The following is a 243,793-nucleotide window of genomic DNA, read 5'->3' as shown; positions in this document are numbered from 1 at the left end:
GCCTCAACGCCTGCCAAGCTCCCTGGGCACTGTCACGAGGAGGTGTCTCCTCATAGTCTGCTGCCCCGCTTTCCTCGCCTTCCTTGCAGGGGTCTCTAGGACTACCACGGATCCCGAGCCCCGCTTCCCTACCCATGGCCTGGAGGGACCAGAGCGCTCGTATTTACAGGGAAAAATAATTTTTGTGTGAAAACCGCCGGACATTGAGGGAACAGGCGCACGAGGCAGAGGCCCAGCGGCTGGCAAGGCCCGAGGTCCCTTCCCGAGAGGGCGGCGCGGCGATTGCACAAACGATCCGCGAAGCCGCGCTGCCCCGCAGAAGACACTTCCCCTCCACACGTTTCCTCGCCAGTGAAGCGGATCCGCGCCCCCCCCACACCCCCGGCCCGGGTCAGCTGCCCCCGCGCGCATGCGCAGCCCGCCCAAGAGGGGCGGGGCTTCGCCTTCCCTCAGCGCCGCTCGCCTGGCCGCGGCGGCCCGGGGAACGTTGGCAAAGCGTTGCCGCGGGGGTGGGCAGCCCCGGGTGGCCTTCCCCGGCAGGGAGCCGCTGCGAGCGCCCGTGCCCAGCGGGGGGAGGCCGCAGGGGTAAGGGTCTGAGCCGGGACCGGTAATGAGGGTGAGGGGGCTGCGGCGCCGTGCGCCCGGGGATGCGCCAAGCCGTGCCGGAGCCCAGCACAGCCCGGGGCGGGCGTCTGCAGCCGTGCCGAGCAGGCGCGGTTATGGCGGCAGCGGGTTTCCTCCACAGAAGTCGGCGCTCCCTAGGCCTGGCTCCGGCCCTGCCGCCTAGGGCGGCGGCGTGCGGGGGCACCCGGGCTCCTCCAGCCCCCTCCCCCCCCCTTTTTCCCAGGTCAGCGCCCCGCGTTCCCGGCGGTAGGTTTGCCGTTAACGTTAGTAGCCGCTCGGGCATCAGCCGATGCGCTGCTCAGCCCGGCGAGCGTGTAGCGCGCGGCGGCGTGGGAGGGTGGGCGGCGCGGGTGGAGCCCTGCCCCTCTGCCTGCCTCTTCCTCACAGCAACGCCGCGCCTCCCTTCGCCCATTGGCTCCCCCTTCGTGCCTCCCCGCCTCCTGCCGCACGGCACGCGTCTCCCACCTTATTGGCCCCTTCTCTGCCCTCATTTGCATGGCGCCCCGCGCACCAATCGGCGGCCTGTACCTGCTTAACATGCAAGAAGTTGGCCAGTCAGCGAGCGGCGGGGGCCGGGCCACCACGTGCTGTTGCTAAGCTTCGGCTTCTAAATTGTTACTATAGTGGCCAGCCAATCGGAGGGGGAGATGGGGATCTGTCAACATTCCCTGCCCCAGCCAGAGGAAAAGGGGCGGGTGCTCTGGCCGCCGGTTGGCCCGGCTGCCTCCCTGCATCCCGCCCTCCAGCTGAAGCGTGATTTTCTATTGGCGGCGCTGGCTGCCCGTCGCCTGTGTGTCAAATGTAGGTTGAGAGAGGTGCCTTATAACCGGGGGCTTGGAAGTCCCCCGCGCGTGAACTCGGCGCGGTGCGCGACGCGGGGCGACGGGGGGCTCGGGGCTCGGCTCTGTTCGGCTCAGCTCGGCTCTGTTCGGCTCAGCTCGGCTCGGCACAGGCAGCCATGGAATTGAACTCTCTGTTAATTCTCCTGGAAGCGGCCGAGTACTTGGAGAGAAGAGACCGAGGTACTGGGCGCAGGCGGGCAGTCAGTCAGTCACCCGCAGGCGCTCCCAGCCGCTCTCGGCCTTTGTTGTGTGGCGGCGGCGGGCGGCCTGGGCCGGGGGACCAGCCCCGCTCCCTCACCTGCCCGGGCGCCGCGGGACTGACCCGGGCTTCGCCAGAGGCACCGCGCTGGGGGAGAACAGTGCTCTTCTCTTTGCTTTTTTTAAAAAAAAAAAAAAAATCGGTTATTTTTTTGTCAAGCTCTGGATGGGGATGGTGTGTGTGTTGCAGCGCTCAGGATACCTCACACTTCTCTGTGTGTGGCAGTCGTTAATTGTATGGCAGTGCTCCCCTCCCCCCCTCAGCGCAGCGTGACAAGGGTTTGCATGATCCGCCTCGTTTTTTAATGTGCACTCAAATAATCCTCCTAATTTCGGCACCTTTTTTTTTTTGTTTACCGAGTTGTTATATTTTTTGTCTCGCTTCTTTAAGAGATGCCAGAATAAAATCCAAACAAATCAACCGGAAAAAATTCTGTTCTTTACCCTAGCGTTCCTGCAAAGGAGGAAAAAAATGCATGGAAAAAATATATTGCCACTAATGCTGACTTTGTCCCTAGAAGCAGAACATGGCTATGCATCAGTGTTACCCTTCGATAGTGACTATTCCAGAAAGAAAACAAAGGCAGGCACCATGGCCAGAAAATCCCAGAATAACAGGTAATAGACGTACCGCTTTTTCAGAATGAATCGGCAGCTTTTCCAATGTGTCTAGCTTATGTGCAGTGCATACATTTATTAAAAATAATAACTAATCCGGTGTATTAGTTTTCCCCATCCCGGTAGTCGCCATTTTTTCCCTGGATGGGCTTGGCTCTGTTTTGATCTCTCATATAAACACTGCCACGCGTACACCATCTCCTTAGTACTCACTGCACTTCTAAACCATCCGCCCTCATCGTTCCTTCTGCTCCACGCTCACCGACAGCGGCTTTTACTGCAGATCTTAACACCGTAATCGCCACTCAGACTTCTCTTTGCATGGCACTAATTTCCTCCCCCCCACCCCGGCATTTATTTATAAACCACAGGCAGCGAACCGGCCGCCTCCCCCCATCGCAGCCAGAGCAGATGCAGCCTCCGGTTGCAGCGCGGCACAGGGCTCTCGGAGGGGCAGCATGTGCGGGGCGGTGGGGGGAGACCCACCCGTGCGCTTGAACTTCTCCTGTAGGTATTAAGCAAGAAGGTGCCGGAGTGGACTTGACCTCTCCGGGGCTTCTGCTGCACTGCCAGCCTGCTTGCCGCATGCAGATCTGTCAAAGTGCGTGACTTGGTCGTTATTTATCATGATTACGTCCACCTTTTTCTCGTGGTAGTGGTGGTTTTGTTGTTTTCGCCGCAGCCACTACCTGTGCTGCGATGGCACGAGCGGAGAGGGCTGCTGTGCGCAGGCTCTCTGCAGCTTTGTTTGCTGCTGGGGCAGCGGCTGTGTACGTGCAGGAGGCTGTCTTACAGGGACAGTGCCGGCCCCTGCCTGGGAGCTCCTCCAGTCCTGTGCTGTGCCTGCTCTGTTTTGCTCTTCCAGGGCTGCTCCAGAGAGGACTGAGGACTGTGCCCAGTTGGGCCCGCTTTGCCCCTGAGTGGCAATGCTCTCCCCAGCGCAGGCTCCGCTCTGTACGGTTGTGCTGGATGGTGGCTCCTGTAGAATAGCCTAAAATGAACTCGGCTTGCACGTGACTTGTTTTCCAAACGAGCAGTGAGTCTCAGCGGGCCCACTCCGCTCTCGCTCCTCCAGCGGGCATCCTGCACGGCAGCGGGCAGCTGGGTCTGCTGGCACTTGGGGAGGCGCGGGGCAGAGGGCCAGCGGCTGCTCGTGGGGCACCGGAGGTGCAAACTGAAATCAAAAGCTGATGAGCTGCCTCCCTGAGAAAAACATGAGCTGGTGAGCGCCCTGCTCGTGCCTATCGTGGACGAGAGTGTCTTAAAGATAACTGAGGGGGAGCAAATTGTTCCCCTATGCCCCTGCTCCAACCAAGGCAACCATTTCAGGGGGTATTAATTGCAGTACTCCTACATTTTTTTGTTTCAGTTGAATTCTTTGTCTTGTCTTGGAGCACAGAGAAGACGTCAGTTCATTTTAAAAAAGAAAGTCATCAGGAGTGGGAGGTGTGTCTTGTTTCCTGAGACACTTTGCTCCTGAAAATTTTTAATTATTTTCTTGTAAAGTATGCTTGCTGCCTTTAAAAAAAAATTCGTAGTTAAGCTAATCAGGTCTCGTAGGATTTCCAGCTGTAAACTGCTCATTGAATTGTACGCGTTTCTTCTTTTCTGTGTCTTGCATTCAAGAAATCTTGTTACTTACAGAGCTATTATTTCATCGTTTCCGTTCTTAGGTCTCTTGTCATCTGCTGCAAAATAGTTATTTGTCTGAACTGTAAGCTGCTTTCAGGAGTTTTTAGGAGAGGATTTGTAATCTATCAAATACAGCAGAATTAAAAGATTTCTGATTACAGATTTGCTAGCATTATTAAAGCTAAGGCATACACATCTGCTTGCAGTTACCTTCCTGCTTTTCTTCTGCTTGTAGATTTACATTTACCTGTTCAGTCTTCTGCTCTGATTCTCACTCCGTAGCAGTGGCAACCTTCAAAAATGCCATCCTGCATTGTATACGCAGTGTATACGTTTACTTACACTTTCTTTTCTTCTAGCTGCAGCGATTAGATTAGGGACGAGACATTCGTCTTATGGGACAGGATAACGCTTGTCGAGAATCAGTTTCAAGCATGGCCACCACCAGGATGGTGGTTTTCCTGGTTCAGCACGGACACTGGGTTTGCTTGCTGGCATGGGAAACAGAGGCACATTGCTTTAATGCAGCACCCTGCTACTTCAGGGACAGAGGTGCAGCAGCAGGGCCGTGTGGGCACCTCTGCGTTGTACCTACTGACTCTGTCCCCACGGCTAGCAATCACTGCTCAATTCTGCCTGCAAGCATAGGTTCAAGGGGGAGAAATTAATTATCCTTATGTTTGAACATCCAGTCTGAAATGCATGAAGTACACTAGCATCACTGGTCTATTGTTTTGTGGAGCTTATAGGCTATAGGGTCTGAGCCCCAGACTAAAGTCTGAATTTTTGATAATACAGTTAAATCTTCCTAAGTAACTCAAAGATTAACAGAGGGAGACGACTGGCCAAAGTTCAGAGGATCTGGAGTGGTCGTGGGTGGTGTGAACCACCGGACAAAGTGTTTGTCCATATTGTTCCTCTCGAACCAGTTTCAAGACGCAGTGGCTTTGGAGCATCAGATGTAGGCAGGCATGATTCCAGTCATGTCTGAAATTTATGCCTTATTATTGCATTGTTTTTCTTACATCTAAAAATATGTACTTAAGGTTGGAGGAGTAGGAAAGGAGCAGATAACTGCACATTTCAAAACTGCAGGGGCTTTGTTGTTGTTTTCATCATCTATTTTTGTATCCTGCTGCTTGCAGCATCTGATCAGATTAAAAAATGAGCTTTTATATCTATATATATGTTTGGAGCATTTTTTTCACGCTTTATGAGCTATACATATATAAAAGCATGAAAAACATCTTCCTCTTCATTCTTAGAAAATCAGAAAAGAGGGGAGGAGGAGAAAAGCTGTCAGATGTGAGGAAGCCTGGTGTGCTGTACCCTTGTTCTTTGTTCTCTATTTTCTCCCCCATGTTGCCTGCCTGTGGCAGGGGCAGAGCATACCCCGGGTAGTACAGGTGCGCCCACCAGCCACTGCGGACTGGGGGACCGGGTGGGGATAGATTACAGCTGCGAGGGCGCTGATGGACGCCTCCTTCCTCTGCCGAGGTGGTGGTGATGTTCATGTAAGAAATCGTATCTCAAGATCTCCATCCCTTCGCCAAAGGCTGGCGAGGCCCAGACCTGCAGGAGAAGAAGGGGAGGAAGGCTGCCTGCCCTTTGGACAGGATGCTCAGGTCTGGGCTAAAAGCCTGCCGGCCTCTTGACTGTGATTGAGAAGTAATTTTGAAGGGTTTGGATTCATGCAGGGAAAAATACCAGCAGAATAGCATTTAATTAACTGAAATCTGTAAGCCTTCTGTCCACCACAGGAATTTAACATTTTTGCTTTGTCCACTGATAGCTTTGGATCAAAACTGGAAGTGGTCATTAACAGTTTGTTGCTGAACAATATTCTCGGGGTTATTGGTAGCAATCAGACACGATTTTTAGCCATTTCTTTTTCACTTCTACATTAAATTTACTGGATTTTATGTGTTTTCTTCTCACTCGGTTTCCTATGATGTGCCCTTTCCCATGTCACACAAACCAAACTGCTTTGTTTTCTCTCTTTCCGGTTTGCCATTTGTACCGTGTCCTCAGCTGAGATTCAGACTTGTTCCCCTCCAGTAGTTTTGACCAAAATCCTCTGGCAAATGAAACAATTCTTGTTTTGCAAAGAGGACAGGAAATTGGAGAAAGGCACAAGATTGTCTTTTGCAGGGAGGTAAACCTAAGTCACATCTTGTTACACTAATCAGGTACTTGACCACAGAGCAGTGGCTGTAGTTCCTAAAGCTGTGCCATACACTCTAGTAATTCTTGTTAATGTGTAGCTGGAATTAAAGGCATAAAACAAACAGCTGCATTCAGTGCGGCTGGGCCTTGGAAATGTTAATGACAAATATTCAAAAGTCCCCCCAAGCTTGCCATTTGATCCAAGGAATTGGATAGGTAATATGCGTGCGATGTGCCGAGGAGGGATACGACGCAAATCTGAAATTTGGTGATGTTTGCTCACGAGGTGATGTGCTTTCACAGAAAACCACGTTAGCCTGAAGATACCTGGGCTGTCCTGTGCCCTGGCTGTAATGACACCCACCAAGTGCGGGCTGCTTGAGCTGTGTGTGGGTGTGAGGTGCATGTCTGCCCGTGCACGGGGGAGCTCGGGCAGCCGCTTTGCCATGAAATGGTCAGAAATAAGGTAAAATGAAAACTAAAATCTTAGTGTTAGATGCCAGTCTACTGAGGTCACAGTTAAATTTACTTGCAGAGAAAGGAATTGGACGTTGGTGGTGCAGTGTGTTTGGCCTGGAGCTGGTTTACTGAAGGAGGGGGAGCAAAATAAATGCTGGTTTATAAATATATCTTCTGTATCTCTTAATTAATATTTTTGCTCATGTGTTATATAAATAGACTTGTACTTTGTGCTGTGTGCTGGCGAAGGGTTATATCTAGAAAAAGATGAAAGCTGCATTTGGTGTTTCAAATAAAAACAGAGCTTAATGTCAGAATTCCTCTGTTAATGTTGGCTCATAGTGAGGGTCAACCTGTGGCCTGCAGAGCGAGCCCCTTGCTCTCTGCAGATGTTATTCTGTGCCCACACAAAGCAGCTTAGGGATCAGAGCCTGATTTTTATTTTATTTTTCCTTTTTTTTTTTTTTTGTGGGAGGCAGAGAATAAAACACTACAAACCAGACTGTGCAGACGCGGCTCCTCTCATTTTTTTGCCTGGCTTTCTGAATGTGGTAGATCCCTCTGGGTTTGCTTTCCTAAAACTGGTGGCAGAGGGACAGCAATTGATATCACTGCGGTTGTTTTTAAAATTCATGCATTTTACTCCCAATAAAAAAGATCTCACCAACTGGTCTGTGACCCCTGAGGAACTGCAGTGTTCACGCAATTGAGGAAAACAAATTGTCACCGTATTAGAAGCGTGTTCGGACCTCACCACTGCAAACATGTGGCAGCACAAACTTGAATGACGTACTGGAGCCAGAGCTCTGCATCCAGGCTGTGCCAGTATGCCTGGTTCCCAGATCCCAGCTGAATCTGCAGGGCTGGTTAAATTTTGCTATGAGGAGAATGCAATAGTCATTTCTACTGGATTAATTCCATACAGGCTGTTTCTTCGACAGGCTGTAAGTGATGCATCCAGTTTAACACAAATGGAAAACAAACAACAACCCAGGAGCAGTGAATACTGGGCAGGATGCGTGGTTATGCTCAGGTTTAGCATTGCACCGCTCCTCATCTCTGGTGATTCAAGTGGTGGGCTGTAGTATTTTCAGGTGCATCCCATGGCAGGTTATGTGTGTGGACAGGGAATTCCCTGGATTTGAATCAGGATCTTCCCAGCAAAAAGCTGCGTAGCATACATCAGACAAGACTGCGGGTGTACGAGCTGCGTGATCTTACGGACTGGCGCACTTGGGAGTGGGAATTGGATGCAGACACTTAACGTGTAGCACCTTGTAAAACTTCTTGCTTTGTTCTTGCTCTTTTGGCCTGGACAAAAGGTGAAGTGCAGGCAACATAGTTCACACATGGCCCTCCAAGTGCTGTGCGACTTTAGGTGGAGTTATGTCCCCTGCACATGGGTTGTGCTACACCCTGCCTGCACCAGAAAGTCCTGGCGTAGGCAAGGCACTCTCCCCTGCTTTAAGGACTTCGTTACTTAGCCTGCTTTGCTCCCTATAGCGCTTTAAAATGTGTTTGCAACTGGTAGCGTATTTGTGACTCGCAGCCTGGACCTGGCTCCCATTAGCATTGGGGAAGAAATTTCAGCCGTGTTGCTGATACGTCCCCACTTTTGTTAGGAGCTGTGCTGGTTTCCTTCTGACAAGATGCACCGTCTGGTGGGGCAAATGGATGGAGGAGTAGGGGAAGCTGTCTTAATAATGAGATGGGCAGCGCACTGTCCATACAGTGAAATCACAGCCCAGTACGCATGTGGGCAGTTCCTGCTGGCTCACTCGTAAACTGGTAGAAAGTGGACTTTAGGAGGGGACTTGTCTTTTCTGTGTTAGTCTTATCATCTCAATTACCACCTGTCCTAATTGTTTAGATGTGTCTGTTGAATGTCGCATCAACCAAATGCTCAAATCCAATACCTAGAAATCTTGTTTAGGGGCGCGAGGGTGGTGGAATGGGACAGCTCTAGGGACATGCTGTTGGAAGGGGCACAGCATCTTGCAAACCAACTTGCATTTACTTGGCTCCTCCTTCTTTCAAATCTTATTTGACAATTTATTCACAAAGAAAATTTAACTGCTACTTCATAGCTGGTGAAGTGCTCAGCATTTGCTAGAGGAATATTAGGGCTGTCTCAGCAGCAGCATTGCTGATCTCCTCCTGAATCTCTGATTTTGCTGATGATTTTTTTTATTGTTGGCTTTTCTGTTTTATTTTTATCTGAACCTTTTATTGACACCTTTCCTTCATCGCTGCTACCCCCAACTCCCGCAGGTTTTACCTGGAGATATGGAACCCAATATAGTGAACTTAAGCTAAACAGCAAAATCTTCCTTCTCTTGCAGCTGCTTTTGAAGGGCTGCACAGACCATTTGTCTGAGAACCACAGTCATACCTCTGTCCCTTTTGTAGAAATATATATATACACATATATCTTCTTAGCCCTGGTGTACAACTTATCTTTTACTGAAGTAGTTAAAGAGTCTGTTTTGAAATAGTGTTTGGGGTACTGGTTTATGCGCAGACCAGGTCTTAAAGTTTTTCCCCTCACTTCAAGTTGCATGAAGAACAGAAAGAGCTGGATATTTTTGCAATATACTGCTCTATAGACAGTGAAGGAGAGAGAATATTTAGAGAGAGGTTCATCTCTTCTGAAAACAAACCCAACAAAAACCCAAACCATCATGCTTATAATAGGGTATTTAACCTGTTCTGTAGATGGAGTAACTGTCTGGTAAATGTCAAAATTCTCAGTTTTGGTTCCTGCGTAGGGCCTGATAGTTGAGGCATCAGTCAGCTTCCCTGCACCTTCTGAAATGGTGGTGCCCTGTTTGCACACATCAGTTAGGCTTCTGCATCCCAAAGAGCTGTGCAAAGTGGCACACATTCGCTGCCACTCTGGTAGGTGGCATAACCGGGACAGGCAGCTATGCCCTTCTCAAAGCTGATCTGGCAGGACGTATCCCAGGTGAACACTAGGGTCACCCTTCATGAGCCAGAGGTGCCTTGTAGGCGTGCTGCATGCAGGACTTCCAGGTGCTCATTGCATCCTCTCTTAACCCAGCAAATTACTCTTGTGCAGGCTGAATTTCTTGGGCAGTGGTTCTCCTGCTGGTGCAGGGTCACCATGCACGCTCACCGGAGATGGTTGTGAGCTCCACTACAGCAGGCAGGTTGGAATTGGCTCGTTACAGTGATAGTGTTCATCTGGTGTATAATTGCCAAAAATGTCAGGGAGGTCATGCCATAGGGCTGAATCTAGGCCAGCCTGTATGTCCTCTCTCCAGAGTCCCCCGTGAACAGTGTCTTTGTGCCTTTGACAGGCCTGTTGTGGGTGTTTGGGGAGAATGGTTCCTCCTGAACTTACATTTTCTCTGTGTTTTCATAAACGTTGGCGGATTTGGCATAGTGTTTGTCACTTTTCATGCAGAAAAGGTTTAAGCTATCTCTGTGTGTGTAGGAGTAGAAAATAAAAACAGTATTCCCTTATTATGGTCAAATGGCAAAGGCAGTAAATCACAGCAAACCCAGCCCATCTTCACCTATTAATGTAGCACAGAGTATGTGTAAAAGACTTTCAGTGTTGCTGCATCGGTCAGGAGCACTTCCATGGCACGATAGGAACGCATACGTTACCTGATTGTGGCTTGCAACAAGTTAAAAATAATTAAATTCATAGGCTCTTCAGAAACAGATACCAGGTAATGGTTGAGATAGCCAATGTCTTGGTAACAATACTGGGATGCTTTCCAGTGAAAGTGGATTAATTAACATCAGTGCTGAGCCTTGTACGCATTGGAGTTTTCTTCTACCTGCAGAGGGGCAGATCGCTTAATTCATCATCAGGCTCAAATAAATTGCTTGTGGATTTGTTCCTTGGTTATTTTGTTGCATGAGCTTTGCTTTCTTTACCCTTCTCTGTGGCCAGAGAGATGCTACTGGGCAGGTCGTGCGTTTGTGCAGGAAGAATTTGTCCCCCTGGGATGTCTCTGCTCACTTGATGCACTGTGCGCTTACACCTCCACAAAGCTGTCTCGGTCAGCATGTCATGCCCAGATGCAGGCAGGGGTTACAGCACGTTGTAGGAGAGCTGCTTTGACGTAATCTGCCAGCCATAAAACCTGCCACCGCCTTTGTATCTTTTGATCCTTAAGTACTGGAAATGTTTTTAGCTGGACAAAAGTAAAGGTCCGGGAAGTTGCTGATTTTGAAGTGGTGACAACTTCATTTTAGGAATGTTTTTCATCTCAGCTGTATAAATAAATAAAATCAATATTTCCAGCTGAATCAATTAAAAAAAATCCTCCAAGAAGTTAGGGCTGCCTTCTAATAGCAGAAAAACTGAGGCATCGGTTGGGGGGAAAAAAACCCCAAAATCTTAGTAGATTGGAAGAGAATAGCACACTGATGTGGTCAGTTCAGGGACTGTGATATTTTCTTTTTTTTTTTTCCTCTGTTTGTAGACTCAGAAGGATTTCTCTTTTTTTGCTATTAAGATGTCAACAGCAACAGCAGTGGTTAGCTGCTGCTTTTTCTTTCTGCTTCTCTGTGGGCTGGAAAGCTGGCTTTTTGGGTGCTTTTTACTCTTACCTGTTACCATTTAGATCTTCTAATACTTTCTGCCCCCTCATAATTTTTCTTCACAGATAAAAATCTTGTGGGCTGTTTTTATTACTAACCTGCTCAGTTTTTTTATGTCCAATTCTGTCTCTGAATCTATTGAACAATAATAAATGCAAATTTATTATAATTCCTCCCTAAACCCACAGTTTACTCATGGAAATTAAGTTGATACCTTGAAGTATCTAAGGGATGTAAAAGTGAACCAATTTAATGGCAAAGCTGTTTCATAATCCATATAAATATATGTTTTAGAGAGCTCTTTTGCAACTTATGCAGGTGTTGGCTTTTAAATATTCTAAATCTTGGTATTTATCCTTTTCTCTAATGTTTCTTTTCTTTTTTTTGATAGGTCATCACACAACGAACTAGAAAAACATAGGTAAGTCTTGAGAAAAAAGCAAATTAAAAGATGTATGGCTGACATTAGAATTACCATGCTTACTGAGGAATATTATGTTGAAATTGTTTTGATTCTGGACTGAATAGTTTAAGTTGTTTTTTTTTAATCAACTAAAATCTAATAGGTATAATATTATTTAGTTTTTTTCCTGTTGTTTGGTATGCTGTTTTTGAAACACTGCTGATAATTACCTTTGGACCGATTAATGCTGTAACTGGTTAACCATAGTGTTACTAATAAAGAATCTGCAGCAACCGTTTGCTAGAGGTGTTAAATGCTTTAGGTACAATCAAAGTATTTTGTGATTAAGGTGGATGATTTTTGGGGAACAATATGTCACACAGGGTTATTCTATGTTTTTTTTAAAGTATGCCTAAAGTGCAGTTAATTTTCATCTTGCATGTAAGTACCTACAGATACGTTTTTTCCCCTCCGTCTGCTTCCTTGCTGGTACGTGTCCTGTCCAGAGAGCTATGTGTGAGCTAGAAATCAGCAACTCCTGAGCTGCAGCCCTGGTTCTGTGCAGCCAGAGCTGTGAAAAGCTGTACTTGCTTACCAAGGACATTCATTAGACCCTGAAGACCCGATTTTTAGAGAACTGATGTTTGCACAGTTTTGGAGGCAGTGTTTACAGTCTATTGTATCTTGTCAGAGTTTGTTTGCAGATGGGCTTTTTAGCTGTAGGAAGTCTCCCCGGGGTACGCTGCTGTGAAGGTGCACAGAGAGCTGCTGAGTGCAATAGGTGCCTGTCTTCGCACCGGCTTTCGGTTCCTGGGCTGAGCAGCACCATGGCACCCTCACTGCAGGATCGCTGCCTTTCACTTATTGTTCAGCAGCAGGACAAACTCTCTCTCGGGTAGCTTTTTATTCTTTTTCGTGTAGCCTGTGGTCTTTCGGGTTTCATGCATCCAAAGCAAGCGAGGGATGTATGTGTGAATATGACTTAAACTTATTTGCATGCTTGTAAATACATGAAATGTGGTTGATGGCACAAGAAGATTGAACTCACTGGGGGTTTTTTTTGTGTGTTGTTCTGCGGCTGCAGTTATGTAGCAGCTAGACCATCACTTCCCTTGCATGCCTACAAGCTTTCCTGTAGTTTAATTGTAATATGAGTAAAGTATAGCCCTGCCTAATAGCCACGTGGTCATCCTAGAGATGAGAGGAACTGGGGAAGGCTCGAGCTCAAAAAGGCAGGCCTGGGCTGTAGAACGCAGTACATTGGCTAAGGCGGTGAAATCAGCTGGCAGAAGTGCTGCTGACAGAGTCTTCAGGAAAATAGCTTCACGCAAAATTCTGTCCTTTGGTCACACTTCTTTAAAAAAATTAAAAATGATCTTTAGCCCCAACTGTGCATCTTTCTCACTTTCTCACTCTCATTTTTTTTTCCATCCTCTTTTCAGATACTCTGTTCCATTTTTTCCTTTTCCCCTGCTCCATCGTAACTGACTTGTCATAATCTAAACTGCATATTCCTTTTTTTTTTTCCCCAGTCTTTTTTCTAACCTGAGCATGGAGTTGCCTCTTCTTCCCCCTGCTCTGCCTTAACATGTTTAAGCAGTACAGTAAATGAGGCACAGCAGCATCTGCAGCAGATGCAGGGCCAGAAGAAGGTTCTATTAATTGTTCCATCTCTGTTCTCACTTTCACTTCTGTGTTGTATCTTTGTAGTAGCTGGACCATATAGTATTTGCCTTGCTACCTTTTCTTTCTCTGCCATCTCAAGGTCAAAATCGGTAAACTGCAAGGTATGTCTTGTGATTATACAACTACTATTTGTAACTGCTGCTGCTTGCTGTACCTCCTACAGTTACACTATATTTGAAGCCAGATTTTATTATTCCTGGTGAGAACCTGCAAACTAGTGCAAGATCCTTGTGTGTGCAAACAGGCGTTCACAAAAGCAGATGAGGTGTGTACAATTGTAGTTATGTCACGTATTGGTGCAAAGAACTCTTGTAATTTTTTTTTTACCAACCCACTCCTCCAGCACTGTGGGTGTATGAGCTGATACTACCAATTGTACTGTTTTTCACTCTGTTTTAGTAAAATTGCATTAAAATCCATTGAGCGTCTTGCAAGGTTTAATGGAAGATGCACAGCCATAGTGTGTCCGTGTAGCAGCTGGTCCTTGCAGCAGAGCTTCTCCTCTTCCCCTGGTGCAGCCCTGCCAGCTGTGAAGCACTGATGTTGGTTTTGGAGGTGTATCCTTTCCGGGACCAGCGCCTTTGACTCACCACAGCCATGATGCTTCTGGCTGAGGCACACTTGGTTATCTCACAGGACCCGTCAAGGAGGAAGAGAGGAGATGACTGCTCATATCCTCCTCCTTGCCCAGGCCCTCACGTGGTGTCTGTGGGCTGGATGGAGCACTGGAGGGCAGGGAAATTGCTTCCTCATTTACAAGGCCTTTCTGTCCTCTATGAGGGCAGCCAGAGCTGCCGCTAACCAGAAAGCCATGGTAGTCATGTACTGGTACACGGTGCTGTTAGAGGTGCTGCACAGGTTTTGCACATTAGAGGTTTTATCTCTGGTTTTGATGTCAGTGGGAATGGCAGTGGTTGATCTCTGTGTGTGTGGACTCGGTCATTTGGCACCACTATTTTAATTTGCATTTTTTACTGCTAGGTCTCCTTTTGTGCCCTCTTGAGGGGATGCTCAGAGATAGCAGAGACATGGCTCCAACAAAAACTCTCATTATGTGATAGAATTCAGACTACAATTACGGTAGCAATTCATACATAAAATTGCTTTTTCTCTGCTTTAAGTTTCCCTGGAATACCCTGCTCAGAACGTCAGTGTGTGTTCATTATAGTGAAACTCTGTAAGGACTCATCCCTCTAATGGCAGTCCTGTTTTGGTCCTGTGTGATTAAAGTTTGCGTCTCAGAGCCATGAAGCAGGAAACCCCCTAAACAAAAAATAAGAAGGCAGGAAATCTTCTATCCTAAGGAGAGATGAGGTTCAGAAGATATTTTAATAGTTAGAGACAAGTCAATCAGAATGGTACTCGGATATAACTAGTTCCTAATGACATATATACATGTATATTCATGTATATATTTTTTGGTTTTGTTTCCAGCCAGAGCATTATATCAGTCGGCTTTCACAGAGCAATGTAAATAGCAAGTACATTGGTAATCATGACTTTGCACTGGGATCTTCACACTGCTCTGTAAAGGCAGTGAGTCCTCTGCCCTCTGCCATTCACGTGTGGACTTGTCTCCCCACTTGTGCAGGACTGTGGGAGGAAGTGACACCTCCCTGCCGTGGTCCATCCTTTTTTTGTGGGAAGCAGATGGAGCCCTGACGAGGGATACTGGGACCGACCCATCAGGGCTCCTTCAGTGACAGTCATTTCACTCCTGCCTGGCTGTGAGGAGCTCTGCTGCAGGAGGAGTTCAAGATCTTGTCATTTCTATGGCCAGGTCTTTGAAAATAGCCTGTGAAACTGAATGATTTTAAAGAACAGCTTTTAAGAATTAATGAAGAAATTAATAAAAGCGTGCCTCGAAATCAGCAGGCCACGTGTTGCTGTCCCCAAGCTGGCACTTGTGTGAGCTGAATGAGTGCCTTTGCTGGGTGACCATGGTACGGCTTGATATAGATGGACAGTTATCTCCCGTGTCTGTCAAACATTTGCATTATTCTCTGTGGGGGTTTTTTGATGTTTTTTCTAGTCAAGAAGGAGGGAAGGGGCAGATCAGCAGCAGTAAAAATCGTCCCACCTGCATCCCACAGAACAGTAAACACCTGGCACACAGTGGGAGTATAATTAGAAGAGGGAGCTGATTAATGCCTTTAGGCAGGATGGACCAGTGATCTTGAGCACAGCAGTGCTCAGCAATGCAGCATCTGAGATGCTCGGAGGAATCAGCAGATCCCGTCCCAGGTCCCTAGGCGTAGGTTTGACAAAAGCTGGCGAGCTGAGCCGGGCGGAGGTAAAAACCCAGCATTGCTGTTGGGAGGGGTGTGCTCTGGGGGCATCTCCCTGGTTTCCTGTGGAAGCTGCTCTGAGAAGAAGTGCACAAGTGTTTAGCTCAGTCACTAGTGTTGCATGGGACAGGGAGTGGTTCTTTCTTGTACAGGGCTTGCTAGTTTGTCTTGCAGAGAGCTGAGACTGCTGTGGAGATGGCCTGGATCAGCTGAGTGGGACAGACAGGAATTTTTGGAAGTGCAAGACCAGGATGAGGAATACATTAGACATGACTTGTAAAACCTTTTAGTAGAAGAAAACAAACCTTTTCTTCTTCCCAAATGAGCCTACATTGTTTACAGTGCTGATCGGGGGGAAGGAAAGTGTTCCAGTGCATGCAGAAGGTAATCCAGTGTTGAGTTTTAGATAGTGCTTTGTGTAGTCCTTAAATCTAAAATCTTGCCAAGCAAAGGTTGTTACATTGCATCATCATGTGTATGAAGTAGATACCTGTACATAAATGTAGTTTGTGATGAAAAGTATGTATTTTGATGGGAGCATTATGATGTACGTTAGCTGATAAAGTAAATAGAGTGGGTGCCTCTGGAATTAAGTTCTAATAGGTAGTCAGTTTTCTCATGAAAGAAGTGCAGATGCCAGGAGCACAGTTACATTAATTTCACCCACCAGAGTTACTAGGAGTTTAAAGTTTATATAAGCTGAGAGAGTGCATAGATGGATGTCTTGAAATTCTCTCTGTGGTTCTTCATATTACCAAATTGCAGGGTTAATGAAAAGCATGTAATTGCCAGTTGCTGATAAACTTGGAAGGTTTGAAACAGAACTGAAAGGTCATTGAAATGATAGCATACCAAAAAGTTTATTTTTATTATGGGCTGCCTTTTCAAAATTGCAAATTACCATTGCAGTTAGTACTGTTTTGCAGCATAAAGATATAACTGCATTGATCCATCATGTTGAATGGCTCTGGTGCAGCCACCAGCTGAGGAAATCCCTAATGGCCGCTGGAGACAGAGTACTTCCAGGGAAGGATCACCCAGTATGTGTCTCCCTGCTGTGCTTCCATCACGGGTTTACCCCAGCGCAGTGTCACGCTGCTGCTGCTGGGTCCTGCTTCCTGTGGCACAGGAGGGAGGGGAAGGCTTCTTCAGCCAGTTCATTTTCCTGACCCAGCCCAGCGTCACAGGCACACCCTAGTGCCAGCACAGGGAGAGGGTTGGATCACTTCTTTGAGTGACGGTATTGATTTACAGTACAGAATAGTACAGTTCACTTCTTTGTCAGTTTACTATTTCTCCTAAGCATCCAGTTTTAGCCGCTGTTGCCTGGAGAGTGCTGCACTGGATGGGTCTTAATGACCTGGTACAGATCTCATTGTTGTAATGGGTCTGTAAAGACTGCTGCCATTTCTAGGACGTGTCCAGGTTATACATAAACCTTCCAGATAATGTGGCTGCTATGTTACTGATGGGAGCCACCTCATCTTACTAACAGAACTTAACCTCTGTATTACATCTGTTTCTTCTGTTTTTCTTGTCAAATAAGGAACTTTTTACACCATCTGGTTGGTGTGAAGTGTTTTTTGCAATTCAAGTGAATCGCAGTAAACATACCTTTGCGCTGCTTTAGCAAGGTAATGCCTAAAGAGTTTGACTTGCCTTTGTGAGAAGACAGCTGCCGTGGTGCCGTGGTTTAGGCATTGGCTCCCCCCCCCCGCCCCGACCCCAGCTAGGACTTCCTCTCTAGGGGTGCCAGCTGTAGTGCTCAGGTGAATGGGGTTGCATCAGCCAGTGCAAGGCTGAGTCTCAGCTCAAACCCCCTTTCACCTGTCATTTAACCTTGGGTTTCCAACAGAGGGGCAAAGGGTATGGTGGCATTTGTCTCAAATTGCTGCAATAAGTTCTTTTGCGGAGCTTCTTTAGCAAAAACTGGACCCACAGAACTGAAAATTTAATCCTGTGCTTTTGTTGAAATGTCCCATGTTTGAGTCTGATGAATCCATGGAATTAAAGAAATTAGAAGGTTTCAAGTTTTGCTCTGAAATGCTATTCTTTCCTCACCTTTTCCCCACCTCCAGGCAGTCAGCAAGTGTCCGGACCTGTGGCTTGTCCTGTGCTACATGCTGCAATAGCTACTATAAATGCCTGTGCACTGAACTGCTGTCTTTTCAGTGTGCACAGCAGCATGAATCTGATTATGCGCTCCCAACAACAGTGGTTTCCCACCTAGACTGGTGGTTTGGAAAGGAGGGGTATATTAGAGTAGGTGAAATTTGGAAATTAATCTGCTCAAGAAGTTATACTCCAGATATCAGAGATGCACACATCCTCGTGCTTTGGACAAAGCTTTTATTCAGCGATGCAAAATGGACTAAAATACAGTCTTGACTAAATTGTAATGTCCTTTTTCCCACTGAAGTTAGCTTTGGACTGCAGGGCCTAAGTGCAGTCTTGGGTCTGGGTCTTTCTCCTGCTTCCTGGCCAGCCAAACAGCCAGCAGAAAGCAGACGGGTGAGAAACCAAGTGCATGCATTTTTTTCCACTTGGATTTGTTCATCCCTCTCTCCAAACATAAGTCCATTGTGCGTTGGCCCCTAATGGACTATGTGAAAGGTGGTTTATGTTCTCAACATCTGCTAATTGACCTGGCCAGTTTTTATCCGCCGTTGTAGAAAGAGTGCACTGGTCTTGTATAAAATGGAGATAGGCGGGCCAGACTTCCAGGTACTTTCAGATACTTTCAGGACCATATAGACAACAACGAGGTGCCGATTCCCTGCAAATAGGGTAAGAGATGCCTGATGGTAACTGCTGTCTTGATTGGAGGAAAAAAAAGATCTGTTGACTTTGGTATTAGAAAAAAAAAAATGTTTTCCTTTTAAGCTTGCTTAGCTACATCTGGGCAAGTGAGCTGGAACTTGATTTTATTTTTTTTTAAAGTATTTAGGCAGCTAATGGACTTTAAGAAGCTGGCCTCTGAAATGAGTCTTATGTAACGCAATGGGAATCGTTGGCTGAATCCCAACCAGTCAAGTCTGTGGAAGCCCACAGATGAAAACTGGGTATGCAGAAGTGGTACACTAAGGGATCAGCCTAGGCTGGAGGAGGTGGTGATATTCTGTGGGTTGCTTGTCTTATCCCTTCCTCTCCCTGCCTTCATACTGACATCTCTAGCTGTTTTCAGCGCTCCTTTCCATGGGCTGCTTACCCCGTTTAAAGAACTGGATATACGATGGCCTGGTCCCAAACTTAAAATGTCTCTTTCTAGATGGAACAATGTGTACTATCAGCAGACACTTGTGCTTAGATTTACTACACAGAATTCCTTCACAGATCAATTAATTTTTAATCTGGTTTGTTCCCCTCAGTACACATGGTGGTTTCGCATGTGGCAAGCTGTGGGCCCAATTCTGCGCGTTGCTCAGGGGATTTCAGTAGGAGCTGCGCGTGCCTGCCTGCAAGCTGAACCCCACATTACAGCCAGGCAGCTACAGAGGATGCAGTTAAGGTTTCAGAAACTACTGAGTATGAACATTTAGCCAGCAGATCCTAAATGTGAAAAAGCATAATGCTGTTTCTTCCCAAGAGTTTAATTTGGGCCTTTTCTGAAAACCAAACGAACAAAACCCCCACGCATGTGATCCAGTTAAAACTGACTTTTCATGTCCTGAAGGACTGTGCAAGTCACAAGTATGGATAAGATATTCCTTTCCCCCCGCCTCCTATTTTTGGAAGGAGAGGATTGTTCTGGGACTTCACACAGAGTGCTGTGTTTTGACATGGAAACTGAACGCGTATACCGAGCTATGTACACATCCTGCTAGAATAGAGCAGAGTGACGGGACTTGTCAAAGGATGTCAAGTGGCTAATATTATTGTTTAATTCTAGTTTATGTTAAGCAATTTTTTTGCTATACAAATTAGCGTAACTAATTATGTAGTGCATGGAGATTGGCGTAGCTGATACTGAAGAGGTGTGGGCTTAGATGTATGTACATGAGGTCATCTGTTGCAGTGCTTCTAACTTGAAAACTAATAGCTCTAGTTACAGGCTACATGCCCTACATTAAGAAAGCCTGTATTAGATTCTACCTTATAGCAAGAAAGCAGAAGATTTGGGGAACAAAGACTACATCTGAATGTGGTAAAACATCTTTAAAAGACTGGAGAACTACTTGCGAGTCCTCTCCTCCCAACTGCCACCTTGGGATAATGCCTAACAAATTTATCTGCTTTTCTTTCATTGATGTTTCAATTTAGGGAACTAAATGAAGATACAAGGTGCTAAACAAGGGGCCTGCCTGGCATGTAATTGCTGCCAGAACTCAGCAGCTCCTGTTGAAGTTGGGAGTACCATCAGTGTTTGCAAATACTGGCTGCACAGACAGACTGTGTCTTACATACCCCATTAGCTGGTATTTACAAAACATAAAGGTAGCAAACCCTGTAATTCTCCCAAGAAAGCTGACTTAATCCCGATTGGTAAGTGCTGTTGTGTTGACTGCTGAAATGAGGAGCATGGGTGGAGCAAATAATTTCTGGTAGGGAAATTTGGGAGCTTGTTGTGTGTGTTTGGCTAGAAGCAGTTACTGGGTTTAGGTGCTAACAGGTATTTGAAATAGACTGTCAGGTGTCTTGGTTCCCACTGCCTGACTTTACATACTCACATGGCAAGTGGGTCCAAACTTCTGGCTCTTCCTTCCATTGCCAGATAAGCTCAGGACACTGCACTTAAGAAATCTGGGCTGAGTTTTGTGGGGAAGAAAGAAGAAGGAAAGAGGGAAAAGTTTTGAAAAGCTGTTCGATACCTTATTGTCCCAAAATGGATCATTTTCAGATTCTGCTCAACTGCGCCCTGCCTGACTCAGAGACAACCAGCTTTGTACTGTTCAATAGAAAGGGAAATAGAACGGAAATTAAATTATAAACAAGGCACTATCTGTGCTGCGGCGAGCTAAATCTAAACTTTGAGGCAGGACTGTCAGATATCTGCAACTCCACTGTCCCGTGACGCCAGACTTTGTCGTTGTTTGGGGGGGAAATATTACATAAGTGTTGCTGAGCTTTTAATTCATATGAAAGTAAGTCTTGGAAGAGACCATCTTTAATTACAGTCAGTGCATTTAATCCTTCCCCTAAATTTGTTTATATATACACCTCACTGTCTTTTCTATCCACCTCTAATTACAAGTTTCAATGATGGAGTTGGAGACGTACAGCAAGACATTTGGGGACGTGTATTCTTAATTACTTCAGGGTGATTTCTTTTCTTCTTTTCCTTTGGTGTTCTCACTTGGGGCCTGAACCAGCCTTTGGTTAGCTGGAACAGGCATCCTGCTGTCGTCCCAGGCCACCCCAGCTGTCTCACTGGAGGACATCTCAAGGATCTAGAGCAGTAAAAGACAGCAACACCGAGCACCTCCTTTCCCCCAAAAGCCAGTTAACTTCTCTCGTGCATGCTCAAGCCGCCACCATTAGCTACTCACTCTAAGATGGCCACGAAGCTTTGGTAGGTACAGGTGCTGAGGAAGTATTAGCAAAAGCAAAAACGGAAGTAAGACTGAAGATCCCTTTCTGATATTTAATTTCCCGGTCAGAGCTCACAACTTCCTACCTCTGAGAACAAGAAAGTGATCGTTTAGGTGCTGAAGTGGAGATATAGTTGCCCTAACTCTGATTAGCTTTCAAAACTGTGGTGGGAATTGCTGTTGTTTCTTTTGGTGCCTCATGCATGTGGGAATGTGGAGTCCCTACTAGCGTTTGTCAGGCTAGTTAAATTGGACGCTTGGTATTTACTTGGCATTTGGATATAGAGGTAAAGCAGACAACAAAATCACGGTCACAGGTATCCAGTATTGCAGATATTAATGCCTCACACTCTTAGTTTTACTAGATGCAGGGAAAAGCTGCTTAATTCCGACTGTCTGCCATCCCAAGGCCTCGCACTCAGTGTGTGATGGCAATGCATGTTTTTAATTTAGCTAAAATAATTCAGCTTGACTTGCCTCTCCTTTAATTTGGCATCATACAGTGGTGTAAAAAATAATAAATCTTGAACACATTTCTCCCCTCATTTGACATATGTATAAAATAAGTAGGTCTATAGGGAGTTTTAAAATTAGGCAGAAAAAGCTCGCTAGGCCTTGTACTGTGCTCTCTTGACATAGTGCTGTGCTACAGCTCAACTCCTCTAGGCTTCTCTAAGCGTAGTCACCCCCTCCCTTTTTTTTTTTTTTTTTTTTTTTTAAGATCCTTCCTGTTGGCAGCTGTCCTGAGACACGATGTTCTTGCTTAGCATTTTGATGTGGGGAAACAGTCTGATAATTAAAGCCGGTTTCAAGCCATGAGCTGATTTGTAAGCAGTGACTTGCTCTGGGGTGTTGTCAGTGGCTAAACGTGTCGTTTGTGTGCGCAGAGCCACGCTGCACCTTGTGCCTTAAGCACCGCGTGAGAGGAACGTATATACTCCCCGGAGCCACTTGTGGGGGACACTGACTGTATCTTCTTCAACCACTATTTGGTGAACGGTTAATTTGTGGAAAATTATAGTTATCATCCTGTTTCCCTTTGCGTGTAAACCCAGTGCAAACCCGTTGTTGTTACGCATCTTGTTTAAATAAACACAGTTCTCTTCAACCTGTGCTCTACAATCCTCAACAAATTACTTACAAGAGTACCGTGAAAGGTAGCAACTGAAAACACAGCTATTGCAGAACCACAGACCGATGTCGTGGGCTTGGATTTGCTGTGCAAATTTGCTTTGCGGTGTTCCACCACCGGCGAGGACCAAAGCAGCGCTGCGCTCATTGAAACGGCGGCGAGTCCTAGTCCGCTCTTGGGGTTTCAGTAAGAGTGTGTGTAAGTAAGTACATGTGTACCTCCATGTAATTTCAAGTGGGAGTTAAAACTGCTTGATACCAGAATGGCATGATCTTGCAGTGGCACTTTCCTTATCTCATTGGGTCTATCACTATTCCGAGGTACCAGACAAACTTAAAATCTTAAGTCTCCCTGCAGCGTAATCTAAGAAATTTGAGTGCCAGTAAGACAGATGGATTTGAGAGGTCTAATTTAGGAGGACTACTAAGTTGCAATGTATGCATTTTAATGTGTGAAACAAATGGGTGGAAGGCTGGATGAATGAAGTATTAAATAAGTTTATTAAAAGCATGGCTGATTAGTTTTTTGTGGACTCTGTTTTCAAGTGTGTACGTTGGTGTTTCCATCACTTGTGTGTTTCCCCACAAGGCACTGTTGTTCATCTGCCTGTATTAGGTAGGTACTGTGTGATGCTGAGTTCATGGAACTGGGTGATAACAGCTCTTTTGCTCCTGCTTAAAAGCGTTTGAGAGGTAAATGTTAAAAGATGATCAGTAGATAACAGGGTTAAAAATGGGAGACTCCTGAAACAGAAATTCCTTTTCTATAGGTGTGAGAATTGTTCATATTTGTCTGACATTGAAGGTTTAAAATACCGAAAACTCCTTTTTATAGATGAGCACAACCTGAAGGCTGAAATGCTAAATATAGGTTGGAATCTCCCTTTTTTGCAGAGGAAAAGAAATCCACACAAGGGCAAATAATGTTTGATTTCTGTTGCCTCACATTCTTGCAAGGTCAGAGATTTTATTGCCTCTGGTCAAAGGATGGAGAGTCCTATACGTGTAAATTTGAGATGGTCACCATCCAGGAAAGACAAATGGTATCCAGCTGCCCTTATGTTTGCTTGTGATGCTTTTGGGAATCCCTGTATAGCTTGTAAATTCCTATTGACATTTCCCGTGAAGCACATCTCAAATTTCTGCGTGTTGCTGTTACTTATCGCTGAGACCCAAGACAATGAAGGGCCATTAAACCTTTCATGGCTGCTCTTCAAATAAGAGCAGCTTAAGACAGGGGGCTGAAGCCTGGGGAAAGCTGTGAACCAAGCCTGGCTGCAGGGAGGAGCCTGGAAAAAAGCAAGGAGAGGAGATGAGGGTGGTCAGATTTCAGTCCTGCAGCTCTTAATACTGCGGAGCCTGAGGCTATGGTTCCCCAGCAGTTAAAACTCATACCAGTCAGAGCTGCTGGTGTCCCACCTGTCCCAGGGTCCTGCCTGTGTGTTGCCTTGCACAAGTGCTCCTCTGAGTGCCTGCCAGGAGTCAGTGAAGGAAAAGGCCTGGTTCAAAATGGACCGCTGCATTTTGGTTTTGTCATCTTGCTGCATTTGTCTGCATGCAGTTTAGGCACATGGATGAGCGTGCAGTGGGGTGGCACCGGCGGGGGAGATGCCTGTGTTGCACCTTGCATGCCTCTCTGACAGCTCCTGCTCACTCCTGCAGCAGGAGGAGAACTTGAGTGGGAGAAGGTTGAGGAACAATATGGCAACAGGCACTAACTATGCCACAGGGCTTTTATTTCTTCTGCTGGCCAAAGTCAAATGTGGTTCTGGGACCCTCATCAGTCTGTCTGTCTGCTCCTGCTGTCAGATACTCTTCTGAAGGGACAGCACATGGGTGATCTAACCAGCCACCAGCTTCTGAGGCTCCGGTTGGGTCTCACACTGGTGTTGTCCAGGTTGCTTTACAGGGTCATTCCAGCCCAAAGCAAGCTATGGGAGTTGCTGTCATTTGCCCATCCTAGCTTACTGCCCCTGGCTTACAGCAGTACTCGGGCCACCACAGCTCACCCTTGGTGGGAAATGGAGCACAAGGAGCATGAAAGTTGGCTTGTAGGCATTTTGAGAGATGAAGAAATGTCGACGTAGCCCAGTGCTCGTAATTTAGGATGGGCAGCTGTCATTGCACTCGGCAGAGAGCTACTGGAGGGATGGGGAAAGGAGGGAGAGGGAAAGAGGACAACATGGGCAGCATGGTCTGCCAGGCATCCCCTCGCTTGGGAGTCAGCAGCTTCCCTCTCGCAGACCAGTACTCACCTGTCCCCAGCTTGCATCCCAGCTAGCTGCATGCTGCTGCCAAGAGGCTTAGCTGGCCAAAAATGGATACGTTTGTGGCACTGCAAATACTTCCCTTAACTTATGTTTGTGGAAGGATGTAGGAATAAGTTCTAGTTTAATGCATATTTTCTAAAACGTAAGTAAGCTGCGACTTTTGGAAGGTAAAAAGGCAAAGTTAAAGTGTGGTGTCTTGGCTTAGCAAGTGGGCTGAAGTGGCACTAAGTGAAAGTAAATAAAATGCACTGTGAGTGCTGCAGTGTACATTTTTATGTAGTGAAATAGAGAACTTAAGTATTTTTCAGAGTGCTAAAATGCACAAAACATTGAAATAATAAGCTGAATAATAGGTGGCAGAGGTTTTCTTCTGTCTTCCTTAGCATTAGGAACAGCACCAGACATTTCTGAGCAATACTCATGTGAAAACTTGCAGAAGACCAAGTTTGTAGCAGCACTTGCTCTTTGAAAGCTAGCGATGGTAAGATATGCTTGCAGCCATTGCCTTTGTAGGCAGTTGATGTCTTGTGTTTAGATACTTCAGAGGTACCCCAAGACCACCAGCCACCTGGCTGCTAAAGCTATCTGGCTGGTTTCAATTTAGGAAAACAGATGCACAAAAATATGGAGCACACTGAAAATGCATCTAGAGGATGAAACTCCTAGTTAATACTAAACCAAATAAAGCAGGCAGTTGCACTGATTGTAGGGCTACCGCATTTAACTCACTAACAATCACTGCAATTAGGCACTCGCAGCTTTTTTTTTGCTAGGCTTTGCTGCTGAATTTAGTTGCAGAGGCCTCTATGAAGTGTTAGACATGGGCAAAAAATGCTGTGTGGAACAAACCTTGGATGAATCTTCACCTGCAGCACAAACTTCAGGATTTTGTTCTTAACATGGAAAAAAAATGGCATCTATTGCAGAACACTGGTGTTTGGCTTATCTTTTCTTGGATAATAGAAAGCCAAGGGGTCTGCTGTAAGGGTGCTACTGAATTTTCTGATTTTCACTCTGAGGCACTCAGCTGTAAGCAAGCATTTCACACATCTTGTAGCAATCGGCACGCTGGGTGCCTTGCTATGGTACAGTGCTTTAGTACTAAGAGGTTTTCTTTCCTTTTCACTAAAGCAAATTTGTTGTGTAGTTGAAACAGATTGTGCAGCTCGAGTATAAGCTAGAGCCTCTTCTGGAATAAAAAAAGTATTTGAGGTATCCTTTGTAGAGTAGAAAGTATTGCAAGTGTTTCTGACTGAAATAAATATGGAAGAGACAGGATTTTATATTTTGGTGGAGGGTTGTTATCTTCCATGGTATGTAATATTTTGCTGAAGATATGCTAAATTCTGTCTGGACCATTAATAAATAGGTTTTTATAGAACCACTTTTATATGATTGAATTTCTATGATTTCTTAAGATGGAAGTTTATATATAATCTCTTTAAATGTCTTTGTAAACAAATGTGTTTTAATTAGTACAGGATCATCTTTGGTAGCTTATAAAAAGTATTGTGGAGCTGTAAATATATCATTCCTGACACTTGCTTTAAGAAAAGTGTTAGCTTAAGGAGGAGTGAGGCAAGGATGCTTGAGTACCAACTTCTACTAAGCAGAGTGGGGTATATAATTATGTGATTACCTACGTTATGTGTATGACCATGATATCCAGGAATATTCAAAACATATTTAATTTTCAGTACCATTAAAGCCATTTGCAGCAAAATTCTGTCATCACTCTAGAGTGTGACTGTGCACAAAATAAAAAGAGCCGAAGCCCTTAAGAGGTCTTGACTTGCTGTGTCAAGCTCTAGTAAGAAAGGGTTGATGTTGGAGTCAGAAGGCAGGCGGAGTTCCTCTCTCTGATTTCACCTTGTGGCAGGTGAATCCTGAAGTTGCAATGGGGAAGTTTTAACTACTGGTATGCATTTTTTAAAAACTTTGAAATAATGATAAAGTTACAAATAACAATGCTGTCTGTGTTCATCCTGACCAGTGCATATCACGAAGGACCCTGAGCTTCTGTGTTTGCCGATTCTATCTAAAACTTGTGTGTGCTCTGTACGCAGGTATTTGCATTTCATAAATAAAACTGTGAAGAGTCTTCCTGTAAAAACACAAGCATCTTAAAATTGCAGTTACCTCACTTCTGTATTTTACGCTGAATTTCATGTCTGTAGGGAGATAAAAATCACCTTTCTGTAGGGAGAAAACACAACTGTTAGTTCACTGCAGGAGTCTCTGACCCAGAGTTGTGGGCTCAGCCCAGACCACTTTCGTTCACAATGTACCTGGAGAACATTTGACTCCAGAAGTGAATTTTTGGTGCAGAGATTCTTCTCTGACTTTATCCTATATACGTTATTAAGCCAGATTACACAGTCATTATGCAACAATGAAAAATTTAGTAACTGCTCTATATTTAAACCTTTGTGTATTAACTTCATTGCACAGCACCAGGACAGGTTTGAATGTGGAAAAAAATATGAAACTTGACAGAAGGAATTTGAAATGCTTCAGTAACTCTGTCCAGTTTGTAATAATATGTCTTTTTCTAGATTTATTTCAAATAGGTTTATATTCTTTGAAGTAGGGGGTTTGTTTGTATTAAATTTGTACTGAATTTGCCTTGCGATAGGGTCTGAGGCTGTCTGGTTTTTGGACTGAAATAGTTAATTTACAGAAATGACAAATTTTTAATTTTTGCTACCATTTCGAATATATGTGTTGTTCTCACTAGTGCAGCTTGTAATGATTGCACTTTCAGTGTCATTTGAGTGTTTGATCTATAGTGTCCTTTTCTTTTCAGAACATCACCAAGCAAGTATATTTAGCAATTGATTTGAGAGTATGTCAACCTCCTGTACACACAGCTAGTTTAGTAGACTAAATTTGGGACATCTGAAATACAGACACATGTTCAGCCACGCAAGCATTTTTAGCATTAAAGCATCTTCAGAAAGCACAGTTAGGGCCTTCTTCTGAGGCAAGCATTGTTTCATGCCCATACGTGCTTCGGTGATGCGCTATGGTGTGAGAGGTATGTTGGGTTGTGGGTGTTGAAGCAACAACACCCTGTCTAACCCAGCCAGCTTCTGCTGGAGCCAGCAGGAAGGGAAATTCAGAGCATGCAGTATGGGAATGTGGACATTGAGGGGCTTTTTGTCCATTTCCTGGCCTTCCAGATCCTTGCTGCTCCTCAGCTGGACGTGCTGCAGCTCTAAGCTGCCTCCCAGTACGGCCAAGACAGCCCCATGTCTTCACTGGGCAACCTGCTAGTGGGAGTGAGTGGCTGTGGACCAGAGCTGTCCTGGGACTTCCCATGGGCTGACAAACTTTGCTGATAGGGAGAGTCACTCCTTCCATTTTACAGCCAAGTTGAGAATAGGTACATGTGAGAGTCGTTCTTCTAGTTTGGGAAGGCTGTGGACTGAGACCTCGAAGATGCGCAAGGTGAACGCTGTCATGAATTTGACTTCTCTTTAGTGAGTTTTATGCTTTTGCCCATGATGGCTGAGAAGCAGATGAGCATGGCTTTTTTGACCCTTTCTGCAAATGATCTCTGGCAGTCAGCAGCATCGTGTTGTTTATGCCTTCTGATGCAGCTTCGAGGAAATGCCTACCCCGCGCTACCTCCCGTAAACTCAGGGAAGGCTGTCAGCAGCTTTGTCTCCATGGGTTGCCCAGCCAAGGTGTTGGGATCGACAAGCATGCGTTTCACTGTCACGCTGTAAACTCTTATGAGTGTCTGTGGCCATTTAATTCCACCCAGGCCTGGCTAAGGCATGCCGCGCTGAGGACTAAGCAGCTTGGTTTGGACATGCACTTGCTGAAGGTAGGCTTTGCCTTTCCAGCTGGCTTTGGGCAGATCAGTGGCTTAAACAATGGATGTTGTTCCCTCCCACAAATTAGGTGTATAGATTTATGCTTGTATGGTTTAGGAAACACGCCTTCACTGCTATCACTGAACAGCTGTCTGCTGTCTGACTAGCTGCAGGCCATTTCTATCTGCTGCACTTGGCCTAAAAAAGCCCTGGAGAGCCCCTGTGGAAAGACTGCAGGTGGATCGGGTCACTCCACAAACCTGCCAGTATTGTATCGTTCAGACCGGCACAGGTTTAAGTCACACAATTGGGGTTTTTTTTCTGTTATGTGAATGGGAGCAATCTTGTGAGTTGAATGCTATGGCTTTATAAGCAAACTCTGATTTAAATGCTTATAGAAATGTTGATTGGATGGACCTGGGAATGGCATGGCTTTGTCTGAGTACGTCTTGAAAAACCTCCAAGGATGGCACTTCTACAGCCTTTCTGCCAACCTGTTCTGATTGTGCCCTAGTAAAAAATAAGTTGCCTAATTACAACCACCCATCAAGTAGTTGTAGGAATTTCTTGGAATTGTTGCAGTTTCCTTGGAATTAAGATTATCCAGTGTGAACAATAGGGATTTTGTTTCTTTTTTTTTTTCCTCTACATCTTAGCATTCCATTTCTTGGTGTGCTACAATGGATTTGCATCTGGGATTTCATACATCTGGGGAAGCTTGTTGACCATTATCTAGTAGACTCACTTAGCACGATTTTGAAATTGGTTAGAGTCAAAGATCTTAATTTACTTTTGCATGGCAGCCTTTTTTTGAGAAGTGGTGAACTGTAGCTTCTCTGCCCAGCATTGCTCCTGCCTTCCCATAGCTGAGCACTGGAGCAAACTGGAGTCTCTGAGAACCCAAGTCAGTGAGTGGTCTTCAAAGGAACTTCTGGTGGATGTCCTTGTACTACAGAGAAGCTCCTAACAACACTGTGTGGCTGCTTTTCCCTCCAAGTTGTGGGGCTCTAGGGTTCATTTTGTTACTGGTTCTGAAATACCTGCCAGTATTGCCCATCACAGCTTTCATGGATTCAAAACCACTTCAAGGGAATTCCAGCTGGTTCCTGTTACGTTAGTTGTCAACAAGTTACGTTGTCCTTTATCTGAACGTGATAAGCCACCCGACCGCTCTGGGACGTGGCCACTGTTGTGGAACGCTGACCAAGTCTGTGGGCTTAGTAATTAATAGCTCTTGTAATGCTCAATAGAAATAATGCAGATTTATAGGATCGTGTTGTGAGCTCCCTTATGGGGAAACACTGAAGTCTGGAACATCTGAAACCCCTTTGTCTTCTGGCAGAAAGGAAAACATGGCAAAGCAGAGACAGGTCACCCACGTGCCTCTCTCCACGCGTGGGGCTGTACCCAAAACGGAGAGCTGCAGGTTTGAGGATTTGGATTTTGGATGGCTTTTTTTAGATCATTACCTTCCCTGATAAATTCAGTAGCAGTGATGACGGGGATATTTCTGTGCATCCACATGAGGTGAGAAAAGTGCCCGCTTCTGCAGGCACCAGTGTCCTGGCCTGACACCATGCTTTGTGTGGGCGAAGGTGTAACAGTCGGGTTTCGAAGCTGGAGCAGAGCATAATTACCAAAACTCCAACCACATTTCATGCACAGAGATCGTTACCCCGTTACTCTGAGACCAGGCTGCTTTTTTTGCTTATTTTCTAGGTGGAATTTAAGGCATGAGCTGCAAAACACAAAGCGGCTCCGGCTGCGATTACCTCTGTGGGTGCCTTTCCCTCCTCCAACGGTCACAGTCAGCTGAGGAAAAGCGAAAGCTGTCAGGTCCCTGCAGAAAAAAGGAGAGAAATTAGTGCTGGCAGAGTCTGTACGCGACAACTTATCTGCTCTGAAGTTCGAGTCCCCTGTTTCTGCTAGTGTGATCTTTTAACATAACATGCCTGAAATGTTTTCTTACATTCTTACAGTTTTTTTTCTAAGATGTGCAAAATGAAAAACGTGGGGATATTTACTCCATTACCACAGGAATTGTGGTGGGCTGGTTTTCTTTTTTTTTTTCTTTTTACTTCACAGTCTATGCCATCGATTATGCTGTTGTGTTATAATATATGAATTAGCCACATAAACATGCCTGCGTTTATGTAAAGATCTATGTAAAGCTTATGCATTAAAATCTTTAATGGATTCATAGGTGCTGAGTAATCAAATGAAAGAAAAAGTCCCTTAAAAAAAAAAGTGAAGTTAGAGCAGGTCTTTTAGTAAGTAATAATTGGTAGTGCTGAGAATGCCTTAAAGCATTTATTTTTTTTCCATATTTAGCTCTTTTTAACTCTTCTCATTGGTCAGTTAAAATACTCTTCTTAGCTTCAGACCTGTGTTCTTCATGGCACTTCTCTAAAGTCCTGCTTTACCTGGCCGGCAGATAACAAAAAGAATTAGTGCTTTAAAAAGACACACAGCCGTGCCGTCTGGATCTTGGTAACGTTTCTGTTAACTCCCCAGCTGATGGTAAGGGAGTGCACTAAATCCTTATTTTCTCCCTGTGGTAAGCAGACTTTGCTTCAGATAGTAATAGAGGCAGATAAGTTGAGTATGTAGTCTGGTTTCATTAATGTTTTCCAGGATTAATACTAAGTAGATCTCAGATCAACAGCTCTTTATATTCCTTATCAGACTTTTAATTACTGCAAGTATATTGATCGTTCCATTTCAATGTATTTAACTCTCTATTTACTACTTGGATACTATTCTTGTCCTCTTCCTTGCCACATCCTCCTTTATCTTCAGTCCCCACTTTCTTGTCAGCTGTCTAAATACAGTTGCATCCAAGTTGTGCTGAGTGACGCAGATGATTGCGTGTGTGTTTAGAGGCCATTTAAAAACCAAAAAGATTAATTCAATGTAGTTCCCTGAAGCAAGTTTTTTTTTTTTTTATTTAAAACACAAAACCAGTCAGACAATTGTTAGAGATTACAGACACAGAAATAAAAATTTACCAGATTAGGATTTTCTGTATAAATAGCAGTAGTCCCTAATTCTGGTATTTCACCTTTGGGATCTATTTACATTAGATTCCAGTTTAAATGTGCAGCCACAGAGGTGCTCTGTGATCTGATGGGCATATTTTTGTGAATATTTACCCCAATCTTTGTAGCTGTTGTTTAAATAGAAGCATATAGATGGTTACATTTAGAGCCTTGTCTTTAAAAACAAACTCCAGGCCTAAACAAAGAATCTGTCATCAGTTTTCTCTTGAGAATCAGATTTTCACCAATATTTTTTTTTTCCGAAGTGGCTTGAAGAAAGAATTGACAATTTCATAGAAATGCTCTTTGAATTGCTACCTAATACATTGCTGATTTCTAGGCAGCCAGAACTAAACGTGTGAGTGTGTAGTCGTTACAATACTGTATTTTAATTAGATTTTATTTTGCTTTGGGTTTTTTCCCCATTAATTTTCAGGTTGCTTTCACATTACACTAATCATTTCAATTACACATGTGTAATTTGTCATTTGGTGCATATTAAATTCTCTTCAGCTGCATTTCAAACACTGATGCTGTTCTGAACCGATTTGTTCAAAAGAAAGTTCATTCTTGACCAGAAGCGTTAAATTTCCTGCAAAGCTTGTTTGCTTCATGCAGCATCGAGCAGATTTGAAAAAGATGATTATTCATCTCACACTTGTGACCCGCTTCACTGGTTATTACTGCTTTGTGGGGGATGCAGGCATGCCTCAGGTCATCGCTTTGTTCAATCTATAACAGACTGGAGAAAGGAAGATGTTAGAGATGTTGCTCGTGTTAGCGCTTCTGCATCCATTTCTATCTCTTCACAAAACCGAAAGGTGATTTTGTACGGATTCCTGTTCAAGAATTGTGCACTAAAACCAGGAGGGATTTTCTTTTGGGTTTAACTGTAGAAACACACTTGTGTACTGTTGTTGCTTTGCCACTGCCTGGTTTTGGATGGTTGAAGCAACTGTCTCACCCGCTATTGTATTGCCCACCTCTTTCTCAAAGACAGCCAAAATGTTTGGAAACCATGTATCTGTAGAAATATCACTTTGTTTATCTTCTTTTCACTGTTGGATTTAATGTCATTAGCACAGGTGAGAGAGTTGGGAGCAGCAGTAGTGCTACTTGCAAAGGAGTAATGGCGCAAGCAGGACCCAATATGGCTGGAAACATTTGCTCTTGTGTGTCTCTACTAAAGGTTGTCCTAGCTGTGCAGTGAGAGGAGGAACGTCTCCTCCTCGGGGGGACTGTGGGTCAGCAGATGGGAGGAGAAGGGGGATCAGGACCTTCCTCTTACATGGATAAACCATGTCTGGAAGCAGCTCGGAGCTGTGCAGAGCTGCCTGGATGCCCTTGCCCCACATAGCAGGAGTGTGTCCTACAGCATCAAGCAGGGCTAAGGGGGGGAGAGGGGAATCGGGGTCTGCAGCCTCCCTGCTCCCTCCCACAGCTCCCTCTCTGCCTGCAAAATTCACTGGGTTGGAGTGACGCCCCAGTTTTTCTTCCTTACCCAGCCCTGGATTCAGCCTTGCCTGGATTTCTCAGATCTCTGAGCGTACTCCCCCTTCGTTAAGATGCGACTGACCAGACTGAGCAAACTGCTTTGAAATATAGGTATGAAACCACTATCTGCATGTGCCAAGCAGCATTACTGCGTTTCAAGTGACCTTTCGGTCTGAAACTGTGCCAAAGGGAGGGGAAAGGAAGCCACCGTTGAATCAAGTTCGGCACAGAGATCCTGCAAGCAGATGGTGTTTGCATATAGGATGTGCTGTTCGGGTGCAACTTTACTACAACGCTCTTCATTTTTAATAATTTCAGGCGGGCTAAACTCCGGCTATATTTGGAACAGCTAAAACAGCTTGTGCCTCTTGGGCCGGACAGCACCAGACACACCACTCTAAGTCTGTTGAAAAGAGCTAAGATGCATATCAAGGTAAAAACATTCATCCATATTTCTATTTCTTTTAAACCAGAATCTTCCAGAATGTGTATCCATAGAGAGGAAGCTAATTTTCACACAAAATCCGTATCCATATGTCCAATCTTCTGGATATATTGGCCTTCATTAGTTGCAAGGATTTCAGTCACAGTATCAAGGTTTTGTGCTTTGCAATTTACCCTGCGGTCTCAGATATATAAAATGGCAATTTTGGATTTCTGCTTAGTTACTAATGGTTTACACTGTATTTAAAAAAAAAAAAAAGTCAAAGCTGTTCTTTGATTAATATATTTATTTGTTAAGGACTGAGCAAAGTAGCATTGTACTGCATTGATTTCTATGTAAAAAGCCAGATCCATTCATGATCAAAAAAATTAATGGAGTCAAAGGGATTATAGCTACTAGTTAAGCCTTATCCCACATCGTGATGACCAGATCCTGGAGCATTCGACAATCATTTAAAATAAACCAAAAATGAAATGCAATCTCCTGTTAGTTGCCGCTCCCCTCGCATGTTTCATGGGAGTAACAAGTTTAAAACCAAAACCAACCCAGGTGATTCAAAGGGATTTACTCCTTAGGCCTCCTCTCCCCAAAGACACCTTCGCTCCCATTTTCACTGTTGTAGTTTTCAGGGAAACAGGGTTATATGCAGAAATTAGACAAACAGGTATTCAGATGTAAAAGGTAAAGAACAGGTTTCGGCTGCTGCATCCAGGACTGTAATTTTTTCAGTGTTACAGGGAAACAGGTCAAGAAAAGTGGCAGGAGAGGTTGAACACTGCCAGTAATCTTGGAGTATTTTGGAGAACAGCCAAGATTCACTACAGTTGCAGAAAGGGGTGTAATTCATATGAAGAATTAAAGATTAATTTAAGCAAAACCATTCTTGTGAATAAGTTTACTGAGCTACTTCTGTAGCTCTTGTAAGCACATTTAGTCCAGCTGGGCAACCCCTGTTTTTACCATTTGAGATTTTGGCCTCTTGTTTATAATTCAGGCTAACATGCGTGAAAGGCACCGCATGTGGTTTTTGTCTTGGGCTGCCCCCCTATCATGGGCTTATGCATACAAATTGAAAAACTGTTTTTACAAGTGGCAAGTGTGAGAGATTAGCCGTGTAGTTACCATTTCAGCTGCTGATAAAAAAAGCTAGGAACAGATTCTTTCCAAGTCCATTGTGCACGGTACCAAAAACTCATTTTCTGAAAACTGAAACTGAAGTTTAGCTTTCTTTTTAAGATTTTAACTGAACCTACCCTAACTGGGTTGTCACTTAATTGCTCCTTTTTGTCAGGTCACCGCCAGAGCATGGCAGTGCCTGTCTGCCATTTCTAATACAGTCATTAGTTTTGAACTTTTCATGCACCCTCCCCATATATTTAAACTTGCCCTGAAAGATTGGATGATTTTGAGTCTCCTGGTTATGAATCACTGAGTTTGTTCCTAAAATAGTTGTTAGAGTTCAGGATTACAGCCACAAAAATACAGGAAAAGGAAATCTGATCAATCAGGCACATTTGGTTTGTTCTGTACATGGATATACCAACCCGTTGTCTTATTATAACATTGTGTATCCACATATGAGGCGTATCTACATAGTGTATTGCCTGGGAGGAGGCTTAACACGAGGCTGCAGAAGTTACATTTCATTAAGCCAGGAAACCGCCCAGTTCAATAGCGTCAGTTATTTTTTCAAAGATGAATACTTTTGCTTTTAGGCTTGCACTGGAACAGCAAAATCTCTGAAATCGTGTTGCTTGTGGTTTGCTGTGCACTGTCCCACCCTGCTCTCCTCAGAGAAACAAGCACAGGTTCATTCAGATGTTAGGGAGGAATCGTCAGCAGCTGTATTCACTCCCTGCACATCTCCTCAATCTCAGTGGTTGTGTAAACACAGCTCACAGAGAAATTTGGTCTTTCCTATAAGCGCTTTTACTGCTGCAACCTGTAATTTGCTTAATCAGATTTTTTTTTTTAATAATTTAAGGTGTTTTGATTTGTGTGTCCTTGCTGCTTTTGATCCCATCATACTCATTACACTTTCTTCCCTAATTATATAGTCAATTTTTTTTAAATGGCTATCAGGGATTTGGAAGAGGGTTCAGCTGAAATCTGAAAAGATCCTGTGTCTGTTACTGCATTTGGACCGACAGTGCAGCACATTTTACTGAGCTATTTTTTTTATTTCCAAAATCAATACCTTCTTTTAGTCAAGCAGAGGGGAGATTTTAGGTACATGCATGGAAGGATCCACTTCCCAGGCTGTTTGCTGAGAAGTTTTGGATTAATACCACTGATTTTGTAGGAGGTTATCAAAGAATTACCATATTTGCTCTGCAGAAGTTCAAGGGGAAAAAAAAAGCAAGAATAAAGGGAATTGTTAGTAAAATCATCCTACTGTATATAATTAACACTGCTTAGTGTAAATGAAGCTTTTTAAATGGTAAAAATTTCCATGGCCTGCGGTAGGAGGGAGAGCACTCAGGAGGCTGGCAGTGGTTCCTTTATGGTGCTAAGTCTCTTTTTTCACCTAAAGAGGCGTTACGTTCTGACTGAAACCTGAGCAGTGCTCTAGTTATCAAAGATGATGCCAGTTTTGCCTGAAAAAATTACTTAAATATTCCCCACAACCAAGGCAACAACAGTTCGGCTTTAGCTGAGGAATGTCTGCTAGTGGCAAAAGAGCCTCTGAGGGATTTATTCTCCCCCCTGCCCTGTATCCGTGTATCTTATTGTGAAATAAATTCGGGTCTGGCCTAGCCTGCTTAAATTGTACTGACCTCTACAGAATGGGAACAAAAAGTTCAAAATTTAAAATTTAAAATTTAAATTAAAATATTTAAATTGCTTTAAAATTACTGTTATAAGGAGAACTTAAGTTACTTATGTTTTAACATGAGTAAAAACTGTGGGCTTACTGTCTTTCTCTCCGTTTAAGAAATTGGAAGAACAGGACCGAAAAGCTCTAAATATTAAAGAACAATTACAGCGGGAACACCGCTACCTCAAACGCAGATTGGAGCAGCTATCCGTGCAGGGCATGGAGCGTATCCGCACTGACAGTATGGGATCAACAATATCCACTGACTCTGAACAAGGTAATTGAAGGAGGGCTTCCCAAGGGGTGTTGCGGGAGCAGGAAGGAAAAGGGAAGTAGGGAAGCAAGAAAACCTTATTTAAAACTAAAATCAAGCTTTCAACAAAACCCAGACAAAATTGTTCCATTATGTGATTTGCAGAATAAAAACCTACTGCATCTTTTTTACATTCTTTGAAAATTCTCTTTTTTCTAATCAATTTTGAAGCTATTAATACTGCATGTATTTTTAAGGCTATTTATACTGCACATTTTTGCCAGTTTTTTGAACAATTACCATTTAATGTTCCGAAGTGTTAGTGTATTTATTGGTAAGGCTGGCATAATATTTTCTTCTTGGGGGGAAAAAAAAAAATCTTATTGGTCTTCATTCATTTCTGTGAATAAATTAATTCCACATCATTTATTGTGAAATTTTAAGATATTTCCATGTAATGATCACCAAGTGTTCTCTGCATTTGGTTCTCATTTAGGACAGAGCTCTTCAAGCTGCCTGTCACCATTTCTTGCTTTCTCACTTGAAGTTTTTCTGTGCCTGAATGCTCGCACAGGCTGACTTTTCCAGGGCCGATGGGAGATGAGTTGTCAGTCACGGTGCAGTTACCGGTGGACAGATGGCTGCTCCACGGTCGCTACTAGCCGGCACCTGTATAGGTTGGAATTACCAGGAACGGTGCTGCAGTATTGTGGCCTCCGAGGGCTGTTTTTTTGTTTTTTTTTTTTTAAGATCAGTGTCTTGTGCGCAGGTTGGAACAGTTCTGTGACAGCATTTGGTACTGATGTCATGCAGTGTGTTTATGTGGCTGAGGACAGAAGGGATTTTAATTCTCAGGTGGACAAGATGATCCTTTCCTCAGGAATTACTGTTCCTTTTTTTTTTTTTTTTAAAAATTACAGAAAATGTAGTATGATTCAGGTTTCACCTGAACATTGATTGACATAGGCAACACTGGCCCATGATTACTTGCTACAACCGCTGCCTTTCTCAAAATGTGCCTTCTTATCTTTCCTTTAGAAGTAGACATTGAAGGAATGGAGTTTACTCCGGGTGAAATGGACAGTATTGGAAGTGCCAGTGATGCTGAAGACCACTACAGTTTGCAAAGCGGTTCGAGTGACGGAGGTTACACACATTCCCGCAGACTGAATGCCAGGCTCTCATAGTGCCTGAGTTACCCCTTCGACTCAGGACCATCTGACTGAAGCACTTATATATGAATATTCCAGAGGTGTCAACTGCCACTCTTCCGGGAAACCCCAACCACAGTACTCTGACATGGAGGTTTCTTACCCACGGTTCCCTGCACTGTAACCACAATATTAGATATTGTAAATCATGGGTTTGCTGCAGAGAACTGTGGTTAGGTACAGTTGTGACTTAAAGCTAGCTTGATGTAGCCATACTGCAAATTAAAGAAAATAAATGATGTCATTCCATTCGACAAGTATTAAATTCAAACTGTTGGAAGCATGGCGTAAGGGAGTTTGACAGTTATTTTGATTTTTGCAGAGACCATTTTCAAACACGGAAGAATAAATGCTATCTACAATGTGTTAGTGATTCGGAGATACAAAAACCTAAAACTACTTTTTTGTGGTATTTTTTCATGAAAAAAACACCCCAAAACATATATAGCGGGCTCTGTAGAATAAATTCTTTCCGCAGTTGTTTGGGTGAAGCAGGCAGATAAATCTTCAAATCTCAGATGACCTTTAGAAAAGGTCATCTTTACAAGTCACTACTGTACTTCAAAACGGGGGAAAAGCCAGCTCTAATAATGACTTCATGTGGGATGATCTCAACTTTCTTTTGCTTCTTTTGTATTCAATATCCAACCAGCAGCAAATCATTCTCTCCATGTTAACAGGAGTAGTAGAGAGCAACACTGCAGTTTTAACCTGTTATCGTGGAATGGATGACATTTGAAGCATTTCAGTGGGTTTTTTTGGGTTGATTTTTTTCATTTCTTTGTCTGAAGAATACAGAACTCAAGTGATCCAGTTTGTGATAGTTAATTTTTCCTTGCAAGGAAATGAAATCTCTGTTTGCTTGCATTTTTTTTTCTTTTCTTCTATTTACACATGTCAATACATTTTTATGGAAGGCATGGCTTAAAATTACAGTATTCAGCTAGAAAATAATTAATCTTTTTTTCTTTTGCACACTATAATTGCATTTTCTATTCTTAAAAAAGTGCAAAAAAATAAAAATGTATGCTGTAAAACAGCAAAGTTTATTTAGTACTCATCAAGCTGTTCAGAACATATTTACCCAAATTGTAGCAATACTATGAAGATGTATTTTAATACAACTTCTGCTTAGTGAAGTCATTAGAGCTTGGCTTGCCGGGTAAGAAAAAAATGGACCAGTCTTTGCATTATCTGTTTAAAGAAGGTCTTTTAAAAAAAAAAAAAGAAGAAAAAAAAAAAGAAAAAAAAGAAAAAAGCTATAAACACTTTTAGGGAAGTGATTTTAGCAAGTGTAGTCTATATTTCCTGTAAGAGATTTTGTATTATATTTTCCTAAATGTTCTCATTTACTTGTATAGGGAGGGGAATGGTACAGACCCAGACCAGAGTCTCAGGGACTCTTCACCTTTGTCATATTGTGCCTTGGTGACCATTTATGTATGCCTCTCCTTTTCATTGTTTAAAGGACAACTAAGCTTTGTTTCCAGACCCGCTCTCCGAATGGTCAGTTGTCGACCTTCTTATGGATGAAGCAGAGAGGTGTATTTATATCTTCACCCTCTCACAACTGATTCAGTGTGGCTTTAAGTAAAATCATAAAATTAGGTTTTGGTGCGAGGGTTAATTGTCTTTGTATAAGCCCTCCCTTGGGTTCTTCAGCACCCGAATCTGTATTTTGTTAGCTTATAAAGTCAGGGTCTCTGTGAGACCAGCGCTCGGTGGCTAGGGAAATGCAAACATACTGTGTAAGTCTATGGGATGTCCGAATGTGGTGCCATTTTTAGCATTCAGATACAAGACCTCATGACAGACTGACCATAATGATCAAAAACAAAGATTCAGTTGTTCTTTCAACATCTGACATACGTGTCCTCCCTTTGGCTCTTACAACACGGAGTAGAAATATGAATACATTTTGTGGCAGCTTACAGATCCTTGTTTGCACTCTCGCTTACTGCTTGGAACTTGCCAACAAGGAAAACATATATGTTTAATTTACATAACCTAATGGACGGCCGCCCCTACTTTGGCTCTGGGGAGGGGCCTAAGGTTATAAACTCTGGCAGCTGAATAAGAAAACAATTAACCTTTTCTGTGATGCAGGTTTTGGTATTATGTTCTATACACCTTGCATATTACTAAAATCCTCGTTGGGGAAAGCACACAGCAATATACTCATTGTGTGTAGCTGACAAGCAGCAGAAATTACTAGCTCCTCTGGTGCATATGTAACTAATTTCCAAATCATGGAAAAAAAAAAAAAAGAGTTTACTTTAACACACGACTGTTAACAGGAAAAAAAAAAAGGCTAGTATATTGTTGCTGTTCATTTATTATATAATGAACACATTCATGAATTGTAAAGTGTTTCCTTTCATGACAAGCAGCTCTTGCACAGAACCTCCTAATGAAAAGAGATTTGAAACTTACAGAAGGAAAAACGAGATTTTAAATTGAACATTATTGTACCTTAGGTCGACCTGAAATTTTCCTTTTAAAGATGAATGTGCTAACTTAATGAGTTCTTCCACGCTGGGTATCCATGGCTTTGTAGATCTTATATTTTCAATAAAAATTACTCGAATAATCTTGAGTGGAAATAAAAAGGGTTTATTTGTTTTTACTTTTTCAGTTATTACAGCTGGGGGCTATTGCACCGGTAAAGAAAAATGACACCATACTGCCTGTGTCATTCTCCCTCAAGCACAGCCCAATTTAAGGTGGTATTTTCAGGCAGAGCCCCATTTTCTGCAGCTCGGACAGCAGCGGCCCAGCGGAAGGCAACGGCACAAGTGTTTCAGGTGTTTGGCAGCTGCCAGCCCTCCGAGCAGTGCTGCTGTCCAGCCCTGCCCCGGCCCACCCGCCACAGCAATCTGGGCTCCGGCATTCCTGTAGGGACATCATCCACCTGCTGCTTTGCACCTTGGGATGCAAAGCGTGCTCTAGTTTTCTTAATTTTTTTAAGCTGGGTATTTGTGTGCATGCTCCATGTGTGTGCGTGCACACGTGCATCCATGTGCGCGCATGCAACTGTATCTGTAATCACAATGTGACTGCAAAAAGCATAGTGCTTGCTGCCAAATTAAATGCTATCACTGCCTTGGCAGCTCTGCCATTGTGTCATGACTGTGCTTTTAGCCGGTGAGGAGATACCACTGCTGGGTTAACCTATCTTCTCTGCAGTTGCCCCACGGGAAAAGGAATGCGGACAAGGTTACAGAGCTGCTAGGTCTTTTCCTCTGTGGAAAACGCTCTGGCGAGATGAAGTCATCACAAAGTTCTTTTTATGGAGATGTAGAGGTTTGGCCTGTTTCCTGGTGGGAGAGGAAAGGAAGGGTTTTCCCTTGCGGCACGCAGGTGTCGGGAGGATGTACGCCTCCTCCTTGCTCCTGGGTTAGCTCTTCCTCTAGCTCTGTGAGTGTACTCTCTGCCATCACAGGAGAGAGGCATAAATAAACCAGCCTGAAATCATTAGCTTTTTCTGCAGATTCTCCACTGCAGTTCAGAGGCTGCATCCTTCTTCACGCCCATCCTCTCCGCTCAGCACGTACGCCCTGGCCCATTGCAGCTTGTTTATTTATCTTCTGAAAAGAGCAGGGTTTGGCCAGTAGAAACTCCACAACACATTGCTACCCAGAACCTGGATCCTGTCTTGTCCTCTGCAAAACCAAACTCAGTTCAGAGTGAGGTCCATCAGGTGGAAGCAGAAGTAAAAGGCCCCCAAAAATCCATCAGAAGGACAGTTTTACAGCTGGTGTTTACAGACGAGTTTCTATCCTAAGTACTAATTTCTTAATGTAAGAGTTGGAGTGGAAAAAAAAAAAGAATTGAAGTCTAATACAATTTACATCCAACTTAAAGAATTAAGACTTTTACTGACCTTGAACGGTGATTTGTGTTGACATTGAGGAGTTATGGGTTCAGCTATACCACACACAGCCTATCATCATTTTGTAAAAAAAAAAAGTTCTTGATCTACAAATAAATTACTGTGATAAATACCGGTATTCTGAGCATCCTACTGTGCACTTTGCATAACCCATTTCAGTGGATGAATGTAAATGCCAGAAGAGAACTGGGGAACAGAAAGAGGTGAAGTTGTGTGCGCATGAGTTCAGCCTGCAGACCTGCTCCTGCTCCAAGCCCCGGGGTGTGTTCAGCCGCAGGATGTACTTCTGCTTTTCTTGGAGGTATTTACAGCACGGTCTGCTGCTGTGACAGGTGATCTCTTTCACCATTTTACCAAATTTATACCAGACTGGTAATTATTGGTGAATTTTATCATCCTCGCAGATCAGCCCTGTGGAAAAGAAACGCATTTTTTAAAAGAACCACATCATCACAGCTTTTAATCAAGGAATATTAATTTTATACACTTCTATTTTATGATGGTGTTGATAATGGAATGTCTGCAAAACTAAATACTGTTTCAGAAATCTGGGGGGGGGGTTGGTTTTTTTACTACTAGAGGCCATTGGGTTTGTGTGTTGTACGAGCCAGTGACAGTGTTGATATTTAATCCACTAACTTGCACTTTCCAAAGTTGGTGGAAGGACAATCTAATCCCTTTAGCTACTTTTAAGGAAGAGCCATACTTATACTAATACCAACTAAATGCACTGTTGTTAATTGGTAGCTGCAAAAGAAATGTCCAAGAATGTTGTGTAACTACCTAGAACTAAAACACAGGGGATACATGAAACAGAAAATATCAGAAACCATTTGGTCACCACGGCTGTTGTTTCTATCTGCAGTGTTGTAAACTAAGCTGAGCAGAGGGTTCCCGGGGAGGCACGGCCAGCCAGGGACTCGCCTGTTGGCAATGCAGAGCCAGTTTCAGAATGTCTTCCTTCCATTTTGCACGAGAGGCATTAAAATGTGGTTACACATGATTTATGTCATTGAAAGGGTCTGTGCGATATGGATTTTTAAGTGATGACATTTTGGTGCATGCGAAGCACTGACAGAGCCTTCTGCTGTTTACGGGTCAAATTGTTACCTAAAGGTGTTGTTAGCGAGTGGTTCGTGTCCGTGAGATGTATTACACTGTACAGATTCATTTGTATGCACGTACATGGTGCTTGCTACGTTCTGTAGTGCACAGACTATTGTGTTGTATCATTATCTCGTCATAATGTAAACACAACTTCTTATACCTTTTTGTTGTGGTTTTTCAGGTTTTTAAAATTTTTCATCATTTGGGGTTTGTGTATAGCGTTTCTTCTCTTTGCAAATCTTTTCATATAGGCTTAGCGACTATTTCACAAGGAGCTCACTGAGTTTTAGCAATTCATATTAATAGTATGGTATGAAGGTTGGAGTGCTATTTAAATTAAAGTTCTTTTACATATATTGGCCCAATGCAACCCCAATAGTCATTAAAGTTATTTGTCTCTAACCACGGGTGTTGTATAAATTTCCACTATTACATTTCTGAAGACAAATCAACCTGTAAAACAAAGTGCAAACTGAAATGCATTAGTGTCTGTTCTAAGTAATTATACTTGAAATCACTCCAGCTCTGCACAAGATGATAGGAAAAAAACGGCATTAAAAGGGAGTGTACAAGTCCTGCTTGGGTATTTTGTCGAATATGAAAGTCACATCGCAAGTGATGTACAGCCAGGCAAAAAAAAGCATTTTAGTTTGTTACTAGGAGATGAGAGGAGGGACAGAACTGAAAAGCTTCTGCAAATTGCATTGTTATACTCTCAGCTGTAGTGTGTGACATCCGCTGGTTCTTGTTTGTTTGTCAAGCATGTTGCATTTAAATACAGCGATGTCTTTAAAATACAGAATTAGTAGTTTGTAGCCGAAATCATGGCGAGTAGTTTGCCAATATGTTTATGTTTGATTCAAATAAGCTGACCTGCTGAATCAGTAAAAATACTCATGTGCACAGCATAGTAAACTATTTTTTTAATCAAAGCTTTCTTTGAAATGACCACTATCACAGAATAAGTATAAAATACAATCCAGCACATCACTAGCTTATTGTATCTCCAAGAGGACAAAAGCTATAATAAACATTTAGCAGTGATATATTTTGGGACAGCACCACATTTTTCAGCTCAAGAAAGATTTGCATGGGGTAACAGAATTATGACAAATGTGGTGGCACTATTTTTGTCAATCCTGTACAGTTTATGACCTGTACAGCTTCTTTCCTGATATTTGTAATGTCTTATCATTTGTTTAAAAGAAAAGTAAGTTTCCTCATTTTGCTAGTGATGGATGTTTCAAATTTAATATTAATATTAAAGTCCAGAAGCTTGCCTTGCCTATCAGGATGAAAATGTTTTGTCAAAGCCTATTTAAATGGAAAAGAGCCTTAAACTGTAATTAAATTCATGATGAAATAACCATCAGCTTGCTCTAAAAGAGGTAATTTAAAGTGGTTTCAATGGCAAAGTTCTCAGTTATTGTTATTCTAGAGACTGTGAATTACCTAGTGTTTTTAAGGACCATGGCGTGGCAAGAACGGTAGGATTATGGTGTGGTGGACAGAAGAGGAGTGGAGGGTGGGTATTCCTGCTGCCAGAAGAGCTGTGTTTGGATTGCTGCTGGTAGGAGGCTGATTCCCTTTTGCCCACTATGATTTTCCACTCCCCAGGCTGAGGACGCAGGTCTATAAAAGCCTCCCTCCCTCCCAAAAGCTTGTTCTGCTGTGTCACTGCTGTGCAAAGGAACCGCTGCCCCACTGGGGAGGAGCTGGCTGGAATCTGATGGGAGAGAAGGAGCAGAGCAAGGAAGCAAGAAGGATCAGGCTGGTCCTTCACAGACCCCACTGAGGCCCCTGCTGAGTTCTGGTGTATGTTCCCACACAAAGGTTCAGTTTCTTACAAACAAAACCCATTTGCAAACAGCCCAGCTGATCAGCCCCGCTCAGGTTTTTAATCCAATATAGGACAGTCTTACAGAAGAGTAAACAAAGAATTTCCTAGGGAAAAAAAACCAAAACCAACCTTGTGCATCATATGCCTTAATACGTTAGTAGTGTTGGCCCAAACGTGTAGGCGCTTCTTTTATATTTATGGCATTGAATCCAAGAAAGCTGAAGAAAACTAATCACTTTGACCTGCTTTTCTGGGAATACAAGGTCCCAGAATGAAATCTGCTGTTCTTCTGGAGAGAAGATACACGTGCTTGTGAGAGAAAGCAAGCTGGTGCCAAATTTCTGTCTTCTGACTTGGTTATAAGAAAAGTTCACATGGCACTTCAAAAGCTGCGCTTAATTCAGAATATAAATTTGCTTAAAGCAATGAATTACCTTTTAGGACAGGGTGTTTCCAAAGAGTGGTTGGTACTCCAGCAATCTGTAGCTGCTGCTGCTACGCGCAGATGTGCAGTATGATGCAAAATGAAAAAGCTTCTGCACTGTTGCAGCTCATCAGCTCAAAACTTATTTCCATGTCTTCTCTCTTCATTTTTGGTTTTGTTTTGTTTTTCACAAACCAAACCAAAACCCTATAAAGCAATATTAAGCAAAACACTTTTATAAGAGTTTTTTATCTGGCAGATGTATCCCAGTGGGAGGGTTTATATAGGCCAGCTGCAATGCCTAGATGATGGCAACTGCGCTCCTCGGCTGTTTTTTACAGCCTTGACCAATGGGTAACTGATAGCTTCTCTCTGAGGTATCAGGCACAACGATGTCATACTTTGCAGTGGAACAAATGTAACATGGCATCGATGGAATAGTGCAGAGCTTGCAGACATCCTTCCAAAAATGTCTATGTCTTAATCTGCTGGAATCCACCATAAAATGCCTTGTAAAGGCAACATGCTATCTAAGCAACGTCTCTGGTTCTCAGACACAGATGCAAAACTGCTCCTAGCATGGAAAAAAAGGGTAAGGTAAGCTTTTAATTATGTTTTGACTGAGCACAACCAAGAAAAAAAAATGAATCAAAGTAAAACAATCTTGACCTATAAGGAGCTGCAAAAGCAAACCCTGAAGCACTGGGGGCTGTGGCTGGGTGGGGAAAGGGGCTGTAAGAAATTTTGAAGATAGGTTTGTAACGTGTTTGTAGGGGAAGGCTGTTGTTTAATCTCTGCCCTAAAAGCCGATCAATGGTCTAACAAATGAAAATTTGTTTCACATTACGGGCTTGTTCTTTCAAAATGAGAAGTTTAAGTGCACAATGTTCTGACCTAAAATATTTCAATTCTAGCCTGAATTCCTATGCCAGCGGGGATTATGAGATCATGCTGTCTGTCAACTCCTCTTTCGTCCATCTGTTCCCCTCCTCCTTTCCTTGATAACTTTTCAACCTTCAGGCTAATTTTCACCAAATTTGACAAAGCAGAGATAGGATGGAAGCTACAGCGATAATCCGTGGTGAAAACTTCCAGGAAAATTCCATGTCTGGGTAGAAAGAGAAATAAATCATTTCCTGCACTGACCATGACCGAAGGCTGGTCCAGTTCAGCTCTTCACTCTTTTTAGAGGTGGCTACCAGTGCCAGCACACATGTAGCTCCGAACCAGCTACAGAATGAGCATATAGTCCTGCTTGCCCAGCTAAACAGATGGGCACATAGGTTTTGTGAAAGGCCATGAGGGAGGTGGGACATCATATGCGTGTGAGTCTGGAAGGAAGGAGAGGAACCATCACGCAGGGAACTGAAGGCATTACTTGCAGCAATCCAGATAGACAATTGGACAGGCAAAAGATAGACAATCTTTTTTTCAGATGTGTCTTCTTTCATCTAGGTTGTGGACTTCAGTCACAGAGCTGAATTGCTTTCAGGCCAGGAGAATTTGAGAGTTTTCTAGGTGTTTAAAGTTTGCTTTTACTTGAGCATTTTTTACATGAGTAACACCGATATTTATGAAATTAAAAGGAAACAATACTGTGAGGGACGAGCCTCCAAAATACTTCTGTAGGAGAAGCTGATTTTAGTGCAAGTAACTGACTGAACTGAAATGGCTTCATCTTATGAAAGAAGCTACTGAAGGCTTTTGTTCCTTCCCCATCGGCAAGACGCAATGCACTCTGTCTGCAAGATGATTTGAAAACTTCAGCTAGCCTAAATTGCAGCCGCATATCAGGCTGTAATCTGATGGTGAGGAATTCAACAGTACAGCTCTTTTTACCCATGAGAACTCACTGCCAGGTCAGGGTTTAATTTAAAAATGTCTTGCACAGACCACGATACCAGAAATCAACATACGGCACTTTGCAGGCAATACAGGTGCTGATCTTGATCTAGAAAACCTCATGCAGGTTAGTCTTAGCTGTGCCGAGCTGCCAGGTTGCTCATTTCCCTGTGTTGATTCATTTCAACAATTGCATTAAGTGAGATTAGAGAAGCTGCTGCACATTTAGGACATGTGGTGGGAGGGCTCAGCCACCTACATACAGGCTGGGTCAATGCCTCATCAGGGTGAAATGTAGAGATAACATTTCTGGATGCAATAAATGATTTCTTTAACTGGCCGTAGAAACCACAAGAAGAAAAAAAACAAAACACCATTCTCAATTTAGTCTTCAGCAGCACAGAGGATCTAATTCAAGCTATTAGTGGGTGAGCTGCTCCATAGTAGCAGCCACAATATAATTAAGCTTAACACTGTCAGAAGAAAGAGCAAGACAAATAAAGCAAAGCGATACTCAATTTTAAGAAAACAGTCTATGCAAAAATGGGCAAAAATGCCAGAAAACCCTAAATGAGCAGTTCAAAAGATGTCTACAAACACCCAGAAGGCTTAAAAAATACTGGACTAGAAGCCCAGGTGAAATGTCTGATGCAAATAGAAAACCGTGGCCTAAGCCTCCCCCCTGCACGACTACATGAGAAAGTTAAGGAGGAAATCATGAGGCAAGCAGGGAAGCCCTGAAAAACATGGCACGTGAAATGTAAGCAGGAAATAAAGATGGCTAACCTCGAGTGGCTGACAAAGAATGCTCAAACTTAGTGAAAAGTTTACACGATGTTCAACTCCGAACCAGCCCTCATGATGCAGAAGAGGTTCCGCAATCATTGCCCAGAGCTTTCTGGTGGGTCCGTGAGCAGCAGCAGCAGCCAAAAAGCCGAGAAAACAGGGAGCATCGCAAGGAAGGGCATCGGAAACAAGGATTTTGTAGGAAATCTTGGGGCACCCACACCTGGAGGAGCGCGTGCCATCTCGTCTCTGCACCTCGAGCAAAGCATGGTGATGTTATAGAAGTACAGAGGAGCACAACTGAAATCATTGGGGAACGGAGCACTTGCTTTAGAGAGGCCAAATTTCAGAACTCTCCGAAGTGGAGAGGGCAGAGCTGAAGGGAAATTTATTTGTGGCGTCTGAATTATGTAGAAAGCTGCAGGTAAGGTAAGTGCAGAGGTGGTATTCATCAAATCCTGCAACATTAGAGCCAAGAATCATTTGATGGGATTAGGAGAGGATTAAAAAACAATTAAGAGTTTTTCTAAACAGCATGTAGTGACATTCTGGAATTTGTTGCCTTGTGAAGTTTTGGGGGCTATCAGCAGGTTCAAAAAGGCATTAGACAAATTCACAGACATAAACTCCATGACAAAATACTAAAAGGACTAAGCAGGGATAAATCACTAATACAGCAATTGTGGACAGAGGGGCGGTAGAAGTGGCCACCATCAGCCATGTCTCTCAGCTTCCGGGAGGCTGGTGGACACACAGCTCTTGAGGCCCGGTTTTGGTCAAAGCTGAGCAACGTCAAATCGTAGTCAGGACTCCCACAAGCTGGCCGCAATGGGCCCCAAAAAGAACGATCCCAGGCTGCGGCCAGGGAAGCAGAGCGCAGCCGCACCAACCCCTCCCAGCGGCGGGGCTCAGGCGACTCCCCCTGAGGGGAAGGACGGCCGCGCCGCGCCAGACCCCGCCCCCGCTCCCCGCGCAGAACCCCGCCCCGCCGCGGGTCTCCCGCCCACGTGACGTCACTGGTCAGCGGGCCTGCGCGGAGGTTGAGGTTGGCCAGCGCCGGCCCTTCGCCCCCATTGGCGCGAGGTGGGCGAGGCGCGCGTGCGCGGGCGGCTCTGCGGGCGAACGGGGGGAGAGGCGTGTTCGCGCAGGCGCAGTCTGCGGCTGAGAGGTGGCGAGCTGCGCTTTGGGGTGGGGAGGCCGCGCGAGACTAGCGCGTGGCGGGCGTTTCGAGCCTTTGGCGCTGCTAACGGCCGGCGGCCCCGCCCCCTCCGCGCGGGGCTCGGGCCCGGCTCTGTCTGCCTGGGGCGGGGACGCTGCCGACGCGTTTCCTCAGTCTTCCCGCCATTTTCTGGGTCTCTCCTCTCCCCTCCTCTCTGTGCAGTCGCTGAAGCAGAGCCCTGTGGTGAGTATCGAGTGATGTGGGGTCGGGGCTCGCTCGCACCGGGAGGGGCACAGCCACCTCGGCGTCCCCTCTCCCCTCCGTCTCCTTGTCCCGCCCTGTCCTGCGTGGGGTCAGCTATTAGCTGAGATTCCCTTGAGGCTTGTAGGCAGCAGCTGCCTCAGAGTTGGGATCTGGCCGGTGGGTGTTTGGGCTCGTCGGCGCTGGGAGAAAGCCCTTGGGGGGCCCACTCGTGCGGGCTGAGGTGGTTCTAGCGATCGGGCGTCCCCGTGCTGGGGCCGGGGATGGTGGGTATCTTCCTCGGGGGTCCGAAGATACTATTTTTGGTGTTTGATGACGGCTTGAGCGGCATTGTCAGCGCGCCTTAATGATCTGCGTACACATACATACATAAAGCTATGTGCACTCTCTTTTATTTATTTATTTTGATGACAGCCCTTTTTTACCATGGAAAGCAGAGGGCAGTTGGAAGGCTGCCCTGTGACATGAAGCTTGCATAACAAATTCTATTTCTTATATAATCTGTAACTCTAAACTACATGAAATGCATCTTTCTGAAAGTCTGTATGTATTTACTTGTTCAGCCCTCATGCCCTCCTGGCTGGCTGGCATAGTGCGGTTTACTGGTGGAATGTATGTTTTAGAGACAAAGTATTAAGCAATACCAATTTAAAAAAACCCACCTGGATATTACCAGAATATTGCAGACAAGGTCTCCTGACTTTTTTGATAATTCATGCTGTTCTTAGCTGTCTGTTTTGCTCTTTTTAGGATTTCAAAGCTAATGATTTGTTTGCTGGGTAACAGCAAAACAGCAAACTCCTTTTTCTTGTAACTTTTAGGCTATGACTATTTTCACAAGAGTATTTACACTGATAACAACTCAATTTAAGTTTTTTATAATTGGTCAAAGAACTGCATTATTATGTGGAGATATTTTTATGTTAAAGGATTTCTTGTTCCATTTTCAGAGTAAACTTTAAAATGAAGGTTTAGAAGACAAGATTCTGCTTGCTGCTGAAGTAAAAAAAATCTTTATAAGCAAGATCTTGAAGTGCAGTGTAACATCACTGTAGTTTTGTTTTTAGAACAAGCTGAAAGCTTTCATTTTGGAAGAGTTAAAATGACTGTGGGTGGGGGTTTTTATTTCATATGAGGAAAACTATTTAAGTAAATAACTTTTGCAGGTCAATGAGTTAATATTTACACCTGTTGCTTTTAAATTAATAGTAGTATTCTATTTTAATAGTAAATTTATGTGAATTAAGGAAAAACATAAGTGTTTGCAGAGATCAGGGATTTAATTGATGTAAAAATGTGTCCCAATTTGATGAACAAAACACATTAAGACATCCCTGAAATAAAAAGTGGTTTCTAGTCTTTGAATAGCCACTCTAATCCAGAATAGCATTCAGTTTTGTGGTGTGATCTGATACTTCCTTTTTCCTGTGCAGACTCTTTTTATTAAAATACTGAATATTCATTTAAAATGACCAAAAAAATACAACTGGAATAATACCCCAGATTTTTTCATATCTTTGGATCTTTTGTGCTTACAAAAATATTTTAATCATGAGCTGTGGAAATGATTTTGTGGAAACTCTTAAGAAAATTGGATATCCAAAAGCTGATGAGCTTAATGGAGAAGATTTTGACTGGCTGTTTGAGTTGTCAGAAGACAAATCGTTTCTGGAGTGGTTTTGTGGAAATGTAAATGTGCAGAATGTGGTATCTAAAAAAGAAATGCAAGATTTTGATAGTCTTCTTGAGTCTGGTAAGCCCATTTTGGAAGGAAATGCACTGGATGAAGTCCTTAAAACATTGAAGCCTATGGATTCAAAGACCAGTAGCCAAGAGGAGGAGGAAGATGAGGAGGAACTGAAGAGATTAGAGGATGAACTTCAAACTCTTCAGAAGTTAAAAGAACTTCAAATTCATCGGCATAATAAGCTTCAAATGATGGTTTCTGCAAACAGCCATATGTTACAAACATTAAAAAGCAGAGAGGAAGAAGCACATAAAGATTTGAAAGAAGGCCTGGAAGTGTTTACTGCAGCAAATAAGAAGCTTAATAATGAACTGCTGTCTCTTACGGATGCAGCTAAGAAACTGGCCTCTTTCTTCACTGCTTCAGATTCAGACCAAGGATCAAGTGCACCTCTGGTGTTTTTTTCCCAACTTTCTTTGGACAAGTATTTGTCTCAGGAAGAACAAAGCACTGCAGCACTTACCTCGTACATAAAAAAACATTTTTATCAAGGTATGTCTGAATGGGTTGAAAAATCACATGAAGACAGCTTTCAGCTTGTGGATATAAGCAAACAAGTCACTTATGATGAGACTAATAAAGTTTGTGAAGAGAGTCAAGAGCTGGCCAGGCTCCAGACAGCGTATATTTGTGCTCAACATCAGCTAATTCAGATGCAAGTTAAAGATGAGATCATGAATTCAGCTATAAAATGTGCAGAGAGCATCCTGCAGTCATTGAACACGGTAAGCTGCAAAAGGTGATAGAAAGTAGGGGGGTTTTAAACAGGCAAGTGTGTTCAACTGAATCTAGTGAAAGGAATTGCTGAGGTTTTGCTATTTCAACTATTTTTACATAGTAAAATTGCACTTTTATGAAATTCTTGTCTTGCTCACAAAACTCCTTTTGTGCAATAGCTCCAGTTTCTATATTTAGAAATTCTTTGGTATGGCAGAGTATCTTTAATTCTACTTTCCAGAATTATTACCTTAAAACCCCTAGAATTTAGTAGTACCTTTCCAGTTTAGTTTAACTTTGACATTTCAAATTATAACTGGCTCTCAGTTGTTTGCACAAGAAACAAAAGCTTAACTTTGGTTGTAATTTTGTGGTATCGAGGAGCTAATATGATAAATGTATTCCTGTTTATATTCCATAGCATAAACTTGAAAAGTTTTAGTTCGCTGAACTCTTTTGAAACTCAAGTATTTGTAATATGGTGGTATTATGATGATGTGTTTTAAATACCAAAGAAATGGATTGGATAGTTGAAGCCCCAGAAATCTCTCAACAAGTGAGTGACAGGCAGATATGACTACTGGAATTTAAGAATGTGAAGAAATCCTAACAGAAGGAAAAATATTAGCTTACGCCAGTCACGGACTAATTTGAGGCATTATGTCAGTTTGTATATTTACATTTATGGATGACTAGCGTATAGGACTTGATTGATTAGAGTAATTTGAAAAAGATTGATTCTGATAGCAGTGTTGATGGTCATCTGACTGAATATAAAAAACTATGTTTGTATGTGAAATGTCAATTAGACATGCTTGAAATCTGGGTGCTAAGTAAAATTATAGCTCTTCTATTTTTTTTTCACAATAAACTGTTTTTCCTGGCCCTGCAATGGAATGAAATGACTATTTATTGAAATACATTTTTTCAATATCTACTTTTTAAATCTGTATTTGACTTATCTTATAAAGTTCTGTAAAACTGCTTGTGGAGTTTTAATTTTGTAAATACAAAAGATGTAGTTATTTTAATGTAACGTAAGTACATCTTGTTTGAACTGAAGAAATGTCTTAGGGAAGTGGCTTGAAGGGAACTATGAAGAAATTGACAAGTATTTTGCTTTATGCAGGGTATTGGAAAACAGGAAAACCTTGTTGCTAAGATATCTCATTTAAATGATGAAATTTCAACAATTAGACAAGAAATAATTCAGATAAACAAAGAGCTGCTTCCTCTTCTGAAAGAGAATGCACGCCATTTGAGCGCGCCAGTGGTGAAAGAATACTTGGATCGTCAGATTGCTCAGCAGGACTATCATGCTTCAAGACAAGATGAAATATGTAGGCATTTGGTAAGACAGAAAGCATCATTTGAACTTATTGAGCTAGCCTATGAAATGGAATTGAAGAAACACAAGGAGGTCTGCTGTCAACTTGAGAGTTTAGTAGAATCTCTGAAACAGAGCAGTAACGAGTTGCAAGAGAGACTACAGGTGATATCTGAGCAAACTCAACATGCCAAGCCAAGAAACACAATTAGTTCAAAGGATGGTTTCTCTTGCAGGTGAGCATTACAGTCACTGTTGAACTTTGACTTACTTTGAAATAATATTGAGGAGATAAAGGCTTAGGCAAGCTAAGCCTTTTCTAGTGCTAAGTTCTTAGCTTGCTTTAGCTAATTAGTATTTTGAATTCTCCAGAACCAAAGCTTTCAAGGTATGAGATTTGCCTCTTGCTTATCCTTTCAAATTATGTTCAGGCTTGCCTGAGGAAAAACTGGTCAATTGTCAGTCTTGTTAATATTGCTGAAGCATTCCCAAGCAATATCCAGAATATAATGAATGTTAAAGCCAAGCCTGTCTTATATGGTGCCCTGATCTAGGACCTCTTGAAAGGTGTTGTAGAAGTAGAGATGTAGAGAGCTGTTAATAACATTTCCCAGATCGTGTTCATGGCCTCATCAGCTTAGCCTGCAAAAACCCCCGTGTGGTAGAGGAGAGGAACAGCTCTGTGAACGTATTTGTGTGAAATGTGTTTAGCTCATTTTTTACTGCTTTACTTGCCATCTGGCTTCAGTGTCCTGTCACCCGTGTAGGAGCCTGCTTTTTCACCATCTAAGTAATTCAGTCTCCTTGTAGCTCAGGTGATACATTAGGAATGTGTGCTGTGTTGCTGTTGCTTCAAAACTCTAAACGTTTTGATGAGGTGTATTGTATAATTATAGGTGACAATGTGAGACTTTTCCTCCTTCTTTAAAATGGTGCTTTAAGTGTTTTTTAATAATTAAGTGATAGCTGAGTATGGTCTTGCACATTGAATAACTGCAAGAATTAGGCAGCATTAATTTTGCTCCCATTGTGCATTTGCATTGGCAACTTATAACATTTTTGTTCAGGTTTATTATTAAATCTCCAAATCACTGCATTGGAATGTTGTCTGGCTACATTTTCACTCTCTTTTTTTTTTTAATTTAAAAAAAGGCATGTGTTGTTGTTCATGATTGTGAAGAGAAGTTAAAAAAGTTTAAAACCCTAAAGGGTTTGTAAGCAGAAGACACTTGAAAGAACTCACTTACTTTTGAAATATAGCTCCTGCTCTTATTAAAGCCAATCTGATTCTATATTGGGGCTCAACTCCTGAAGATTTTAATATGCAGAGGTGGTAGTAGCAGCTGAGCAAAGTTATCTGTAATCATATTAGACTCTTCCTGATGCAGCATAAGGGTACAGTTTGGTACAGCAGGTATTGCTGTGTTTTTCATGACTCGTAACTAATTGAAGAATTTCTTAGCAGTCTCTTCATAGATAGAAAATGGGAAATGCTCCAGTAAGCTTGAAAATGTTATAAAGATTTCCCTTATTTCTCACTGGCCATTGAAGTCTGCTGCTTTTCCCCACTTAAAACAATCGGATCTTTGCTGTCCTTGAAGTGTCGGGAAATAGTTGGCAAAAGCACACTGTCAACTTCTGTTTGCATTCATTGTGTACTTTTTAACCGTTACATTGGTATTTCATTGCTGTTAATTTAATATTGAAATATTTTGGAGTCCTGTTAATCATGTACTAGCTGTATATAGATAGAATCATGAAATCAGTGGGAGATAAAGCAGTGTAGTAAGAGTACCCTGAGCAGTACTGTCCTTTACTAGTCCTCTGACTTCTCAACGTGAACATCTTTTGACTAATAATGACAGTGGTGCTTAGGAAACTTAAAAATGCTTGTGTGTCTAACTTTGTTACAGGCTATATCAGCTTCTGGAAGGAGAAAATAAACAGCAATTGTTTAAAACATACAAAAACCTGGAGAAGATGGCTCAGAAGTTAAAGCAGGACTGTGCTACAGTACAAGATCAGCTAGCAGCGTCTTCTCAAGAACAGTCTCTCTTTTTGTCCAAGCTAAAAAGTGATGTAGATACCCTTCAGGATGCTCTGTATCGTGGAGGAAATGAGATACAGCTCAGTAGTTGGGTAAGCCCTTATTTAGTTACTAAAATTATTACATAAATGTGCATCATGTTCTTTTACTGAGAAAAATCTAGTATGAAGGCGGTAGAAACACAAACTGGCTCCCACGTGTCAGCCACTAATTTATTAGCATAATGATGATGGCTCAGTATTTACATTGTTCTTAGCACATGTTAGATTTTGTAAATGTTGGCAGGTAATAACTTTTTGTTTCTAAGAAAATTGTTGCATCTAACTTTTAATTTCTTTCAAAGGCATATACAGTCAATGTATTACTAGTAAGTTTATGGTGTGGGAAATGTGTTATCTGTATATGGTGTCACTGGAAATTTTGTTTAAATTTCTCTATTTCAGATGGGCTTTTTCCCCACCCCCGTAACACCCAAATAGTACAGTTTAGCCCCTTAAAAAGCCTGGCCATAGGTGGCTTATTTGGACAAAATAAGAATATCAGAATTTTGAAGGACAGTGGTAGTAGGACAATCCTGCTACAGAGCTCCCAAGTGTTGGGTTTAGAGCTTCTTTTAAATGGGAATAGGGGTTGTTAAATGCAGCTTGTTAGAGTTTTTAAATAACTGTAGATATCTCAAAGTGGATTGAGGAAAGTCTTCTCTTACATAATACTTCTTTGGTTAAATACATAAAAATATATTTAATAATTCCATCTGTCAAGTGAATTTGCAATGCATAGAACAGTTTTTATTTAAAAAATGAAAGTTTGTAATTGGAACAATAGGTATTTAAGGATTACATGTTATTAAATCAATCAAATACCTTTTTATTGATTGGAGCTACCTTTTAAAACATACTGGCATCTCTTCCTATTGCTGCTGTTTATCAAGAAAAGTAATTCCTTTAATAAGGAAATAACGTGCAAGTAGGTGACTAGCCTACTTACACTGAACTATCATAAAAATGACAGTTGGGAAAATTGTAGCTGGTAATTAATGATTTAATTTTAAAATCGGATTGGCTTTTTTCTTTTGTGGTTTTTTGTTCCCTTTTAAGATTTGACTAGCCATGAAGACTTGTAATTGATTGAAAATGTCATTTAACCATCTGTCTAGTTGAGGGCCAGATTCTTATGGTTTTAACTCATCTGGTTTAGTAAACAAGTAAATGAAATTACATTTTCATAACCTGATGTGAGTACTGTTACATGGAGCTCAAAAGTTACATAAATAGAATGGAATACCTTATCACCTGTGTTTCTGGTTTTTGTGATGTCTTTTCACTTACAAACAAAAGTGGCTTCCAAAAGTAAAAAACTTTTCTATATTTTTTAATACACTAGCTGAACTAGAAATATAAGTAATAATTTTTTGTCTTGTATTTTTCGTTAGGAACTTACTGAGCAGTTTCATCAACTGGAAGTTGATTTAAATAAATTAAATCAACTCCTTATGGATCTGATTGCTGATGTGAAGTCAAAGAGAAACTTTTTAGAGTCCAGTAAGCTGCATCAGATGGAAAGAAACTTGTATGTGTATTTTTTCAAAGATGAAGACTGCTTGAAAGAGATGGTAGAGAAGCTTGAGCAGCAGTCTGAGGCTAAAGCCAGTGGTCTGGAAGATTAGAATTTCACCAGCACTGAAGTTCTTAATGTTTAAACTTCAATGTACTCTTAAGAAAGGAAAACATGTTAATGTAAACTGTCCACAAGTTTATGGAATGATAAGTACTAGCTTATCAAGGCTAACATTTATCTGTCATTGCAATGTATGTTTAACTACCACAGATATCAAGTTTGGATTGTATGCTGCTTTATGGCTTTTGGCATCTGCCCACCGAGTTCAAATCTCAGTTTTGTTAAAGTTCTTTGACATGAAGTAATATGTTGGTTATTTGAATTAATTACATTCAGGCTGCTCTGCTGCTAGCCTGTGTGTTAATTTCCACAGTATAGCACAAAAAGGAAGAATGCTGAGAACCTTTGATATGTGAACTGAAACATAAATGCAGAGAAGGCATTCCAGATTTTGGAACATGAATGCAATGTGCGGCTTCTGAAGAGGAGAGTTCTCCAAGGCAGATATTCTGTGATTGTTTCCCTTACAGTTCTCCTAAGAAGATTAAGTTTTGTTAGAAATGTGTTGGGTTATGTACCCGAAACTTTTTTCAAGTACTTTTCAAGACTATCTGTTTTAAGACCTTTCCGATATCTTGGAATTTAACTTATGGCCTGTCTTCTCCATTGAAACCAGTCCATACTCATACTGGACTCTTCAAAGAAAAATAATTTTAAATTTACTTTTTAGACTCCTGAATTTGCTCTGTGATTTATTATGATAGGCATTTCAATTCAGAATCCTGATGCTTTCATACTTCTGCTTTCATGTGCATTGGTAGACTGTTATCAAATTTTTATATAGCTTCCTAATATACTAGTGGAACTAGATAGGCTTTTATAGTATGATAACTTCCAGTCTTGTGTATTTTGATGGGATCAACTGTGCTTTACATATTGATGAAGGTTAGTAAATTAGCTTTAACTTCAGTAACAGTAGTCTTAAAACTGTTTTGATGACAGACTTGTATGTGAGTATAACATTTTTAAATGTTTAAATTTCTTTTTAACTTACTGGTTGGATGTCTTTATATCTGGATTTCATGCTGCTTAACTCTATACATTGTGTTTATTATTAAATGCCAAACACTATAAATTCAGTTCAGTGTTGTCAATATTTATGGTGAATCTGTGTGTTGGTTTTAGGCGTATTCTCATGAGACCTGTCTTGTTTAGTCTGCTAGGTTCTCATTTTGATATGCCCCTGAGGCTTTAAGACTACTGCTTCCCACCCTGAGAACTCAGGAACAGTTTTTACCCTGTGTAGGAAAGAAGTGTTGCTCTTCATTATAAAAGTTAGGAGGAGTTGTGCATGGGGAAAGATGACTCCTGGAATGTCAGGGAAAAGAAGGCCATTCTGCCTTTCTCACCCATTCACATGCTTACAATAAAATTCAAGGTAGATAGATATAGCCAATACTAATGCAGCCTGATGGATGTTCCTCTTTGAATCCGGATACAAATGTTTGTACTTGTAATTATTCAAACCTGCAATCTGCCTGTGGTCTTGAGCTAAGAAAATATTTCCATGTAAGCAGAGGAAATGTGTTTACTTGATGGATAAACTTGACTTGAAAGTCTACTCATGCACTGGATTTAGTGGGAGAAGACCAGAGTAACAGGACTCCGGTTATTAACTTGTCTAGGAATTAATTTACTTAACAGCAGTTTTTAGTAGAGCAATTGACTTGTGCAGGTTGAATCCTTTAAATATTTTGAAAATGTTGGGTATTTATCTTGTGTTTATGGTAAGCTTTCTGCATTGTTCTGGTCTAACTATATGAAGTCAAGGAAGTCACTAGTATGGACACCATTGTTTCTATTTCTCCAATATGTGTTGTATCTAGGGGCTTTCCAAGTATTTTGTATATATTATAGAATATGGCTACAGGCTAACTGGAAAAGCAATTGCTTTTCAAAAAAGGATAAAATTTAGAACAGCAATAGCTGCAGTCGAAGCTTGTAGAGACTTTAGATGTTGCTGACCTGTTTCTTAAATTGACAAACTATAGTAACTATTTTAATGTTATTAGTATTTAATAGTACTTGAATACCGCAATTGTACAAAGTTTAAGGAACAGAGGTCTTTTACGACAAGTATTTTCTGAAACAGCACATCACTAATGTTTGTGTATCATGATAGTAATAACTTGGTTTTTTTCATCTTGTGTCGGCTCTATTTCGGCAGTTACTTGAAAAGATTTTTTTTTTCTTGATAAAATCTGAGCACCAAAAATAATAAATACATGCATATGAACTAGTTTAAAGATGTTGAGGAGAGGGGAAGTATTTCAGACATAAATGATAATTCTTGTTTTATTTGCCAGATTTTTATTTTTTTAATTAGAAGTTAGCTTTACTTAATAGGGCTGCTTGATTTTTTTATTGGTGTATTAAAACATTATTTCAAAGTTTCATTTAGTTTTTTTTGTAAATTATTATAATTTGCTAATTTTTATTTAAAATACTTAGAAACTGATAGGCATGTCAGAGAGGAAATATCATCTTCTGTCGAGTAAATGGTTGAACACATTCACTATATTTTGTCTTCAATTTCAACAGAATGTAAGTGCAGATTGTTCTGCGGCCCTGATATCACATGTAATTTATGTGTGTTCTGTGTTTAGGTTTAACTTTAAAAATGGAACGGTACACTTCATACATAGGATGTGAGACTTCTAAAGTGCCGTTATCTGATATCGCTCAGAGGATTATGACAGCTTTGCAGTCTATTCCTGTAGGAGAAGTTCAGACTAGCACAAAGAATAACCAGAGTGAGTAAATCTTAGCCTATTTAAGTGTTTCTATTTTCAGTTGAAAAACTGAAATCCAAGCAAACCAATATTAAACCTCTAGTCCCTATTTAAAAAAGAAAAAAAAGGTGAGAGTGTAGGTTTCCAGTTTTAAAAAAAGAATTAAGCCATAACTCTGACATTTCCTGGGACTTTTCTGATTAAATAATGCTATGTGAGTGCAAAGAACTAGAGTATTACCAGCACACTCAATTTCATTGTGGTTTTTTTTTCTTCCTGTTCCTGCTATGTGATATAGAAGTAGAAGAGAATTTCAAACTGTTAATTAACTAATACTGTAAATTAAATGTATATGTTAACTTGATTCTGGACTACATATTTAAAGATCACTAGAGGTACTAGGAAGTTGCCAGAAGGTCTGTGAACTCTCCAAACTCATACCTGTCCTTTAAACACATGTTTATTAGCAACTCACACCTTGTGAGATTCTAGGGGGAGGAGAGAACAAAAGTCCCAGTGGTAGAACAAATTAGGTGATGTTAAAAATGCCTCAGCAGATCTTAGGCTGTTGAGCAAATCTTACTCAGAATGTTGTGGATACTAGGGAGGTTTTGCAAGATGGAATTTTTATTCTCAATTCTGTGCATTTCATAGTCTGCCAGTCTCTTCCCTTCCTTAATTTTCCTGTGTAATATTTTGTCTCAGACTGTGGAACTCTGTACTGTGTGATATCTATGTTGTGTTATGTTGTCCACTCTTGATCCATTTGCTCTTTGTCAAGCTGTAAAATTACAGATTCTCTGTTTTTTTTAAAAACACCATGAAGGTGTTTGGTATCTTTAGCCAAATAAGCTTGCTGTTGTCTTTGTAGTGCTGCTAAATCCTTACTCACTGGGGAGCGAAAGAACAGTATAAGCATTTAGTGGCAGCAGGTCACATGACTAGCTTTTCTTGCTCTTGTTTTCCATGTAGTAATTACAACTGTTTCTAGTGTACAGGCTTAAGAACAAATTTATTTGAATTGCTTTTAGGAAATTGCCTGTATATATAGCTTTAGCTGATCAGAGTGGATCTGGAGAGAACAAGTTTACCTGCCTTAAAAAACCAAACGCAAAACTTGTCACGCTGGTTTGTTTCAAACTGTATTGAACTGTATTTTATTGATAGATCTTTAAAGATTAAATCCCACTTAGTGGACAAACTGCCTTTAGAAGGTAAGTGCTGGGTTCAAATAGGACAAATATCTGTGGTGTCGAACTAGCGGGTGAAATTCTATGGTTATCTTGGCAGTAGAGCTTGTTCCATCTAGCCTTAAGAAGGAGTTTGAAGGCAAGGATGGGTTTCTACTGCCATCTGGTGATACTTTTTCATAAACCAGAAATTTGAGGTTGCCTAGATCTTTAGATACCTGTCATACTGAATACCGTGTGCTGAAGGAGACAAATGCAATCCTAATCATCTTCTTGGGAGGGTGAATTTGTCAAGAAAAAGTATCTAGCTGTTAAACGATTAAAAACACTGAATGTAAACTTGGTTCCTATCATTCTTAAATTATAATTTTATTATTGTGGGAAGCGTCGAGAAAACCAAACCTGAAATGTTTGAAACTACAATTACAATTATGCCATATTTGCTATTCTAACAGCTCAGCTTAGAAGTCTGAGCTGGAGATAACTGATTATATACATACACCAACGTGAACCTGCATGTAATACTATAAAGTAATAAGCTGAGTTTCTTTTGGAGACTTAGTCTTTGAAAATGCTTTTTGTAGTTTTTTAAGTACAGGGTCCTGGTTTGCCTAGATAAAATTTTTTTAAACAGTGTCAGTAAATAGAAATAGATCACCTTATGCTTTGTTTGACATTGGTCATCAGCACATTAGATTTGGAAAGTGTCTTGCTGCTGGTAATGCAAATTTCGTAGCTGAAAACAGCAGTGGAGTGTTGTACTTGGTATGGACCAGGAGTTAGAAGGGGACAAAATACATCTTTTGCCCATGAGATGTCTTTTGGCTGGGCAGTAAAAGAATCTAGGGATAAAGGAATCCTAACTAATTGCAAACTCTGGAGAGACCTGTGCTTCAGTGGAGTTCTGTTTTTCCCTGTTCCTCTTCCTGTACCTACTGAGTTTGTAATTATTGCTAGCCTGTTGCCCCTTGTTTCATTCCAGTCTTCCCTTCCTTCTCTTCTTGGAGCTGCTGGGCAGTGTTGAGGGCAGAAAAGAGCAGGCATGCCCTAACTTTGATTTAGCATGGTGCAGAGTCCTGAGGTGCATTTACAAAGCCACCTTTAAACTACAGCATCTGTCTGCTTTCAGAGCTGTAGGCTAAGTATCTCTGGTAGTTCAGTGGGGGGCCCAGGCTCACAGCTGTGTGGTGGCACAGGGCTCTACCTTAGACTCAGCACTGAGAGCCATCCTGCTTCTTGTCGTGCTAGTTATTACCTTACCCTTCTGTCAGTTGGAGAGGTCTGAATTCTCCTTGATCTCTGTTCTTGTCTGGTCTTACGGTACCTGTTCTGTTGTGAGGATGAATGATGTGAAAAAATTATCCTCTGCAAATGAAGCATAGTCAGTTCTCTGTAAGGCATGGTATGCTAAAGATGTGTATGCAAGTAGTGTTTTACTGCAGAAAATTATTGTGGAATAATACTGCCTAGTTCCAAGAAAACAGATAAACTGTGTGAAGTATGTAGAGGTTTTTTGATTTATTTTTCTTCCTTCTTGCCTGCACCCCCAGCTTTACTTTGACCAAGATAGGATGTGTTTTCTTGAAAGAAGGAAATAAGTGTATTTATGGTATTATAATAATGCCTCTTTGGAATACCGTGGAAAATGTTTGTCTGCTTTGTAGCAAATTCAAATTAATTTTTTCTTAATGGGGACAAAGCACAGTTTTGCATATGCATATTTAGGAACCTGTGGGGCCCTTTTAAACATGAATAATATTAATTTGAGGAAAATGGTTGTCATGGAAAAGTTTATTGCAATTAGGTTTGGTAAAAGTGTCAGTAATGTAACACTGTATGTAACCTAAGTTATATGCACGGCTCTGATTCATTTGTATTGTAAAATGTTTCCCATTCTTTTTTTAAAGGTATGGAGAAGACAAAGGAAAATAAACTAGGTGATAAGGATGCATATCTGAAAAATGAGAAGGCAAGCATTTTGTAAGATTGAAGACCACTAAAAACAGTCTTTTTATAGCAGGTTTGAAGTTGTTAGATTGGCTTTTTCATAACAAGCTTTATCACAATATATTGCATACACTCATAGTTAAGATAACTTTCTTCTGTCTTATTTTGCACTTGGCATCTATTTACCTATAAGAGTCTTGGCCCTACTTCTGTTATCCTTTTTGTAGGAAGTTAGTCTGTTGTGACAGATTGATCAGAAATAAATGAGGTTGCCACATCTAGATAGTTACTGGGGTTTAAAAATGTTCTCAAACCTCTGTCACTGATGGTCACTAGCACATAATCATAAAGTGAGCTGATTCATATGAAAAATTACTTTGTATTAGGAAGTTTAACTTTTGGGTTAATCATCTCTCTAAATTTGGTTTAATGTGCATGCGAGTGAATGCCAGTATAAGAATGGGAATGGAGAACTGTGGCAGCCCCAACTCAGGCTGCAATTGTAAGATCCATTGAGTTAATTGGTGAGTTGCAGATACTGCAAGTGTACTCCTGTCCCAGCTGCAAATTTCACAGCCTTCCTTACTCTGACTCTGGTGCACGTTGCATGCTTCAGCAAGTCCATTCAGGTTGTTCAAGATGCAGAAAACTGGTTTCTTTTGTGAGGTGGGATAGTTTCCTACAGATTAAATTGACTCATAGATAAACATGCAGCTGTGGGTGCACATGGATAGTAGTGGAACCCCTTTTTGTGATGATTAGGTGCTAATTTTGATCAAATGCATCTAGTGAAATTTTCCTACATCCCCATAAATTATGAATCTACGTCCCAGGAGTTGTTTTTTCTATTTCCAGCCATGTCATTATTTCTCATAGAAGATCAGCTTTTCCTGGAAGCTGCTGCTTCTCTGTGTGGTTAATTGTAGTTCCAGCTGTATTGTTCTGACTTTAAAATTAAATTGCCTTGTTCTTGTTTTTGAACCTTTAAAAGCGAATTGCTTATTCCTGATTCTATAATTACTTGAGTGTCCTAATTCAAATTCTGCAGTGTTAAACAATAAAACTATTTGCAGTTTGACTGGAGAATACACTTGAGTGAATTAGTTGTCTTTCTACAGCTCTTACATATTTGGTCCTTCTGTGGTATTATTTTTCCACTAAGGGGAACTTTTTATAGTTTCGCATTTTGATTTAGCATTGCCTAAGTCCAATTAATTTGTCTTTGTTCAGAACAACCACTGTTCATTTTGGTAGTAGCAAAAGCTTATTTAGCTCCCTTTCTCTATTTACTTAGAACCTGTTAACTGTACTTTTGCTGTAGAGTTGATTCTGTGAAGTATAATCTCAAGCAGTCTAAGCCTTTTTCATCTTTTGACTCTGTAGTTTTGAGGTTTGGGAATACGGCAACTAGGTTAAGGAATATTGCAAAACCAGGAAAAAAAAATACTGGCTTTGTCATTCTGGCTTGTTCAATCAATACAGATTGAATAGAGATGGATAATATCCTTTGATCTGTGAAAATTGTCATCTTGGGGAGTGGATGGGAGCCCTGCACAGCAGTAACCTGTGGTTCTTTCAAAGTCAGAAGGCCTTGGTTTTTGGGAATGGTAATGCCAGCAGAGGTACTGAAGGAGACTGGCTGTGCTACTAGAGCAGAAAATGTAGGAATTATGAAAGGCTTCAGTTCCTTTTCAATGGAGTGGGTGAATATTACGCTTATGCATGATGCTGAGACTAAAAGTTAGGAGACATCAATGGTTAGAGAACTCACAAGAGAAATTGTTTTTTATTAGATTCAGTGTGAGATCAGGTTCAAAATCTCCCTCCTGAAAGATGCTCCGATGGGCTATAATCTTTCTGAGGCATTAAAAGATAGTAAGTCACTACGGGAATGCTTCACTTCAAAAAAGGAAATTACATAAAAATGAAGGCGCTTTTAAAAGAAAATATATGGAATTTCGCCTCCAAAAACAAAACATTTGTAGGTACTATAGGGATTTATTCAAAACAGAATATTGGAGACTTAAAATAAATACTAAAATCTTTCCAGGAAAAAGAACTATGGCTAAGCATCAATATGAAGGAGACTACTAAAAAATGTCAACATGCAAAAAGCTAAACTTACTAGAATTTGTATTCTTTTATAGTTGCCTCACTTGAGAAGTTAAATGTAAATATACAATAGTATAGTCCAAATAAACTTTGAGAAACAGCTGTCAAATGCATCACTAATAATATATCATTTTTTCAAATGCCTCAGGAGTTGAAAGCTTGCCTGTAAGACCTGTTGATGATCAAGGTGTAAGAGGAATATTGAGGGAAGATACAACCCTGTATATCTGTAAATAGTTAAACACACGTTTAACTTAATCTTGGAAATGTTGCTGGTTGCCATTCCAGAGTCGTCCTTTATGAAATCTAGACAGAGGATCTATCTCAGCTGAAGAGGTTGTAGAAGAAACTAGCAAAATAAACAGTAAGGAAGATACTAGCACCAGTAGCATACCACGGAAACTTCTGAAGGCAATCAAGGATGAAAGAGTAGAATCATTACATTACCATGCAACTTCTTCCTTAATGCTATTTAATAGTGTGCTACTGTAAAGGGATCCAGGGACTATCTGGAGTAGGAAAGCTGTTCTGGGCATAGTGGATTAAACAGAATAGACTAGAATATGATACTTATTTATACACCTGACAATACTTCTTCAGTGCAACTTTTATATGTATTTTTGTTACGTCTCACAATCTTGTAATTTGTTTGAAGAAACTGATGGAGATCCAGCTGACTCAGTGTACTTGAATTTCCAAGGCAGTCATTATGGTCCCTTGCCAAAAGTTCTTTAATAAACTAAGCTGTCATGAAAAAAACTCTGAATATTGAAGCTAAAGATGGAAATGAATGGTCTCTTCTCTCTTCAGACAAAGGTCACTGTGGAAGACAGGCTACTGGACTAGATGCATCTTACAGTTGTTAATTTGCCATTTTTAGTGCTGCACTAAAATTAGATTTAAAAAAAAACAACAGTGGTGGTCTTGGATATAAGCAATATAAATCAACAAAATCATCTTTCCTGATACATACTTGAATTTTGCTTTATGTAATGTGATTCCCCTAAATTGACTTTGTTTTGTTAGTATCAATATTTTTTCCATAGAATATCACTTCTTGAAAAGCTTATCTAAATTAACATCTATTTTTATTTCTCCTAATAAGTTGAATAATTGGTTCACTAAAAAACTTCCCATTTTCCCAGGAGACTCATGATTCCACAATTGCCTTATTGAAAACATCTGCCAGCCCTGAAAAAAGTACTGGTGGTTGGATGGTCAGGACAATACATACCGATGAAATGCTTTGCTGTCAAGATGCCAAAATAGTGAGCTATTACCAGGATTTAGACTTTCCAACATGGGGATATAGAGAAAGAAATCTTTCAATAGAAGCAAAAAACCTGAGCAATGGTGAAAAGAATATAGCTACTCCCCTTAAAAGAAAGCAGGATGTGCCTACGTCTTGTTCAGAGAAAAGGAGAAGATTACTTGTAAAGACCTGCGCTTCTTCATGGGAAGGAAGATACAACTGTACATCTGGACAAACAGAGTCTTCTGAAAATTATCCCTGTGACATCAGAAATTTGGGATGTGAAGAAAAAAGAGAATTGCTTGCAACTATAGAACAGGCAGTAGCTTTTGTAACTACTATGATATTTCAAGATGGTTCTTCACAGCTCAGCTCAGAGCAGGTTAGTGAATGATGTGTTTTGTTTAGAGTCAGTTTTGTAGAACTGTTGGAACTGTGCGTATGACTGATAAACACAAACTTTTGTGTTCATTGGGAACCTAGAATCTGGACCAGTTTTGTGTATTATTGCTTACCAAAATATAAATGTAAAATGTAAAGCTTAATACTTCTGACTACATTGTATTTTTACCTACCAAGTAGAACTTAAAGAAAATGAAACCGCTTGGGCTAAACAGGCATTTGTATACTTAGAGTGAGACTGTTCGAATTAGAATATTTTTCTTCCTGCTTTGTACTGTCACTGTGGATTTTTGTTTCAAGGCTGAAACTTGCATGCTCCTCTCCAGTGTCAATGGTGTATGCAAAAACTCTAGTGTACATAATAGATTTCATATTGTAAAATATTGGGAAATTTTCCTTATAGGATTGCATAAAATCTGTCAGAGGAAACACTATTGTAATTATATTTAACAGGTCTTAACTTCATCAGTAAAAGGAGTTGTTGTGTTAGTGAAGAATCAGACTGATCGCCCTTGCCCTCCCAGTTACTCTTCAACAGACTGTACTTGGAATGCTGCTAATGAAAATGATAAATTAATTTATTTAAAAACTGAATGGTCATATCTTTGGGAACAAGAACAACAGGCTCACAAGAAATTTGCTTGGTGAGAGTATGTAGGAAAAAAATACTATTTTGCTTTACATATGCTTTTAGTGACAGTGATGTTGATTACATGGCACAGGCTTAATCTCATTACATGTCAAGCTCATTGAATTTCATATTAGCTGTATTAGTTTTGTGTCAAGCCTGGGCTAATATAAACCAGATAAAAATAGACTATTCCTTTGGGCTCAGCATATCACTAACTGCAGCACTGCAGAACTAGGCTGGGATTCTGGTAGGAGCTGTTTACATTCACCTAGAAATCCTTTATGAACAGCTTACAGCTACATGGCATCAAAAAAAAAATAGGATTCTTCCAGGTTTATCTTTCTTGTATCTTATCTTCCACTTCCTGAACTGCATTTCTTACCCAGTATGTTTTTGATTGTTATATGCTAATATTTTTAATTTCTGAGCATGAGAGGCTTTTTTAATGGCTTTTGAGACCCAAATGAGGTTTTCCTAACATTCAGTAATAACGTTACATCAAAATTACAAGATCATTTTTAACATAAATGCTTTGTGTATATGCTTAATAGTTGGACTAAATTTTTTTTAAAGTTGAGTTATATTTTAAACTTCCAATTAGCATAGCCAAAATCCATTTTTATTCCTTATTATTAACTTTGAAATAGTATCCCATAAAGGGAGGAATGAGAACTGAATCTGATTCTTAGATATAATAGTCACGTGTTAAAACTTCTTCAGAATATTTTAGAGCTTTAAGTAATAACTGCTTTATTGTAAACTACTGAATTTGGGTTATTAAATTGTAAAGCATTCATTTTCAAGATGTTGAACTTGGTTGTTAGTTGCATCTCTGCTGCTGCTCCACTGTGACTTGAAACAAATCACTTCACTTACCTGTACTACTCCAGCTGTAATAGTGGAGTTATATGACAATTAGTTTAGTAACTTGTTAGTTTGAATATAGGTTGTTCTGAATTGAGAATAACATATCAGTAAAGCATGTACATATGAACAGTAAAAATTCAATAAGTTGAATAAGCCTATTACCTTTAGGTTTCTTCTAAATGTTAATTATTTCTTGTTTAATTGTGGATCTACACTGTATACAATAATACCTTATGATCTATGCAATTTCTATTATGTCCAAAGACTTGGTACTTTGGCTTCATACCACCAAAGATAAACTTGAAAGCTCTATAAAAATTATTTTTCTATATTGCCCAAAATAGAGCTTATAAAAAAAAAAAAATGACACAAATAATTAGTAAAATGTGTATACTAATACATATAATTATTAAAATCTATTTAAAATAGCATGGATGTGGGGACTATAGACATTTTCAAAAGGAATGGAACGATGTGACAAAGATGAAGCATACTGGATTTAAATAGCGCATTAACACTAGGCAATTATGGCAATTTAGGTTGTCTAGTACCTTTTAAATCGTAATTTACAATATGCCATTAACTCGGAAGCCTCTATGATCTTATTTGGATATATTAAAGTATTACAGGGATGCCAGTTGCTCTTTTGGATTAAGATTGCATTTAATTTTGAGTATCAAATAAGGATTTGTTTTCTTTATGAATGCATGATAAGGCATATCTGCCAGGATCTTTAATTTATTAAAGAATGAAGCTTCAGGTGTTATTGAATTGAGAATTTAATATTCAAATACAGTATTCTGTTGTTACAGGAATAAAGAAATGTCTTGTGTTCACTGTTTAGTATTAGGTGCTAATTAAATGTATAAAGTAAATAGATTCACTAAATCTAGTAGCAGTATAGTGTATGTTAATGAACTACTTCTGTGCAGGCAAGTGTTGTTTCAAATGCTACACAGCAAAGTTCCAATTATTTGCTTCAATGCAAAAGATTTCCTGAGGACTCTACTGCAAGTTTATAGTAATGAAATCAGCTGGAAACAAGGTAACTATCTAATCTATAATCTAATCCTATAATCTCTGTGCTTTTGATGTTTCTGTTAAAATCGCTGTAGATTTTAGGTGTAGAAGTAACTAGATTGGTGGGTAAGTAATATATTGGAAAACAGAGTTTTAGTAACCATGGAAAAGAATAACCTTCTTGGGGGAGGTTGTGGCCAGAGACTTGGCATGTCAAGATGATGTATTTCCTCTCAGAGTAGGAATCAAATAATTAAATAATTTAAGGATAACTTCCAGTAGAAACAAAAGCTCTCAACTCAGTCCTGACTATAGCTGAAAAGGTCAAACTGTTACATGTTCCCTACAGAAACTTTCTCTGCTCAAGAGGAGAAGCTAAAATAAATTCCAGAGGCGGTCATAGTTATCAGAATTAGTAATCACTTGAATGGGTCTGTGTGTTTTTTTGGTAGGAACAAATAAGACACTTTTGTATGGATTTAAAAGAAACTACAAACTGAAGGTATATTAAGATGTAAAAATAATGATTTTTTTTTTTTTAATTGGTTCTATGTATCAGATTACTGCTGACCGAATTACAAAAATAAGTGTGACATTTCAGGAAGGACTCCCTCTATGGGAGAGTCTTCAGCATCTTGGGTTCAGCATATGAAAAGTTTCATCAGTAAATCACAGTGAACTGATGATTTAGAATCTAGCATGAAGATCTACACAAAAGACAATTAATTCTGGGAAAGGGAGGAAGAAATTTCATGGTGGTTCTGGCTACTAGTGACAGTTTTATAGCCTGTACACACAGGAACTACTAGATCTAGGTTAGATCTTACCTGATGCATAGGATTTGAATCTGAAGCTTCTAGTATCCAAGTATCTAGTATCTTGTCTTGTGGGGTTTTTTGGTTTTTTGTGTTTTGGTTTTTTTTTTTAAATGTTGGAAGTTGATGCTTTCTCACCCATTATTTCTGCTATGGTAAAAAATAACCACAACACACAAACCCTGCCTTTTTTAAGGTAAAATGCCATCTTTGTAAATAAAGCAAACACTGAAATTCCTCTGTATGTCATATTGACTGCAATCACTTGAATCATTGCACTCATTCTTAAACTAGTGTACTTACCAGTGGAATAGACACAGATACATTAGCCCTGACTCGTAAAATATGGCATGCTTTGCCATGGGGATTCGCTAATGTTTTGGAGTAGAAGGACAGGACTCGAGTACAGTTTCACAGTTTTCAGGAAAGTATGCTTTTATCTGCACAGACTCTTCTGTTCTCTTTATCCCAGCTTGACCCTGGTTTTACTTCACTCCTTTCAGCTTTTTTCTGTCTCAGTTCCACATGTGCTGCCTCCTCATCTTGAATGTGTCATCCTCTTCCCAGGACTGAACTAGTGGCTATAAGTCATTACTGCTACTCTCAGCTTTGGTGAAAATTTTAGTTGGTAAGGAAGGGACTGATGGTTGCGTGGTTTGATTCTTCAGGTAGAGACTGTCTCGTGTTCATTGTAAATAGACATATGAGAAAAGGATCTTTGAGATATCTCGGAGACTATTTGCTAACAGGAGTCTCTTCTTCCATGTGTCTTTGGTAAGATGTAGTTATTGTTATTAAAAAAAATGTGCTTATTTTATGCAGTCTTCACATGAGCTTGTGAATGTCCAGTATCTCACTGGACAAAGCTTTCCTGCAGCCTCTAGGCACTTTCCAACTGCCATCAGCTGCCAAGTGTTACTGCCCATCAGTGAGGCCGAGTTGCGTAGTCTGCCTCCTCACAGTGTATCATTTGGGTTCATGGCAAATCTGTTGCAGTTGTCAAATTTTCATTTAATTTCTGTAGGGATTAATTCCTACTGAAAGCAGTGGAAATCCTGTGGACACATCCAAAGTTTGGTTTTGGAGTGGATTCAGAGTTTGGCATACTTTCTTAGTCTTAGCCTTGGAATCATGAAGCTTGTCCTTCCAATCACAGAAAGACTTTCTTAGTAGTACTGTCAGAAGGGTATCCTTGGGACAATTTCCTAGGCTGTTCCTTCGCATCTGTTGGCTTCTGAGGCGAATAGCTGTTCACATTCAGAGAAAAGGATAGTGAGCTACATCAAATCCTGGTATGAGACCATGCAGATGAAGTGTCCTTTGGTTATCTGACCATGCCAGCAGAGCTCAAGCTGATTCAGGGGCAAGACGTCTCCTTCCCTAACATCTACTGAGCAGCCACATGAAGTTCTTTTCCAGCAAGTTTTATCAGTAGAGGTAAACAAGCCTGGTTCTCTTTAGGTTAGTCCTGCAGCTGTAACTTGCATTATGGACATTAAAGCTTGCTTCCAGGTAACTGAGTCTCTAAGGTTATGTGGTGTGGAGTTCTCTAATCTACAAATGTACCTGTGGGTTGTCATTTGCATGTAGATATAGGTGTCCTCTTCAGTAACCTCTAAGTAACTATCTTCAAATATATCTCAAAGTATTCTAGTTAGCAGTTTCTGTCTTTCTTTGTAGTACTACAGTACATATGTTGAGATTGTGGTTAAAAGGGGAATGAAACAGCACTAGGGTTGCTTCATCCCATGTATCTACGTGAACATGAGAGAAAGTGCAGCGTAAGCACATAAGATCCTATAGGACAAAAGATTCTGATTTTTGAGAACAATACATTGTACACCCATATGTAAATTCATATATACATAGATCTCAGAAATCTGATTGATAGGAAGTAGATCATAGAATCATAGAATACACACAGAATCCACCTCTCGTCCCTTCACCGCTATTTCACTCTCAATCTACGTTCAGTCAATGTTTTGCCCGTTACCTCTTCCAATTACTATCCTTATCTCGATTTTTCTCATGCCCCACGTTGGGCGCCAAAAAGGACTGTGGTGGGTTGACCCTGGCTGGAGGCCAGGTGCCCACCAGAGCCGCGCTCTCACTCCCCTCATTCACTAAACAGGGGAGAAAAGGCATAACGAAATGCTTGTAGGTCAAGATAAGGACAGGGAGAGATCACTCACTAATTGTTGTCACGAGCAAAACAGACCGAACTTAGAGAGGGAATTCATCTAATTTATTACTAGGCAAAACAGAGTAGAGGAATGAGAAATAAAATCAACTCTTAAAACACCTCCCCCCACCCCTCCCATCTTCCCGGGCTCAACTTCACTCCCGGCTTCAACCTTCCCCCCCTCAGCGGCACAGGGGGACGGGGAGTGGGGGTTACGGTCAGTTCATCACACGGTGTTTCTGCTGCTTCTTCATCCTCAGGGGGAGGACTCCTCTCATTGTTCCCCTGCTCCAGCATGGAGTCCTTCTCACGGGGTGCAGACCTTCAGGAGCAAAATGCTCCAGCGTGGGGTCCCCCACGGGGTCACAAGTCCTGCCAGCAAACCTGCCCTGGCGTGGGCTCCCCTCTTCACGGGTCCACCGGTCCAGCCAGGAACTTGCTCCAGCGTGGGCTTCCCGTGGGCCGCAGCCTCCTTCAGGTGCCTCCACCTGCTCCGGCGTGGGGTCCTCCACGGGCTGCAGGTGGAATCTCTACACCCCCTCATCCTTCCTCCATGGGCTGCAGGGGGACAGCCTGCTTCACCATGGTCTTCCCCACGGGCTGCAGGGGGATCTCTGCTCCGGTGCCTGGAGCACCTCCTCCCCCTCCATCTGCACTGACCTTGGTGTCTGCAGAGTTTCTTACATCTTCTCACTCCTCTCTCCGGCTGCAAAAGCTCTCTCTCTAAGTGTTGTTTTTTTTTTTTTTCTTAAATATGTTATCACAGAGGTGCTGATTGGCTTGGCCTTGGCCAGCGGCGGGCCCGTCTTAGAGCCGGCTGGCATTGGCTCTATCAGACACAGGGGAAGCTTCTAGCAGCTTCTCACAGAAGCCACCCCTGTAGCCTCCCCGCTACCAAAACCTTGCCATGCAAACCCAACACATTTGGGTTGGAAGGGACCTTAAAGACCATCCAGTTCCAACCCCCCTGCCATGGGCAGGGACACCCTCCACTAGACCACATTGCCCAAAGCCCCATCCAGCCTGGCCTTGAACACTTCCAGGGATGGGGCATCCACAGCTTCTCTGGGCAACCTGTTCCAGTGCCTCACCACCCTCACAGGGAAGAATTTCTTTCTAACATCTAATATAAATCTACCCTCCTTTAGCTTAAACCCGTTCCCCCTTGTCCTATCACTCCACTCCCTGATAAACAGTCCCTCCTCATCTTTCCTGTAGGTCCCCTTCAGGTACTGGAAGGCCGCAATTAGGTCTCCCTAATCTTCTCTTCCCTAGCCCCCAATAGCAATTGTGTGGTTATCAATCAAATTAACAGCAACAACGCTGTACCAGAGGGAGATACCCCCAAGAAAAACTTCAGTTTGAAATTTTTCATTTATAAGAAAGAGAGGCTTTTACAGTCAATCTTAAGAACCAAAGGTTTACTTACATTTTAAAACTTTAAAAAAACTCAACAAAAAAACCCCCAAACAAAACCAGAAAAAACCCTGTTCAAAAATATTCAACATTGAACTTACTCCTATGTAGTCATGGTATTGACTGTATGTTACAGCTACCAATTCAGTGTTTAACATTTTGTATTGTAAATGCTTCTCTATTTATGATATGTGTCTACAGGAAAGATGGGCAAGACTCTCGAAGTATTTCTCGATATGGGAGGTAATTTAAATGTTTTGATTGTCAGAAATAACTTATTTTTGTAGTTGCTGATAGCGTCGTGTTAGATCCAAGGATTGCAGCATGGCTGATAAACCCCAGCGACACAGTTCCCTCCTTTGAATGTTTAATACAGAAATATTTTGAAAAGCCTTTTTCTGTGGGAACAGTAAATACAGATACAGGCGCTTTGAGAAATGCATTGGTAAGTAGTTTGTTTTAAATTGTTCGTGGTTGGCTTAAAAAAGGAAGGAAATGATGAAAGAATTGCTTTTGCTTACAAAATATTGAAAAAAACACAGATAATACTTTTCCAATGGAAGAAAAATATTATATTAATACTACTTGTTGTAAATCTAATTTTAAAGGGGAGCAGGGAAGAGTTCACTGCTTTCTACTAAGATGGGATCATATTCTTCAGGAACAGCTGTAAAATTCTTCTTCAAAACCCTAAAGTTCAGTAGCAATATTAATTGCTATATAATCTGTTGGGTTTTTTAATTTCACCTATCTGCAAACTGATTTGCAGCTTTCCTTCCCAAAATGTCTAATGCTATGTTCTCTATTTCCTGTGAACTTGTAGCCTCTATTTAGTTAATTGTTATTAAAAATTTTGCTGAATTTCACAGCTGGTAAAGACACCACGTCATAGGCTGAGTAACAGTAGGGAGTCAAACGTGAACCTTCAAGCACGGGTATGAAAAATGTGTGAATTTTTATTCTCAATAAGAGAGAATATGTGATTAACTTCTTAAGAAGTTATTCCTGGCACTATACAAATGTCTTGCTGTCTGTTGAAACTTATTTCCTGAATGTTATAGGATTGTTATTTGTATTTTGGGCCATGGTGATCTACTCTGGACACAGCCTTCAGAGATTGTTTGGATGATAAAAATAGATGTGCAGCAACCTAAATGATGTTTTTTGAAACTTTTAACTTCTCAGAGGCCTTGCTTGTTCAGGCATAAGTATTGTAACATGATTATGGGGCTTCTAGGATACAAATCCACAGATGTCAAGTGGGCTTAGAGCATTGACAGAGGTCAGTTGTATCAACACTTACCCATCAGTATGGACATTTCTGAGAAAACCAGAGCCAGTTTGCTTTAAAATGCTAGATGTAAACTGCAGTTGTTCAGAAGCCACTTCATGAATTAAGCTATTAGTGTAGGGAATGGACAGGCAAACAGACAGAAACTGTAAACTTGTTGGTTATTTCTATGGGATGTCCCCTCCTGTGATTCAGCATCCTTAATCTTGTCTCTTTCCTTAGCTTGACTCAGTCTTTTGTTCTTCATATATCACATCTATTCTTAGTTATCATTTCTCATCTTTGTCATCCTGATTCCCAGCTCTGAGTTAAATACTGAAGTCTTATTTCCTTCCTGCCCTGCTTCAGGTCTAGTTTGTTTCCTTGCCCCAATCATCTCCAGTGCCTTTATGCTGACCTGTTCACCCAAGTCCCAGTTAATGTCTCCCTCTACCATCATGTGATCATTCCTCCCCGCCATTCCTTATACAATTAATTTGTTCCCTGGAGTCTCCCACTTTCCTTTTGTCTTCTCTGTATGCTCAGTAAATCCCAGTTCTTCCTGTGAATCTTAGCTCTTTGCCAGAATTATCCCTTTAACTTTCTTACTCTGACTTTACTGGGAGGTTCCTAACAGTTGTCTGTACTCCCAGAGGGACCACCAGTGCATCTAGATATTTCAGCTTTGAAGAGAGTTCTGCATCCTACCTTCAAGGGCCGACCCCTTCTAGTCTTGCGAAGTTTAAGCCTGCTGTAGGTAAAGGGGAAGCCTGTATGGTAGGCGTCCATGTGTCTACTCACAAATGACCAGCACAAAGTTGAAGCTGGATAGACTAATAGCCCTTGAGCAGATGGGCAACCTGCATGGGCTGTCAGTGAAATTCATTACCCCATTTTAACTCGTTGCTGCTGCTGAGGCTTTGCTGGGATATGCCTCCCACTAACAGACATCAGCTTATGTAGAATCTGTTTAGTTTTATCTGCTGTTAATCTTGACTCATATGGCCATTTCAAGATGAAAACAGCTATTGTCCTGACTTAAGCACGTTCTGAATGACTACAGCACTAGTGCCCCCATTGCTTTTTGGTATGTGGTAGGAAAATGTGTCTGCAGCAAAGATTACCCCAAAACTGGGATGATTCTGGTTTTAGCATGAAACATAACTTCCTGTAACTAATAGGTGTCTCCACGCGCTTCTGTTACGCTTGGCACTTTTCCTCTTTTCTTAAAAATTAGTTGGACCAATATGAAGAAGTTCCTGTGATGGTTCTTCCCGAGCTGTGTACCAGAATGTGTGCCTCTGTAGCAATAATGTGTTATAATTTGTCCTAATATAAAGTAATTTTCAGTCAGTTCTGGTTCTATTGTGTTTGTGCAGCAACAAGTAATTTGGATTCCTTCTGCATTCTGCTTGGATCAAATAATGGATGAAGCATTGTTCTTGTCAGTTTGCATCCGCTATAATGTTTTGGTTCCAGACTTCTGTTTTTCTTCAGATAATGGGGCTGTTTTGCAAACAGGCTAAAATTGTGAGTTTTGTGTATAAGGCAGATTTTTATACGCTGTTGGGAGGATGAATTATGTTCACCTGTTGATTTACAGCTGACTCCTGTACTATGAGGGCACAGGACCAAGTGTTTAGATGTACTGATGTCTCACTCCTCACAAATACAACCAGGAGGTTCTGAGAGTCATCCTGATGACAAGGAGGAGATAATGGCATTCTGGAATGCTGCCCTAGGTTCTACGGTTTATGCCCCAAAAAATTGACAGGATAGTGCCAGTGGTTTTGCACTTAATGACTTGGATGCAAATTTATTGCATAATTTTGATTGTTCAGCCATCATTGAATATACAGACTGCAGGAAAGAAAATCTACGTCTACAGCATTTTTTACATTCCCATCTTTCCTTACAGGACTTTAGTAATGAAAAACAGCACTTCAGTGTTTACATTTTGTGTATTAGCCTGATAACAAATTTAATAGGTTGACATTACATTTATTTTTGGAGGTAATGATCCTATTCTTAGTGTTTGTATGCATTTCAAAACTGTCTTCTGGCCAACTGAATGAGGTGACACGGCTCTGTGCAGAACACCTCTGGAACAGAAGGGAAGGAAGTGAATAGTTTGGGCACAGAAGAGGGGCAGTACTGGTAGGAGAAGGAAAATTGCAAGGAGTTTTTCATCATTTTACAAGTAGTAATAGAATTCTGACTTCAATGTCAAAGGCAGGGTAGTGATACTATTTCTTTATACTTGGTCTGTGCAAAATGTAAATACAGGAACAGGTAAAATCGTGAATATTCATGACCTGTACTGCTTTGTTCATTAATTGTGTCTGTCAGAGGTGGTATTACTAAAATGTTAAATATAACAGGAGACATACAGAAAAATATTTTTATATAGTTTAATACCTTTTAAAATAGTATACTAAATATTTTTGTTAGCATTAAAATTATTGATTTTTTTTTTTAATTTCTTTGTATCAGTATCAAAACTTAGGTGTGAACTTGGAGAAGCTTTATAATGTAATGATGGACCTTGCTCGTGACTTACAGGTAAGATATAAAAAGTAATTACTCAGATAAAACTTCTGAGGTATTATCATGAATTGAAGAGAGTTAGTGATGTGCTTCACATTCAAACCAGAATCTCTACTTGAGTTAAATAGAAGGCTTCAATCCTTACTGATTTACAGAGCTGGTCAACATTTAAAATAAAGTTGTCCATCAAATTTGCCATTGTTTCCAGAAGGAGGAAATGGTTAGTCTGAAAGTTAATCTTTAGAAGAAACTTTGCAAGAGTTAACTAAATATTTACATGATGATTCTAAGAAGGGAAATGCACAGAATTTTGTGACTTTTCTTTTGGTATTTTAAAGCTATATGAAACAGCCTAAAAGTGTTAACAGAGTTAAAACAGAGTGTAGCTGTTTTGGGGGGTTTTTGTTATGTATTCCTTGGGTACAAAAACTCTCAGCATATCTATTGCTGTAGGTTGTATTAGCCAAATACTGCTTAAACACTGGGAGAGGCTTCCTAGAGAGGTGGTTGATGCACCAACCTGCCAGTGTTTGAGACATTTGAATAATGCTGTTAACAACATGCTTTAACTTTTGGTCAGCCCTGAAGTGGTTGGGCAGTGGGAGATGATTGTTGTAGGTCTCCTCCAAATGAAACAGTCTAGTCTATTCTAGCCCTTATTTAGCAGTTCAGAATGCAGCTCAAGAAATCTTTTAGTAGTTTTTGTGTGTGTGTGTGTGTTTTCTCCCTGTAATTGTATATCTGGAAAAGTGTCAGAATTTAGGGACATGCGCAGGTTCTAGTGGAAGGTACATCATAGGATCCATGGGGTTTGCCTTGAAATTGACGGTAGCACGTGTAGGGCTCAGACCTTTAGTTGACGGGGCCATATTAATCTGGATATCTAAGTGGCCCAGCAGTATGATGAGACAATCTGTGAAGGAAGGCAACACCAAAGGCACAGAAACACTGAGAGCCAGTCTACAGGAGATTTTAGACAAGTGTTGCTGTCTGCTTCATTTGGTAGAGAAAAAACAGACTTCCTTTTCTTTGTAACTAAATAGATACCCCTGTCATCTTTTATTTTCTTCCTAATGAAAACAAATTTGAATGGTTGCTTCATTGCTCAAGTGAATAAAGAAAAAGGGATAACTCCTGTGTCCTATTATAATAGAGCTTGCTCTAAAAATAAACCATTTAGAAAAATGACGCATGTATATTTCTTTATTACTATTTCCGTACAAAATTATTACTATTACAAAATGTATTACTATTCCCCACAAAATGAAGTGATAATGGACTGCAGTATTTAGATGCTATAATTCACACTAAGTAGTATTTCATTCCACAAACAGTGTTGTCATGTAAAAAGGGGTGATACAGAAAGTGAAATACTGCTTACTGGAAAATAGGTCCACATATTGACACTACTATATGTTTTAAGATTAAAATTGGTTGATACTGAAGAATTTATTTGTACCTTGCTTTACAGGTTCAAGGTTTGTGGAAATTATTTTGCACATTAGAGCTTCCACTTCTCAAAATTCTGGCAGGTATGAAAGTTCAGTTCAAAATATGAATCTTCACTTGTTTCACACAGCTGCTGATTATGTTCAAGAAGAAAGTTTTACCTCAGAATACTAAATATTGTCTTAGTCTCATAACAGCTGTGTGAGTTTCTGTTTCCATTTTACAGTATAAGAAGCATGTAAGATTGAAATTGTCAATTGTAAGTGTTCTCAGTATATAATTGTGTTTACAGTGATGGAAACACACAAAATACATGTGAACAAACAAGAACTGAAAAAAACATCAGAGATTCTGGGGGTAAATTTTGTCTTTATTTTTTCTTTTGGAAATTGTATAGCATCATCTTTCTGCTTTTACTGATGATAACTGATTAAAAAGAGGAGGAATCTTTTTCTTTTGTTTGGGGTTTTCGAGTATTTTCATTATTATAAATATAACTAATGATATTTACATTTGAGATACTTCCATGTTTATTTAGGTAAGCAAAAAAGAGACATTTGCTTCATTAGCCTTGCCCCGGAACTGAGAATGCTTTGCAAAGTGCACAGGTCCTTTTGGGTTATGTGTTGTAGAGTAAAAATTGTAATGACTCTTTCTGAACTTATAGTTACCGGTAACTGTCTTCCTGAGAAGGGATAGATATTTCTATCTCTCTTTGTAAATAAGACACTCTTTACAACTTAGGTGTGCCGAGAGTTCTAAGTTTGCCATTTCCCCATTGATAAAAATAACTACAAGAGAATCCTGTTTTGTAGCATAAAATCTGACTAGATGATCATAGTGGTCTGATGGATTATTAATTTACCAGAATAATTTGCATAGCTCTGTCTCAGATCTCTATAGTCTTCAGTAAACTATTTTCCTACAAATTTTGGTACTTTTACTACTGTAAATCCCCTTCCCAAATCATGAAGAAAAACAGATTAAACAGTATTTAAGCAATCTAGTAAACCAAATGTTGATAGCCAGCAATGACTGCGCATTGTAATCGAGTACTCTATTTTTAAATAGAAGTCCAATGTACTCATTAACCTAGGAAATAGCAGATATTGAAGAAAATAATAATGTAAACAGAATAATTCTGATGTACTAATTTATAGTTGCGACTCAAAGATCTTGAACAGGAAGCTCATCAAGTTGCTGGAGAACGATTTCTTTTGACCAGCAGTAGTCAGCTCAGAGAGGTAATATTTATACTACTATTATTACATAAGTTCTAGGTTCTGTAAGTTGTTATTGATACAGAAGAATTATAAAGCATATGAAATAGTCCTTGGAACTTCAGAATTCTTTTTTCAATATTAATTATCTTATTTTCTGATTTTAAGGGAGTTTTCCACAAATCTGGCAATGTTGGATAACCTGTATTTGAATGTATTTACATAAGTTATGCATTTGATTTTAGTAAATACACTACTTTTTCAATAGCTCAGAAATAAAAAAATTATCTTTTCAATTCTGTGTTAGTTCTCTTTGCTACAGGATGCTCAGTTTTTCTTGAAATGTGTTTTCTAGACGTAAGTTCAGGCACCAAATATTTTTCCTCTCTGTTTCAGCACTCGAAATGCTGAAACATTTCTCTTATGTTTTTTCTTACTGTAGGTACTATTTGAAAAGTTAAAACTGCATACACTGTGTGAGAAAGTTCACAGAACTGAAATGCAACAACTTGTGTCCACCTCAGAAGTTGTGGTGAGATGGGGGAGGAGTTTTAAAACAATCTGCATGATTTAGCAAAACTTCTAAGTTATATTCCAGTGAAATAGTCATTTGTGTAAAGTTTTCCTAACCATCTTGATTTATTTTTGTATTGTACTAACCACACTTTCTTTATTTATGGCAGAAATGAAAGGTGCAGTCCATTAGATACTGTGGCTAAACTTTAGTTATAAACCAGGGTTAAAAACTTTGGTACCAGCATGTATGTGTGACCATCTCCCTCAAAGGAGGGAGACTTTCTTACTGGTCAGAGTTTGGTAGCTCAGTATGACTGACTGGTTGGGTGAAAGAGACCACTGGTGAAAGAAAACAACATGAATGTAAAATCTACTGGTGAAGGAAACAGTAACCCAGACTTTTTCTTTGCCATCAGGAGATTTAGACTCAAACCATGTTGTCATCTTTTGATGGACTCTTAACTCATTCATTCATAATAAGTAGAGAGATCTGTAGGAAATTATTTGATACCTATGGTTTGAATTGGGAGTGGTCACTTTCTTTGTATAGTCTAGTATTTCACTTATGTGCGTGAATTTTCCTCAGGCTTATTTTTTCTCTGTGGAGATGCGTGTCTTCAGTAAGAGCAGTTGCAGAATCTTGATAGAAGCTTGTTCCCTTATAGCCATAATGACCAAACAGTTTAGGTACTTTGATACACCTGTACAAGAGATCAAATATATCTTCAGATTCAGTGCAATAAATATTGTGCATATAAAGCTTCTCCAGTTTTTTCTTCTGTTAGCGTTGGAGCAGATAATTTTCAGCAAAGCATATGTTCATGTGTGATCCCAAACATTTGTCTAAAAATGATGAAGTCAAGACCAAACTGCAGAATTCTTGATGACTTGAGGCAAATGTGGATGCCCCTTCCTTTTTGTAGAATCATAGAATTATTTCAGTTGGAAAAGATCATTAAGATCATTGAGTCCAACTGTTAATCTAATCCTGCCAAGTCCACCACTAAACATGTCCCTAAGCACCACCTCTACACGTCTTTTAAATACCTCCAAGGATGGTGACTCAACCACTTCCCTGGGCAGCCTGTGCCAGTGCTTGACAACTCTTACAGTGAAGAAATTTTTCCCAATATCCAATTTAAATCTCCCCTGGCACAACGTGAGGCCATTTTCTCTTGTCCTATCGCTTCTTTACCAAGAGACCAACACCCACCTGGCTACAACCTCCTTTCAGGAAGTTGCAGAGAGTGAGAAGGTCTCCCCTCAGCCTCCTTTTCTCCAGGCTAAACAACCCCAGTTCCCTCAGCCGCTCCTCGCAGGACTTGTTCTCTAGACCCTTCACCAGCTTTGCTGCCCTTCTTTGGACACACTCCAGCACCTCAATGTCCTTCTTGTAGTGAGGGGCCAAAAACTGTACACAGTACTGGAGGTGTGGCCTCACCAGTGCTGAGTACAGGGGGACAATCACTTCCCTACTCCTGCTGGCCACGCTATTTCTGATCCAAGCCAGGATGCTGTTGGCCTTCTTGGCCACCTGGGCACACTGCTGGCTCATATTCAGCCAGCTGTTCAACAACACCCCCAGGTTCTTTTCCGCCGAGCAGCTTTCCAGCCACTCTTCCCCAAGCCTGTAGCGTTGCCTGGGGTTGTTGTGACCCAAGTGCGGGACCAGGCACTGAACCTTGTTCAATCTTATGTAACTGGCCTCAGCCCATCAATCCAGCCTGTCCAGATCTGTCTGTAGAGCCTTCCTGCCCTCCAGCAAATCAATGCTCCTGCCCAACTTGGTGTCATCTACAAACGCACTGAGGGTGTACTTGATCCAGATGACTAATAGATAATTTTGTTAAGATAATAATAGTAATGGAATTCCTTCTTAGAAGAGAAGCCTCTGTGTAGCTGCACCTGTTTCTGATTTGTTGCCACAATTGGTTTACATGGGAGTCAAACTAAAATACACAACTCATTGATGAGAATGAACACCTCTGGGGAAGGTAGAAAGGGAGTCTTTGTTTCTCATGTGTGAAAGAGGAAATTCAACTTCTGGACCAAGTGTCTGAACTACCAGATACGATCTCTGAGGTAATGTCAACAGTATAACCAGAAAAAACAGACACTACTCAAGGAGAAGGACGTCTCATAGATCAAATATGTAATCTTGGAGAGTGACAAAGAGCCTTGGGAGATGGGACGGATCGGTGAAATAGAATGTGTGTCATCTTTTTGTGGGAACATAAGATTCATTGCAGTGATCAAAGCAATGCTTTTATCTAGTCCAATACTCTGTTTCCAACAACTGCTGAGACTTGGATATTTAAAGAAAGATAGGCTGAAACCTTCCAATAGATAAATACTAGATAATTAATATGTTTGTCTCTCCCTGGTAGCAAGAAAAAAAAAATATCCTTTTAAATCTCCATTCCGGTACAGTTGCATCTGTTTTTCACCCTGAACTGTTGTAGGTCCAGATATTTTTGTTGTACTTATAAATATCCAATCTCTTTTCTAATAATTTCATTTTTTTCTTAACAAAGTTTTGTAGCAATCAAAGTAATCAGAAACATGCTTTATTTTATTGATTTTTTTGATGTGTGTGTATATATGTATTATTTTGTATGATTTTATCATGTTCTGTCTTGCATTGATGCTATCTAGCACAAAAAATAAACAAAGGACCATAAGTAACACATACACACCCATGCCCCAGTATTTTCAAAGTTGTTGTGGAAAAGTTTTTATGTCTGCATGTTGGTTTTTTTTTTTTCCCCTGTCTGGGACAGGAAGGGAAATGAAATGGGAAGGGGTAATCTCCACCTCTCCTGCTGAAGGCAGGAAAGAATGAAGGCTTCCTTGGGCCTCGGGTGAGATTGCTTAAAGGACATTATTCTTTAGCCAGTATTTTGTCCATTCAGCTTGGCAAGGAAATTCCCTCCTCCAGAACTTATTCTGTTAAGATTGTTAAATAATATAACTTAACAGAAAAGTATATCAGTAATTCATGTTCTTTATTTTGCAGCTAAATAAGTTGCAAGATCTTCATCCTTTGCCTAAGATAATTTTAGAATACCGTCAGGTGAGCTGATATTTTTCACATAATGTAGCTGCACAGAAGCAAACTTATCAAGAAAGTAACATATTCACAGCTAAATAAATAAAAAAGTTGGCTCTAAGTTCATTCAACTATTCATTTAAATTCTGAAGTTGTAGATATTCTTAAGATTTTTAAAATTTAATGTTTATGCTTCTGTTTTGCGCTATGTTAGATTATACCTAGCAAACAAGTCAGTTGCAAAAACAATTGGAAAACTTCACTGTTAAATTTGTCTTGTGCTGTAAAGCACACCGTTAGAGCAAAACGTGTTTTTTGAGTTTTGAAGAAATACTCTGCAGAAAGTGAAGGAGAGAACTAGCTATGGCTTTTGTTAGGTGACAAGCCTCCTGAAAATCCAAACTGACTAGTTAATCTGCTCTCACACTTAATGTTTGGGTTTTCAGTGGATGAGTTTCCAAGATTTTAAAAAAAAAAGTATGGGTTTGTTTTCTGTGTGTGGCATTTTTGTGTAGTTTATTGACCTGGGGATATAAGATGTAAAAGAAAAAATTCCAATAGTTCATTTACTAGTATCTGCAAAGACCTGGCTTTAGGATATAACTGAGTACTTACCTAACTTATGCTATTTAGTCAAGCTATTAGTGAGTATGCATCCATTATTTACTAAGATAAAACTGTCTTTTAAAAAAAGTCTACAAAACAAATTAATATGCATTTGGAAATTAAGATCCTTAGTTTGAGAAATCTCCTATTTTTATAAATAAGCATTTCTCTAAACTTTTATGTAATTTAGGTTCATAAGATGAAATCAACTTATGTGGATGGACTACAAACGTGCATGAGAAAGGTAGAAATATAAAAAGTAGCCTGTAAAATATGGTATTTCAAATAAATCATAAAAGGATGTGAAATGATTGCAGTGGTTACAGTTTAAGAACTTTTATACATAGAAAATTATAAAGTATTTCTTCTTGATTTCACTGATTGCAGTGAGTTTTTATTACTGACACATTAAATAAAATTTAGATGTATGTCTTCATCCTTTTCTTTATGGGGATATTTACTTTACTTGACTACAGGGCTTTATTTCCTCTACATGGAATCAGACAGGAACTGTCACTGGCAGACTTTCAGCCAAACATCCAGTAAGTGACCTTATAAGAAGATTTACATTTTAATTAGAATTAAAAATTAACATTATTTATATAAAATATGTGATGTTTTTAACACATTAAATGTTCATTTTCATCTAAGTCTAGCAGTTGCCATGCTGTATGTAAATGGTAGACAGAAAAAGTTTATTAAATGGGTGTTTTACTTTAGAACATTTATTCTTATGAATATTTTCTGTTATCTGTGTATCAGAATTTAATATTATTACCTGAAGTAGAGGGGTAGAATTGTGAGCCATGCATGCACCTTCCAGAGTTATCACAGACTCATAGAATACCAGGTTGGAAGGGATCTCAAGGATCATCTGGTCCAACCTTTCTTGGCAAAAGCACCGTCTAGACAAATGCACGGCCTAGACAAGATGATCCAACACCCTGTCCAGCTGAATCCTACAAGTGTCCAATGTTGGGGGATCCACCACTTCCCTGGGGAGATTATTCCAATGGCTGATTGTTCTCATGGTGAACAATTTTCCTCTAGGGTCCAGTTGGAATCTCCCCAGGAGTAACTTGCACCCATTACCCCTCGTCTTTTCCACATGACCCCTTGTAAAAGGGAGTCTCCATCTCCTTTGTAGCCACCCTTTAAGTACTGGGACATGGTGCTGAGGTCCCTAAGCCTTCTTTTCTCAAGGCTGAACAAACCCAGTTCTCAGCCTTTCCTCATATGGCAGGCTTCTCAGTCCTTGAATCATCCTGGTGGCCCTTCTCTGGGCCCTCTCCAGCCTGTCCACCTCTTTTTTTTGTATAGAGGGGACCAAAACTGAGCACAGTATTCCAGGTGGGGCCTGACAAGTGCTGAGTAGAGTGGGATAATGACTTCTTTATCTCTGCTGGTGATGCCCTTGTTGATGCAACCCAGCATCCTGTTGGCTTTCTTTACTGCTGCAGCACACTGTTCACTTATATTGAGCTTGTTGTCCACCAGGACCCCATAGGTCCTCTTCCACAGAGCTCCTCTCCAGCCAGGGGGATCCCAGTCTGTGTTGCACTACTGGATTATGTTTTCTCAGGTGCAAGACCTTACACTTGTCCTTGTTGAACTTCATGAGGTTCTTGTTAGCCCACTCTTCCAGCCTATCCAGGTGTTCCTGCAGGGTGGCTCTCCCGAAGTGTCTACTTCCCCACTCAGTTTGGTATCATCTGCAAATTTCATCAGGGTGCACTTGATCTCATTATCCAGATCAATTTTGAAGATACTAAACAGCGTTGGGCCCAGTATCGATCCCTGGGGGACCCCACTTGTGACAGGTTGTCAGTTTGAAAAGGAGCTATTTACCACCACCCTCTGGGCCTGGCCTGTCAGCCAGTTCCTCACCCACCATGTGGAGCACTTGTCTACTGTCTGTGCAGGTACTAGCCTTAAGCTTCACAGGTACAAATGGCATTAGAAGCTTCCTGCAGTCTTGGGAGAAAGGCCATGGTCTTCCACAGTTCTCTCTAGGAGTAGAGATGTTAGACATAATGGTTATGTTATGACCTTTTTGCATGTGAGGGCTCATGTGGCTCTGACTGGTATGGTGACTTTTGGAGTTCTGGCAGAAACCTGTCCTGGGAGGTTCTCATACACTACTGGTGACTTTCTTAGCTCTTTTACTGATCTTCGCAGTTCAAGTTTCATTCATATCTTCTTACCCTCATGGTACATATTTCCGTACAATTCGTCATCAAACAGTTTATAGGAAGTGCTTATGCTTTTTGATGAGTAAAAAAACCCAGTGTGTAGGATTTTGAATTAACAATGGAGTGGAGAAGTGTTACTGCTGCTCCTGCTTCTCATGCACCCAGATGGGGGAAGTGATGGGAGAGAATGGAAAAGATGCTCATGAAGGTCACAACTTGCTAAATATTCTGATGTGATGCACAGGCATTTACAAGTCAGAGCTGAACAGACAGCTGTCTTGAACAACTATATGCAACACAAAGTGACCTTTGGCCCATCATGCTAAAAATGACACAATATCTACTCTTCTTAAAAGTTGTTTTTCTCCAAAATAATGCTGCTAAAGTTAGCATCCAGGGTTGCCTAAGGCTGTTTTTTCCTTATAAGGAAAAACATTGGCATGGCTTGTTTTGTGTGAAATGTTTATGGAACTTATACCATCTGTTTCTGAATCATTTATTGATATAAAAGATATACTGCAATGCCCAGTCACTTTACTAAGTGGTAAAGGATTGGGAAGATTCTTGCCAGAAATCATAAATATTGTAGATATTTTTGCAGTTACTATGATGTTATGTCAAATTATAGCTGAATATTTGCTGAGGTAGTTTATTTTTAACTGTGTTTTAAAATGCTTTAAGGAGTGATTAAAGCAAAAGAGAAGTGTAAATCAGATAAAGTGAGAATTGAAATAGAAAAAAAATCCCATTTACTGCAATAGTTCTGGGAGATGGGGTTCAAACAAAGGTCTCTTTATCTTTCATTTGTTTTGTAAAGGTAATGGATCTATCTGTCCTCTTTCCTCTAAGGCATTAAATGGAGTCTAGGATGGATTTACTCACAGGTTTAAGGAGAAATGACCAGACATTAGGTACAGAGCAGGATTTCTTTTTCAGCTAAACCTTTCTGTGATCTTCTTTCAGATAAATCCACATCTTATGTATGAATGATGTATATTTTTGGCTTTATGTGGGTTTCTCTCAATAGATAAGCTTATTCACTTGTGTTGCAGCAACTTAGAGGGAGTTTCTTGGTAGAACTTTACTTCAGTGGCTCTCCATCTATAGCTTTATTTTAGTTAAACTGTGCACTCCATTTCTTCTCATTTGGTTTCTTCTTCTACAATGTGTGCTGCATAATTAACACATTTTTCAGAATTAACAAAGTGTTATATAATAATATAATACATTGTTAAACAGGGACACATTTAATATTGTAGTCTCCTGCTTGGCATTGTAACTGTTTGCTACTCCATGAGAACCTGCGTATCTGAAACCTAAAAGTAAATATAAACCCTAAAATTCTTCAGTCAAATTATTTTGTAATATATCCATAGGCTAGTTATTTTTTCCACTCTATAATGGATTGCTTATGACTATTAGGGGAAGTTAATTAGGTTTAGTATTTGAATGTTATTTTTAATTAATTTTTGTATGAATATATTAGTCTTGTCTACGTTAGGATACTCCTTTATTATATTGTTCATAGATAACTTTCCTATTAAATATATTTATTACATTCATAAAGACTTGCTGATGTTCTCCAAACCTACCTTAAAATACCACTTTCCAGCCTCTCACCTTTTCAAGCAAAAATAAGTCATGACAAAGGTGGAAAGGCCTAAAGCCAATTAGGATCAAACCTCTTTCAGAATGAACAGAGAGAAATCCTAACGTGAGATGTAACGATTGCATGTAATTGGATGTTATAATTTGGTTTAAGATATACTTTTCAGTGCTAGAATCAGATATTCTGTGTTAAGGTTTTTTTTTTCCTCCAGGCTTTTGCAGCAGATAGAACTGAAATGCTGCTAATGAGTTCGCACTTCTCATTTCAGAAGATGTTTGTATCATTAAACTAAAAAGCATAAAGTGCTGGGCTTTGGGGGGCATTTCCTTCCTTTTAGTAACAAAAAGTTATGCTGAAGATAAATAGAATTTTTTACCTTCTCAGGCCAAGTAAAAAAAAATAAAAATAATCCTATTTCTCCCCAGGAAAAATGCTTTTAGTAGCTTGTCTAAAAAGGCAAAGAAATAAAATAATTAAACCTGTCAATCAAAGAAGCATGCTAGCCTTTAATTTGGAAAGCAGGAATGTAATTTGAAAGAGAAACTAATTAGGGTATGTCAAATGTTAATGTGCTCAAAAAAGGACCATAAAAACCCTGAAATATTGAATATACCTCAGTCTCTCCAACAGATATAAGTAATATTTTCTGATAGTGAAAGCATGATAGAGAATTGCATGCTTATTTATTAGAAACTATGTGCTACTGATAATGTTTGGAATATGAAAAATAAGTTACCCATCTAGTTTCCATTCTAATGGGGGAGAGAATCTCTTGAATTGCCCTCTGAGCAATTGCTGTCAAAAATGAGTTTGTTCTGTCTATTAACTTAGCAAACCAGTTTTTCTGATTATCCACACTGTCTCTGTATTACTTCCCTTCTGGGCTGTCTTCTGGAGCGAATGGACTAATTCTCTGTGAGATAAAACTTAGATGTACTTTTGGAATAGTTTTGGGGTTGTTTATGGATATAATGGCAGGTTGTCTTAACAAAGATGAGAATGTCTATGCGTTTTCTCGGACCTTTGCATCAAAGCAATTTAGTGTCATTTTCTAGTCAGTACAAACTACTATCACTCAAATGAGCTGATATGCTATTAGAGAAAGTGCACATGCCATTTGTTGTGGTTGGTCTGTCTTCTCTGAGTATCTCTTGTATTCAGAACGTATTTTTGTGCCATGTTTCTTTTCAGTGTATTTATTCCAATATTCTTGAGTCATATGCTAATTATGACTACATTAATAGCACTAAAATAGTATTTCATTTTATGAGTATTTAGAGTTTTGATGTTTCTACAATCTCTTTTGTTACTGCTTTATTTTTTCAGAAGTATTTTAGTGAAGGCTTTAGAATTTAAAGAAACTGTATTTACAATTTTGGAGACAAGTTCTCTATTTCCTCTCTTCCTCACTCATTGCGGTTTTTGTTTTATGATAGGGAAATCTTACTTAAAGATGAGTGAATGAGCATGTTGACAAGACTTTAATTCAATTGCATTCATGATGAAAATTTACACGATGTTAACATTACAATAGGATGTTCTTAGTTATTGGTGTGACAACTACAGTATGAAAAGTCACTGTTAGTCATATCATAACACTCATGTCTGATGCTTCAGAACATCATCATGTTGATTTAATATCCAAATGCAGAAATAAGGTTTCTGCATCATAGACCTTTGTTCCCTTAGCATCTCGAGTACACATAGTATCCTTTTCTATGATACATGCATAACTTTGGCATTCTCTGTAGTAATGCTCCTAATTAGTATAAATTCATTAACCTGATAGTTATCCCAGAAGGCCAACCGTGTCCTGGGCTGCATCAAAAGAAGTGTGACCAGCAGGTTGAGGGAGGTGATCCTGCCCCTCTACTCGGCTCTTGTGAGACCCCACCTGGAGTACTGCATCCAGCTCTGGGGGCCCAAGTACAGGAGAGACATTGAGCTGTTGGAGCAAGTCCAGACGAGGGCCACGAAGTTGATCAGAGGGCTGGAGCACCTCTCCTAGGAGGACAGGCTGAGAGAGTTGGGGTTGTTCGGCCTGGAAAAAAGAAGGCTCCAGGGAGATCTAATTGCGGCTTACCAGTACCTGAAGGGGGCCTACAGGAAAGATGGTGAGGGTCTGTTTATCAGGGAGTGGAGTGACAGAACAAGGGGGAATGGGTTCAAGCTGAAGGAGGGTCGATTTAGATTAGATATTAGGAAGAAATTCTTTACTGTGAGGGTGGTGAGGCACTGGAACAGGTTGCCCAGAGAGGCTGTGGATGCCCCATCCCTGGAAGTGTTTAAGACCAGGTTGGATGAGGCTTTGGGCAATGTGGTCTAGTGGAGGGTGTCCCTGCTTGCAGGAGGGGGGTTGGAACTAGATGATCCTTAATGTCCCTTCCAACCCAAACCATTCTATGATTCTACAGAGAGTGTGGTGTATCCAATACCTGAATACATAAGGTTTTCTATTTGGCTCAGTAAAGCTTGGAGCATCATCTGGGCTGTAATTCTGTAGTAACAAGAGCAGTTCAATCGTGTATAGCTTCTCTTCTATTTGAGACTATCTTTGTATGTAAAATTGTTCTGTGTGTTGTTTAAAGAAAGATAGTGTAGCCAGTATAAATGTCCTTCTATGCAGTAATCAACACACAAAATGCTTGCATTTTATTTATGCAGGATAAGATAGGGAGTCTGTCATTATTTCTTCTAAAAACTAAACATAAGCACAGAAATATAGAGAGCAATTAACAGCTCAAAAACGAAAGTTTCTATACAACTCAGAATAATATCAGCTAAAGTATTTTTAGCACATTATGAAATATTGACTGTGGAGGCTGAATTCCTCCTTCTGTCTCCTTTAGTTTCTGGAAAAAAGCTCCTCAGAGAAGCTTAGGCTTGTAGAAATGGGAGAAAAAAAGTTCTTATAAAATTTTCCTGTGCTAGAGAGTTGATGGCACTGCATACTTCCACTTGTTTCATTAAAATTCAAAGATAATACATTTCAATACACTATGTATAAATTAAGTTGTCAGCACTTGAGTGCCTACTGCTGTTGAGTGGTTAAGGTTAGTTATATGCCGATTCATTTTATCCTTTGAATGGTCTTTGCCAGCAATGTTTTGGCAATGCTGCAGATACAAGCCCAAACTATGAATTGATCATGTTTTAGAAATCCATGCTGGAATGTAGCTAGTGCTACTGCCAGGTTACTTTTCTCTAATATGAATGTGACTGGAGCACACAGCTAACAAGAAACAAAACTAGCGTCATCTTTCATCAAAACAAGTGATTTTTCAGCTATGTAGCTTTCACTACCTTACAAATTAAAAGGTGTTTTAAAGTGAAGTCATTATAGTAATATCTCTTACTTGGAGTACTCAGTTACAGAAGTTAATCTGTACACTGTGTTGTGTCTCTTGGAATTTTCTAAAATTACATGAAATCAGACTTAATAAGAGTTTTATGAAGTCTGATTCCACTTTTCTTATGCTTGAGATTGGTGTATGCCAGCATCCCCTGAGGTCTCAATGTGGTCACAGTCATTGTACCTCTGTACTGAGGAGTTTAATAGCACCCATGTCCTACCGAGTTTATTTTCACTCTCCTCGTCCGTAAGACAGTTGCTCAATTGAATCTTCTGCAATGTGCAGAAATGCATGTATGATCTTTATATTAGTTTAAATATTTGTGTGCCTATTTGTTATGAAGTTATCTGTTGGTACCTCTTGCGAGTTGATTAAGATTTTAAAAATTCTGCTTGAAAATTTTTTTTTCATTCTTCGTAAGTATTCCATTAGTGGGATTTTTAGATACACATTTAGGAAATACTTAAAGCTTGAAGACTTAAGTTCCAAGAGGACAATTTAAAAAAAAAAAAAAAGGCACACAAATTATGTCTTGTCTTAAAAGCTCTCAAAAGTGATAGGTGTTGGTATATTCCTCTAATGGCTAAAATCCTTTTTGCAGGGACAAAATATAGTCTAATTCTGATCTCAGCATAGGTTTCATTATGTTTTAACATAACAAAAGTATTTAAATAATTTATTTTGCTATGCTGTGTTCTTCTACTGTACATTGTTCTTCTCCCATTCTGTATCTCAGTCAGCAAAAATTGCTTCAAAAAAACTGAGAGTTCTGACAAGACAGAAAATGAAGGAGACAGAAATGAAGAATGATATTAAGAGAATAGATTATAGGGGAAGATCAAAAGTTAGGTACAGCAAAAGAGACTTCTTATCTTGGATGGTCCAGTTTTCAGACAGTACGGATTTTCAAAAGCTTTGTCATTAATATCCCAAAGAATTTCAGGAAAATTATCTCTGCATCTCTACTTGCCTATTACATTCAGCTTTCTCTGCTGACAGTTCTTTTTTTTTCTGTGTCAATGAGTGGAAAATTTGCCAATTCTTTATTTCCTCAGCATTCTTTTATGAAACCTCAGGAAATTTCACCCAGAGTTTTGAAGATGGATGCACTCTCTGAGGTTAGGAACAACAGCAACAAAAAAGTAGTGATTCGTATAAGGATCACTGAAGATAGAATAGGACAGAGGTCATGTTGCTCACTCCCATGTGGCCTTGTTGTCCTTAGTTCTCCTGTACTAACATGATCATCTGCTGGCTGTGGCTCTTAGGAGCTTCTGGCTAAGGACCACTTTCATCAAATCAAGAATTGTCCTTTCCTCACTGTGAGCAACGAAGGAGACATTGGTTATTTAGGTTTCCTTTAACTCCTTCAATCAGCCTCCTGTTCACAGTCTTTTGTAGCCTTTTAAGAGGAATTCCCTGCCAACATATGCTCAGTAAATTCCTCAGTATGTGGAACAATCTTGTTTGAGATGCTAAATTTTACCCTTTCTTTAATCAACTGTCACATGTTTTCTTTAGACAGTAAATTCCTCCAGTCTGTAAATCTTGTCATTTTGTATGTGTTTTAAGGTCTAGTATTTGTACCTTTGGGCAATATTCCCTTGACACCGTTTACTTTAAAGCTATAATATACAGCTAACATACAACTAGTATAATATTTACTAGCTCCAACTGTCACTCAAAGGGTTGTTATCTCTATGCCTTAGCACTATATTTTTTTACCAAAACCAAATCATGCTTCTCAGAGTTCATCCCAGAGTTTAATAGCCTCCCATGTTAATGAACATCAGTTTATCAGAGCTTGTTCTGAGTATAATTTTCTTTCAGCAAAATGAAATGAAATAAGAATTAAATTTAGTCAGTTTATATATGGGAAACAAAAGCAGTCTTTGTCTCTTTGAAAGATGCATAATGCTGCATATATACAAACTCCCTTGCTTGTTGTGCAAAGGTTAGTAATCTGTCACTATATAACCAAGCATCTGGGTTGATCCCATGATTTGACAAAAGAATTTGTCACAGAACATGTCAAATCAATAAGTTAGCAAAATAAAATATTTTTTATTATTTTAAAAATCACTCATTGAGTCCTTTCTCATGTATTGCTACAACATTATTATTTGAGGTCATTGCCAGGACTAAATTTCAAAGAATATGGAAGGAAGAGGATTAGTCATAGGAAATCAAATACACTATTCTTATGGACAATTCTCTAAAGTACAAGTCAATATTTTGGGTTGTCCCTTTCTTCTTCCCTTGTATTCATTTTGAAAGCTGCTTCAGCTTATGGGAAGGTGATGAATTACTTCCAAGTCTCCCACTTGACTGACATCTAGAACCTTGATAATTCTGTGCTGCTCGGTAGGGCAAGAGGGGAGTGCATTGCCTTTGAATGATTGTTCACTGCTGAAAAACAGTAACTGGTACCAAAAATAAATCTTTTACCAGAAGTCTGTCTGATTCTGTGTGGTTTTTGACAAGGAAAATAGATGTCTTTAATTTTTAACTAGCCACTAGGTGGCAATTGCAGACAAGTCAAGATTTGCTTAGGCATGCACGTACACATACATACCAGGCCGGTATTGCTACGGTGACCTTGTTAATTTTCATTTTTTCTCTATTTATTGAGCTGCATGCTGTATTTTAAAAATTAGATCTTCAGACTGTTTTGAAATTGTGTCTCATACAGAAGTCAGAAAATAACTTTATTCCTTTACAATAATAAATGCTGCTATGGACAATAATTAAATATGGCAATTTTCCAAAAGAGAAATCAGGAAGGGTTATTTTATTTACTTCTGCTGTGTAATTTCTCATGAGTGAGTTGCCACCAACTTTAGAGATGCCAGACAAATGAGGGAGTTTGATGTTGTGAGTGCCCTCGGGACTCGTAGTCTTGTTATCCTTTGCAAGAATACTACTTTGGGCAGTGTGCAGTTTTCCTCGCTATTTCTCCAGCAGCTTTGGCCTTCAGCAAAGGAGCAAGCTTGTTGATGGTTTAAGGACATAGCTCACTGAACTTGTACTTACATTTCTTTTCAGATTAACTGAGCTATGAGAGCACAACTTAGCAATCGGTGCAGTCCCATGTAGAGCAAGCAAAGACAACTGAAAAAGAAGGAAAAGGAGTGAGAAAATTTTGAAGCAGCAAATAAACAGGGAGAAAAATCCACTACAAGAATAAAAAGAAAAAAATAATTAGAGATATAGAATGTAAAGCTCAAAGGACTTGTCATCTACCTATCTAGTATTGTTGTAGTGTTTCATTGTGTGGAGCTGAGCTCTTGTTCAAAGAGAACAGTTGTTATCTAATTATTTTCATAAACTTTCTGGAGAAGAAGCTACTAAGAAAAACTCCAGAAACTTTTGGACTTACAATGCTTCGGGTTTTGCTGGAACATTTCATGAGATAAACTAGAATTTTGCTGCTCTGAACTTTTTCAAGCAGATGAGAAAATCTGTAAATTTCTTCAAGTATTAGGAAATAATTGATTTCCTGAAGCAACAGCTATGAGTGATTAAATCTGAGACGATCACATTCCCAGTAAATATTCTTGCTTATAAGAAATGCAACTCGTTTCTGCTGTTTGCTGGCATTGGTAGCCACCGTAAAACAATATTTAATTCCTCTATTGTCTTTATTTTGCTCTAGTGTTTGGCAATATGCCTCACTGTTACAGCAGGTGGATTAGTCGCCACATCAAAGGATATATATCTTATAACTTTACTTGGTCTAACTGCTTCCTTATATCTTTTCAGTCTAACTTCTTGGCTGTTTTTGATCTTCCCTTGTGACACATTCATACTATATATGTTTTTGAATGGGTACTCTTAACTCAGTAGTAAGTTTTATCTCTGGTCTTACTTTGAAATAAGTTCCTAGATCAGTGCAGGAATTAATAGAATCAAATGTCCGTAAGAATAGTCTGCAGCCACCGCTGTGCATTTGCATTTCTTTCAGTAACTTACTGTTGTGTTTTGGGTTTTTTTCTGTTCCCCTCCCTGCAGTTCGTATGTCTTCAGACAGACATATTCCATAGATATCTAGAAATGCAGATCTGAGCAGTTAGTAGATTAGATAGTCATTTTCTAGTAAAAAAGAATATACATATGACTATAGATGCCTTTCTATACATATATGGACATCTATTTTAAGGAGTTATCAGGGTTGACTGAGGTTATTTGCTCAAAAAATAGCAATTTATGCTACTGAAAATGTATGTGGAGAGGAAGAGAGAGAGATGGGTTAGCTGAATCAAGATAAATAACTGAAAAGGGAATTTAACATAGGAAATATGATCAACAACCCTACCTGACATACAGTAAGAAATAATTAAAATGCACCACCAGCCTCTGTGATTAGGTGAAATCTAACTATACTGACTTCAAAGGTAATTTATCTAATAGATATCTGTATACTGTAATCTTTTGAAAGAACCAAAATAACATACTGGTTTTTAACCTAGGAAGGAATAAAAAATCAATTGCAAATGTAGATGTAGAATTTTGGATACCAAAAATGGGAAGCTCAACAGAAAGTGTAACTGATTTAGAATAAACTCATCAAACTAGGAACTGTATATTATTTGTTGGATTTTGATTAGGTTTTGTTTTCATTGATAATGCTACTCTTCTTTGATACAATGAATTTCTTTATGGATTAGAGCATCCTTTTTGCAAGGCTTGAATGCTTTTTGAGAAAGCTGTGTTTGTGAGGCTCTAAGAGAGGCATCAAGAGTCCATCAATTCTGAGTCTCCTTGCCAAAGTGAAGTCTGTCATTGTTTCCAAATGACTCTGCATACGGAAGCTAACAGCATAGGCAAGAATCTACAGCGTCTTCATCTGAAATAATAGACAAACTTTTGACAGAGGTATTTTCAGAACCAAGAAAACAGATTTCTAACCTGGGCTAAAACACTAGAGTAAGGAATACATCAGGATCGTCAGTCAGGACAGATTATAGTGGCAAAAAAATCAGATTATGGAGGTAGGAGGAAAGAAATCAGAAGTCTTTTTTTCAACATGTACAGTTTTAATCTAGTGTTCCTAGGGACATTTTTTTTTTCTGCCATGCCTATGCTCCCTGCTTTTCCAGCATGATGTTTTCTGAAGAGTTTAACTAAAAAGAGTGATCCATCAACCATTTAGATGCTGAGAAAATGTGTCAAGTAACTGAAATTTTGTAAAAGAGGTGATGAATTGATGAAGTGCTAGGTTCCTGTGTGGTAGGTCTACTGCCAAGGAAAGCTGTCAGCTTTGGACACCCAGGCAAAAGACAGTCAGTCTGTGTTTATCATACCCAGAGTGACTTTAGTGCAGATCAGATTCAGTCCTTTTTTAAGTTCGATAACTATATTAAAAAATTTAATCTTTAATGATTTAAAGCTTGTAGCGGGGGAAAAAAGAAGGGTTGTAAGGCTGTGGGTTTTTTCAACTTTCTACCAGTTGTGACCTGAGATTGAACAAGGTTCAGTGCCTGGTCCCGCACTTGGGTCACAACAACCCCAGGCAACGCTACAGGCTTGGGGAAGAGTGGCTGGAAAGCTGCTCGGCGGAAAAGAACCTGGGGGTGTTGTTGAACAGCTGGCTGAATATGAGCCAGCAGTGTGCCCAGGTGGCCAAGAAGGCCAACAGCATCCTGGCTTGGATCAGAAATAGCGTGGCCAGCAGGAGTAGGGAAGTGATTGTCCCCCTGTACTCAGCACTGGTGAGGCCACACCTCCAGTACTGTGTACAGTTTTTGGCCCCTCACTACAAGAAGGACATTGAGGTGCTGGAGTGTGTCCAAAGAAGGGCAGCAAAGCTGGTGAAGGGTCTAGAGAACAAGTCCTGCGAGGAGCGGCTGAGGGAACTGGGGTTGTTTAGCCTGGAGAAAAGGAGGCTGAGGGGAGACCTTCTCACTCTCTGCAACTTCCTGAAAGGAGGTTGTAGCCAGGTGGGTGTTGGTCTCTTGGTAAAGAAGCGATAGGACAAGAGAAAATGGCCTCACGTTGTGCCAGGGGAGATTTAAATTGGATATTGGGAAAAATTTCTTCACTGTAAGAGTTGTCAAGCACTGGCACAGGCTGCCCAGGGAAGTGGTTGAGTCACCATCCTTGGAGGTATTTAAAAGACGTGTAGAGGTGGTGCTTAGGGACATGTTTAGTGGTGGACTTGGCAGGATTAGATTAACAGTTGGACTCAATGATCTTAATGATCTTTTCCAACTGAAAAAAATTCTATGATTCTGAAAACCAGAAATTTCCATTTATACAATCAAGTAGTTTTTATTAATTTTGTTGCAGCTTTACAAACATTATTTATGAAGCTTGACTGTACATTTTTGCATGCATTTTCCCTAATCAAGACAATACAACTCTTTTTCTCAGAGCTTGCATTTTAAGACATAATTCACCAGCGAACTATAATTTCTGCAAAATATTTGTTTCTGTCTTTAATGTTTGAATTTTAATATTATACTACAAGTGTACTTTATATACATATATATATCTTTTAAAAATTGCTTGGAATGAAACTGCCCATGTCTTTCCACTGCCTCGTACCATTGAAGGCTTCAATTCTATCTCAGAAATCATGTGAAGTAGAGAGAAAGCAATGGGTTGGCACTGGGATACATAGATTAATCAATTAAAATAATGTTTTAAAAACCAGAATCGTAGAATCACAAGATAGTTGAGTTTGGACAGGACCTCTACAGTTTGTCTAGTCTACCACCCCAGCTCAAAGCAGGGTCCTCTAGAGCAGGTTTCTTGGGACCATGTCTAGTCGGGATTTGAATACCTCCACGGATGGAGGCTTCACAACCTCTCTGTGCAATCTGTTCCAGTGTTTGACCACTGTCACAGTAGAAAATTTTTTTTCTTATATTTAAATGGAATTTTCTGTAATTGTTTGTGACCACTGCCTCTTGTCCTGTCATTGGGCACCAGTGAGAAGAATCTTGGTCCATCTTCTTTACACCCTCCCATCAGGCATTCTGAGCAGAGAGGAAGGATCACCTCTCTTGACCGCCTGGTGACACTCTTCCTGATGCAGCCCAGGATGCCGTTGGCCTTCCTAGGTACAAAGGCTCATTGCTGGTTCATGCTCAACTTGTTTTTCACTGGGATCCACAGGTCCTTTTCTGCAAAGCTGCTTTCCAGACAGTGAACTCTGAGATCCTGATAGCCCATTTCTCCAGACTCCTGAGGTCACTCTGAATTGCAGACCAGCCATCTGATAGATCAACCACTCCTCGCAGTTTAGATTGTCTGCCATGTTGCTGAAGTTGCACTCACTCCTGTTACCCAGGTCCTTAATGGAGTTGTTGAGCAGTATTGGCCACTGGGCTACTCCACTAGTGCCTGGCTTCCAGCTGGTCTTTGTGTCACTCATCAAAACCCTTTGAACCTGGCAGTTTAGCCAGTTTTCAGTCCACCTCACTGTCTACTTATCTAGCTTGTACTTCATCAGCTTGTCTGTGAGGCTTTTAGGAGAGATTGTTTTGAAAGCCTTGCTAAAGTCAAGGTAAACAACATCTGCTGCTCTCCCTTCATCCACCGAGCTAGTCACTTTATCGCAGAAGGCTATCATTGGTTAGGCACGATTTCCCCTTTGTAAATTCATGCTGAATACCCCAGATCATCTTCACGACTTTAATATGTTTGCAAATGTTTTCCAGGATTATTTGCTCCATCACCTTTCCAGGAACTGAGGAGAGGCTGATTGGCCTGTAGTTTTCTCCATCCTCCTCCTTGTCCTGGAAGAAAGGAGTGACACTTGCTTTCTTCCAGCACTCAGAAACCTCCCCTGATCATCACAGCCTTTCAAATGTAATTGAAACTGGGACATTGGCTTCACCTATCCTGTCCATTGGAACTTCTGGAAATGAATTTTGGATTATGATGGTGTTTTTTGTATGTGTTTGGCTTTGGGCGTTTTGTTCATTTGTTTGTTTTTTTAACCAATGCTAGGGTTTTTTGTTAATAGAAATAGAAGAGCTTGAATTTTTTCCCCCTCATTTAGAAACAATGAAGAGAGGTATTAATTAACTTTCACAACCAGCTTTTCCATCACATTGTTTCAAGTATATTCCTTCTTGTCTGTTGGAGCATAATTGTTCAGAGAGCAATTTTGTTTCTCTATAACTTCTAGTAAGATATGGATGCCCTTTTCTAACAATAAGGGATAACAGTCATAGCTCAGATTGGATCTGTGAAGGTTTTGCAGAAGTATACTTGAAATAAATATATAAAAGCAAAAATACAGGCTGTGTTATGTAGTCCAAGGTGGTAATAGCCATTTACCAAAGCCACGTCAATCTTCCACTTCTGATACAATAAAACTGTTACCTAATTTTCAGCTCAAGCAGAGGAAGGTTTTCCATTTGGAAGTCTCTTCTGAGATTGTCTATTTTTCCATCCTTTTAAATATCTAAAGTAAATTTATCTCATTGTATTTGATAATCTAAATCTTAGAAAACATCATCTCCAGGAGAATCTTAGGTGAACTTGTTGTAAGTATGTGTCGTAGATAGATTGAACTACCCACTGGAGATTCTTGTCTTTGTCTACTGACTATAGAGGGATTCTAGACAGCTAGTTTAGACCAACGACTAGCCTAAAGACATCTAAAATTAGATGAGAGGAATCTATTAAGCTATTCCAATAGCTTAAAGATGAATGTTACCACTCTCATGTTTCTTGAGTTTCTTCTTTTCTGAAGATTTATTCAAATTATGAGTTGTTAACTAATTTACAAGTGAAAGTACATTTTGCACTTGCAATTACTTACTAGCGTTTTTCAGAATTATTAGTAACACTTCTAAAATTGTATTAAAAGCAGACTTTCTGCATATGCTGTCAGTGAAAACAAGATGGCAATATAGTGATTTATTTTTACCATCGTAGATAGGTTTTGAAATAAATCTTTATTTATTTCGATTTGTAAATTTTGAAGCTAACAAGTTAAGGAACAATAATCTGAGAGTAACTATAAACAACTCTTTGACCTGTGCTGGAGGTTATCTTATTAAGTACATGTCAATACAAGTATAGAGCCCAATGAAAAGTCCATACAATGATCTCTACCATTAAAATGATTCAAGTCAGAATTAAAATCTTATGATTTTGTTTTTTGAATGTGCAAAATTAGGCTCCCACATTCATGTCCAAGTACATAATAAAGGAATTAATTTTCTAAACTTCTGAAAATCTGCTAGCTTCCATGGCTGCTTAAACTGCATATTATTCATACAAACAAGCACTGATCCTCCCCAACTTATTGATAGAAATCAATAGTTATCAATAGAAATGTTAGGTTTGTGCACAGATTAAATAACATATATTTCAAAATATGGTTAATAGCATTAAAATAAGCATTGCCACAACTGTATTTTTAAATATTTCTAGAAACTGAAGAATAAAATATTAAAGATGGCGAGTGTTTCTTCTGGATCAAATTTCATATTGATGGATTGAGAGCAGTGTTCCTAGTTTACCCATGCTGTGAAAATATTATGTATATTATGTAGCAGTTTTCTATCTCTCTCTCTCTCTGTATATGGTGCTGTAGTTCAACTTTAATACATTTAATTGTAGATCTTTAAGGGTGATACTCAGACTAGAAATGATAGTGTTCTGTTTTGAGGATTTTGTTCTTTCTGCTGTAAATTTCAGTAGCTTTTGCGGTCTGATTACATCCCTCTTAAATTTATAATAACAATTTTGAGTTCAAAATTACATCAAAAATTATCATTCTGATTTGGAAATTATATAGCACTATTCACATCTCCTGAATTCACAGTATTACATATTTTTAGGATGTTAATCTAATTCCTGAACCACTTGCAAATTCATTGCGTGGAATGACAAAAATTGAGCTTGATACTCATTATCTCTTGTCATGTGTTACCTTTCTAGATGAAGAGGCATAATGACATGAAATAACAGAAGGAAGCTATCGTGTTTTCATGCTTTATTGAAGGCGTATGAACCCAGATGTTTAAAGAAAAATCTTCTGTTATTCCTAGTCCTGCATGTTTGTTGATAAACTTAGTTCTTACTTTTAACCTTGACTGACAAGCTGTAGTTAATAAAGAGCTCCTTCTTTATTTTATCATGCATTTCAAAAAAGTGGGAATAGGTATTAGAAAAATTTCTAGAGGCTGAAGAAGAGTCTGCTCCCTTAGTTTAAGGCAGGGTTCACATGTACTTTCCTTGAAAGTAATGCACCATATCTAAAAAATACAGCTTAAAATAAGAAGAAAATTATTTTTATAGGGTTAGTAATTACGTTCTATGGTGCACCCAGAGATTAGGATTTGGAAAAGCTGCCAGTGAGAAACCATTCTTACAAGCTTCCAATTTTCAAGGAAGAGCAAATATTCAAAAGTATCTATAGTTACAGAAGTGTGAAAATTCCTTTGAAAGGCAAAGTGGTTAATCTTATTTATTATTTAGGGAAAACTCATTGGCATTAGTATCACTGATGTTCTTATGCTGCTTATAAGATGTTCATAGATATGTTTTCATAAACTTTAACTTACTAAGCATTTTTATTATTGTTATTTGTAGAACATTCAAGGTATCTCTAAACATCCAGTTAGAATTACAAAGAAACAGTACGTAAAAGGTAAACTATGTTTTTATTAATATGAAAATGCAATTTTGTGTAATTATTTTACCGAGTTATATTTTAAAGCAGACCAATAGCTCCAGCATTAAAGAAAAGAATAGATTATTGATGCTTAGTTATACATAATCATTTAAACTGATTTCTTTCTGTTGGTTGTTCCTGCAAAAAAATTGTGATTTCAGCACTGATCTAAATAGTCAGAAACTTTTAGATTTTTTTATTGCCCATGACTATCTCTCAGTTCCTTTTTCCTGATGAAATTACACATCTTAACTCCATTAAATATCCTAAGGGTGATTTTGTGTGCATCCAGCTCATAAGGCTTTTCCTGAGGAGATGTTAAAGCCGGGTCATTTTAATCAAACTCGCAACTAAAGACCAATAGTTAGTCAGATGTGTTGGTTTTGATAACAGAAGTGGATTTAAGGCAGATGATTCAGGGAGAGTCAAAGTTAAGTCTAGAAAAGCATGACCCAAGTGATAAAGAGAGAAACCTACAATAGTAGACTCAAATATAAGAGAGATTTGCTAACATAAACTCTCCTTGAACGCCTACAGCCATAGCTGGGAAATGCTGCTCATTTGTTGCACTCGGTTCTCAGATAAGGGCAGGCTTGCTTTTTCACAGCTATTCACTCCCTGTGTTTGAAATAATACAGATCATAAACCAGGAGTCTGTGGAAGACAATGTAAAACTTTGACAGCAGTTTTATCTACCTGATTAATTTTTATGTGTAATTTTAAAAATTGTTCTAAAAAAAAAGTGTGAGCAGTGGCTGTGTAAACCTGAGCTGCCATGCATAACTGTGACACATAAGCCTTTCTGGAAAAAGTCCAATCAATTTTGTTAATGATCTTATAATATGTGCTTCTCAAAAATGTATTTCTAAGTTTTTTCATTCCTGTATCGAGACACACTTATTTTTTTCCACTTTTATGCTGATCAGATTAATTCTGTTGTATTTCAAACCACCATCGCTTTCTACACCAAGACAAGTGGTATTCCCAGGATGCACTGAGTTTTAATACGTTGTCAATGTACATTAATGCTTTGTGATATTATAGGGGATTTCTGTCATTAGAATTTGGTTGCCTATATCAGCCGTATGCTCTCAATATTGTATTCCCCTACCACCTGTAACCCAGAACTTGGTTATTAACACATTGCTGCAGGGTGTTCAAAGATGTGAAAACGTATTTTTTATTTCATCTCTATAGACCCTACCTTATCAGAATGCCTCCTTTATGAAGTGACCTGTGAATAATGTTAGTTATGGTAGATATTTGTTAGCTAGTCTTCTGGGAAGGGCTTAGTTTTGAAAAAGGAGAAGTAAGTGGTACTGCAAGGAGGGCAGAGATAAAGATGTTGTACGTGACTGATAGAGTAAAATAATTGCAATGCTGGCAGCTGATGCTCTGCTAGGTTGCCTACATTGCTATTTGTGTGGTTTTAGTTCTGTGTTTTGTATGTCATTTACAACCTCCTACAGTTGGGCTGGGGTTTGGGGCTTAAATGTCTATCTCCTCTCTAGGAAAAGAAGAGGAAATAGTAACTATTTCCCCAAGAACATTGTTTGTTTCAAAAAAAGGATATACATTTTTAGCAGCCGGTAAGATAGTATGTATTATTATTCTCATACATATTAATGTTTGCCATTCTGTCATCTCTTTTCCCCCTCTCCTTTGGATGACATTATATTTTACAAGGCTGTCAAATCCCTTAGTATCAATTAATATTGTTATATGCTGTATACTCCTTAGTGTGCTTTGGAAGTGGATGATATGTAAGCCTTGTCAGTAGAAACAAAGAGCTAATAAGATTAATTGACACCTGAAGATAATGAAGGAATCAGACACCTTGTGATTTGTAGCTGGAATGTAACTTCTTCAAGATGAGCTTTTTACAAGCATCTGTTTTTTTTGAGCACGAGGAAATGACTGAACAGTCCAGGCTTGTGTTTTAATTAGTGATAGTTTGGTTAAAATTCAGGCATGTTTTTATTTTAGAGCAATAGATTTATTTTAACACTCTGTTTTCTAGATTTTTCCCATATTGAGTTAAGGATCCTTGCTGACTTATCAGCTGAACCAGAACTTTTGAAACTGTTCCAAGAACCTGAAACCACTGATATCTTTTCCACACTGGCTTCTCAGTGGTAAGACTAAATGATGCTGCTTTTTGATAGTAATTAGACAAAATAGTGAGAATAACATAAACTATTGTATTACTGCGTAGTGATAACACAAGACAGTATTTTGCTACATTATCTATTGTTAATACTATTTTAACACCGTGAATTATAATTCCTTTCTGTCTTTCTGAGCCTTTTCTTCTCTACTGTGGTAATTACCGTATGTCAAAATGTTGCAGTCCAACTGACCAGTATCAGTCTGTTGACTAAAACTGGTGGAATAATATACTGTGAACAGTGCATGCTGATAACTTTCTCACTATATTATTGTTCACCAGTTCTTTTTAAAAATCCAGAGCAGCAGTTACGTAGGTTATCCATCTAAAAAATCGCAGAACAACTTTTCTCCGTAAAAACAGAAGCATTTTTGAAACGCTGCTTGGTTATCCAGTAGAAGTATTGGAATGAATTTACGTATGCACAAGAAACAGAGAGACTAGAGCTCATGAGATTCCTTTGAACTGATATGGTTTAGTGCTTCCATCTTCTGATGGATGATGTTAGAAAAAGTGGTACTTCAGCAATTAAAAAAAATGCTTCTTATCTCTATTCCCAGATTATTATTTAGTGAGCTCTTCAGCATGCAGATCAAAAAATTAACTATCAAAAAGGATAGAATATTAGTTCATTAGCTATTTGAAAGTATTTCTTATTACTGTTTGTATCATGGTGATGCCTAAAAATCTTACTTGAGACTAGGACTCCCCTTGTGCTCAAAAATGCGTGACCATTCAATAAGTGACAGGACAGATGTCAAGAAGCTTACAGTTTGAACAGATAGGTCTGAAAAAGATTGAATAAAATGCTATAACATATAAGCAGATTGAACAGAATGATGTCATGTAAATGTCATGCAATTTTCATATTTTCTTTTTGTTTCTCTTTCTCTTTTAATATTTTATCTCCATTTTTTGTTGGAAGATTGTTAGCTGAAAATGAAAGTGAAAATAGATATGAGGACTTCATCAGTCCTGATCTAGCTCAATTCCTATCCTAGATTTTCTAAATTTTTGCAGACATAGCCTTCCCAACCACAGTATTTCCTACTCAGTGCAGTATTTGCTAATATACTCTGAAGTAGTACAAAGAAACAAATTGGAGCTCAAATTATAATTATTCTGCTACCAACAACTGAATCAGCTCTTGAGGCATGTGCATTCTGGGAGAGCACAACTCAAGGTCACAAACATCCCAATGAATATAGCTATGGAAAGATCACATTTCTCTTCAGAGTCGCTTAGAAGCTTCTACTGATATTATAATCAATTCTTAGCTCTAACATGATATCACTAGAACCTCGTGATGGAGTTAAATCCTTATTTTAGTTTGGAGGTATATTGCAAATGTATGCATGAAGATGAGTCAAATTTTGTCTCAACTCTGGGCAAGGCTCCAGAAATACCATTCTATTCAGCAACCTCACAGCTCTTGGCAGCCATCAACCTCTTATAGTTGTTACACAGTAACTTTAAATGTAATGAAATATTACAGGCAAATATTTTTATCAGACAGAAGTGTCATGGTGTGTCTACAAAATCATTACATAATGACTCTGCTGACTCTTCTTTTAAGCTTCAGGAAAGCTAATGCTTGGAAGTAACTTTCTATTGAATATATTATATAACTGTTATTAATTACAGAAACATGAAGGGTGTGTTAATCTCATCTAACCTTGGACATTTGTTATATACCTGGAGAGATTCATTTGACCTATTGTTGATGTCCCCTGTGTAATAAGATCAATCATACATTAATAGTGTTGACTTCTCACCATTGAGAACAAAGTAGGTGTGGGGTGGCCAGCTCACATGTAGACATCTGTATTTGTTCTGACAAATTCAGTTCCTCCTGTTGGATCAGTTCCTAGTGAATTTATCCTGAGTTTTGGAATTTTGTCCAAAATTCTCTTTGGCCAAAGAGAAGACATAAAATCACAATCTTCACAGATACTTTCCCATTCCAGATACTTATTCATCTCATAGTCCACTACGGATAAATAAAATCATTAGGACAAACAACTAGTTCATTGACTTTATTGTAGCTGATTCCACCCTGTTGGTATTAAAATGAGTTATGAGAAGGAAGAGCAAAATAAACAGTAAACCTTTTATCTCCTCTTGGTCTCCTGATTTTCTCTGGGTCTTAATCCCTTAAAATCTGTGCAAGTGATATGCCGAGTGGCATACCAAATGTTTTATCCTGTTTCACGGAATTGCATGGTTTTGCTATTTGTAAATCTTTTCTAACACATCTTGGAAAACTGGAAAACCTTGACAAAAAAGGTCTTTTCCCTAAGAGATCTATAAAGAATGAATTAGTTTCTGAAGCTCCCTCTCAGAAGGAAAAAATTAAGTTAAAGTGAATGTCTGATAGCATTCCAACTTCTGAATACATGTCAGTGGGTATCTTTTAGAATGTTTTCTTCATCTAAAAATCCTTAGACTAATGAATGTGAAATCATAAATACTAAAGAATATATCATTAGACAAAAAAAAATCTGAGCCACACCTCAGAGTCCAGCCAAGTTTTATACCAGTTTATTAACTTTGTTTTTTCCTGAACTTCATGGTTTCTCCACTGAAATGTACCTCTACTCCTTAGCTGTTCTTCAGGCTAAAGCCCTCTATCTGAAATTCAACCTTTTGAAAAACCTTTACAGGCTTTTTATAGCATTTCGCAACAAATATACATGGTGAGTAGTTTCTGCAAAGAGGTTAGCTGTATGAGTTTCTGATTGAATTAAGATCTCTTGTGTATAAAAGTTTTCCTTTCATTATTTGGTTTGACATGCTCTACTGTGACTCAGTCTATCTCTGAGACCTTAGAGATGCATCTGTCTTGGAAACTTATTGGATCCATGTTTCTATTAAACATCATTCGTATGGAATCTTTACACTGGTCAACAGTGCAGTGTAGAGATGTGTAAGTATATGTCAACCCAAACCATGTCTGTACATTACAGCAGAAGGCTGAAAGGAGGTACTAACTTTCATGCTAAAATTCAGTGTCATGCACAGCACCATACCGAACCCAATAAACCTAGCTGAGAGGCAATCCTCTCTGCAAGACTAAGCTATAATCTTGTACTCCTGTGGCTGGCTTAGAGAGATAGCTCATTTTGGAAATCACATAGCTTCCACCAGTCTGGGCTTCCCTGCACTATGCTCAACTGTTTGCTGTAGATACTACAGATACTCTTTGCTGTCAATAGTTTAAGTATTGTGTTTTGTGTGTAATTGTATTATGTATTTTATAAGTATTGTGTGTTCTGTTTGACATAACTGTCTTGAAATTGCCATTCAGGTGAAACTCTCACAAGCTGGTGTTAAGTAGTCACTTAATGCAAGTTTCTGGGTAATGTCATGCTTGGTCTTGTGCTTTATCTTTAAAGTGCTTTTTTCACACAGGGACTGGAATTCATGGAATAAAGTAAAAATAGTGTCTGTTGGCTGCTTTGCAATAGATTTGCTTCTATTGGCTGTTCTGTCAGTGAAAAGTTCAAGGTCATCTCTGCCTTGTACATCTGTATATTTTTCTGGTCATCTAACATAGTTACCCCAGCTAAAACTAAGATGATATAAATAAATTTTAATGTTCACTTGTATATGCTTAGTACTATTCTACTCTTATCCTATCCTGTCTATAATGATGATCATATGTTATTGCCAACATTATCTTACAGCAAGTACTGTGTTATGGTCTACAAAGAGTAAGCCTTAAATGACAGGCCAACACCAGCTATTACGAGAGCACCAAGAGTGCATGATGTTAACGACGTACTTGTTACTGAACACATAGTAAAGATTCAAGGCTTGCTTAAACTTTTGAAAATCTGTGATATAACAGATTCCAGCTACCTGGAAGATCACCTTGTGTTATATTGTCTTCATGTTCTATGACAGTTATAGTCCTTTGAAAGCCAAATCATCATCCCAGGGCTGAGGATGATGAGAACTGTCTTGGCAGCTGTCTGACCAGCCAAGAGACCTACCTGCCATAAGACATCCAAATGACAAGAAATCTGAGAATGACATTGCTCTCCCTTCTTTAATCTAGCTTTTACAGGATAAATGAAAAATAACTGTATTTAAAATGCTATTGATGGGCATATCTTAAAATCACTTTCAAAGATAGAGGCTGAGAAACAAGTTTACAGTGTTTTAGGTAGTCTGTGATTTCTTTCTTAATTAGAAGTGTAGTGACTACCAATCTCTTTCAAACTGTTCATTTGTCACCCTTCTTGGTAGGCTGTTGTTCCTCTATCATAGTATATACTCATATTGACTCTATTGGGTCAAAATCCAGGAAAAGTATCTTGCTTAGCTAAGCACTTAAACACACCATAAATATGTGATTTCATCCTACTTGACTGATGCCTGCTTTCCTGCCTAAGTGGGTTTTTTTAGTTGGAATAGTACTGCTTCAGAGTTCCTATGACTTACGCTATACTTAAAACATTTGGATAAGTCCTTTTCCCCGCTTCTTTAGAATCTGCCTTAGAGAACTGGAGATCTCTAGTAGTGGTGAGCTCAGTTGCATCCAACAGAGCATAGTGCTACCCTCCATCCAGGGTCCTGAGGGCAGCCTAGATATACAAATGCAATTATATTATTTGTGACTCTGGAATGAGCTTAGTCACTTTAATCTTGAAGATGTTGTCACTGTGTTCTGATGTTTAATACAGACATCTCTGATATCTGCAAATTATATTTACTTCCTATATTTTAGGGTCCTGAACCTGAAATAGAATACAAAACCCAATGTTGGGTCGCCAAGCTCCATGTACAGTGCCAAAGTATGCATCTCAAAGGGTGAAAAAGGCTATATGCTGACCACAGAGCCATCTAAGAGAAGTTAATGAGAAATTCTAGTCAGAGAAGTTTGTGTCTGAACTTCTCTTAGAAAGCTGGAACAGAATGACAAGGACAGCCAGGGGTCCAAAGTCCATACCTAAAGATACCTGCTAGATAGGTAGTGTCCTTTGGAAAAAGGGAGTGGGATTCACTCCAAGTGTCTGTGGCACCCAGCTTTTATATAAGAGCTAGGTGCTTGGAGACCTCAGTTCAGCTTTTTAAATCTTAGAGTATTCAGATCTATATCTCCTCCCAGGAAAATAAAAGCAAGATTAGACTTTGTATGTTGCAGCTGAGATTCTGTTCAGCAAATATTGTATAATTGAAATAATTGGATTTTTTTTAGTTGAGGGAAGATATGATTTAGGAAAAAACATCATAGGTCTTTAAATATATGAAAGGTTATTGCAGAGATTTGGGTAGAGAGTAAACTAAGACATAATGAATGGGCTTACACTGTTGTAAAAGGTGTTTTAGTTAAAGAAATATTTTGAATACTAAAGGTAGATAAATATGTAGATGGGTTACCTATGAAGGCTGTGGAATTTCCATTACTGGAAGGAATGAGACAATTAGACAAATATTTCCAAAGATAGCTGAGGTGGCTTCTCAGTCTCTCTCATGACCACATTTTTATGACACTATGATTTTATTGCATTTTGCTTTGAGCATTCAGTTGGAAAAGGGATTTCTTTATTTCAGTCCCATTTGGGGGATTATGTGTTTTTTTAGTTAGTGATTAATTCTATTTGTTAGTAGTAGCTACAGGGACAAAAGTCAAAGATTGATGTCTCTCATCTGAGTACTCTAGATAGAATAGTGAGTATTTTCATGTTTGATTTCCTTATGAACTCATGAATTATGCTTTTTTTTGTTTGTTTTGACAGGTTTGGGAGTTGTTTTTTTTGTGTAGTAGTCCCATTTCCATGTGATCTGGGAGGATACCAAACATAGTTTGTGGCCTTGCAGTTAGAGCCTGCTTTAATTGCATGTCACTGGGAGGCAGATTTCTGGATGTGAATCCCACTAGGTGAAGAGAGAGCTACGTTGCTGTCCCTCAGTAACCAGGCATCTGTTCCAGGGTGGTACCTCCTCCACCTTATACTAAGAAAAAAACCAAGAAAGCCAAAGCTGATAGCCAGAAGCTCTCAGTGTGAATAATGGTTACATTTCCTAGATTGGGTCCTAAAGGAATCACAGAAGAGGTCAGGTGGGCTCAGGGCGGGTCTATGATGAACATGTGCACAATAGAGAATTTTGGGAGAAAAGAGTTCCCTGAGGTACCTGAAGAATTCAAGGACAACCAGGATTAAGGAGCCACTTAGCAGAGTGAAAGAGGTTGGTTTGCAGTTTTGGATATAGGAATTCACATTAATTTCTTGAATTTTGTCTAGGTCTCACAGTTCCTTATGGAATTGCCAGTACAGATTTGTGAAAGATGGACTTCCACTGAGACTGTGTAATAGAGAACTGGCCAAAATATAAATGTAGGGTTATTGCTCTGAGGTGAGCATCATCCCAGTGGCCAAGTCACTTAAACTGAGTAGATTGAGCTTCAGGTGTCTGCTTTATGTTTTAGTTTGTAGAAAATTATTACTGGGTTATGCTTTTATCTAGTGAGTGATTCCTAAGGCACACATTGGCAAGCACCATCAAGATATTACAGATATGTTTGCAAGCTCTAATCTTCTGAGTTTTTATTTAGATGTGTTTGTCATAAATGCCCTAGCTGATTTATGAAACCATTTGCCCTTTCTAAATTATAACTATAAACTAAAATGTTAAAACATGTAGACTATATATCCTTATAAACCAAGAGGTTTAGAGGAAAAGACCCTGTAAGTAGGTTAGTTACAAATGCATTGAAGTGAAAGTCCAGTACTTGTATATCCAAAAATTTAGGTATGGGAATACCCAGGTGATTTATAGTCTCTAGGAACAATATTAGCATATGAAACAAAGAACATTCTCTTGACCACATTATTTCTTTGAAATTAAATCAATGTAAACTTGATCTAGAAAAATTATTAAATGTTGTCTTTTCAAGGTAAATATGCCTTTTATGTAGACAGTATTTACTATTTGAGAAAGGGAAAAATTCAGAAGGGTCTTCAGTAAATTCTTTACAGTATGATTTAATTGCAAGCATGAATCTATTACTCCTATAAACTGTGTATTTTCATTTCTGTGAGAACAGAAAGATAATTGTTCCTATGCACAAACTTTTCCATGCAGTGATAAATTACCTAGGCATTTTCTGTAATATATTTTGTGTCATAGGTTGTCTGTTGAGCCAGTGTAGATCTAGTGTAGTGAAATCCATGTTGGTCTGTGCCTCAGAAAAATCCCTTTATAGATAAGACAGTTGGACAGTTTTGACTTAGTGTTTTAGCTTTTGTACTCTGTAACTCTTTTTGGTGTGGAAATCATAGTATATGAATCAGAGAACACACAAAATTTTACCCATATACAAACAGTTTTCCTTATATTCTGCAGCTGAAGAATGAGAGTAGAGAAATTTTAATAATCTCTATTAAAAATACCTATATAGTACTATGCAGTAGAGGCATATCTCTAATACTAACAGTACTATGTAGAAGAGGAATATCCCTAATACTGTTCAATATGCCGATGTAATATGTATTAATAGACAATTACTTGAATAATCTGATAACTGCCACCATTCTAGTATGAAAACAGGCTTTCTCTTTAAACTATTAATTTTTACTTCTAAACTATAATTTAACCTGTACACATTAACTACTGATGGTAAATTAAAGTAACAAGGTAATTAGTAGATACTCTTTAACAGTGATATTTGCTATGATTATACCAATGAAAGGATGATTTGTGACAGTTGTGTACAATGCTTACACTCAAGCCTATGCTTGAGATAAGGCTGGAGAACTTGATAGTGGCTTAGTTGCTCCTGCTTCGCTTTGACATCTGAGTTTTGTAAAATCCAAACCACAGAATATTCCCTTCTCTCTCATCTGTCATCTATTTCCTCATATTTATGCTATTAGTGCTTTCTTTTGTGTGATGATGGAGAACAGCATGAATACATGTACTTCTTGCAGATATTGAATTTACCTTCTAGTGAGTACTGGACATAATAGTTGTTCACCTGAGTCTATGTGGCTTTCAGAGAGTTAAAAAAAATGGCTGCAGAATAAGAGGACATATATTGTTATTTCTTTGTAGCAATGGCAGATAATATCTAAAATAAGGAAGTGTGTAGCTGTCACGGAATTACAAGAGATTTATAAATTCTTTACCACTAATCATTTTGAAAAACATTCCTTTCCATTTTTATAGTGTGGGCTTGGTTGGCTGACACTTTAGGACATGGAAGAGCCTTTAGCTTACACTATCCCTGCCAGAATCAGAGGAACTTGAACACTTGATTTCCAATAATCTTGGGAACTGCAGGCTGTTTATAAAATGTATTGAACATAGAAGTCCATCTTTCCTCAGCTGATGTGTATGTGGGCTCATGGTAATATCTGTTGTGAACCCTTTTGGTAAGAGACAGACACGATAATTTTGGAAATTACTCAAGAAAAAGCCTAAAAGCCTAGAGAGAAAAAAGCACAGAACTACTTGGGATTACCATATTGGAAGGACCCCCAAATATTTATTTATTTATTTTTAAAAAATCCCGGTAAATTCAATCAGATTTTAATAAAAAAAGACCACAGTGCAGAAAGGTTTGTTTTGTTCTTCGCAGACTGTCTTCCTCCAGGAAGTGGGGAAATTTTATTTCTTTACTACCTGCCAAGCAGGGGACTCAAGGAACTGATTATATCTAATAACAGAAAGGTGAGCCAAACTGTTGTACATTGGCAGTTGGTCCAGCAGGAACTATGGCAAAATGGGGACTCCTGTTTTTCCATCCACTTGGCAATTCAGGATACTTCCAGACAGTAGCTCTATCTGTTGATATCCTGCTGGGTTCTGAAGAACACAGGAAATAAGCAAAGGTATTTTGGATATTCCTGAAATAAATCAAAAGAAGTCCTCATGGGCTGAATTATACAAAAAAGATAGTGTATTGGGTCTGTTTGAAAAAGATAAGGTCAAGTATGCACAAAAACTTGGAGGTAGGATGACTAAATACGTATACACTTGCCCATACCTGGTTTATACAGATTAAAGATTCATCCTCAGCAAAACACTGTCTTTTTTTAGGTTACTTCATACAAATGTGTGGTATAGCAGACATTGAAGTCAGTTAAGCTGCCTACTCCCTTAAATAGCAAGAGCAAAGGCCAGTAAATCAGGAATGAGATAAACAGATTTTTGAGAAGTGAAAACCACATCTGTAGTTGAATGGTTTTTAAACAGATATGATTATTTGTGCTTCTATATTAATTTTATGAAAATATGATCAACGAGCTCTTGAAAGAGTTATTATTAATCAAGAGATGTCACCTGGGTGTTTAAGTGATTAAGGAATAATGAAATAATCATGCTTATCCAGGTGGACTTCTACCAAGGAGACAGGAAGAACTTTAGCTCTCCTCATCCCCGTTGGCAGTCATATGGTTACAAGATAAGGCCACAGGGTTACACAGATCCCTTTCCCCCGCTTAGAGATCTCTCAGTTTTGCTCATTGTCTAAATAATGAGATATATCAGCTTAGGACTCTCAGAATTCCATTTTTGTCTAAAGATTTTTTTTTAGGTAGTCCAGGCTATTTCATTCACTTCTAATCAGATATTAGAACATGTAGTCTCTTGGATTCATTTTTCCACTTTTTATGAGCTTAATGTCAAGTCTAAAATGACTTTAGGTTAATTCATTTTACTTCATACATTGCAAAATAATGGGTTTTGGAGTTGCAATGAAGAAGAGACATTCCATGCCATTGAGCACTTATAAGATCATCAAACTATGTTTTGCAGTATTAAGACAAATTACAAGCATACCTGCACTTCACCATGGAGTACTTAGGGTAACTTCTAGAAATCCTGCCTTTGAAGAGAGTGGGGAAAGAAGTTTTCATGTGTATTAGATGTCAGTCTGCCTAACTAAGTGTAACTGAATATCCCTGCTGGAGTCTCCATTTAGAAATACATCTCTGTGTTGTCATCTTTCAGCTCTGAAGTTTGTCTGTGTAACTCAGCCACTGTTGATTTGCTGTAAATCTGGAGGTCCTACACTCAGTGCTACCTCCTAGGAGTCTCACTAAAGGTTAACACAGCATTTCTTTCATTATCATTGGATTACTTGGTTTTCTAATACTGTTATCATTTTTAATTAGTTTCAAGGCTTCCGCTTATTTTTCTTTTGTGAAAGAGATTCTGAAGAAACAATTTTTGTAGTATTTTCAACTGAGTAATTATTAGTACTTATCCATCATCTCATTTTTTTATGTAGCATTTGTATTCTGATCAATATCTAAAATATCTCTCATTTCATATCTTGTATCTTTCTTTATTCAGGGTATTACTGATAAAAAGTGAGGAATCCTGTATGCATATATGTAGTTCAGAGAGAGACACAATTTCAATTTGAATGGGAAGACATGCTCTTCCAAATCAAGTCACATTCAAGGGCAAGTATTCTGTGGCAGAAGGTCTAATTGTGGAGATAGTGCTCATTATGAATCTGTTGTTTAATAATAACTTATTTGGTCCAATGGTTGTGAGCAAGGCTGTACCACTTGTAGCTCCTGCAGCTGTATCACTGCAGACTTCTTAGGATTGTTCTTGAGAAAATTTTTAAACCTGTGAGGTACTATAGTATAAGCTTGAATTCCTGTGAGAATAAACGTGGTCTCTCATGGTAGGAAAAGATGCTGACAAAGTGACGGCAGTTATTAAGAAACAGAGAAGCATTCAGAAGAGAAGCTGTAAGAAAAACAGAGTAAGGCAGAACCTCTCACACTGCTGGTTAGTGCTTTATGCTTGGTAAGAGTATGGCTGGTCTAACACAGGAGTATAAGACTGAAGGACCTTTTTGGTCATAAAATTGTTGCAGGTGACAATGTCATAAACTTCCTTTCATAGATTGGTAGGGTCTCAACTTAGAGCTAGTTTTAACCTACATAACGCTTTTCAAGAGCTGTTGAATTTCACATTCCTCTTCTTCCTGGAAAACTCCTTTTACTTTCTACTTTATATTTATTCCTACAGTTCATGTACCCAAATTATTCTTGCCAATGTTTCCCATTAGCTTTATTAGCTCTCCAAGCCCCCCAGTGTTTGCTTTGTATAAACACTTCAGGAAGGCAATCAACTGTATTCTCAACCCTCATTCTATAAGGAAACAAGACAAACTTTCTTAGGGTATTTGTCATCAAAATACATTAATGAACTAGTATTAGGAGCAGCTAGTTATGACTACATGGAATTCTATGTACGTTAATCTGTATTTCTTTTTGGCAAGGAAAATGAGCCTCTGTGGCACTGTCTGACTGATTCACTAAGCTGCTTTAGTTACCAAGCTAGCTTTTTTAGCTAGCTCTGAAATCTCTGCACCAGACCACAGTCTCAGGAATACTTGTATCATGGGTCAGAAACATAACTTCATCTTGGAACTGCCATGAAACTGGGCTAGCAGAATGATGAATGAAACAAAGAAATAATGACTTGAGAGGCTACCTTTATTCTAATAAATTTAGTACCAGGGAAGTTCCTGTTTGCTGGCACTCAAAATCTGGGTTGGTAAATTTGTCCCTATCGTGGTCGTAGCTCTGGACCAAACAGTTCCTGAATTAGTGTGGGCCACGGATTATTTCCACCAGGCTGCTGGATGCAGCATCATGTTTGGATGGTAAGAGAGTTTTAAAGTCTGGATATGTGGTGGTATTTTCCAGTTAGCCCCAGTGCTGCAGAATATTTATGGGCAGGTTTAATTTCTTAATATTGATATAGTCGGTGTCTCCTTTCACATGGTTAATTTTTTTTTTTCTTCTCTATTCAATATTCTGGTAGCCTACCACCACCAAATTCATGTTTCTTAAACATGGTAACTAAATTCTGTTAACTACCCCAGATAAAATCTCACCAGTATATTGTACAGCAGTACTAATATTGTCCTATCATTGGAAATAGCTCACTTGCCACATCCTGAAATTGCATTTTTTTCCACAGCCAAACCACACTGTTTCCCGGTTGTTCCATGATAAATTATTATATGTTTTCTCTGTTTCTAATTCCTCATCCCCTACTTTATGCAAAAATTCTATACTTTAATAATTCTTATTTGCAAATAAAATAGCTTACAGAAAAGCAATAGTCTATTATTCTTTAGACTCTGTGAAAGGGTTTATTTCTCAAGCTGTGCAGCACATAGGGACAGGTTCGCAATCACTATAGTCTGGAGGGGGGAAATGGTGTCAGGGTGCTATCTATCTAATTTTGTTCCTTTCTGCTGTGTTGGAGAAGAGTTTGTTGTGTAATAGCTTGGAAGACAAGCTCTAAGATCTTTGTATATGACATTTCTCTTTCTCTTTTTTGTGCTATTGTTATATTCACTTTGGGATTAGGCAGTCTCTTCTATCTGCTTGAAATCATTGTGAAATAAGCTGTAATTGTATCCTCAGACTATGTCTCCAGTTTTGGCCTAGGAGTATTTAGCCTGGTCTGTCATGAATACTAAAGTTCATTACTCTTACTTAAATTTCTGTAAGGCTAACAGATTAAATCATTGTTCTGAAGAAGCATCATTATTTAAATCAGGCTTGTTTGCATTAGGCAAAAAGCAGTAATTCTAGGTTGAGATTTACATCCCTGTCAATGAACATCACTTGTGAAATATGTCTGTTCCTTAATGAATGACTATAATAACTGTTACATTTTTGCATAATAAAAGAATTGTACTAAGGGGTACTCCTCAAAAGATTCTGTCAGGAAACACTTGAAAATTGTAGCATTTGCAAATAGAATGTGCATGATAGCTGTAAGAATTTTTGTTTTGCCTTTGGGAAGACCTTTGTTAGGTAGCTCTGCCTCCACAGATGACGGTTTAAAAAAATATATATACACACATATATTTGAACTTTCCTTTTGGAATATAGGAGACAGACCTAGGTTTTGGCTTGTGATGTTTAATTATTGCAGTATGTTTTTTCAAAGGGTATTCATGTAGTGGTTTAATTAGCTATCACTTTACCTACTCCCTTCTACTCCCTTTTCCCATCCCTACCCCCAAAACAATAACTACTGTAAATGCTGAAATTTAGTAAAAGTGAGGATCTTCAGTTTGCCTTCTCAGAATCAGAGTTTTAAAACACTTTAAGGTCTGAGTTCAATGCCTCATGGGTGTTGGTGTGGAATATTTTAACAGTTTTACAGCAAAGCAATTTCTATGTGTTTTGAAAGCTCACTTGCAATAGTTGATATTAATGAAATTTAACACTTGTCTTGCTTTGCGCTCTGACAGACTCTCTGTATGGCAGCTTATGGAAATTTCACCTTGTAGTTTACAGTCCCTTGGAGAAGTGCAGCTGTGACGTTTGTTTAGATTAGCAGATAATAAGGCAGAGGGAATAAAGTCTTCAGGAAGCATAATGGTTTTGTTTTTAGAAGAGCTAAACAATAGCTTTAAATAAACCAAGTTGTTAAATACAAGTTTAACCAGACAGCTTAATTTTATGTCATGTTGGAAGCTTATTATTGTTATTATTGCATGTTAAATGCTTTCTTAGTGTTCTAGAATAAATGAAAAATAAAGTTTTAGAATTGTCACTGCCACAACTAACACACTAACTAATGAAAAAGCAAAGTCTGAGGAGGCTGGACAGCCCTCAGTTGTTTTGTGGTATCTGATAACATTTGGCTTTGCTAATTTTATGGAGAGGCTTTCTCGTGTTTCAAAAGCCATCTCCAAATAGTCATCTCTTTCTAGAGTGACTGTGATAAAATGCTACATTTTATGACCACACTTTAAACTTTAATAAAATGTTTCCATTTATTTAATTTAATTTAACTTTTCTATCACGATAAATCTTGATGAAATCAAGAATGCAAAGGAAATTCATTTGTCACTTTTACTTTTGCCTTTAATTCTGTGTGATCATAGGCATAACAGAAATTTAAGCTGCAAGAGGTGTTTTTAGTGAAGACTGAAAGAGATGGGATATGGAGCATCTCATCCCTCTCTGCAGAACCGATTTGTTCAAGATCCTCATATGTAGCATGACTCATTTCTTCCTCCACCAAGATATTCAGAAGTCTACTTCTTATTTTTTTCTGAACTACGTAGATGCAGTTTGATGTAGTGTGACATCTCTTCCCTTCTTCACCTGCTGTTTTTTCCTGAGCAAACTGTACATTGTTGTAACAATATTATAGCTGCATGTTTTGTTCCATGTGTTATCTGAGATGGTAGTTACATCATCTTTTGATTATATATTAAGAACTCTGTTTCCTTCTGTTTCACTTGTCTGATATTTGTCTAAAGGCTGCTCTGAAGGTCCATCTATTTCTTTATAAGGTTATAAGACTTCTAACAGGTCCAAGATGGGTAATTATTTGATACTCTGCTACAGCTACCTGTATCATCTCCCAATATTGCTTCTATTCCTTCTTAACTATTTGCAGCCTCTTACAGAAAAGCTTGAAAAGTAGATATGTATAGTGAAGAAAGAAGTCTAAGAGCATTAATTTGCATTTCATCCCTGACATTATTTTTATACAAATGGCCTCTGACAAATTTTATGTCATCCCAATTTGTATAGACCCCTTAATCTGTTTACTTTTACATGTGCCCATCACCGTTGATGTTCATACTGGCACCCGAAGCTGGGAGTTACCCTGACTTCCTTTTATTCTGTGCTCATAGACCCAAAGATCCTAAAATAAGAATGCCCTCTAGTTAGTTAATTCCTTCAGCAATCACATGACTCAGAAATAAATATCACTTGTCCGTGTAATTCACTATGTAAGAGAGACTACATATGTGAGAAAGAAGCCCTTTTTTTTGTCCCTGCAGGAGTGAAGGAGAGAAAAGGTAAAGGTTGCAGGGTGGGATGTGCTCTCTTAAGCACCTTCATTGATGTCAGGGACTTTCTGTTCTAAGTAGCAGATGTCCAGAATTGTGCCTTTTTAAAGACAAATCTCTAAGTGACCTTTTTTGTCAGGAGCACTGAAAATAAGTGCTATCCAATTTATCTCTTCAATATCAAACATCTGGGACATCAACATGCAGGTAAGTATTTTAATAAAGGTAATAGATCACTTTACTCTCCAATGAATCCTTCAACAAATTGTTACTGGTGCTGGGTATAATTTGTGACATGACCTTGTTGCAATCTCTTTATCTGGCTCCCTGCTACTTTAAAATGTAGCAACAGAAGACATCTGGCCCACAGAACAAACTGCAAAGACATGTATTTATCTTCTGTAGGATACATGAGAGATAGATATCATGCTCTATAAGAGAAGGTTGAGGACGAATGAAATAAATCTTCATACAATGGACTATAGAGGCTACTCAGACAAAATAAATTATTTTATGATTAACCACTGGAAGGACTTTTAAAATCCTAAAGTGCTTCTGGAGTCTTGCAAAAGACTTTTATGGGGCTTATAAAGCTTTTCCTGGTGCTAAATAGATATAAAGCAAATTAAAATGCAGTTTGGTAGGCTGGCATACAAAGGGGAAAAAGAGATACAATGACGAAAATGTTGCAGGGCTGACTTTGGTATAGAAAGGATGACATCAACCTGACAGTGCTATAGTCTTTCATTCAAAGAAGTTGAACACACCTAAAAGCTCTTATAAACCCCTCTAAACTAAATAAAACACAAATTTAAACTCCCCGAGTGGGAGGTTGTGACCCTCTCCCCTCCGTGTTTATGTACATGACCCCTGTATTCACATGGGAGATCCATGCCAGAGATTCTCTGACACGTGCAACGGCCAGTGGAAGACAGCTCTGCCTCCCCCGATGCCAGGGTGGGAATGAGTATACATGAAATGGGGACTCTATATATTGCCCTTTAGGTAAGGAGGAGGAGGTGTGAGGAGTCTGGTATACTGCTAAAGATATCCCAGTGCCCTGGGCAGTTGATTAGTTTATTGGTATGTATCCTTGGGTTTCTTTGTGTTATTCTGTAACCTTATATCCCACTTATGCAAACCAGGTTACAATAAAAATGCAAACACAAGCATTTGACACAACATCTGAGTCAGACGTGAGAAGTGTTCAGAAGTGATGTAGATAAAGAAATGAAAGAAAAAACAACTTAATATATACTTATATATACATCAGAAAGGTCTATCCTTCTGTTAGCTATTTCACCTGCTGTTTCGCTTCTGATGTTAGTCTGCGTTTCAGTCTTTGTAGATGCTTCCTTCCTTCTTTTTTAGAAGAGTTTCTTAACTTTATTTCCACTCTTCTGAGCAGTCTAGACAAATCTCACTTTTCATCCTGATGTCTCTATGCTCTTCTTATGAGGAAGACAACCTAGCTACTTTTTGTTTAGAACATAGTTGTGTAAATGCCTCATAGTTATAGAAGGTATATATGTCTGGTTATATATGTGGTTTTCACTGGACATTCTGTATCAAAGCGTACATTAAAACTGTGTATGGTAAAAATATCTAGATGGGCTAATTGCACGTACCTTTTGCCTAGTTCTTGATTGACACGGGAGGAAAAAGTAGTGATCTATTTTGATATGACAGTGGCTTCAGGGAAACTGTTTTGCAACCTCTTCCTTTTCTGTATTTTGTAACAGAGATTAGCCAGGCAAAAATTGTTCCAAGATCACTTCCACATGTTACCTTAAAAATGTCTGAGACAACCTAGGCCTGAGCCTTGTCAGCATTTTCCATTAGTCATGGAATAGCAGCTTTCAAAAAAAATGCTTATTCTTGCGCATTGCATTAATAGTGAGCGGACTAGGTTATGTGTAGCCAATCTTTTCCATATGTTTAGGATGCTCACGTATGTTGTGGTCTATATTCTGCTTGCCCTAGGTATAATAAGGCCAATGTAATTGAAAAAGTAAGCTTCCAGAATTTACCTCCTACATGACATACCTGTAAACATATATGTATCGGTGGCAATACTACTTTAGAAATGAGCTTTTCTAAAGCCTGCAGTTGTCACTAATTACATAAATTCTCTGCATCAGTTTCAAATGCCAACACAAAGTTGCAGGCACAAACTTAAAAATATACAACCCTCATCTGCTATTAAATAGCCACAGGTGATTAAAAATGAGAGATTTATATAGTTCACTGATGAAATTAAAAAAAGCTGTAAAAGTAGTCAATGTCTTCACTCATATATTCACTAATTTATTGGACATTAATGATCATGTATAAAATGAATTTAATGTCACTCCGTCTCATTTCCCACATCAACAACGCACAGCTAGAACTTGGATTAATTGGCAGATGCAGGAGAGCGGCCAAGAGCTCTGTGGCTGTTATGACTGAGCTTAGCTTGGCTGGAATGTAATGCAGATCAAGGCAACGCATGTCTGCCAGATATTGTGTGTGAGAAGTTTGTTCTGCCTTTTCCTGTACATAAACAGACGACTTCCGTCACCATACAACATTTCCCAGAAATGCTGAAATGTCTTATCGCATTCTTTTAAGACTGATTTCCTTCCATTTCTACCTGTTCTCAAAGTTTTATTTTGGCATTACTCAAACTTTATGCCCTGTGGCCTCTTTGATTTATTTTATTTTTTGTGTTCATAGACTCTATGCTGTGTGTGCTCATTTCTGTATACTAAAATTTGCATTAATTTTTTTTTTAAATATTCTGTATGGGTTAAAAATACATTCATCCAGATTTCTACTCTGTATTAAATGTGTTATTCTAGTTTATAGTTAAGCTTTTTTAAAATTACATATGTGATTGCCATATTTTTCTAGAGTATAAAGAAACTTGGTATTCATATGTTTTAAAGACTTAATTCAGCAGAAACTCTTTGAGATGTCCATTAGACCCCATTAATATATGAAAACACGTAGTGAATTTTGGAGAAATTATAGAAAATATTCAAGATATTATCTCTGAAAAAGTAATAAATTACATATGCCTGTTAATTTTCATATCTGCACTGCATATCTCTTACTAATAATTTGATGTTATCCTTCTTCACTGTTTCACTAGAAAATTTTTCTCCATTTTCTTTCCTCTCTAAAAATTAGGCAGCTATTCCCTTTAAGGCATACAGCCTAGTTCTTAGTAGCATCACCTTTTTAAAGACTTGGTAAATCTCTACTCTCACTATGTTATTCAGATTTTCTGCAATTTTCAGCTCTATGTTGTTTTGGTGTCCTCACAGACCTTTCCAGATTGTTTAGCTCTGCTAAAGGAGTTTTCAAGAACAATGGGATCTGCTAACATGAACATGTCTTCCAGCACTGAAGTCTATTCTTTATTCTACCTAATAGATGTGTGTCAAGCACTATAAACCAAAGTACTTGCAAAGCAGTACTAAAGGAAGAAAGGTAAAGGACAAACGAAACAGAGATGTGGAAATACACCCAGACAAGTATAGAGGCAAGGACAGGAATGTAGGAGGTGAAATATTGCACATTCAGAGATGGCAAGTCAGGAGGAATTTGAAGATGATGATAACATTGATTATGAACTTGAACAAATACCATTTTAAGAGAGAGTAATGAGAAGGATGTCATAAAATGGAAAAATACATTTCATGCTAGAACTAATAACTGCCTATATATTTCCTGCAGGACTTCAGACATTGTGCTATTTCCACAACAAAACCTCCAGCAAATTCCTTCTTCTCTTGAGCTTTTTTCCCCCTGCATCAATTTCTATCACATTGCCTTAACATTCTTCCTGTTCACATACAGTACTGGGTGAGCTGAAGTCTGCCTCCATGTCACTGTCTGGGCCCAGCAGCTAAGGCTTTTTTATGCCCATTCAGCTTCCTTTTTCAGATTCGAATTTATTCAAAAACAACGTATCTCCACTACAGATCTATTTTACATTATACCACAATTCAGTGCTGAGTATTTTCATGCATTAGATAGCTTGCTTAGTGATTGTACCTTAAAAATTTCTTATATGAGTAAGCACATAAGAATGTCTCCTTTTCAATATCATGGTATTCCATGATGTGTCCAAAGCCAAAATAGAAGTTTTAACTTTAAATAGGTTCTCACAGTACCCATTAAAACAAATTAATTACCACAAATATAAATTTGTTTGTAGAGGAAACAGGCTGAAGAAGAAAGCCCACTGGCTGCTGTGTTTCTGAGAAATTGCCCTCCACCCTGCCATGTTGTTATTCAAAGGAATAAATAGTCTTCACCTTAAACTGCCGGAATGACACTCTGTATTACAGAAGGAATCAAGCATCTTAGGTAGAAACCAATCATTGTCAATCCAAACAGAAAAAAAAAAAAAAATTTCATTATTAGGAAAAAAAAAGAACAGTTTTGATTAATGACTTCTGTTTGCTCAAACGCTTGTGATTTATATGGCAATTTCATACTTTATTATTCTGGATTCTTGAATGTGGTACACAAATTTACAGATATACAGAGTGCTAGATGTAATGCCTCTCTGCCAAGTGCTCACATTTCCCACTCTAACAATTAGGAGGTGTTGACTGACCCTTTTGTTTTTAGCATTATATTAAAAGAAATATCTGACATAAAGCTCTGAAATTTTAATTGCTTCTCATATATTTCATGACTATCCAAAGGTGACGAAATGCTAAGTGACTGTTATGATTGCCATGATCACATGATGCAGGTACATCTGCACCAAAAACTGTGTTAGGCAAGGTTTTATTGTGACTGCTTACAATGGAAACACAAGATCCTCCTCCTGACACTGCCTATCATGATTACAGCGATAAGTCTATTTCTGTTTTTCCCAGTCAGCCCTTTTGAGTTGAAGCTTGGGTAACGCTAAATTGTCCTTGAAATCCTAGCAGTGCGTCTTGCTGTGCATGAAATAAAATGCTAGTGTTTTCTTTCACTGTTAAAGTTTCTCTAGAACCACCAGTCCCTCCCAGCAAGACTCTCATCTTGTGTCTTCCTCAGTACCATGATCTGATAACTATATACCTTCCTCTACAGATCTCCATGACTTCTTCCCCAGTGTTCTTTCTATTAAAGCCCTTCTTTGTCAGAGGAGTGAGCAGCTAACATACTCACCCCCTGCTGACCCCTTGGTTCTCAGGTGTCTCTGGCCTTAGACTTAAGTAAATCTGCAGGTGAACTCTATTGCTGTACTTCTATCTCTTGCCTTCTCCAGAATTCTAGATCAAATTATGCAGTATTGGGAAAGCAGTATTACATTTTGCATTGTTTCCCTAGTTTCAGCATTCTTCAGCCTTGGCTCTTCATGTCAGAAAGATCCTCAGGTAAGATCTGTTCTCTTATCAGATTCTATTTTCCCTCCTGGTTCTGGATAGATGCTTTCTCAAGTGTATATGTAGCTTTCTGCCAGGTTCTTCAGGAAATTCCTGTGGACTTTTTGCCAGAGGTTGCTTCAGGAAATCCTTAATGATGTCTAGTTTCCTAATTCTGCACTTATTAGCTCCAATTGCCACTTTGTCCTCTTATTCAGGTACATTTGGGAATGTCAAGCTACTTTATTCAAAAGAGTCATGAACTTTTGACCTCGCATAACTATGAAGGCAAATTGTAAGTCTCCGACTATGAGAATGATTGACTTACATGGGAATAGTTTTCATTACACTATGTATTAGATTATCCAGTTCTTCGTGTTTCTTGGCCTAGAACAAGCAGAGAAAAGTCCATTTTATCTTTAAGCAATTAGTAGCATTCAAAGGAATAATGTGAGCTTCTACAAAACCGAAGGCCCAATGAAGGCCTGAAATCATATTCAATTTTATTTTTCCTCTGCAAAAAATCTGTACTACCATAAGGACTTGCTTAAATCTGATTGCACTCATGGTCTACCTGTTTATCATTCAGTGTGCCTAATTATACCAGCACTGTGCATGAGCTTGGCTAAAGTCAGCGTATCGTCCAAGCAAACAAAAATTTGTGGCTCTGCTGATTTTCTAGGTCTTTGGATATCATACTAGTGGTGAAAGACTCTTCTTCAAGAAGATACACAGAAATATGCCATTTTTCTCAAAGCTCGTCAGCCAAAATTTTCATGACAAAGCATCTTTCATGGCAAAAATTTTCATAACAAATCATAGCAAACTTTGCTTTTAAAAATGCAACCAAATCATCATGAACAGACTTATGAGGAGACTTATTCACAAATTGTGCATATGTCATCACGTATTTCTGACAGCAGTTCATCTCTTTCTTCCAGATACAATTTGTGTAGGTATTTGTTTTCAGGGTGTGACTAGATGATGAAGATTTCCCCCAGTGCACTTCCATTTAAACCAAATGATCAGTATTCTTTGGTGTTGTCAATTGTCAATAATGTCAGCATTCTTTCGGAAGCTACATTTAGATGAGGAAAAGATACATGACGTACTTTATGATTGCAGAGTCCTTTTTATTTGCAAATTGCTAAATCCATTAGCCCTTTTGTAGGACTGTTGACATCAGTTGGTGAGTAGATGGGAACCGGGAAGGGTGGTACTTTGCTGGGAGTGAACTAGCTGCACTCTCTGGTAAGAAACAGCCAGTGCAGCTATTTCATGAAGCATCTCTATTGTGAAGGTCTGTAAGACATATGGAGTGATTCAGTGCATGCTTTTATCAGCCATTATTCTTGATAAAAGGTTGGATATTCCTATGAGTGAAGCCCTGTTATAACCTTTCTTTAAATAAGCTTTAGGTCAGACATATGCTTTGAGTCTCTCTGTACGTCATGTCTTGAAGAAATGCTGTTGCTGGAAAGATTTAATTTTTCTCATGGGTCAATATTGAATCCTCTTCAACCTGAAGAACTAATAATATAGTAGTTGGACTTTTCGTAGTCAAGAATTTGATTAAAAAGAAAAGGAAAGGAGAAGATGAAGAGTAAAAGAAATAGTTTCATTTAGTACGGACTATCACCACCAAAATTTGTGAAGAAGTTGTGCATTCCTGGCTGAAGATAAAAGCCCTTAAGTGCTTCTGTTCATATCTTACAAGTCTATAGTTATTAAATGGTTATTGACTTTAAATACATTTTCTGTGAGGATAACAAATTAGTTTTACCTGAAAACTAATGATTTTTGTTTGTTCATTTAGGAAGGGGATTCCAAGTGAACAAGTGAAACAGGCTGATAGAGAGCAAGCAAAGCGTATCGTTTACTCAGTGGTTTATGGAGCAGGTAGGCAGTTTTAGGAAACCCCCCCCGTTACAGTAGATTCATACTTTATACATAATTTATATAAGTAGACTGAATTTCTAAAGATGAATAAAAGTTTGTCACAGTATTAAATTTTTATTTTATCAAGGATTATTAAATTATCTATCCAGTATCAAAATTATCAGATTAATGCAGCCACATTGACATATACAAAGATTACTCTGATTTTGTATATACTTGCTGCTGATGTAACAAGCATTTGTCTTTATCTAAAATGAGTTTAATTTTGAGTGGGCTTTGCATTCTGTCTCAGAGACAGAGAATAACTATATAGACAGAGATGAGAATAACTGCAATGAAAATAAAAGAACTCCAATATTGTCTCAAAACACATTTATAGAATCGTAGAGTGGCTGAGGTTGGAAGGGACCTCTTCAGGTCATCAGATCCAGCCCCCCCTGGTCAAGCAGGGACATCTAGAGCCAGTTGCCCAGGACTGTGTTCAAATGGCTTTCGAATGTCTTCAGGGATGAAGACTCCACAACCTCCCTGGGCAACCTGTGCCAGTGCTCAGTCACAGTCACAGTTTAAAAGTGTTTCCTTACTTTAGATCTTTATGTTTGTTGCCATTTCTTCACAACTGCAGAAAACCTACAAAAATCTACACTGCTACCCATTCTGCTCTAAGTCCTGCCCAAGTCCTAGATAAGTCAAGGCATTCTGCATACTTTCCAAAACTGCCTACCATTTCTTAAACAATGCCCAACTCTCCTTATGCTTCAGACATGCTTAGAGTTACCTTTTCTGGGAAGACAGATGCATATGTATCATCAGCCTAATAGTTCTTATGAATTTGTCTCAGTGAACAGTGAACTAAACTTTATGTAGGTCTTCTAGAGAAATCCAAAAGCTCTACAGAAGATGAGTACTTGGAAAACTCCTTTAGGAAATGAGAACCCTAGGTTACATGTTTTATTTAACTTGGAAGAACTCAAAAGAACATCTTGGGTTCCTGGGTGAGAATGCTTTCTAAACCATCTTTTGCAGTGAGCCATCGATAGTCCTTGAACCAAAGGCAGAGTTGGCCAAGAGCATTCGATTTCTTGTTTAGGGCATTCAACTGGGCAGGGGAGAAAAACACTTCAATTTCAGCTCTCCACAGTATCTATTTTGTGTATTGGGGTGTGTATAGATTATATACACACATATAAATATATATATAATCACACATGCATTTTTACATTAAGCTGTATTGCATTTTAAGCATCTATGTTTAAAATCTATATTGAAAAAGCTCAGCACTAGCTCCCTGCAATGCAAATTCAGACCTTCCCAAGCTGAGACTGGAATCAAATCTCCCATTTCCAGCCTGAATATTTTCATCACTAGATTATTTTACAAAATGCAAGCCTTAGCACCCCTACGCCTTGGCCCAGGCAGATGCTACACATTTCCTGTCTGTTCCCTTCACTCGGGGTGGAACAGGCAGATGCCTGACTTAATCAGACTGAATCACCACCACAGGTTGAATGCCCTTTAGTTCTGTATGTAGTCAGTGGAGAAAAGGAAATGCCTCAGTTATTGGGGCTAGAGCCTCCCTCAGTAGAGCCTATGTCTGTCTACTCATGCTATAGAGAACTTCGATGATTAGATTAAGCCAAATGTTGGCACTGCCTCACTTGCTTTGTACCAGGCACTAAACATCACAGTGCAGCAGTGCTTGACTGAAGTATCTCCATTTATTTGTTTGTGCTTTGTCTCCTCTCAAGTGAGGGCAGTTGAAGCACCTGAGAGATAATAAGGTGCTTCAGTTCGTTAGCAGTGTGATCAGATCCTAATTAAGACATAACATGGAGTGATACCATTAAACTATTTAGATGGAAACTGGGCTGACAAAAAATAATTGTTAGATACCTGAAATGGATGGACTGAATTCCACCCACAGTTTCTCCTTCAAAAGATGTCTAACTTTTCATTAAGGAGGCATTTTGATACAACTGAAGAATGTGAATAATACTTATTTATTTCACTTCCTTTGGGATTGAAGCATTCCCTGAGGAGCTTGCCTGTATTATGCTTACAGGAGCTGATGAAAATCTTTCATGTAGTAAATAGTAATCTTTTTTTTGTTGTTGTTTTCTTAGCTTTAAGTTACACTTGGTTCATATTTTCAAGGTCTTTTCTATAGTCCTGGAGGATAGAAAATAGTATAATAAAGAAAGAAGAGTATCATTATGTCTAGGAGTCGGTACTTAAATAAATACACCAAATATTGAGAGGGATGACAGTATTACTGTCTTGTGCTTGGTTTGGAGCAATTCAATTGACCTGCTTCTGCCTCAGTCATCTTGTAAAACTAAAGCATGGACAACTTACACATCTGTAAAATAAGGAATTAATTCCATTCAATGGCAGTATTTTCAAGCCCTGAATTGACACAGAGGGATGTCAATGTGTTTAAATGAAAAGCAGAGAAACTAATGATATTTTCAGTTTTGAAAGATGATATTGCAGACTGGAGAACACTAAAACTCATAGGCTGCAGCTAACAATTCCCCTGGCACAGATAACTCGAGGAGAGAGTGCTCAGGGAAGCTTTCATCCACTCCTGAGCATTCCTTCACACGGCCTGTGCTCTGCATTGTGCACCATGATCTAACACCACTATGTGGCTGTACATTCCCCTCATTTTCTTCCCAGGAGCTGCATTTCCCTGGAACCTTTCAGACTTCCTTACTGATATTGTGGCATAATTTGCCTACTGTTTTATGCAATACTTTGTCCTCTAGTACCAACAGTTCTTTAGATGAGTAACATGGACAAACTTAGATATTACTCTAAGGAAGCCACAGCAGTCTCCTAGCTGTTAACAGTATGTGCTTTAGCAGATAGATTTGTCATTTGCTGCCCCAGGAAGAAAACCCAAATTAATTAGATGTCAAATCAAAGTACAGACCTATAATAGCTCAGCAAGAGTCATCCTGGTGTCTTGCGAATTTCTTCTTCTAGCACGGTGTCCAGACTGGTGTTCCTGCAGCTCAGTGCAGTTCCTGGCATGACTGAGAACAAAATGCTGCAGAATTGTTCTGAAATGCACATCAGACTGACAGTGATGCCATTTAAGTGGCTGAAATCTCTCTTTCAAAAATGCTAGATAATTTTTCTTGACAGTATTACTGTGACAATAGCTGTTCTTCGGTTTTGGTGCCTTGAGACATCGCCTCTCAGTTTATGTTATTTGCAGACACAGTGCTGGTTTTGTGTTGCTGTGCAGCTGACAAATATATCTGTCTTTCAAACCTCATATGACTAATGTTGATGTATGTTTTATTTTTACTGGAACTGTTTGGCTTATCAATGTATTTAAACTGTAGCTCTTAGTTTATATTTTCACACTCTGGAAAACTGTCTTCAGCTTTTTTCCAGCTTATCTTATAAATGCTTTTAGATTCAACATAATATATAGTGTGCATCTATATCCTATCCAAAAGCTATTATTCCTTTCTCTTTCTGTTGAAACACTTCTCACTTCTCTTTTTTCTTTTTCCAAACCTTTTATCTCACAACTTGGACCCAGATTTTTACAGACGTTGAGGAGCCTAAGACTGTTTGAAACCTGTGGTACTCAGACTCCTAACTGCCTTTCTAAAATCAGGCTACTTGGTCTGATTGCTTCAGCAGTTAAGTTTTCCTGAAATCTAAACCTTCTAGCTAAACTCAACCATCCACATCTCCATCCTTTTTTAGATCTTCCTTCCCATTTGTGTTTATTTAAAATTGATTTCAAGTTCTTTATCTGCTCCTCGAAGTTTGCAGATTTCAACACTGAACTAGTAAAATGATACTTAAAGCAACAAATTATTCTGTGAACAGAAGATTTCAACCACACTATAGGTATAAATTATAACTAAGAATTTCTTAATTACATGCTTCTTATATACTTCTTATTAAGTATATTCTTAATCCATTAACTTCAGTAAAACATTCAAACTCAAAGCAAAACATTTGCTCTGTTGAAATATGACTGTAGTATATCAGATCCATCCTCTTTCATAGAGATAGGTAAAGTTTAACTAATTCCACTAACTGTGAATGTAACAGTCCTATTGTATGTAGTAGATTTCTGCTCTGCTTTATTGCATAATAAAGATAATTTCTTTACCACCAGGTAAAGAACGTCTTGCTGACTGCCTGGGAATTACACCTCTTCAAGCCAGTCAATTTATAGAGAGTTTTATGCAAAAATACAAGAAAGTACATGAATTTACAAAGAAAACAATTGAACAATGCCGAAATAAAGGTAATCCAAAGTCTGGAAGCATATTTTTGTTTACTGATTAGCACTGTGTGACAGTGGCGAAGACAAAGATTCAGCTTGACCAAAATTCAGATAGTTATAGGACAAGAAATAAGATGGAATATAATTTCGTGGTGAATCAGGATTTTTTCTCTTTTAGCCCTAAGAGGAGCTAGTTAAATCTGTCTGCCTTTTCTCAGAAAGATGCTAACAGAATAAGACATCTGTTTTCAGAGCGAACCCTACTTAATGTACACTGCATCATTTTGACATATAAAGTTCTCCAACACAGAAAAGCCCAAGGAATCTTTTACTTAATAAATATGCTACATGGCTGCTGGACTGTGAAAGTTCAGCCATTTAGTCAAAGAGCCAGTTTGCAGAGCCAGTTGTTTTTAATGTATTCTTTCTTTGCATCAGTCAGATTTATGTTCTTGAAGTTCAGGTGGTATCTGTGATGACAGGTGTGTACAGACTGCTTCTTTGAGCCAGCAGCTGCAAACTCTTCTTGCATCAAATTTGTTGTTAGTCTACATTCATTTACATTTAGTGAATCCTAGGAGTGCAGTAATTTGAGGAGAGAAAATATAGCTGCTTGAACTATTTTCTTTTAAAAGCTTATTAGCAGAACTGTCAAAATGGATTTCTTTCATTTCTTAGTACAATATACTGTACCAAAACGTTTTGTAGCCATAAATAGTAAATTTGCAATATAGCATTACCCTTCATTGTATGGGTGAGTGTCATGATAGAAACATATAACTGACTTCTAGTCATGAAAATTACAGTATTCCTACTTCGTAGGGCTTAAAAATCTACTGGAAGCATGAACTGTCATTGTGTCACACAGCTGCATTCCTTCATTCATTAGTATTACTAAAGAAAAGTGAAGTTACTGAAAATCTATGTTTAGCTGTAATTCAGCCCAACATAATGTCTAGCAAAATATTACACATTTACTATATATTTCTTTGATCTATTTAAAATAACATAGCATTCTTTTATTAAATGTGAATGAATTTCAATAACCAGACTTCTGCGATAAAGAATCAGGTTTGTGAGTTTAGTAGACAAGAGTGTCATAACTAATGTCCTTGACTGTCATCAGAACACACTTGTCTAATTAGTACTTACTCCTCCTCTCACTCCCATTTATCAACCATTGTTTTAACCATTGATAGTAGAAGAGCAATCTGTTTCAGTAGTACAAGCTCAAAAAAACCTGCAGGAGGTCAACATGATTTAATATTTTTCTTGTTAATCCACCTCAGATTCCACCTTTCCAACAAAAACATTCCAACCTAGTGAGCTCATTATAAGGTAACTTTTCTTTACTTATCTGCAGTTCAAACATGAACAGCACCCACCTGACTAATATTATTTAGGTGTTATGAATGTCTGATACTCTGTGTAGACATGATAAGCACATAAGTAATATTAATTTGTGATGAAGATATTTTTGTTAGTGTATTAGTACATGTTATTATATTGTTGGTTTTGATGAAATTATCAACATATTAAAAAGACTGCATTAAGACCTCATTCAAATATCTATTTGCATATTAATCTTTGATCACAAAAGCATACTCTGCGACTACTATGTGAAAGATGGTGTTTGTCTGGGGATGCTAATCAGCTATGAGTGTTACAAGGGTGATTCTGTTGCGGAGGCACACCACACAGGAATAAGGGTGTTACAGTAAATCCATTTTTCCCTGAGAATCCAGTATTTCAAGAATTCTATCTTTACATGCTGTTCTTCCTGGAAAATCTTAGTTAAATTGGGAAGACAGGTTTGCCAAAGAATATCCTAACCTCCAGATAATTCAGCTCCTTGTTCCAAAACTAGTACTTTTGGTATCAGCACTCCTGGAAATATACTAAATTGCAGAAAGCTGTATTAATTCAGCAGAACCATCTTCATCCTCGGCACATAAGTCTGGGTATGTGTTGTCCATAGTAAGGTCATAACTTTGTGTTCGGAGAAGTCTTCTTACCACATGTGCTTCCATATCTTGGTCGCCAAAGAGGAGATGAAACTCTGTGGCAGTCTGAACTTCCATGGAATCTAGTGACAATTCATGGATAGTCAAGGTGATGAGAAGTATAACGAAAGATTTTGTAAAGATATATTTTTAACAAGGATGATTTTTCATTGTTCTTAAAATAAGAAAATAAGTTTAGTTTTGAAGATAAGCTGAGATAAGGTTTTGTGTGTGTTATTTTGACAAGAGGATCCTCACATCTCTCTTCCTTTCTCAACTCCTCTCACTTGCCCTCCAAAATAGTTGTTTTGGCAAAATACGTCATTAGTCCTAACATAAAGTTTTAACTGTTTTCATGTGTTTCTTTTAAACTAAAAAAAAAAAAAAAAACCAAAACAAAAACCCGAAAAACACCACACTAGAATTAAAGAAAATACAAAAAAGTTATAACTTTTTTTTTTCCAAAAAACTATTTGATAATTTTGGGAAATATTCATTAATGATTTAGTTACTCTACAAATTAATTTTTCTTTTCTATTCCCAAATAAACTATTAATTGCATGGAAAGCTCTAATTATGGCTGCTAATAGATAGCTAATTCTGCTAGGTATTTATAGTTTCATCTCCCACAGAGTTTGCTGGTATATCAGTAGACATTCCTAATGAAAATACAGCTTTAATGAACAGAAGTTTTCTTTGTGTAACGTGTATTGATTCTCTGAATGAAATAATTCTTAGACCAAAAATAGAATAAGCATTTAACATTTAAATAAGAGAAGCTCTGACTATTTTCAGAGGGCAAAGAATTGAGTCAGGCAGCATGTAAGTACAAAAATCTCTATTATCTTCAAAAAGAATTTTTGAAATTTATTTTTAATCACTCTAAGAATACTAACTTCTATTTCAATCCTACAAGGTTATGTGGTTTCCATAATGGGACGTAAAAGACCACTGGCTAATATCAACGTGCAGGATTACAAACTACGCACTCAAGCAGAGAGGCAGGCTGTCAATTTTGTTGTGCAAGGTAAAAAACTGCCTGCCTACCTTCCTACTTAGCTACCTGTCTCTTTATCTGCACTTGGCTTTAGTGGACATCAACTCTGATAATCTCAAAAGAATGAATATTCTAGTAGTCTACTAGAGTAGACTACTGAGGCATAAATTTTCCTATAAAAGAGAAGTTTAAATGATGTATTCTATCTACTTTGAAAGTTGCTGGTAAACAGTATCAAAAACCATAAAGTTCTAATACACTGTAGTGCTCTCTGGTAGTTAAATATAGGTATAGATACAAACTATGTATAGAGAGAATATCTAAAATTCAGTGCTTCAGATGTATTGTTGTCATAAAACATTTTCCTTTCTGGTTTTGATAGTTTGTTACTCCAAAAGGGTTTCTGTGATTATGCTGCTTACAGATTCTATTTTTTATTTTGCCAGATAACTTTAGTTTAAGAAGTAAACAATATTACAAGAATCATACCTTGTTACTATTTGTTTTTAAACCCAACTCATTCTTTGTAAGGAAAATTCAAACTTGATTCTGTGAAGGGCAAGAAAAAAGGTGTTTTTTCACAGGAAAACATTGCAAACTTGCCACATAGGTTGGAAATGTAAAAATCAGCAGAAAGTGCTCAAATGTTAGTTAATCTGATGCATTAACATACTCTGTTTAAATCGCTTGGGGCTCAGTCTTGTACAGAATTTAGCCACCAAAAGTAAAAAATACCAACTGAGTTGGCAGTCCAAAACCAAGATCCCTCCTACCAAGCTACCCCTTGGAAGAATTATTTTTTTAATTGGATGATGCTGACAGGGTTTTCATTAAGTTATATTGGAAGCACACAATTTACAGGCAAGTAAAAAGTGCTTTCTAGACATGGTGATGGCATGCTTGTTACAAAGTGGCTTGAATTTTCCTTTTGAAAGGATCATTTGTTTTTTCTTTTTCCCCTCTCCAAATATTATTCATTTTAAGCTTTCATTTTAAAAATGACTTAAGTATATATGTCATGTTTGACACTTCTTATAATTAGTAACTGAATTTAAGTACTGTCTCTGCAAGGAGATGTACAGATCTAGAATTCTAATATGTACCCTGTTCCTTGAATAACAGTTGTGCTCAAGTGGTGGCTGCCTTGCTGTATTAAGCCCCCAAATGTAGAATTTTAAGATATCCTTATAAAATCTGTGGCAAAGCTTGCACGTTTGTAACCCTGGGCATGCCTGTACAACCTTCTCCAGAGACTTTTCAGTTTACCTGGGTTTCCATCCAGCTGGCCAGCAGCCCTCTCCAGTCGAAGGCACAATGCTTGAGATAATACAGCGAGTCCTGCTGAGTGTACGGGGCAGCACTAATAAAGCTACACAGCCTTCTGGGCAGCACTTGCTTATGTCCATCTGTCCAAAGAGCTTGGAGCTGAGGGAAAGCTATCACACGACTGTCTACAAAACACTTGCTTATAAGTATCATAACCTACAGTAATAAGATTATCATATTTCATTGTTGGTTCAAATAATACTGGAGGTGAAATCCGATGAAAAATAGAGTATCTGCTATTCAGAATATGAATATTAGAAGCTGTGATCAAGCAAGGATTAAATACTCTAAAGTATTCAGTATTCCCAAATTTTATTAAAAATTTCCTTCTAGACGACAAGGATTTTTTAATTTCAAGATTTCATCTCTGAGATATTATTTAAAGACTGTAAAAATTTTCTAATTATGCTATAACATTTTATCACAGTTAGTGTATGAAACTGCATATATGTGGTTTACACTTATATATAATAGTCTAATTAATTTAAGCAGTTTACATTTGGGGTATGGCAGCCGCAACTGATACCATAAGGCTTCCTCTGATGCATGACAATATTGAAACACAGAGTTCCAACTTTAACTTACTACAACTGGATTTGCCACTGGTCTTTTGTAGTGTTTTTTCTCTTTTTGAATATTTCCCAGTTCAATAGTTTTCACCAATGTACAGCATCATATTCTTCATATTCATATTCTTCGTATTCATATTCATCATATTCTTCAGTTATAATTCAGCTCTAGATAACCATATAGAGCAAACCATGTATTTTATTAAGGTATTACTAATCATGAAGACTGTTACGTTTAGTTGGAAGTAGTCTGGGAGTTTGCTGGTTTGTAAGTTCCAAATGCACTGGGAAAATAATGGAGCGCCATCCACCAGTATCTGGTCTACTATGTTATTTTATCATGTTAACTTTAAGGAACGTTTTTTAAAAGCACTGCAGAACTGGTCAGAAAAATGTAATCAAAATACTTTTTCTAAAGTATGCTATATCAGTTAAATTTTTACAAAACTGTGGCAAAGTCAACCAGAAGAATATAATTATGTTCTTTTAAAATATTTAAAATAACGTTTTTCTAAAAATCGTATCTCAGAAGAAAAAAAATATTTTGACAGTTCTTCTGTATTTTATTACTTTACATTTTTTCATGAAAAATACATATAGAACATATATATTGTGATGGTTAAAAACTCAATAATATGATTTTATTCTCACAACCACTAAGAAGGTCTTCTGACCTTTGCCGAAACATCCTTTCTTACTTTCTATGTCAAGGTGTCCATTTTGTGTTATATTGAATCAGTTTGACACATCATTTGAACAGGAAAACAAGCTAGGTGTTTGGGGCTAAATTTGTAACTAGACATAGCCATCTCAATAATCAGCAGTGGATCTGTACTTGATGTAGTTAATGAGTAAAACAGTTTCAGTATGGGATTCAGAGGAGGCAGTTTGTCACAGAAAACCATGAAAGAAGAGGTGTTAAGTCTGTCTCCTCGATCTCTTAGATATTCTCTCTCATCTCCCAGGAGAGTACCTTTACCATTTGCCCACCTGGCTGCTCTTTGCCCCTACTCTGGAAGCTGGACCAGTTGGAGGAAGGAGTTCAAAATTCATTGAGCTAGGGGGTGTGGAAAGGAAGATGTCTATGATCTAGTACCTTTAGGATATCTGATGGGACACAGAGAATGATGGCTTCCAGTCCTTACTTAAATTTTTTTTCCTGTATTTTATCTGAAAAATCTTTATATAAAATGTATTAAAACACTGTAGCACGGTTCAGAAGAGACCCCTTCGCCAAACCTCAGGCCTGGAGAATCATTCTGCCTCTTAATCGCCAGAAATGCATAATCTATTATATAACATGACACTGTTTTATGGACCACTGCTCTTAACATTGTAATGTAATGAATATACATTACATACACATGGAAATATGAAAAAGCATAAAATCAAGTTTCTAAATGGAAATGTAGCTCTGAAACAATGTTCTAACCTTTTGTGACATTAAATTTTAATTGATTTATAGGTAGATTTTTAATTCCAATTTAGAGTTAGATAATTTCAGACATTTTTTATAAAAAGGAAGTTTTCAACTCATGGCCATGACTTACAAATTCACCTTTATTTAACCCGTGATTTAATATTATTATTTTCTGGTTTTAATTAACATGTAATTATTTAGTTTGTTATTTATTAATCTTATGATCTGTTTCACATATTACACGAACTGAATCTACCAGTTTTGCAAATTCTTATAATTCAAAATCTTTGGATGTTTTTCATTCCTATGCCATAGTTCCAAGAAGAACATTTTCCTTTCACATGCTTTAAATTAAAAGCAGATCACTTTTCTTTCATAGGATCTGCAGCTGATCTTTGTAAAATGGCTATGGTGGAGATTTTTACCTCTGTTGTCATTTCTCCGACTTTAACAGCCAGGTTAGTAATGAATGATTGCAAAACTGTTTGATTTTAAAACAGAATTAATTGAAATGAATGTGGTTTGGGCATTTTAAGCAGCTGTAGACATATAGCGTATTCCTCTGAATCTTTTAACAAGCAAGGACTTGTGGAATGGTTTTATACATTCAAAGTTATATCTTTGTGCTTAAATGGTTGGATCCGTAAATCCATCCCAAGGCAATGAAGTGCCCTGGGGCCATTTAAACTCAGTCAGATCTAGTTCAGTGGTAGTTCTGCATCTTTGAAATCAAGCCCACTGATCATATCCTTCCTGTATTTTGAGTGTATTGTACAGTGGGAATTTAACATTCAATGGGCTGGGGAAAAAACAGGAATCAGGAAACCGGTGCTCAAGGAAAAATAAATGGACATTTTTTATTCTTGTATGGATGGCTTTCCTTTGCTAAAGAAAAGCTAGGTCATCATGATTCTTTTCTGTTGTAATTGCTCATAGTTGGGTAGGAGATCACAGAGTGTCCTCAAGATTTTTACGCCACTGGCAGAAATAATGAAGTCTACTTTTCCTGTAATAAAGGGTGGAGGGGATGGTGCAGAGAGTCAGTGAACATTAGTATTTGCTGCAATAGAAAGATATTCTGAAGGCTAACATGCAGAAAAAAAACCAAACATGGATTCTCATCTTTTGCATTGCTGTAGTAAACAATCAAGTAGTACAGGAATTTTTGCAGAAGTTCAGATAAAGACAGAGATAGTGCATAGTGCAGAACACCAGCATTTCTGTTGTCATTCAGATGGGGAAATCATAAAATCTTAGCTGTAGCAATCTTATATTAAGGACTTCAGTCGGAGTTTAGGTCAGTACAAAGTAATACGATTTGGCCTTCCAAATAGACTTTGCTATTATATGTAATATCTAATGCTATAAATACTCTCTCTGTGTGTGTCTCTGTGTCTGTATCATTTACACACAGCAGTGTTGTCTTATTTGATCAATGTTTCAAAAATGTAATTTATAATTACAAATATAAATTGTATGTGTTAAATTCAAAGGCAGAGTCACTCCCATGTCAAAAATAAAACTTGTTCTGAGTAACATTCATAAGTGTTCTTGCAACTTTTTGAGCAAAATAGCATCAAACTATTACCAAAAAAAGAGAAATAAGTGGCCCTCTAGTATAAATCTGAAATGGGAAATGGTTCTTTGGTGGAGATACTGTGTGCAGCCAGACGATGATACATTTACGTACCAAAAGTTGGATGATGCGCTATAATGTGTTGCATTGTACTTTTGGGGGCAGATTCTCTGCACTGATTATAATTCTTTCTGCTGCCTGAGTTGTATGAAGAGACCAGAATCCGGCAGCTGTGGCCTGGTTGAATATTTCTTTAGCAGGTGTAACTTTTGAGTTAGATCAGCAATAGAGCAGCTGCTTTCTGGGACAGAGCAGCCAACAGTCTTCACTGGAGGGGGCAAGTGTAGGTGGTGAGAGGGCAAAGAGCATATTCCCTTCTTCAGTTCCTACCTAGACACAGATCTTTAGGTTCAATAACTAGCTCTTTGTTGTAATTCTGAGAAAGCCAAAGGTTTTTGTGACTAATACCGTGTCTGATAAAGATTGTGAATGTTTTCTTCTCTCAGCATAAAATTTTACTTGGGTTGTCCTTTCTCAAAACTATTTCTTTTAAAGAAGTGTCACCAAATGTCTAAGGAGGTTACAGATGCGGTGAAGTATTGTTGAATTTCCTTGTGTTGTGAAAGCATAGAGGAATGGCTACACCAGACCTCAGAGAAGTATCACTGCCTAGCCTCCTTACTTCTATCATAAATATCACAGCTGGGAAAGACCATGACTGCAAGGGCATCTAAAAGAAGCAGACTGTTTTAAACTGGAATTTTGAACTTTTGCCAGCCATTAACAACTGGATGGCTTTGCTAAAGGAAAGCCTTTTAATAGTCACTCATGGCTCCTTGCTGTAATATTTAGTAGGTACTTAGAAACCAGGCTTGTCAGAAAAGCACAATCAATGCCTTTATAAATTCTGTGAACACTCACCTGGTTGGACAGTGGCTTAGGCACTTGAAAGCATCATTGTGGTCTTGCCAAAAGAGTATAGGACTGAAACTTGAAAATTTGTGTTTCCACTTGTCTGCTGGGTGACATGCAGTTAGTTATTTTTTCAGTGGTCTGTTTCTTGATTTTCTTATCAGTCAAGTCAGGATAATGATCCTCACATCCTTTGTAAAGCGCTTTGAAAAATATTGTTAAAAGGAAGTGTATACATAATTGGTGCTGTTGTTGTAACAGTAGGAATGCACAGTAGCTCTTCCAAAATGAGAAATATAATCAGTCTCCTATTATCATCACATCAGATCATATTCATTCCAAAGATAGCACACTAATATCTTTTCTTCTATCTTCACTCCCTTGTAAGTATTTTTTTCCCCTATTAGAACTTCTAATTTTGGAAACAGGGTTTTCACTTTGAACAGCATATCAAAGAGAAATATCTTTTATATATGCTTTAGAAGTGTTTACAAACCCCACATTTATACTGGGAGACAGTATCCTATAAGGCATAGCCAAGTAGGGGCTAACACTCAACATTTTGTATTCCTTATCTTAGGAATAATAAAAAAAAAGCTAAATAAAGTCTTACAGTTTTTAGTGTTGGTTTGCAGGTATGTTTGCAGTCTTCTGCTCTGACAGCACTGCATTCATTTTGCATACACTGTAAGCTGTTCAGCTGTGAGCAAGCTCTGACCCAACAGTATGAAGCTTCATTTTTATATGACTGGTAGTCAGTAGATTTTCAGTTATTGTTTGCACATATGATATTGCATTTGGAAGTCAAGGAAAGGTAATCAAGTTACATTTTCATGATGGTTCATCAGTGAGACCCTCTTGACGAAACAGTATATTCCACTGTGACTAATCAATGTCTGCTCTGTCAACTAGCAGTCTCATTTTTCTCTTTGTGTTTCTTCATCTTTTAATTCAAATGCCAGCTTAGCAACTTATACTGATGATAATAAAAATTCAATCAGTTACCTGGAAATAATTTTACAGAAGTGGGGAAAAGTAGCATTAAGTGCAAGACATATGATAATGAACTAATAATTAGTATGGGTTAGCTAGTGGCATCAGTGTTAATATCTCTGAATTTCGTGTGGCACTGATGAGTAATCAAAATGCTTTCTTCAGATTTCTTCCATATTACCTCATCTTTGTTAAGATGCTGTTCTGCTGCTGCTGGCCAAGTTGCTTACTGAAAATGTGCTGCTGACATAAATTATTCAAGTGCCAGCTTTTACCTGTCTGATAGAATTCACAAAACCTCCACACAATGTTTCCTGCAGGCAGATGATAGCAAAGAAACTTCTGAAATGAGATCAAGGTGTACGGTATCAGCTGAAAGAAAGATTTATGGAATTGATGAGAGTGGAAAGGTGCTTGGTGAATTCAGATGGACAATTGTAGTTATTTTCAGTGTTTAAAACATCATTGCAGTGGCAGATGCATGGAAACTTGGTAAGAAAGAAGGATAGGATACTGAGAGATTGTGGAAGAATTGCTGCCCATAGCAATTTTTGTAAAAATTATCACTTTGTAAGCTGAAGATACACTGATGTTACCCAAAGTCTACCTGGTGCTACATGGACTTCTCAGAAAGTCATTAAAGATGATAATATCCCAACAACATGCAAGTTAAATTTAACAAGTCTGCAGAACCATTGAGTAATTTGGTGTGAATCCAGCAATTCTGCTTTCTCACCAATTTATTGTTCCTCCAGCGCTGGACCTGTGCCACAAACACACAGCTTTACTTCTCAGCATGTCCGGAGCCAAATTAAAGACACAGGTTCAGCAACAGGCCAGATATAAATGAAAGATCCAAAAAGGAGGAGCTACTAGTAAATAAAAGGAAAAGGCACGATCTTATTGTCTTGGTCCCAGCTGCATTTCAGTAGCAGTGGATGTTGGAGGTTTTCTATGTCTTCCTCAAGGAACAAACACTTTAACCAACCTAATGATTTTCTGAGTTGGTGAACTGTGAATGCAGCTTGCTTCTACACAGATAGCTACATTAGTAAGAAACAACCCTAATCGTCCCAGGAACAAGCATTGTGTTATGCCAGCTGGATTTTTTCAGATACAAATCACATGATAAATCACAAATGATTCATTTGTTGGAAGTGGCTTCAATTTTAGTTACCCACAAGAACCTAGAGGCATTTTTATAAGGTGTGTAGGGATTCAAGCATTAGTGCTTTATTGACTGGTTATAGTTTCTCAGATTTGTACAAAAGGATGTACTAATAAAACCAACTGCTTGATTACATCATAGCTTCAACCAAATACATTCAGTAAACCGCTTACTGCTGTTGCTACATGTGGTCATTTTCTATAATTCTGGGCATAAATCTTATGTCCCTTCATCTGTTTCTTCAGGAATTATAGACTTGTTTTTACTCATGTTTCTTCTGTAGCAGTTATCCAGGATTTTCAAACAAATGCTTATTGCTCTGGTACGCTGCCCACATTTCCCAGTATATGGTTGCAGATCTGCTCTAAAGGATTAACTCCAGCAAGATTGTCAACTTCTATCCTTACCATAATACTGGAGAAATAGAATCACAAGGAAAAGATAAAAGCTTTGGATTCTGCTTGAGGAGAATAAGATTATTTTTTTTTCACAGACATGCTTTTGTTTCAGTAGCAGAAGGGAACATCTGAGATCATATTGCTGTGTCAGAAAGGACTGTGAGCTCTCCATAGCTGCTGTCCCAGTCCAGTATGTAGCTCTTGCTTCCCAAAGTGACCAAGTAACGTTACAATTTTAGGCATGCTATGACAGCAAAAATCATTGCTTTCCTCAAGCATTCAAAGGAGTGTTTTGCATGTATCCACAAGATGGTGAACTGTTACCTGAACACTTTATGCATAGTGAGCCAGAACAAGTCAGAATGATTTATTCTTTCTAGAAAGAGCTAAATATATTTAATATGCTTAAATATCACAGCCAAAAAGGACATTCATGATGTAGCAGGTTTTTCAATGTTTCTTTGTGTGGGTCACTGAACACAAATAAATAATTTTCATTTATAAAAACCTTTTGTAGGTCACCTTTTAGATTGGTGTGTTTTAAAACACTTTGGGTACACATGAAAATTCTATTCTCTTTAATTAACCATCTGTTCAGCTTCCTGCTCTTCATTATGTAGCTGCTGAGAAAACAAATTTCACAAGTTAGCTGAATTTTTGTAGTTAAAATGTTAAAATATCTTGTTGCTCTTTATTATGGAAGCATTGAAAGAGGTAGATGCAGGTAACATCTATGCAGGCATGATATATCTTAAGCTATCACTTTTATACTACCACTTTAGAAATCCTTATAAATGCAGCTTGAAAAGAAACTCAAAAAATCTACAAAATGTTGCAAAATTATCATAACCTGGTTCATCAGTTACATGACAACTTAGCAGGCATTTTTTCCCCAGGAATCTCTGTACTTTTGTGGGGAAACTGTGCAGCAATTAAAGAATAGGTAGTATTTGTAGTATCAGGGAAAATTAATGCAGTGTTAGTGTCAAGAGCACAGAGATTTCTAAGAAGAATTGGATCCAACACCCATCTGGTCCACTATCACTGAGCGTGGCCAGTAGCAGATGCTTCAGGAGGAAGGTGTAAGATTTGTAGTAGGATAGCCTGTCTGTCTGCAGATTCTCATCTTGCTCTGATTGTGGGGATGAGTCTAAGTTCTGAAACAGAAGATTTAGAAGTCTTTCCCCAAAATCACTGTATGTCATAATTTCTAAATGTTCTTGAAATCCATAGAAGTGTTTGTTACATGAACAACCATTCTGGCATAACATAAGATGACAGACAAGGATATTAACATTTGGGATATAAAATCTGATGCTGTTGTATCAGAAAATGGTATTAATTTCAATGATCAGTGACATAGTACTTTTTAAATAAGAAGAAAACCATGTGTGAATAGAAAAAGACTGATTTTTTAAAGTATTTCTAAATGTTTATTGTGCTACCAAGTGATCATTAATACCCTTTTTAAAGTATTGTGCTTTTAGTAGCTATTTTTTACGTTTATTCATTTTTATTGTACTTATATAAAAACTTAAGTATTAACATTGTCTTAAGTAATGCATTATAGGATTATTTTTAAGTTTAACTAGAATTTTTACTCAAACAAATAAGCTGTGATGGTTTTCAAATAACTCATCTTTTTTGCTCCTTTTCCAAAGAGAATCCTTTGGCTTTAGGAAATCTCTTGTTCAGTTACAATTTAATTCTCAGCATGTCTTCAAATTAGAAATGAAATGTGTATTTTTTCATGGAAATTTTGCACTTGAGTACTCTAGCTCAGTATCAGACAACCCAATGGTGTCACACCATTTTTATTCTGAAGATGCAGAGCTAACCAACAGGAAGCATCTTAAACTGTTTTAGTCTGGGCTCTCAGCCTGGTTCTTAGTCAGAATAAAGTGCCCTTAATTCCTTGTAGAATCATAGAATCATTTAGGTTGGAAAAGATTTTTAAGATCATCAAGTCCAACGTATTATGCATGACAATTGGACCCTCTCTGATTTAAAGCTTTCCCACTTACCCAATTTTAAATTTTATTTTAATTTGTGTTCTCTTCGAACTCTTAAACCAGCCAGTTCATGTAATATGTGAGCTACTCTCGGATATGCTTTAAACAATATCCTCAGTGCCTTACACCTGTGGCTTGGCCTCTCTCATTCCCACCCTTCGTGCTGCCTGCGCTTAGTTAGACCTCCCATGGGATTGTCAGGGGCTACGGTGAGGGAAGGGAATAGAGACAGCAGTTGAGATTGAGGTGAGCTTATCTTCATGCAGACTCATCTGGAAAACTAAACCGTATTATGCTTTGGATGTATTGTTAACAGCAGTAAAAACTTCCCTGGTGATACAAAAATGTACCACAAAAAAGTACAGAGGGCTGTTCTCTCTAACTTCAGGTATCCAACGTAGGTGGCTGTATTAGGAGGTGGTACCCCCGCAAAGTCGGTGCATAGAGTTGAGGTTTTCCAGATGTCAGTTGAGAACACCTAAGTCAGAGCCTACCTTGGCCCCTGACTGTAGAAGGAGCATGAATTTAATGAGTTTGAGTATCTCTTGGCACACTGTAATGGCCTGAAACACTGCACATAGTCTGAGAAAGACTACTATGACGATCTTGTATTTTTTTCCCCTGTCCTACACTGCCTCTTCCATGGGATATTCCTACAATAGAGTCTGCAGCATGTCATGCCACGGCACAGTCGTTTGTGGTTTAGACAAAATGCTGTTTCCTTTAATGGTAAAGAAATACAATTGCTCACCAATAAGGTAATAGCTGTTTTGTTGAAGTCAGTTCAATAGTGTACTTATTTCTAGGCAACGCATTTGAAGTAGTCATGGAAAAACTTGTAATTCTGTACTTTAGAACAGAGAGGTCCAGATCTGGAATATATCACTTTAGAGTAACAAACAAAATCCTCATTTGTTCTTATATTAGACAAACTGGCCTGGTACTAGGGAAAAAATAAATTATAAAGAGACAATATGGCCTCATAAATAGAATGCTATGGGACAAAATCTCTTGATGATAGTTTAATTTGTTTTGGCATATATTAAGTCAATATTATGATTATGATATAGTAATGATAACTGGGTGGATCCACTGAAGGCCTGAGTTTAGTCTCTGTGTTGTTTCACAAGAAACTGGAAGAATGATGAATGTAGTGTTGAAAAGAATAAAAAATATTTTCTTTTTAAAATTCTGCACTGCAGCATAATAGTTTCAGAAGGGTATTGTGTGCTGGGCACACTAACCTGATGTCAAAAGCCATGTTCAGGCTGGCAATCACAGAAATGCTTCTGCATTTGAAGGTGCATGTTGTAGCAGTATCTCCATTCCACACCACAGTCATACTCAGACACAGGTTGTTTTTCTCAGTAAAAGAAATCATGTATGTACTAATCAAAAAAGATGCCTAATCTGCAGGCAATCAAGAAAATATTTAATAAATATTAGCTTGTAAATCAAAGTCATTCTTATCATCTGTAGAACAACAAAAATACTAGTTTCTGCCTGGTTTGCAGTCTCTAATCTAGTTTACCATACCTTTTAGCGAGAGATAATGAGAGGAGCTTGCTATTTCAATATTCATTCAAAGTGAAGATGATTCAATTAAGCTGTTAAGCAAAAGTATAGGATTTTTTTCAAACTTGTTTCACTCAAGGTGTGCAATGGGTAGGTGTGTGCACACAGTGGAGTGGTGAAAGCTATGAATTTTGAATGTATAAATTGCTTTGATTTTTTCATTCATCTGCATTGATGTCAAATTGAATGCTCCCTTCTTTGGAACAGCATGTAATAACAGAATGTTATTACTCCAACAACCCTGAAAAAATATAGGTGGATTTGTACTATAAACCTGCAAGAGTAGAACTCATTAAGTTGATGTGAGATGGATAAGAAAAAGAGATAAGAGATCATAAAAAAAAATGTAACTTGTTTGATGAAAATTAAGGAGAAAACACTGTATACTATTCCACTTCTTGGCATCAAGCTAGGAAATCATGTTTAGCATTAATTAAAACTTATGTAATATCTTTCATTGGCAAATGCAACTCTGTGCAGTTCCTCAGTTAACTGGCAGTATAACTGAGTGGAAAGGCCCTGGTATTCAGGATGATAAGCGTTGAGAAATGAAGGTCGTTTAGCCCAGGTGGAGAACCGAGCTAAAATAGCTGTGCTGCTTTCAGTAGATGAGCTGGAGCATGTAGAGTTGTGTCAGGTCTACTGTGCTGTTCAGACAGAAATTTTGAGTTCAGTTCACATTGCTTCCACAGGTTTTCTGACTCACATAAGGTAGCACTGATCTCCAGTCCAACCCTGCTCCTCATGAACTCGGTTTTACTTTTAGCGTGGAGATGAGGCGATGGGTTGATTCAATGCTGAGTGGGTTTGAAAATCCAATTCTTTTTCTTCCATTCACAAATCCTGATAAATTTATGATAAAATTTTTAATGTAAATTGTAAGTTCTTCTAATAAAGGACTTTTCCTTACCAAATATTCAGAATATATGGTGCTCTAATCCTGACTGAAGGCATGAGACACTACTCTGGTACAAATAATAACCAGTCTATCACATTTTTATTGCACTGGTTCAATCAGTGCAATTATTTTCATTTACTCTATTGATTCACAGTATATTCATATTTAATGTTCTTTCTGATTTATATCTTTTTACATGTCATTTCAATGAGTATGAGGAATCTCTTGCCTTAATTAATTTACTTGCATTGGAAAATGTAACTTTTCATGTAACTGTATTCTCTTTCTACAGATGATCCTGGTCTTTTCATCTATTTCTTTTTGTATTCTGTGTCCCAATTTCCTATTAGAAATATGTTAATCTGTTTCACTCTGCTTCTGACTGTGTTGCAAGTGACTAATAATTTAAGATCTATTATTAGAGCTCACCACACTATTAGTCAATGTCACATTGTAATTTAAGGCAGTGTGAAACTATCTTAGGATATTTTCCTGAAAGCTGTGAAAAGTTATAAGTAGTAACCACATTGATGTTTCAGCCATTTGTAAAGAATTATTTACTTGAATAACTGCTAGGTATTAAGAAAAGTCTACAATGGGCATTTAATTTAAATGTTATATATAAATTGCAAAGCAATTTGGAAATAGGTAGTACACTTTCATGACTTAGACTCCCAGCTACAATAATTAAAGAAGTAATAAAATAAACCTAGTAGGAGTGCAGTCTTATCAGAGATGCAGTATTTTTCCTTTCCAAGTGAGAACTACACTCAGGGATTTTATGTGCTAGATTATATCTATTCTGCCACGGACTTAATTCAATAAAATACATTTATTATTTCCATTGTGAAAGTACTTTTGCACCCAAACCAACAATTTCGGGTGCTATTCCTGTAAGCACTGAACAATTAAGTCACAGTTCAGATGCAAGACACCTATCGATACAGAACTAATACAGACAAAGAGAAAAACAAAGCAGCAGTATAAATTCATTACACACCAGCTCTAGCTGAAGAGCTCAGGTACATGTAGGTGCATGGCTTTCCAGATGTTGCTGCTTTCAGCTGCACACTCTGTCCTTATGAAGACAACTGTCCTGATAGCAGAGGTAACACATTAGGTTGTGTATCTATGCCTACATTTTCGTCCTTCAACCCGCTTGTTTGTCAGCATGAGGAGACCTACTCCGCACTTAAGTGAAAAGATTAGTTCCTGGAAAGGACTTAAGCCACTGGCCAGCTAGGAGTTAATATAGGTATACCAGTGAGCCAAGTACTCATACTATTGACCTAATTTGCATTAGTAAAACCACATTTATTCCAGCTCAACTTGAAAAAAAACAAGCTATGTTAACAAAAATAGCCTGTCTCCATAATATTTTTGCAATTTTCTGCAAATTGTGTTGGGTTTAAGTAATACTTTGTCACATCATCAAATCCCTGAATGACATTTCTAAACTAGCAAGCACAGTTCGGGCTTATGACTGTGGCCTTTATATTTTCAGAATATGTGGAGTGGCAATCCATTTAACTCCATTAATGATTTTTTTTCATTTTCTTAGGATGTTTATTTTCACTTTAACGTATCCATTGTGCATGTGACAATTAGTTGATGATATGAATGGAAAGCACTGTTAGAAATTTCTTGCATGTGTTATCTAAAGTCTCTGAATTTTTTCAGGTTAATTGCCCAGATTCATGACGAGTTGTTGTTTGAAGTAGAAGATTCTCAAATCCAGGAATTTGCAGGTAAATACAATCTCTCTTGCTCTTTCTCCCCCACACTCTTTTTTTCTCCCTATAACCTGTGATTTCTCAGAGGATAAAGAATTAATGTAACAAGAAGCAGCACATTAATTCTCACGATTATGAAAATGTATACTAAGCAGATTTTTCTGAATGTTTTCCACGACTGGCTCTTATGTAGATAAAACACGGTATACTCCCCATCTGGAGTGCATCAACATGCTTATTTGTACTGACTTTTCTTATCAAGATTCCCTCATCCAAAGTGTGAATCCTGTAAAGCTAAGTAATAATAGTTTCTCCAAGGTTTCAAAGGGGTTTAGAAGGAAAAACCAGTTTAAAAAGAATGGCTTGGAAAGTAACTTCCTAAATACTTATGATTGGGACCTGTTACATAAAGAAGTATGAAATTTTTAATGTAAGAATAAAATGTACTGTAATTTCAAAGTTAGTTTACTGCTTTTTTTATATTAAGAGAACTTTATGATGGAACTTTCAAGGTTAAGGGTTAGTAAAAGTTCCTGCCTACATTTTTATTCTCTCATTTGGCTTACTTCCAGGCATTATTTCCTAAGCCAGAATTTGTCTCAGCATCTGGTACAAATTTAGCTAGTGAACAAGGGCACATAGGAGGCTGTTGGGTCTCTTCTTCAGTGAGTAGTGGATTTATTCCTGTAGGCACCAAATGTTTATTCACAAACTTTGATCGAGCTTGAAGCTCAACAATACCTTTGGCTAAAACAATTAGCATAATGTCACAAATATTTAAAAGGAACCAATACAAGAAATATCTTCCATTATAACCTAGGCAGCTAAGAAAAAATTAATTTCACCTTCCTGTGTTGTGTTCATTTAAACAGTACAATTTGCCTTATTATTAGTCTCATTTCATCACTGATCCCTCTTGTGAGTATTAGTTCATAATGAGAACATTAAACCTCCATTTAATCAAAACAAAGAACCTGGGAAATATTTAAGTTCAATATATTAGGGGTATTGTAATGGATTAGGTTATGATATTAACATTTGACCTCTAAAAACAGGAGTTCAAATCTGGTTTAAATTTAAAAAACACCATGCAATTTATCAGAGATTGCACTATCTCCTCAGAAAAGGCCAATGTCTAAAAGTGCCACAGTTTCAGAGTTAGAAAGTGTAATATATTGAATGAGATCTGTTAGCATAGAAGGATTTTTTTTATCTTATTTTACATCAATTTGCATTAAGTATAGAGCTAATATTATACCCAAAAGATAAAATTATTCATTGTAGCTTATATGTATAGAAAATCACTGATTCTGCCCTCATCAGGTCAAATTCTGATCTCCATTACTAGCATGGATTTGCAGTAAATTCAGGAAGATCAATACTTTTCCAGTATAATGGAAAAAACCTCTAGCCATTGTGTTAATAATAGTAATAAATGATCCCACTGTAGAAACATGATGACTAGAGGCTTTTTTCTGAAAACACAAAAAGAGTCCAGTGCTCAAGACATGTCTGCTCTGCACACCACAATGTAACTAGTTTGCATATGTCCATGTCTAGCTGCAGTGTGCAGAGCAAACATACCTGTAAATTCCTTGTTCTGCTTCAAAGCCATCACCATGTAATTGAAGATCCTAAGATGACCCTTTAGGAAATGGACCTGGGCAGTCTAGAGGTCTGAGTTACCTTGGAAATTGTCATTACACTTAACAGAGACTGCCAGGCTTGAATGTTCAAGATGGAAGTTTGTTTCATTCTGCTGATTGAAGATTGATTTTTAGCTTTGTCTCTACTTTGCCCTAAGAGGCAAAGAAAAAAAAAGAAACTTCTCCATTACAGTAACTTTCAGATATACTCACCTCAGAACAGAACAGTGATAAAATATCTTTTTCTTAACACTAAAGACCAACCTAAGACACTCATTTCAAAGACAGATTTATAGGCTGGGCGGAGAATGGATTGAGAGCAGCCCAGAGGAGAAGGACTTGGGGTGTTGGTGGACAAGAAGCTCAACATGAATTGTCAATGTGCGCTTGCAGCCCAGAAAGCCAGCTGTATCCTGGCTCCACCAAAAGCAGCGTGACCAGCAAGTTGAGGGAGGTGATTCTGCCCCTCTACCCCACTCTCGTGAGACCCCACCTGGAGTATTGCACCCAGCTCTGAGGTCTCCAGTACAAAAGGGATATGGAACTGTTGGAGCAGGTCCAGAGGAGGCCACAAAGATGATCAGAGGGCTGGAGCACCTCTTCTATGAAGACAGGCTGAGAGAGTTGGGGCTGTTCAGCCTGGAGAAGAGAAGGCTCCAGGGAGACCTTATAGCAGCCTGGCCTCCAGTACCTAAAGGGGCCTACAGGAAAGATGGGGAGGGACTGTTTACAAGGGCGTGTAGGGATAGGATGAGGGATAATGGCCTTAAGCTGAAGGAGGGTAGATTTAGATTAGATATTAGGAAGAAACTCTTCCCTGTGAGGGTGGTGAGGCACTGGAACAGGTTGCCCAGAGAGGTTGTGGATGCCCCATCCCTGGAAGTGTTTAAGACCAGGTTGGATGGGGCTTTAGGCAACGTGGTCTAGTGGAGGGTGTCCCTGCCCATGGCAGGGGGGTTGGAACTAGATGATCTTGAAGGTCGCTTCCAACCCAAACCATTCTATGATTTCCTTCTTCATTTCTTCATTCATTCATTTCCTTCCCCTTTATTCATTGCTGTTGAGGCTTCACCTGCAGTACTGCATCCAGTTCTGGGCTCCCCAGTACAAGATAGACATGGACAGACTGGAGAAACTCCAACAAAGGGCCACAAAGGTGATGAAGGGACTGAAGCATCTCTCCTATGAAGAAAGGCTGAGAGACCTGGGACTGTTCAGCCTGGAGAAGAGAAGGCTCAGGGGGATCTTACTAAAGTATGTACATACCTGAGGGGAGCGTGGAAAGAGGACAGAGCCAGGCTCTTTCCAGTGGTGCCCAGTGACAGAACCAGAGGCAACAGGCACAAAATGAAACACAGGAGGGTCCTCTGAACATCAGGAAATACCTTTTCAGTGTGAGGGTGACCAAGTACTGGCACAGGTTGCCCAGAGAAGTTGTGGAATCTCTGTCCTTGGAGATACTCAAAAGCTGTCTGGACACAGTTCTGGGCAACTGGTTCTAGATGGCCCTGTTGAGCAGAGGGGTTGGACCAGGTGACCTCCAGAGGTCCCTTCCAACCTCAACCATCCTGTGATTCTGTGTTCTGTGACTAGTTCTGCTACCGGTAAAATGACTAATCCAAGTTGTCTTAAAAGTGACTGAAGCTGGCTCTTTGTTCAGTGTCATTAACGAGGATTTTGCTTGATCTGAATAGGCAGAGAAAGGGTGCGTCTACACTGGCATGTAGCTTCCAGTCAGAAGTATGATGATGAAGCAGGTCTCCCTATTGTCCACAGTCCATGATGTGAACAGTTTAGTTTTGGTTCACGTCACAGCAGTCTGAGAGTGGTTGACCTAGATTCCTTTCAGATGAAACTAAATTGGGAGATTCTTTTCTCCTAATCTTTTCCAATTATTTCAGGAGCTGCTAACTGAGGTAACAAATTAAGTATGTGGGTTTTAAACCAAAGAAGGAGTGTCAGTAGGATGTATGCTCCTAATTCACTTCAGTGCTTTGAAAGTCCAAATATGGTTTTCATTCCTTTACTCAAAGTTCTTTCTCCTTTTTTTTTAAGTCCTTACTCTTCTTACTTTTATTTGCTGATATTCTTTAGCGGTCAGCTTTGTCTTCACATATCTAATGAGCTTTTGTCCATTCAGAAACTTTAAATTACAGAATCTGCTGACTTGCAGTTTCCAGCCTGCAGCTTAATGATCCAGAGAGAAATCTCAGTTGTACAGTCACAAAGTTCGGTAAAGAGAAAGACGTGGACTTAAAGCTAAAGAGTAGTGTTTGATGGCTTTAATGGACTACAGCTCAGTGTTGTGTTACTATCCTGCTTTAGGGCGATCCAAGAAGCACTGGCCTACTATTCAGTGTGTTTGCATTCTGATTCCAGTCATGTTTCTGATCTACTTTTTCAGGAAATCAACAACAAATATATGTGTCTCAGTTTTCTTATTTGCAGACTGGATATGAAATCTTAAAATACTTTTAAAATTTATAGATGAAGAACATAAAGGTAAATAGTATTATTTCAGTTAGATTGTAGCACAGAACATAAGCCTTCTCAGCAGCATTTCCCTCATGGAAGTGTCTCTTCTGTGATGTTTTACAACATTAAAGCATCTATTTGTTTCTAAGATTCTTGTGAGTGGAAGCTGAGGATTGCCACGAGGCAATCATAATGCTGGTGCTTTCTCTATTCCTGCCTACTACTTCAAAGGCCAAAATAAGAATTTTCAGTACTTTTCAGTATGCAGAAATCCAATATATAGTGCACCTAATAATCTATGCCCAACAGATGATTTTGAAACTTTTGAATATGATAAACAAGGGGCATTCAATAAGGTGTGCTTTTGTCCTGATATCTACTTTTGCATGAAATACCACATGTAACATGTTAGGTGTTATCTGTATTTCGGAAGAATACCTTCCTCAAACAGAATCCATCACCCACAGTTTTATAGTATGCATACACTCTGAATGGACAAGGCAAAACATGATTTCTTTATAATAAGGCTTTGAGTGTCCAAGCTTTGACATATTTTGAAATACAATAAAGCATGTACTACTCTGACTTGTGCAGTTTTCAACAAATTAATGGCATATTATTTGCCTCAATTCTCTTCTTAGCGCAAGAACAAGACAGCAAAAGAGCTTTTTAAAAATCCTCATTTTCTATTAGAGAGTGCCTGGAAAGATCAAATCAAAACATTTGGCAGAAATTGGTTTGGTTTTGGCAGAAGACTGGCAGCTTTACCATCAATAATCTGCCTAGTTTCTAGCTAGCTTCCTCACATCCTGAGCCCTCCAGCAGCCCAGGAAGCAGAAAGGCAGATGATATTTTGGGAATGCCAAAAACTGGGTCCTTGGATCAGAGAGGGCTCAGCATCTCTGAGTTCTGAAGTCTGTGTAATCAGGTAGACAGACCATCCCCAAATCAAACTGAGAGTCTGTCTAGGGACTCTGGAAGAGTATTCAGGAATTGCAGAACCCAATTTTTCATGTTGTGGAGACTATTTCAGAGACTACCTCTCCATAATCTGTTTGAAATGCCTCTTTGCCCTTGGATTATTCTGAATACATTACTGCTAAAAGAGAGAATACCATTTGGGGTGAAGAAATACAGAATAATTTCTTTTTTACAGTACAGAGATACCCATAATTACAACTGTGAGATCTGGCTTCTGATGTGCACTCCGTATATACCTGGTGAATTTGAAAGGCGAACTTTGCCACTGGTGACTACTGCAGATTGTTCCTTGTCACTATGCTTGCTTAATTGCATCCACTAGTGAGAAGCATAATTAAATAAGAGATACTTGCTACTTCAAATAACATATTTTTGTAGAAATACGTGTATAGCAGTACTTTGTGTTGGACTGTTCAATATCACAGTGCATTAGGGCAATTCTTAAAGGTAGTTTTATTAGAACATTTATAATCACACATTATTGATAGAATTAATGAAATTAATTTCTGCATCCATTCTTATATTTGGTACATGTAAACCAGAGAGTTTTAAACAATTTTTTGATACTTTACCAGGTATAAAATATTTCATCTGAAATACTTACTTTAAATGTAAGAACACCAAAAGGACCAGTCTAAGAAAAAAAAAATCAGAATAAACTAAGCCTATTTATTGTGATATTAAGGTCAGTTAAGATTATTACTACCTAAAGAACAATATCTTAGATTTTTTTTAAATGTACCAATACAAATTTTTGTCTCGTAAAAATTCCATGAAATTTCATTTTTTTTCTGCTACAATTTCCCACTTAATGGGAACTGAGGCAGCTGCATAAAAAAGTGCACATGTTCAAAAGGAGACTCAAGTAACAGAAGAACAAAAGAATGAACTGGTCATCACAAGGTAGTGACATTTTCTGTCCTCTGAGCTGCCTTTTTCTAACTTGAAAAACACTGGTGCATAAACTAAAGATGCCTCCAGATAGCTTTCAATTTGCAAAAATCCCTATTCCATAGATCATATGTCTGGCCAGCTTTGACGTGTTTCTGGAGTCATAATTTCATAAGTGAGTGAGCTTGAAAAATGTCTTCAGTTTGATAGGGACAAATAAGCTTTTGTTTCACAGCAGGCATGCGTGCCTTTTCTTTGCTCCTATTCACAGCACTTTCAATAAGCATATTTCTTCTGGCCAGTATCAAGAAAATCTAATATGTGTTAAAATATATGTTAAAATTTCAGTTCCTCTATGATCTTTTCACTTTGCTGTCACCATTTTTTTATTATACATAATAATTTAACATGACATACTTAGCACTTAGAAAAGATTCCAGGATGAGCATAATCAACAAATCCCATAATTGCTGACTCTGGAGTTTGAGAGATAAGTTGCAAAGGTTGGGAGAACAGCATTTTACGGATGCCATTGCAGTATATGGCTGGCTGCAAAGGAACATTTTAAAATTAATAATTTATGTGCCCTAGATATACTAGCTTCTTGACAGAACAGAAATCATCATTACCCCAAAAGCCTCCGATTTGAATCTTAGAAAAGAGACAAAAAAATGAGTGGTAGAGACAGATCTGTTTAAACATTGTGGTCACTTTTGTTAGTGACCACACTCTATAATGTATATGAGATAAAGAAGATACAGTTGTCTATGCCTGGATTGTTTATTTTGAGCCTTGAGAAAGAAGGGAGTTTTCAAGGAGATTTGAGAGAAAAGTGGGAGAATCAGATATTATATACATAGGACTAAAGGGGACCTCTCCTGCGATTACATACCACCGTGCCATATGGTCTCTTATAAATCATCATTTCCATATAAAAAAATTACTCCCACTGGGAGAATGTTCCAGAATTTCATCTCTCCAAAATCTAGAACTTTAAATTTCTAGCCTAAATGTATTCAGCCAGTTTACCTATTTATTTCTGTGCAAATACTGTCATTTAGTTTACATGCTTCCTTTTCCACTGTTTACTGTCTTAGCAGACTATTGAACAGGAATAGTAATCCAGCTGCTTTTTCTTGATATTTCTGTTATCATCATATATTTATTATTTCATTCAAAAGCTGTTGTAAAGTAGATGAAGGCAAATCTTTTGGATACTTGCAAAGGTATGATTTCAAAAGGCTGAAATGCAGGCAAAACAACTTCAGATTGCTTTAAATGAATGGTTTTACTATGCCACCCACTAAACTCTGGGAAGAGATGGAGAAATAAGTGTGACATGAGACAGAGAACTGGGAGCCAAACTGACACAGAAAAAAAACAATGAAGAAAATGGAGCAAAGTCATGGAGAGGTTTTTAGTGGATTGTCAAAGTGAATGAGGAGCCATTAGCCTTGTTCGCTGATCAGTATTCAGCCACTTTAGTCTGTGCTTTTTAAAATTAAGAGCAGTTAGGGATGCAGCAGAATTCTGATCCTGCCAGATGCCTTAAAGCAAAAACTGTGTGAACCAACAGAGAAAGGTGTCGCAATCATTGCTGCCATCATGAATCCCCTTTGGGGCATAACGCTTATGGGAGAGAACTACTCAAATTCAGAGCTCTGGAGAGCTAGGGGGGGAAGCTGGTCTAACTCAGTGCATATGCAGACAGCACCTTTTATTATACTGCTCACATCTTTCAACCCATGAATCGATGCTGCTGACTCATGGTCCCTGTTTTGTTGTCCATTGGAGCTCTTTTTGTCAAAAAGACCTATTCCCCCTGATATTCTATTGCTGTTTATTTGTCTAACAACTCAAAAAATGTAAAGTTGCTCAGAGTTGAGTGTTAGATTGTTCATAAGTGCTTTGGTGGAACACACAGAGCTGCACAGAGCTGTGCCCGAGAAATGCAGAATCCAGATGTTATGCTCTCACAAAAGCTGTGTGCAGCCATAGCCTGGTAGGGAGCTTACGGATGGAAAAAATGTTTACCCAGGGACTGACTGGCAATCCACTTAGCCTTCTGAAGGCATACCACCTGCTCGGAGTGCCTGACGTCTGCTGCATTGCTGACCTCCCCGAGCTGGCAGCTTGTTCAAATTCAGAGTGGGCTTCTCAAGATGGGGGCAGTCCAACACTTCTCTATTAATAGTCATGGTGACTTGGGCTAGATTTTAAATGGATTTAGGCCAGCACTTCCCCTTTCACAATCTGTGGTTGTCATGCTTGTTTCTGCTCTCCAAAAATGATTCTATGTCCTACAGTGGACTATAAACTACTTCAAATCTCACATGAAGCTAATATATAGGTGTAGTTGCTCATAAATGTGTCAACAAATGTCTCTGTTTCCTCAGCCTTGGCACTTCAGCCACTGATCTTTAGAGTTACTGCGTAATTTGGACTTCGTGGAAAAATCTTGTGACAGCTCACTAGCACGCAAGTCTGAGCGAGCCAGCACAGTCTGAGCACTCCTCTTCAGGCAGAAGCTAGTTATTCTCATCATTATTACCAAGCCAGCCTCAGTGTCACAGATGTGACACAAACCAGTACATACTACTTTTCTTTGCTGCCATCACTAGAAAAAGTTTCAGCAGCAGGCAGAGCAGCAACCATACACAGGTTCTTAGAATTCTTGTTGCTCCTTTGCATCTAACCTCAGCTGCAAAAGAACCATGATGTGCATCAAGGGATAACTTCAAAGAAAGCTTCTAAGTAATCATGTGGTTTTCAGTCTAGCAGTTACCACCACTATTGCATGCCCTGATATTTCTCAATTCTGTAAGGCATGTGAAGACATATATTATTTAGGCAGCCATCCTGTCAGAGCAATGGAGGTTGCTCAATAATTTTTGTTCTGGGGCTGCCTAATATTTCTATTTCACTTTCACTAGCCAAAAGTTACTTCTTTTTTAAAAGCCATTTATCCATTGAATCTCTCTTTGATTTTTATTAGAACCATATTGTGTTGCAGCAGCAATCTTTGTCAAGCAAAATACTAATTGGCATGACCAAGGATGACAAATCTGGTCCCAAATGATTGATTTGGAATAATTATAGATGCATTTTCACAGTAATAGTGAGCATAGTGTTGTGACATGATGAGTTGTTAAGTTACATAAATCATATTGAAGTTTAATTGTTTAGATTCTTGATAGCTCCACTATCCCACAGGGAAGATTTTTATTTAAATTTGGCCCTGATCTTTTTACTTTGAAGAATAAGATATTTTAGACAGTTCAGAGTTCTAGTATGTTTTTTCCTAGCTATTTTTTTAGACTGAGTTTTATAGCTGCACAAGAAAATTAAAATATATAAAATGTCACCAAACATATATTTAAGAGTACTGAACTTGAAAGCTGAGAAATACAGCACTCAGACATGCTGTACCTCTCTATAAAATCTATTAGTGTTGTACTTCTGTATTTATGGGATATGTAAGTTAAATAATTCTCCAAATTTCACCCTAAAATTAAATTTAAAATAAGGAAGTGAACCTTCCACAAGAGATAAAGTTTAACTTTAAAAAAAAATCTGAAAAAATTGTAAATCGTTAATTTTTTTTTAATGTAGAAATGCAGGCATTACACAACAAAATATAAAGCATGTGATTTATTTTTTTTTTTTAGTTAACAATTCTAACATGGAAAATAAATCTGTAGTTTTTCAAATTTTACCTTACAGCACTGGTAAAAAGAACAATGGAGTCCCTGCAGCAAACCAAAGCCTTGGAAGTGCCACTAAAGGTAGGGACAATTCTGAATTTCCATTACTGTCTCGGGCATCCTTAGTATGTTATCATCATCATACTAAGAATCTAGAGACAACTATTTTGCCTTTCACTTCAATAGTTTCGTTTTCATATTTGCAGGTAATTGCTTTTCTAAATTACTATAAAAATTCTAAAGGAAAATAACTGAAAGAAACTCAACATCCATTTTGGAAAGTGTGAATGTCATCTACTCTTTGTCTTAGCAATGCAGCATGGTAATTTCAAAATCTATGATATCGTTCATTGCCATGAAATTTCTGTTGGGTGTGGTAGATTGAGAAATATGTGCCTGTAGTAGGCTTTCTAAATGTGCCAGGCATTCATTACTACTGAAAAATTATTTCAAAAGTTCTTTCTTCAGCAATTTTCACTTAGAAAACTGGTCTTTTTAACATTTCTGTGTGGATGCCTAACACATAAAGCAGACAAAATCATTGGTCATTTTTTAAAGTACAGGACATCATCTACCAGAACAACATCTGTAAAAACTGAGTAGATAGCTACACAGGTATTGTATCTATCTATGTATTGGACCTAATTGTAAGTATTTTATAAAATAATTCTATTTTTCTCTCTACAAGACCGGTATCCTTCACCCTAGCCTACTGCTCAGCTTTTGTTGCTTAATAAAGGACTATAGCTCCTGGGAATCCCTAAACTGATTAAGTGAGCAACAGTCCAAGGGTTTCCAGGTTCCTGAGAAATGGAGTACTACTTGTTGCCAGATTACTCATTCAGCAGTATTACTGAATTAGATTTGGAGACAGAAAAAAGTTTATTCTATTTATTTGCAGAAATGGTTACAACGTACAGACTTGCAGTAACGGAAACGGTTGAAAAAGAAAACTGCTAGATCAGTTCTAGCTTGTATTTCTTCCTCCAGATCTTCTGTATCTATTTCAGCATCTCAGCCACTTCGTGAGCCTTTCTCTGGAGGTCTCACAGTTACATATTTCTGGGTCCTTATAGATCCCACCTTTCCCACAAAAGCTGAGAGGAGACAATGAGGGGTATCTGACATCTAAATTACTCTTTCTCCTTCCCACGCTGGAACCTGCCCCTCACTCGTCACTTAACCCTTGTAAGAACTTGCATTCCTGTTCACCAGATTTGATCAAGTGAGACCTTTTGGCCATACTGGGGTTACACATTTCTTGCACTGACACTCCCAGGCTTTATAAACTGCATTTCTATAGGTTGCTTACATTGTACACCTGTGCTTGTCGAGCTTCTTTTGTTACAAATTCCTTGAAAAAAGAAGCAAGACTGTTTTTTGAGGTATACTACATCTAAATATTTTTAATGACAGTATGAGACACCTGGCACTCATACCGCTGTAAAGTTCATTAAAATAATCAACTGTGGTACTATTGACCATACATAAAGAGAATAGCAACACTATAGTCCTCGATAGTTTTAGGAGACTCTTTTTGGATACTTTGTCAGAAACAACTTTGTTCATTCTTTGCCTGAGGAAGTCATTGGCATGAAATAAAATACAAACAATTTAATAAGTTTCTAGGAAAGACGAATGTTTACATGGTTAATGAGAGTGTTCCTAGTGACACGGGCAGACTATCATTTTAGTGTTATATATTTCAGACTAACCACTAACTGGCAGAAGGTTTTAATATCCTATGGACAAAATGGGACACACTGTCTTAGAACAGTTTCTTTCACCTTTGTCTAAGGTGTCTGCTATCACACACTGATGAATTCACCTCGATGCATTAGCAAATGGATTCAACACATCGTTCCTATGAAAAGAGCAATTCTCTGTTAAATGACAACTACAATTTAATAGGTGAAAAAACCCACATTCTTGGGCAATAGGTAGTTGTCTGAGGGTTTCAAAGGTTAGGACTTTTTAATAGGCAGTAGAAGTATTTGGAGATACATGTTTTATTACCCTTGTTTTGGTCTCCTTTTCCTGAGCAAAGTACTGTAGGAGTCATGACATACTTTTACTCCTACTGCACATTAGACTACATGCATCATGGAGATACTTCAGCTTCCTCTGAAGCATCACAAATGGATCGATGGCAGAGGCCAGATAGAAAACATAAAGTACCAACAGCTTGATCTCAGAGAAGAAATGGAGAGTGATCTTTTTAAAAAAGATCTGTGTTTTTGTTCATGTTGTTTACCCTTCTATCCAGTAAGAATATGTCTTTTAGGATTAGAGATGTTGAAGATGAAAAGATTTTTGTGAAATGCTCCTGCTCTCCTTCAGCACACTTGCTTCAACTAAATATGTATTACCTGCTCTGTTAATAAGAATATTATTTTTTAATACAGAAGAAAATGTCACTAAAGTAGAGCACGCATATAGTCTTAATGGGGAGAGATTTCTTTTTCTTCTTTGAGGAAAAGGATGCTTCATCTTTGAAGTAGCTTCTTTTCCAAAATATAGTCCTTGCTAATGAGGCAGCTTTCATGTCAGAAAATCTACTGTGTAACAGAGCACCAGTAACTGCAAAACAAACTGAAATAAAACCAAAGCAACAACAAAAAACACCCCAGAATTGGAAAAGTGGATGGTAAAACCCCCTAGTATCTTTATGCATTACTGACAAAGTTGCTGATTATAAACACTCTGATTTTGTAGCTCTTGTGAAAAGCATAGGAAGATGGATTTTGCTTTAGCATATTCCTTGCAATTCGGTAACATGTATTTGCAATTTCAAAACTGAAGGTTAGTCTTAATTGCTAAGGTATTTTAATCAAAATTGTAGTGATAATTAAGTATTAATAGACATGAAGAAATTTCATATCGGATAGGCATGTAATCTAGAGCAATATCAACATCCAAAGGGAAAAGCAAAAATAGTAATCTTGCTATACGTGATGTGTTTGTTTGTTTATTTTTTTTTTTTTTTTCTCTGACAGGTTCCCTTGAAAGTGATTCTTACCACTGGGAAATCATGGGGGTGTATGACAGAATTGCAGGAGATGTAAAGCAGTCATCGGGGATGTTATTCAGTACCCGTACACCTCATTGGCCTATGCTGATTCCTTGCTGAATCACTAGGCAACAGCGCTGCTGGATCTTTCATAAGCACCTAATACTCTGCATGTGAATTTTTTTACTTCATTTTCTCTGTAGCCCTAGGCAACAGCAGTGAGATAAAACTGGTTTTTACCAGTTCATTGTGTTTCCTTTAGCCAAGGTAACCAGCAGGGAGCTGCTTTTGTTCAGAGCTAAATTACTACATGTAAGAAATGAAGCAAGACAATATTAACCCTTTGGGAACATGACAAATATATTTGAGTTAGATGGATGTTTAGAATTTAATGTTAAATATTTTGTGAAAGTGCTTGTGTAAAAATACTTCTAATCTGGGATTAGAAAGACTATTTGAACTGTATCAGCAAGTGCTTAACTGTTGTGTTCAGTTTATTTTATAATTTGTGAGTAGAAGGCAGCTGCTTGGTTTACATGATGTATTAAATGTCATGTTCCACAGACTTAGAAAAAGCATTCTTTGGAAACGAAGAGTCTCCACCTTAATTTATATTTAGAATTTTGGAGCAAAACAGGTAAACAAAACCACATGCCTAAATGCATTAAAAATAACCAGATTGTTGCCAATTCAATTCATTTCAAACTCAGTTTGTACACTGTAGCCTTAGCATACTTTAGAAGGAGTACGATAGTTTTGCCTAATCTGTTATTTTTATTATTGGTGTAATGCTAAATACTGTTTAGATAAATTTTAGGATTCAGCCTTATATTTTTTAGGATTCAGGCTTCTACTTTAATGTTTGCATTTGTTATTGATATTTTCCTTTTCTGTAGCGTTTACTCTTTAAATGAGTTTGTTTCATACATTACTGGTTGCCAAATTCTGTCTCCATGCTTGTGGAATATGAAACTGTCCTCAAAGTCTAGTAATTATTTAGAAGTTGAAGTCAAGCACAAAACTTTTAAGAGGTGTTCAGTATCTTTCAGCATTAGACCTCAAATGATCAAAGTAATATAATTTAAATTTTAAAAGTGCAGAGTTACAGAGATTTTGCAGCAGTTTTAATTTGTATCATTAAACAATTTTTCATTGTGCTTAAAGGCATTAAACTATTAAACGTTGTTTTATTATATTGCATATTAATCATACATAATATGTCAGCTGAAGTGAGTCAGTCATTTCTGAAAATTAATTATTATAGTTATAAAATTAGAAGAGGTCAGGTAAGCAAAGTCAGAACCTTCTGTATATTAACTGGGGGGTCAGCTCCCAGGCTGTGGGAGAGTCCAGCCTGCATGGCTGTGACACCGCACCAGCTCGTGTGAGCAGAGGGTCTGAGTCCACCTTTCCAATAGAAAAGAGGTTGCATGAATTTTCTTCTGCTTTTTGCCATTTTCAAGCTTTCTGTGTTAGCAATGGCATTGAGTAAGTGTGAAATGTTCTACTCTCTCATCTGTTTCACTGCTTTTGAAGACCTACTGTTTTCAGGAGACCTGTACTAATTAAGCCTTGCTTCTCTAAGGCTACATTTCTAACCTTACTGCTATAGGAAAGAAGTCAACATATTTTGTATGTTTTCCAGCTGATTTCCACCTTGTGTATGTTTCTTAGGATGCATACTTTAAAATTAGATAGATAGCATATTTTTCCAAGTCCTGAACAATACCAGGCATACCCTTCAGCCTAACAAAAAACAAATACATACTTAAGAACATAAAGAACCTTGATCCTGTCCTGTGAATTGACATCTGTTCAAATATGAAACTACAGAAATGCAGAGGTCACTATACACAACAAATTTTCAGACACAGCCCTTCACAAAAGACTGTCAGTCAGAGTTCCCCAGATGCATGCACTTTGTGTAGGTTGTCATACAGTGGGCAATGTTAATATTTTGTTCTCATGTCGCAGAGAGGGACTGTGAGCTCCTCGGGGCACCAGGTTTGCCCCTTCTGCTTTTACAACTTTTCCTCCTGGTTTTAAATTTCCAAAGAATAAGCTAACAAAAGGAAGAGAACCAAGCAATCAGGACACTGCTTTATGACACGTGTCTGAGGGCTCATTCTGCATACACTGGTGTGAGGGCAAAAGGCAAACTGGCATAATTTTGGAGGATTGTTGATGACCAAGGTCTCACGACTTGGTGCAGTTTGTCCCCACAACTTGCAGGATGGATACCGTGAGCTCAGGGTATCTTTCCAGTGCTCCAGATTCTCCAGTAAAGAAACTGTGTTTTCTTCTAATTGCAGCCTGTGAGTGTATTAGCATATATAGATTTATGGCATAGCTAGGTGGAGACCAGAGCTCTTTGATGTGCATGCAACCAGCATCTGCTGTACTATGAATTAGAAATACTGGGACGTGTTCTCTGATCTTTTGGTTTTGTTCTCGGATAGCCAGGTGAGTATGTAGTCTTCACTATCTGCCCTGTGCTTCTGTATTAAGGTATAGATTTTGTGGGTTATTAGATGTCTCAGGCCTCACTGAAGTGCTTTGGCTTCAAAGTTCCTCAGTGTTTAACTGATAAGATCCCAGATATTGAGAAGAGTGCCAAGTCTTTGGGACAATTTCTTTTACTTTGCAATCCATTCCCACTGCCTTCCATCCTGTATGGCAATATAGGTTTTGGAAACAGTTATATTTTTCAAATTGTGGAATTTAGCATGGCAACCATTTCCTTAAACGAGCTGCCTGAGATAGGGAACTGTTTGCAATTCATTTCCCAGCAAGGTCCTCTGGACAAGGCATCAATTTTACCACACTTGCGTACTGATCTATGTATAACTATAAAATCAGGGCAGAGCAGTTTTTCCAAACCCTAGGCAAGCTATCCTGCAGCACGCCTGAATCTAAAGAGCCATTATAGGGAAGCAAGGCCAGTCCTGACCACAGATTTCCTCCCAAATAAATACAGGTGAAAATATTCTGTATTTGATGACTGCCAGAAATTCCTTTTGGGTGGCACAATAATTTCACACCAGAGAGCTCAAGACCCTTATTATAATAAATGGCTACCTTTACAGGTTATTTTGGTTCTATGTGAAAGAGACTGTAAAACACAGGTAGGCTGGAGCAGGAGCAATCATAAGAACCCTTTTCAACCCTTAAAACTCAATTTGATCTCTACAATGATTCCCTTTTTCTCACAACCTATGAAGAGGTACTGGGAGAGCAAGAAACAAAACTTCTGTTTGAAGTGCAGAAGCCTACAAAAGTACTGATCAATGAGTGCCGGACATCACAGAATAGATGGGGAGAGGGGAATAGCTGGCTCTGCTTAGCTTCTGTTTAGTGGGCAGAAATTTCATTAATGGATTCTCTGAACACAGTAATAACCCCTTTTGAACTGATTTGTGTCTTTGGGTTTAATTTCAGTTGTGTCTTTGGTGGCCTGACTATTCCTTTAGATCATCTGTAAATCTTTTCATTTGGCACGTGGAGTAGTGCGGAAGGAACGCTATTGGAAAACACTTTAACTCAGTGTCTGTGAGAAATGGAACGGCACAGCTATTTGCTGGCATTTCATGGGCATGGCATGACTAGTATCTGCTCAGGACTTGAATCTTTTAATGTCCGCATACCACCGTGGAACAGCGGGACTCTGATCTTGAATGTTGGTCCAACTTGGTAAGAACCATAGTTCAGACACTGGTCTCAGATTTTATGTAAGACATTTTAAACATGATGGGAAAAAAACCCCAACCTCTCATTTTTTTGAAAATTGAGAGTAGATGAAGAGAATGAATCTGCTAGAGCATCCAGGACATCATTTGGTTTTGGTATTGATTAAGAAAAAGCCCTTAAAAGTAAACTCATTTCATTTTCAGGAGTCCACAGAACCTGTTCGTGTCACTTTCTTGTTTAATCTGATGTGAAAAGGAGGCCAAAGAATGAGTTGAAGGTTGAATTATGCCTTCCTGATATATTTCCTGAGTGGCCTAAAATGTCTCTTCTAGAGTCACCATTAGAAGACCAGACTGGATAAATCCCAGAGTAACCTGGTCTTGACCTCATAGCTCGCCCTACTTGGAGCAGGAGGTTGGACTAGAGACCTCCTGAGGTCTGATCCAACCTGAATTTTCCTATGATCTTATGTCATTCTTCAGTTGGACAATAGCAGTCATCTGGTTGAAAGACAAAGCAGAAATTCCTTTTGAATATTCTGCTGTACTGCATTAAAGTATACAGTGCTGTACCAGAAGAAGCCCCAGAAATGTTTTGGGATTTCGTTCCTCCTTCCCACCTGTGTTGCCTCATTCTGTGCCAGCATTTACTATACTCCCTGGCTCACGGGCTCACTTTTGGCTGGCATACTTCCTTTTGGTATTAGCAGGTTGTCAGAAACATTCAGGGAGTGGAAAGGAATCAGTTCTTATTTCTGCTGTTCCACAGTAGTTTTAGCAGGCAGGGTGTCTCTGGGATTTAAAATGTTTCAATCATGTCCTGTCTTTGCCTTCCTGGGAAACCTCCCCAGCCGGATCGGCTCATGTCTACTGAAAACAGCAGCCTGCAATCAGCTGGTTCCCTCAAGACATCTTTGAAGTGCACTTCTACCGCCCATTTTTTGTCAGTACCTCTCATGTTATCAAGTGTGTCTTTATTATCTGCTGTAAGTCCAGGCAATTTGCTATCCTCTCTGCTTGTGTTTTGAATTCTAGAGGTCCAACTTCCAGCCAACGTTTACACATTTTTGGTGCATTTTTCCATGGCACCTTCTCCATTCAAGGCTAATTAGTTGGATAATTCTTAGATTCTTTCTTTCTCAGCTTTTGCTATGTACACTGGTAATTAAATCCATTGCCAACCTTTCCCCTGCATTTCACAGATACTGTTATTATTAGTAGTAAAACTCTCACTATTAATTGTCCACAAGTTAAAAAGAAAGTTGCTTATCTTTCCACTTCTAACCTATGTGCCCTCAGCTTGCTTCTCTCTAACATTTGGCATGGCATTTATGCATTTACAACATTTTGGAGACTATTTTCTGGCTAACTATATTTTTACTGTGTTTGTTCATTTCCTGGTCAGCTTTTCCATGGCATCAAAAATTGACTATATAAGTTCTCTCTTTTTCCCCCTCTTCATTTTTTTGGCAGATTTATTTGCTGTGCACACTGAATTTCTCACTTCTAATTATTCAAAAGTCTCATGCATCAGATTACAATCTCATTTTCCCATTTGTGTGTTAAGCAGAGAACTATACTTACAGGCTCCTGAGAATCAACAGCCATCCTCCCCACAAGTGGCTGCTCCCCGTTACACTGCATTTCTGGACAGAACTGGCTGAGGCAAAATTAAATATCTCCCTGGATTACCTTGGCCTCTTTGCACTGATGCATTAGTCCGCATCTAGCTGAGTCCAAAAATTAGTTAATTGCTAATTTATCCTAACTGTCTTGTTGGTATCTGCTTAGGTGAAGAAGACAAGTCTCCTCAGGACTTCTGCCAGATTTATTTTTTTTCCTTCTCTTTTTAACTCTGAGCTGTGCCCCAAAGCCAGCTCAGACTGATGATTCCAAACTGCATGTGAAGGACACCTATAAGAACTTCATTTCTTTACAATGAATAAATTCTGCAGCAGTGTGAAAGCTGGGCCACCCTACTCGCCTGCCAGCAATCCCCATCTCTGTTTATCTTCCCGTCCATTCACATGAACTGTGATGTTAAATTAAATAAGCTTCCCAGGGAGGTTTTCCTTTAAATATAATGAGCTTTTGTAACACATGAGCTGGGAGAAGTCAACATCTTCCCTTGGGGCCTCTGTGGGTCACAGATGAGGTTAAAAAAGTGTTGTAAATGTTGGGCTTCAGTCAAATTCTCTGGCTGTGTTGTGCTGCTTCTGATACTAGGACTTGTGATACATTTGATTTTTCTTTTGGAGCTGAGTTTTTTTAATCCTTTCACTTCTTCTCATGCATGACCTAAACCTTAACCTTCTGCTGGCATTCTCCATATCCCTTAACACCTTCCATTCCCTGGTAATCATTGGTAGTCACCTCTTTATTCATCTTACCCCTCCAGCTCGGCCATTCATTGTTCAGACATTTATAACTGCACAACAAAACAAATATTTTCTGATAATGAGTCATCACTTTCTTCTCTGGGAAGCTTCTGAGTCTTGTTTACATTGCTTTTGTAGAATTTAAATCTTGGTTTAAATCCTTACTGCCAATAGGTTTTTAATTCAAAAGGATTTTTACACAGTGGAATAATAATATGAAATGAATAAAAAGAAGCGATTCAGTGAGGATGAGTGCAAAGCTTCAGACACAAGCAAAACCAGTCATCTACCCAAATGTAGGCAACATATTTCCCAAAATGTAGGGAACAGCTAGTTAGCTATCAAGTTCAGGAAAAGACCTGGGGATTTGTAGGTGTTTGCATAGTGATGAGGAATGGTATAATCAATCCCTCCACTCGCGTCAGCCCCAACAAGGGCTCAATTGAATGCTCTGCCCAATTTTCAGAACTGCATTTCAGAAAAGATGTGGAGCAACAGGAATCCATAGGAGAGCAACAAGAATGATCAGAGCTAGAGACAGTATCACCTGTGAGGAAAGACTGAAAGAATGTAAGTCATTTAACCTTGAGAAGACTGAGGAGAGATCTGAAAGCAGTCATCCAGTATGAAACGGGCTGTCACAAAGGTGGTAATAAACTGCTCTATAGGTCCCCTGGAGATAGAATGAGAAGTCAGGGACTTAGATTTCAGCAAGGTATAACTAGGGAAGATGTTAAGCAAGCCATTGTAAAGAATGCTAGTGATAATTAAGCATTTGAATGGACTTGAACAGAGCTTTTGGAACCTTTATTAGTACACATTTCTAGAACAGGATAGACAGATATCTGTAAGAATATGCTTATGCTTAGTTGATCCTGCTTTGGGACAGGGACAGTAACTGAGTAGCCCATTGGGATCCTTTCCAACTCTCATTCTGGCTTCTGAGGTTAAGGCCTTGAGAACAGTACGCATAGCATCAGCAAAAGTGCCGTTGGCTCTTCAATGACACGAGCAAACCAGACCCTCAGTTTACAGCTCTAATGCAAAATGATGATGCTTCCAGTACAGTGAATGTTACTAGTTCTGGAAAAGCTCTGTACTAAGTAAAAAGAAACAAAGCTCCCTGCCATACCCATCTTTGATGTTTGGCCTTGCTTTGAGCTGAGGATTGGAGCAGATGACCATCAGAGAGCCTTACCAACCTCAATTATTCTGTGAGTTGAAGCAGCCAGCAGTAGCAGACCTGAAGCACCCTGCTTTCCTGCTGAGTTATTCCCAGCTAGAAACCCACCCAGTTCAGCTCTGTAACCTGACAGTGTCAGGTTCTAATTTGCATCAGGGAAAGAGTCCATAGTGATATTTTTTAATCACTGGTGTTTTACTGGGATGGAGAAACTGGAGTTTTCTGATGGACTCTGTCTCAACTAGTGCAGATGGATTTTTCTTCATACTGAAAAAAAAAATGGTTAAGGATTTTCTTCTGACCCATCATTGATCTTTAAAGGATCTTGTCCTTTTGATCAAGCAAAAAATAGTAGTGTTCAAGCTCTCCAGGCCTCTCTCTGTTGTTTCCCTTTCTCCCTGCACATCTCCCTACTTGCCACTGACTGTTCATTGCCAATTCCTTATGGACAATGCGTTACAGTAATGACTGCAGAAATGTGTTGCTAAGCAAGCTTTATTGCGACCTTGGAAATGGGGCACATCTTGATCAAAAAGCTCTTGGACAGGATGGGTGGTCACTGTCTGAAGGCTGGTGATGGGAGTCCCCTCCACAAGTCTGAAGGAGGCATCTTCACCTGGGTAGAAGGTAGGTGTCCCACAGATGCCTGGTCTGGTAACTTTTATCTGTATCTTTGAATGTGACTCTGTTCAGCTGCTTGAGGTTTTGACATGTTCTCATACCCAGTGTCACTCCTTTTATATGTAACTCTATGGTTGTTTAAACACAGCAATTTACAAATTAGAGTCTTTTCCCTAGAAAGAAGTTACAAGGTCAATAAGTCATAAAGACATAAAACACTTCCCAGGTTGATTTGCAGACAGGTTCTTAAGATGGGGCAGGGAGTAAAGTTTGGGATCGTGAGTCTTCCATTAGAAATAGCTGGGTTTCTTTCAATGTTGGGCAACACCTAAATGTCTTAAAATATTATTTCCATGTATCCTAATATGTTTAAGGTACAAGATTGTGACTTTAGAGATTATTCTTTTCCCTGCTTTAATTTTGAGGAAAAACATGCCCCTGCGACCTACATGCTCATATCACAAAATGGGCATAAAGGCTCACAGTACCAAATACTACGCGTGATGCATCTAGTAGAACTGATAACATCACTGTGAGGCATCTACATGTCGATTTTTTTCTCCTTTCAGGCAGAAACACTGAACTTTTTCTGTCTGAAGACTCCATGCAGAACTATTGCTGTCGCTTCATTTGGGAGCACGGAAATAGCAAAACTACACACACACCTGTGACTTAGTCAAAGGTGAGCATGAGGACGGATCCTTTGAAAGCCATCAGGGCCTGACATGTATTCGCTTTTGCTTCTTCTGTGTGCAATACAGTGCACCTTACACTTCTAGTTGGCCATAAACTGCATTTGTGTATCCCTCCCACCCCAGACCCGGCACTCCACCTCCTGCTCATGCATTTGGTGTGTCCATCCTTGCCATGCAGGGAGCTATTCCAGTTTGTAAATGACCTGCTGAGCTGGGCAATTTATCTTTGCTTATCTAGAAGTCCAGCTTGGGTTAAATGAACTCCTGACCCCTCTTTTCATCAGCTGTTAATATCAGGATTACTGAGCATTACTCAGCCTGGCAGGAGTAGCAGGAGCTGGCAGACTGCTTGTTAGTGTCACGTAGCATTTTTAGGATCAGATATACACTTAGCACTCCATAAAACACCTAAGACCTATCCCATGTTTGTCAGCCCTCTGAATACCTAAGTAGCCTGCACAAAAATGCTGTGCACAGGGAAGTGTGATTGATTCTGCCCCTCTGGGATTTAAGGCTGCCTTCTGGGATGCACTTCCTCACGACTGATAGTCATGGCTTTTTGTTCTAACACTGAGGAAGCAGTTTCTTCATTCAGAAGGCAACCAGAGCAATGGATGTTGCTGCTGCTCCTGTCCTTTTATCTACAAACTGCAAGAAACCTTTTTCCCTGGAAGGCTTTCCACATCCATCATCTGCAGGAATGTATGAACCACCAGATTACAGGATGTTCTGCCGAGGAGCTTTCTGCGCTCCCTCTTGGGGCTGGCCACTGTATATGAACCAATCAATATTTGCTCTGCCAGAGAGCTTAAAAAAAAAAAAAAAAGAAGAAAGAAAAAAGAAAAGAGTACGACTGTCCAACCTCCCACAGAAGAGCCTAGACTCTGGTTCCAGTCTCTAATCCAGGGAATGCTTCACTGTTTTAAACATGTCATTGTATGTAACTCAGAACAAAGCAGAACTGTCTCTGTTGTGTAATCGCCCATAGGTACAACACAGTGAAATGCAAATCTTTTGCCCTTGAGCTGGAAGACTTTTTCCCTTTAACATCACTCCTGCATTATGCATCCTCCATGTGCTTACTCATGCTCCACACTGAGGGTTCAGAGACAGGGATCAGCTTTCTTGTCCCTGCTTCCCCTCCATCACCTTCTGACTCAAAAGTGAGCATTTAAGCTATTTTTGTGTGATCTCTTGGCCTTAAAACTAATTTCTAGTTTCCTTGTATTTCAATTCTTTCAATAAATTATCTTGGCAGTAGTTGTTATTCACTCCCTGCCCCACTCCACTTCCTGCTCTTTTTTGCTCATTGATTCTTCCATACCTAATAGTTGCCAGTGACATTTTTTTATTTCGTAGCCCAAGGACATTCTTTCCCCAGCAACAGCAAAGTCTCTTTTTATACTTGTTTTTTTCCAAATCTGCCAGCTTAAAGTATTGTCCTGTTTGTGATGCAGCTAAGCACATTAGTAATAGTAGGGAAACTGTGGAATTGCAATCTTTTTACTGCCTACGTGAACCTCACATTGTAGATTGTTTGTTCTCCAGATATTTCCTTTCCCTGCCTTGGACAACCAGGGAAACAAACCATGATGTTGCCTCATTCATAAAGCCTGCAGCAGGGGGGCTGGAACTAGATGATCTTTGAGGTCCCTTCCGACCCAAACCATTCTATGATTCTATGGTTCTATGATCTTACTTCCCGGCCATAACAGCTCCATTGGATCCATAACCCCGAGGAATCCCTTTAAAGCCTCACTCCATGGGTATTCCTGAAGACAAGGAGGGAAGAGGGGCAAAGATAGTCTGGCCCATCTCTTAAAATGCATGCACTTGGCAGAGTTAACCTCACCATGTGTCGGGGAACTGCTGTCTGAAGACTGCATTGCAGCTACAGCCGCTCTGGTTTAGAGCATCTTGTTCAGAGCTGGATGCACTAGAGTGAAAGCGGCTTGACTTGTTGTCTTCAGCTCTACAACATGTAAATCACGCAACCTTTATTAAACTCATTAGCGGTAAAGTGAATGTAAACAGATGCGTGTAACATTCTCTAATTTAGTTGAAGGGGAACAAAGAAGCAATCATGAACGTTGTCCCTTAACTTGACCTCGTTCTTCACCTAACACAGATTTTATACAATAATATACAACACTGCAAGCAATAGCTCTGCGGCCTCTGGCCAGTCACCTGAACGCTTATGGAATGAGCTTTATAGCCTGCAATTAAACATGTAGTTGTTTACATACAAGGAGTATTAGGCTATTGCACATCGGTGAAAAAATATTTCTTCAGTTTAATCATGCAACTTTTAAAAAGAGTTTTCTAAGAATGAGTTTTAGATTACAGGAAGGAAAATAAGACAGACAAATATATTATTCTATATTATCATGTTTGAAGCATGTTGAATGCACAGCTCATACACATCTGACATGGCCTTTTGGGGGGCCTGATTTTCTGTTCTGTTTTCCATTAAGACTTTTTTACATATGAACAAAAATACTAAAAAATCTGTGTGGAAGCGCTGGTGATAAATCCTTTGACACTATGACACAATGAAGGAACAAACTATCTCAATGAATAATTTTGCGGTTTATTAGCATATTGAAGTGTTTTGATTAATTTTGCTTAAGTGAATGACAAAGGCACTGTTTTATCATATACTCTACTCATTCCACTATTATTTGTCCTATTATGCCTAGGCAGGGCACATTCCTAGGCCCAGAGTGTCGTGACACTGATATTAATTAAAAGGCTACTGTAGAAATAGTAGATAATCATGTAATTGAGTTGTGCTTCTCAGACATATTCAGAGTCTAGGAAGACAAACAGTCCCTTAGGGGGAAAGGATATTTATTTTTTAGACTACATAACTTGCAAGTGCTCAAGCTAGCTGTGTGACTTGTTCACATTTGCTATGCAAACATAACATATAATAAACCTAAATGACTCAGCATGAGAGTAAGAGAGAAGACAACAATATTGCTTGCTTCTCCAGCTTATTAGCTCTCCCAAAGCAATGCACACAGTCTGGCTGGGCTCACTTCAAGACATCTAAACATAGGGTGTCTCAAATTATACTAGATCCTTATGTTTAGCCAGCTGAATCACGCCCTTTGTATTTCTAGAGAGCATTACTACTCATATCAAAATCTATTGTGTTTGTGTTAGAATAACGGTGAAAAAACAGCATCTGCCTTCTCTGAACGCAGTATTTCTGCAAGTCACAGTGAGGGAATCTTGCCAGGATGCCCAAAATCTCAAATACTGGTTTTGAACACTGCATAGACCTGAAGCACGAAGCAGAATTGCAGTCCTCCTCCCAGTGGCCAGCCTGAAGGAGACTGTGAATGATAATCATAGGTATGATATGACATTTAGGAGACTAATATTGCAATGACAAAGAGTTCAGATCTAGCATCAGGAAGAAACATCTCAGCCTTGTGAAAATTTAATAGCATATCAAGGACACTTTTGCTGCAGTTTAATGTGCCCAAGTGCCAGCCATGCAAATTTTTGCTGCCTGGGAACCAAAGTAGCACAACACCTAGTGTAAAGTTTTCACACTATTGCATTTGTAGAAATCAGTAGAAATTTTCTGTGTGTTTTGTTGGTGTTTTTTTTGTTGGGGGGGTGTGTGGTTTTTTTCGTAAAGCTTTTCATTTTTTCATTTGCTCACCCTTTTTTCAGCTCCCCACCCTTCTCAGGACATTGATGTCCCACTTGTTGTCTGAAATAGATTCTGATGAACACAGCTAATTCCTTCTATGTATAACACCTACAAAACTTAACAGGAATAGAGGTAGTGAGAGATCAGTATAATTTTCCCTGTCATTTGAACCCCGTACACCATACTTCGCAAGGCAGAAGGAGTATCTCCAGTCGAGTTCTTTCTACAGTGGACTCAATGGGAGAGGAGGATGTATAATACATATCTATACATGCATAAGAGAAAAAAATGGTAGCTTTTTTATAGAAATACACATATTTTTATGAATTGTTAGATGTATTCACATACATACACAGGCTGATAATAATGAAAAGCCAGTTTTAAGCCTCATTCTTGCGTCAGAGAATATTTTGAACAGAAAGCTAATCTTTGCAATGTGAAGCAGAATCACATAAAATGTAATGTGGGGGTTTTTTCCTCTGTGATTAATCTCAACGTTATTTTAAGTGATGTTTTGCTGGATATACTGCACTAAAATGAAAGGAAGAACTGCTTGTCTGTCATGCATTTGTGTCGGTGTATATTCGTGATGGGATTTACCTACAATGTTAGCTCGAGAACCTTTGACTTAGGGCATCCACAGTGGCAGACATAACCCTGGTCCCCAGCATATGCCATGCAGTCAGCTTTAAGAGACTTGGCACAAAGTCTCCTGATTTTGGTTCCTCTCACCCACCTTCTGAGTTGGAGCAAAAACTTAGCTATTTGTGCAGTTTTTACATGCAGCATGAGGTCATTTTTCAAGGCAGGGGGCTTTTGTCTGACCGAAGCAGTCCAAACAGGACTAACTACCCTACAAGCACCTCTTGGATTGTGCAACTCCTCTACATCCATTAAAAAAAAAAAAAAAATCCATATCTGAGGAGTTCATTTTCTGGTGTGATCCTCTTGACTTTCCCCATCTAATGACTGCTGTAGCTTTGAGACCTCCCAGCCTTTAAGAGCAGGAGGAGGATCTTGTCACTGATGTGACACCAGAATGGATGGTTCTGCACCTTACACACTAGGCAAAGGCCAAGAACAAGCATTTGTAACCATTTGCTCATCCCTTCTCCAAACCCCCTTTGATGCTGCTAGTGAGAACAGCCTTTCCCAGGTTTCCCAGTACTGAATCTTCTTCCTCTTCCCTGGATGCTCTGCCAAAATGTCTTCCTAGTGCACAATGACTTAAAGGTTCTTTATGGTCCACTGGCTTCTACCTTTTGCTTCTGATCCTTAAAATGTTCCTAAAGAAGTCACAAACAGTAAGACTAAGTATCTACTTTTTTCTTAGTTTTCTTAACCTTTCCACAAAGAAGAGAGCACAAAAGATGGAAGCCCATCTTATCATACAGACCAGTCTCTCTCCTGTACTTGAGAAACATAGTCTCTTCAGCTTAGAAGGCTTAGGAGCTTCTGTTCTTACAAATAAGCCCATCAGATGTAAATCAAAGTTGTCCTTAAATAACTGAGTTGAAAAAATGTTCCTGATTTTTTAATGGCTATTATTCAAGGTTGCTGCAAGATAAAATATGAGTGATAGCATATAACAAATAAAGAAGACTCAAAGGTAATTCAGTTTGCTGCAGTCTGCCTTTCTTCCATCCCACCTACCTCTGCAGAGAAACACAAAGCAGCTGTTTACTCTTCTTTTCCTACTCTATCAGTTATTTTGTCTTTAGAAAAAAAAAATAATCGAAGTAATTGGATTGTAACATAAATATTGCTGGTGAGCAACTGATTTCCACACTTCGCTCCAGTAGGTGAAACCACAATGCAGGTAACCAACGCAATAGGAGTTGGACCAGATTATAGAACAATTGAGTTTTTCCAAGTAATTTGTCTTTACTGCAGCACCAAACCTTTGATTCTTTAGCACTCATTTTAGATTATTTCTAGGAGCATAGTTCTCTGTTAAGGTTTTAACTTTTGGTGACTGAATACTATCAGTTATCATTAAAGCATCAACGAACATTTGCTGAAAAAAACAATAGCGTTTGTTCTTCAGCATCCCTGAGTTCTCAGGTACAATGAAGCTTTTCTGCAGAGACAGCATGTTAGGATTTATCTCACCTTAGGTGTTTATAGAATAGACATCTACTGCTGGGCTGGTCTAGACTCACCTTGGACTGGTCATTAATGGAGAGAAATGAGCACTTACAGAGCATGATTCATCTGACCCTGCCTTTGACATCCAGGTGAGAAGATTCATCTCTCTCCGTTGCTCATTCCTCTTCTGCTCTAACTGCCCTCAGATGTTGAATTTACTTTATTGACTTTGCAAATACAGTCAAGAACAGAAAAGAATAAAAATATGCCCCCACCCCCATTTTTTTTTAATTAACTTGACAAATTTTATAAGAAATAGTATTAGGACACATGACAATAAACATGAAACCTTCAAGCTTTGTCTTCCTCCCATACCAATAATTGACATTCAGCATTCTATACATAATTGCTGTTAAGTGACAGAGCTGATAGCTCTGCAGATTTCACCTTGTAGGAAGATCAACCTGGAAAACTTTGGTAGCAAGAACTGCCAGGGCCTGAATGTATCCTGGCAATAACATGTAAGTGCTGTGCCAAACCATGGGCTGTGAGGACTTCAGGGAGCCAGGCGAACATCCTGCCGTGTCTTAGCCTGCTTGATGAGGAGTCCATTTCAAAAGGAAGCTTTCTCCGAGGTCTTTGCTTCCCAGAGGAGTGTGGCCATATCTTGAGATGATGGGGCAGTAAAAAGAAGCTGGTTTGCTTTGCTTCTGTGGCCAGTAGTGTTGTAACTGCAATGAAAAATAATCTGAGGGGATACATTCACCCTCACTGGAATACATGAAATCTTCCCATTTATTAAAACTGAAGAGCTGGTAATTGTGGTACTTACGTTGGTGTAACAGAGGAGGGGGTGTGTGTGTTGTGAACCAGGGCAATGCTTAAGGGAGTAGAGATAGAAATGTAGCAGCAAGCTCGGTGAAAGATTCCAACCAGGTGAAGGGAACGTCAGGTTGAATCCTGCACGCCCTCAGGAGCACTCCAAGCAGACGCTGGCTCTTGCTAGAGTTAGCAGTGGCTCCTTTGGCTGAAGCCACGCAGACATGTGAGGGCTCTCTGTGAGGCTGGCAGGTGATGGTGGGGTGGCTTCTAAAGGGGACCTGCTGACTGGGAGCAGAAACACAGCCCGGAGCAGCGAGGCTGGATGTCCTGCCAGACGATGCATCCCACCGTAGTGAGCACACTTACACATTCACTGCTACAAATGCATCATATCCCAACTACGCCGTACTTGATGTACCCGGAATACACCCAAGCCCGTACTAAAACCCAACCCTAAGTCATAGGGTCACATAATCCTCCCTGGGGCCGATCAGCCCTTGCTGCTGAGATAAGCATAGGGAGGGCCGGTTTACGGCTCCTGGTGAAGCCTAGATAGGAAATGACCCCCAACCCCCACAGCTGTGGGGACATGGGGAGCCCTGGAGGGACCCAGAGCTTGCTATAGCACCATTGGCTCAGCCCACCTGATAGATGAACCATAGCCAGCGGTAAGGAGCTGCCCGGGTGGGCAGTGGGCTTGTGGTTGGGACCCTGTGGGTGGGGAGTGAACAGCTCTGTCTCTTGGCAAAAGGTGGGCCAGCATGGATGGATGGATGGATGACAGGTAGGGAGATGGTTGGCCAAGTTAAAAGCAGTTTTGTGGGCTTTATATGCTCAACTGTGTTAGACCCAGGGGCTTCCCTGCCCAGCTCCAGCTCTACTTCTCTCATGAGCTCACCAAGCGGGGACACCAGGGTTACGGCGGAGGGGACACACTGGGGTGAGCTTGCTTTGGCTTTTTAGGAGGCATTAAAGTGTACACAGCTAATGGGTGTGCTGGGGAGCCTGCAACAGGGGAGGGATCGTGAGGTTCTGTCTCATCTACAGCAGGAGGCACATGCCTGGGGACGCAGGGCACGGGGGAAAGTCCTTGTCCCCATGAATTTTAATTTTTTATCCAAAGCAATCTGTGGTGAAGGGGAAGTAAAAGAGGCCAGGCCAGGGATGTGTGGTCTGTAAGTGGAGAGTTAGAGCCCAAGTACCAGTTCACTGAGGTGCATTAAGGCACACAGCACACCCCACAATACGGTTTCTAAAACCAATACAGCTTTTATTGCCACTTTCCCCACTAGAGCAGTTCTGGGGCAGGGTTTTTTGGTAGCTTTGGTATAAAACAAAGCTTCTGCATGTGAGTGAACTTTCAGCTGCTTTCCCACAACATGCCATTATCAGTCCCAGAGGTGTATTATTTACTCCTCCCCCGCGTGAGATACTGCTATCAGGTCTCTGCACATCTGGATAAAGCAGATGTGCAATACGGGCCGGATCCATATGGCGAAGGCATTAACCTTACGCTCCACATCGCTGCCTGACTGCTCAGCCAGATAACCCTGCACGTCCCAAAGCCTCACCCCACGCCGCCAGGAAGGTGACAGCACCCAGTGCCCTTGCTGGGGTGCTGCCTGGGTCATCTCCAGAGCCAGTCTGCCTGGGCGTCCCTGAGCTGCTGGCTCGCAGGGCTCTCCTGGCAGCATTTACAACTGCCACCAGAAACCACTTTTCATGAATTAACGGCCCCAGAGGCCATTTCAGCAGCAATCAGTTTATTCCAACTGTACCTAATTGGACCGAAGGCTGGAGGCCCATCTCCCCTCCCCACGTTGGAGGTCAGTGCTTCCCTGCCTCATGGACATGCTCAACAGTTGGTCAGAACCAGCCTCGTGTGGCTCTAACACACAACCAGTGGGGAACGGCCCATTTCTGCTGGATTTTACCTAAGGTGATGGAGAGGCGTAGGGAAGTGAAAGGGGCTTGTGTGGCTCGGGGAACCTCCACAGATGTATCTCCACCACAAAAACATCCTCACTGATACCACTCTATCGCTCCATGTTCTTGGTGGTAGAAAAAAGGCACCGAGCGGTTTTGTTTGCTCCAATGGGACATTTCTCAGGGCTATCTCCAATCTCAGGTGGGATTTTGGGTGCAAATGCTCAACCAGCAAATGGGGGCACGTGGCCTTAGGCAGACCTGTGCCCGGCGGCCAGGGTCCCGTCGCACGGCAGTGCCAGCAATGCAACGACCAGGCGTGGATCTGTATTTACTATATGCACCTCCAAGAACACTGACACTTCCGAGCGTGTTAATATTAGTCAGTGAGCTGGAACAGCACGGAAATATAATCCAAGGACATGCATGACACACACATAGTCTTATTTATCAATGAAAATGGGAACGAGTAGCGTTTGCCTGTGCTGGATTGGGAGCTGGAAAAGATGGAGGCACCGTCTGCACTGTGGTGGCAGTAACTCGACAGCAATACAGTTTAGGAAAAAACTGACATAAGTTTTAGATTTTATTCATTCGTACATTATTTACAGCAGTTGCTTTCATATTACAATTCTCTTTCATCTTTTCAGTTTTCACTTATAAAAAATTAACCAAATAAACCTTATATAACCAAATTTATCACAGCAGGTCTGGTTAATTTTCACAGTTACAGCGGCCATCAGGAACAGAACTTAAGTACCTACAAGTCATTCATCCAGAGCACCTTGCCCGACCCTGCCCAAGGATGCCCTGCTGTCCCTCGGGAGCTGGCCGGCTCCCGGGGCTCTGCCGATGGAAGATGGAGAGACCACGCCGCATTGGAATAACGCTGCGTATGCTGCAGCTCAAATGCCTAAAGCACACCAAGGGCTAACTCACACACGTCTCAACACGTCCTGCCACGCTAGAGGAACTGGTTTGTATCGATACGCCCGGACAGTATGCAAACAGCTTTCCAACAGAGCTGACTGCTGCTTCCCTCCATCGAAAAATTCTATTAGTTTATTCTATTTTCTGCTATTGTTGAGCCCCAGTACTGCAGGAGCAGAGTACACCGGGGTACGAGACCACGGCAATGAGCATTTACCTTCCTCTGTGTGACTCTGACACCTCTTCCTTGTCTCTGTGTCTCCCACCAGGAATGATATTTGCAATAACTCACCCTTAAAGGGTGAAAAACCTGCGCTGCGTAAGGACCTACAACACTGAAGAAGGATTCAGGCGGAGGGATCCTACATGGGCAAGTTCTCTGCCGAGGTGAAGTCCAGTCCCAGAGACTGATGGCCTTTCCTAGTACTTAATCCCGCTCCCCAGGTGCAATAGCAGCACTGACGCCAGTGTGTTCCTAACGGTACCATCTTCAGCAACGCTCTCCCTGTGCTCTCCCCCACGTGCTCATTTGCTTTACAGTGGTAATTATTGCTGTTTTAAAATATGTTCGTATTTCTTTGAGGACTTGTAGCCACTTCCCATTACGAAGTACAGTACACACTATGCTGAACATAGAAAACACAAGACTCATTTCACATCGGTCTTGTACAACGGTGAAGAGATGCAGAGTAAGAGCCTGTTCGGGGGAATCCGAGTTTCTGTTTAGGCATGAGTTGAACCTGTAACCCATGAACTAAAAAGCCACTGCCTCAGACATCAGCAGTTCTGGTAAGCAATTTAGTCTCAGTTTGGGTTTTTTTTTTTTTCAACTGACATTGGACATTTTCCAAATGCATACCACACGTCTGCTTAACACTACCAAAAAAAAAAAAAATTTTTTTTTTTTTACCTTTACCGCATTTGTCTCAAGAAGACTTTTGCTTTAATAAAATAACACAAGCACACAAATTGCTTAAAGCTAACGGCCCAGCACAATCATAAGTACAACTCACAAAGCAACAGATGCTTTGTTAAACCTAATTATATTTAAAAAAAAGCAAATATACATATTACAAGTCAAAAGGACTAAGCTTTGGAAGAAAAGAAATTGAAAACAACGTTAGCTATATGTTCATTACGCTTACATAGCAGTAGCTGCTTCTGCATTCAAGCATGTTACTGGTAAATAAATTTACAGTTGCATTATGTATTTGTTATGCTCTTGGTCTCAGTAAGTCCATCTTCGACTGTTTAGATGTTAAAAGCATATTCTCTCCCGCAGCTGACCATCGTGTAATACAATGACAGCACTGAACAGCGATATTAAACAGTGGTCAAACTCCAAATGCTGACTTAGAGCTTGTTGTTTTAAATGGTCTTGTGTTTTAACTAAACCCTCTGTTCAAATTATTCTCTTATTTTATTTTCAATGAAAGGTTCTCCGAATGACCAGTCAGGTAGAAGTTTTTCAGTGGGAGATAAGCATAATCTCTGTTACTGAGGGATGCAAGAGCACACCCTTTTTTTTTTGCTCAAGATTCTGTGTGGATCTATTTTGAGGGAGAAAAAAAAGAGAAAATTATCCTTTTTGCATGTTAAAGCTTATTTAACAGTTTGCATCCCTTCGTTTTCTTTACGTGGCACAGTATATTCCACCGCAAGACTCCAGTTAGCATGGAATTAAAATGCCTTTATTAAGCTTTAAATAGAGTGCATACCAACGGCATCGTACTAGCGCCAGTGAAACACAGGCTCCCAGCACACCGAAAATGAGATTGTTAATTCAGAGGTAACCAGAGCTGGTTCCTGCCCTTGTGTGTTTGGCAATTCGGAAATCCCTGCAGTCAGTCTCTATCCATTTGCACCTCGGCCAGCAAATCTGGCAAATTAAAAGGCAGCAGACTTGCATCACGGACGGATACAGTTCAGTGAGCAACGGGCAGCAGCAAGGATCGTGACAAGGTTTTTGTAAAAGCACAGTTCCCTTGGGAATTCTGACCACGGGGACTTTCTGTTCTCGCCCTCCAGGGCCTTATCCTGCTCTCCCTGCCCGAGGTGCAGTTTGCCACAGCAAGGAAGGGGCCCGATCCCCCCCAGGCACTGAGCGCTTTCTGCTCCTGCTGCAGGTGTGCGGCACTGGGACCCCAACAGCCACATCCGAACCCCAACAGCCACATCCGAACCCCAACAGCCACCTGCCGACCCTTAGTCCTGCTTCTCCTGCACAGGGCCTATTAAATTCAGATGCCGTGACGTAAAGCATCACCCCCATTTCACATGGGGACCAACGCAGAGGGGAAATGACTGTCCAGGTCCCAGCTCCGGGGACAGACGCCCCCAGGGTCATTTACCCCCTGCATTCGCTGAAGGGTGATGCTGAAACGATCAAGATGCCAAGCTGGCCCTTGGGATTTTAAGGATTTAGGTGCATCCATCCTGCAGAAGATGAATGCCTTGTGCCCTGCGAGCTGTGACGCTGGCTTTGGGCACGCAACTACCTCTGCAGCACTGCAAATGCTGGTCCTGGTTCTGCACCCCACGCCACCCCCATTGCACACTGTCTGCAACAGCCAACCAACTCACTGCCGCAGCACTACCGCACCTCAGACCCGAAGGGCATGGAGCATCCTTACAGTCGCCTTATAATACTGTTAAACTCATCTGGCGTCCCACAAACATCTTTGAAAACAAGCCCGCTTCTCCCTGACAGGGTTCACTACGCTGCCAGCTATCTCCTTCGCAATGGCCACCCTGAAAAGCCCTGCAGCAACCCTGACCCCTCCAGCCGCTCCAAGGGCCCTACGCGCCCCAGACACAGGACCGGCTGGACCACGCAGGCGAGAGCCCAGCTCCTGACGCTCAGTCTTGCGCGTGGGTACAGCCTGCAGCAGGCCCGGGGAGAGGCGAAGGCTCCCTCAGAAATCCCCTCCCACATACCACAGGGTAGGGGAAAAGAACGGCTTTCAGCTGATGGCAGTGCCCCAAACTTTTCCGCAGCAAGAAGCGCTGCAAAGGGCATCTCCCAGCAGAGATTCATTACGGCTGCCATTTCTAAGCATCTTGCAGGTGCTGTCTGCTTCGTGGAGGGAAAACACGGCATGATTTTAAGACAAATATCAGTTCAGGGGTTTCCAGTAAGACTAGAAACCACTTTCCTTGTGGCTTTGATTGCTCAGCATTATTGGTCTGGGACCATCCAGGGGCCAAGCTTCCCACAAAGCTTATTGCCAAATATTACGTGTGCTTGAGATGCCACTTTGCTCAGGATGCTCGGTGCATTCCCACTCACTCCCCAGGGAATTGCCCAGGCTGTGCCGGAGGGCTGGGGCAGCCCTGAGGCTGTGGACCTCAGCACAGCAATGCAAAGTTTCCCCTGGTTTTTTTTCTTTTTTTTTTTTTTAAAATTTTAATTTTTTAAGAGACACTTCTACATGGACATCACACCCTGACCCTGTAAGGTGCCTTCCCCAGTGAGCAAGGGCTCTGCCCCAATTCCCTCCAAGCAAAGGACACTTGAGCAGTGCCCACTGCACAGGGATTAGCAGAAAAAGCCACGAAGCTAAGGAGAGGTGCCAGGCGAGGATGCTGCATCCTCAGTGCCACCGCACAGCACGCGGGGCAAGGGCAGTGGGCTGCGATAACCCGCATGCACAGCAAAGTAAAAGGGGGCACCTGGCACAGCTGGGTGAAGTTCCTTCACATCTCCAACACATCCTCCACCTGAATCTGAAGCAGTCTTCCTAGCCATCACGTTTACCAACTGAGGCTAAAACCCAAGAGATGCTTCACTCTTCCCCACACTCTGGCTAGAAGTATCCTCGGAAGGAGAAACCACCAAAATAAATTAGGAGCATCCCCTGCCATCTCATACAGATGGGAGTCTTTGTTGGAATTAGACCTGACAACTGGCAACAGGCTCTCAACAGGTTTCTGGCAGAAGGTCCAGACTGCAAGTTCTTCCCCTCAGGACCAAACCCACAACCATCTTGTGCTGCTCTGCACCACTCCGACACTGAACTGGGATGGGAGCAGTCAGGAGGTGATGCTCAAGCCTGGAGAAAGGGGGATGGTGACGGTCCCAGTGCAGGGCTCTGCCAACCGTGGCTGTCTGCTGCAGGGAAAGCAAGAAGCTCCTTAAGGGGGGCTGCAAAACTGGGGGGCACACATGACGAGCTGTGGGATCTTGCTTTTCCATGCAACACTGTTTAAACCAGTGCACCCTGGAAGAGGCACAGCAGGCAGATGGATGGATGGATGGATGGATCCACCAAAGGCAGTTCAGCCTCAGCACATCACCCTGTGCACTGCAGTCTACCAGCACACTGGCCCAGGCTGGACCCTGGGGCAGCAGGTGAGCCTGGCACGGTCCAGAGCCCAGGGGCCACGCAGAGCAGCGGGAAGAGGCGTTCTGGCTCCAGAGCTTAGCCCAAGCCGTCAACGTTTAGGGAAACCTCCTATGGACGCAGACGGAATGACAGTATCACTTGATGCTTTTATGCCCAACCTTGTCTAATCCTATTCAGAGCAGCTCCGGGGGGGAAAGCAGCAGCAACGCTGGAGGTCCTGTACCCCCGTCCCGCTGCTGCTACCAGGGATGCAGCTCTGGCAGCCACGTGGGCTTCTCAATAAGAACCAGGGCTGGGATCAGCAGCGTTTCACCCGCCAGCCCTCTCCATCTTCTGCGGCAAGCAAAGCCCAGCCGATTTGGCAGCCAGCCCTTTCCTTCAGAAACGAGCTGTCCCGGCTGGAGAGCTGGGAGCAACCAGCTGGATTTTTTCCAAAGTGCCTGGTCACAAAGCAACTGGCAGAAGCGTTAAGGGAAGAAATTTGTTCAGCAGCTACCAGGCAAGTGGCAATGACTCAATCCTTATGGATGCATCTCCGGCAGCCAGCGTGCCCGGAGAGGAACGCAGACAGCACCCCAAAAGCTGCACCTTTCCAAAGCACCTCGTTCCCAGGCAACTCAACAGGTATTACGATCAGATACTGCAATATCATCAGTTAAGGTTTACACGTTTTTTAAAGAAAATACCGGTAACCTGATGGTACTTCTACATCTGTGGGATCTGGTGGGATTTATTCCAGGTTTGGCTTTTCTGACAGAATGTGGAGTTTTATTACAAAGGCACAGGTATCAAATAAAACCAGCAATATTCTTTTAATTAAATATCCCAATAAAAAAATTAACACTCAATTTAGGCTTTACGTATTCCTCCCTTATTAAGAGACTAGTTTTGTTTTTTTTTTTCCCCTCTGGAAAGGTTTTAGTGCAGTGATTATATAGCAACAGAAAAATAAACTAAAAAAGGCACAAACTGTTTTGTGTTTTTTTTTTCTTTCAACTTTTGCTAACACTTTATATTTGTCTATTTTACTTCGGTTAATAAATCACTGAATGCAGCAAGAAAATATTCTGCCAATTTCTGTACACTATACAAAACCCACTACCAACAGTACATTATTTCAGCTTCATGAGAAATGTACAGCATAGAAAGACTTTTAAAAATATAGTGCCCCATACAGAAATTTCGTTAATTAAACTCTCGGTCTCTTGCTACAGCGCCCTTCGCCATCCTCATTTCCCCCCTTATTGCTGGGACACACACTGGGACTCTGCCCCTCCGGCTCCTCACAGGCTGGACCGAGCGCGGCACCGGAGCGCTGCCAAACGGCGCCTCCAGCCCCGGCATCGCATCGGTGCCCGGTGGGGAGGGGGCGAGCCCCCTCCCCGCTGGGCTCATTCGGCACTGCCGGCCGCCTCTCAGTGCTGGGAAAGCTTTTGGCTGGAGAGGAAAGGGCAGCTCTCGGTGCGAGTGAGACGCAGGCAGCATCCCACCCGTGGGTCCATGCCGCCTGCCCCCCATCCCCGTGCGCCCCACGGCTCCTCTCCACGCGCCCCACGCCGTCTCCCTTCTGGGGCTCTCCCGCTGATGCTTCCATTGTGTTTGCAAGTGCAAGCGTGGTTAACACATGCTCTACCCTTTCACCAATCATCGTGATAGGTGTTGGGTTTTTTCCTCACATACACGCATAATACTTCATAAAATAGTATTTCCCCCCCGCCCCAGGAACTAAATTAGTTTCCCCTTTAAATGTATTAACAGAGCTGAACCCCTCCACCCACCCCAAATTAAGTGCAGCCAGAAATGGTTTTCTTTATACTTCTGATACCACGTTTTAAAAATTAAAAGCTACCGCTCTTTTCTTTTTTTTCCCAAGACATAATTCATGCAAAGTTGCTATTTGTTTAAATAAGTTATAAAAGTTGATATCTCAGGCTAGGAGAAGCTGTAGTCTTGGTTATTCTTTAGTTGGCAGGCACTGTACATACATACCGGGTACAGACACATGCCGAATCTGCTTTGCATTGCTTTTTGCATTGTACAATTCACAAATCTGACATCATTAAAGCAGTTAATTGCCTTTGATGGAAGGCTGCAGTGAGGCCATCTACATTTATCAAACAAGCAGCTGGTTAAGATAACAAGTATGCTCCCCCCCCCACCCCGGCGCTCCCCAAAATGCTATTATCTGTCACACGTTGCTTCTCTGAAGTGGTTAGGTTTGGTGCGCACATTAATGTGCAAATGTGTTGCCATAGGAACTGCAGCCTCCATTACGCCTCAGTGACACCATTCAGCAAAAGCCAAAACTAAACATAACAACAAGAACAAAAAACAAAAAAACCCTTAAAAATAAAATAAAAACAAATAAACAAAAAAAAACCCCAAAAGGCAGCAAAGAGAAAGTCCAACGCACATGCGGAGTCTGGCCCAGGACTGCAGGTTACGCGTGGCTACAGAACAGCGCAGGAGATATTTAGGTTTGATCTTAACTTCACGCTATGGTACAATGGGGCTCAGAGTTCAGCCGGTCCGAGTCTGTGCTGGCTTAGGAAGGAGGGGGGGAATGGAGCGGAGTCGTGGTTACCGGATGCACCCAGGGTCTCTCAGACATTTGGCAGAATGAGGCACATCCAAAAAAAAGTGCAACACCAGTGCCGTGGCGGCAGTGCGATGTGTTTGAGTGCGTGCACGCGCTTTCCTCTTCATGCATTGTAGCAAGCGGGTTGGGGCGGGGGGAATTCGCCCCCCACTTTTTTTTTTTTTTTGAAAACTATTAACCAGTAAATAACGGTAAGACGAATGCATATTCTACTTACTGGTGCATGAAATACTGAAAACTGCATTCAAGTAATATTTCTGCACTATTGTGAATGCATCACTATGTTATCTTACATTTGGAAAAGGAGAAGACTATGTACACCAGAGCAGTGGTACTATTTTGCAGTTAAAGTTTCTGTGCTTTACGGAGGTACCTGGGAAGGAGAGGCCGCCGGTCCGCTCCGCTCTGCCCTGCCGTGTCGCAGGACTCCCAGCACCACCACCTACAGCATGCGAGGAAGGAGCGCTGCTCGGCCGGACGATCGAGCTGCACGGAGCAAACCAAAAGATGACATGAGGGAACAAAAACTCAACCCAAAATTGGCAAATCAACAGTGATGAGAAATAGAAGGGCAATTTATTATTTCTGAAGGGGGAGGAGGAAGAGGAGAAAAAAAAAAATTTTTTTTTTTTGTTTGTTTGGTTGGGTTTTTTTATTCTTCCCGCAGCTGCAGGCGGTAGCGGTGGTAGCGGAGCTGGAAAAACATTCTCTCCAGTAAGGAGCGCGTCATCCCCGGCAGGGCGTAATGTTCGACAACACCCACATGCTTGAACCCCAAGGACTCGTAGAGCTTGTGGGCTGCCATCTTCACGGCCGTGGTTCCCAGCACGACAGAGGAGTAGTTGTTGAGCATGGCAAACTCCAGCACTTTGCGGCCCAGGGCCTTGGCGATCCCTTTGCCGCGGTAGTTGGAGTCGACGGACATGCGGCGCAGCTCCACCGTGTTGTCCTCCTCGTTGCCCCGCGCTGCCACGATCCCCACCACGTTGCCGTCCAGGACAGCGACCCAGAAGCAGGAGCCTGCGGGAGACAAAGCAGCATGTGTAGCTGCCGGCCACCTCGGACGGGCAAAACGGGCAAGGCACCTGCTTATGAACTGTGGGAGCCGGGCTCGGGGTCAGACGTCACCTCTCTGTCACACGTGGGGACTAAGGACCAAACTTTCTTTTCCCTTGATACTGTGAAGCAAATGTTTTCTAGAGGAAAAGGCACGGGAAAGTCGCTACAAACCAAACCTAGATTCCTAGGGACCAAGCGTTACGAAGTGCCTTTGGCTGCCCTCACGCACAGGTAACGATCCTCAGCTCACGGTGGCACATCACGGGTAACTTCTGACCCACACGCAGTCACGCTCTCCTGTCCTACCACTAACTTTGCTACAGCAAATCCCGGATCCCTCCCAGCTCAGCACAGCCCATCTTGGGCTGCATGTTGCATCCCACCCCGAGACCCGGCAGCTTTTTGGGTGCGATGCAAGAGCAGCCCCAACGGCTCAGGGATCCCAGTGCTCCTCCTGCCACCCATTTCTCCACCCACAAGGGCCTGATGTTAAAGGCTAAATAAGTGACTGCCTGGCTGGTTTCCGACCTCCCACATCTGGATATGTAAGTGCCGCCTCCTCCTGCGGACCCCAGGGGCTCAGTGCGGGACAGTTTCAAATAGAAAATCCAAACTGGGCAGCAAGATGAGAAACTAGGACCATGAAAGCCAGCGAAGCATGAACAGGGAAAAATGCCATACAGCATCTCCTGTGTACAGCTGAAATTGGGCTCACCCACCCCTTTTTGCCCCCCGCAGTTTGGGGTGCTCGTGCCCAGGCTCCCCTTGCTTTGGAGCTGCTGCTCCTCCTTTGCTCACATGTGCCAGGTGAGAGCATCTTGTGGGCTGGAAACGTGGTGCCCAAGTAACTCAGGCCAAAACCACGTAGAGCTTCAGGGAGCAAAACCAGCCCCATCCTCAATTGCACCCCAGCATCGGTCAGCAGGCACGCTGCTCCAGGAACGAGGATGCGGCTTAACGAACAGGCTGCGCTTTTGGGGGTGCAGGGGGTCAGCTGCTGTTCTGCAATGGGGCCGAAGGCTTGGTGGGGCGAGTGCTGCCTTCAAGACACCAAAGCAAAACCCATCTAATCAAAGCCCAGGAGCGTAGAGGGCACCCGGCCGGGCTCGGGGTGAGTCCCCGGGATCTCAAGTGCACCGACCACAGCCCCACTTATGAAGCTCAAATAAACTGGACCTCGTTGGAGAGAAGGACCAATACTATCCCATCCCACTGCTCGTACTGACCAATAAACATTAAAGCTCGTGCAATTAGAAACTGCTGTAACTCTGGAGTATTACAGCATCACTTGGCCCCACCAGCAAGGGGACTTAAAAAACAAGAACCAGAAAAACAAGCCCAACCCCCCCCCGCCAAATTCAAGTAAGGAATTACTCCAGTCTTAAGATCTTCACAGAAAATCCTGGTGAAGGAAAAGCATCTTCAATTGAACCGAAAAGACCGATGTCAGCACAGGGAAACTGTGACCTTAGCTTGGGTATTGCTTAATTAACACCCAAGAAAGCCATTATTCAATTACAGCAGCTAACAAGGGGCACTGACGGGCCTCTCACCGAGGAGGAAAGTGCTGACTTTCCGTGCTCAGGAGGAACATGGCTTCACCCAGAGGAAGAGGATCCCAACGCAGGAGAAACTCCTGGCACGCTGTGACCTGCTGCAGGTGGTGGCCGCCTTCCCCAGCGCTAAGCAGAAGGAAACCTGACCTGAGCAGCAGCTCCATCTTTAGCACCAACCCTGCCAACTGCCCTGACCCAAACGCACGACACCTCTCCGTACGGACCGGCTCTAAACACTCCGGGGGGGTGCTCAGGGGTGCACAGCACTGCTCCCCCTGCAAAACGGCACGGTGAGGAAATTAATAAGGCAACTCAGCGAGTCCTTCACTACTGGAGGAGAGCACGGCATGGGGCAGCAGGAGATGCCTCCCCGGCTGCTGCCTGTGGGACAAACGCACCTTGCGTCTCAGTGAAGCCGTTAGCAAGAGACGGCCAAGGTGCTCCACGGCTCCCCGTGGCACAGCCCAGCTGCCAAGGCAAAACGAAGTGTGGGGAACCAGCCCAGGTTCAACCCAGCACACGGGGCTCCTCCCTGCTTCCACAGCGACGTGCAGCTCCAGCGATGCTCACTTTTGTTCCCGCTGCGAGCAAGTCATTATGCTGCCGCTATCTAGGTCAACAGCTAATTTTTAAAACACCGGGACCCATCTTGACCCATTTATCACACGCAGTTAAGATGTCTCTCCTCTGCTGCCACGTTGACAGTGCAGCTTGTTCCCCTGCGTTCACCTGGATCTCAAAATGTAATTTATTCAGACACGACCCCAGACGAAGACCTACAAGTGCTGAAACCCAGCAGTCGCTTTCCCTCCGAATACAAATTGGAGAGCTGCGAGGGCTCACCGCTCCCTGCTCCGCAGCCTTGTTTTCAAACCGCTCGTCACACGGCGGCTCTGCCCAACGCACCCCCCAGCCCATCCATCACACCCCTGGCCGCATGGCAAGCGCACCACGAAATTGGGACCACGGTGATCCTCACCCTTACACGCACAGCCACCAATTTCAGCTCCCATGGCACAGCCCAAAAAGGGGTTCACGAGTCCCCCCGTGTTCAGGGAGCAGAGGTGGGATGCTCCCCCAGCGACACGCAGTGTTGTTCCCAGCACCCACCTTGTCCTGAGGCAGCCCCAAAAAGTGCCTCAAAGCAGCCGGTGACCAATGCCCGTCGGGCTGCAGCCGGTGGCACAGCCACCACGTCCCTATCACCCAGCCTTGTGCACAGCAACTCCTCCTGGAGCTATCGGTCAGACATATCAGTCTCGGTTTCTCTCGGCCCGAGGTTCTGTGATTGCTTCTGCCATTACTTCCCGCTTTTATTCCTGATTTTCCCTTCTCAGCAAGCACCTCTCTTCTGTGCCCGCCAAGCCAGAGAGCTGCTAAAGCTCACCCAGCAACACTTCCCACCTTTGTAAAACAGCACATTTCCAGTATTTTTAGGTCTTCTGCCTATTTAAAAGCCAAATCTGGATGTACCTGCCACAGAAGAGCCCACAAGACCTTTCACACCCCTGGCCCCCGCCCGACTGCCCTCCAGGACAGAGGCTGTACCCTCACACCCGTCCATCCCAGCAGGGACCGGCCCGGTTGCAAGCAGCATGACAGCAAAACTATACTCCTTCTTAGTTTTTACTTACAACTTTAAAGCTTAATTATAATGATTTTGAGTTCAACGTGAAAAGAAATAGTATCTGGCACATCTCCCAGTGTGTGTTGTGCACGCAAAGCTTATAATTAGCAGCAGACAGGACACATCTGCTCAAACAATGCAAGTTGTGTTCGGCTCTTGTTTGCACCAGCGCCATCAATCCCCAAGACTTTCACCCTGCTGCCCACCCCGTGTCTGCACCTGCTCTGAGGATCACCAGCGGCCAGATCCTTCAGCCTGCTAAAGGCACCTCAAGTTTCCAAAGGCGGCTACAAGCCCAGGAGCAGCTTTCATCCGTGGGGTTGTCAAATCCCTCCTCTGGGGAGCTGTGCCCTATTCCGATGGGGATTTGTTACCGGAAGCTGTTTTGGGGTCCCACCACATGCTGCTGACCTCAGGCTGAGACCTTTTCTCCTCTGGGCAAACCCTCCAGTTTCAGAGCAGGAAACTTGAAGGTCTTTGGTTTACTTTTACCTAAACTCCCCATGTTTTCAGCAATCCTAGCCATCTGCACCTCCTTGCCAAATCCGTTCTTCCAGCAGCACTTACTCTGGAGCAGGATGAAAGCACCTCGAGAAAACCACCCCACATAGCCATTCCCCAGGGCCGAGGGGGTCTCTTTCCCATCTTTTCTGGGCCAAAGGGATTGACTCGAAGCCTGTCTTGTTTTTGTACTTTTTCATACTTAGGATGAAATAAAATTAACTTCATCTCACCTGTCAGTAACGAACAACAGCCTCATTGCTTGCAGTGCTATTATTAGCAGGAGCTGACGTTTTACTCTCACACCACTATCTGAAAATAATCACTCCTGCAGAGATAAACACAAACCCTGACAGCTACAACTCTCCCTGCCCTTCAGATACTCATCTCTGTCAGTGTCCCTGCTTTCGCTCTCTGCCTCCATCTTCTGGGGTTCCCCCCACCACTATTGTTATGGGCATCCAAAGCCCTTCCAGCTCACCCTGCCCTAAGCTCCTCCCTTGGTTTTTGACCCTGCAGGAAAAGTGACTCCAAGGTCTGTTCTTCATGGACATCTTGCATTTAACTCCAGCTGCCCTGTGAACACCACTCTGGGGTATTGGAGGTGCCTGCTGGAGGCATTAGCTGTTTCCAGCTAAACACCAGCCTCTTTGCAGCACTGTCCCTTGCCTCCCAATCCATCCCAGCGTCTCTGGGCTGCCAACGGGCAAAGGCGAGAAGAAGCAGCCATGGAAAGCCCACCACCACCCTGCCTAGCTCCCTCTACTCCCCAGCCTCCTGCCTCACCACATGGAGTCTGGACTTCAGGCAAAAGCCATAATAAAGGAAGAATTTTTTATAATGAGGGTGGTGGTGAGACACCGGAACAGGTTGCCCAGAGAAGCTGTGGACGCCCCATCCCTGGAAGTGTTCAAGGCCGGGTTGGATGGAGCTTTGGGCAACCTGGTTTAGTGGAGGGTGTCCCTGCCCATGGCAGGGGGGTTAGACTAGATGATCTTTAAAAGTCCCCTCCAATCCATTCTATGAAAAGAACCCAAAACTTGGGGTGCACACATCTATGAAAAAAAAAAAGCACAAAACAGTTGTGACATGTAACAAGGAAGATGACTTTGGGTTGTTTATGCTTCACAGATTTGGTAAAGTTACGCTGGTTCCTCCAGCACCTCGACAGCAGTCAGCCTGGGGACGCAGGCCCAACCAAAGTCTTATCATGCTGGGAGGATTCTGTCTGTGAGTCGCAGGACAAAACTCAAGAGGATGTGCACACACTGGTGCAAGTTGTACATAAGGAAGGTCACTTTGCAAGAAGGAGCATCAAGAAGAGATGTCATGGTGGGATAAACAAGATCTACAAGATGAACTGTAAGACAAAATAAAGCCAGGGCTCCCATATCTCTTGTCTCCTTGAAGTTATTTGAAATACCTGGCATGGTCAGAGGCCAGCAGTTCTTCCTCATGTTTCTGTACTCATCTCTGTGTTGGTCCATCTCTCAGCAACATCTTTCAATGTTCCAGGTAGCAAACTAGACCAACTTATCAGCAAGCAACTCAAACCACAGAGCTGTCTCCCAACCTGGACTTCATCGCTGCCAAGCCTCCTGCTCCTACAGGACCATCATTTAAGACATATTTTGCTTACTGGACCCAGACAGAGCTATGGTACTAATGAAATTACTAAAAGCAACAACAATGAACTGGGGACAATAACCCAGCAGGGTTGGATGTGGTTCCTCAGCCAACAGCACCCAGGGCCTGAAAGCACATGTCATGGCGATGTCTTTCTGCTCAAAATTTAAGGATTTAAGAGAGTGTTTTTCTAATCTGCCCACCCCCTCCCCAGCACAGGCTGTCCTCAGGCTTCACACACCGCCGTGTGCTTCACATCCCGAGGACTTCCCCAGAGTGGTGGCACCATGCTGCCTGCTCATCCTCCACCCAAAGCACCCACCGCCCCTGCCCACGGAGGACATGCCATGTGATCCCCCGGCTGTGCCTGCAAGCCTCCTCTCCCGCTCTCCTCCACTGTCATGAGCTGCACAGCTCTCCCCCACGCAGCCGACGAGGAAGGTGGGTGAAAATAAATTCATTTATTTTTTGCTGCAAATTCTTCTACACTCTTTGGTGAATAAAAGGCCAGTGGGTGGATGGGTGGAAAGATTGGAGCCAAAAGCAATAGCAGAGAGTACTGCTAGAAGAGAGGGGGAAAATGAGACATCAGCCTTCTCCACCAGCATGAGTCCTACGTGACTGAATATAGCAGGTTCCCACAGCTTTCTTAAGTCCCTTAGCGCTCCAGGACCACTCCACTACCCCAAAAAAACAGAATTTAACAGCGTGTATTGTTCTGACAAAGCCAAGCTCTGTCTGCCAGGTACTTTTAAAATCTATTGTTTTCTAGTAAATTCTAGTCTTGCCACAGGAGCAAGCAAGGCTCTGCCGCCCTAAAATGTCCTGAACTCACACTTGGGTCCTCCCCTGTGCCGGCACCCCTGCATCAAGGGGTTTGGGGCTGAGCCAGGTAAAACCCATCCCTGCTGTCTGTAGGGCTGGAGAGAGGACAGAGCAGCTCCTGCGGCCACCACCGACTGCCGGTGCTGCTTTTGCGTGGGTGGCACCGCAACCCTGTGGGAAGGTGTCTTCCTTGGGAGCTCAGCACAGGGCACATCTGGAAACCTCGCCCAGGAGGCAGCCCGGTCTTTTCCCTCTTTCTGCTTTAGCATGTCACAGTGATGCTAATGTAAGAAATTCCCCTCCTAGCTCAAAGCTGTCCTGGGCGACATCCTCAGAGCATCAGCCAGAAGAGGGGACCAGCGGAGCTGCCCAACAGCCACCACTACCACTGCCGGGAACCCACCAGGAGAACGTCAGCTCCCCTGCCTGCTCACAGCAGACAGGAAAGCATCCAAGAACTGGCCACTGTGAGAAAAGGAAGCTGACAGCATGGGAAACTCCGGCCAGGCCCCCTGAAATTAAAAATTGGGACTCTGCATCCCTGGCAGAGATGCAACGTGCAAATGTGAGCTCTGGGAGGAGAGGGAGGCTGGCCACAGACTTGGTGTGTGTCTTCAGGGCTGTGCTGGGAGGAGCAGCATCTGCACAGGAGCAAACCTCCCTCTCCATCCTAGATTTCCCCCCCCCAGGCTGCTAGGAAGGGGCAAAAAGTGAAAAAAACCAACCAACCCCAAACCCCAAACCCCCCAAAATCATCCTCGTGCTTCCCATAGGACAGGGTCTGCAACTGCCTGTGTCCCTTTCTCTTAATATACCTACATAAAAACTTGCCAAAAGTGACAGGCTTGCTAATCCTAAAGATCCGAATGCCCCTGAACCCCTCCCTGTGATCCGCTGACGTACTGTGGCACAGCCCGGTGCAACACCACCGCACGGAAATACCAGGCCGGAGGAAATGCAACATGCTGTCGCATCATGAAGCTTTAAATATTTGCCCTTGGAATCACTTGTTCATCTCCTGTGCCATCTTTCCATGTGATTTTTGCCAGAGCAGCAGCTCTTTTGGCCAAACAGGGGTGGTCCGAGCAAGGCGGTACAGAGGGAACCGGAGGTGTCCTGCACTGGACACAGTGCTGTGCAATTATTACTTATTTATAGACAACAGAGTAAAAAGCCCCGAAGTTCAGCGTCTCGCCTCTCCTCCTGCCAGTGCTATTTATACACGTTGCTTTAAGCAAGCGCGTGGCAGCAAGTGGACAGAGTCCCCAGCCCAAAGGTGGCCGTGCCATGGCCACGTATTGCTGATGCCATTTAAATCCCTGCCCTTTTATCCCGGCTGGGATTTGAAGCAGCAGCCGAGGAACTCAGCACTCGAGGCAACTCTCCCTCCTCCTTCCCCTCCACCCCCGGAGAAACGCGGGGCAGACCAGCCAAGTCACATCAACGTCAAGGGAGAAAGGAGGCTCTTCTGGGGAGAGCACGGCTGCCGTGATGTGAGCGCTGCCAGCGGGAGGACTTTGGGGCGCAGACACGGCACGTTGGCTGCTGTCGCCCAGCCGCAGACACGGGCAGTTGGGGTGCAGGGACAAACCAAGGACAGGCAACCTGCTACAGGCTGCAACTGCTCAGCTAGCTGGGTCAGGGAGGGATTTATCTCTGTGTTTATGAGGCACATCATCTCTCCTTACCTCCATCTTTCCCCTGTCTTGAGTTTTTCTCCCTTCCACCCTTCTAGCTCCCCTTGGCTTCAAGCATGGCTACATAACAGTCCCGACAACTTCTGCTAATAACTCTACACTTGACTTCAGTTAAAGGCATTCCTGGAGGGCTCCTACAAAATAATGGCATTTCAGAGTAGTTTATGACCATGGAAATGAGGTGAGATGTGAAAGGCCCTGACTCTGACACTCCTGACACACATGAGCATCCCTCTACATCAGACAAGGCCCAGGCATGGGGGAGCAAAAAATGTCAGGGACATACAAAAATTATTCATGCATGAAATTAGAAATGCTGTGGGACCCCTTCCTTCCCATAAATAACTCCACATAAGCTACCACCGCAGGATTCATTGCCCCGTTATAAATAATTCCCTGCTGGAAGAGCACAGGGCAGTGCACCTATATGCCGAGGTGGGGGGGGTGACACCCCTTGATTCATTGGGCATCTGGGCAGCAGGCGATGAGATCATCTACACAGCATGAAAAGAGATGGATGGTTTGGTCCCGAGCAACCAGCTCAGCTACTTCTCCATCTACTTTCTTTTCACCCTTGCTACCTTTCACCTTTGTTGTGGTTGTTACCAAGGGCTGAAGCTACTTGCAATCATCTCTAAGTTCAGGCAAATTCTCCAGAGCTGCAGATCAGTGGGATGACAGTGACATCCAGCCTCCAACCTGCAACATGGCCACAGCGCAGTTCCACACACGTTCGCTACCAGAAACACCGTGACCATGACCCACAACAGCAACGGGTCTCAAACTGCCCCAGGAGACAGGACTTCAGAGGTGGCCTCTGCAGCTGATAAAACTGAGAGCGTAAAATGAGACAGTGGGGGTGGCGGGGCTTCAGACTGCAGGCGACAGCTGGACTAAACATCTGTGCAAACCCAAAAGTGTATTTGGATTCAGCCTGGTATATGCCGTAACATGCCACTGCTGATAAATGTGGAGCAGCAGCACACGCTGCAGCCCAGCTTTACCTTCACCTGGGGATGGAAAGGTTGGTGGGGTTGCAATTTAGAATAACAGTACAAGAATTGACTTTCATCAGTGCCTGCTCCACACTTCCTGATAGAGCTGGTCCATAATACTCAAGAGCATCCAGCTACTTCATCACAGGTATTCTGATGTGGGGTGTCAAAGCCCCTGGAAAACCCCTAAGGTGTTGACAGCTAGCTATAGTTTACTTTCACTCCAAGATTTTGACTGGCGAAGAGCAAAACACATTCTACAGCGCAGATTTCAGAAAGTGGCCAGGTTTGGTCCTAAACAGGATCTCCTGCTGTCACAGCTGAGGATGCAATCCAGAAGGCATTTCTAATCATAAAATCTTTGCTTTAAACCTCATCCTGTTCCACTGAAACACCTATGTGACAGCTCCTACCTGGGCACTGTACCCCTCTACAGCTTCAGGAGGACACAGCCTGAACACCTGGAGCAACGCAAGCTGTTAGTGGCCATACCCCATGTCGGCGCTTCACAGGTTGATTTTTTAAACAGGCTTCAGTCCCGTGGGGCTCAAAGTATCTCCATGTGTGACAGCATTGGGGGAGCTCAGCAAAGCCCTGGGAACTACTCGGAACATCTCAGGAACCGGCTTTTGATGAGACAGCTAGAAATCCAGGCGATGCTGCAGACAGAGTAAAGACAGCCCTTCCAGCACATTTCAGAGGGTGCTATATTAAGAAGTGCAACAGCAGGACTTTAAAAATCTTGTATCTAGCTCTTTTTGCTGGCCGTGATGCACCTTGAAAAGCAAAGATTGTAATAAAGCCAACGTATAACAACTGTTCAAGAAAAAGCTGCAGAAGCAGTTATGTGGGATTATAAGTACCCTGGTTATCAGGCCATGCATAGCCTGGTCCATCGCTCTGCTCTCCGCTATTGAAAAGACGGACACGCTACAGAGACAGGCGAGACAAAACCACCGATGTAGCGATTGGGGTCTACCTGCTGGGTCATCAAGAGAAAGCACAGTTTGAGAAACCAGGCATTGTCTGTGGTTTTTGCATGTGAGCAATTGTTATCGATAAGCAAAGAATTAAATAGCTTAAAGGAGCGGATAAAGACTAGAATATGCGATTTTGGCCCGGCATTGTCCTCAGAGCTAACTGGATGGTGAGTCCCAGCTCAATGGAGCTGGCTCAGCAGAACAGACTGGTCTGCACAAACAGACAAAGCCAGAAAAAAAGAGTTTAAAGTACTTTCAGAGTAGATGTTCCCTATGCATTCAAAATCCACACTAAGCCTATCAACTGCAGAGTCAGACCTTAAGTAAATCACCGCTTTAGAGTTTAAACTGGTTTTTAGTTGGCAGTTTAAAGGAAAAGAGAAATCAAGCCCTTCTGCCAGCTTTGCTAGCCTGCATCCTCCCAGCAACCAGAAGACTGATGTTACAATTAGGTCCTCATTAGTTAAATTAGTTTACAACATAAACGTATTGCTGACTGTTTTAAGCCAGCTCCTTAAAAGGACACCGTTAAGGCTCAGTCTCCATCTTCTACACCAATCTTTCACTATACGGCTTGATTGCTTTCAAAAGGTACTGAACTCGCACTACAGCACTTTCCACTTCCAAATACTAAAAAAACCTGGAAAATCCACACTTATTGGTTGTTTGAGAGTTCATTATTTGCTGGCTGACTTTTACTTCATATGCATTACTGTAAAAAGGCACTGAGCAATAATCATCAAATGACTTTGTTTTAGCCTAGCAGTTGGCTGAGCCATAAATCATATGAGGAAAATGGATCGAATCGATCTTGTTTTCGCCATTCATCATTACTTGTCTGGTCTAAATCTAGCCAAGAGTCCCTTTAGTTCAAAAGAAGTGCCTGTATCTACACAGGTATTGCATCAAATGCTTCACAGCAAAGAGAGAAACTAACGTTACATTTACTTAAGGTTAAATAATAAATGCAATTCTGAGCTCTACAAGGACTTCCAAGGAGTTTTATGCTGCTCTGAGGTCAACAACCTTTAAGGTGAGTCATCCTCCGGGTGAGCCCCTCTTCTGCAAATGACCACAGCAAAACAACTACTTTTAGTCAGGAACAAGGTAGGCAAGATGAATTGCACCCAAGACGTAGGTTCAGACTTGAGGTATAGCATAATGACGCATTAGGACAGAATAATCCATCTATGCATGCAAGCTCGTTAAATCAGAGTCAAAAACAAGGCTGAGAGGGGGCTCCCCTACCTCACAGCCACATCACCTGCCTACAGCGAAAAGGGAGGGACTAAAACCATGTACATATAAAAAACATGACAGACAAAAAAAACCCCCATCCCCAAACTCACCCCAAAACAGCATTACCTTGCCCTTGACTTCCAGTGGCATCAAAGAAGCCATGCCATGGACATTGGCAGAGCTGGGGATAGGTCACAGGCCACCCCGACAGGTAACCGACTGCATTTTACAGCAACGTACGGGATGGGGCTCCCCGAGTGCTGGTGCAGATGCTGACTGGTTCTGCAAACACCCCCAAATCTACATCTGTAAGGCAGAGAAGTGGTTGAAAAGGGTAACAGCTCGGTTTGGAATCATTCAGTGGTAAGTCATATAAAGGATGCACATATTCAGCCAAAGCATGTTGTATGGCATGTTTCAGTGGTTCTGAACACGGGGTTCTTCCCTCCATAGCACATTCCTGCTGCCCTCAAAAGCCTCTGAATGACTTCACTACCAGAGCAGCGATGAGCAGCAGCGATGAGAAGCAGTTGGCAATATTTACGGTGCAGAAACACTGACCAGAAAAGTCTCAGACCCCAGGGCAGCTCCTCCGCTTTCCTTCCTGGGGCGTGCCAGGAACTGCATTTCACCAAATGCTGCACGGCAAAGAGAAGCCACCACAATACTCTCCTAAAAGCAACGATAGATACAACTCTGCTGCACTCAAGACCTTTCTTTCTGCAGATCACTTGAGTTTCACAAGAATCCTACCTTTTTGTTAGCACAATGAATCAAACCTCCCCGACCTCTAACTTTCCATTGTATCAATAATCTACAGGAGTGAAACAGCAAGTCATAAGGAGTTCTATTTTCTCTGAAAACACAGCAAAGAATTTATTACTCAACACAGAGGAAGACATTGGGGAAAAAGAAAAGGTTCGGGGCACAGGCTGAAGTCAAGTCAGTACATGGCTTGATGTCCTCGAGCCTACTGCAAGCAATAAATATTTCTCCCTATTTCTAGCACAGCAGCTTGAAATGGTGCTGCACACCCCCCCCTTCCCAGAGCTCAGGCATCCAACAAGGATGCCAGTTATCAGTTGGGACCAACCCAGCCCATATCAAGCACGTGAATTGTCACCATCTGCCATGCTGCAATGAGCCCCCAGAATCCATTGCAATGGACTGGGCAAACCTTCCAAGCGTTCCCTGAGTGCTTTTAACACCATCACATTTCCAACACTGGAAGTCTTCCTCTAGCAATGACTCTTCCTCTACAACATACCAACCAGCCCATCCTCTTCTGGAAGAGCAGGGAAAGAGGCATTCACCCCACCACATGGGACTGGACCCTGAGGTGTTTTGCTGTGGGGCTGAACCTGACCCATTGCACCTTCCCACACCTCCAACCCAACCCTCAACTGACTGACACAGTGGGTGGTGACTCCAGCGGTCGGCAGAAATGACAGACAGGGGTGCCGCTGTGTTCCCACCCTGCTGTGCTTGTAGAGCCTGGCTGCAGGAGATGTCCCTCTTGAGATGATGTGGGGGGGGTCCTCAGCCTTTCCGAGGCAACCGGGCCATTGTGTCAGCCAGGACTCCCAGGGACACTACTGCAATGGACGCTCTCTCCTTGGAAATAAACACAGGCTTTTTCCAGCCGGAGAAGCTTGTGAAGGCAACCTACTGCCCTTCAGGTACCACCTCCTCACAGCCACCCCACCACAGGCTCCCACTGTAAAATAACACCTTTCTGGCCTGCAGCCCTGTTACTTTTCTAGATTTACTGTAAATATTCAGTCCCTGGAGGGCTGTTATATTTATACCTAACTCAGCCAAACTAAGCCCTGGTGTAACGCTGCTCCGGTGTGTCCCACCTGTGTATGCCAACTTCCCCCCACCCACTCTGTTGGGGCCCTACACAGCACAGAGGGTGAACACTGGGTCAAGACTTCAGTTCCTTCTGTCACCTAACTAATGAAAACGACAGTCCTCTACAAAGCCTTGGTATCATGTCCTTCCACCCACCACGCTGCAGAGCCCACCAAGACCTCCCAAGCAGCGTGAGCCTCCATCACCACACATCACTTCAGTTTTTAACTCTCAGCAAACTGGTGGCAATGCCCGGTGTAAAGCCAGAGCACTGCCACGGTGCAGAAACACACCTCAGTGCTGCTAAAAACAACGCGTTTCCACGTCTCTCTTCCAGTACATCAAGGCCAGTGTATCTTGGGTGTAATTCTACTGAACTCCACTACTCCAGACCAAAACTAGCACATTTATTTAATGTGGCAGCGTAAGGAAATTCTACATCCATAAATACATGAATATCTGTTGGGCTGGGGACAGACAACGGACCTGTTGCGGATGATGCATTCACAGAAAATGAAAATTACATATGTAAATCTCTACATCTCTAAAATTAAAAAAGAAAAAAAAAACCAAACCCTTTGCCACGTGTTCAGACTACCGTGCCAGACCAGTCGGCCAAAAAGTCCTTACAAAAACCTAATCCAGTTATTCCCAGATCGCCTGTGATGACCATCAATCAACATCTTGCATCCTACACCCATGTGAGTCAATACTAGTCACAAGAGCCAGGGATTTGAAAGACATTTGCAAAATAAATCAATGGAGTGAGCAGGGAACAGGCCACATCTCCCACTGCCTGGGGGCGCGTTGCACCGTGTATCATCAGCCAGTACCTGAAGAAAAAGGATTGATTTATAAAAGTGAACAGCACCTACAGCAACCACAGCCAGGAGAGATGCAAATCCACATGAACCTGAGTGGAAACGCGGAATTCTGAGGACCGGGTGGATTTTCCCAACTATGCAAGCAGCACTAAATAACATCAAACCCCCATACCTGATGCCAAGACAAAGCAGAATGAATATAACTAAGAGCAGGTTCACAGCTGCAACAGCTCCTTCCGATGCACCGGTTTTCCCTAAAACATCATAAATCCATCTTGCAGGCAGCTGATAAGCACATGCAGCATACTCAAAGCAGGTTGACTCCATCATTGCATTTCCCATTTATGTCACAAGTTGCCTGTAAAGATCAGAAGAGCGCTTGGTCCTTTACTGAAGGATGCCCCTAATTAGACGCTAAACTCCCAACAAGAGACAAGGAATTTAAGCACATGATAAAGTTAAAGCAAATGCTCCACTGAATCTTTAAGCCGAACTGTCCCAGAGTTCAGTCTCAGTGAATGCGGGGGGTTTTTTATGGTTGGTTTTTTTTTTTTTTTTTTAGAATTTCACTGAAATCCTCTTTAGCTGTTTGAGTTATCCATGAAAAATGTTCCCACTTCTCAAGAATCCTTGCAGATGCTTTGATGCTTTCCAGACTACTGATGGCTCAAAAAAAAAAAAAAAAAAAGCCCCATAAAATCTGATGATGGTTTATTCCCGAATGAAAATCGCTGCCCGAGAGGCACAGCTTGATGTTATCCTCTGAACATTTGCAGGTTCTGAAATTACACCAGACGTATATTTTCACAGCCATTATGTGAATCTAATTGACTTTACAGGCAGCAAAAGCTTGAAAAGGTGTTTTACAAATACCCCTTTTAAACAGTTTGGATTTTTAAAAAAATCTCTCATTAGCATCCCTTTCGTACAGTAACTTCCCCCCCCAGCCCGCTCCCTTTCTCTCTTTAACAAATCCCACCACTAACGATGCAATTCCATTAACGAGGACTTTACCAAGATGCTCACTGCTGTTAGGCGGAGTATCTGCCATGCTTTTATTGCTCTGTCTCTAACCATCATCCAAAATTGCTTGGCACTTACAAATGGCAGGTGCTCCAAACCAGGCTATTTTCAAAAGCTTCTCTTTGCAGTTCTACTATTTAACATTATTTTAAATTGAAAGACTACAGATTTAGGTCTTCCCTGGATTCCCACTAGAAGTGTTACACAGTTTCTGATGCTGTTATCTAGTTCCAGGGAGGATGAACAGATTTGGCACATCCAAAAAAAGAACAAAAAGCTCTGATCTCAGCAAATGAAATGATTTTTTTTTTTTGCTGTACTCTGACTGCAAGAACGATTTTATATATCCTATTAAAATGGGAAGAATGGATTTTATAGGGAAAAAATCATAGTGGAAAAGATCAATAGGCTGTGCCTAGATACTGGGAGCGATGCGGGTCAGATGCTCTAAAGAAGGTGTAAGAAATCCTGTTGTTGGCAGCTCATTTGCCTTTAGGCAAAATGTTCTCTCCCCACCATCACCGACACGTGGGTTTGTGCACTGACGCACTGTTTTCAGCTAAGCAGACACAATATCCTCGTGCTGCTGACATCTATTTATTTTCTCATCTTTGTTATTCTGAGTATTCTACCAACAAAAATAAATTCTTGTGCTCACCATGCAAAACATCTGAACGACAAACTAAGGAGGAGGAGAAGGTACTAATAGAATGAAATTAAGCAAAGGGACATGAATTTAAAAGCATAATGGGAGGAAGGGGAAGATCAGAGATACACAAAAAGGGATGCTGGGTGTGGGACCACCACTCTTGGGAAACACCAGAAGCGAATGCATGAAGCAAGAACCAGACCAGACAAACCCAATGGAGAATTCCACATAGGGATGGACAAGAAAGCCAAGCAGAATTCAAAGGATAAAAATTGCAAATATTGCAGCTTGGCACAAGAGTGGAAAAATGGGATACAGAACTGCTGTGGCAGGGGAAGGAAGAGGGGGGAAAAAAGAAATAATTCAAGGAGCCACTATTGGTTCCCAATAGTAGATGTTATTATCTGATTGCCGTTGAAATGAGCGTTGTACGCGAGGTGCGCTGAGGAGCCATTCATGGCTGGACAGCTGGTCCGTCACACCCCATTTCAATTAGCAGCATTAGCACAGAGACCAAGAGCTGCAACTGTAAAAAGCAAATAAACTTGCATTTCTGATGCCGGTTTCCAAGTCAGCATTCAAGCACACTGGCAAGAGAGAGTGGGAGCAGCTTGTATAGCAATTACTGGTGATCGAGGATAAATCTAGGCAAGTAGCTTACTTAAAAATGCAGTCTTTTGTCAATTCAAAACAATTTACACATTTGTCCTGAATTCACCAAAGATCTTCGGCTGGGAAAGAAACCACAGACGAAAGCCAGGCTGGCACTAATCCTGCGCACAGCTCATCCGCCGGCGCCGCTGGCCGAGACACCTGCGCACAGCTCGGTCCTCCCCGGCATCGCAGGGGACGTCCCGGCTGCTGGGACTTCGGAGCTGGTCCCCCTCGACACCACCTCTTCAACTGCTACGCTGGTATAAAACGCCTAAATATCTAATTTAAACGGGGCCTGGGAGCCAGGCGATCCCGGCGCTGGCTCAGTGTAGATTTAATAGTGCCATGCGCAGAACAGAGGGATTTGCCTGGGAGGTAACAAACTTTATGTATATCACAGCTCTACCATAATCAGCATTTTTAAATATATAGTTGGGTCTGACCTTTGCTTCTTAAGGAAGCCTGTAACAGAACCAAGAATTTTGTTTCAGGCTGAGAAAAGTATTACATTCAACACTAAACACAGATTCTTGCTTCTTCATAGTGAAAAAACACAAAGGGAGTAGTAAATCAGCCTAATTTGGATCAAAACTACCCTCCCTTTTATTTTCCAGTTCCCGAACTGAAAAATCATTTTCTTATAAAACCTCTGGTTTTTCGGTTTTGCCACTTGGATAAATCCTCGAAGCAGCACATGAATTTTAACTGCCAAATATTACTTGCAAGTTATCATTTCAAGTAGCACATGCTAACGTGCGACTAATGGGTTCTATTTTTCTATTAGCATTTACACTGTTGTAAATCCAATTTTAAATAGCAGTATCTCATGTAGCCACTTAAAAAATACACCTGTAATACATGTTTCCCCATTACCTACTTTGAAAAGTCTCCTTTCACTCACAGAATCCTATTTTAAAGCAGAAACCCAGCTCCAAATTTTAGAACAATTCTGTAAGAAATTACATTTCCAATTCTTGAAAGAAACACCCATCAGTTATAGAAGACAATAAATGATACCGTATATGCTTTCATAAATAGTTAATTGATTGCTGGGGTCCAACGGGTCAGTAAATGACTTAGAAGAATGGCTCAAAGCCATCTGTAACAGATACCACGGCTTGTACCTGGCTCTAACCAGACCACTATGAACTAATTTTTGATGCACCCTTAATAAAAGACATGAGGCTTCTCTTGGTGATTCCACTCGGCCTTAAAAAAAAAACCAACATATTATTTGGTTACAAATAATAGATTTGTGAATAGAAACTAGGTAAAACATGCTGCTGTCTTTAGATTCCCTTTAAGACTGCTTTCATTAGCCACCTGTCAAAAAAAACCCCCCACGATTCCTCAGCTTCCAACAATGGGGAAAACAAATAAAAAGGAAAAAATAAATCTAAAAATACACTTTGAAGCTGCCTGTTTCCCTGATGCAGAAAGCAACAACAAAGGCCTGTACATCCCTCGGCTCCTCACGGAACCAGATACCGGCAAAACACTCTACAAAGTCTTTCTTTTTGCTTTAGTCTAGAAAGGAATAGCATCAAACATGCGATTATTCGTAACAGATCGCCGGCACTGCATTACCGAAATAAAAGCGTGTGCTCTGCAATACACCGGTAAACAAAGCCACGAGCTCCTGGAGCTGCCCCGAGCCCCGCCAGCCGTTCCCGTCCCGGGTAGTTAAATATAACCTGCCCGAATAACGATGTAAGCCTACAGAAGGAATACCTGATTTTCAGAGATCCACTCTGAAATTCAGAGACATTTTGAACGCACGGTCTTCTTGAAAATCAGGTCGTGCATTTCAGCTTTTATGTTAAAAACTGCTTTTTCAACTTATTTAGAGGACTTAAGATACAGAGCGATATGGACTGATAATTTCTAAAATATTGGGGCCCCTGGTCGCGCACACTGGGAGGAACCAAAGTGACCACAGACGCTCCTTGAATAATCCCAAGAGGCTAAATATAATACTGAATATAATATAATAATGTGCTTGGGAATAAGAGTTTTCAGTTCATGTCCCTACATCCAAAATTCAGCGTCAAGAGGGCTCAAAGCTTTGTACTTTTAAAACGCTTGCCACTAGTTAGATACCTGACACGGAGCCCAAGTTCAGGTTATTATGAAAATCTCAACCTGAAACAGACTTTTGGGTAATTGTTTTAAATCTTGGCCATTCCTAAGAAAGCAGAAGGGAGAAGAGTCACTGAAACCCCTTTATAAGAGTAATTAATTTGCATTTAAACTCGTGGAGAAAATTCTGCAGTCCTTTTTAGATTTATTCACTAAGACAGTCGTGAGAAATTGCACACAACCATGCCAGAAAACATCCAACACCGGAAAAAACAGTAAAAAGAGTTACTCAACGCCAGAATAAAACCCAAACCAGAACACCTGATGTTCCTGCCCTCTCTGTGTTCATAAGGCCTGGCATGGCTTGTATTTGACAGTCCTGAGAAGTTAACTATGCCTAAAAAACTACTGATGTTCAATTTACACAACTTATTACTTCTTGTATTGCAGATTAATGAACAGCACTTGCATCTACCGGGGTTTTTAAATACCTGCAGGCAGAGTTTACGTTCAGAAGCATCGTATCCACCCAGTCATGGCTACAGCTTAAATACCACTGCATTAACTGACAGTCACGTCAATTAGGAACTACCTTTAGAGAGAATTTTTGAATGCATGGAGAAAAAAAAAATAGGTTATATCACTGCAAAATTTACTATAAAAATCTATTTTAATCTAATTTGGACATGGGACTGTGCCAAAGCTCGTGGATGTGAAGTGTGAGCTATTTTTGTCTTACGGATACGCACATTGAGGAATGGGTTTGTGTATATCTTCCTGCTCCAGGAATAAATAAACGGGGAGGGGGAGGCTGCAGCAGCTTGCCCATGAATGTGTTTATCCCATTTGTGCGCATGGCACAGCCCTGAATTCGCGGGCTGCTCCGCTCAACAGACAATTCCAGTATTCCCACGTGCCAGCCCCTGGCTGACAGCACCGCTCCTCCACTCTGCACTACCTGAACCTCCCCAAAGTGGAAGAAAACTGAATAATGAAGAGTTTTGTGGGGTGCACAGACGTCGCAGGCCCCCGAGTGGGTTGAGCGGAGCTGACCCTCACGGCTCGGTGCAGCGTGGGTCTCGCGCGGTGCTCCCTGAAACCCACCCGGCGCTTATCGGCAGGGGTGCAGGGTTGGGCTGGACCTGGCGGAGCTGCCTTCAGCTTGCCCTTGCTGCTGGGACCGGGGAAAGCCCTCGGGGGGGATCAGCTCTGGGACCGTGGGGTAGAGGTTGAGGAGCTCTGGTGCTGGCCCTGGCAGCGCCGTGCCTTGCTCACCATACCCACGCCAAGTGTCTGCGGGATGGAGCTGCCTCCAGATGCAAAAGCCAAGGCTCCGCCACAGTGAAAAAAGGCAACCACGTGTGATGGAGTGCAAGCCATATCAGAAGAGGTGGGGTTCGGGATGGGCAACTTAACTTTAAAGATATTTTGCATGATTCAGATAACAAATAAAATATTTCAGTCCGTTACTAATGCTGGACAAAGCACATCCCTAATGCTTGGCAAGATGAGATGTTTTTCCTATTGCTTCCCAACAAACTGCACTGGAAATGAGAAATGCCAAACCAGGCAGTTCCAGTGCCGCTCAGCTATAGAAACCCAAAAGCAACAACGGGAATTGCTGAGCATCATCATCCCTGACCATCCTCCTCGCAGGAGGCCAGTCTTGGAAATCCTTTCAGATGTAATACTTCCTACTATAAAATATATTAAAGGTCTCTAATCCTAATCCTGTAGGATCTCTGATATGGGGATCACATCCCTTGAAACACCCTCACTGAAGTACAGAGGGGTGCCAGCATGTGAAACGCTCCCGGGACAGACCCTCCACCGCCTGAGGACGAGACCTGACCTCAGTTCCCAGCAGTGGTGGGGAGCAGAGCCGGGAAACACGGAGGCAGAGATAAGGACACAGCCTCTCCCCTGGGTTTTCCAGCTCCGAGCCCCGCGCCGGACTCCTCAAGGCCCTGCACGGTGTGTGAGGAGAGGCACGCGCGAAAATCCCGATACACAACAAGCTAGCTCAGGGGTTTGGCAGATACGTGAGGTCAGGGCGCTGCATAAGCCAGCAAATGCTGAAGATAGGGATGCTTCAGATTCCAGCTGCCTCTCGGGCACTGGGAGCGGGGCAGGGCTCTCCAAAAACACATTCCTCCCCTGGGAAGCGGCAGCCCTGAGCCCTCTCCCGGCATCAGGTAACTAAGCCCTTTCTTTGCAAAGCAAGAGCTGCTCTATTCTTTCCAAACAATGTTATCAGCGGGCAGCGGGGCTCCGGCTTATCTGGCAGCTTGAGCATTACCCAGAATGTGGAAGAACTGGGCTCCTCAGCCACCCCTCCGCCCGGGGGCTCTGTGGTGGGGAGAACCCCCCCCCCCCGGCTTGCAAAGGGTCTGGCCATGGCAGAGCAGCCGCAGCTCCCAGGCTGAAGATCTCATCCCAAGGCAGCCCCTGTGTATTTTAGCTGCAGATCCCACACCAACCCAAGCACCCCAATACTCACTGCTGCTCACCCCGCAGTCCCCTGCCCCGGGGCTCAGCACCAGCTGAGCAGGGTTAGCAGGAACTTCACATCCAGCTGCTCACCTCCTTGCAAACACCTGGGTTCAACTCCTCCGGTGTCAGCTCTGTCCCTCTGGCATCAAACCCACTGCAAACGGGCCCGATCCAAGAGCACAACTACCATACTTGCTCATTTCCAAGACAAACATCCCACCGAAGGCGAGAAACACCTCAAAAGGAATGAGCAGCAAACAGGATCTCACCTCCTCACAACCCAACTGGTGGTCTTCCGGCAGAACGCGGTCTCAAAATCTCTGCCAAGAAGGGCAGGACGTCCCTCCTCTGGGCTCAGCTGAGGAACATGCCACCCAAGAGCAGCAGGAATTGAACCCTAACAAGCCATCGCCCTGTAGCCCCTCTTCTTAGGGAAGAGGCCTGCCCTGTCCCCCAGGGAGGTTGGGACATCAGTGCAGGTTCTTCATCCGCACCCTCACGTACCGGGAGACAAGGAGCAGCGGGACAGGGAGGTTCTGCTCACCCCTGGACAGAGGCAGGAGAGCAAAGGCGCATGTCCCCTCCCAGCACGAGGCACCCAAAGCTGCAGATGTGCAGCCACCGCCAAAACCCACAGCTCTCAGCGCAGTGTGTTTAATGTGACCTGACACCCCCTGCACCAACCATGTCAGCTTCATCTGCTTCATTACGCAAGGCAGATGCCCTCAAGACTCCACCAGGTCCTGCAGCCGCAGCTCTCCAGGTTGCCCATCTGTGCTGTCTGTCTGTCCTGCTCTGCGGCGCTGGGCATTGCAACGCAGCCACCCAGCTCATCTCCAGTGCCCAAAACCACTGGTAAAGGTCAGCTCCCACCACCGCCAGGTCTTTGCACCATCACAACGCACACGCATGCCCCTCGGCAGACCCTGCCAGGACAGCCGGCAGCGGGAGATAACATTTTAAACCACTGCAGAAAGACGTGCTAGCCCGTCAGCCAAAGCCCTGGCTCCGCTCGGTTTGGAGAGCAGCGGTTGTGCATCTGAGGCAAGCAGTCCTGGTTTCCATCAGCTCTCCAGCAGAGACCTCCACCTCGCAAGAATCTAACACACCAACCACCACAAAAAATACGCAACACAACCGACTGGGACAGAAGCTTGAAGAGACACTGTAAAATTGATTAGTCGTCAAAATCATCAGACCATAAAAGAAGCTCCAGCTGTGCTCCTCTTATTTGCATAGAGAAATGCAAGAGGCAGGGCTCTATTTAAAATTAATTCCTTCTTTTTCTTTTCTTTTTTTTTTTTTTTGTTTACTAGAGCCTAAGTTACTCTGGTTGACAATTAAGCCCACTATCCAACTCCTTTCTTTTCCACCACCCCAGTGCCTTCTTTCATAGCCTATGAAGAAAAAAGAAAAAAAGGAAAATTCCAGTAAGTGCTATTTTAAAATGAAAAATACAAGTTTACAAAGAGCTCAGGAAGGTGCTTGAACCATTCAACCTTCTGTTTTAAGACCCCAGCACAGGACTCAACACAAACAATTCCTTTCAAATCAACAGCAATTTCAAGTCACCCCACTGCGTACGAGCTCAAAGTGAAGTGCTGGCCCAAATGTTCTGCCAGATCCTTGGCATAAGCGTAGGAGGGCAAGAGAAAACAAAGATTTAAATTTTGGCTAGTGTACTTCTGCAAAATCACTGTCAGCACATATTTTTAAGTTCATACAAAAAAACAGCGGAAGAAATTTAAAACAACAACTAACTTGGAAGCGAGCAGTTCAGAAAAACTGTAGAAGAAAAACCGTAATACGGCGTATCTCATGGCATTGCTCAACGCTGATCATTAAGCTGGGTGCTTATGGCATCCCATTGCAGACTGAGTCCTTCTGGTTCGGTTTTAAAACTGACCCATAGTTTTTGCAGATGCCTTGGCAAAGCTACCAAGTATCACCTGCTTTAATAGTTAATTTATTCTGCTACTGTAGACGTCTGCCTTACCAGAGGCTCTTTGCTGTAGATGTTCTGGACAATAGTACCCCAACAAGCCCACTCCAAACAACAGTTTTTCACGCCTGGGTACCACAGATGCCAAAAGCAAAACCTCAGCAAAGCCACGACCCACATCATGACCAGAGACCTTGAAACCACATCCCAGCTCTACCTTTGTATTCGTCACCCTAGGAAACCCAAATTTGCAAACCCACTGCAGAAATCCTCCCTTCCCCTATTTTGCATGTTGGAAAAAAATATTTAAGCAGGTAAACAAGGATTCTCCAAAGGAGGAGTGAGAAGTTACCTGGTCATACTCCCAGCTAAAGCCAGGCCAATTTACAACAGGTTGGGGTTTTTTAACTCCTCTAGCTGAGCTCTGACCATCTCCAGCCTCTCTGGGCCCCTCTTTCCACGCACCATTACCTCACCATGACCATTTCTTCCCTAACGCCTCGCTGTGAAAGCTTTCGCTAACATCTAAGCTGGAGCAATACACAGAAGAAGGAGCCCTTCTCATTCCCACTGCAATCACTTCTGCCTGTGTGTTAATTTGTAAACTAGTGGAATAAAAGACAAACTTGGGGCTGGAAGTTGTTGTGTTGTCATTTTTCCGTCCTTTGGGTGGGATGGGCAGTGCTGATGCAGCAGATCGCCGTCATTCTCTGTACATTCAGACAAGCAGCCTCCGAAGCACACAAATCTCTGGCTTTTCCAAGATGACTGCATTTATACTGCTACCTCATAGGGAAGAGATCCAGCAATGGTATTTTTGGGGGAAACAGGAGCAAAGCACTGGATTCCTGCCTCGTGCACGGCTACACCCAATAGCTCCAGGCAGCTTCGTGGCACGTGGACACGCGACACTGGTGGTGCCAGTCCCGACCCATGGACACCCTTCTCCTCCCCAGTCCCCGAGGCCTCTTTGGTCTTTACCTAATTACAACTCCAGCCAACTTGCTTTGTACCACTATCATCAAGAATCTTTAACAAGCACCAACGATCCTATAAATCTGCTTTTTACGGCATGGCAGAATTACACTTGATTAAATTCTGTCAAAAATTAAAGCCCACACACTTGCTCTAAAATTGAAATCAGCCCTTTTAGGTACCAAACAAAAGCAACGCTAACGTTTCAAAGACATGTTGGCAACACAGCTGAGCTGGATTACACTACTGACCCTAAACAAATTGAGGGCATTTGAGTCCCTTTCCTTTATTTTCTATATATGCTAGTGTTAGAAATACAGGCACTTTGATCCATGCCCTAAATCTTGACCAGACAAGTCCCAAGTGATAATGAGTGATGGAACTCAAATGCCTATTAACTCCGTATTACATGTTCTTATTCTGCTGGAGTTCCCTACCACTTTCTCCAGCATAAGGCAACGTTGAACCTCTCTACAGAGGTTCAGAAACATTTTGCTACGAGCCCTTTTGGTTTTGTGACACCACCTTTAATAAAGATTGAGCTTTTTAAATACAAGTCACGCTTTGTTTAATTTTTACAAAAACAAGCACTGTAAATGAAAAACATCCTGTAAGATGGGACAAGATCTGTACAAGATACGCACTATCGTGGGAAATGAAATCTAAAGCAAGCACATCTAAGATATCTGGGGATTTTTATTAGAGGAGCATAATTTTAGAAAACAGTAATATTGCACATTAGAAGTGAAGGAGAGTTTGTGGCTATAGTACTTCCTACGAATCCTCTAAAAGTGCCCAGGAAGAGGTCTGTCACACCTGGGGAATGGCAATGATACAGCGAAAACACTGTCACATGGAAAAACAACAGAGTAGGTACCCCAAGAAGATGAACTAAGGTGGGACACTGGCATCGCCTTGCTCTCCCAGCTTACCACTAGCACTGTGCAACCACCAAAAGCAAACCTCAAACCCCAAAGGACTGCCCAGACGTCCCCTTGCTCTGGTCCTGAACACGGATGTATGCCTACAAAACGGGAAATAGCACCTGACAAGATCTAAAAGGACTTTTTTTTTTTTTAAATAATCACATAAGAGACCTTTTACAGCTTAACAATCAAATACGATAATTAGATACTCTATTTTTAATTACATACATATACGTAACAAATGGATGAATACATATTATGTCAAACCCAGGCAGCATCCCTTTACATACCTGATCTGTGCCTCTTCCAAAACACTTGCATTAAGGAAGGTTCTTCTTGAGTAATATAGGAAAATGGGCACAAGAACTAAACCAGGTTCCTCTATGCATTTGAGCTAAAAGGCCTTTCATCTCCCCCTCCTCCCGCTCTCAGAGGTAATACCAAGCGTGAGGAGCAAACAAACACTGAGCTGAAGAAACAAGGGGTGGGGTGGACCTAGCCAGCAGTAAATAACCTGCAGCATCCACTCTTGTTGCCCCCAAAAACCCATGCCCAGGTCCCTGGACCAGCCGCAGGACCCAGGAGCACTGTGCTCAGGGGGTGGATGGAGGCTGCCTTGGATGACTAGACATCTTGGGGGAAAAAAAAAACCAAACAAAACCCCAAACAAGAGATGGCTTTGTGCCCGGTGTGGCTAAAGAGCTGCATTCTGGTGACTTTTGAGCTTGCTCAGTGCTGCTGACAGGAGGAAAAGGCGCCAGCAGCAGGGAGCAGCCATGTTCCCCGAGCAGGGCTGGGGAAAGGCTCCCTCTGGGAAATTTATACTCACCTGGCGGTTTCATGTAATATTGCTCAATATCGGACATGTCCGTATGCAGCGCACAATCGAGATAGTGGAGGATAACTTTTCTACTGAAGTAGTACCTCATGCCCATCAGAAAGATGGGCAAACAGCAGGTCAGCAGGAAGGACTTGGTCACAACAAAGCATATTACTATGGAGATAAGGAAGAGAAATAAACGATACCTGTCAGAAAAGAGAATTTAGTGTTGATTTCGGAATACAAACTCATAAAATAAAAAAACAACCAAGCACAGACAAAATATACATTTGCAGTACACACACAATACACGCTCTCGAGATTATCTTGTTAAGTAATGGCATATCACACCGAGATAACCCCAGAGAAGTTTATGGGGTGCCTGCAGGAAGCCAGCCAGCAGGATGCCACCATGCCACAGCAGGTCACACCAAACCCTCCTGGAGAGAGGCCGGTGGGGACGTCGGGGGCCAGGCACACCCCAGGCCCCACTTTGCTTTCCCCGGTGAGGCCGAAACGTGGCTGGGGCGGAAAAGGCACGCTGCGGGCACGCCGCTCCGCAGCCATGTGTTTGTCACTGCGGCATTACTATTTCCATCGCGGGAAGCACCGACTACCAGGGAAGACATCCTGCCCGCTTCGATGCTGGGGCGCTGCTGAAGACCTGGGGGGTTTCCGCGGATGCCCCTGATACGGCAGCTCCCCCCGGCATGGCCCCTGTCTCCCAGAGCTGCCACCTGAGACACCTCGCGCCCCAACTGCCTGCTGGGGGGTCCCTCTCCAGCACAGGGCCCCATCCTCCCCCCTGGCTGGGGCATGGGGTGCAACCTGCCTGCAACCACCAAGGGCATGAGAAACCAGCCCGAAGCTTGCTGGGGGTGGAGGGCACACATTATTAGCAATGTGACCCCCGCTTCCGTGCAATTATTTGCACAGGGCGGGGGGTGTGCACCTTGCAGGCACTATTTTGGGCATGCAACTCTGGGAGGTGAGCCCTCCCCCCCCCCCAGCCGCCGGCTGGGCCCTGCTGCAGGGGTTACACCCCCCCACGCCGGGGGAGGGGGAAAGGGGGGGACGCTCCGCTGGCGGGCTCGGCCGTCTCCAGGCAACGCCGGCACGCGGCGGCCCCCCCCGCGCCGGGCTGCGCGGGGGCGGTGCAGTGCGCGGTGCAAGGCGCGTACCGCTCCCCTTCACCGCACCCCCCCTACGCACACCACCACCACCCCGGCCTGGAATAACTAGAAGGATGACTGTACCCTCACCCCCGCGCAACTTACGGGGCGACCCCCCCCCACCCCTTAAAACCCGCGCAGGATCGCGCATCCCCCAGCGGCGCAAGGCTCCCCCCGCCGCACACCGCGCTTTCCCCGCGGACCCCCCTTCCCCCCCCCAGCCCGTCTGTCCCCCTGTCCCCGCCGCAGCGCTGCGGCTCCGCGGCCGCCCCGCACGATGCTGCGGCGTTCCCCCAGCCGCACCGCCGCAGCGCCCGGCCCCGGCGGGTCCCCGGCTCCTCCCGCCTCTCCGACCATTTTGTGAAGACCCACGGTGGGGGGGAACCCCCCCCCCCACGATCCCCTCCCCCAAAAGGGAGCAGATACTCACCCGCCAGCAGCCCGTAGAGCAGCTGAGTAAGGGGCTGCTGCTTCAGCCCCCTGAACGCCGTGTTGGGGATCCGCTCCATGATACCCTCGTAAAATATGCGGCGCACCACCTCCTGCTCGGAGGGGTGGAATTCGCGGATATAGACATTGTCGCGCCGGGGGTCCTCTTTTGGGGTGCTGAGGGGAGGCGGGGGGGAGGAAGGGGAGCCCGCCAAAGAGGGCCACATCTGGGAGGAAGAAACAATGATCGTGTCTTTTTTGGATCCCGGGATTGATTCATGATCTTCCGCCACAATCTTGGTCTCACAAACCATCTTGGGAGACAGACAATGCATGCAAACCGGCCGCGGGGAGGGGGCGGAGGAGAGAAATGGGAGGGGGGTTTAAAAAAAATTAAAAAATAAAATAAATAAAAAAAGGAAAAGGGGAGGGGGAAGGAGCGGGGCGCGGAGCAGGGACGGAGACCCGCCAGGCAGCGGCAGCAGCGGCTGCGCGGGGCGCAGAGCAGCGCGGCCGGGCGGGACGGGAGAAAGGAGCTCCGCTGCATTTTGGAGAGGCATTTATAGGGCGGGGGGGGGGGCCGCGGGTCCCCGGGGTCCTAGCGCCCCCCGCATTGGCTGCGCGGGGTCGCCATGTGATCGGGGGGGCGGGACGCATCGCCCCCCCCCCCCCATTCCTGTACCGCCCCTTGCAAATTACTACGGCGCGTCCCTGCGCGGGGGGCGGCGGCGCCCCGGCTTCCTCCCGGGGGCTCGCACATCTCTACGCGCATACACCGGTGCATGGGCTGTGCGTGTGTGTTATTTATTTATTTACAGCGAAAGCACCGCACGCCCGGCAGCTTTCTGGAACAGTCGCTGCGGGTGCGCGGCGCTGCGCGGAGCGCTGCGGGATCCTGCGGGACGCGGAGCCGCGGGTGGGGGGCGGGGGCCGGCGTCGCTCGTACCGCACCGCGTCCCGGCGGGCTGCGGCGTGGGCTGCTCCGTGGTGAGTCATTCACCGCGGCGGCGCGTCCCTGCGCAGCCCCAGCGCGGCGCTCCGCGGAGGAGAGCGCCTGCCACCCTCCGCGGGACCATTCGGGGGGATGGGGGGGGGGGGGCGTGTGTGCAGCCGCGCTGCCCCCAGCGCCTCCCGAGCCCCAAATAAATCCCCCTCCACATATATCAGCCCCCCCGCCCCGGTCGGTAACTTTTCCTCCTGTGCCCACGCCGCCTCCGCTCCCCTCCGCGGGGTGGGAGGGAGGGGGGATGCGCAAGGAGGAGGACGGGCTCCTCCTCTTCGCAGGACCCGAAAAGCTTCGGCCTTTCCCGGTTGGAACCGGCCGGCATCTGCCCGAGGCATGCGCCGTGCACGGCCGGTGCAGGGACGGGGCGGAGGCGAGGGGATGCTGGGCAGGCAGCCGGGGTGCCCCGACTTCCCTTCCCGCCGCCTCCCCCTCCACCCGCGAGGGTGCATCCCCCGAGAGCTTCAGCTGTGCCTCCCCCTGCCAGGTGATACCTATGCAGTCACCCCTGCGGGGTGCAGCTGCGCCTCCCCTGCAAGCTTCACCTGTGCATCCCCCCGGAGAGGTGCACCCCCCTGCAAGCTTCAGCTGTGCCTCCTCCTGCAAGGTGCACTCATGCACCCCTAGAAAGTTTCATCTGTCTCCCGTGCTGCAAGGTGCATCCCCCTTCCAGGAGGCACCCTTGCACACCCACCCCCCCCCCTTTTGAGTTAGATCCCCGCATCCCCCTGCGAGGTGCTCCCGTGCACCCCCCTAAAAGCTTCATCCCCGCATCCCCCGGGAGGTGCGCCCGTCCATCAGCGAGTGCAGCTGTGTCGCTGGCACCCTGCGGAATTTGCTGCCCCGGGAGCTCACGGGCTACGTGTTGGTCCTGGGGAAGATGCACAGTGATTGGATCTTTGCTTCAAGCTAAAGCTTGGTTTCACTGTGATGATTTCATTGTGGTTTCATTGCTTCATTTTTCTATTAAAAATTGTTCACGACTAAGAGAGAGGGGAGAGGGTGAAGTATTAGGTAAGGGCTTGGAAACCTTCCCATCCAGAGGAGTGGTGCCAGCACCCCACAGGCTCGCACTGCATCGGGCGTTTGGTGGAAGCTCCTCCTCGGGTGGCTGTGGGACCTTCTCGTGGCCAGACGCTGCAGCGCTGCCAGCCTGCTCGGACGGGCAGGCACGGCACGGCACGGCCGAGCTAGCAGCAGGCTCCGGCGTCTGCAGAGTTCCCATTTCAAATGAGCATCTTCTGCAACTGCAGCCAGAGCAACCCCCAGTTCCCAAAGCCTGCGACTGTCTGAACCGGAGATCAAAAGGTAGGATTATAAAAGACAGCACGGCGCAGGTACAGTGGTGGCCTTGCTGTTCAGTGGATGGGTTAGCCAAAAGAGCAACATCTCCCGCTCAAGAGTGGAGCCTCCCATGGGAGGGAGATCTCCCCGACAGGGAGAGGAGAGACATGGCATCCCTGCATCCCCCCATCACGCCTTGCCTCAGCAAGGATCAGTTGGACTCCTGCATTTGGGAGATACCTGGCAGCCCCAAATTCACCAACACAAAGGCAAAGAGTCTGCGGATGGGTAAAAAAATAATTAAAAAAATCAAGGCAGTGTTTGCCTTTGAATTCTGAAAGCTTTGGGCCAAAGATAGGAGGTTGCTGTTTCAAAAATATAATTAAAATAACGCTGTTTCCATATGCCTGGGTTAACCAGGCATTTATTTTTGTTTGATCCTCTCTAGTCAGATGCGTTGCTTATTTATGAAATAACTACAGTAATAAAAACAACCCATTCCTTAAAAAAAACCAAACCAAAACAAAAAACCCCCCCACAAACCCACTGCAGTTACATAACAGCCAGGAGAGCTCCCAATTCCAGTCCCAGGCTATGGACCTGAGTGTTTGCAGATGAGTTATCTTTAGAAAGGCACTAAATACTTGCTTACTATTTATGCTGCTACATTTGAGCATCTCATGAACAGTAATTAATACCCCCTGTTCCCCAGAGGTGAGGGGGGTACCGTCATCCTTGGCCACAGCAAGGAAACTGAGGCACAGAGGAACACAGTGATTTATGCACCATCATGCAGTAACTCGAAGAAGACACAGACACGGGGCCAGATTTCCTGAGTCCTTCCTCTCTGTCAGATTGCCAAACTTTGCCTTTCTTACTGCAAAGCCAGGATGTCAGCTTTCTCTGTGAACCAGGGGGAAGGGGAGGCTCTGGGGGTGCTGCGCGGTGGGGAGGAGGGATGCCGAAGGAGCAGGCAGCCGTGACTGACCAAAGCAAATGTCAGTGAAAATCAAGGGCCTCGCTGAAATCAATTGCAAAAGCCAGTCAGGTTCGCAGACGGCAGATTTGGGCCCCTGGAATAAAAAGGATATTGTTAACAGCGGCTTGCTGGCAAGGCAACTGCTCTGCCAGGAGCTTTCAGTCTTTAAGAACGCAGTTGTCATCCCAAGTCACTGAGGATTTTGCTCTTGGGTTTACTCCCGCTCCTCTAGGACCTGAGGGTAAATCTCCCACATGCCATGACCGACCACTGAACCTCATGGACAGAACTAAATTAATTAAGATGGACAGTCTAGACTTTGAATTTCGTGCCAGTGCTCTCAGCAGCTCTCACTGTTCAGTGTAAAGGAGTTTGTCTAGATGTTCGATCCACTGGTACAGCGAGGAAAAAAACCTGGCATAACCAGGGCAGATTGTGCAGCTCTGGGGGCTGAGGATGCTTGAGTGTTTCAGCAAGAAGCATGCTTTGCCTTCAGCAGGTCTGCTTTAGGCCGACTTTGCTTTGGATTAGCACAGCAAACCAGTAAGCCTTGGAAATGTCATTATTTATCCTTCCCAAAACTGCAGCTCTCATCTTGGGTTGGGGGGAGTCACTCCCCTTTACGGGTCGTAGGAAGCACCCAGCAGACGTACAACAGAATCACCGCTTCCCCTGCTGGGAAGCTCACACCCTCCTCTCAGTCTGAAATTTTAGGTTTTCTATCCAACCCCGGACTTTAAATTACTTGAAACATTTTCTGCTAACTAGATTCTTCTGCAACTCTTGTAGCAACGAGATCTGTGTGACTGCAAATGAAGCAAACAATTTGGGACAAGCAGAGTCTCTATTACTTAAGGAGCAGGGAACACCAAGGCAGGTCCCCTGCAAACCTCCTTGAGCCACTGCTCGGCATCTGCTGGGCAAGGAGAGAGGTGCTGCTGGCTCTATCTTTCTTCTGCAAAAGCTACAAGCAGCCACAATCCTTTGCTCATCAGGGGCTGTATCAATCAACCTCAGCAATTAACTGGTTGACAGCAAAAACTGCCCCAGGTTATACTAATGCAGCGATTCTGGCACAGCTCATGCCAGCAGGATGAGGCTGTCTGGCAGGGATGGCTCCCACCCTGTCCTTTGCAACATCTCCATCAGTGAGCAAGGAAGGAAGGTGTCTAGGTTTAAAGCTCTTCTCAACCACCTCCATGTTCTCTTCCAGCCTGGACCTTGGTCATTTCAACTGTTTTTTCCATGCTTGACCCAGGATGGCCAAAGCGGGCTGAGCGCCCCCCCCCCAGCACCGCTGGCTGTTTGGCTGCAGCAGCCTCCCACCTTCCTGCTTTGCCAGGCTGGGAAAAAAGTAAAAGCCTCTCTGTTGACTGCAGATGTGCATATGAATGTGAGGCATTTGCCTAATAAATATCTTCCTAAAGGGGGATTAATTAGCATCCCAAGATTCACTCTCACTGCACTCCCTTTGACTGCAGCAGCTCTGCAGCAGCTTCTCTTAGGGATGCTCATTTCCCACTCCGAGCTGGTTGCTGGTCCCTTTCCCAACTCAGAGACTCCCAAGGCCGAGAATTTACAAATCTTTTGCTCAGGAGCCGTTGCCAGCAGCGGGTCCCGTGCTGCGTGAGCGGTTGGCAGTGACCGCACACACATCCCAGTTTCCCCAGTCCTGCCGAATGCTGTGACCCATCGCAGTGGCGATGCAGGCTCCCTCCTTCCCCAGCTGTCTGGGTGCCATGAATAATAACTCACTATAAAACCGGACGTGTCAAATTATTTCCAACTTATAAAACTCCATGGATGGGTAACCAAGGGCCAGAGGTGGGAACTGCTGGTGGACATAGACCTCTGGCAGGTGGACCGTGGCATCGGAGCTGGCTGTGCTCCGGGCACTGGAAGGGGAAAACCAGCCTCTCCAGAGGCACGGAGCCTCCCGTCCCAGCGTGGACCTCTAAAATAGATCAGGTGAATCATGTGCTAAAAGTGGTTGGGTTTGTCTATGAAGGGAGTGCAGGGTGACTGGCTCAGCTGTGGAAGTCTCCCCAGGGGATATCCAAAGATGAATCTCTTCCTACAACTTTTTTGGGTTGAAAGAATTTCGTGGGTTGTGAATAAAATCCAAATGTTTGCCAAACAGTGCACATACACACAGCTGGCTTTATCCTCTTCCAAACAGGGATTTTGGAGCTGGCATGTACATTTAATGTACAGTAACATCTATGGCACATGTTACATCAGAAACTCCACTCTAATGACAGGAACATTAAACTCTGAGCTGTGTTTCAGACCTATCTAATGCTTATTCAGAGCTTTATCTAGAGCATCTCAGTGCAACCATGAGGAATCCTTTCTAACAAGGAGATGTTCCGTAAAGATTTAAAACATCTTCAGTTAAGGAGTAGCATTTCCTGACACTAAGTGTGGTGGCTTGGGGCTACAACATGTTTTGCCTCCTGTTGATATTATCGCTGCAAGCTTGGATTAAAAAAAAAAAAAAAAAAAAAAAAAAAATTGAAAATTTTGTCAGCTTTTACCAGAAACCTTCATTTTAATTAGCTGTAGGAGACAGAGCTGTGCATGCAGAGCAGAGCTCCGCGATGCATGGGAGAGGCTGCGCGGGGGTTGTGCTGGGAGCGCAGTGCCGTGAAGACCAGGGCTACACGTGGCCTGAGAAAAGCTGAGAGCACGAGAGCTCTTATGCACGTGGGAATAACACAGGTGGTGCAAGCCAGGAAATGCTCATTTCTTGGGGTTTTCAGTGCAGGACTTTGCACTTTCTTTGTAAATTAGCAACACCACTTTGGAAAAATACCTGCCTCCACAGTCAGTTCCTTCTCTTGGTGTAAATAACCTCCAGCCACCCAAATTTTGGCTACCTGCTTGGGCCAGTGGGGTAACACTACTGCAAAATTTGCTGTATCATGAACGACTCTGTCAATGTGTATCCATCTTTGCTAAGGAAGAAGAGAAGAACAGAAGGTTAATGACTGTACTTTCAACCAACAGCTATTTTGCTGGCATTTTTAACGGCAATTATTTTAACTAACAATTGCCAAAGTATGGCTGTAGTCTTATGATCTTCTAAGGAGGCTGACGGGACTTGGATGAGCAGCATCTTATTTACCCCTCTACGTGGCAGGCATTGCAGCCTGACAGCAGGCGGGGGGGGGGAAGGAGTTTGAAATGGACCCAGGGGAGGTAAAAGGAGAAAAACAGGCAGAAAATCGCAACATAGAAGAGATGAGGATATTCTGTAGCAAGGAGAGGGAAATTAGATGTCAAACCAACCACAGGTGGAAAACCCTCAAAATACAACTCATGAATGCACCAGCGCAAGACGAGCCCCATAATAATAAGGCAGGAAAAGATGTGAAAAAGTGATTTGGTGGTTTTTTTGGCTACATTTGGGACTCAGTTCCGCTGTTGAGTGAAGGAAAGTGGCATTTCAGCTTGGCCTGCAAGGCTGTGCTGTAACTGCTTGCCAGGGCCAGCCAGTGCCCCAAACTTTTCCAGCAGCAATGTGCGTGTTGCCTCAGGGGAGGCAATATATATCATCCCCTATATGGGTTGGGCTCATGTCAGAGCTGATTTTACACTGGTTTTTCCAGCACTTGATCCAGGCTGGGATTTTCCTTTCCTTGCATAATGCCTTTCAGCAAGGAGCTGAGGCAATTTTTCAGGTATTTCCAGTTTTCCTGCTCAGTGATGCCTCCAGGCCCCCGGTGCTGCAGGGCGCAGGTCCTGGGACCCTTCCCTCTGCACAGAGGTGAGGGGATGCAGAGACCTGGGCTCCTCCTGGAGAAGCAAAACTGATGGCAGAGAGAGGCATCAGCCTGACCCCCTCCTTCACTATCTGGGGGGGGCCTCAAGCTCTTAAAATCCCACTACCCACAGCTGTCTGACACTTGCTTTTCTCCTCCACAGAGATCCAGATGCCGATGAGCCCAGCATCCTCCTCCAGATCGGCATGGGCATGGGGAGAGGTGTTGGACACCATCAGCTGGGGTCAGCAAAGGGTTTTTTGGTGAGTCAGGGACAGGCCCCGAGCTGGCCACAGGCAACGGTGCTCAGATGTGCGCCCTGCAAAGAACGTGCTGGACATCTGCTCATAGCAGGTTTCACCCCCCAAAGCTCACAGCTGGGGTAGGAGGATCAGGGTTGGATCACACATCATTGTTTTCTGAGTCATATGAAGACCTGCCCCGAGAACGAGGAGTCCTCATTTTCCTAGAATAGAGCAGCTTCAGCCCAGAGTCTGCTGTGAAGCCTGCTTTGGTTTTCTCTGTGTGTGCTGCTCCGATTTTGCTGGAAACACGGCAAGTGCCGGGCATTTCTTCTTCAAAAACCAGGAACAGTGGGGTTCACATTTTCAGGAAAGCCACCTGCATTTTCTACCACTGCCACTTGAAAAAGCCCATCATTTAATATCTCCTGGCTCTTCCAAGCTGCAATGCTTGTGAAAACCAGCAATGTTCTTCGTTTCCTGGAGCTGGCCATCCTTTTCCCTACGCCATCCTTGTGCCTCCTTCCCGCAGCCCAGCCCTGTATCCTTGTGCACTAAGAAAGGATCCCATACCTCCGGCTCCTCTCAGTTCCACGGTGCCCTTGCTGCCTCTTTTTCCTCCCTCCAGAGCACGTGGCCCACCACAGCCCAGCTGAATTTCGGTTATCTTTTGCTCAACCTGAGCTAGAAGCTATCTGGGGGATGTTTTGTGGATATGTAACATGGCAGCAGGTTTCCGAAGCTCAGTTAATAAAAAGTCATATTAAGGTTTTGCTTGACCCCTTGCAAAGCAGACAGTGAGGCTCCAAAGGCTGTTGTTTACTTTAGCTCTGCCTTCTACTCTCTTGTCATGGTGAGGTCCACCACTGTCATTTGGAGCTCCCGCACAGAGCAGGGCTGTGTATATGGTGTGGTTATAGGTAAGAAGAGTCAAAGGGGTATGTCCCAAGTGAGATCTTCATCCCTAAAATATCTGAGTGGAAAAGTTTGGGATCTGACTGCAGGTCAGACACGAAAAGGTGGTGGCAGTGCCCAGAAGCAACAACCCTGGCAGCTGCCAAGCCCCAAAGGTAGCTGCCTCAGGCTCTGAAAAATGAACAAAAAATTGATCCTTTTTGTTTTCCTTCTCTTCTGAAACTAAAAGGAGAGGTTTGACTTTTGCCTTTGAGCAGGGCCACCACATGTTAGTGGGTGACACTGTGATCCTGGGATGCCATATTTCCTTCAAAATGGAAGTCCTAACAACTTGTGAAGTTTAAAAGATCCAGTGGCATTTCAATGATGGTGAAGTTGCTATATTCATTGCACTGGGCAAATTCACAAAGCGCATAGTGATATCCCCATTGCATCACAGCCCAGAGCAATGAGCACAGCCTGGCACCCTACAGAGGCCACGGCAGAGAAGAAGCCATCCTGCAGTTGTGGCTAGATAAAACTGGGCTGAAAAAGTGCCGGTGTGAGCCACCCTTGAGCCACTGCTGTGATCCCACATCCCTGGTGCCAGCGCTGAACCGCTGCCTCCGTGTCAGACAGCTGCTGTGTGGTGTCTGTCAGTTTGTTGAGCCGGGAAAGTGGGTGAGCATCCTCCCAGAATGAAAACCGCTGTGCAAACACACACTCACTCCATTATCCTGCAGCTCACAACCGTGTTTGAACTTGATTAAAAACAAAGTCAGGACAACTAATGCAGCGGGGGGCAGGAAAGCAATGATGGGGATACAGGCAAGAGGTGCAGGACAGGAGCTGCAGGAGCTGGATGACAGCAAGTGTCTTCAGAAAGCAGGAACCTGTGACCCTGGAAAAAATGAGCCTTATTGTAAGAACTCCAGCATTGCCCTGTCTGTGATCCCAGCCAGCCAGGAGGTTTGCACGTCCTGAAGGTAGACAGCTTCACTCCAAACTCGGGAGATCCGCAAGCAGCTCCTTGGGAAACAGAGAACAGCGATCTCCCGCCAGTGCGGTTTCAGGCGCCTCCTGGGCGGAGAGGAGCCAGTCGAGCTAACCTCCTGATATTCGCATTTTTCTGTTGGATTTTTGCCCCACCATGGAGCCAAAGGTAGGTCAACCCCGCGGCTGCCCTGGGATGCTCAGAGGCGAGCAGAGCCACCCATGCGGTCTGGGGCTGACAGGGGAGGTGGGTGTCTTGCCTGGGCTAGGGGAGGGCTAGTGGGGTTTGTCCTGCTCTGTGCAGCGCTGTACAGTGAACAGGAGAAAGCAAATGCACACAGACCTCCAGTGGCTCTCCCGAGTACTACACTGCGTTGTCATTGCCACCCCAGGGACGGGGATGGCGCCTGTGGCTCCTCTGCTCCCCCACCACTGCAAGTGCGTGAACAAGAGCTCATGTACAAAGCGAGGGGTCCTGTAGAAGAGCAAAGAGATATAGAAGAGATCCTCTTCTCCACCCTGCTTCAGCAGCCAGTGCCTCAGTGCTGAGGCTGCAGGCTGTGCTTCAGGTCTGGAGGAGAAGGACAGCTGGCACATTGCCCACGCAGCGAAGCTGCCCGTGGCAGTGCTGAGCTGCCTTTCCTGTGCTCGGTCTGACTTTTGGAGCCCAGAGTCTGCAGCTTGTGTAGGAGGGTGCTCGTAGCCACAGGTCCTTGGAAATACAGATAAACCTGCACAGTCCTCACGTGGGTCTGGGGCCTGGCGTGGGCTCAGCTCAGCTGCTTACAGCCCCCACTGGGCATTGCAACACGGAGCTCGAGTGCAAGTGAGACGCTCAGGGAATTCATTTCCCAAACTTGACCATACCCTTTCTTACAAAGAGGGACCAACACTCAGGAGTGCTCAGTGGAAAACATACTGAAGGGCCAGAAAAGGTCTGGCTTAAGGATTATTACTGTGCATCACCAGGACAAGCGCCACCCACAACCTACTGCCCGCAGGAAACAGTGCGGTATGGAAACTCTGCACCCCCCTCCTCCCCTCCCTCCATCTTGGAGACACACAGAGGCTTTCCTACACCATCCTCCCTCCTGGTATTCTCATCCAGACAGGCACAAGGCTTGAACTCATCAGCTTCATGTGATCTCACCAAAACCCTTCTAACAACCAGCACTTCTTCACGCGCCTCTATTGTAAATACCTCTGTAAGAAATGGTTACTCATTTACAAGGTAGTGCTCTACATGCCAGTCTGCTGCTCCTGGGGGAAAAAAATCCATAGCAAAATAAACTCGTTTTTTGGTGATGATTGCCCAGGTTTAACAATGACCAGGGAATTAAGTTTGATGGTTTTTTCTTTTGTGACCCCTTTCCACCACATGGGAAAGCTCTTTTTCCTTAGTAGTTTCTTAGCCCCAGTCTCCTGCATTGCATGGCTTCTTCTGACTACCCCAGTGTCCATCACCTCTGCAGGAGGCAGAGTCATCTCAAAACTAAGGACAAATGTTTTAGAGCCCACCTCCCAAGGAGGTATCTTGCGTAGCTTTGACAAACAGGTTTTATAAGGGAAAAACCAAGAGCAGTGCTGAATGCAAAAGGGAAGATCAGAGGATCTGAGTTCAAGGCTTAATGTCTAATTTCAGCACGTCCGAGTGACGATTGAAGCCTGGTAAGAAAAACCTCCCTCCTGCTGTCCCCCATCCACCTGCCAGTGCTCCCCGGGGGAATTGCTGCTGACTGCTTCAAAATTCAATTTCTGCACTAGCAGCAGCATGTTGGGCCTGGCAGTAATTGCTTTGCCAGATGACCGGCTGCTCGTCGCTGTGGGGCTGGAGCAGCTCTGCCGCAGTGCCGGGACACTGCCATAAGTCGTGGGGCTGCAAGAAGCCCCATACTTTTGAGCCAGCACCCCCTGCACTCAGCTGTGCGTCCCCAAGCAGCACACCGAGACTCTCAGCTCGGTGCCCTGCCCAGAAACAGAGTGGTTATGCTGAGAGCAGAGAGCTGCCTTGAACCAGCAGCACCGAGCCCCACCACACCTTCCTTATCCCATTCCATGCCCACCTGGTTCCTGCTGTATGCGCCCAGCATATGTTGGTGTGCCCAACTTAGCGGGAAAGATTTTGGGGGACCACAGGCTCCCTTGCTGATACTCGCCCATTGCTGCTCCCTGACTTCCCTGTGCTATTTCCAGCATGTCTCCAGAAAATAGCTCACTCCCCCCGACACAACTGGCTCTCCACAGTGGGGAGCGGACTCAGCACTTTGCCAGAGGGATTCTGATTCTTATTTTAGACTCCTATTTTAGCCTTCTTTTTCTTTTTAAATTTGTGAAGTTAATCCCTTTTAGAGCTCTGGGAGTGAGGTGCTGCCACTGCAGCATCGCAGCGCCCGCAGGAAGACTTGCTAGCTTCACAGCCCTGCTCCCTGCAAGCTGCTTTGCTCACCTTGCCCCCAAGTGCCTCCTTTAATTTGGATAATAAAAGATGCTCTGAGATAAGCAGCTGCTTTTTTTTCACCTGCAAACATTGCCATCTCTTCAACCACAGCAGAGAAGGTGAAATGCCAAATCTGGTGTTTTGGCATAGAAGCACAGAATGGTTTGGGTTGGAAGGGACCTCAAAGATCATCTAGTTCCAGCCCCACTGCTGCGGGCAGGGGCACCCTGCACTAGACCAGGTTGCCCAAAGCCCCATCCAACCTGGCCTTGAACACTTCCAGGGATGGGGCATCCACAGCTTCTCTGGGCAACCTGTGCCAGTGCCTCACCATCCTCACAGTGAAGAATTTCTTCCTAATACCTAATCTAAATCGACCCTCCTTCAGCTTAAACCCATTACCCCTTGTCCTATCCCTACATGCCCCTATAAACAGCCCCTCTCCAGCTTTTCTGCAGGCCCCTTTAGGTACTGGATGCCCCGCATGCCTGGTCCAGGCAGCAGAGATGTTTCTGGACCTGGGACAGAAGACAGCAGTGCAGAGCCCTAACACTGATCAAACCTGTGGGTTATATCCATTACCTTGCAATGTGCTCCATCTCCACATCCCTCATTGCATGTGGCCCTTCCCCAGATAACGTTTTGCTGTGAGATCTGCCTTGTATCTGCCATGTGCAGAAACCTGGTCACCAGAAAATCTGTGTGTAACATCTGCGGGTCATCTCAGTTTCAGTGGAAGGGAAAAGGGTGATACACTGTGGTCATGCGACTCTCTTTTCAGTTGCTTCAGTACATCAACACGCTGCTACATCTAACCAACCCAGGCTACATCTGTTATTCCCGCAATGTCAACTATGTATCATCTTGACTCATTTCTATTAGATCCAGCTGTTCTGGCTGATACGCTATTGACCTTTTCAGCTGGTTCAGCACTTGGCTATTAGGAGGTCATTGGATGCGACTTTGACAGAGGCTCAATGCTTATATCTATTTTGCTGGGGTGAGGAGGGGTTTCATCCACCTGTTTCAAGCAGGAGCACCTTGGAAGATCAGCTAGCCCTTGCTCACCAACACGAGGTCACCGCCGTGTCTGCAGGCTTCAGGCAGCGTTAATAAATCAGTCTGGCCCTGAAGTTTCAGTAAACTGTGTAATCTGGAAAGCACAGCTCAGTCCCTGGGCTCTTGGGAACCACAGGTTCACATCACAGCAGGACCAGGTCCTGACTTCAGCTTTCTTAGGCAGGAGGAGATGCCATAGTGATGCACGTGCTAAAGATACCTACTAAATATCATGTAGCAGCCCCACTCTCAGGGAAAGCATGGTCAGGGCTTGGGGAAGGGGAGAGGACAGAAAGGCTGAGTGAGGGACTGACAAATGCACGTAACTGAAATACAGGAGATGAGAAGTAAGCAGAGCATAAAATGCTGAGATGCCATATTTTGTAGAGTTGCTTGTTCTTCTGGGCAATGGTTTCTCAAAGTAGCTTTATCTTTTAGTTTTGCCCATCTATTTGCATGTGTTCAGCCCCTAAAACAGAATCTCTGGTTGAGATGGGGCCAGAAGTTACCCAGATTTTCTTCACCAAATAAGGAACAAGTATTCCCAGATTATTCCTGGTCAAAGTTAGTCTCACCTGTCACTAAAAAACTGTGGAGATGGGGAGTCTGCAGATTCCTTCAGTAATTTAATCTTCAGCTTTATTGCTTAGTGTTTAAATCTCCTTTTAGTTATTCCTCATGTCTAACCTGAGTCACGTTTGCTGGATATTACTCCAGTTACCTCATGTCCTCCCACCAGGAGCTGAGGGACAACAACTGACCACCTCCTGTTTTACAGCAACCTTTTACATGTTGGAAGACTATTATCTTATGGCTTTTTAGCCTCCTTTTGTAGACTAAACAAGGCTAATTCCTTCAACTTTAGCCACAAACCTTTTTTTTTTTTTTTTTTTTTTCCAGCCATTTGGACTTAATTCAGAGCATAAGGCTTGGCTGGTGTGCCTAGGTTAAGACTGTGAGCAAAAAGCAAAAAGTCCCTCTCCTCATTGCTGCAGTTGTGCCGGCAAAAACATTAAAGCAGATGCAGCTCCATACGTTACATGGCCTTTTGTTGATGGTGCTTGTGGTCGCAGCACAATGGGGAAGCTGGGCCAGCACAGCCCTTCTGCAGGAGTTTTCTAGCCAATACTCAGCTAAAACTCAGAGGTTCATCACTTTGCTGCAGCTGTGGTGGTTTGCAGCATTGTTTCTGCCTTGGTTCCCAGTGGCATTGCCACTGCCCTGCTTCTCCAGGAGGCTTCCCAGGAGGGGACACAACCCGTGGCTTTGGCTCTGAGCTTCTTTGTGCTTTTGGTTGCTTCTGGTGCTCCGGACAGGGTGGGAAGTGGAGCAGAATCCGTCCTGCAAGGCTCTTGCTTTGTCTTTTCTTGCTGCAAAAGCCTGTGCGATGTTCCAGGAGCAAAGCAGCCTGGGCTTATTGTCTGTCTCTCCAGGGGACAGACCCAGCCCATGCTTTGTGCACCCTCACCTGGACCCCTCTGTGCTACAGCAGGTCTCTGAGAGATGCCATGGGCTTTTAACAGTCCTCCTACAGGCAAAAAGTTATATATGTGCAGGGAAGAGATGGAAATCTTCTCTCCTTGGGTTTTCCCCACAGGATTCCTTTCCTTTCTGTAGGTGGGAGCTTATGTGACTGGCGTGCCATCACAGGAGGCCACCTGGGCCAGATGCCCTGCACCTTCTGGGAAAGGGAGGGCTAGAGAAGGAGGAGAGGCAACACAGCACCCAGACAGCACGTCCATACTGTGGTGAGGTTTGATTTCCTTATGGTTGGGTCTGCGCTGAAGCCTCCTGGGTCCCCAGTGCTGAGGACAAGTTTTGCAAACCTCTCTGCTGCGTTTGGTAATCCCCTGCTTGTCTCAGAGGCCCCAAAGAGGGGCCCATGTCCTGCACGGGGCCTCCTTTGGTGACTTGTGGAAGCATAAGGTTGTTTGTAGGCTGGAGGGACACACTGGGAACAGCACGTTTAGCTGGTTTTGCTATCTCAGTGGAACTGATTGTGGGGAACAGCTGGTCCAGCCAGGAGAGAAGTGCGATAGCGAGACGCCAGATGAATAAGACTAAACAGAGCAGTCCCGACTCTTCCAGCAGATCAAACCAAAAATGACCCCAAGCAAGTCATCCAGGTGAGAGGTAAACAAAAGCCAGCACCTTCATTTTAAAAAGGCACCTGACTCCACAGGAAAGGACGTGCTCAAAGGACCCAGCACCCTGGCTCTTTTGTGCCCAGCCCTGATGCTCAGTGACTCCCAGGATTTTTGACTGTACTGCTAATAACACTCAGTTTTTCTACCAGAGGCAATCCTTGTTGCAAATCTTTGTTGTAAAACCTTGTAAAAATTGTGCTGGGTACAGATCCTACAGCAGGGACCTCAGCCTCTTCAACCCAGGGGGGCAGGCAGCCGTTGCAGGGGACGCTCCAGGGCTGCTGGTGCTTCTCACCCCAAGGCACTTTGCAAACACCCACCTCTCCTCCTGAGCCAGCCTCAGCTTACCGTGTGGCAGGGAGCAAGCCGTCAGCCACTGAAAACCTCTGCCAGAGCTTCAGGGCTGGGGTGGTAAGTGTTGGGGTCCTGCAAGAACTTTGGGCTTAATTTAGAGGTCTTACATTAAGTGTCTGGTTTAATCATGGTGCTTAAGGTCAGGAGAATGAGGAGATTCACCCACTAGACCCAACTGTCTCTGCAGTGGAGAGAAACTCTGTAGGAAGGGGTATGAACACAGTCAGAATCTCACTCCCCCAGCAATATTCAGGTAGAGAAGAATCTTCTCTTTAAGCAGATGAGGACAGTGTTGTGTCATTGCCTAAACAGAGGCAGGTGATGCCATTTCAGAGCTGCCAGGCATCCAGCTACTCTGCATGGTCAAGAATCTACCCCATGCCCCCTGTCACAGCCACCAGCCCTGTACAGATGGTCCAGTGACCGCAGAGGACCCCAAGTGGTGTTGTGTGCCTCTGCATGGGCACCCCAACGAGGCCCGTGCCAGCTCTGCTTTGCGAAAGCAGGAGCAGACCCAGACCCTGGTGCAGGTAGGCAAAGCCTGGTGGGGACGCTTGCATCCAGACTGCAAGATGTCATTGCTGGGCACTCCAGCAGCTACAGTGGCTTTGACTTGTTGACTGTTGATACTGCTGTTTGGGTTAAACAGCCAGTTGCACAACCAGGCTTGTGGTTGCCCTTGTTTTATACGTACACACTACAGCCTTCCCTGCAAAACAATGTCTGGCCCCAAAGCGCGCGCAGCCAGAGCTGGGCAGTGTGTGGTTTTCTTTCCCTGTGAAATTTGTTAGGGTATCAAAGAAAAGAATAATAAATCTGTCATGAGTTGCAATGAAAAGCCACAATCACAGAAGCATTTTTCAAGCTGTAAACCTGAAAGAAAGATTCCAGTGAGCACAACTGAAATGTTTCACTTCCATTTCAAGCACGCAGCAGTTGCCCGTCACCCCGCTCCAATTGCAAAACAATACGTGTTCGGCGACGTCAAGCGTGGTTCAAAAAATACTTTTCTGAGTTGCAAAATTACTTGAAGCCAACTTTTTTCAGCAGAACACATTGTTTTTAGTTCATCTGATAAATTTTTAATTTTCCCATGAATCTTGTTAGCCCAGCAGCAATCCAATAAACTCCAAGCTATAGCTGGCCTCTGCCATTTCTACAAGCACTGGAGGAATAAATGTGACATGTGGAGTGATTTATGCAAGTTCACTTGTGTTTCCCAGTTGTGGTTGCAGTTCCCCTGCAGCTCTGACGCTCTCCAGGAATGTCCTTGCTTCTCACCCCACTGCTGCGCTCCCGAGTGGGCTGTCTGGGTCTCCCGTCTGTGCTGCCGTCTCCCAGCCCACCCACGCCATATCAACCTGTCACTGCAACGAGCGTGGAAAATGGAGAGCCAGGAGCAGAGATAAGAAGTGTGTATGCAGCCCACCTGCCTGCCCGACAGCATTGGGCCAACACCTCCACCAGCATGTTCCAGTAGTGAAAGGAGGAAGAATCAGGGGAGGGCACAGAGGCTGGGAGAAGCGGTGGCAAAGAGGAGTTTGGAGCTAGTGGCACTTGCAAGTTGATTTCTGAAAGACATATTTGGAGAGAGGATTTCACCTCTGTCCATGAGGAAAATATCTGGTCAGGGAATGGGACAGAGGTGCTCATTTGGTTATTAGGCATCCAAAAGGATCATGGTTTTCTGATGAGCTCTGAGACACGCACAGCTTCTCCTGGGCCTGAGATGTGAAGTCAAGCATGATATGAAATCAGTTCCTGGGATGAGATAATATTTAGCATTATCGAACAGGGAACTGGGAGAAGGCGGCAGGGAGGGAGTCTGCACACGGCAGCCAGGCTTTGCATCTTGCCGAGCCCCGGAGTCATGGAGAGAGTCCCAGATGGGGAGTCCCTCAGAGCTGACAGGCACGGTGATCGAGCCAAGGCAGCCAGAGAGCAGCGATCCCAACCAGATCCCTGCACGGGAAGAAACAAAGGTGTTCTGTCTGCTTCTTCAATCTCTAGTCGCTGTCAGGGGCATATTCAACAGCTCAGGTTATGCTGCCTGCGGGCAGTCATCACCCTTAAGAAAATAGCCAAGTGGAGCTTAGATCCAAGCAGTACTTTTAAGTTCCTCTTGGAGGCTAAACTCTTTGGGGATGACAAATTCCCTGCACTATTTGCATGCACCGCATCTGTAAAGCACACAGCACACCAGAAGCCTGCTTCTCCCCTGGGGTTTCTCTGACCACAGCAGGAACATGTAGCTGTGGCGTGGCCTCATGGGACCCGGCATTTCTGTGGGCTCTTCTCCAAAACATCGGTGGCTGTCAGCTCTTCTGCACGGCCTCCAGCTTGTGTGCGCTTCTCCCTGAGGCTCTTCAGGCTGGGGTGGCTTTGACCAAGGATGTCTGCAAAGCTCCCCGTCATTTTCCGTGCTGGCTGGGGGATCGGGTGATGGCCTCAAGGGTTAACATCCACCACCAGCTGTGGCTCTGAGCAGGGACAGAGAGGGCGTAGGCACCCGGCCAGGAGGTAACGCTGTTTGAGCACTGCTGGCAAAGACTTCAAACCCCTCGGCTAATTTCGGATGTTCTGCTTGTGACACGGAGAGCTGCATTCCCATCTAGAAGAGAGCTCTTCCCTGGGACTAGCAAGGGATGGGACTGTTTATTAATATAGCATCATCAAGAGTGGCCTTTAATTTCAGTACATCTATCTTTCTGAAAGGCCCATTTGAGGTCTTTTCCCTCATATGACACTTTTCCTCTAAGGAGCCCTAAGGGTGCTGCAGGGGAGACTGCTGCAAACCCCAGGGGACGCAATGCAGGATGAGTGCTCCCTTTCCAGGAGTCTGAGAGAATAAAAAATGCAGAATATTAAAATCAGAGAGAAAATCTTGGGTAAAGTCATGCTTACCTTCCATGCACTAAGCAGGACCAAAGACTTCTCCATGTTGACAAAGTTGGATATAACTTTTTATCTGCAATAGAAATAGCTATATCTATACATATAATAGATACAACCTTTTCTTTAAGATAGTTAGAAGGGAGTTTTAGCTGGGTCAGACTTTGGATCCGCCACGTCAGGAGCAGAGCATCCTGCCAGGCTGTGAGGCCCAGATAACGAAACAGGAACATGCTCGTCTCCAGATGGAGATGCCATTTGGGTTATTGCTCCCTGATTTAGGAGCTGCCAGGGAGCTCCTCAACATGAGGAGAGCCACCCAGGCTCACTTCAGTGCTCCCTTATGGAGACAGTGTGTCTTCTACTGCTGTAGAAGACCAAACATGGAAACCAAACTATCTGGGGAGACTGGACTTCCCTGTGTCTGACCAAGGCAGTGAGAGCAGCACTTTATCCCCAGCAGGAGTGGAGACCTTTTATCAGTGAGGGGTTTCCCCAGAGGATGGTGCTGACAGATGCAGCAATGAGATCATGGAAGAGGGATCAGCATCAGATGACCGGATCACAGCCTCTCTCTGTCCTGGACATGTGTAACCCAGAGCCTGTACCTTGTAACGCACAGGGTCTGCAGTCTGTTGACAACATGAGACACATGTGGCCTGGTGACAATACTTGACGAGGCTGACACAGTGTCCTCTAGCCCGTGCCGTGGTCTACCACCCACCTCCTCCAGTGACAGTCATTGCTGGATGCTATTTAGGAAGCTTGGGTCAGTGATTGCTCCTTCTCTGTCGTCAGCTGTACAGTGAAGTGTTATTCCTGGCTGCCTGGTTCCTTGGGGAAAGCAATATCTGGTGGTGAGGATATCACCATCAATGCCATGCCTCTGCTGGGGAACCTGCGGGGAGATGCCTTCATTCCCCTGCGTTTTCTCTCCCTATTAGGTAAATGTGTCACCATGCCTTACAGACTGGCCCTGCTGTTGATCCTGTAAATGTGGTGTCAGCATTGGCTCTGGGATTTTAATACCCTAATCCCCCCATGTCTGAAAGTGCCATGTTTCCAGACAAAACTCAGAACAGCCCTGCAGGATGGGGGTGAGGACTCCTTGCTGACCAAAGCCTCTCCAGATCTAGCCCTGTTGGCTTTAGAGATGGAGAGAGCTTCACACAGGGACTGAGAGGGCAGTGAGGATCCTGCGGTACAGGGGCTGCCACTGCCGGGACACCGGTGAAGGAGAAGCAAGTGCCACTGGCTCTGACAGCAGCTCCGAGGGTTTGGCATCATGTCCTCCCTATTCCAGTGTCACCCACTTCATAAAACTTGGGCTTGGGGCACCTCTCTTCCTCCACAGATGTTAAAAAGCCCTCAGATCTATATGAATAAACCTGCTTATTTTCAGCACCCAAAAATGAGGAATGCCACGTACTTCCAGACTGTGCTGCAGATTTTCCTTGTGGCTCAGGGGACGTGCAATTGAAGACTGGGTCTCTGCTGGGCTTAAGGGACACCAAGAAATCCTCAGCATCACTGCTGATGATCTGAGCAGAAAAACAGAAAGGGAACACAATCTCCATGCTGAAGCTCATGAATCCAGGCACCAAAAATACAGTGACATCCACAGCAACATACCAAGCCTCTGGCACAGATAAAAATCTCTTCAGTCCCGTTTTTTGCCCTGACACTGTCTGCTTGTTATGGCTGCAAAAGCCTGCAGGAGCGCAGGGACGTGCCCTCCAGACCCTCTGTGCCGGGGTCACGCAGCAGCTGATGTTCCTGCCGCAACCAAGGATCCCCCGTGGCTTCCCGGGAGCCTCCAGCCGACTGCTCCGACGCTACAGCACAGATGTTCCTGTGCGCAGCAGATATGTCAGGATTTCTGGACATCTGCTCACCCAGTAAGAGCGGCTGCCCCAGTTGGGCTGCCTGACATCCGTAAATTATGGACAAATGTGCTACAATCTACAAATACCACCACGGCCAAGACAGAGAGCATGTCCCCAGAAACCCAGGGAGCTGACTGCCCATCCCTTGTTGTTGACATTTTCTGAACACGTAGTAAGTGCTTTCTGTCATTGGCTCTAATGTATCATCCCCCTTACGAATCCACCTCAGCTTAGCAGACCCACAGCAGAAAGTCGGAGTTTTTCCATTAGTTTATAAACGCAGCTGGGATGTGAGCTGCACGGGTTCACAAGTTTGGCTCAAACATTAGCATCAAGGCCGATGCACGGCTGTGAAGAGCAGGGACCAGAAATGACAGGGAAAGAAACAAACAATGGGGTAAAAGAAGTGTTTGGTTTTAAAAGAGGAGTAGGAAGCCATGAAAAAAATAATTCAGAAATGTGGAAAAATTAATAAAGGAAGAGCAAAGAGCAGGGAATGAAAGAGGGAGATTTGGAAAAGTAGAGGATGCATTTATTGTGCAGCAGGTGCTTGCCCACACCAGTCTAACGTTCAGCTGGTTCCCTTAGTCCTTGTAGACAGAGAGCCAGCATCCCTCTAACTACAAACCACATATGTGCAAATAAAACCCACAGCAAACTGAATCACCCTGAGAAGAAACACAGGAGATTAAATTACAGTCTAATTAGGTTGAGATGCTTTCAGAGGAATGAAAGTTTTGGCAAGAGGCAATTTCTCCAGAGATGATGGCCACGACAAACCGTCCCCTTCCCCTTCTCCATGAACCAATCTCATCCCCGCTCTGTCGAAAAGGCTGTGCTCTTTATTTCAGCCAGTCAGAGATTTCCATCACTGGGCAGGTCTCCAAAGGACTGTGGCACCTGCTTCTGACAATGCATTAAAAATGACATTTGCCTGCTGCGTTCAGTATGGGAACACCACGCCTGGGTTTCTTTGGACCCTCAACTTCATAATACATTTCTACTAACATGGTCAGGGACCTTCTGCACTTCTGGAAAGCAAGGCTGAGGTAGCCAGGCTTGTTTAGTCTGGCAAAAGGGAGTTAAAGGAGAAATCAAGCAGTTGCCTACAACTCCTTGATGAGCAATGATAAACATGATAGAGCCAAACTCTTCTCAGGAGCACAGGGCAGTGTAAGAGAGGGCAACGGCCACAGTCTGCAGCTTGGGAGGGATAGCAGGGAAAACAATTTCACGAGGAATGTGGCACAGCACTAGAACAGGTTGTACAGAGGCTGCTCGGCCTCTGTCTTTGGAGGTTTTCAAACTTTGGCTAGCAAAGCCACATCTGACCTAATCTAGAGTTGGCAGTAGTCTGGCTTTGAGCAGGAGGTTGGGCAAGAGGCCTCCAGAAGTCCCTTCCAACCACTGTGTCTACAACTCTGGGGCTATTTCCACTCAGTTTCAGCATTTATGCTTGAAAGCTTGTTTGGTTCAGTCTTGCTGTGCAAAGTGCCCCAAATGATGCTGCTTGGTCTTAGCAAACTACAGCATTTTATTATGTCAGCTTCTGAAACTCTCTTGCTATGATTATTTTCCTTTTAAAAAGACATCCTTAGATCGTAGCAGGTGGGACTTCTGGCAGGTTATTGAATCTTATCCACTTTTAGCATCTTAGTAGAAAACATTTTTAATTGTCAAAACTATCCGATTTGTCTATTCTGGAGACAGCTAAGAGCACAAATTGGATCTGAGGTTGAGCATTATGCAGTTGGGCTGCTGGATGGAGTATTTTATTTTAATTTAAGGGTTGTTTTCCTTTTGTTAATAAAATATTCAGCCTTTAATGCCACATAGTCAAACAACAGTTGGAGAGGCGAAAGACTGGTGGTTCCAATTCTGCAAGAGCATTAGGAAACCCATAACATTTATCAGGTGCTGAAAGCTAACACTTGATGTGTTAAATCTGTGATTTAAAATGAGCTTGATATATAATCCCTGAGACACCAGAGCATCAAGGTTGGATAAAGTTTCTCTGTAATGCACTTAAGAAAGCTAAATTAAAACAGTTGAGGTCAGTGAGCTTAATAAAAATTATTTCATGCTAAAGCAATTTACTTCTGACTCATAACAATCTTCCCCTTTTGTTAGTTCCAAAATTAAATAGAGGAAAAGCTGTGTTTTTACGGAACAGAAGAGCAGCTCGTTTTTTCTTTGGATGCTCTTGAGCTGAGCTGAGCAAAATCTGATTTACTCAGATTTAAGTCTAAGTCATATGCTTCCTGCAGGAATCCCACAGCAGTATTCTATTTTTTCAGGTGCAGAGAAGATTTTTTTAATTTTATTTTATGTGATTATTCACTCCACTGACATTTAAGGAAATGATGTTCAGTTTCCCCATTGTGTATAAAACCTCTCCCTTTCCAGCAAATGTTACCTACTTTTTTCCTATTCCTCCACTGGCCAGGGTAGTACAGCGTTACACCAGGTTTCATACCTTGTTGGTCAATACTTTTTGGTTGCAAGAAGCTGGGGAATGCAATTGAATTTCTGATCTTTGCAATTTTGTCCTTCAGATTAACACTTTTTGATCCTGTTATGAAAGTTCAAACAGAACACAAGCAGAACAACTTGTTTTTAAGACTGTCAGAAAACTTCCTGGAAAAAGTCCCACCAAAATTACAAGTATTTTGTGAAATCGATAAACTGAGGGTATCCCCTGGTCAGCAGCAGTATTTCAGAAAGACAAGGCAGCTGGAACACTGATATAACTAAATTCTAGAATTTAATAAAAAGTTGTCTAACGCCTGCAAAAGGTGAAGAAAGGAGGAGGTCACGTTGCAGAGGGCACTTCCCTGCACTCTGGTGATAACAATTTGCTCCTCTCCAGGGTCTCTTGCTGGCATGAACAGTGATGTTGATTTGAATGTCTCTCCTCTTTTTCAAACAAACTGTTATATTACCTGTTGTTGTCAGGTCTGTTGTTTTGGCAACTTTTAATGGTATTTACACAACATCACTGTTGCTTTGACTACTGAACAAGAGCTCTGGGATAAAACCATCATCCTCAGTGAGCCCTTGGCTTTTGCCCAAGAAACATATTTATGGTGTTTGCTTCCTAAGGAGGCAAAATGGTTAAATAAGACATCTCCCAGAACTGGCTGGTTTTCTGATCACTGCCTGAAGGGTTAAAGCTTTCATAACGCAGCTGCCTCAGGAGAGGTAGCTGTATTTGTATGACTCTCATATATCCTGGTTGAAGGTGTTTCTCTGTAAACTGCTAACCGCTTGTTTATGAGCTGGGAATTGATTTCTTGGCAGTGGTATTTCTTCAGACCCTTCACTATGTATAACAGATCCCTCCAGAGTCTTTTGATGCCCCTAAGGATTACAGGAAGTGACTGAAATATGCTATTATCTTTCTCCTTACATTTTTTACCACTTCTGGGAATTCTGGGATTCCTTGTGAGACCCAGAGATTTCAGTTCGTGGTCTGCAACTTCTGTTCTATTTGCTGTATGGTGACTGTGCTACAGAAAAGAAAACCATATATTTATGTGCACCCAAAAGACTTTGTATATAATTAATATATGTATATATTCCAGCCAGAGGTAGATAAATAAAAAAATAAAAAAGCCAATGGTGAAATTGCCATTGCCTGCCCCGAGGACCTAGAGAGCTCCTGTCCAGATGCACTTACAATCATCATATTTTCTTTACATAATAAATAGTGCTGTAGCGTGTATGACTGAGCCCCCAGGAGCATGGATGCAGGATGCAAGTGCAGCAAAGAGTCAGGGTTGCAGGGAAAAAAGGAAATGGTTATGGCTCTCACAAGCAAAGGGAGACATACCAGCATTTACTTACTGCCTGTACTCTCCTCTGTCTGCCAGTTTGATGGTGATAATAAAATCAAGTGAAAAGAGAAGTTCAGCCATGGTGATGTTAATATGCACAAAATGGCAGGTAAAATGGAGAGCAAAAGCCAGAGACTTCAGTCAGGCATGCTCTGAGAGATACTGAATTCATCCAGCTTACTCTGAAGTGAGGGCATTGTAGATTTGAGGGCCTTCAGCACTTTTTAAGAGACATCTTGCAAGGTGAAACTTCAAAAGGCTTGGACACAGTCAGCAGAACAAACATGCAGGTAGGGAAGCCTGTTCAGAGCTTGCTGAGGACAATGCACTGACTTGATCAGGTTTTGCTTATGTGAGGTTTGGGACATTTCACCAGGGACCTGCTTCTGTGGAAGCAAAGAAATGACGACAACAACAGTAAATGGGACATTATCAGTGGAGAACTGACATGGTGACAATAAAAGAGACACGCTGAAGTGGTGGAATGGGGCTCAGGAGGGGGCTTGGTATGATTAAACAAAATTGCAAATGCTAGTCACTGCAAACAGAAGTTTCCGAGCAGAGGGAAGGGTCTGGTTTTTGCCAGCATTACTCAGCCACCCACTGAGGCTGCACAATGAGAAGTGCCCTGCAGCACCCGGGAGCTCGCTGTCCTAACTCTTTGCAGTGGGATTTGGAGGGAAGGCACAGTGCCAGTAAGTGCCAAGTGTTGCTAAGACTGTATCAGAGCATATGCAAGGAAATGGGAATTGGAAAGGACCTCTCGAGGCCTCTTGCCCAACTTCATGCTGGAAGCTGTCTACTGCCAACTCTAGATGTTGGAGACAACGCACATGCTCACATCCAGCTGTCTATCCATCATGGCCTAGATCTCCTGTAGCACCCGTGTGGTACCTACCTACATAGCCATACCATAATGCACATAACCACATACCTGTGACTGTCTCAAAGGCACCAGGCCCACATTTAAGCAACTAAATTGTGCCTGTCAGGCGGGACTCATAATTGGCATGATGGGATACATGTAAGTCTGTCTCCAAGGTTGGGGGTCTGGAGCATTCACTTCGGAGTTTGACATAAAGACGTAGAGACTAAAGTCCATGCCTTGAAATACAGACCTGAGCGGCCTTTCCCTGCTCCTTCCCAAAACGCCGTGAAGCAGCAAACTGCCGGACCACCCCCAAGAAAAGCAGGTTAATATAAACCACACATCACTCCTGCAACTGGAAGCCATTTGGCCAAGAAAACACAAAAATGATGACAGATGTGCCAACCAGCAAACTTCCTGTGAACAATAATCTTCCTACTTCTCTCAGGATCTCATTTTTCAGCTTGAATCCCTTGAAAGGGTTAATGAAACCACAGACCAGGGAGGATTCTACCGGCTCTCAAAAGGCTTTTGATAAAGTCCTGCACAAGAGGCTATTGAGAAACTTGGCAATCCAGGGTGAAAGGTAAAGTCCTGTCATGGATTAAAAACTGGAGAAGAGATAAGGAGCAAAGAGTAGGAACAAATGGCCAATTCTTAGTGTGGAAAGAGATTAATCGTGAGTAGCTGCAAGGACAGGATTGCAGACTGGTGCTGTGTTTACTTACCGCTGGCCAGCCAGAAGGTAAAATGCACTGTTGGCTAAAAGCGTTCAGGATAGCCAGGACTAGGGAGGTTTAATACAAACCCAAGGAAAATCTAACTTAAGAATCCAGTTCTGCCAGGAACTATTATCACTCAGCATGTCTTAAGAGGCATGAAGAGACTAAAAAGGCAAGTTAGCGTGAGAGGCAGTCTTCACAAAGGCAGGCAAATACAGGCTAATGCTGAGAAGACAGAACAAACACTTATTAGCCCACTGCCCTGGACAGCATAATTGATGCACCAGAATTAAAAAGCTAAAACAGTGAAAACAGGAAAAGGAAAGTCCTGAGGGCACCACATGGCACTGCACTTTGATTAACTACACCACCACCCACGTAACCTGACGCACACCAATGGACAGGAGTGAGGCAAGACAGAGACCTTTAAGTGAGTACGAACAGACTACACAGTTTTACATGAATTACAAGAGCTCTCCATCCTCCTGCTCCCTGCTACAAGAATAATCACTGTCTGGGCTCAGAAGAGGTACTAATGCAGTTATGGTTTTCTTTTGGAAATCTCTCTCACTGGAGAAAAGTTTTGTAGAGATCATTGCTTTTTCTGATACTGGATAAAAGTGACAACAAATTCACTTTTACTTCCTACACAGGGATTTAAGGACACTTGACATATATTAGCAGCTAAAATTTCATGGCTGCCCTCGTATCATACTTTATAAAGCGTATTGTCTCCATTTGGCACGGAGCATCACTGCAGTACAGAGAAATTACTACAGTCAGTATTAACCTTGGAGGTGAGTTACTTTACTTACTAAAGCAACTTTATTTGGTGTGGAATGACACATCCACAAGTGTCTCTCTCTTCCACCTCTCAGCAGAGGAGGTCTTGGTGAATACTTGAATCTAACTTTATCTTTTAAAAGGTCAGAGCTTTTTTGTTGAGTCCCTCCTCTAGTGACTAGTGCCAGAGACAGAAATAGTCCCCAAAACTCTCGACTCCCACTATTATATTCAAGTACAAAGGTCCGTAAGTGTCCTTGAAGATGCCAACTGGAGCTTGTTCTTTAGACAAATTCTTGAAATGTCTTGGCCAGGTGAGAAAACATCATCTCAAGTACAGAACCACACTTGGCAGGATGTAAAAAGGATGTAGAAATTAATATGCCCTGGTTAAATCCATCAGATGTAAAGGGAAACTAGTCAGGAGTTGTTTGTTGCAATGAAAGGTGAAGGGAATTTCAACCTACATTTCATCTGCATATGATCTCTTTAGGATTCACTGTTACCCAATGCTGTCTCAGGAGCACATGGTATTTCTTCTGCCACTCCTTCAATTTTGTTTCTTCTCACTTGTGATTCTTTTGAAAGGGTATACAGAAAGGGAATAGAGCAAAATGGACACAGCAGTCAAAAAAACAGATTGTGTCTTTCCTACAGAGGGCTCATCTCCAGCTGCCACAAAACTGTTTGGAAAGATCATGGACTCCCTTGATGACAGCGTTGCAAGTTAATTAGGTGCACAAAGTCAGGTAATTATGTGAATGCAAAGAGGCAAAAATTGAGAGCTTCCCTGTTGTAAGATATCTCAGACATTGATTGCCTATTGGATCAGATGGATTTCCTCATGTATTCCAGCAGTTTGTATTGTGCAAGCTGCAGAAATTTGATAAATAGCAATGACACTTATTCATGTAGCATCAATATGGTGATATGGTGTTCTGAAGATTAATCAGGTATTGTCAGAGGACCTGGGCTTGCTTTCTGACAGAGACATCAGGAACCATCCTGTCATTCCTGTATCACAAGAGGATGATGAAAATGTCCTCTGCAAATGGCTGAGATTTACGCTGGAGAGATGAATTACATAGGTTGGGTACAGCTAACCACCAGAGGTTCCACTTTATCATCAATATCAGCAAGAGGAGTTTTTCTTTAACATAGTCTCTCTCTGCTCTCTCTGAGGTCAACTGGAAAACTATTGAATTAGAGGAGAATGAAGTTAAGCCACAACCCAAGGGTGCTGATCATGTCCTCCTCCTCCCCTATCTTCACCCACTCTCCAACATGCTCCTATAACAGAGCTGAATGATTACAGCCTGGGGTCCACCTGGGCATCCTGATGAGCAGGATCAGCATGCATAAAACAGGCTGGTGAACTGGATCATGCAAAGGTGCAGCCAGAAAAGTTCAAACATGAGCTGAATATGAATAGGCATCACCAGACACCAGCTGTCTCATTCCTGTCAGAAATAAGAAGGTGGCAGATTAAGTAACTCGCTAACTAATGAGCTCAGGATGAGCAGCTAAAGCCTGAGCTCATCCCATCTAACTCCAGGCACTGAACAGTGGTCCCAAGTTAGGAGTCTGACTCCTTGGCTCCCTTTGTAGTCAAAGGAGAGGTAGGCACTGCCTCATGGTAGCTAAATTAATCAAAACCAATCAATGAATCCCCAGAAGGGCATGTTTTATCCAAAGCCAGGACAAAAACCAACTAATGCATTTCTGACAGCTGGCTATGAAGCCCACTCCTAAAACCCTCCAATGATGGAGATTTCATCCTCAGATGGTCTGCTCCCCCTTTTAGAAAAAAAAGTTGTTTTCAAACATTCAGTCTAAATCTCCCCAAGTCCAACCTAAGATTTTCTGCCCAACAGTTAAGGAACAGATTCTTCAAGTCAGGAGCCAAAGCAGTGTCTGTGGTATCACCACGCACTCCATGCTACCACCAGGCACCTGGGCTTTCAGAGCCACAGTAGATAAGCACAATTGTGTCTTGTTGGAGCACTTGCTCTCTTCCCCCTGCCTCTCCCAAAAACAAGCACTCTAGGTCTGTGGAGGGTGCATGACTCCACAACTGCAGCACGTGGGCTGGCATGATTTAGCTGACCTTCCTTGTAGCTGGGGATGGGGCACCCTGCTCCCACTGGTGCTTAGGGGAGGCAGCTGCTGAAGGCAACACCTTTGACCATCCCAAGGATTCCCAGCGCTCACTTGCTGTGAGCTGTGCAGGGACTCTGGGAGGTCTCTGTGTGATGTGGAATCATCCAGAGCTGGACACCAGCGGTGATAGTGATGTCTGGCCAGTGTGGCTGAAGTGGCACAGCATGAGCATACCTGGAAATGCTGACAAACACATGGTCCTTCTACTCTAGCCTGTGGCAGGGCTACCTGCCTGAACTCTGTCCAAGCTTGCCATGTCATTTGCTCAGCATGAGACCAGTCAGGTTGGGTTCACTAGATGCAAACAGATTATTTTTTTAAAAAGTTGGATGTTTGCACATAAAAATCAAACTTTGCCATTTCAGATCCTTTTAGCGAGCAGCAAGAGCAGGGCTGCCACATGAGGGGCAGAGAGCAACCACAACCCAGGCAGGGACATCACTCACCAGGACAAGGCTGGCAAGAGAGAGAGGTCCATTGACAGCTCAGTGACCATTGGACACGGCAAGGTAATGAGCTAGGTCTGAGGTCCTCCCAGGAATAATTATTGTCATAGTTATTATGCTTCATTCAAGTAAGAAAAAAATTATATGCTTAGGAAAAGCACTTATTTACAATTCTGAAAGTCACATTTTGCTTCCGAACAACACTCATAATAGTTTCAAAAATGTCAGTTTTGACTTTTGCACGTGTCTGTATTTGACAAATCGTTTCGGATTTCTTGAAAATGCCTTTTGCTCAGTGTTTGCACCTCGGCCTAGTATAAGTCTCTGGCGGAGTGCACCTTATCATTCCTTAGCCAACAAAACAGTTACCAGTAATGTGAAAACAGTGGTAGAAATACTGAATATCTGAATATCTTCTTTAGGCATTACATTTACTTGTTTTCCTTATGCTCTGCATACATTTCAAAGACAACTTTCAGCTAAACAACTACATCCATGGTTTTTGCTATGCATGTGAGGAGGACAAGAGGCAGCAGGTACAAGTTGAAATAAGAGAAGTTCAGACCAGATAAAAGGGAAAATTCTTTCATCATGAGGACAGCACAGGAAAAGGTTGACCTCAATGCTGGCCTTGCTTTGAGCAGGAGGTTGGACTAGAGACATCCTGAGGTCCCTTTCAGCCTGAATTATCCTCGATCCTGAGTGCATTCAACTCATCTCACAGAGACAATCCCTCCTCCACCAACTCTGTGTGATGGCTCACCCTGTGGAGATCAGCAGAGCTTCAATCTTCTCCAAACTCTCCAGAACCTCCTCAGCAAATGATAGGCAGAAGACCCTGGCCCTGGCACCAAAAAGTCTTCCCAGCACATTACTGGGAATCTGCAGCTCTGAACCACCTTGGTGCATCCACAAGAGAGCACTCTCAGAGTTACTGATTTTCATGACACTGCTGCTCTAAAAAGATGTGTTTGTCCAATATATTTGGACTGGATTATGTTCTGGAGGTGCCTAATTTCCTATTGAATAAATATAAAAAGGGAAAAGACTATTTTAGAGAGAACCAACCTCTCCTCATAGGTCTTCTGAAATGCCAAACTCAACTGATTGCAAAGAGAAATTCAGTATTAGATGGATTGGATTTGCCCTCCCAGGCCAAGTGTCTAAAACCTCTTTGAGGCAGTGCCTACATTAGGCAGTGATCAATTATTGCCATTCTAGGGGAGATGATAAAGCAAGGGACAGTGAAGTAGACAAATACAGAGTTGATTACCCTAGCAGTATGCTGCACTGATTCACTTTGGTGCATCAAACATCCAGGGAAATAGGTCCAACAAGAATAATGCAAAAAACATTCTGAATCTCTCTACAAACACCACAAATAGCGTTTACAGAAATCTGTCGCTGCAGAAACAGGGACAAAATGAGCCTCCTATTCTTTCTCAATCAACACAATAAAGTTAGATCTCTGTAGGGCCATTTTGCATAGTGAGCCAACTAATCAGCTCAGGCACCAGATCAGACAAATGATTTCACTCCTGTGAAGAGCTGTCAGCACACTACAGTGATGAAACCAGCTAAGTATGTATGGAACTAACTGGGAAAGAAAGTGGTACCTGACCAGAATATATTTTCCACTCAACAATGCCTGCCTGAATTTACCCTCTCCGGTCATGCCAAACCTCAAGAAGCCTGGAAAATACATTAGAAGGAAGAATAAGTCTGTCTGGTGCAAACTGAAATAGTCAACACTCCTTTGTGAGCGGCACCGAAACACATAGCAGCTCATCCAGTCATCGTTCAGGCCACCAGTCCCTCAGACTTCAGAAATGGTTTCTGAAAACCTCTCCAATTATTGTGCCATCTCGGTTTCTTGTCCTTGGGCAGAACAAAGGAGAACAACACAGCCACCAGATTTGTGACACAAAACATCAGCCAACACTGGTGCAATTCTCAATAAAGGCGTAGACCATAGCATG

General features: G+C 41.9%; 4 protein-coding genes across 9 annotated transcripts; 3 read left to right on the top strand and 1 right to left on the bottom strand.

Annotated features, from left to right (window-relative positions):
- The first annotated feature begins 1,415 nt into the window (after positions 1-1,415).
- Positions 1,416-40,172, top strand: MXD4 (MAX dimerization protein 4). 3 transcript variants are annotated; one of them, XM_054825096.1, is made up of 6 exons: positions 1,416-1,646; positions 2,243-2,342; positions 11,569-11,598; positions 33,155-33,269; positions 36,217-36,376; positions 37,391-40,172. In XM_054825096.1, exons 1-6 carry the CDS (start codon positions 1,583-1,585, stop codon positions 37,537-37,539), a joined length of 618 nt encoding a protein of 205 aa, XP_054681071.1. In that variant the 5' UTR covers positions 1,416-1,582; the 3' UTR covers positions 37,540-40,172. The 3 variants fall into 3 exon arrangements, with proteins under 3 accessions (XP_054681071.1, XP_054681070.1, XP_054681072.1); XM_054825095.1 differs by having other exon boundaries at positions 1,432-1,646; positions 2,174-2,342; XM_054825097.1 differs by having other exon boundaries at positions 1,435-1,646; positions 2,246-2,342.
- An 8,545-nt stretch (positions 40,173-48,717) lies between these two features.
- HAUS3 (HAUS augmin like complex subunit 3) lies at positions 48,718-129,846 on the top strand. Of its 4 annotated transcripts, XM_054825092.1 has the most exons (17): positions 48,721-48,856; positions 58,996-59,142; positions 62,219-62,331; positions 65,516-66,004; positions 66,478-66,668; positions 68,455-68,567; positions 73,243-73,400; positions 76,719-76,787; positions 78,244-78,304; positions 78,514-78,578; positions 79,382-79,465; positions 79,884-79,973; positions 84,089-84,154; positions 101,324-101,381; positions 102,917-102,994; positions 103,426-103,540; positions 129,782-129,846. In XM_054825092.1, the coding sequence occupies exons 4-17, from the start codon at positions 65,585-65,587 to the stop codon at positions 129,783-129,785; spliced, it is 1,572 nt and encodes a 523-aa protein (XP_054681067.1). In that variant the 5' UTR covers positions 48,721-48,856; positions 58,996-59,142; positions 62,219-62,331; positions 65,516-65,584; the 3' UTR covers positions 129,786-129,846. The 4 variants fall into 4 exon arrangements, with proteins under 4 accessions (XP_054681066.1, XP_054681067.1, XP_054681068.1 ...); XM_054825093.1 differs by lacking the exons at positions 101,324-101,381; positions 102,917-102,994; positions 103,426-103,540; positions 129,782-129,846 and adding an exon at positions 98,431-98,629; XM_054825091.1 differs by lacking the exons at positions 58,996-59,142; positions 62,219-62,331; positions 65,516-66,004; ... (11 more) ...; positions 103,426-103,540; positions 129,782-129,846 and adding exons at positions 50,308-51,346; positions 52,468-52,901; positions 54,579-54,804; positions 56,145-57,464 and having other exon boundaries at positions 48,718-48,856.
- On the top strand, positions 129,787-178,055 carry LOC129206234 (DNA polymerase nu-like). Its single transcript, XM_054825098.1, has 7 exons — positions 129,787-129,913; positions 132,812-132,922; positions 136,587-136,665; positions 147,420-147,487; positions 157,189-157,250; positions 168,617-168,729; positions 177,973-178,055. The coding sequence occupies exons 1-6, from the start codon at positions 129,850-129,852 to the stop codon at positions 168,716-168,718; spliced, it is 486 nt and encodes a 161-aa protein (XP_054681073.1). The 5' UTR covers positions 129,787-129,849; the 3' UTR covers positions 168,719-168,729; positions 177,973-178,055.
- Positions 177,817-213,600, bottom strand: NAT8L (N-acetyltransferase 8 like). Its single transcript, XM_054825094.1, has 3 exons — positions 213,067-213,600; positions 211,474-211,638; positions 177,817-186,140 (listed from the first exon to the last, which is right to left on the bottom strand). The coding sequence occupies exons 1-3, from the start codon at positions 213,398-213,400 to the stop codon at positions 185,773-185,775; spliced, it is 867 nt and encodes a 288-aa protein (XP_054681069.1). The 5' UTR covers positions 213,401-213,600; the 3' UTR covers positions 177,817-185,772.
- Between the last annotated feature and the right edge of the window lie 30,193 nt (positions 213,601-243,793).

This window comes from Grus americana, chromosome 4 (genome assembly GCF_028858705.1).
Source record: "Grus americana isolate bGruAme1 chromosome 4, bGruAme1.mat, whole genome shotgun sequence".
Lineage (NCBI taxonomy): Eukaryota > Metazoa > Chordata > Aves > Gruiformes > Gruidae > Grus > Grus americana.
The sequence above is the reverse complement of the archived record's forward strand: the minus strand, read 5'-3'. Positions and strand labels throughout refer to the sequence as shown.

Excerpts from the sequence above, each read along its gene's own strand:
- MXD4 (XM_054825095.1), top strand. The coding sequence starts at position 1,583 with ATGGAATTGAACTCTCTGTTAATTCTCCTGGAAGCGGCCGAGTACTTG. Across the intron at positions 1,647-2,173 it reads CTTGGAGAGAAGAGACCGAG|CGTTCCTGCAAAGGAGGAAA; the intron begins GTACTGGGCGCA and ends TCTTTACCCTAG. Across the intron at positions 2,343-11,568 it reads AGAAAATCCCAGAATAACAG|GTCATCACACAACGAACTAG; the intron begins GTAATAGACGTA and ends TTTTTTTGATAG.
- HAUS3 (XM_054825091.1), top strand. The coding sequence starts at position 50,426 with ATGAGCTGTGGAAATGATTTTGTGGAAACTCTTAAGAAAATTGGATAT. Across the intron at positions 52,902-54,578 it reads AAGGATGGTTTCTCTTGCAG|GCTATATCAGCTTCTGGAAG; the intron begins GTGAGCATTACA and ends ACTTTGTTACAG. Across the intron at positions 54,805-56,144 it reads AGATACAGCTCAGTAGTTGG|GAACTTACTGAGCAGTTTCA; the intron begins GTAAGCCCTTAT and ends ATTTTTCGTTAG.
- LOC129206234 (XM_054825098.1), top strand. The coding sequence starts at position 129,850 with ATGCAAAAATACAAGAAAGTACATGAATTTACAAAGAAAACAATTGAA. Across the intron at positions 136,666-147,419 it reads TCTCCGACTTTAACAGCCAG|GTTAATTGCCCAGATTCATG; the intron begins GTTAGTAATGAA and ends GAATTTTTTCAG. Across the intron at positions 147,488-157,188 it reads TCAAATCCAGGAATTTGCAG|CACTGGTAAAAAGAACAATG; the intron begins GTAAATACAATC and ends TTTACCTTACAG.
- NAT8L (XM_054825094.1), bottom strand. The coding sequence starts at position 213,400 with ATGCATTGTCTGTCTCCCAAGATGGTTTGTGAGACCAAGATTGTGGCG. Across the intron at positions 211,639-213,066 it reads GCTCTACGGGCTGCTGGCGG|TAATATGCTTTGTTGTGACC; the intron begins GTGAGTATCTGC and ends TTATCTCCATAG. Across the intron at positions 186,141-211,473 it reads ATATTACATGAAACCGCCAG|GCTCCTGCTTCTGGGTCGCT; the intron begins GTGAGTATAAAT and ends TGTCTCCCGCAG.